Genomic DNA, 288,358 nt, shown 5'->3' on the forward strand with positions numbered 1-288,358 from the left:
AAGATTAAAGTTCCCTCTTAGCAAAACACAAGAGGGAAATCAGAAGAAGTAATTTAGTATTTTCAAGCAGGAAATTAGCTATTTAAATGCATTTTGGAATTTACTGTTTCTAAGTGAGAAAGCAAAGCATGAGTGTTTCAACAGGTGCAGGGTTCTCTTTTAACTTCCCCAAATTTATATACATCTCTAATAATATTGCATAAAGAGTGCTAGCAACTTAAATTCAAAGCAATACTGAAGAGAAAATTCAAAAGTCAACAGTCAGTAGTATTTTTGTTGAAATACTATCAACAGAAAATCTCCATTTACTAGACTCCTCTAGTTCATAGCTATGTTACCTCTAAATATTTTATTTCTTCATAAAGATGATATTTCATTTCACCTTCTATCTGAAAGGGTAAGGATTTTCCTCCCAGTTAAATGGATGTAATTAAAGTGAATATATTAAAAAAATACATCAGCTTTCTATCTTTTCATTGGATGAAGCCTCCCTTTTAAAATAAAACAAATAGTAATTCTATCCATTTTAAGCAAGTTATCTCCCTATATTAATGCATGCATTATGTTTTTCTTTGTAAGTATGAAAATGTCTCAGTGAGTCTCCCTTGTCAACTGGTTATTAAAAATAGAGCATGATTTTCTTCCACCTCTTTTTTCTACTTTACAATGCTTTTATAGTCAGATCATATCAGAAGTAGAAAGAGTGTAAGATAAGTGGGAAACAATGATTGCACAAACAGGAATGAGTACATTTTGAAACTAATCAAAACCTTAGTAATTGGTTATGTGCATTCCAAGGGAGGTTCAGGAATGAGCTAATATGTACTAGCCGGAATACAATGGTGCTTGCTTAAGGGTGTTAGGCAGAGAGGTACAGAACTTGAAGCTGGGTAAACAAGAATTCATAGACTTGGGGCACTTTCCCAATATAGAATTTAGCAGCCAGTGTAGACCCAGAAAATAGGACAAGTTCACTGCTAGAGTGGCCCTTAAAAGCCTGGAGAGAATGATTGTCCACACCAAAAAAAGTGGAAATGCCTGAATTTCCCTGGGATACAGTTCTAGAAGGGGTCAAAATGGCTCAGAGAAGTGGCTTTGCAGGAGGGACTATATTGTGTGAGACCATACCACTCAATGGGGGATTATATTCTGTAAGAATGCCCAGTGGGCACATCTATTTATCAAAGTTATCAGGAACACTACTGGTGAAAGGGATACTGGTACCATTTCTTCTGTAGGCCAGAGTTGATAGTAAGAAAGACAATCACAGAGTTTGGCTTTATAGCAATAGAAAAGATGGAACACCAAAACAATAGTGAAGAGGTGGGAGTTTATAACTTCAAGAAGCCAAGGGACCACAATTACTATAGTGACCTACATATCAGAAAGATAAGCAAGGGTCTCAAACCACAAGAAGTTAAGGAGATGGTTAGTAAAACATAGTGTCTTGGAAAGCAAAAGAGTTAGACAGAAAATGGATTTGGATGCAGATAGCTTTTTATTTACTTTTTATATCACTTGTATTTCATTATCTTCCTTTTCCTCTCCTTAGATGTATATTTATTCTCATAATATAAACATTTCCAAGATTATATTTATATAATATATATATTATCCACCAAACTGAAAGAAGTCTAAGGTGTAAAACAAAATCACCATCATCCATTTTTCTCTTTATAAATTCTAGCCATCATTGTTTGGTGTTTATCTCCACCATTTCTTGACACTCAAAAACCTTTTCTGCCTTTATTCATTCACTGATATTCATAAACTGATGTTTATTGAGGGTATATTACATGCTAGTTTTACTGGAGATACAAAAGTGAACAAAACAAAATTTGTGCCCATTTGGCACTTTCATTCTAGGAAAGAAAGAGAGACAGTAGAGAAACAATCACATGATGTACCAAGTAGTGATTGCTGCTCTGGAAAAATTAAAGTGAGTTAAGTGGGATGAAGTGCCAGGAGCTGGCAGGGAGGTGTAGTTTTATTGTATTCTCCTCTCCTCTCTGTTAAACCAAGGTTTTAAAAGGAACAGTTTTCATTTCAGTCCGTGGAAGTTGAAAAAGATTATGGGATAGTAGTATTTGTGATTCTCATTAATGGCGAAACATAAGATTCTATTATTTTCACTCAGCATAATCTAAAATAAGTCAAGCAGAGAGAGTCAATTATCATATGGTTTCACTTATTTGTGGAGCATAACAAATAGCATGGAGGACAAGGGGAGTTAGAGAGGAGAAGGGAGTTGGGGGAAATCGGAAGGGGAGGTGAACCATGAGACACTATGGACTCTGAAAAACAATCTGAGTGGTGGGGGGGTGGGAGGTTGGGGGAACCAGGTGGTGGGTATTGGAGAGGGCACGGATTGCATGGAGTACTGGGTGTGGTGCAAAAACAATGAATACTGTTATGCTGAAAAGAAATTAAAAAAAAGAACTGTTGAATCACTCTATATCATATACCTGAAACTAATATAACACTGTATGTTAACTACATTAGAATTAAAATAAAATTTAAAAAGAAAAAAATAAAATGGAGTTAACTGGAGAAAAAAAAAGATTCTATCATTTTTGGGAACAGGAAGCATTTGAAGAGATCAGACAAAAGAATCTAATTCTTCTCTTTGGACCAGCACTGAGTCCTCTACTTATATTTTACCCCCCAACTCTTGCATCAATATCTTGAACCTTGTTATATAAATTATAAAGATGATAAAAACAGAAATTATTTAAACTTCTTTTTGATCCTTATATCAGAGCACCCACTGCAAAAATCAAAGTTTTCTCCAAACCCATAGGTTTTACTATTTCTATGAGATGATTTATAGACAAACATGCCAATAAGTCAACCAGACATCCAAGCTCTAGTCTCCTGTTTTGAATTCTGTGAAGCATTTGAACATTGTCAGGGTAAAGGGGCTATCACTGCCACTAAAGGCTAATGTTACAGGCTGTTTTGCTCAGATGGTAGCAAGGAAGTACTCACTGCCTTCTTTTAAATTTCTTTTCCATGTTCCAGAATTCATTGTTTATACACAATAGCCAGTGTTCCATGTGATACATGCCCTCCATAAAACGACAACCAGACCCACCAAATCCCCCACCCATTTCCCCTCCAAAACCCTCAGCTTGTTTCTGAGTCCACAGTCTCTCATAGTTTGTCTTCCCCTCCAATTTCTCCCCAACTCACTTCTCCTCTATAACTCCCCATGTCCTCCATGTTATTCCTTATGCTCCACAAATAAGTGAAACCATGTGATAATTGACTCTCTCTGCTTGACTTATTTCACTCAGCATAATCTCTTCCAGTCCCATTCGTGTTGATACAAAAGTTGGGTATTCATTCTTTCTGATGGAGGCATAATACTCCACAGTGTATATGGACAATATCTTCTTTATCCATTTGTCCATTGAAGGGCATCTTGGTTGGCAGATTGGCAACTCTGGCATTCCTCAACTTCATAAAATCTATCTATAAAAAACCCATCGTGAATATCATCCTCAATGGGGAAAAGCTGACAGCCTTCCCTTTGAGATTAGGGACACAACAAGGCTGCCCACTCCCGCCACTGTTGTTCAACATAGTATTAGAGGCAAGGATAAGACTGCTGGTAAGCAAATAATAGAAAAGGAAAAGAATGGCTTCCATGTTTTGTTTTCTTTTGAATTGCTTTGTCATTTATTTCTTTATTAATTTTGAATCTTTTTAATTTTATTTATTTATTTAACATCTTAATTTTATTTTATTTTTTCAGTGTTCTAGGATTCATTGTTATGCACCACACCCAGTGCTTCCTGCAATATGTGCCCTCCATAATACCCACCACCATTGGTCTTGTACTGAGAGAGATTTTCAGCTAATAATATCTCTGTTGTCATCCTAGTAATGCATGAAATGACCTACATCTCTCTGGTTATCCCTGGATGCTTGGCTCTAAAAATATATAAATGTCATCAACAACAAAGGCAAGAACAAATGGGAGAAATAAAACTCTATCAATACAATCAGTGTAGTGAGGACTACAAATCAGAGCAGAGAAGAACATTCCCTCTATTTGCAAAGCCTTCCCCTTCTTTGTCTGATTGGATCTATCTCCTGCATGTTAAACACACCTGGAATCCCAGTGAATACTCTGCAAAGAGTTCAGCAGAAATCATTGATTATAATGCTGTACATAGTGCTATATATATATCACTATATATATAGTCATATACAGTGCTACTGTTGTGTGAGCTACAACTTTTATCCCGCCTAAATGCCTAGAAAATGTTAACTATGTGTGTATCCTTTACACTGATTTTGATTTTGTTATTTTTCTCTGAGCAATTAAAATCTTGGGAAACATTTCTTCATAGTACAATGGAATAGGGACACGATTAGTGGATTTCCCCATTTCTCTGAATTAAAATTCACCTGTAAACTTTCAACAAGAAATTATAATACTAAATGTTCTAAAAGGAACCAAAATACTTGCAATGAAACAAAGAGTTGCTAGCATATATTTATCTCTTCAGAAGCCTGAAATGACAGTAAGTAGCATAATGACACATGAGAACAATCTGGAAATATTCTGAGTACTACAACAATATGCAGTACTCACTTCCTGCCCACACAAGTACATCATTCTAGTGATGCTTCCCTCCTCCTTCTGGTCTGATAATTCCAGTATCTTTACCATGTCTGTTTCTGATGCTTGCTCTGTCTCTTCAAATTTTGTTCTTTGCCCTTTCAGTATTTGGCTTTGTTTTTTTCCTGATAGCCAGACATGATGTATTAGGTAAATGGACCAGCTATAAATAGACTTTGCACAGCACCTGGGTGGATCAGTTGGTTAAGTAGCTGCCTTTGTCTCAGGTCATGAGGCCAGGGTCCTGGGATCAAGCCCCACATGGGGCTCCCTACTCCGTGGAGAGGCTGCTTCTCCCTCTCCCTCTGCTTGTTGCCCTGCCTGCCTGTATTCTCTCTCTGTGTGTCAAATAAATAAATAAAATCTTTAAAAAATAAAAAATAAATAGACCTTTGGTTTGCAGTATGAGATGTGAGGAGAGGGGAATGATTAAGCCTCTGACATTTTAGTGAGTCTTTTAGTTAATGTATGTCTCTTCTGAACTATGAACTTCATAAGCATTTCTCAGTTTTATTTTGTTTGCTTTTTTCCTTTCCTTTAGGTGGTACAGGATGGCTAGAGTGGTCTATACTTGACTATTTCCCTTCTTTCCCGTGGGAAATTAAACAGGCTGGACTTGGTAATTTTTCTTTCAACAGGTGAGCTGCATCTCCTAACACCCCAGCAGGTTAGACTCGGGTTAAATATCTTCCCTTTGAGGGCAGGCTTTAAGGGGAAAGCAGTTTGCTCTGGTTGGTTCTTTTTTCTTTTCAAATTATTTTAAAGCTTTCTATCACTGTTTTTATTACTGTGGAATATTTCAAACATTCACTAAATTAGAAGGAACAGTCTAATAATTTCCAAAATACCAAGCATTTCATCCTCGATAATTATCTACATTTACCAACTTCAAATTTTCCCCGGCCCTTGTCCAAAACACAAGTCGGGGACGTTTTCTCCATTACTTACTGAGGAAACCTGGTCAAGCTCCTGGAGGTAAATCTGGTGGGGGCCATTTTATGACTCTTTTCCCCAGGAGTTTTAACTTTCAGAGTTGTTTGTGTGGAGCCTCTAGGAATTCAGCAACTATACTTCGGGTTTTCCTACCCTAGTGGTGATTTCCTTCAGTGGTGATTTCTGGTGGAATCTCTACTGAGGTTAAGTCATAACTCCTGTGTCTCCCTGTGTTTGTCTCTCCAGTGTTGGGGACAGTTGATTTGTTTGCCATGTGTCCTGTTGTCTTTTAGCCATGAAGTGTTACTGATATTTTCATATGGACATTCCATTTCAAATTTCCTATAAACTGGTTCAAATTAACAGAGCCTAGAAAAATTGAACCAACTATCTGAGCTATAAACATCCAGCTGACTTCACGAGTTAAAAATAAATGTTATTTTTGTAATTCATGGAGAATTTGGTTGATTTCTGCAGCAAAAAAGAAGTAGTGTAGTACAGGATGAAGGACAAAGGACCATTAAAACTATTACTTGTCTACAGAAATTCTAACCTTCCCAATACTTTACGTCATTTTTTGTTATTAAAAAATGCTATCACACTGGGCACATCTGATCTTGTTAATGTTGTGAGTTAGACCACATTTATAGACTCAAAATTTTAGAGTCTAGAAAATTAATAGAGGTAATTTTCTAGTTCCTAGGAAAGATGAGTAAAGACCTAGTTCTCTTGATAATACAGCTAGGATTTTTTTTATTACACTAACTTATTTTGAAATGTATTATAGTTAACTATGTAACTTTACCTGGTTTATACTTACAACAGTCACTTAAATAGCAATACTAGAAATTAAAACATTCATCAAAGAAATACTCTTGTTATTAACTTCTTCATTGGTTTGAGAAGACCATAAATCATTCAGAAACCAGACTATGTGTGGTTGTAAAAAGCACATAGAAAAACCTTGATTTTTAGAAAATATCACTGCTCTGGCTTCCTGATTTGTATTGTAAGTGACATTTAAGATACAAAGGAAATACTAGTGTTTCCTTTGGTTCTACACCACAGATTCTGACACTTGATTTTATTTTCATTTGTTTTCTCCTCCAAGATTTACATATGCTCTGATGTCCTTGAGGACAAAAACTAAACTTTGTCTTTTAACACATTCACCATGACTTTAAGAACAAATGGTAGATGTGTAAAATTTTTAATTCATTAAATGTCCAAATAAATGTAACTTTCACTTTTCTTACCAAAATTTGTGTTTAATTTTGTTAGTATGGTATTAGCATACGCAGAGGCTAAACTTAAATTGTATTTTTCTTTCTTTCTTTTTTTTTAAAAAAAGATTTTATTTGACAGACAGAGATAACAAGTAGGCAGAGAGGCAGGCAGAGAGAGAGAGAGGAGGAAGCAAGCTCCCTGCTAAGCAGAGAGTTCAATGCGGGACTCAATTCCAGAACCCTGGGATCATGACCTGAGCCGAAGGCAGAGGCTTTAACCCACTGAGCCACCCAGATGCCCAGATTGTATTTTTTTCTATGCATGAGAATTTTTCTTCTGATTAAGGAGTACTAAATGAATAGCCATTCTTGTGTTCTATATTAACTTTTTTGGAGATTACCTATTACTATTAAATGTATGTGTCTGTCAGACAAAAATAAAAACACAGTTCTGACTTCAGAGTTCTTACATTATAGAATGATTTTAGTAAAATGTGGGTATGTGGATATTTGGTATTATTAATAAAAACTTTTAAAGGAAATAGATAAAATTCATTAATTCTCCAAAAAGGAAATAATTTCACTCTGCTTTATATTCATGAAATTTAATTTCATGGTTATCCAAAAAGTTCAAACCTGCCAGTGAAAAAATGTCTTCAGCCTAACTAATGTCAAATTTTGGAAATGTACAGTCTATGCTTTGAATACTGGTATTTCTGGTTAAGAATAACAAAAGTAAGACTTGGTAGAATTTAAGAGGCAGTGTATTACCTATTAGTTTCAAAAAATATTGATCCATACTTCAAATTTTTATGTAAGTCTTCAGTGCTGTGCCATTGTTACTTAAATCCACTTACAAGTTACTATACTATTGCTCCGTTCTAAGAGGAGGTAATTTCTCCCTACTCCCTATAATAGTTCATCTGAAGATTGTTGAGTAACCCCTGATGGTTTACTCCATGCAATCTCAAAATGAGATGCTTTCAACAACAGAAGGAGACATCTATATAGATATTCAAGTCATTTTTTTCCAGGTTTTTCTTCAGAATGCATAATGGATTTATTTTTATATAAATAGTTGTCCCATGAAAGGTTAACATTATGTTTTAACTATGAAAATATTCCATTGTGGTGAACAAATTTTGTTTTGTTTTGTTTTCTGTGATTGGCTACTACAGTGTTTTTCAGAGTATTTTTTTTTTTAACACTATCATGTCCAAATTCTCCTTGTGTGTTGGCTTTTCTAGTTGGTCCATGTTTTTGTCCCAAGAGTCTTGTTCTGCTTTCTCTAGAATTTAGGGATGTCTGCTTTATCCTTAAAATCCAGTTTAATTAAATTCAAAACTCCTATATTGAGTTAGGACCTATGTTCAGGTTTGAGGCCAAGTAGGATAATTACTCTCTATGAGTTTCCTTCGGGAGTGGATAAAATAATATGAAAGGAGGCATGGAAACAAATATTATAAGTTAGAGATGTAACAGAGTTAGGAAAATATTTCCTTTATGTGACAGTACTACTAGCACATAAAGGAAATATTTTCCCAACTCTGTTACATCTCTAACTGTACACAAGAAAGGTTTCATGTTTATGTGCTACCAATAACCATCTGGTTGTCTTATATAAAGCCATAATCTATAAATTTATATAAAATCTCCAAACCTAATTTCATTATGAGTTAAATTGTTTCCTTATCTTCTCCGAGTACAACATACTTGAATAAATAGGTCAAGAACTATTTTTATGGTCCTCTTTGAAGCCAAGACTGTGAAATCACCTCTCTTCAGTGACTCTCAAAGTTCTGAGAAAGTATTACAGATGAATTAGAAACCCCACATACCATAGTTTTCTGATAGTTGAGAAGCACACTGAAAGCAGAGATCAGCTGCTACATTTAATTTTGGAAAACCTCAGATAACATTGATATTGACAAGAGTTAGAGATACATATGTATGTATGTGTGTGTGTGTATTTATCTATAAATATATTGAAAACATGAGAATGAGAGCCTAAATGATTATTCTTTATGTGGTTTATTGTGGTGGTTGTTGTTCAGTCTTTGTAATATTTTCAAAATACCATTCTGGTTCTTATTTTCTTAGCTATTAAAATATTATTTTGAGGTATAATTTGACTTTAGGACTATTGATTACTGAACTAGCTATATGATCTTGGACTGAAACATGTTGTCTTGTTCCTGATCATGGGTAAGGTGGTCTGTATTTCAGCATTAATTATGGTATCAGCCATGCTGTTGGTTTTTTTTTTTTTTAAAGATTTTATTTATTTGTTTATTTGATAGAGAGAAATCACAAGTAGATGGAGAGGCAGGCAGAGAGAGACAGAGAGAAGCAGGCTCCCCGCTGAGCAGAGAGCCCCATGCGGGACTCGATCCCAGCACCCTGAGATCATGACCTGCGCCGAAGGCAGCGGCTTAACCCACTGAGCCACCCAGGCACCCCCATGCTGTTGGTTTTAAATTTGTTTTTGAGACTTAATTTATGAGGTTGAGAAAATTTACTAGTATTCTTCGTTTACTGATCAATTTTATCTCATGAATGTATGTTGTATTTTCAAAAGTGTATTCACATCTTTTGCAGTTAGCATATGATATTTCTCCTTTAATTTTAATGGAATAAATGAAGTATGTAGAAGGGTTTTTTTTTTTTTTTTTTAATGTTGACAACTTTGACTTACTCTGGGATTACTTTGTTCAACTAGCTTCTTTAGGATTTTTTTAAAGTAATCTCAATACCCAGTATGGGGTTTGACTCACATCGAGTCAGATGCTCCACCCATTGAGCCACCTTGGTGTCCCTCCACTAATGTGAAAGTTTATGTCCTAGATTGGACTCCTTTTTCCTTTTTCTTTATTGCATTTAATGCTATAAATCTAAGCACTGATTAGTTTATGAGACAACTTTTAATAAGTTGTGTTTTCATCAATTATTTTTGAGGTTTTATTTTTAGACTCATGATCTATTAGAAATAGACTGTGTAATTTTCAAGCATGTGGAGATTTTTCTAGATTTATACTACTTAGTGACTTAGAATTGGATACTACTGTAGTACAGAACAGATTCTGTACAAATTCTCTTCTAACAAAATGTGACCTATTTTGTGGCTCAGCATATGGCTTTGATTACTGATCAAAGTACATTTGAGAGAAACGTGTCTTTTACCAATATTCAGTGTGATTTTACCAATATTCAGTGTGATGTTATATAATATCAGTTAATTCAGAATGACACAGCTCTTCTAATCTGCTATATATTTACTGACTTTCTTTGCCTAATTAAAGACTGGATGAAGGATATGAATGAGGCCAACTACTAATTTAGGAAGAGGTTATTTAGTTTTTGGGTTTTTTTTTAGATTGTTGTATTTACGATCTATTTATTCTTCCAGGCAGTGCTATCTATTCAGAATTACTTTTCTATATGGCATTTTTTCTCTTCAGTCTAAAGAAATTCTTTTAACAGACTTTATTTAGCAGGTCTGCTGGAGATAACTATTTCCACATTTTGTCTGAAATGTATGTATTTATTGATCTTTATCTGTTATTTACAGTTCTCTCAAAGGCCCCCCCCAAATCTTAATGCCTAATATGATTTTTTTTAATCATAGCATTTCCATTCAGTGATTTTGAAAATTTCCATCTCTTCATTGAAAAACATTATTTATTCCCTTATGTTGCTTACTTCTCGAAATTATTTTACATGTTAATCATAATTACTTTAATCTGTTTCTGTAATTGCAACATCTGGACATTTCTGTGTCTGATAGCATTATTATGATAGGAATATGTTTTTACATTTCTTAATGTTTTATTAAATGTGAGATACTTTGTATAAAAAATTGATAAAAATGGTTTCCCATAAAAATGAGACTGTTTCATCTTCCAAGTTATTCACCTGGGATTGAAGGATAGAGTTCTTGATGCATTGTGTAAGGTCCAGTTTATGTGCTATCACATAAACCTGTTAATTTTCTCCTGTTCCTCTACATACATCCTTACTCTACCGGGCTCCTTGCTGTTCCTTGACAACAAGTGACCCTTACTTCTTCTGCCTCATCTGAAGGGACAGATGGTCATTTCCCATGTTTAAATTTCAGCTGTCTTAACAGCATTTAAGGAGGTTTCTTCCTCCTCTCACTTCTCTATTAAAGGTTAAATCCACCATGGATCTCACCTAGCAGGGGACTTGTTACTTTTTTGTATTCATAGGGTTCATATTCCCATATCTATTTTCTAATGGTGTAAAATAACTATGATTTTGAGTATTATTTGTCTTAAAATAATTACTGGGTCTTAAGTGGCATTCTTTAGTGATTATTGGCCTGGTACTACTTTAAAATGGCACTTGGAGATCTGGTCTTAAAAATTAGTTGTACTTGAGGGCACCTGGGTGGCTCAGTGGGTTAAGCCACTGCCTTCAGCTCAGGTCATGATCTCAGGGTCCTGGGATCGAGTCCTGCATCGGGCTCTCTGCTCAGCAGGGAGCCTGCTTCCTCCTCTCTCTCTCTCTGCCTGCCTCTATGCCTACTTGTGATCTCTCTCTGTCAAATAAATACATTAAAAAAAATCTTTAAAAAAATTAGTTGTACTTGAAACTACTGTGAAAATCAGTATATCAGTACTTGTGTTAAAATACCCACAGTGGGTCACCCCTAACTGTCTCCTCCCAAATCGCAGTTTCCTTGAGCAAACTGTTGGAAATGGAAGAAGAAAAAAGAAAAGACCATGTAACATGTATACTGAGAAATAGGTTTATGTTTTATAGCATAAAAAGGTTTATGTTTTCTAAGGAATCAAGCAGTAAGTCTTCCCAACTGAGTCTAATAGATACTGAAAAAAATACCCAGTAGATAAGTTTAGGGCCACTCCATATAAACATTCCTTCCTGCTTTTAGAATAAAAATGAGAATGAGTCCTCTTATAGGAGGTCATTGCATGGACAATTCTTATATCTTGCCAAATACATATTAATTGAATTATCTGATTATATACTATGCAAATGAAAAAGGACAATCACCAAAAAACAACAACAAACATATAAATGTTATCAGGGTGTATCTGCTTGACCAGTAAAAAGACCTGTCAATCTGAAAAGAGGGAGCCAGGCCATACTTTAGAAAAGATAGCTGATTAATAATCAGAAGACCACTTATTTTGGTGAAGTCTCATTGTTTTATTTTTATTTTTGTTCCTCTTGCCTCAGGAGACATATCTAGAAAGAAGTTGCTATAGCCAATGTCAGAGTTTACTTTCTGAGATCTCCTATAGTACTTCCATAGTTCTCCTATGGTTTTATGACTCACATTTAGGTCTTCAACCCATTTTGAATTAATTTTTGTGTATGGCATAAGAAAACGGTCCACTTTCATTCTTTTCCATGTTGTTTTGAAGTACTTTGTCAAAATAAAAGCTTCTGTACAGTGAAGGAAACAACAAACTAAAGGCAAATTACAGAATAAGATATTTGCAAGTGACATATTTAATAAAAGGTTAGTATCCAAAATATATAAAGAACTTAAGAAACTCAAAACCCCCAAAACGAATAATCTAATTAAAAAATGGGCAGGAAACATGAATAGCCCTTCTTCCAAAGAAAACATACAAATAGCCAACAGGCACATGAAGAGATACTCAACATCACTGTCATTAGGGATATAAACTGGGATATAACTGTGATCAGCTATCAACTCAAACCTGTCAGAATGAATAAAATCAAGAACAGATGAACTAACAGGTGTTGGCAAGCATGTGGAGAAAGGGAAACCCTTTTGCATTGCTGGTGGGGGTGTAAAATGGTGAAGCCATTCTGGAAAACAGTATGGAGTTTGGTCAAAAAGGTAAAAATAGAACTACCATACCATTCAGCAATTTTTCTACTAAGTATTTACCCAAAGAATCCAAAAATACCAATTCAAGGGGATACATTATCTACAATAGCCAAATTACAGAAACAGTCCAACTGTCTGTCAACTGATGAGTGGATGAAGGGTGTGTGTGTGTGATTTCATTCTTTTTATGGCTGAGTAATATCTCACTGTATATTACTCAGCCATAAAAGAGAATGAAATCTTGCCATTTGCAATGATGTGGATGGAGCTAGAATACATATTGCTAAATGAAATAAGCCAGTCAGAATAAGACAAATACCATATGATTTCAGTCATGTGTAGAATTTAAAAATCAAGTGAGCAAAAGAAAAAAGAGAGAGAAAGACCAAAAGATAGACTCTTAACTATAGAGAAAAATGGATGGTTACGAGTGGGGATGGGTGAAATAGGTGATGAGGATTAAGAAGAGCATTTATGATGATGAGCACAGGGTATCTTACAGAAGTGTTGAACCACTATAGTGTACACCTGCAACTAATATTACACTGTATGTTAACTAGCTGGAATTTAAATAAAAACTTAAATTCATTTTTAAGTTACTTTTTTAAGTTCATAATAGAACACAAATCCATGAAATTCAAGCAAAAATTAATAAGAACAGAGATGAGAGTAAAATAATGTAAGATAAAAAGGAAGTGAGTGAATAAAGCAAAATTTAAATTATTTAGTAATAAAATGATGTATTAACATAATTATTGTTAATGAGGCAGAAATTGGGCTTTAAAAGAGCAAAAAGACACCAACCGTTGAAAATAGTGAAGAAGAAAAACATGGTCGTCAAGGTGGTGATATTTCCAGAATGAGAGTTTTTTCAATCTTAGATGATAGAACAATTGAGACAGAAAATGTAAATCATAATTTTGAGATGAATGTAAGGTTTTAAGACAGTTTTTGTTTTTTTTGTAATAATAGTCTTACTGTATTTTAGAATATTTTTAACAACCACAGAAAGAATCAAGAAAGAATTATTCTTATGCAGAAATAATCATGGTTTTCAAGTACAAAATTCTACAAAATTTTCACCACATCAAATTTATATTTTCAAATAGAAATTACTCTAATTTTATAATCAACATAATCATTTTTGTTCACTATTCAGAACCTAAAACAATAGTTTTGGTATAGTAGTTGTTACTAAACATTTATAAATGAAAAAAGGTTTTGTTTAAAGGACTGTCATTTATAAAAGCAAAAAAGAAAACACATCTGTAATCACACTGCAGCTATACTGTGTTAATTTTTTAATCTATATCTTCCCAGATTTCTATTCATCATAAATGTGTATGTATATTTACAATGTTCCTATATCTACACTAAAATTCATATTTAATATGATTTGAATGTATTCATCAATCCTCCTTAGCACAATATTTCAGAGATTCTCAAAGCCCATGCTGGGTTGAAAAAGGGGATGTTTAGCTCCAAACTGTGGTGGAGTCAATTTTTTTTTTTTTTAAGATTTTTTATTTATTTATTTGACAGATCACAAGTAGGCAGAGAGGCAGGCAGGGAGAGAGAGAGGAGGAAGCAGGCTCCCCGCTGAGCAGAGAGCCAGACTCAGGGCTGGACCCCAGGACCCTGGGATCATGACCTGATCCAAAACAGAGGCTTTAACCCACTGAGCCACCCAGGCGCCCCAGAGTCAAAGTTTTTGAGGAGCTAAACAAAAACCCTTGAATGGGCTTCCCCATCTTCCTCTGATCTTGCTCATCATGATTGAAAATGAAATCTGTTGTTTCACTAACATCAAATCTTTTTCCCCCTAAGGGAAAACATTAACATGAGTGTCCTCCAGCAACTCTGAGTTACATATAAAAAAGTTTATTTTCTTTCTTTCTTTCAAAGTTTATTTCTTTGAAAAATGCTTTGCTTTCTATTTACCCCATCTGGTGTCACTTTTGGGGCACCTGAGTGGCTTAGTGGGTAAAGCCTTTGCCTTCAGCTCAGGTCATGATCTCAGGGTCCTGGGATTGAGCCCCACATCAGGCTCTCTGCTTAGTGGGAAGCCTGCTTCCTCCTCTTTCTCTGCCTGCCTCTCTACCTACTTGTGATCTCTCTCTCTGTCAAATAAATAAATAAAAAATCTTAAAAAATTAAAGAAAAAGAAAACTCACTTTTTTTGTGGATAGCAGTATTTACCTTGCCTATTTTAGAAACATGTAGAAGAATATGGTAAAATGTCCTATTTGAAAATACATTAGAATATAGTTCATTTTAGAATAATGATGATCAGTTCCAAGAAAGAATCCTTCTGAGAGGGCATACGCAGCTTCCTTGGGCTCAGAGCTGTTTTACTGCCCTCCTAGTGAAATGATCTGTGTGTAGAGCTCATAAAATGTTATACTAAATATTCTTTATGCTAAAAAATGATTCTTAAGCTCCCAAGCCATATAATATGTAAAACATCTGATGATAACATAGTGCCTGATTTAACCTAGCTTGAATCACAGGGTTATGATCTAACATGTGGATCGCGGACGGGTGAACTACAAACTGTATTGCAATCTGAGGCCAGTAGACCAACTAAATCCTTGATCTACCAATCTATGTTTTATAGTTAGAGGATTCATATCTTAACTCTGCTTAAATAAAAATAGCCATACTGGTAGTAGTAAAAAAATGTTTCTTACGTAAGTGTAAATCAAAGCAGGAAGTAAAAGGAAGTGGTAATCATTTCAGCTCTTTCCTCACCATATTGTCTCTCAAGGTGATGGAAAAATGTATTGCAGGAAGTACTGGAATGGTTTTATATGTAATTTATCTCAGTGTGGATTTGTTTAATCATAGGTAATTAAACTGATGAATGCATGCAATAGAATACAGTCAGCACCAACATGTATCATTCTTTGTGCATCTTTACAGTAAGAGAGTGAATGAAAAGATCAAGTTGGGAAAGCATCAAGTTCCACTAATACAGATTTTGAGCATGCTCGGAACAATAGATATTTTAATGAAGAAACATGGAAAAGTATAAACCATTTGAATGAGAATTATAAACACCAATTTCAATATTGTTTATAGCTGAATTTGGAAAGAAGTATTTAACCTGTATCTATAAAACATAAGCATGTGAAATAAATCTTCTAGAGCGCTCATGGAGAAAGAAGTAATGTACTGGTATTTCAAATTTAAACCTAGTTCAATAGTAGGTAGTAACTTTGAACTTTTCTCCATCAACAAAGAATGATTTGGGCTATTTCCTGAGTATATGCACCATCTAAAATTTTGTTTTAAAAAAAAAAAAGTGTAGCGGGGCACACAGTATTTTATCTAAATTAATGAAAAAATGTGTGAGAGAAAGTCAGAGAAGTGACTTTCATTTGTTTTTTTTTTCATAAAGTATTAAAGAAATTATATTAAATATTTTCTACCCATCTTTGTAGCATTATATTTTTGGTAGGAATATTCCTAGAAACTTACACTTCAGTCTATTTGGTCCAATGATAGTGACGCTTAAGAACTTACAATTGTTAGGTTTATTTTTGAAATTATTATCTGGATGTAGCAACGCTTAGACTTTTACTTTCAAACACAAATCTGGTTGAACTCGATATCAGTCAGTGAAGCGACTGCTTTCCACTCAGGTCATGATCTCAAGGACCTAGGATCCAGCCCTGCATTGGGCTCCTTGTTCAGTGAGGAGTCTGCCTCTCCTTCTCCCTCTGTGTGCTTGCTTGCTCTCTGTCTCTCAAATACACAAATAAATCCTTAAAAAAAAAATTTAAAAAAGAAAAACATAAGCCAATACCTTCTGTGAGGCAGTCTCATGATCCCTAAAAATTCAAGGACATAAATCTCAGGTTAGGAAAACCTGAAAGCTAGTTCTTACATTTTTAGTGCTGTTACTTCATGTGTGTCTAATGTGTGTGTGTGATGTAAATTAAAATCAAACAAAAATACCTGCTGCTACATAATATGTATGTAAAATTATATGTATATAATATGCATGATACCTAAATATCATGGTTAACTTTACTGGGAGATAAAAAATGAGAAGGCTCCTATATATAAAATACTTGTTGATTTGACAGGCCACATATTTGAAATTTCAGCAGTAAAATATTTTTCATTTGGGTTAAAGTGCATTTTCCAAAACTTTTGTCAAAACCAATTTACTCTGTTACCCAGGATCCCCCAACATAGTAATATATTAATAAACAATGAACATTACCATGGATTAATTTACTTTAATCTAGTTTTATTTATTAAGTGCTTGATGGGTGAATGGTATACTCTGTAAGAAAGAGTATCTGATAAATGTACCAAGGTCATGATCACAGAAGAAATGTTACACTGATAAGAAAAAAAGGATTGCAAAGAAGTGTCTCTCAGGAGCTGAGATTTATACCCAAGCTTTGTTTTGAGAAACAGGATGAACACACTAGGGTATACCTTCTGTCTGTATAACACACACACGTGCCTGCATATGTTCACATGTGTGCTTATGTGTATGTACACATACTTTTGATATTTCTTAAAATCTTCAAATTTTATACAAATGTATAAGATGTAGGCCAGTTAAATTCAACAGGGGATATACTTTTGTATATACTTATCAGTATATATATCTAGTCTATTACTATTCTAGTCTGAACTGTAATAATTTTACAATCACTAAATGTTAACATGATCAAAAATAAAACCACTTTAAAAAGATGGGACTGATGACTCTAACATTAGTTTATACATGAGCCCTTAGGCTTCAGAGTTCTAATATTGATTTTTCAAATAAGCAAATTTTTTATGGAAAAATACTTCAATTTATTTCCTATTTTTAAAATGTAAAAATAAAGAAAAAAGGCATCGGGTATAAATTCTGAATGTCTTCGGTGGGATCAGTCAGGAGCTTTAAATGTCACTCTTTACCACCTTTGTGTGAGGAAAGGGGTGGAGAGCAGGAAGGAAAGGGGGAGGAACTGAGGTGGAGGCTAGGGACACTTATCTACTGAAATCTATGCTGCGAAACACTTTAATGAGCAAGAGAGAGGACCTATTGTCTTAACTGCTCAACACAAGTGGCCTGAGCCTGTCCTAGGTAAGTTAAGCTGTTTTGTGTGCATAGGGCCAACACCCATCCCACAGAGGCACAAATGTAGCCTCTGTGAAGAAGGAAGGGCATCCACCAATGTGGCAAGAATTGGTTACCTTTGGCCTTGGTGAACTTGTGCAGGCATAAAGAGTCCTGGTAGAAGCGGGGACCCCCGCGCCCCAGTCTCATAGCGGTCGGTTTGCAGAAATAACACTATAACACCGCTGTGCTAGTCTCCGGAATACAAACGGAGTTTGAAGTCCCTCTCTCCTGACAAAGCAATTGGGAGTTTTTCCAGTGTTAAGTCATGACCCAGGCATGAAGGAAGATGCTGGGGGCAAATAACACAACTGTGAGGAGGGCGATCCCTTTGAACTTCTGGAATACAGAGTTGCCCAGGCCAGCCTGGAAGAGGAAGATGTTGAAGAACAGGAGGAAAATGGTGCTGATGTTGCAGAGAATCACGGTATCCCGGATAACAGCAATCACCAGGATGACAAGAGCCATTCAGAGTAGTTCTAGGAAGGAATTAACAGACCAAACGACAGCAGCAGGAACTGAAGGGAGAACACCAGGCTATAGTTACTGGTCTGGAGCATTTCCCTTTTGTGCAATTTGCACCCAGGGGCACATTCCACAGTTTCCCATAAAACAGCACCTAGATTTCTCTCCAACAGTGAGGGAGAAGCACTAGTTCATCAGAACCAGGGTTGTTTCCCTAGCTTTAAGACAGGGGATTCAAAGACCCCCCCTCCATCTGTTGTTCCAGGGATGACATCCTGGCTTCCGCAAACTGGGTTTAAATCCGAGAAGTAAGTAGATGGTGGCTGCAGGCTCCGCCCTCGCTGGGCTAGCCAGTTGTCCTCCGCTCTCTTGAAGTACTCTGTGGTCAGCCCGGTAGCCTTGTTTGGACCCCTGCTCACCTGGGCCCGCTCCCCTCCTTTCTTTACAGCATTGCTGCTCCCAGCTCCTGAGTCTCCCAGCGGCCGCCCGAGGGCTCCTGCCCACACCGCAGGGCCTTGCTAAGGGCCAGCCCCAGGGGAGACACTTGGCCTCTGCTGCAATCCTTATGTTTCCATACCAGGACGTGTGGGGAGGGACAGGAGGAGCTGAGGCGCTCCTTGTGGAAGAAGTACCTGTGGAGGAAGTGGGAGTTGGGAGGCAGCACCTTGGCGTGCTAGGAGCCAGCTGCTCCCAAACCCCGCACTTAATATCCCAGGCCCCGGCAGCTATTTGTTAGTTTCCTGTCTTCTACACTGCTAGCCTATTCCCGTTTTCTTCATTACAGCCTGTGTGTGTGTGTGTGTGTGTGTGTGTGATCGTTTAAGCGCATTCATGCTTATATGTGCGTGTGTAGTAACTTACTGTTTTTCTCCCACCACTCCTAAAATGCAAGCTCCACATCTGTTGGAAATTTCTTCATTTATTTTCTTTTGCTATATCCGCAGACCCTAAAAACATGCCTGGTATGTAGGAAGTGCATAGAAAACATATGTTGAACGAATGAAAGATGAATTCAAATGATTTACCTATATTAGCAATCCATATCTCAAACGCATCCTGACCTACTTATGAGGTATGAAATGTATGACTTACATAGAATTAAACATGTGTCTAATCCAAAGACCTATATTTGCAGGAAAGCCAGTATAATTTTTGCATATTATACTGGAAAAAGACAGAATTTTTTTTTTTAGGATTATTTATTTATTTATTTGACAGACAGAGATCACAAGTATGCAGAGAGGCAGGCAGAGAGAGAGGAGGAAGCAGGCTTCCTGCTGAGCAGAGAGCCTGATGCGGGCCTCGATCCCAGGACCCTGGCATCATGACCTGAGCCCAAGGCAGAGGCTTTAACCCACTGAGCCACCCAGGTGCCCGAAAGGATAGAATTTGATTAAATTATATTAAAGGTACATATTTTATATCAATCTAAAATGCTAGCTGTTAAGAAAAATTACTAAAATTACAAAGGTTTTATTAACATTAGAATAGTTACATTATTGAATATGTATGTTGAGATTTTATGAAGACAAACATACCCAACTAGGTAATCCAGTCATTCTGAGAAGAAGTTTATTATAAACTTCTAAATAAAATCAGGCTCACAAGTTTAGGCTTAACATTTTAAAGTAAGGATCTTTTATCACTTAGGGTGTACAGAAACTTTTCATAGAAGGCACTGAGAAATAGTTCACTTGCAAAGTCCATATTCAAAAATAAATATCCTTTGGACAGATAGATAATGATGTGAAAACCGTTTAAGACCTGTTTAAGGTTTTTGAAGTTTGTCCATTACTGCTGATGATAAAGTTTTAAGGAATTTCAATCTTTGGTCAAAAGACTGAGGTCAGCATCTCATTGAAATATCTTTTTAAAAAGCAAATTAGGTAGTACTCTAATCCTTATTCCTGTGTTTAAGGATCATATGAAAGGGTGTGATAAAGAAGAAACCTTGAACCACAGGCTGACTAAACAAAATCATTAAGCTCTGTATTAGTCTCAAGAAAAAAACAGTCCAATGAAGTGACAGAGTGTTGCTGACTCAAGAAGTCCTTGACTTTCACAGCTATCTCCAGTTTCCTAAATATGATTTTAGGTTCATGGTTGGCTAACATTATTAACAGTAGAATTCTAGGTTATATATATATATATATATATATATATATATATATATAACCAGAAGTACATGAGAAAGGTTTATAAAATTCTTCTGTAAAATTGTAGTGTCACATTCATAAGTTATATTCACACTCACCTTTTTTTACTATGTAATAGAAGGCATTCATCACCATCCAAGACAGCTATAATTGACTCTTTGCAAGATGGTAGACATGCTTGACCATAGCTCCCCTTTTCTCCAAAGTTTAAACTCTACACAGCAAAAATTAAAAATGAGAACATTTTTGAGCAGTGATCCATGCTAGGGTCAAACTTACCTCATTTATCTCCTTAAGGTTATTTTCTATGTAATTGTTGAGTCATGCTAATACACATCCTTTCAGGTTGGAAAAGAGGAAAAAAACTGAGTTATTGAATGTATCTTCTGCAGTACATTTATAAAGGTAGCGTTTATAAAGCCTTGTCAATCTCTCTACTCACATTTAATCTGTCAAATCTATACATGTAAAATTTGAAGCAAAAAGGTTAAGCTACCTGTTGAAAGTTGCATAGCTAGTAAAGGCCAAAACCAAAATTCAAATCTAAGTTGTTCCACTCTCACATTGTTAACCAAAATGTTACATTGAGAGTTCTGTCTTAGTGGTTTAAAATTATTTCTTTTCAGCAGAATGTATAAACTACTGGCCTTAAAAGGAAGACAGTGTTTTCCTTTTTACTGATAGTTTTGTAAATTAAAAGAATAATTGCACATGGAATATTTAAGGAGAATTTCATAATCAATAGATGGCTTATATCAATAAAAATGTCACTGGCTTCAAACAAAAAGTAAAAACCTATAAAACCAAAGAAAATGAGGGAGATGAGGACCATGCAGTTTAAGAAGATGGAAAGCATGTCATTAATGGAACAACAACAACAACAAAAAACTGAATCCAGGGTCAGAAATAAAAAAAAAATCCAAACAAAAGAATAATTTGGAGTATACATAAGAAACTTAGACAGTCACAACATCTGTCACCTCTATAAATGAGGTTGAAAATAGCTGACATTTTGAAATTCTATTCAGGATTTCAATTGTGTGTAAGGGGGAGTGAAATGCAACTAAATACAATCTATTGATGAAATACAAATAAGTTCACATGTGATGAGTAAATAGAGGAATGAGTATCACTTTCAGATAGTGTATGTTGATATAAGAATCTTCCCAGCATTTTAATATTTTGTGGTAACAAGTACCAGCAGTTGAATGCCATAGAAAGTGTCCCCCCAAAGCAACAGGGTGCTACACATACATGACACAACTCTACTTCACATTTTTTTTTTGTCACAGGCTTTGACTTACAAATGCTATTGGGTGGTCTTCTCTAATCTGTCCATAGTTCAGTATCTTTAGCTCTTACTTACATCCCCCTGTTGATCTATCTTTACAATTTTTTTTTTTTTTTTTTTTTTAGGTAAGGTCATGTATTTAGTACAGTGCTTCACTATTTGAAAATCTCCCATGTTTACCCATACTAGTATTTTTCCTTAGGAATTGGTGTTGACTGGTGACACTGTTCCTAATTCTGCTTTTTCTCCCAATTGGTCCATTTGGCATCATGTAAAATTTTTAGCAACATATACCTCATATATGATAAATAGACCTAAACTGCTATGGAAAGATTTTTAAGATACATGTAGATTTTTAAAGAGAATACATCATAGTATGCGTAGAATGATTGCATTTTGGTATGAAGGAGGAAAAATGAAATTATACCTAGATCTGCTTTTGTATCACATAATATATTTAAAAGGTTTCCAGGTGGATAACACAATGGTAGCTACCTAGGTTTGTATCTCCCAATATTTTCTCCAGAAACAAAAAAAGGAAAAGAAAAGGGAATGTACTAAAAATCATGCCTTCAGCTTTCACAAGTTGAAAATGGAGAATGCCCAAACTGTAAAAGTAAGGAAAATAAGAGAAGTTGCCAGATTCTGGTGTACACTCTATATTAATCCTGCCCTGCTGCAAGGCTTTGTGTTGAACAGAGCAGAGAGAAAGAGAGAGAGAGAAGGAGGAGAAAAGGGAAGGAAGAGGGGGAAAGGGGTGGAGGAGAATGTGCTATGAAGAGAGACCAGGGGAGCTAGTGATAGATCGAAAGTTCATCTTAAACCACCAGTAAAAGTAGGACAAGCATAATAGTGAAAGTACTTTTAAAAAATAAAGCTTCCTGGGATGCCTGGGTGGCTCAGTCGGTTAAGCCACTGCCTTCAGCTCGCGTTATGATCCCAGCATCCTGGGATTGAGTCCCATATCGGGCTCCTTCCTCAGCGGGGAGCCTGTTTCTCTCTCTGCCTCTGTCTGCCACTCTGCCTACTTGTGTTCTCTTTCTTTCTCTTTCTCGGACAAATAAATAAATAAAATCTTTTAAAAAAATAAAAAAAAAAGCTTTCAGAAGTGTCACAGCATGATTGTCACAGAAGAAACTTAGTTTCTTACAATACGAAGTGGCTGTCTTTGAGACACAGAGCATCTGAGAGGAAAAAGGAAAAAGAGAGGTACCTCTTGGCAGGGAGAAATAATGGAATATAACTAAAATTTTAAACAAGAATCTCAAGTATCTTTTGAAAATGAATGAAGATCTGAATCTACAAATTAGAGGGCAAATAGGAGAAAATTTTCTCAGAATGATTAGGTCTTAAAAGTATCCCAGTAAAACTATTAATCTTTGAAGAGAGAGATGAAAAAAATAATTAAGTTCTTCAGCAAAAAAAAATCAAATAACTGACAGGGCAAAAATAAATCAGACTGACATTCAATTTTGGAAAGCAACATTCAGAACAAGATCATAATGGAGCAGGATCCACGAAGATTATTAAAAGGAAGTGTGAACCAAGGATTATCTATCTAGTCAAACATTTCTTAAATAAAAAGGTTATAGAAAAAGTTTTAAACGTAGATGGATTTAGGGAATTCTTTACTAATGAGACCTTCTTGGGAAAATTAGAATGAGCTCCATTACAGCAAGAGATACCTGGGGAAACTTCAACAAACGGACAGATACTGAACATTTTAATGTATGCAACTTAAATTTAATGCTGAAAAGCGGAGATGAGGACAGATGATTAATGTACAAAATCTATAAATGGCGACATAGCACAACTTTTTTTAATGGGAGGAAAACGGAGATAGAAGGAATTTGGATGAGCTCATTGATTCTTTTTAAATTGATGTATAGTATTATATTAGCCTTTGACAGATGTATAGGCCAAAGATAGGAAATAAAGGATCCCATTAAAAACTGACAAACCAGGTATTAAAAGTTTGAGTATAGAAACTGGGAACTAAGGGCATTCATGACTTAGAAGTACAAAGGTAGTAACTAGAATAAAAATACAAACCTTCCAAAATACACTTTTTAGTTAAAATGAGACTGTAGCATATAAAGAAGCATGAAATTAAAACATAAAACCTCTAATTATAAAACATGGTTACAGAAATAAAGCCAAAAATATTTGGCAGAAAAATAAACGGGAACGAATGTAGTTTCCCTCTTAAAAAAAGATACTGAATTTCCTCACAAAACAAGATGCGATTATGTTATTTCAAGAGGAAGATGAGGATAAACTGATTTTAGAAAGTCAAAATTTTTTTTAAAGACATATTTTTAAGGAATGTCTAAAGTTATATTAGGCAACTAGAAACCATAAGAAAGTGTGATGGCAATGCTATTTATCAGACCAAGTATAATTTAAGTCCACAAGCTAAAACTTCATTTGACATAGATGTTTTTAAATCACAGTAATTGGGACAGATTAAAGAAGAAAAAAACCTACACAGCTACTGTAATCTGGATATTTTTCAGAGGATTATAGTTTAAGAGTTCAGACACCACATATATTCAAAAATTGAGCAAATTAATATATTATGATGAAAGTCAAGACTCAATTGTTAGAGAATGTAGTTAGATGTTAAAAAAAAAAAAGGCAAAAACTAGAATAAACCCCAGGTGTTGGTTTGAATGGGTAGGATCAATAAAAGCTCATTACTTCCTACATCCATCTTTGGAGAGATCCTAGAAACAGTGATCTTCTTGATGTTGGTTTTTAAATCTATTCTCAGTTAAAAGAATAAAAAGAATCAAGATTCCATACAGAAATGGTTGATTGCATGGCAAGGAGAAAGCAAGATGAGTTTGGAACATCTTGTAGTATAAAAAAGTAGGAAGTGCTCAACAGATAAAGGAGGCATTACAAACAGACAAAACATTATATTGGTGAGATAGGTAGGTGGTACATAAAGTTAAACTTCATTCATTCTTCCAGCTGCATCATTCCCATTGTATTAATATACCCAAATGTTTTTATGTATCCCCTTCTGGGTGGGCATTTAGGCAATTTCCAGTCCAGATCTGTTTAGAACTGTGCTGCTATGAATTTTTTGGTACATGTCTGTTAATAAGCATGTGTATACATCTATGTTGGGTATATATTTGGAAGAGGGACTGCTAAGTCCTAGGGAAGGCATCTGTTAAGCTTTGACAGATACAGCCAAACAATTTTTTTTTTAAAGATTTTATTTATTTATTTGACAGAGAGAGATCACAAGTAGGCAGAGAGGCAGGCAGAGAGAGGAAGGGAAGCAGGCCCCCTGCTGAGCAGAGAGCTCAATGTGGGACTCGATCCCAGGACCCTGAGATCACGACCTGAGCTGAAGGCAGTGGCTTAACCCACTGAGCCACCCAGGCGCCCCCAGCCAAACAATTTTCTAAAGTGGTTATCCCACTTTCCTTCCCCATTAGCAGTGCACGAGTTCCACTTGATCCATATTTTCTCCAAATTCTGTAATTTTCTTCCTTTCCATGTTAGCCATTCTGATTTTTTGAAAAGCCCGTAAAGAGAGACCTGTTATCTCAAAGAAATGAGAATCATGATAATAGGCCTCACGGCAGTTACTTTGGAAGTCAGGAGGTGGTAGAAAACACATCCTCAAACAGGTCTTCCAGCTTCTGCCCTTGACTTCATATAACCTATTAGCAGCACAGCAACCTGAGTCCTTTGATCAAAACGTTAAATCAGATCATGTCCCTCCTTGCCTTAAAATTATCCAATGGCTTTGACTCTCATTCTATTTAAAAAGCCCAAATTCTGAATACAGTACAATGAGACCTTCATGAATTGTCCCCTCTTATGCTTCATTCTACTTGCTTATTCAGCCATGACCACCTAATCTTGCTCACACATCAAGCATATGTCCATGCATGTCCTTTGTTCAGTCTATTCCTTAGCCTGGAAAATGTTCCCCCCAGATGTCCACATGGCTTCCTTATGAAATATTTTCTCAAAATGTTTAAATAATAACCTCTTTTCACTTCATAGTCTCTTTCTTGCAGAATTCTACTCCTTGATATCTATCCCCATCTAAAATATTGTTTTTTTGGCTGACTGTGCTGTCCTGATTTTTGCTGCTGGTGCTGGGGAATTTGAAGCAGGTATCTCCAAGAATATGCAGACTCTGAGCATGCCCTTCTGGCTTACAGACCAGGTGTGAAACAACTAATTGTTGGTGTTAACAAAATGGATTTCACTGAACAACCCAAAAGCCGGAAGAGGTATGATAAAATCATTGAGGAAGTCAGCACCTATGTTAAGAAAATTGGCTACATCCTTGACATAGTAGCATTTGTCCCAGTTTCTGGTTGGAATACAACATACTGCAGCTCAGTGCTAACGTGACTTGTTTCCAAGGGTGGAGTCACCCAGAAGGATGGCAATGCCAGTGGAACCGTACTGTCAGAAACTCTGGATTGTACTTTACTACCAACTCATCCAGCTGACGAACACTTGCATCTAGTTCTTTAGGACGTCTATGTGATTGGTGATATTAGTAGTGTCCCTGAAGGGAGACTGGTGTTCTTAAAACTGGTCACCTTTGCTCCAGTCAGTGTTACAACTGAAGTAAAGTCTGTTGAAATGCACCATGAAGCTTTGAGTGAGGCTCTACTTTGGGGTAGCATGGGTTTCAATGGCAAGAACATATCTGTCAAAGGTGTTCCTTGTGGCGATGTGGCTGGCGACAGCAAAAATGACCCCCTGATGGAAGCAGTGGGATTCATGGCTCATTGGATTATCCTGAACTCTCCAAGCCAAATCAGTGCCAGATAAGCACCTGCACTGGATTGTCACATAGCTCACATTGCTGGCAAGTTTGCTGAGCTGAAGGAGAAGATTGTTCATTGTTCTAGAAAAAAGGCTGAAGATGGCCCCACATTCTTGAAATCTGGTGATGCTGCCATTGTTTTTTTTTTTTTTTTTTTTAAAGATTATTTATTTATTTATTTGACAGACAGAGATCACAAGCAGGCAGAGAGGCAGGCAGAGCCACCCAGGCGCCCCAGATGCTGCCATTGTTGATAGGATTCCTGGCAAGCCTATGTGTGTTGAGTTTTTGGTACTATTCTCCTCTGGGCCGTTTTGTTGTTGGCGACATGAGACAGTTGCTTGTGGGTGTCATCATAGCTGTGGAAGGTAGCTGGAGCTGGCAAGGTCCCCAGGTCTGTCCAGAGGTTGAGAAACTAGATGTGTATTATCCCCAATGCCCGCCACCCTAGTCTTAATCAGTGGTGAGAGAACAGCTTAGAGCTGCTGTGTCAGGTGGCCATTTAATAGTAAAAGGCTGGTTAATGATAACAGTGCATCATAAAACCTTGGGAAAGAGAGGAATTTTTGCGGACCATTTGTTTAGTGTGTGTGTAGCAATTTCAGGTCACTAGTTTTTAAAATAAGTACTTTTAAATGGAAACAACCCAATCAAAAATCTGTGACAGATTTCTGAGAACCATTAGAACAAAAGTGTAGTGGGGGGGAGAGCAAGAAAAATTAATTAATTAATATAACATGGAAATTTATATTCAAAGTACATTTTTAAACTTAGAGTTACTTGTTTGAAGGAAATTGGCTTAATTTTCTTTATTGCTTTCAGTATTTCTTTCATGGGTTTCAGAGTTTTAATTGTATATGCCTGTCTTTATATTTATACTACTGTGTGCTCATACTCATTTTTGAAATTGTGGATTGATGTTTCATACATCTTGGAAAGTTTTCAGCTTGCATTTCTTAAGACATCCATTCTCTCATCTTCTCTATTTTGGAACTGTAGTTATACACTTTTTGAATCTCTATACCATGTCCAAGTATTTCTTTCAGACTTTACTGTAATTACTATAAAGTCTTTCAGACTTTACTGTAATCTCTGTTATCTTTATATTTCTACCTGGCTGTCTTCTGATTATCAATCGGGCTTTGAATTCCCTAATCCTCTCTTCCATTATATCTTCAACATCTATTTGTAGATACTACATTTTTAATGTTTAGGAGTATTTGCTTTTTTAAAGCAAATAAATGTTATTTCCTTGGTGAAATTATCCATCTTTTTAAAATCTATTTTAATAAAAATGTAGTTGAAGTTCATTTTTCAAAACTCCATGTTTGGATCACTTGCAGCTTTATTGGTTTATCTTTGCTCATCTTGATTTTTGTAACTTGGTCTTATTTCTTCCTAGGACAGTTTTTACTAAATGCAATGTACATGAACAATAGCAAAGGCTCGAGATGTTGTTTTGTTTCTCCACACTGCATTTAATTTTCTTCCTATAGAAAATGGAGAATAGTCAGATCATCTTACTCCAGCTTAGGTTTGTCTGCCTGATTTTTTTTTTTTTCCCTTCTAGCATTTACCTGAATTTTAAACTTAACCTGAATTTTAAACTTAACCCCTCAGTCTTATCAGCTGTGAAACCAATTTTTGTCTTCACTGTGTTTATTCTGGAAACCCTGATTAGTGCAATAGCCTCTTTGGTGTCTGTTTTAACATTCTCAGGATCTCCTCCAATGCAAGGAGTATTTATTTCAAGATGAGATTATGTAAGGACTTTGCAGTTCATTTAATTTTATTTCCATGATCGTGACACTCCCTAAATCCCAGCTGCCTTTGTTTTTTTTTTTTTTTTGATAGATTTAAACATCTTAAAAAAAAAACTTACTTGTTTTAGTTTCTGCAAGAAGAGTTAACCTATTACAGCTTCTATCATGCTACGTAAATGTGGAATTTTCTCTAAAAATATATTTGGGATTTAAATGTGTAACTATTTCTCATGAGAGTTAGTTGTGTTGACTGAGGTTTCAGAAAAGAAAAAAAAATCCTTCTCTCATTTTTAGACCAATTCATATTAAACTCTAACACTTTTCTTTCAAGTCAGGCTTTTAATTTCAATATCAGGGAATCTATTGATAACTTTGAATTGTCATGATAATTTCTAGTTGTGCCATGGTGGTCAGTGGAAATCTATCTATATCGACAAATGGAGAGAGAGAGAGTTGGGAGAGATATTTTTCTATTGTGAAAGCCATTGAATCTTCCTAATCACAAAACAAAAACAAATAACAATTCTCTGTATTAAGCAAAAAAGATAATTAAGCAAGATTGACTACATAAATTGTCTGTCATAATTTGACAGAATGTAACATGAAAATGCAGGGCCCTTATTTAAAAATGAAGAATTTCATGATATCTAAAGCAGAACATTAAGTAGATTTTAGAATAACAACTGTTCTTTCTTTATTTCTAAAGTTTATAAAGAGGCTAGGGTAGAAGCAACTCTAAAAATTACCCTCATCGTAATATTCCAAATATTTCTCTAATGATGAGTTATTCAGTGCCCAATATGATATGTACACCGTAATATATAATCTACTAGGGAAAAAATTCCATATAATAAGAATATATTTAAGGACTTTTTTTAAAGGAATCTAGATGAGCTACATAGGAAAGTAACTTATTCCTCTTTGATCATAGTTAGAAAAAATACAAAAACCTATATTTTATATATTAACCATAATGTATATTTTCTTCTTGAGAGCTCCTCTGAGACTGCATATTTTATACTTAGAGCCATTGTTTGCATTCTGCTATGTCATGCTGTGTCCAAATAGCCACAAATGGTACAACTTCTATTTCATGTTCTGATACTTTTTCTTGGTAAAAATCAACTTACATGTAAAATTGGATACCATAGTCTTATAACACTTCTAATTAGAAACATTTAACAAAAGTGACTTTGAACTATTGTTTGATTAAAAAAATAATCAGTGGCTTAATTTTTCCCCATACATCATGTTTTCTCATGCTTTTGAAATTTCATATTCTGTTCCTTTGGTCAAAAATGCTTTTATCATCCTTATTTCCCGGGCAAACCTTGGTTTAATTTTAGGATTCGGTTTAGACAAAAGTCTTGGAGCTTGCTGGCCGAGTTCGACTGATTCTGTGCTCCTGTAGCATCTTTTTCTTTTTTAAATGTATATAATGGATTATTTGCTTCCCATAACATCTTATACAGACTTGGAGCCTAATGGACCATTAGGTACAGAGCACCATAGACTCTCAATGTGTGTGCTTTTTATGGCAGTGCCCTGCTTGATTGATCTTTGTTATCTCAACCTTTCTCAGGTGCTCAGCAAACAGCTATTTGACTAAACTTTAGTCAACTAAGACAATTGTGTTCCTAATTTCTTTTTTTTTTAAGATTTTATTTATTTATTTGACAGAGAGAGATATCATGAGTAGGCGGAGAGGGAGGCAGAGAGAGAGGGAGAGGAGGAAGCAGGCTCCTCGCCGAGCAGAGAGCCCCATGTGGGGCTCGATCCAAAAACCCTGGGATCATGACCTAAGTCGAAGGCAGAGGCTTTAACCCACTGAGCCACCCAGGCTCCCTCTGTGTTCCTAATTTCACTCATCAAACATTTCTTGAGTGTCCAGCATTTTTTGCACAATAGACATATGCTACTTATCAAGAAAGATTTGCCACTGCCCTTAGAGAACTTAAAATACTAGCAATAAAAATTAGAAATGAGAAAGAAATACTGTAATCATCACTATAAGGAGAGTAAAGAGTGCTCAGGGCATGTAAATGGATCTTAGGACCCCCAAATTACTTAGCTTAAAATGGAGTTTCTCAAGTGATGTATTTAGTATTAGAATTTCAAATAATCAGAAAGATTGTGCAGGCAACCAACCTCATTAAGTCTATTTTCTCTTTGTTACCAAATAATGATATCACCCCCCACTTACTAATTTCAGATTTTCGGACTGCCTTTGTATTCATATGAACCCTGAGGCAAAGAGATAAGGGACTGGTATTTTAAAAGCATGATTTAGATACTAAGGTTTCGCATTTTCCTAATTCCAACCACATTCCCTTATTGACACTCCCTGGCCTACTTGTGAGGAACCTTGCCCACACCTCCCATTTATTGGCACCAAGTCAGCACAGGATTAATATCACCTGCCTCCAACAGAAGGAATAAAGAAAATAGATTTCTACAAAAATCGTAATACCTCAGTGTCATTTTCAGAAATCTATGACAGCCCTTAAATTTATGCCTTTCTATTTTAATATTTACTCTTTATTTGTTCTTTGATAATATTAAAATATTTAGTAATATAACAGATATGAAAAATGAAATCACGTGTCACATAAATGGGCAACATACTACTTTAGTGTTAATTCTCTTGTTTGAAGATGTAGGTAAAATGATAACAACATCAAAAATTTAGTCACTTAAAAGCTTTGTTATGGAACTTGATTATTCAAATGTGATGTCAAGTAGTAACAAATCAAGTATAAATGGAACGGACTCCAAGATCACCCGGTCGGTCTGATGATCTTCATTTATGCTTCCTCTAGAGACTACTCATACATAAGCTGAATTATTTTCCCTTCAGGTCTGACTTTCCTAACACAGATGGTAACTTCTTGGTTTATATCACTAGCACATAATTTATATTAAAATATCATTAACTTTATTGTCATCTTTTTTTGTAAAATGAACAGTCTCGGCTTTGACTAAAAACTGTGTTTGACTTAAAGAGTGAATAGAGCCTTGGAGGACATGCTAAATGAGAAACTCTTTTGGTCACCTACACTCCTACACTCCTACACACACTATTCCTTATGTTTCCCAAGCACATGTTTCCTAACATAAATGATTTTAGTAGTTTAACCTCTGTTATGTTAGGGGAAACTGCTGTTGAAGTAACCTTAGGGGACAGGTTTACCATATTCAGGTAGAATATCTTGAAAAACACCCTGTGCATTTTTAACCTTTAAGTAAAAATCTGCTAAGTAGTCATACATGATAGAGAAGCAAAGTTTTTTCAAAAACATGGGGAAAATTCTTTTTTTTAGTTTAATTTTATTTTTCACTGTTCCAAGATTTGTTGTTTATACACCACACCCAGTGCTCCATGCAATACATGCCCTCCTTAATACCCACCACTAGACTCACCTAACCCCCCATCCCCTCCCCTCCAAAACCCTCAGTTTATTTCTCAGAGTCCACAGTCTCTCATGGTTTTCTCCCACTCCAATTTTCCCCAATTCACTTTTCCTTTACTTCTCCTAATGTCCTTCATGTTATTCCTTAAGTTTCATAAATAAGTGAACCATATGACAACTGACTCTCTCTGCTCAACTTACTTCACTCAGCATAATCTCCTCCAATCCCATCCATGTTGATAGAAAAGTTGGGTATTTATTTTTTCTGATAGAAACATAACATTCCATTGTATATATGGACCATATCTTCTTTATCCATTTGTCTGTTGAAGGGCTTCTTGGCTCTTCCCACAGTTTGGCAACTTGGTCACTGCTGCTATGAACATTGGGGTACAGATGGCCCTCTGTTCACTATGTCTGTATCTTTGGGGTAAATACCCAGTAGTGCAATTGCAGGGTCATAGGGTAGCTCTATTTTTAATTTTTTACGGAATCTCCACACTGTTTTCCAAAGTGGCTGTACCAACTTGCATTCCCACCAACACTGTAAGAGGGTTTCCCTTTCTCTGCATCCTCTCCAACACTTATTGTTTACTGTGTTGTTGATATTGGCCATTCTAACTGGTATAAGGTGGTATCTCAGTGTGGTTTTGATTTGAATCTCCCTGATGGCTAATGATGATGAACATTTTTTCATGTGTCTTTTAGCCATTTGTATGTCTTCTTTGGAGACGTGTCTGTTCATGCCTTCTGCCCATTTTTGGACGTGATTATCAGTTTTGTGTGTGTTGAATTTGATGAACTCTTTATAGATCAAGGATATCAGCTCTTTGTCTGTATTTCCATTTGCGAATATCTTCTACTATTCCATGTGTTGCCTCTTTGTTTTATTGACTGTTTGTTTTGCTGCGCAGAAGCTTTTGATCTTGATGAAGTCCCAAAAGCTCATTTTCACTTTTGTTTCCTTTACCTTTGGAGACATGTCTTGAAAGAAGTTTCTGTGGCCTATGTTGAAGAGGTTACTGCCTATGTTCTCCTCTAGGATTTTGATAGACTCCTGCCTCACATTGATGTCTTTTATCCATTTTGAGTTTATCTTTGTGTATGGTATAAGAGAATGGTCAAGCTTCATTCTTCTATTCATAGCTCTCCAATTTAAGGGAAAAAAATTCTTACTCTTAGGTAAAATAAGATAGCCCATATATGTGTTTCAAGAGTAATCAGAGTTCTGATTTTCAGAGAAACCTGAAAGTCCTCAAATCCTGATTACTGAATATAATTAAAATGTGAGCTTTGGTGTTGGCAATTTTTCAGTGGATACCATCAGCTACTTTTTCTCCCCATTAAATAGCAAAAGTTTATTGAAACTGTTATAACTGCATTCTGTTTTATTTCTTTTTTTTTAACACAGTGAAGTATTCTTTTTTTCTCACTTCTTTTTATTTTATTTTTTTCAGTGTTCCAAGATTCATTGTTTATGTACCACACCCAGTGCTCCATGCAGTATGTGCCCTCCTTAATACCACCACGAGGATCACCCAACCCCCCCACCCTCTCCCCTCCAAAACCCTTAGTTTGTTTCTCAGAGTCCACAGTCTCTCATACTTTGTTAACTAATCTGCTTTTTTAAAAACCAGCATTCTTTTTTTTTAAACTTCTCTTTCATTTTTATTTTTTTAAAATTTTTTTAAATTAAATTTATTTATTTTCAGCATAACAGTATTCATTATTTTTTCACCACACCCAGTGCTCCATGCAATCCGTGCCCTCTATAATACCCACCACCTGGTACCCCAACCTCCCACCCCACCACCCCTTCAAACCCCTCAGATTGTTTTTCAGAGTCCATAGTCTCTCATGATTCACCTCCCCTTCCAATTTCCCCCAACTCCCTTCTCCTCTCTAACTCCCCATGTCCTCCATGCTATTTGTTATGCTCCACAAATAAGTGAAACCATATGATAATTGACTCTCTGTTGACTTATTTCACTCAGCATAATCTCTTCCAGTCCTGTCCATGTTGCTACAAAAGTTGGGTATTCATCTTTTCTGATGGAGGCATAATACTCCATAGTGTAGATGGACCACATTTTCCTTATCCATTCGTCCGTTGAAGGGCATCTTGGTTCTTTCCAAGTGTAGGGCTTTACGTGAAATGACTAACATTTACAAGACAACCACAACAGAGCATGAAACCAAGTGTGAGGTTCTTCTCTGTGTGTCTCCCTAAGTTACACACCCATGAAAACTACTACTTAGGTATTTTCTTTGTAATTGTTTCTGATTGCAAAATGGCTTGTCAATTCTTTCCCTTCTTCCAATTTTTTAAAGATCTTATTTATTTATTTGACAGAGAGAGAGGAGGAAGCAGGCTCCCAGCCAAGCAGAGAGCCCGATGCTGGATTCGATCCCAGGACCCTGAGATCATGACCTGAGCTGAAGGCAGAGGCTTAACCCACTGAACCACCTAAGTGCCCCCTTCTTCCATTTTAAAACCACACTAATACTTATTAGAAAATAGATGAATATTGATTAAAAACACTAAACATGTTCATAGTTTTTTTTTTAAGATTTTATTTATTTATTTGACAGACAGAGATCACAAGTAGGCAGAGAGGCAGACAGAGAGAGAGAGAGGAAGGGAAGCAGGCTCCCTGCTGAGCAGAGAGCTTGATGCGGGGCTCGATCCCAGGACCCTGGAATCATGACCTGAGCTGAAGGCAGAGGCTTTAACCCACTGAGCCACCCAGGCATCCCTGTTCATAGGTTTTGATGTGAAAGAAGAATAATGTTATAATACATATGGTGAATTTATAGGTTAGCAGATATATTTAAGAAAATTATCCTTGGTTAATTCATTTTAAATACTGGCTGAAGTAAAGCCAAAGATGAACTTCCTAGTTGAATTTTCACTTTTATTTCCTCTGTTTTTGGAGACATGTCTTGAAAGAGGTTGCTGTGGCCAATGTCAAAGAGATGATTCCTGATTCACATTGAGGTCTTTTATCCATTTTGAGCTAATCTTTGTGTATGGTATAAGAGGATGGTCAAGCTTCATCTTATATACATAGCTGTCCAATTTTCCCAACATCATTTATTGAAGAGACTGTCTTTTTCCACTGTATATTTTTTCCTGCTTTGTCGAAGATTTGTTGACCATAGAGCTGTGGGTCTGCATCTGGGCTCTCTACTCTGTGCCACTGGTCTATATGTCTGTTTTTGTGCCAGTACCATGCTGTCTTGGTGATTACAGCTTTGTAGTAAAGCTTGAAATCAGGCAACGTGATGCCCCCAGCTTTTTTTCTTTTTTTCAACATTTCCTTAGCAATTCAGGTCTCTTCTGGTTCCATACAAATTTTAGTATTGTTTGTTAGAGCATTTAGAAAAATGTCGGTGGAATTTTGATCAGGATGGCATTGAAAGTATAGATTGCTCTGGGCAATACGGACATTTTAACAATGTTCATTCTTCTGATCCATGCGCATGGAATGATTTTCCATCTTTTTGCTTCTTCTTCAATTTCTTTCATGAGTGTTCTGTAGTTCCTTGAGTACAGATCCTTTACCTCTTTGGTTAGGTTTATTCCCAGCTATCTTATGGTTCAAGGTGCTATAGTAAATGGAATTGATTCTCTAATTTCCCTTTCTTATACACTAATAATAAACTAACAATTTTTATTGTTAGTGTATAAGAAAGCAACTGATTTCTGTGCATTGATTTTGTAACCTGCCACATTCCTGAATTACTGTATGAGTTCTAGTAGTTTGGGGGTGGAATCTTTTGGGTTTTCCATATAAAGTATCATGGCATCTGTGAAGAGAGAGAGTTTGACTTCTTCTTTGCCAATTTGAATACCTTTTATTTCTTTTTGTTGTCTGCTTGTTATTGCTAGGACTTCTGGTACTATTTTGAACAACAGTGGAGAGAGTGGGCATCCTTTTTGTGTTCCTGATTTCAAAGGGAAGGCTGTCAGCTCTTCCCCATTGAGAATGATATTCACTGTGGGTTTTTCATAGATAGATTTTATGAAGTTGAGGAATGTTCTCTCTATCCCTATAATTTGAAGAGTTTTAATCAGGAACGGATGCTGTATCTTGTCAAATGCTTTTTCCGCATTGATTGAGAGTACCATGTGATTCTTTTCTCTTTTCTTACCGATTTGTTCTATCCCATTGATTGATTTGCAAATGTTGAACCACCCTTGCATTCGAGGGATAAATCCCACCTGGTCATGGTGGATAAGCTTTTTAATGTTCTCTTGGATCCTATTAGCTAGGATCTTGTTGACAATCTTGGCTCCATACTCATCAGGGATATTGGTCTGAAATTCTACTTTTTGATGGGGTCTTTGCCTGGTTTGGGGATCAGGGTAAAGCTGGTTTCATAGAAAGAGTCTGAAAGTTTTCCTTCTGTTTCTTTTCTTTTCTTTCTGAAACAGCTTCAGGAGAATAGGTACTATTTCTTGTTTGAATGTTTGGTATAATTCCCCAGGGAATCCATCAGGTTCTGGACTCTTGTTTTTTGGGAGGTTTTTAATCACTGCTTCAATCTTGTTACTAGGTACTGGTCTATTCAGTTTGTCAATTTCTTCCTGTTTCAGTCTTGAAAGTTTATAGGTTCCCAGGAATGCATCCATTTCTTCTAGGTTGCTTAACTTATTGGCATTGATAATAACTTCTCATGATTGTTTCTATTTCCTTGGTTTTAGTCATGATCTCTCCCCTTTCATTTAAAATTTTGTTAATTTGCCCCCCTCTCTTTTCTTTTTATTAGTTTGGTCAGTGGTTTATTGATTTCATTGATTCTTTCAAAGAACCAGCTTCTAATTTCATTGATGAGTTCTACTGAATCTCTAGTTCCTAACTCATTAGTCTCTGCTCTAATATTGATTATTTCCCTTCTTGTGCATCAGGTTGGCTTAATTTGTTGTTGATTTTCCAGTTCTTTAAGGTACAAAGAGAGCTGGTGTATTCAGGATTTTTCAGATTTTTTTTTTTTTTTTTTGGTGAGGCTTGGATGGTTATGTATTTCCCTCTTAGGACCAACTTTGCCATGTCCCATAGGATTGGACCAATGTGACTTCATTCTCCTTGGTTTAGATGAATTGTATAAGTCCTTCTTTGATTCCCTGGTTGATTCAAACATTCTTGAGCGGGTTGGTCTTTAGTTTCCAAGTGTTTGAATTCCTTCTAAACTTTTTCTTGTGGTTGAGTTCCAGTTTCAAAGCATTGTGGTCTGAGAATACACAGGGAATAAATAATCTCAACCTTTTGGTATCAGTTGAGCCCTGGTTTGTGACCTACTATGTGATCTTGCAGTGTCACTGAAATTCATTCCTTGGTCTTAAAATTCCTTCCTTGCAGTGTCATTGTCCCCCAAATATTTTGTTGGAATTCCTAGTCCTTGGGAAGCTGATCTGATAGGATCACTTCATCAAGATTTATGAGGACCAGTTTCCAAAGCCCTCTCTGTGAGTTGAGTGGGAGAGCTATTCAGAGGACTGAGAGTCTGAGTCTGGGGATGAGCCAAAGACAGGAAGAGCAAAGCTCCAGGATGAGGGACACACCCAGCAAATGGCCAACCACTAGGCTGGAAGGAGACTGGAGCTGGCTGGCTATTGGACTCTTCTGTCAGCTGGGGCAGCAGATGGGGGTTTGAGAACCAGCTGTGCTGCTTCCTAGTCACATGGCTTTAAGCAAATCCTGAAACTTTTTATTTAAACATCAGATTTTTTCTCCTCTGTCCGAGATGCTGAGGAAATAATAGTAGCTCCATCTGTCTCAAATGATTATTGTGGGCATTGCACTGAGACGTACTGGTAAGTTCAATATATACTGCATGAGTGTCTTTTTAAAAAAAATTTTTTTTTAAGATTTTATTTATTCATTTGAGAGAGAGAACAAAAAAATACAAGCAGCAGAGGAGGGACAGAGGAGAAGGAGAGGGAGAAGCTGACTCCCCTCTGAGCTATGGGACCTCAGGGACCGTGAGATCATGACCTGAGCCAAAGATGCCACACACCACACACACACCCATGAGTGTTTTTGAATTGGTCAATTCCACCCTAAATTCTCTTCCATTGAACCTTCTTTTGACTTTTGCTCTATAACTACCACTTCAATGGTTCCCTCTCTCAGATCCATTTAATCTCTTTTCCTGCCCCTTTAGAACATCCTGTGTGCTTTAGAGTAGCAGTCTGTGATACTTTCATAAATTTCCTTCCTACCACAGTCCATCTCAGGCCCAGAGAACACAGTTATAAGGTTTTAGACATGACTGAGATGTGCCTTCAGTTTCAGGTTGTGTGACATGTCAAAGACCACTCAAATTACATTGCAATGAACTTCAATTACATTGTGATAAACATCTCATCAATCTGAGATGCTAGGAACCTTCTTAATATCTGAGGGGGTGTAGAGATCCTTCTGTAACTCTTTCACTGTCTCTAATACAAGCATCTTTTCACAGAAGTTCAGACATAGTCATTTATAAAACGCCTACATTTTCCTGGAAAACTTCCTATATTCTTTCTATTTATAACTGCATTTGTTTTGCCTTTTTTGTGTGCCAGCATAATGTTTCTTTATAAAAAAAGATGTCATGTAATCCTTGCAATGCCCTCCATGATAGGAAAGATGAAATGAAGTTTTGGTGGAGTAAATGACTCACTAGGGAAAACACATGTCTGTGCCATGATGTCATCACTGATGATTCCATGGACCCTTTGTTCTCGGGGGACCTGCTGTTTCCATAGGCCGTCTAGCTCACAGGATGATTTTGCTTTCAAGTAAAGCCAACCTCAAAATTATGCTAAGTGTGAGGGCCAGAAGTTAATAGGAGTTAAGGAATTTCTGAAGACAATAGTGCAAAGAAGATTCCACTGTTCTTGGCAGCTAGTTCTCCAGACCGAGTGGAATGAGTCAAAATTCTTATTAAGGTCTTATTAAATCTGATGTCAGTAACAAGGATTATTTGGCACCTTGAATAGGGACTGGCTGAGTTTACTTTTTAGCTACCAAGTGCCTAGGCCAGCCCAGCCCATATGTCCCCACAGGCCGGACAGTTAACATTGCATTGGTATTTATTAGTGATAGATTCTGCTGCTCATTCCCCATTTTCTCTTCTCCCTTTCTTCCATAATACTGGAACCAGAGTTTTACATGGGCACCTGGGGGGTCAGAATAAACTATGTTGTCCAGCCTCCTTCGCAGCTAGATGTGGCCACATGACTGAGTTCTGACCAAAACAACATAATCCCAATCAGCCAAGAGCAGCTTTTGGGAATTTTCCTCCGAGGACAATAAAGATTACTGTGTGGCCCCTGCTCCCCACTTTTCTTTTTGTCTTTGCTTTTTTCCTTTTGGCTAAAATTGTTGTGGCACACCTTAGGTCAGAACAGCCATCTTGGACCATGTGGTACCTCGAGATAGATGTCTCCTCTGTGGAGTACTAAGATGACAGAAGCCTGCATGTCTGAGGACTTCATGGACTAGCCATAGTCTCAGCTATGGACTGTCCACCTCTTGACTTTGGGGAGTGTTTTCGTCCCCGTTATTTCCATCCCCTGTTGCTAGCAGCAGAGCCCTTCTGATGTAACAGAGCGCCAGATGTGGACGCTTTGAGGAGAGGAGAGATTAGAGGGGGTGGCGATGTTCTCAGGGGTTCCCGAAGGTGGCCTCAGGAAGGAAGCAGACACTGCCTGGGGTAGGACACGAGTCCAGTGTGCACACAGCACACACGACAACTGCCCTGGTGTTGCTTTGGCATCTGTAGCCAGTAGTCCCCGAGACTGCCCCCCTTCTCGCCTGCTCTGGAACAGGAACTCATGGCTCCGAGGAAACTGGTCTTCTTATTAGCTGCTCTGTCCGAGGTGCTGGTAAGTGGTGGGTGGGCCAGCCACATCTTAGATGCTTCAATCGCTGCCTGTTGGTGGCAATTTTGTTCTGCTTTAACTTTCAGAGATTTCAGATGTAGATATCCTGCGACAGGTGGCAGGCTTCCACCGCTCCAGTCCCATCCTGTTCTTGAGGGAGTGCGGCAATGAGTTCCAACATGTTTTGCAAAATTAATGACATGCTCAAGAATCAGGTACCCAGAATAATGGAAAGAAGACCAACCAGGCAGCTGACACCTGGATTCTTAGTACTGGCACCAATGATAGAACAGGGCATCGAGCAAGTGCCTGAGCTGCTCTGGTTCTCAGGTTTTGGAAACACGGGAAATGGTGCAGCTGGTTACATGATTTCTAAGACCCCTTTTGGTTTTACAGTCTGCTGGGTGTCCCTCATTATCCCTTCTCTTTCTTCCATAAGAATAGAACATCAGAGTTCTGTTATCATTCCGACTATTTCTGTCACCATTAAATAGATGGGGCTTACCCTACAATTTTACTTCTATCTCTGCAAGTATTCAACTCACCTGTGTAATATACATACAGTAAAACATTTTACAGTCCTTTCATTGGAAATGGGAGAAATAAAGCAAATTTGTCCTCACCTTTGATCGTACATTAGTAAGGACAAGAAAGAGAAGAACATTTTGAGTGTCCTTGGGTAAATGAAACTGAACCATGTTTTTGTATGATTTCATCTTTAAAGCCAATGACAACCATGAAGCCATGCTTTCCAGGGATCATACGGAGCGGGGAGTTGTGGAAGCTTGGGAAGAAGGTGGGGATGGGTTTGATTCTGGCTGCTGCACTATTAGGCTCTATGACCCTGGCCAATCAACTTTCCTGTAGTTTGCTGGTTTCCTCAAAATAATTTCCTAACTACTGCTATCAACACTGAACCCACATTTAAACACTCCCCTGGAACCTTGACTTAGGGACCAGCCTTACAGGTGATTGGCCTTCCTGACCTGCCAGTACTAGATGACTTCCCTTAGTCTTCAGGTAGTAGTTGAGTTCTCATCCTGCCTTAGCACAGACTCCATGAATAACCAAGGGGGCTTGGCTTTGATCAGCATGTGACAAACCTCACAGGCCATCAGAATTATCCAGGAAGTTTCAAAAACATACAGATGCCCAAGCCCAGCCACGGAGAACACTTTGATTGGCCTGAGGGTGGTGCTTAGGTATTGGTATAGTGTTTCAATTTTTTTCAGACTCCTTGAGTGATTATTTTGTGCAGGCATGCTTGGGACCCATTGGCTTAGATCTCCTACCCCATGGTAGGGCAGAAGGGCAGAAGTGGGAGGAATATCCCAAGCCATAGAAAAGCAGAGGAGAGATTGAGGGCTGAGGACTATCCCAAGCCAGTTGCAGAGCCCACATAATAGTTATATTGTGAAGCCCATTATTTAATTGCGGAAATTCTTACCTTAGCTCCAGTGTAGACATGGGAATGAGCATCACACATTGCTAGAAAATGCAAGACCAGCCCTCTCAACTCTATCCTCGCAGGTAGCAAGAGAAATAATAAAGGCACAAGACTTCATTCCAAAAGAGAGCTAATAAAAACATAATCTCAACACTTGGTTCCCTACATCGGTATTGTAAGCAAGGTCTTAACTGTTCCTCAGGTCAAAGGCCAGAATCTTTTATTTTGGGGGCAGTTAGTGGTTCTGTTCAAAGTTATTGCTACCAAGAAAAAACCAAAAATATCAGAGATGAAGCCATTCAATAAAGAAAATTACACTTGGAAAAAACAAACGAAAAAAAAGCTTAGACCATGTGTGAAAGTTTGAAATGATTTTCTCCATTTAAACAATGAGTGGGGACTTTATGTACTTTCAGCCTGACAAGTCCAGCACTTGGGCAGCATAGACAGAGGGAGGATGGAGAAAATTGTTTAAGCATTTCCCAGATGCTTTTTGTATCACATGCAGTGTTATGTATTCAGACACCCATGAGCAAACTTGCAGGAGCGCCAAGGAACAACAATGCTGTCGTTCACCCTTTGAATAACTAACCACCCGTCACAGAGTGCAAATGTGATTCTTAAGTAGTTTTTCACACTTTGCAAAATTCTGGCAAAAAAAGGGAAGGAGCATTTCTCTCTCTTAAAAAATCTGTATTGAAATCTGAGATATTATTTATATTTTTTATAAACATATTAATAAAATGTAATAGAAAGTTCCTCCAAACTTTTTTCGTTAGGAAAAAAAAAAAAAAACAAAAAAAAACCTGCCAGGGATTTTGGTCATTTGTAAGGCCATTTTGTCATGTTCTCTCTCTCTCTTTCTCTCTCTTTTTAAGATTTAATTTATTTTTGTGAGAGAGCAAGAACACAAGCAGGGAGAGTTGTAGAGGGAGAGGGAGAAGCATACAACCCCTCCCCCCAAGAGGGGAGCCTGATGATGTGGGGGGCAGGGCTTAAGGCTCCATCCCAGGAGGGGCTCCATCCCAGGACCCTGAGATCATGACCTGAGCCAAAGGCAGACCTTTAACTGACTGAGCCACCCCGATGCCCCTTGTCATGTTCTCTTAAAAGTGGCTTGCCTGTCCCAATTCCCTTATTTTCCCCACGGCACATCATTCTTTCAGTCATCTGACTTTGCTCAGTCATTTAAAAATATTTTCCCATTCTGACTTCCTAACACCAGTCTTCTTCCTCTTTGCTTGCCACTATTGTGAGCGCCACAAGGTAGACTCTCTGAGTCTCTCACCTGGACTCTGGGCACCTCTCGCTGCCTCCTGGCTTGCAGGCTTTCTTCTCAGAAAGTTTCTGTGAGCTCCATTGCCAGATTAGATTTTTTACAACACATTTTTAAAATTATTCTTTTGTGTAATAAGCATTCATTTTAATACAGTGGAAAGACCATGAACTCAGATGTCAGAGAGCAGAGTTCAGGTCTGAGTTCCAAAATTAACTAGTAAATCACTTGACTCCCTCGAGCCTCAGTTCCTTATCTATAAGCATAGAGATAATAATTAAATATTGTGAACTGACATATGTAAAATGCTTCATGCAGTGTCTGGAACACACCCTGTCAATTATTTGCTCAGTGGAGTGGATTCTAGAATCTCAGTCACTTCCAAGCTCTAATACTATTCCATTGTATTCACAAACTTTCGCCTCAAACAACTCTGCTTTATTTATTGCCCAAGACATTTCCTGTCCCTTTGCTATTTTCTCAACTTCTCATTTTGAATTTTGGACTTGGAATGTTAACTGTTAGTGCTTTAAAGTCTTCCTCCTTCAGAAATTCTTTAGGGACCACCTCAGCATTTGCTGCCTTCTGCCTTCCATGAACTCGCAGCAATTCCTAGCGTGGGGAGCCATGCCTCCATGGGTCTCTCACGCTTCTCGGGTCTTGCTGCCTTTGTTTCAAAGGATGTTTCTAGGGTGTTTGTATATTTGCAGCTTGAGGATACAGAGGTAATTTCTCTCTCTGGTGCAAAGGGCAAGTTTGTTTACTGTCCAGTGTAACAAAGAGAATGCCTCCTTTCAGAGCAAAAGTCAGGCAGGCTCACTGCCCTCAGAAGAGACATGGGTTCCCCAAGCCCGGTTCTGTTCCGATAATGCAACCCGTGGTCTATGTAAGGGTCACTGAGCCTTCTTTGCATTAGCCTATGGGACCCAGGGCCTGGAGGACCAGTGCAAATGATGATCCTCTGGCTGCTGTTCATCCTGTCAGTCACTCCTTGGGGTCTGGTTCCTTGTGCGTTCTGCCAGCATCCCCGAATCTGTAATATGTTAACTTGTTAGCTTGCAAGTAAGATACCATTTCAGATCCTAGAATAGCTCTTGACAACTATTATTGTTATTGTTATTATTTGGTTGCTATGGTTTCTAAATATTTTTTCGTAACAATCTCCTCTTTCCCCTCTTTTTTCTTGTCATGGGTCTGTGGAGAGACTGATTTATAGAGCAACCGGTTTGTGGGGAAATCGCCTTTTTTTTTTTTTTCCTTCCTGCAAGAACGTTCTGAATCATGCGTTGTGCTGATTGCGCCTTGCGTTGTTATTTGTTTTGGTTCTGTATACCATGATCCCTCCCCCCCAAATTATTTTTCATGCTGGTCTGTCTGCTTGCAACTACACACTGTCTCTAGACCTCTTTTGAGCCATTTGGATTTGTTTATGTTTATTTCTGGCTTTTGTTACTCCACTTATGTTTTCTTATGGAGAGGGTCTCTTTTGATTTGCCTTTTTAAAAAAAAAAATCCCCCACGGTTTCTAGTGAACATCATGATTAGAGCAACAGCGTTTGCTGAACGAACGCTCAAGATACAAGCTTTTGAAGGAGTCTAGTCAGGTAATGGCCATCCTTTCCCTCTTTTCCACCAGAGGGCGCATTCCGTTCCACCTTAGATTTAGGAACATTGCACAATCTGGGATTCCCTCTGCTTTGAATACCTGGGTGTCTGTGCTTCCTAAAGGTAGCTGAATGAAGTGGTAAGTATATAAAAATGCTTTCTTAAATGAAGCCTTGGTATGGTTACACTTTATCCTACACTGGAGCTCCAACTGGGGCCAATGAAACCTTCTAGGATTTCATCACTATTGCGTTTCAATTTATTAGGTAGTGAGTTTGAAGGCCCAGACCACATCCTGAAAAATGGGTTCCTGTGATTTTTCACATTTTCCTGCAACCTGAAAGTTTATGTCAGTGCACACATACTGACAGTCCACACACAGAGCAGCGGTCTGACTAGAAATTCTGGACCTTGTGCTACTTTGAGGGTTATAAAATAAATAGATTCCAAGTCCCTCGGTGGTAAATATGACTTAGCCAGTATTGAATCTGACGGAAATGAAGTGGCAAAGTGTTGCTTTCTTAACCTGAAACTGAATTTACTCCCTTGTATCTTTCACAGTTTGTTCAAGGAGGTCAGAGCTAACTGAATAATCAACTCCCACCAGCATTGGACTTTTATTAAATTTGAATGGTTCTTCCTAAGAAGATACTGTATTAGTATTAGGATGCAGGGTTTTTGTTTGTTTGTTTTTTTGTTTTGTTTTGTTTTAAGCTTCGTAACTTTCCACGCAACCACAGCTTTTTGAAGTCTCTTGAAATTTGAGCTAGCCACCTTGGGGAGGAGGATGAATATGAAGCACTTACTGTTTTCTGCTCCATGGTTGCTCCCATTCTGACAGAGAGAAATTTTCTCAGGACAAGTGAGGGGTGCGCAAAGCTGTAGACTCCACAGAAGTAGCTCTTTGTGAAGAATCAGGGCCTGTCAAGAAGGCAGGAGTGCGGTATTCCTTCTTCCTTCCTGTAGGGACGGCTTTGGCCTCTGGATTGCTCAGCTTTGCTAGTCCAGAAAGGGCAGCTCTCTACCCTTTCTCATTTGTAACATTAAACGTTTTGAAGCCATAAACTCTTCAGAGATGTGAGGGGGCCAGTGAAGTTTGCTTCAGGTGCCTCAGTTCTTCCTTAACAGAGTTTTGAGGGCAAGTCCTCATTTTATCATCATATCCAGTGCTCTGAGCTTGTCACTGTACAGGCACACAGAAGGTGGTCATTAAGTGCACAGGGTTCTAAATGAAAGGACTCAGATATGTGACCTCTTGACTCTTCAGGCACACTGCCTCGCTGCCCCCGAAAATTAGTGTAGAGTGCCACTTCCTCTCTTAACATTTAAAAAAAAAAAAGATTTTATTTATTTATTTGACAGAGAGCGACAGCGAGCAGGGAACACAAGCAAGAGGAGTGGGAGAGGGAGGAGCTTATAAGGGCTTTCTTGGCCCAAGACCCTTAAAGTCTGCTCTGGCTACAACCCACACAGAGCTCCCAGAATGGGACAAGCAGTGCACATTCAGCCTGGGTTCCTCTTCCCAGGTTCCCCACCAGGTACCTCAGCAAGCACCTTCACCTGTACCAGGAACCCTGGCTACCAGGAACCCTGGCTAGGTTAACCCCCAGGAAAACAATGAAGAGGGTGCTTTTGCCTTTTTGTAAATTAGGGATGAGATTTCCCCCACCCCCCACCCTGTACTCTGAACTCCTTCCTGAAAGTAGCACCTCTTCCATTGTTTACCCTTGACCAGAACTTTGCCATGGCCTTGGGGCAAGAACTTCCATAGGCTGCTACCTCCTCACTTGTTCTGCCGTCTTGCTGGCTGTCAGCCATTTCTGGGAACCAGGCAGATGAATGACAGGTTCTTTTCTTTTTTCTTTTCTTTTCTTTTTTCTTTTCTTTTCTTTTCTTTTCTTTTCTTTTCTTTTCTTTTCTTTTCTTTTCTTTTCTTTTCTTTTTCTTCTTTTTTTTTTCTTTTCCCAAAACTCCCTTAAATAAAATCTCAACTTCTGGGTCTACACTGTGTAGTTTGACCTCGGGCGCCAGCGCTCGCGCTGACCAGTAGATCGCGCTGTCGGACAAGGAATCCGAAGCTCCCGAACCTCCGGGAACCCCAGAGCCGGAGGGAGAAGAGGTGCGAGCGGAAGGCTGGGAGAATGAGGAGAGGGAGATCCCCGGGTTTAACCTGAGGACAGAAAGCAATCAAATTTCAATCAGCTCTGCTTTAGTCGGTAAATATCAATTCGTTGCAAACACTGATGAATTCCAAGGGGTAAGGACTGGACGCACTACAAAAGGGGACAGATGGGAGGAGGGTTTACAAGGTTTTGGTGTTTTGTTTTGTTTTTAAACCCACATATTCACTTAGGGTGCTAGAAGTCTAGCGTGCCTAAAAGCCCCGGAGGTCAAACCGTGCAGATGTCCTGGTGGAAAGTCCCTGAAGATCTCTTTTGGATACCCTTGAGTTGCACGCATGTCTCCTGGGAATGGGAGTGCTTGGATTAGCTTGTGAATATATATGTGTGTATTTCCGGAACCAGTGTCCCTTCTTTCCTCTTATTCTACTTTGGAAGCACTGCGTAGAGATTTTTTTTTTTTTTTTTTTTTTTTTTTTTTTTTTTTTTTTGAGGGACAGAGGGTGTTTTGAGGCCGGTGACTTTGTTACAGACCTTTGTAGCAATTATTTCAAATGCATTAAATCTGTCTGTGAGCGACAATGCCTTAAGAGAGGATGGCCACGGGGGTCCCCAGGACGCCAGTCTGGGTCCGAGAGCTGCACCAAGTGAGCGCTCTTGGGGTCTTGAGCTCAACATGTGCAGCTCTGAGTCAACGCAACAGGAGAGAGAACTCTTTTAAAAGCAGTAATATCAACACACAGAGTTACACTGCTCCCCAGTCAACAACTTTGCCATCACAAATTAAAAACAAAAAGTACATAAAGAAAAACGCGCGCGCGCACACACACACACACACACAAACCTGGGTGAAATGCAAACCCCAGCCAGCCTGGGCTGGCGTGCAAGGCGACGGTTTTCCTTTTCTAGACAGTGGGAGTCGGTTTCCCAAGGGGTATCCCAGGCGGTTCCAGGCCGCTGTGGGGGCCAGGGCGTCTGCAGGGTGCAGCGCAGCGCTACCCTCTGTCCCGCCGGCGGCTGCCGGGACTTAGCTGCCTCTGGGCTCTGTCATCGAGCCCGCTACCAGCCCACGTGCGTCTGTAAGCAGGAATTTGAGTGAGGGTGCGGGTGGAGGTTTGTGCTGGACACTCGGGGTTGTGAGAGTTTGAAGGGGGAAGACTATGCGCGTGTGTGGGCTCTTTGTGAGAGCTGCCCAGCTGGACTTCGAGTGGGCCCTGTGTACTCAGGGAATGTGCAGAGGTGGAGATTCCCATTTTTTCCCGTTCCTTCCGTCCAGTCTTCTCTCTGGCTTCCTCTGGCTTTCGCTGGAGGCAGCTGTGAGTGGGGCAGAGTTGGGGGGGGGGCGGGAGGAGGGCGCTCAGCAAGTTCTTGTCGTTCTAAAGGCAAGTTCAGAGGATATCGCGCCTGTTGGAGGGAAGGCCCAATTTGCAGAAGTCAGATCAAACAGGGAAGAGAAGTTTACATTAGAGACAAAAACCTCCGCTTTTACTATTGGGGGCGGTCAGGTCCAGGAGAATAGCTCCCGCGTTCGCCTCCGAGCCCCCTCCTCTGTTTGGGTGGCTCAGTCTCCAGGGTTAGCCTCTGGACGTCAGGAGGCCAAAGGTACAGGGCTTGTGCTGAGGGCACAGACGTGAGTAATCTGAACTTCTCCTGGAGCCTTTTCTAATGCCATAGTGTAGGAGCCCCGCACTTCCTCCCGTGCGCCTAGCACGTTTGGCAATCCTGAGTGCCAGGCTCGCTGCTCAGGCCAAGGAGGGTGGAGCCGAGGGGGGGGGGTTGGTAGAAAGGAGAAGATGCTCTCAGAATGTAAGCCCCCATTTGTCCTCCATCTCTTTGGCAGCTGGGGGAAACTTAATTTCATTCTTCTCCTTGACCCCAAGGGGTTTTAAGGGCAAATTAAAACCCTCCGCCGGGGTCAGCTTATGCTCAAGGTCTCTGCCGTGATTACAAGTTGTTCTCTATAGCGGCTTCCTGTTCTGAGGATCCCTAGGTTTCATTGCGTCCCTTGACCTCAATCTTGGCTCAAATTAAGCCTCTCAGTTCCGTCGCAAAGCATCAGGGAAGCAAGACAGGACTGGGAAAGCCATCCATCCCGTCTCCGAGCCCTGCGGGCTGCTGTACGAGTTCCCAGTCGCAGCTCGAAGATTGGAAAAGACAGAAGGCGCGCCGCGTGCACAGACAGTTAGTTAATGGAAACCCCGTAAATCGGTTTTAAGTGCACCCAGGACAGAGGGGGAGGAAAGTGTAGGTGGTGATGATGGGGGATGCGGCTAGCGTGGTTTGGGGTCGGTCACACGTTCTTGCAGTTCTGAATGTAAAAGAGTCGCTTCCCTCCCTCCTATTGTTCTTAATTTAGAAAAAAATAAATTCATTAAAGAGAATCGCAAGGATAGGGAAACCCGAGCTCTCCAGCCCGCCCCAAGCGGAGGAGTGAGCGGCTTCCCTTGGCAGTGAACCCGACTGCGGCTGTCCCCCTCCTGGCTTCCTCCTCCCCCTCCCTTCATCCTCCCCCCTCCCCGGCGGGGTATTGCTACTACGGGGATCGCCACCTCACGCTGAAGGAATGCTGGAAGTATGCACACGTTCCCAAAAGTAGACCTCCTTCACCGCCGGAGGAGCATACATCACCCCGTGGCAGCCGTCCACCTTCTCAGGCGTTTCGTAACCGAGTAAACTGAGAGCTGGGAACAGCCCTCTATTAAGTAGCCGGTGGCGCGGAGCCTCTTCCCACTCGACTAAGGCGAACCGTCGCAGACGCGTCCGCGCGCGGGCAGCTGCGGTCCCGGGCAGTCTCCACGGGTTCCGCAGCGTCTGCCGCACCTCTTGGGATCCTCAGCCTCTTTGCCTCCTCGGTGGCCCTGCAGCTGCCCACCTCCCGGCAGCCGCCAGGTTCTCCTCCAGCGCAGCGCCAGTTGCCTGGGCGTGCGGGGGTCACACAGGACCCCGGCTTCCACGACGCCGGGAAGCCGCTGTCGCCGCCGCTACCTCGGTCACCACCGCCTCAGGTTGGTCCGGCTTCTAGCCATTTACCCTTACCCCACACCTCGCAAAGATAATTAGGGGAACTTGTTTCTAGCCTGTTGCCCAAGCCCTTAAGGGTCGCAGGCAAGAACGGTTTGCACTCGTAAGAGTGGAGCTTTGCCCGAGATTTGCCGGGTATCTTGGGGTTCTGCGATTCCTTTTATCTTTGTGGGAGAAAGAACTGTAGTTTTTCTTAAGGGCTGTACAGGGCGGCTGTGTGCGTAAAGCACCCTGCTCATTGTTTCTATTTGCAGAGGAATTTCATGTATAGATGCTGTCGATTTCAATGAAGCGTGCCCCAGATTCTGTGGCCACCGCGTTATCTCTTGGCAATAGCTTTCCCCGGGGGTGCGGTGGTGCAGCCCCGGCGCTGGGAAGGTATTTTAGTGACGCATGGTGCGGAATTCTTTGGAGGGCTGGCTGAGTGCTCTGCAGCTCGTCGAAGCTGCGCGGGTGTGTGTGGCATCTTGAGACAGATTCCTAGTCGAGTGTTCTGGCTCTTTTGCTTTTCAAAGCATCTGAGATGGTGGGTTAATCCAGCTCTAGGGAACTCAGCCTTGGCCTTCTCAACTTCTGGAGAAAGCTCCCCTTCCTGACCTCTTCCCGAGTGCATTGGTTGAGGCCATACTAGGGCTCCGTGGAACCTCTGAAGTAGTTTCCATCCCAAATTCTACACAGTGTAAAGATCAGAGAGCTTGGAGGCGCCGGGTTCATTTATGGAGCGGAGATTCGAAGTGAGGGAGGAAAAGAGGTACCCTGACTCGAGTGTCCTTAGGGAAAGGGGACCCATAGGGGCGTTCCAAAACCCCTATCCCTCACCCCCACCCCCAAGCCTGGACTATGTGATCTAAAGTATGCTGGAGCACTGGGGGAGGATGGAGCAAGGAAGGGAATGGGCACTAAACCCGCCCTTGGCTAATGTCAAGGTCGCCGTGGGTAAGAGGAGGTAGGTGACTCGGAAGGGATCTGGAGAAACCCCACGGGGTAACGTATTTAAGTTTCTTTTTTAACTGGAATCAGGAGTTAAAGAATGGGTCTTTTCTGGCGGGGTGGGAGAGGGGGCAAGTTGGTGGAAGGAGACCAGTCCCTTAAGACCTCCCTCCGCACGCGCTCCTCCGCAAATGATTCATTTTCATTCAGGAGGGTGAAATGAGGGAATCCTCTCTGACACGTAGGGGCGGCCTCTTTCAGACATTTATGTCTGAGAATGTTCAGTGAAGCATTGAGCTAAGCATTCACATAAAGGTTTTGGCTAAAAGGAGAGTGGTTTTTTGTTTGTTTGCTTGTTTGTTTGTTTTTGTTTTTCCTTCTTCTTTTTTGAATGTATGGACGGGATGACTGGCCGGCGGGTAGGTTCGGATACCCCAGCGCAACATGATTCATTCTTGCCGCTGAGTCAGGCAGCCAATAGGTGGCGCTCTAGACCCAGACAAAAGAGCTTCCTTCCACTATTAAGGTTTTTGTGAAGAGTTCAAGATTTAATAAAAAAAAGGTTGCATAGAGCTTTTTGATGGGTCGATTGTCAGCCTTTAAGTTTTCGCGAGCACGCTGCCAACTGAGTTGGAAATTACTGTAGCAAAGTTAAGGCCAGCTGATGGGAACAATGGGCCAGTCTCACCTCCTGCTTTTCACTGATGGAAGAAGAGGGTTAGAAATGTCAAACAGCTGTTAATTAGGAAGAAAGAAATCGCTGGAGCCCTTGAATCTTCAGAGCAGCGCCAACATTTTAATCTTGGCTTCATAAAAAGGACCTCTGGGCAATTTGGCACGCCTGCTCATCAGACGTTTAAAATGTAATTTACACTCAGGCAGAGGAGAGATGCTCTAATACATTGTGCCAATAATTTGGAAGGGCATGGTTGGAGCTTGTCAGTTTCTTTTCTCAAAGAGAGTTCGACCTTTGGCTCCTTTTTGGATTCCCAAACAGAACTTCGTTTTTCAAGGGGACTCATCTGTTGCTTTATAATAATTTATGTACTTCACAGTCAACTCTCTTTTTATGTTTTGCCTCTGGCAGTTTCCCAGTTCAGTTCATTGCTAGTAGCTTTTGTCTCTGAGTTGGACCTTAGAATATTTAAGAAGATTCTCTTCTGCCAACATAGACTAAACACCTACTGTGTGCTGGGAGTTACCAAAGATGAATTAGACTCTTTGTCTTTAAGGAATTAATAATCTAGGTACAGAATCCGGAAAAATCAGAATAGAACATAGTCTCATGTGGACCATATATACCTGCAATCTTCTGGAATTTGGAATCTTCTGGAATAAGTGAAGTGAAAATAAGTTAAAGGAATAAAAATATCTTGGGAAAACAGACAAGAGTGGTTTTTTTTTTTTTTTTTTTTTTGTCTGTTCTATGGCTTGTCCTTTTTTTAAAAATTATGTATCTTAGAGTTGTTTTCCCCTCATCTTGGGTAAAAGATTTATCAGATGTGAAGACAAAGCAGCTAGCTGTCCGGTCAGGTTTCGGCTGGGACTTACATATTTCTGTATAATCCATTTCAGACCTTAAAGAACTGCATATTTGTAGGCAGAACAAAATGAAGAAAAAAAAAGAGAATAAAAGAGGTTTATTATACTTTTCCAAACTACCCTGAGACCACTAAAGTACAGTTACCTAAAGAGTTCAGCAGCTAGGAAAAAGCTGCCGGCCAAATAAAATCCCCAGCTGGAAGAGACATTTAGTTGAGTCAGGGATAAAGTGACCTCTGAATTAGCCATCACCAAGGCAGGATGAAGTCATGTGGGGCCTGGTAAGGCCATCACCCAGGGATGCTAAGCAGGACCAACCTCCAGGAAAACAGGACCCTCTTTAAACTTGAAATCCCTCTTAGTGCCATGATTAAACTGCAGCAGATGAACTTGACTTCCACCGCTCCACAATAGGCCTATTATACGCCAGGCTGGGCCCTGAGGTTATTAAGGCAGATCTGGTCGGGTCCTGGCCTGGCTCCAGGCTCCAGTTCTAACCTGGTGCCAGGCCTGCCCGACCCGGTTCTGATACGGTCACTGCTTCTTCCCGCAGATCCCTTCATGTGGCTGTGAGCTTGGACGCTGAGCATGCGACCCAGGCTTCCCGCAGTGCTCGCCGCCCTGGGCGCGGCCCTGCTCCTGTCTTCCATTGAGGCAGAAGGTAAAATGCTCTTCCTTTCCCCTCCCTCAGTGACAATGCAGAACTCTAGAAAGGAAAAGACAAAGGATCTTGCCACTATTGCTTGCTCCGTTTTCCCTGTACTTCGTGTTTTCTCCGGATGTTTCTCTCCTCTCAGAGAAACACCCCCTTCTCCTGAGGCCTGTCTATTTTCCAGCTCTCAGGTCAAGCTCTTTCGTATTCTGCTTAAACCATTCCGTACAGTGCTGTGTGGTCTCCCTGCGCTTGTCCCTGCGGTGTGCTGTCCACACTGCCACCTACACTGCCGCCTTCCGAGAGGATCAGCCAGCCGGGAGGGGGCGACAGCTGCACCCAGCTCTACGAACTGGACGCCTCCTGGTGCTACCCGGGAGCCCCAGAGCGCGGGCAGGCTCGCTCGCATGGCTGTTCACCACCTGGTTCCGGGCTGTGACCTCGGGGACAGCATAAAATAAAGGACTCCAACAGTGCCGGCTCTGCGCCTCTGTGTGTTTTGTGGGGAGCTCAGCCGTTTAGGCGGACGGTGGAGGCGAACCAGGTGGCAACTAAACCGCCTCGGGGATGGGTGGCAAGCGGAGATCCGGACCCAGAATGGGTTCTCCTGACCCAGGGTCACTGCTTCCCTGTTTGGTTTGTGGAGCTCAGAGGAACGTGGCTCAGGCCCAGTCCGGCGAGGACAGTTCGGGTCTGCGCCAAGGTTTCCAACAGAAAGCAAGCGGGCGCCAGGAAGGCCAGGCTCTCCATCCTTCCCCTCTTCCCTCTCACATCAGACCTGAGTGGGTTCCGTCAGGGGCTGGGACCTGGGTGTCCTGGTCCCGAGGTCTGCAAAACGACTAAGTCCTGAAAATGAAGGACGTTTGCTAGATTTTCAACCTCACTTTATTCTTTTTATTATGTGCACTTGATGTCCTAATTTCTCAGTATTTATTTAAAAAGTTATTTCTGTGTATTAATCTAGTGAGAGCTTCTGTGTTCCTTCAAGAATCATCCGAGACCCCACAAACTAGAGTTATTGTTTGTTCTGCAAGGTAAATCAGATAATACCATAACAGACACCTTAATTTGTTTTTTTCCCAATAAAAATGCCCCAGATGGAGTTAAGGGAGGAAAGAAATGCATGGGGCAGCTGTGGGAATTCTAGGGTGGGTGGTACTTTTTTAGAGGTTGTGGGAAAGGAGAGCCCTTTCATAGCAACACTGAGATTTTTAAAAAAACTTTCTATTGTGTTTGATTTTCCACTTCAGGATGGTAGGTGCAAAAAAAAAAAAAAAAAAAAAAAAAAAAAAGAAGATTAGGAAAAACAGAGAGGCTCCAGAATTTGTTACCTGCTTAGAAAAGTGACAGAAACTTGCTCCTCTTATCTGACCCCTCCTGTGTGACTGTAGAGGCTTTGCAAAGTGGTCTCTGTGAAGTAATACTCAGATGAGGTTGCCTTTAATGTTCCTCTCTATGTCGTTTTTAGGAAGGAATTTTATTTGAGGAGCTTCTGGAAGCCCTTCTAAAGATATTTTTAGATAATTCACTGAAGTGGCCTATTTATTGCCCCTTAAGAGAATAGTTATTTGAAAATCAGAAAGATTTGAGAATTATTAGGAAAAGAATTAGGTTGGAAATGATGTAAGTGGAAAAAAATCAATTCTCAATTGGACAATGGCTGCTTAGCAAAGTGCAGTTAAAGAGAACATTTTGCTATTGTGTGTCAACTATACAGCAGTAATGAAAAGAAGAGAACATTTTACTATCTATGTTACTGATCATTTCCATATTTCTCGCATTTTAACTTTCCAATCTGGAGCAGCTCACTTTTGCTTCAGCTGTGTCTTTTTGTCTCCCACCTCCTTAGGGTCAGCATTTAATAATTACGTTTTATTGGAATTCATTTTTTTTTGCCTTGTTTTCTAGTTTACTACTGTCAAAAATATATATATTGTAAGCCACAAAAGCACGCCACATGTGTGACTTAAAATTTTCTGGCTGTCACATTAAAAAAGGAAGAAGAAACAGGAGACATTACTCTTTATATTACATCTAACTTACCCCACTATATCCACCATGTTATCACTTCAACATGTAATCAATATAAATTTTTTTAGTGTGATATTTTACAACTTTGTACTAAGTATTTGCAATCAGACATATCTTTTCCACTTGGAGTGTGTTTTATTTTGAACTGTCCGCATTTCAAGTGCTTAATCGCCCCATGTGGCTGGTGGCTCCTGTATTGGACAGCACAGCTTGCGTGTTTACTACCAGCTAAGTGGTCCCACGAGCTTGTGAAGGGCTACCACAATTTGTGGCCAAGGTCTTTCTGGGGATAATGACTGGAAAGAAAATTTCTTGGAAACATTGGGGGGCATTTCAAAATTTCAACTGGCACCCCTGCTATGTCATTTTGAACTGAGCTGTAATGTAAAATGGCCATAGTTACTTTTCTTTCCCTTGTACAATGCCATGCTTGAACTCTTGAATTCATACTATTTTCCAACCAATTTCTATTTCCTTAACTTTGTATATGTTAAAAACAATACCTTTTTTGAAATTAATTAAAAAGGTTTTAGCATACACTTTTTGTATCTCCTTTTTTTATAGTGGTACCACTCTTGTCCTGTTGTTTTCCTTCTATCTGCTTATACAAGGAACTTTATTTTTCATAATACAGTATTTTGTCTTATGGAAATGAGGGCGAAATGATTTTTTTTTTTTTTTTTTTTGCTTTAGTAGACTTTATTGGCCTTGTAACTTGGCCAGTGTTCTGTATGACCTAGAATGTATGAATCATTTTTGTTTCATGTATCATATAGTATGTTAATTGCCTTTTAGGAAACTTAATACTTAGCATTTAAAAGATTAATGGCCAGCATTCCCTGAGAATTAGACATCTTTCTAATTAACCTGGAATTTAAGTTGAACATGTCTTGTGAAAAACAGGGTTTTAAGTTTAGTAAGTTTGACTTGTATTTATAATTAATGAGGTTATTATCAATTGACCAGTGAGTTGAGGCCGTTACAGACAAGTTGTAATTGTCTTGTGTCTAGGTTAGAGGCTAATTAATATGTATTTTTATAATGTGTCTATGTTTGTCTTTTTTTTTTTTTTGAGATTTTATTTATTTGAAAGAGAGAGATAGTGAGAGAGAGCACAAGTCAGGGGTGGGGGAGTCGGGCATGGGAGAAGGAGACTCCCCGCTGAACTGGGAGCCCAATGTGAGGCTCAATCCTGGGACTCTGGGATCATGACCTGAGCTGAAGGCAGATGCTTAACTAACTGAGCCACCCAAATGCCCCTGTGTTTATGTTTATCTGATAATACTGTGCCATAACAGAAATTTTGGACTATAGAGGAACTTACAGATCATCTGTTCTGATTTTCTCATTTGCAAATGGGAAAATGAGGAAGAGAGGCTGAATAACTCAGTCAACTAATATGGTTACTTCAGGTTTTCTTGTCCTGCTTTAGTACTAGGTTGCTTCTTGCTTGAAAACTGCTCAGCCCTGAAAAAGAACATGTCTTGTAATGTGTACAGAATAATCCCTCACTTGTTTAAAATGTCAACTGTTCATTTTTTATCTTACAAACACAAATGAAATGATTATATCATGGCAAAGATCATTAAACTTAGACTAGCTTTGGATGGAAGATATAAATTAATGCCAAATGCATAAAGTGAAAGCACTTTTGCATACTACTAAAGGTTTCTGAAGGTAGAGTAATATCCTTTTCAGGGTTACCACAGAGATCAGACTAAAAGATCTTGCTAGTTCATCAAGATGATATTTGGGTAGTATGTTTTGCTTTATCTTTAACATATATGTTACCAAAACTTACTAGACCATTCTCCTCTCTGTCCATCTTTCCATCCATCCATTCATCTCTGTTGGTAAACTTCCTTTTGCTTACCATAATGAAAAAAATTGTTTTATAAAATACATATCAGGATAGATACTTTAGTTTTAAAGAAAATGGGCAAAGTTAATTTCTCAAATTCTATCCATATCTGAACTGGAAATATCTGAATACCACATATTTCTTACTGAACAGACATCAAAGAATGTTTTTTAATAGAATAAAAAAATGCAAGGGTATGTATTAATAGGCACATATGTACAAATATTGCTTTGTAAAGTTAGCCATTCACTCAAATATTTCTTCTTTTTTACATTGTATGCTCTGGAGTCCGACTATGGGATCAAAGTTTTGTTGCTTATTAGCTGTATTAATCTCTCTGAATTTCACGGACTCATCTGTGAAAAGGATAACAGGGCACATTATGCTGGATCATTATGAGAAGAAAAAGAGACAATAAAGGTGACTTGTACTCTGCCTGTTGTGTAGTAGACACTCGGAAAATGGCTGGCTCTAATTATCATTCCTAAAAAGCCCCACATTCTGTCAATTTATGTAACAAAAATATCACCAGAATGCAGTTTTCATAGCATAGCTTGTTGATAAGGGAAAGCATTATTCCTAAATGGGAGTTAAAACTACTAAAGTTAGGAGTACTTAAAATTTTAGTCTTTCCGTTATCGGTCTTCAGGTATGTTATTTATTTATAATTTGAGTTCTAGTTCTCTTGGTTCAGATTCTCATTCTATGCAACTGTGGCTCTCTGCAATCATAATCCATCATAGATAGCTCAGCTCATATTTGAAATATTCTGGCATCTGCATTGTCTCAGGGTAGACACTGCTTGTGACAATGCGTTGGCAGTTGTGAATTATTTTTATGCAAAAAAAGGTTTTCAAAATTAATAAAGAAATGTTTCTCATTGATCAAGTTGACACGGGACCCTACTCACACTTGCCTTGTTATCTTTTCTTGTGAAATGAACAAGCAAAAAACATACAAATGGAGTGGCAAGCCTGGAAGGTTTTACATGTGATACAAAGTGGAAAAGTGGAGTGGGCTCTCAGTTGTACACATGCTACTTGGCCATTCTTTCCTGCTTTTGATTCCCAAGTACCACATCTGACTTTCTATGAACACCTTAAAATCCTCTGAAATGTTAAAGACTTTTCCCAACAGTCAATTTTTCAGTTTTTCTGGAATCCTGGTCATTTGGACACCAACAAGGTGGGCCGCTGCTGCCCTTCAGCAGTTTTAACCTAATGTCCGCTGCTTCAGGTCAATTTCCTTGCAAGGTTGGTGGTACTGTTTTTCCATGTACTGATTTTTTTTAAAAGCATGCTCAGGCCAGTTGTGTCTGCCTTTGCATTAAATTTGTCCTGAGCCATTGCTACTGGAACAATATTTTATAATGATATTCTTAATACCTCTTGTTCTATTAACATTTGTTGCATGCTTGTTATACTAAGTGATGACTCCAGCTAAACCTTGCAATATGATTACAGACAACAGAATGTTGAATAATTAAGCTATGCATGTAGATTAATAGTCTAATCTCACTGCCTGTGTATGGATAGTAAGAAAATAACATTCATTCCGTGGCTAGTATATCCAACGAAAATAAGAAGCCATCTCCTACAGTTGGAAGCATCAGTTCTTCAAAGCAAATGTTTGCTTACTTAATTTGTTTTATTTCCATTTAAATGTGCTATTAATATTACAGAGATCCCTAACCCCAGTTAAATTCTGTGACTCGCGTCTCAACGCTACCACTGTATTTCAATTGACATCTATGAAAACCTAAAAGGAGATCGTAATCCCTCAAAAGAGATGCAAAGAATCTGACTCACAAGGAACACTTTCAGACTTAAATACTTTAAGAAGAGGATGGCTGCTAGTCATCTTACTTTGTTGACCTACTTCAAGGGTAATCATTTATAACACATTGACCATGCACTGACAGTGAGTCAGTACAATGCTGCATGAAGAGGCATGAACATTGCAGAGAGAATATCATTATAAAATATCTCTGAAACGTCTTTGTGTAATGACTATTGTACATGGAGGCTTTCGTTCATTGTGGGAAACTAAAAACAAGTCAACATTTCATTGACACATGCATGAAGCTGTATAGTTTTGTATGTAAACTATTTCTTTCTGTACTTTTCAAGTATTCCTGTCATTGACTTCTCCAAGTTTTTATGCACAGTCATGTCTTTAGATCACTGATCCTTCTTCACTGTTTTCTTTAAGTTCTGTAAATAAATGTCCATAAACATATGGTTTGATGTTGTCTTTTCATAATTAACCATTGTTTTGTAAAGGACCATACTGGCATTTTAACCTAAAATGCCATTTCTAGTATGGAGTATACCTGCTGCAAAGGAAAATAACAGTGTGGGTTTACACCTGGCAAACATACAGCAAGCATATTGGTGTAAACAGGCAGAATATTAGTTTTATAAACAACTGTTTACATATAATTTTTATATATTTATAAATTAACAGCCCTTATTACTATTTTTGAATATTTGTCCATGTGAACATTTGTCCATGTAATATACATTTAAATGTATATTTTCTTGTGCAACATAACAGTGCTAAATTTCCCATGACTTCTCTCTTTCATTAAATTTCATCTCTGCACAGACTGAGATCTATCAAACAAAAATTATGCACAACAATGATGCAGAGAATCAAAAACATCAGTGATTCTTTTCCATATTTTGGGAAAAATACTACTATGTCAATGTTCTAAATTAACTTCTATGGTTATAAGCAGGTTGTGATTTGGCATGCTTGTTCAAAATGCTCTCCGCATGTATTGAGATCCCTTTAATTGTTATGTGAATTGTTTGCATATGTGGTTATTATCTGTGATTTCATTGTACTTGTATGTACTTGTATCCAAATATGTTTCTATTATGCTTGATTTTGCTGGCCATCCTTGGATGACCTAGCAACTCAAGAATCAAAAGTGTTTTGTGCTGTCTTCTATAATATGTATACTCTCTGATGTTTTGTCATATCTTGTCAGCTTTTAATTTTATTCTTATCCAACAAGATATCTTTTATATTTGTTGGAAACAAATTTATGCAAAGACAATTTTAGTAAGCTTTGCTCAACACAATTCTTTATTGATTAAATTGAAAATTTGTGAATTGGAAAATATATTTGATCTCAACTCTCTCTTTTGCAGTTGACCCACCTTCAGACTTGAATTTTAAAATAATAGATGAAAATACTGTTCATATGTCATGGGCAAGACCAGCTGATCCAATTGTGGGTTACAGAATAACAGTAGACCCTACAACAGGTAAGTTTTGAGATGTTGGGGTTTTAAAACAGAGACATCAAAGATGATATAAACCAGTCTTCTCTCCTCCTTCCATTTCATTATGAGAAAGCTGATATTTAGAAAACCTTAGGAATTCAACCAATGTCACCAGATATTTGGTAAACTCAGGTTCTTCAGATTTCCAGCCTAGTACTCATTATTATATTTTTGTAGTATTGAGTTTTATTAAAATGGTTCATTGTGCTAAGCTGCTGTTATTAAAAGTGGACTTTTTTTTTTTGGCCTGGTCAGAATATTGCTTGTAATATTTGATTTTATAAAATAGGATTCTCACTTCTTGATATTCTTCTTGAATTAGTCTTTTCAATATTTAAAGTGTCAAGTGATGAAGTGAGTTATAATTCCTTACCCAGTCTCCTGCACATTTCAGTATTCAGGAAACATTCTGGAATATGGAATAATGGTTAGCTGCCATGATGGAAGACAGGAATTTACTTTGGCAAGGTGGATTCCACAGATCCTGGGCTAAGAGTCTTTGAAAAACAACAACAACAAAACACCTTGTTTTGATTGTTCTCAGGAGTTATCTTTAAGTGTTTATGATGTTGCCCAAGTGTGGAAAACTAATCTCTGTTGATTAACTTTCAGTTTTAACATGGAAAGGGAAAATAACCATTTCCACTAACACTGGTCAGGTGGTAGGAAGAAGTCTTATCTGGCCGATAATAGAGAGGGATGAGGTCAGTATAATTTATCACTATGGCCTCTAAAAATACTAATGATTTAAAATGCTAATTTCTCACAGAACTGGGAAAAAATTTTTAATAGGATCTGGGAACTTAAGGGGTCAACAATTTACTTTTTCTTCTTTGAATCTTTTCTCCCCAAATGTACTTGCAGTTAACTCATTCGTTTATTCCAAAGCAATAAAGCTGTTGAAAAACAGTTCTATCGGTTTCCACGTAATGGGAATTCCTGACTTCTGTACTCTGCAAACTGGCACCGAGACCACCCAGCCCAGCAGAGCCCTGGTATCTTGTCCTTTGGGGGCCCTGGTTGGTTCTGCATGCTCCACACTTAAACCAGGACTGTTTCTTGGGGTTCTATTATACTACCTGTTACTTCTTTTGATTATTTCTGTTTTGATGAAAATATAATAAAATTAAAAATCCTAGAAGGTTCTTAGTCCCTAGGAAATACTGTTTCCTGATTGAATTAAGAATGAACATACTCTGGTCAGGTGGTAGGAAGTAGAGGGGAGTACATAACTGTCAGTATATAAGTACATACCCAGTACATGGTATTTTGAAATGTTTGATATCTAGTTAAGTCAACTGAGAGGACTGTGGCTACATATTAATATAAACAACCTTTTGAGGATGGAGAATGCATTGTCCAGACTGCTTCCCACTACAGCTTAATTTCAGCTTATGGTGTTTGTTGTTCTTGAGTTGATTTTCATCCCCTAATAACCTTTCTTCACTCTTCTCCAGGACATAATTTAAAATTAAGTTATTTTCTGGGGGTTTTTGGGTCTCATTTATGAGATAATTTTGTTATCTACCATTTACCTTCAGAAACAATGGGAAATTTTGGTTTGATATTCTGATGTATCTTTATCCCAGAGGAAACCTTGAGTCCTCAAACAAATATTGAATATGATTATCATTAAGTAAAGTCCATTTATGGACATTTATGCCAGTCCATTTATAGAATTTCAAAGTTTTGGTTTCAGAAGAGAGAAGAAGATAATGGAGATAGTGTTTGGATGTTCTGAAAAAATGTATATATATTTAATTTTTTAGATTTTGAGTATATCTGGGAATGATATTATATTGTGTCATGTTATATGTGAAAGATAGTTTATTCCATTCATATTTTCCTTTCTGTATTTCCAGATGGGCCCACTAAAGAATTTACCCTTGCAGCTAGTACCACTGAAACTTTATTATCAGACCTTATACCTGAAATAGAGTATGTGGTGACAATTACTTCATATGATGAAGTAGAGGAAAGTGTACCTGTTATAGGACAACTAACAAGTAAGCACACATATAAAGTACCTTTATGCTTTTAATTTTGCTGGAGACATCTCCAGCTTTCAGATTTAATCTATTATGCAGAGTTGCTTTGTATCAGTATTAAATATTCTTCCTATGAACCTAGGTATTTGTGGATGTAAATAATTCATTCTTGATTTACAACCCTAGTCTTTGGAAGCAGCAGGAACATATGAGCGAAAACTATTAAAAACATTAAACTTTGCCAGCCTACAATATCACTGTCTTTTTGAAATACAGCTAAAACCTCACCAAAAGTAATTTGTAAGGCATGGCTTATTTGGCAGTATTCTCTAAGCAGCTGGGCATGGATCATACGTTTGAAAGACAGTAGTGGGAAAACAACATATTTATATTTTTAGGAAGTATTTGTACAGGTTCATTTCTTTTTGTAATAATCAAGTTTTGACTCAGTTCAAACAGGTGGTCCGACAAAGCCAGGTGAGAAGAAACCTGGAAAACCAGAGATACAAAGTAAGTATTTCCCTTAATATTTTTGCTTGGATTTATAGAAGTAACAAATGTAACGTAAAGGAGATGTTCCAAGTATATGCATACTTTGATTTTATTCCTATATTAACTTCTATAGGTGTTATCTAGAAGTAATATGGGCAATATAATAGTAATATCTGACAAAACAGGTTGTACTACCTACATTTTGAGTTTCTAGTCAGTTTTTCATTCCATTTAGTAAGTATTCATTATACTGGGAATAAACTGTATATTGGTGTGTATCCACCTTTTTTTGTGTGTGTTTGTTTGTTTGTTTTGGTAGGATTTTGGCAGTAGGTGAAAAACAAAGCTCACCACTAGACTTAACTCATTTCTCAAAGACAAACGAATAGAAATAGGGCTATATGGGGAATATAAAGCTAGAATACCAGAGAGATGCCCTCCTTATGTTTGAAGAATTTCTTGCCATGGAAATATATTCCCAAATCTCTGGCTGTGTTATGCTCACCTCTAGAGTATTTGCATGCCTTTCATTGATGTCAGTGTCACCATTTCCAGTGTCTGTGTAAGACAGCTCTAGTAACATGTGGGTCTTCACATATCTAAAGGATATATACATTTTTCAGAGAGGATTTTGGGGAGCTGGTGTCTGGGACTCAGTGGGGTGAGAGATGGAGGTGGAGCCTTATCCAGTTTCAAACAACTCCCCCGGTCATTCTGATACATTCTTGCACCACCTCTATTGTTATTTCACCCCCACAAAGAATCATGGAGACAAATTAGAAAAGAAAACGTCACGAAAAACAACAAATTAGAAAAGAAAAAGTCACGAAAAACAACGCTGTTCACAGTGTTCTTTGTAATATACAGTTGGTAGCCCAACCCCAAACAAAATAAGATACCCAATGATCCTTGGTGCACTCATAACCAAAATAAAGGAATTTTATTCAGTCTAGTTTTGGCAATTTCTAGCCTCCTTTGTGTTCTATTGTTTTGTCTGACTTACTGGGAAACCCTTAAGGGGTTTCTTGGACTTCTAATTTGCTACTTATAAAAGTTGGATTTATGACCAGGAGGACAGCAAAAGGATTTGAATACAAAGTCCCCTTTACCTAGAATTTTTCCTTACAAATGCCTGTTCATCATTCTTTCTGATGTCTAATAATCTACAATGAACTTTGTAGTAGTTATAATGCTAATATTTTTCCTCAACCATCAATATTTATTCTAAATCAAAGCATCATAGCAAATATTGACCAATCAATAGACTTAAATGGGCCCCTTAAATGGTATGCAAAAATTATTTAAGCACACAACTTGTATTTAGCTCCAAAATTTTCCAAGACCCTTTCCTTCTCTTTGTAGCCAAGTATTTCTTTTGTTATTCACCAGCTGACTTACAAGGATGAAAACATCTTCAGAAAATTCACTTTGTGTTGCCTTTCAAATACAGATTTTCATGAAAATCAGCCTGTTTTCATTCTGACTGCAGAGAAAAGGAAAGACTCAGGTGTTCATTTATAAAAGCCAGTCATTGCATTTAAGTAATTTAAAGATATAATGTGCCTTTTTTACTTTTGAACTGAAATGTTTTTCTATTCTTTGTTTTGTAAAAGTAGGTTTTAGGTGTCAAATTTAAATACACTGGTAATTAGGACAATAAGATATTTTGACTATCTTGTATCATATTTATACTTCTTTTTACATCTTTTTTTTAAAGATTTTATTTATTTATTTGAGAGAGAGAGAGTGAGAGAGCAGGATCTGGTGGGAGGGGTGGGGGGGAGCAGAGAGAGAGGGAGAAGCAGACTCCTTATTGAGCAGGGAGCCCAATGCTCCATTCTGGGTCCCAGGACTCTGGGATCATGACCAGAGCTGAAGGTAGAAGGTTAAATGACTGAGCTGCCCACGTGCCCCTATGCTTCTTTTTACTTCTGTTAGATTCTATTAACCCTCTAGACTAAGTCACTGCAAACTTTAGACAATTGTGTTCTAAAATGCAGAATTTTTAAAGATTTTCCCTTTCCTTCTGCTTAACTACATCTGCTTGAATAAGACAGCAATTGTTTTGTATTTATTGCTAAATACCAAGGAATGAAGACACTGCTTATTTTGTATGTATCCCAGATGTTTTGTGTAATTTGTACTTGGAGAGAAAAGGAAAAGGATGTCGTTTATAAAAATAGGTTGATAGGATGAATACTTCAGTCACATGTTCTTGGAGAGTAGGTCATGTATCTATTTATCTCTTCTTGCACAAAGTCTTATATACTACTTATGAGCCATATTGTTCCATAAATCCATCTCAGTGAAGGCACTGAAAATGCTTCTGTGTTTGTTAATAAAATGATATATTCTTTTGTGCATATCAGTTGTGGGTGAAGAACAATGTGAATATGTTCTAATGAACAAAATGATTTAAGGAGACCATAGTTTTTCAATGTTAGTTTGTATTTGTTAAGGATGGATAGAGTTAAGAATACATCATTTAAAAATATATCAAATGTATTTCAGAATGCTCTGTCAGTGCCTGGACTGATCTAGTGTTCCTCGTGGATGGCTCATGGAGTGTGGGAAGAAATAATTTTAAATACATTCTAGACTTTATTGGTGCTCTTGTGTCTGCTTTTGACATTGGGGAAGAGAAGACAAGGGTTGGAGTTGTTCAGTACAGCTCTGATACCAGGACTGAATTTAACTTAAATCAGTACTACCAAAGGGATGAGCTTCTGGCTGCAATTAAAAGAATTCCATACAAAGGTGGCAACACAATGACAGGTATGATTTTACAAATTTTGTTATTGTTGAAAATAAATGAAATAGCTGTATGGGAAAGAAATTGTGCATTGCACAATTTTAACATGCTAAATAATCTTGAGAATAATCACATGGTTTTTGACTTTGGCAAAATATTATAGTAAGGAGTGAACGAACATGTTTCTTTTTCACTTCAGGGGATGCCATTGATTACTTAATTAAAAATACTTTCACGGAATCTGCTGGAGCAAGAGTTGGCTTTCCTAAAGTGGCAATTATTATTACGGATGGCAAATCCCAGGATGAAGTGGAAATCCCAGCAAGAGAGCTTCGAAATATTGGGGTTGAAGTTTTCTCTTTGGGTAGGTCACATTTGGTTAAGTATTTTTGCTCTCGACATACTCAATAATTAATGCTTATGAAGAAGAAAGGTACATTCCTTAAAGAAAGATGCTATTAGAAGTGTTTAGTGCATTTCATAGTGTAGTGTTAAACCATGTCATCTTTTGAATAAAAATTCTGCTTATGTATTTCTCTTAATACATAACTCCCTTAGCCTATGCATTGTGAGGTGGTATTCATATTTTTGCCAGCCCTCTCCTTTTCAAAGAATGCTGGACCAATGATTCTAATAAAGATCCTCCTTGTATTATCATTAAGTGCTTTTTTAGATGTGTTTCCTGTATTATGTAATACTTGAAGAATTTGGAGGGTTCCAGGTCATTCAGGACTCTGGAAGAAAAAAAAGTATTATCTTTACAGATGGCAGAGGCAAATGATGGCAGGGTTGAGATGAAAGCCTGCTCTGTTTTATTAACCATTCATTTTCCTTTCTGGCCAGCCACTTTCTATGAAATTATAAAATGACTTTGTCATTTGAACAATCGCACGTTCGTTATGAAGCCAAGCAATTCTGATTTATGACTACGTAAGGATTTACAAATGGCTTTACTTTTGAAGGACTGAGAAGGCAAAGAACTTCCCTAATTCAGCACATTTTTCTTTCCAATATATATCCTTGTCCTTTTGTTTTTGAAGGCATTAAAGCTGCAGATGCAAAAGAACTCAAACAAATCGCTTCCACGCCTTCATTAAACCATGTTTTCAACGTGGCCAACTTTGATGCAATTGTGGATATTCAGAATGAGATCATCTCCCAGGTGTGCTCTGGTGTTGACGAACAACTTGGTGAATTGGTTAGTGGAGAAGAAGGTGAGTGAATGGTTCAGTGTTCCCCTGTGTTCGCCTTTTCCATTATTTGGTAGCATTTATAGCTTTACAGGTATTCTAAAAGTAGGCACATTTACTCAAACACATCTGGTGATTCTCCAGGTGTATACTCCATCATATGGCTTTTTAGTAACTCAACTTATCATTTGCATTGTTCCCCCTCCCTCGGTAGAACATGAAGTAAAACATTTATATCATTATAAAGTTCTTAAAAATCATTTTTGGACACGTTTGACTTGTTCTTTTTCTCTGCGACGATTTTGTGCACGTTGAATGTCCATAATTATGCTCTCCATGTACTTGCTTTAATGGCCTTACACTCTGAAGTAAGCAATGACAGGCTGGGCAGACATGTATCATTCAGCAACATCAACTAGTGAGAAACAGTGTTCTCTCACTGGTGAAACAAAAGGGTTTTCTATCATCATTCTCTGCATGTTTTCAAAGTTTTTAAAAAATACTTCAAGGATCAGTCAGTTTAATCCTTCCACATCTGGAAAATCTTCCCATTTTTATCAGTTATTTCTTCTAAATACATGGGAGAAAGAAAAGACATTTCAGAGGACATTTCATAAACATCCTTTTGGCCATTAAAAAGTCACAATTTCCATGATTGTTCTTCTCTTAGCCTGAGAATTGACAAGGGATTAAAGATAAGTTCTAAATAGCTACTTCTTCAGTTTTATAAACTCTTTAATCTCCAAACCCCAAGTATTTTGGCAACATTCGAGGGCTGCAGTTCTGTTTCAGAACCCCTTCTCATTACTTCATGGGCTCCAAGCCTCTTTCTTTTGTTTTACTGCCTAATGTCTGATTCTCTTGCTCTATGTGATTACAAAATTGATCCCCTCACCCCACTTTCTCCCGATTAACCTCTCTTTACTTAGTTTTTTAAACATTCTAACGCTGCCCTGTCTTCCCTGGGGTGCATGTGTGGGATAGATCAAATGTCCATCCTGCCACTGTTTGAACTTGGCTTGCATAGGGCATGGGGCTGCTTTGCAGGTGTTCACTGTGCTCCTTGGGGCCTCTCTTCCTTCCTGGTTTGGTCCGCGGCTTTATCTCTGTGTCACTCAAAAGTTTTGGCCAAATATCCAGTTGGCACATCTGTTGTTTCTCCCTGCTCCCACCACTTGTCACTTTTTAGAAATCATTTTTATGCACTCCATATGATTACCTTTTTGAAGAGGCCATGAGGAAATTTGTGCCTGTTTGATCATCCACTTCTTGCAGGATGAAATGTAATTTCAATTTTAGAAAAAGGAACTGTATATTCTGGGAAGTTGATTCCATTGACAAATGTAAAAGTGTGAAAATTTGATCTGAAGTATCTTAAAATACTTCATATTACCTGTTCAGTACCTCACTGTCATATTATCTGTTAAGTACCTCACTAGATTCTACATTGCATAAGGATAGAAATGTTTTAGATGATCAATATTTCCTTGTTAGTGTACATGTTATAAAACATTGAGTCACTCTTGGTGGCATTATGAACATTTTTTCCTTGGCTTGAAATAAGTGAGAATAAAATTTTCTGAAATTAGAAGAACTTGTTTAAGAGCTGCTGAATCCTTTATCTTTCTTACTGTACTATGAAGTGTCTTTTAAAGATTATATTTTAGCCTTTATAGTATCATTAAAAGAGAAAAAGAATTGAGTAAGTAATTGATTAAACAGATATTTATCAAGTGCCTACTTTGATACCTAAGAATAAAGACAATGAATAAAATATCAAAACCAAAATGGAAATCTTGGTTCCACAGAATTATACATCAGACATCTTATTATTAATGTCTTCCAACAACTTTCTTTTCCCCTAATTTTCTCAGTGCCTGGACTAAAAATCAGGCACTGAGTTTCTTTTGGTTGTGGATAGGTATAGGTGGAAGTAGAGAGTTGGAACTAGGCAGCTCTTCTAGACTAATTCATGATTAATTTGGATAAGGAGAATTGATTGTCCAAACCTAAGGGTTGCATCTCACTGTAGTTATTATTTATTTATTTATTTATTCTCTATAAACAACGTGGGCTTGAACCTATGACCCCTAGATCAAGAGACATATGCTCCTCCAGTTCTGTAGGCCAGGTGCCCCTGCATCTCACTGTTTTTAGTCACTGTTCGGCTTGTTACTTTGCAGTTATTGAACCTCCTTCAAATTTGGTTGCCACAGAAGTCTCATCAAAATACATTAAGCTAAGTTGGAGTCCATCTCCTAGTCCAGTGACTGGCTATAAAGTCCTTCTTATACCAATGACGGCTGGAAGCCGACAGCACGCTCTCAGTGTGGGTCCTCAGACCACCACACTCAGTGTTCGTGACCTTTCAGCAGACACAGAATACCAGATCAGTGTTTCTGCCATGAAGGGACTGACATCCAGTGAACCCATTTCAATAATGGAGAAGACTCAGCCAATGAAAGTTCAAGTGGGTAAGTGAATAGGTCTATCATTGGGTTTAGTATATGTGATTGTCCATTGGACAGTATGTCTTACTGGTTCAGGTTTAGTTTTAAAATATTTTTAATAGTTTTCTTTTAAATAAGTGTGCTTATTAAGAAAACTAGGTATCTATATTTAATGATTAATTTATATTTGTTGAACTTTAATGGACTTTTTTCTTTTCACAGAATGCTCACGTGGTGTGGATATAAAAGCCGATATTGTGTTTTTGGTTGATGGCTCCTATAGCATTGGGATTGCAAACTTTGTTAAAGTTAGAGCCTTTCTGGAAGTTCTCGTAAAAAGTTTTGAGATTTCACCAAATAGGGTACAGATAAGTCTTGTCCAGTACAGCCGGGATCCTCATACTGAGTTCACTTTGAAAAAATTCACCAAAGTTGAAGATATAATTGAAGCAATAAACACCTTCCCCTACAGAGGAGGATCTACAAACACTGGGAAAGCAATGACTTATGTCAGAGAGAAAATATTTGTGCCTAGCAAGGGTTCAAGAGGCAACGTACCAAAGGTCATGATTCTTATCACTGATGGGAAATCTTCAGATGCTTTCAGAGATCCTGCTATAAAACTAAGGAATTCAGATGTGGAAATCTTTGCAGTTGGTGTCAAGGATGCTGTTCGCTCAGAGTTGGAAGCTATTGCTTCTCCTCCTGCTGAGACACATGTGTTCACAGTGGAAGATTTCGATGCTTTTCAGAGAATATCTTTTGAACTCACACAGTCTATCTGCCTTAGAATTGAGCAAGAATTGGCAGCTATAAAGAAAAAAGGTTAGTAGACTTTGTAGAGCCAAAATGATCTCTTCATGAACAAAGCATTTTTGGTTCTAAAATTGTTGGATAATATGCTTCTCCGTTTCCTTTCAGATACAGGAAGAAGTAACTTTCCTATATTTATAAATCTATTGAGCTTAGTTTATTTAGCTCTGAAATATGACTTTTTCCTGGGTATGGCTCATGTATTAGTGAAAAAGTTATTTACCAGGAGTCATTAGATGTTTTTGATCCTAGACCCTTAAGTAGGGCTGGGCACCAGCTTGATAACACCTATTTGTCATATTCAATACAACAACCCCTAGCTGAGTGTCCTCTATGTAGTGGATGGTGACCCAAGTCCTTTGTAATAAAGGTGATGAGAACATAGTCCTAGAACTTTGAATTCATCTTATGCATTCCCTTTCCTGGACCAATTGTGGGCATCGTTCCTCACCGCTGGAATTCCTTAATCTCATTTCTTCATTTGTTCAAGTTCTATTTGTCAAACTTCAGTGAACAGTCCCATCTCTTTCATTAAGTCTTCCTTAACTGTTCTAGTGCTGTAACACTTACTATCACTTCCAGTCACCCAGGGTTCATAGGTACTGCTCTGATTTGTTGATAATGTCACACTCTCCTGTCTTTCCAATTCAACAGAGCAGTATGCCTTAAACATCGGCTCTTCTATGATTTTGTCTCATGACTATTCTTTTGTTAGGAAGAATTCCTTAATCATTAATTTGAAATACTGTCTACCACTAAAAGTTAATATCTGATTGCCAAAGATTAATGGGAAAGTATTGCTGGTTCATTTTAGGTCTGTTACTATTTAAATATTCTAGTTGCAGGCAGGTCCATTCCATTACTGCTTTGTGTTTAGAAACCCAATTCAAATTAAATTTTAATTAATCATTTAAACAGTGTAACTTAGTATTGTTAATGGTCAAGACAAATGATGAAGACCTCCTGGTAGGGTTGTAAATGAGAGGCCTTCTTTCAGTGGTCTTATGTGGAATATTTACTCAGTACATTTTTCTCCATGACTATTCCCCCAATGAACATAAGCCATTTCAGAAACATAGTCATCAGGTCCATTTTTGCTTTATAGATTTAAACATTTTTAACTGTGTCCGTTTTTTTTTTTTTTTAATAGCTTATGTGCCTCCAAAGGATCTTAGTTTTTCTGAGACAACTTCTCACAGTTTCAAAACTAACTGGTCTCCTGCTGGAGAAAATGTGTTTTCGTACCACATCACCTACAAGGAAGCTACTGGGGATGATGAGGTTACAGTGGTGGAGCCAGCGTCCAGCACCAGTGTCATTCTCAGCAACCTGAAGCCAGAGACCCTCTACTTAGTCAATGTGACTGCAGAGTATGAGGATGGCTTTAGTATTCCCTTAAGTGGTGAGGAGACCACCGTGGAAGGTGAGATGGGGTTTTAGACCTGGTTTTCCAAAAACTAGCAATTTATTATAGAACCAAGTTACAATTTGAAATAACTATCTCCTTTATAGAGATGGTGAATGCCTTTGTAGGATTCAGAATCTATAAAGTACAGCTATTCGTAAGTCTCTTTAAAAAGTGAAAAAAATTTTATATAAAAAACTCGTAGGTTTATTTTGATGAATTTGAGGTTAAGATGTGTAGAGAACTGTTAATAACTATGACACTAACTCTTGAAATACTGCTCAAGGCCAGATTTTTCTGCCCCATATTTCCAGAGTGTTATGTTCAAATACTTCTGAATTTTGTTTACTTTATCGATGGATGTGATGGCAAATACATTACCACATGTTTTTTCTTTTTAAAAATTGTGGTAAAATATACATAACATAAAGTTATCATTTTAACCATTTTAAGTATACATTTCAGTGGCATTTAGTACATTCATATTCTTATGCTACCATTATCATCATCCATCTCCACAACTTTTCTCATCTTGCAAAACTGAATCTCTGTACTCATTAAAAAAATAACTCTTCGTTCCCCAACCCTCCCTCCCTTCACCCCATTGCCCCTGTCAACAACCATTATAGTTTCTGTTTCTATGAATTTGACTATTCTATGTACCTCATAAGAGTGGAATTTCCCAGCCTTTTGTATCTGGCTTATTTCACTTAGCATAATGACCTCAAGGTTCATCCATATAACTTGAGTCAGAATTTCCTTTCTTCTTATGGCCAAAAGAGAATGCCATTATATGTATATATCACATTTTGATTATCCACTCATCCACGGACACTGAAGTTGCTTCCACCTTTTAGCTATTGTAAATAATGCTGCTGAGAACATGAGTGTACAAATTTTACCAAATGTTTTAAGCATTATTTGTTTAGATATGTCCTCTTTACTGATAGAATTGAATACTTTCTGATACGTTTCATTACATTTGACATTTAAAGGATACCAAGGAATGTGGTTACAAGAAGATTAAGACTAGGTAATTACTCTTCAAGATAAATATCACAAATAAAAAAAGGCATGTCAATTTTTCTCTGTTTTTACTGGAGATAGGTGAAGAAGCTGAAACAGATGCATGAGGAAATTAAGATAGTTACAAAGAAGAGTTTGCTAACAGGAAAGTCATATATTGGCGTATCTTGCTGGTGAAAGCTAGAGAATATTTTTTCTCTGAAAGATTTTTAAAATAAGATTGATCTATTCTTTTTGTGCATGGTTTAAGTATATTTCTATCTGAAGGCCCGCCAATAAAATAATGACTTAGGTTGACTTTTTTCCTTATGATATTTGTGTTGAATAATGTGGAAGTCCATATTTAGATATTTTATTTTCCTTTTTTTTTTTTTGTTTTTAAAGATTTATTTATTTGAGAAAGAGAAAATGCATGCATGACTGGAGGGTAGGGCAGAGGTAGAGAATCTTCAAGCAGACACCCCATTGAGTGCAGAGCCCAATGTGGGACTTGATCTCAAGACCCATGAGATCATGACCTGAGCCGAAATCAAGAGCTGGACGTTTAACTGACTGAGACACCAAGGCACCCTCATATTTCTGATTTCCTGATGATTTCTCTGTAATGTGCATATTGTTACTTGATGAAGTTTCCCCTTTTCATTCATCACTTTGGGAGGGGGATGGGAATGTATCTCAAGAAAAAAATTTAAGTCCAGGAGGTTTTTGAGTAAAGCCAACTACATTCATATATGCTCTAGTTTTTGTTCATTGGGCTTCAACAATAGCATTTGGTAATGCGTTTCCAGTTCTACTGTCTGAGTGAAATATGAGATTTACACTTTCTTTAATAAATAAGGAAGCTTCTGATTTCTGTACCTTTCTTAAGCTAACAATTACTGAGCTCTGGCTTATGTGTCAGTTATTAGGATAATTTAGGATAATTGCTTTCCATGGATTATTTCATTTAACCAATTCAATAATCCTATACACAGTCTTTTTTTTTTTTAAACTATTGGGTAATCTAAGGCTCAAAATTACACATTCAGCTTCAAAACTAGTAAAGTAGTTCCTCTTGATCCTCAGCTTCACTTTCTGTGATTACAGTTGCCTATAGTCAACAACAGTCCAGAAGTAGATGATTGTCCTTCTGACTATTGTTAGAGGGTCAATAGTAGCCTAACATTATGTCATGATGTCAACATCATTCACCTCACTTTTTCTCATCGTGTAGGCATTTTCACAAGAAGGGGTATAGTAATATATTTTGAGAGAGAGACCATCTTCACATAACTTTTGTTACAGTATGTTGTAATTATTCTATTTTATTATTAGGTATTGTTGTTAATCTCTTACTGTGCCTCATTTATAAATTAAACTTCATCATAGTTATGTATAAGAAAAACATATTATAAATAAGGTTCAGTACTATTCGTGAATGCAGGCATCCTCTGGAAATCTTAGAATATAACCCCTGCAGATAAGCAGGGGTGGGGAATTACTATATTCAAATTCAACAGTTTATTTGCCTCATTTGTTCTGGCTAATTTAGTCTTTTTCCTTGCCATCTAAAATGAGTCATGGGTGTAAGTCTGCCAACTGCCATTGGTTTTCTTAAGGGATTCACTTTCTTTCTCCCTGAAGTGGTCTACTGATGTGTTGGCTATTTAGATAAATTTCTAATTATATGTGAGGTAAATGCCGATGTATTGCACTGTGCTTTCACTCCAGTGGATTGAGAAGACAATAACCTTTATTTCATCTTTTCTGAATGTGTGGTCCAAATGGACAGTTTTTTCCCTTAAATAAATAAATAATTTAAGCATGTTTACTGTCTATAAAGCCAAATGATGTTCTCCTTTAGGCTCATTTAAGATTGTGAGTCAGTGTACATTACCCCCATTGCAGTTTAACTTAAAGATTTAGATTCTGCTGGCATTCACTAAATACAGTGTGTTTGGCCCAATTATTGGGTCTGGTCTAACTATTCTTCAAGTCAAATGACTATATAATTAAAAAGTTAGCTGTGGAACTGACTGGACAGATTCAAGTGGGTAAATATGGTAGAACTGGGTGTTAGGTATTATTTTCCTACTTTTCTGGGAAAAAATCGAGTTAGAAGGAAAGCTTTGCCTACCTATATTTCAAGAAATGAAGTATTTTTATTCCTGAATTCTATGTCAATATGTATTTACTACTTAATAGAGTACTTATGAATTTAAAAGTTTACTATTAAGTACCTCTTTATCTGATTAAAAAAATCAACAATACTTAGTTTCTTTCCGTATATTATAGAGTATTTGTTGTTTCAGCATCTAGTTAATATCTGGCTAAATGAATGCTATAACTAGGATGTTTAACAAAAAAACTGCCTTTGGATTTGTTTAGAGAAATGTTATAATTTAGTAATCAAAGGCTTAGTTTTGTATTTTTTATGTAAAATAAACTTTTTTTTTAAACCAATTTCAGTAAAAGGAGCGCCTCGAAACCTAAAGGTGACAGATGAAACTACAGACAGTTTTAAGATCACCTGGACTCAAGCTCCAGGGAGAGTTTTAAGGTACCGAATTATGTATAAACCAGTTGCTGGTGGAGAAAGCAAAGAAGTTACCACCCCTGCCAATCAGAGGAGGATAACACTTGAGAACCTGACTCCAGACACAAAATATGAAGTATCTGTAATTCCTGAATATTTCTCGGGACCTGGTTCTCCGTTGACTGGAAATGCAGCCACGGAAGAAGGTAGATGAAATATGCTGACTGTATGGTAACAACCCAGATCTTGGACCTTAAGGGGTCCTGTAGGCAGCTATCCAGACACTACAGGCCATGAGATACTGTCTCAATTATCTGATTATCTTGGATGGTAGTCCTTTTAGAAGTGGGTTACTCAAATTTTTGACTTACCTATGACAGCAATTTTTTGTGTCAATAGGACTCAAATGCTATCATATGGCCTAAATATTATTTTAAAAATAATATTATTAAATATTCTAATATAAATTGAAGGATTATTAGGGGTTAAAAATCAAACTGCTATGTACTGTTGAAACAGATTAGATTTTAAAATAGTAGCCTGTTTTTATTTAAATGGTATAGTCAGACTCCCAGGATAAATTCTGATATATGTTACAAATTATTAATGTTTAATATTTATTTCATTGAGAAAAATTAAGGCATTTCTAATTTTCATTTTATTCCCTATCTTTAAAGTTAAAAATAACAACAACAACAACAACAACATATTAGCAATAGTGAACAGTTATTGAGTACTTACTTGTGTCAGGTTCTGTGCAAAGAGCTTTTCATATATTATCTCATCTGATCCATGCACAGAGTCAATGGAATTGTTAATATTATCCTTTTTTTATAAGGAAATCAAGGCTAAAGATACTAAATAGTAACTGAGTCATGCTGCTGATAAGCAGTGCATCTGAGGCAGACACTCATAAGGAATATCCATTCCCCACTTGTCCTCCATCACTGCTCCCTGCTTCCCTCCCCGGGGGAACCTAGCTAAATAGCTTTTCCTGCAGAGACCCTTTCTCTTTCTATCTGCTTTCTTCCTCCTCTCTGTCCTGCAGGAAATCACTACATTTCTTTTTTCTCTTTCTAGTTGGGGATATAGGGCCCATTGTGTGGGGACCATAAAAAGACCCAGTGACTCTTCATCTTTCTGTTTTCTAGAGTAAAAGTGGCTAGCTGTTCCATGCCCAGTGGAGAGTGTCACAGGGTTGGGTGACTTCAGACCCTTCAGAGATGACATGACCACTCTACCAGAAAAGTCATGAAATGCCGAACATCATAGTTGCAAAGGGATAGGTAGCCCCTGAGTTTTACTCAAGGCAAGACGTCACTCGGGCTGTTTCCTTTCTTAAGTTTTTTTTTTTTTCTAGGGTTAGCATTTGATCATTAACTATTTTTATCACATCGGTGTATGTCTAGGCTTTCTTAGAGGTGGTAAAAAACCTACATTGTGATACTAATCAATGTATTTATAATCTGTAGCTCTTCGTTTCACTTTCAGGGAAAGGACTGTAGTTTTTAATGACAAAGATATGCAAAAGATACTAACCTGCATAAATACAGAAGAGCAATTGGATGCCTTGTGCTTTGTTTCTCCCAACACTCAAGGCCCAGTTTAGAAATGCTGAAGCTCTGTTGCTTGTCAACAGTTGAAATTGCTGTCATACTCAGGATATAAATTTGATGCAGCGTGCGCACCCATGCCCATGCCCATGCGCGTACACCCACGCACACATGCGCGCACACCCATGCACACATGCGCGCGTGCACATACACTTAAAGCAACCAAGTATTTTTTAAGTCATTTTATTAAATAATGAATTTTGATGTTGTTGTTTCTTTAATGAAGTTAGAGGGAACCCAAGAGACTTAAGAGTGTCTGACCCTACAACATCAACTATGAAATTATCTTGGACTGGGGCACCAGGGAAAGTGAAACAGTATCTCATCACATACGTCCCAGCGGCAGGGGGTGAGACTCAAGAGGTCACTGTGAGAGGACATACGACCAGTACTGTGCTGAGAGGATTAAACGAAGGGACGCAATACTCCTTATCTGTGACGGCCTTATACGCATCCGGGGCTGGAGATACCCTTCATGGCGAAGGAACAACCCTGGAAGGTAATAACTGTCATGTTTTATGGAAATCCCTGAGTTTGTGATGGCATTTAGGAAGCTGAAAACGTTTGCGGAGAATCAAATCTAGAAATGTGCTATCCTTTCTCTTAAAAGGAATTTGTATTGAAAAGTAAGTAACTACAAAACTGCCTCTTATTCAGAGATGTAGAATGTAAGCCGTTGTAAAAAATTAAATTTGATCAGGGAGAGGTGTACTGAGGAGCTGAGTGCATTAGAAGGCCATAGAAATATGTTCTCAATGCCATGACTGGTTAAGTGGAGAATAGGTGTGTGACATTCAGAGTGAGAAGCCACCTTGGGAAACATCTGTGGATGAAAAGGATTTGGGTTGCCCACAGTAACACAGCAGCTTCCATCACTAGGAACACACAGGAACCCTTTCTGACTCTGAGTCTCTCATTCACCATGCATAAAAGCATTTAGTTTGAAAAATAAGAGGATCCCGATTTCTGTTCTGTTTGTCTTCTAAATGACCTCTGAAATTCAGTTCTGTGTTAGAAGTTTGAAGTTAATGCAGTATTTAGTGAGAACCACCACCAAGACTGGAGCTGTGTCCTTGGTTTTCCAGACTTAATTGTCAGAGGGCTTTGTAGTTCTTAGAATCTTTTGAAATACAGTGGTGGCTTGCATTTAACTCACTGCAACTACAAAATAAGTTGTGTAAGAGGGAGAAAATGTAAATTTAACCTAGCCACAATAAGAATGTTATGATGTTAAAAAGAAGTATCAGTGGATGGTTAAGATAATGAGTCAGTACCATAGTTGGGGATCTAAATGGGAAATTAGGCATTGATTCCTTGTTATCACCATCTTTTATATGACCTATTTAACGTAAATATAGGAAGAAAATGCATCTGAAGTATCTTTTGTGATGCGAAGTCACAGTGACTTTAGGTAAAATATCTGTCAAATTTGGAGGATCCAGGCGTTTGGAGCTTGTAGATGTTGCAATTAATAGGGACAAGGCCCACATTAGGCAGTTTCCATTAAAAGTACAAGATTTAGTCAAGAATTAAAAACAAATAGCCAAAACATATTCTAATCAATTCAATCTCTAATAATAATCAAGAGTTTACTTTTAATAATCAATGAAATTTATTTTGAAAAGATGATTTAAATCAAAGATTAAATGCCAGTGTGTAAAATACTGATTACTAGAAGAGTCTTGGTTTTATTATTTAGCTATGTGACCTGAAATTTTTCCTTAGGGGTGCCTGGGTGGCTCAGTGGATTAAGCTGCTGCCTTCGGCTCATCATGATCTCAGGGTCCTGGGATGGAGCTCCACATCGGGCTCTCTGCTCAGCAGGGGGCCTGCTTCCCCCTCTCTCTCTGCTTGGCTCTCTGCCTACTTGTGATCTCTCTCTCTCTCTCTGTCAAATAAATAAATAAAATCTTAAAAAAAAAAAAAAGAAATGGTTCCTTAACCCCTCTGAGCCTCAGTCTACCCATCTATAAAGAGAGGATGATCATGGCTTCTGCATCCCAGATTTACTATGGAGATCAAATGGGAGACTGTAAGCAAAACTTTTCGGAAACTGTAAAATGCTATAGGTATATAAAGTTCATCAGGAGGAAATGACATTCACTTTAGAATCGATATCTAAAAATACGGCTTTTGTAAGTAAGTATTTAAGAAATATTGATCAGCTACAGTAGTGTTTTGGAAATAATAAGAAGTAATGGTGGAAACTGCCTTAATTACAGACACCTAATCCAGCAGTAAAGCATGTGATCCTTGTATCCAGAGCAACATCCAGAATTTCTGACAAGTTTGTTCTTCTGTTCTGACCTTTTGAAGTTCTCGTTCTCTTGTGCTTCCCAAAGGCTTTCAACATAGATTGTTTACAGGATTTTGTTTTAGGGATAAACTTTTGAGCTTTTGTTTTTTCCAGAATAATTGTAGGTAATTCTTGTTTGTGAAAATTTCTCTCTTGTAAGGAATATCTTGGAAATGCTTTTAATAGTTTTCCTTCTTCTTGAACCTTTCAACCTTCTGATATTCTTCTGCATTTTCTTACTTTAAAAAAAATATATTCATACTTGGGCTTAAAAATTAGGCATTTTTCTTCAGAATGATATATTAATCTTTAGAAAACAGAATACACATTTTAATTTAACAGCAAGCATATTCTACAGGCTTTGATTTTTCTGGTGTATAGCTAAACTGTTTATAATTGAACTGAACTGTTTATTGCTTTGCAAGTAGTATAGAAAATCTACCAACGTGTATGCATGTGTGACTATGTACCCATGTGCACACACACACTTATTTGATCAGAAATTACCTCTAAGTGAGATACATAGGTAGTAAAAGAAATCTTAAAAAATTACCATTTTCCCATTTCCTAAAAGGAGGGATGCAAGATGATTAACTATAGTTAATTGATAAATAAGTTGTCATAATACATTTTTTCCACTTGTACCAAGTCTCTTTACTACAGTGAAGGATTACATAAAATGCTGCCAGCCTAATTTTATGAACACATTTATCCCATTGCATTATGTGTGGTAAACTTGACAAATATGTAAAAGCGTAGTTGTGACTAAATTAAAATAGTAGAAGATTTTAGCCCCTGGTTATTCCATTTCATTTTATTGTATTAACTTAGCCAAATCCACATACCATATACAGGAATAGGATATGATGGTAAATGCAGGGAATGGAAAGCCAGAAACCAAGCCAGACAACTGCTTTTGAGGGCCGCTGTTTTTCTAATCTGTTTTTCTCTTGGGAGAGAAGGTGGTAAGAGCAGACCTTGAAGGAATGTTTCTTCCATCCAGAGGCATGGCTCAGCCGGCAGGAGCATTCTGTAGGTTAAAAATTTTATAGATGGCCTCAAGTGCATTCTATTCAAATCAACAAACAGGAAAAAAACAACATATTTCTTGTGCTCTATAACTGTCCCTAACTTGAATCTATTTCCTAGTTTGTTGAAATGTAGCCAATGATCAGAAAATTCCCCTGTCCCTGGAAGAGAGATTTATTAGAACTGGCATTGGGGAAGTTCATGGTTTGCTCTAGTATTGTATGAAATAGAATCACAAAGGCAGTGTTTATTACTATTTCAGATCCAAACTTTAGAGGAATCTGAGCACAAACTATTACGTTTGATTTATGTTGCTCTCTCCTGCCCCCCCCCCGTGTTGTTTTTAAAATAGATTTAATGTGATTACTAAAGGACTGTTGTACATGTAAGTGTAGTTGAGGTCGTGATAGAGCTTTTAGTTGTCATTGTTAGTGTGTAGAGACAGGAAAACCTGCTCTTATAAACCTTGAAATGAATAATGCTCATTTTAATTCTGAGATTTTACCACAAATGAATGAAAATTTCAGTTTGGGAATAATATGGTTCTCTTTGTTTTTGACTGTTGGTTCTTGGCTATGGAAAGGATGACTTTTTAAAATTTCCTTTGTTTTAGTTGCTATAGCAACCTGCCAATGTCCTAGACAGGGACAGCTTCCTGTACATCAAACCAAGCTCACTCTGCTGACATTTTGTTACAATGAGGTTTTTAGCACATCATAGGAATTCCTCTGCAGGATGTTGAGTAACATGGGGCCTCTCCAAGACGGACTAAATAAGGTCTCTGTTTCCCTTGATTTACTGCTATCTCATAATTTGAAAGATAATACATTCTGGGTTTAACAAGGCTGAGATTTCCGGGGAGCTTTAGCACAATTGCCAAACAGCAACTCATATTTCCTTTCCTGTGCATTAATGGCTCATCGGAGAAATATGTAAATCACATTGGGGACATAACAATTACGGAAGAAATCTCATACAGACTTTGAGGTTGAAGGGTGATTTAATTGGTAAGAGGTTTTCAAGAACTATGCATTGCTTCATGTAGTTGTTCCTTATTGATAGTGAACTTTGTACTTTGGAATGGTGATTCTAATTCATTGGGGTTGTAAATCAAGTGTGTTTCCACATAAACGTGGAAGCAGGTTTTCTCTATTCTTCTGTGGAAAGTTGGATGACTTTTGAGCTGAGCTCTAACGGAAAAGACAAATTGATTCAGAAGAGGATTTACATTACATTTTCAATTTAACTTCTATTTTTGAAAGTGGTATGTGAAACTCAATGAAAGCCGACTGGAACAATTTACACAGTTTCATTTCATTATGATTAATTTTTCAGTTATAATCATTGGCTAATTTGTGTTTTAATTATATTTGAATTGGATGATGATTTGCTTTTCAGAAAGCAAATGGAAAAGGGCTAAGGAAACATAGGAAAGTTACTTAAATGAGGCATTAGTTCTTTGGCCTTGTATGTGGAAAAAAGTAGAAATCAACCCCTTGTGGATGTTCAGATCATGAGAAATGCACCTGTCTAAATTACCTCTCACAGTAGTAGCTCAGAGATACATGTGAGCAGGCATGAGAAAAATGACTTTTGAATATATCTAAATATGGTTCATAATCAGGGCAGAAAGGCTGAGTATCAAAATTTAAAAAAACTGATAGATTTTGTGTTTTAATATATGACAGAAAAGAATGTTATTCCTTATAACTATACTGGTACTATACCAGGGAGAATAAGAAAGCTAAGGAAACTATTGAGAAGGGTAAAGTTGAAGGCATACCATCATTATAGAAGAGAACTTATTTGAAATGACTGCCAGAAATTCTATTACCGGAAATTAAAATACTATACAAAGCATAGGCGTATACCCCAGGACAGCAGAAAACAGGTTCTAATTTATTTTATCTTATTATTTTATTTTATTTTATTTTATTTATTATTATTTATTTTATTTTATTTTATTCATTTTATTTATTGAAAACAATGCCACTTATGTGAAGTCCTGAACAAACTGAAACATCATAAAACAAACATTTATAAGTCTTGGGGGAGAGCAAAAAGAGGAACTTGAGCAAGTTGGGCGCCTTTGCTAGAGCAGAAGTGGATGCAGGTTCTGGGAAGCACAGTGACAAAGGGGCAAAAAGACTACTGGATTTGGTTCCTATTCATTGGACCCGTCAATGGTTTCCCCTGTTGAGACACAGTAATGCCTCTGCAGAAGCTATAGGCTTGTCTTTAGACATCTTTCCTTTCTTCTTCTTCTCTTTTTCTTTTCCTTCCCAGGTTCTCTAAAAAGAGATTCCCAAACTCAGTCTAACCAAACTCAGCCAAATAATCTCTTCCTTTGTTATGGATGTCCAGAGTTCCTTAGATTGAGGGCAGAGCCTCCAATTCAGTATTTTAAACCAAAACAAATGCTTGGCTAGATACCACTTGAGTTGAACCTCATTCACAGGAAAATGTGGTCAACTCTAGAACAAGAAGCATGTGTTGAGAGCTATTTCCTTCTGAAACAGGATGAAGGGGAGAAGAGAGCGGTGAACATCCCACATGTGTTATGGGATGGAAAGGATGTCATGAGAAGATCTGATCAACTTCTCAGGTCCCTGAAGGTCAGCCTTGAGACATTCGACTAAAGGGCAATTAGTCGTGTGTGGTCATACATCCACACAACGTATAAACCTAAAAACAGTTCCATGCAGCAACCCTGGGCCCAACGATGTTGATCAGGTTTGCCTCACCGCACCTGTCCTGATTTTGAAGGAGCCTCATGTCAGAGTGAAAGCAAGCATGAGGGTTTCTTCCTGCACCGACCAATCAGATCTTCCAAGTAAATGCCTCCCTAGGCCTCAGAGAGGAATAGCAGAAAGAAGGGAAAGGAAAGAAATGAGAAAAGAATAAAGAATTGTAGGGGAATGAGAATAATAGAGATTAAAAAAAAAGATATTTATTTGTTTATTTATTTATCTGTCAGAGATAGAGAGAAAGAGAGAGAGAGATAGGTAGATAGATAAAGAGAGAGCCTACAAACAGGGGAAGTGGCAGGCAGAGGGAGAAGCAGGCTCCTTGCAGGGACCCTGACATGTGACTCGATGCCAGGATCCTGGGATCATGACCTGATCCAAAGACACATGTTTAACAGACTGAGCCCTAGGTGTCCCAAGCATAACAGAGATTGAAAGATGTTTTAGGAAGTATCAGTGCTTAGGTGTATGTCCAGATATTTCAGTTTAGTTGATTTGGGCAGGGTCCACTCTTTTGGCATCCCAGGTGATTACTCTGTGTATCCTTTCAAATCTAGTCCATTTATTTTGTCCCAAGGCCTTAGGAGGTTACATAGCCTTCTGCCGGTGGCCTATTCAGCTAGTTATACACCAGGTCTTAAGACCAGCTTGGCCACTCACTGCCTGCCAATTGTATTACAGGGTACAATTCAACTGCTTCATTTTTTTGTAATCCAATATTTGCCCAAGCCAAGATTCCATTTAAAAAATATTTTTTAAAGGTTTATAGGTCTGATAAAATTTATTTGTCATGAGTACATCATATTTTCAAAATTCGTGGGTGTAATGCAGCAGGTAGAATACCCAACCCTCTAGCTTTTTTGAGAAAAAATGTTTATCAATGTGTTTGATGATGGTATAAACTTAATATTTAGTCATGTTCTTATCAAACTGACTGACTGACACATAAGAAGCTTGTTGAAACAGTTTGTCTTTTCAATCTTGGCTTCTGGATAGAGATGCCTCTCTTCTTTCATTGGATTCCATATTTCTTTGTTACTAACATGGAATGTTGCAATGCCAGTGTCTGTATATAATGCCTTTGGATGTCACAGGCAGATTCTATAATTTTTTGAGGATTGTTTTCTGTAATTTAAAATTTACTCAGTGCTCACTGGAATTATAATTGTCACGCCATTAATTAGAACTTCAGAATGTTTTTTAGTTAATACTTCATTTTTTTTTTTAAAGTGCTTTTAACCCATTCTATTTGGGACACTCATAAACCTTGCAAACATCTTTATTGAAATTTCACTAGTATTTTGTTCCAGCTTTACAGGTTCTGAGAGTGTTAAAACAGTTTATTAAAATCCATGGGAATGCATGTGTAGTGAACTAGGCTCCTTTTGTTTGTAGCCCAGAAATATCTTTGTGAATATATTTTTGCTTCAACCACAATTCTTTTCCTATTATTTTCTCACAGTGGAATCATTAGCCTGTGTTTGTGAGATTGATGTCTGTTGTCATGGAAATAAATAATGTCACAAATTCAGCGCTATAGAAAGTAGGGAGGAAAATGGGCTGAGAAACACAATCTTGAAGCAGAGGAGAAGTGGAAATGATTGTAAACTCCTCCATTGTTAATATGGAACATAATCCCCATAGTCTCGATAACTTTTTCATCTTAGACTTTCTTGGAATGTCATCAATGCCATTTTTAGCTCATTTAAATTCAGTCACTTTCAAGTACAATGATTTTACAATGGTTGCAATTTCTAACTGCAACTGAGGCTCTTTAGAAGGGGCATATTGAAAAGAAAGGTGTACACCAAACAAAGAAAACATGTGCTGCCCATTTTAAAACTTAGAGACCAGTTGCTGGGATATCAGTGATCAAAACAAAATAAGACATAAAAGACGACAACCAAACTGAATCAAAGGAATAGTTTGTTTATGTTCCCATATATAGAGAAAAAATAAATATATGTGACCATTTAAATAGCCCATACAGTGAAAGAAGGCCTTCAAGTGAAAATTAGCCTCACATACTGAGGGAGCAAAGTCAGTATTCTCTTGAAAATAAGTATTCTCGGTTTCAGTGAAATATGTAACTAATTTCCCTCCAGAGATGAGATGTCCTGTCAGCAGTTACAGTTATTTATAATGGAGTTAGAATTTTCCATTTGTGCTTGGGGTCTGGTAGGATGCCCAGCTCCTGTTTTATTTATCTTTCCCCTCTAAATCCTACAATATGATAGGTTTCTGTCTACCCAGATTTCTTTTTTCTTTTTTTCTTTCTTTCTTTCTTTCTTTCTTTCTTTCTTTCTTTCTTTTTTTAACTTATCATTATCTTTACTCTTCATGTTGAAATTTAGTGGCTTAATTATGAGTATTTTTAAGGTATTCATTTTTACTCTTTAATTCATGTAAAATAATAGTCTTCAGAAATCTTGTAACAGCTTTATATATCATTTGCTTCAATTTACAACAATTACTGGTGAAACATATGCTGTAGAAGCAGATAGTTTTATGTTTATGTCATGCTGTGGCATGAACCCTAGTAAAGGTAGCCAATATAAAGTGACCTGTGTATTTACCTTATATTTAAATGATAGAAAGTGAGGGTTTTATTGGAAGACATCTGTGCCTCCTATTAAATTGAGGTTTCCATATTTTTCCATTTGGGTTGTAGTTTTTCTTTTTTCTTTCTTTCTTTTTTTTGAATTGAAAGAGCCAAAATTTAGAAGCAGACATTTTCGATCAGCTAGAACAAGTGGTATGTTTTGTTTTGATGACTAATCGCTTTAAAGTTTTCCAGAAGAATCGGTGGTTTTCATTTCATCAGAGTTTAGCTGTATTGGAGGTTTGTACTTCTCCTTTTAAATTGCATGAGCAAATAGAGTTTTCGCCAAAAAATAATGATGGAATTAATTTTAGCAAGTGATATGAAATTGTTGCAGTTGTCATAGGTCATACACTGACACTGAGCTTATTTAAATTATATCAGAGAGTAAAAGATGACGGTAAAGAAGTAAAGATCTTTGTGAACAATGGGGTATGTTATAAAGTAGACTGACATAGGATGAAATTTTGGGATTAGATGCCTTTTTTCCCTTTGGAGAACAAATTTTTTCGTCATGTAATCTTTCATGTTTGGATGGCATTCTTGTCCTGAAGGGCCTTCCCATCTGAATGAACATGTGGAGATAAGGGTGATAGGTGGGAATCAGAAAGGATTCTAGAGTTTGATTCATTCAATCTGGTCCACTGACAGAACAGGATGGATAGCTCTGAAAGAAGAAATGGGCAACTTTAGACAAACTGAGTTTGAGTTCAGCAAGTTAGGATGACCACTAGGATGAAGGAATATTTACATATCTAGTAGACATTGAAAAATGATTACCCTTTAATTTCTATTCTAGAACGTGGTTCACCTACGGATTTCGTTACTAAGGATATCACCGACACATCAATTGGGGCATATTGGACATCCGCTCCAGGAATGGTTCGAGGTTACAGAGTCTCATGGAAGTCGCTTTATGATGACATTGAGACTGGAGAGAAAAGTCTTCCTGGAGATGCAATTCATACTGTGATAGAAAATCTGCAGCCAGAGACCAAATACAAGGTTTCAGTCTTCGCAGTTTACAGCAGTGGAGAAGGAGAACCTTTAAATGGAGAAGCCACAACTGAATGTAGGTAACATCACAAGTGTGTTTAGGCGTGTGTTGGTGCTACCTAATGTCTATCAGCTCAAGTGACAATGTAATTACTTGTCTTTAGTTTTTGTTCTATGATAAATGGGGATGAAAAATTAAGACCTTTAAAGACTGTGGTTTAAATTCAGGTTCATTTAGTTCACTTAGTATAAAAATTATATCATATTTTGAAATATTGAATCCTATTCAACTACCTATATTTGTCTCTCTCTCTCTGCCTTTTTTTCCCGATAGGATGGTCAACTAGATAAGAAACTCAACTAGTGAAAAGATCAGGAGTCATGGAGACAAAGAGACTATAGGCCCATTTATAGCTGTATGACTTTGGACAAAATTCAGTTTCCTTATCTGTGGCTTACAGTCTCAGAGTTGTCTTGAGGATTAAATGAAATGAGAATGATCAAAGCACCAAGCGTAGTGCCTAGCCACTTAGAGTTGATTGATACATGAGAGTGGCTACTGAGACTGTGATTATTATATACCCAAGACCAGTCCTAGAGACTTGACTTCATCCCTCTTGTATTTGGTAAGGTTAAATCAAAAGTCCACTCAATATTCTGGTGGCTCAGATTTACCTTTATGTCATTAATATTCTTTCTCATGAATAATTTTGAATGACTTATAATCATTTAGTATCAGCTGGTTGGTGAAAGCTGTGCCAACATTCCTTAATTCTCTTCCCTAAGAAGCTGTTTGTTGAGCATATAAGCATTTCTAAGAATTTATAGGAGGAAAGTTGATTCCTTTTGTTCTGGGAGGGTTTTAGGAAAAGGGAACAAGATGGAACATTCTTGCATTTCCTTTTATTAAAAAGAAATAGAGGGGCACCTGGGTGGCTCAGTGGGTTAAAGCCTCTGCCTTCTGCTCAGGTCATGATCCCAGGGTCCTGGGATCGAGCCCCGTATCGGGCTCTCTGCTCAGCAGGGAGCCTGCTTCCTCCTCTCTCTCTCTGCCTGCCTCTCTGCCTACTTGTGATCTCTGTCTGTCAAATAAATAAATAAAATCTTAAAAAAAAAAAAAAGAAACAGAAGGATTGAGGTATTCTTCTGGTAAGGGAGGGGAGAGGGAAGTGCCGTGAGCAATTTCAGATAAGCCCCACATCCTGATTTTCAGTTGTTCTTAAGTTGAAGTCTTTTGGTCTGAGTTGTCTGAAGAACTCTTCTCTCTCTCTCTTTTTTTTTTTTTTTTTTTGTTTTTAAGATTTTATTTATTTATTTGACAGATCACAAGTAGGTAGAGAGGCAGGCAGAGAGAGAGAAAGAGAGAGAGAGAGAGGAGGAAGCAGGCTTCCCACTGAGCAGAGAGCCTGATATGGGGCTTGATCCCGGAACCCTTGATCGCAGAACCCTGGGATCATGACCTGAGCCGAAGGCAGAGGCTTTAACCCACTGAGCCACCCAGGCGCGCTCCTTTTTTTTTTTTTTTAAATCACTGGCAAACTCAGTGGGATGTGTCTAAGTTAAAATCTGTGTCAAAATTGGGGTGCCTGGGTTGCTCAGTGGGTTGGGGCCTCTGCCTTCGGTTCAGGTCATGGTCCCGGGGTTCTGGGATCGAGCCCCACATCGGGCTCTCTGCTCAGGAGGGAGCCTGCTTCCTCCTCTCTCTCTCTCTGCCTGCCTCCCTGCCTACTTGTAATCTCTGCCTGTCAAATACGTAAATAAAAAATCTTTAAAAAAAAATCTGTGTCAAAATTAACTGGATTAAAAAAAATCAAACTCCTCATTTGAAATTTAATATGTGAAAAGGCCTATTTCTCAGATAGTCATATGATTGGTTCCCTTGGTAGTAAACGAAATCTCGTGTCTGAATATATTGGCTGCTGTAGTTTAAGAATCTGGCAGAAATTTATTTGTTGTAAAGAGAAATTATAGGCCAGATATGACACATCTAGCTAAATTTATCTGTAGGAGTAAAGATACAATTCATGTGGTTGAGCAGTTATGAAAGTATATATATTTAGAAGGAAGCTTTTCCAAAAATTCTCCTCTATTGTGTCTTCTTCCAAAAAAACCAAGTCTTCAGATATATATTTGGGATTGAAAATCTCCACAAAGTATTTCTTTTAGCCAAATGCAAATATATTAGTATAAATCCTAATAAATAAATAAATTTTCATCTCTAAGAAGCTGAACCTCTAAGAAATTGTATTTCTTGGCTAATTGATTGATTTACCTTTAAAAGTAAGTGAAGAAAAAGGCATTTTTTAAAATTTGGAGTGGATTAGGCAGGAATGAAACTTCTTTTTTTTTTTTTTTTTTTTGAGTTTTGTTTCTATGCGAAATGCTCAAGCATCTAAGCAGATAAGAGAGAAGGTAAGAAACTTTCTTTGTGCTGCTACCATTTTGTTGTGCCTTATTTTGCTCTCTTCTTGGGAACGATAGCAGTTTAGAAAGTGCTTGAGAAATCTGAGTCAGATGTGGTATTTCAGTGGCAGATGATCCTAATGTATGGATAAGTGGGCAGAGTCACTAGGTCACACTCTTAGAGTTTCTTATAGACTTCCAGAGGGTCATTTTGGGAATATTTTCAGGATTGCTTTTACCTAAAACTCAACAATATGGTACACAGACTGTTGATACAATGAAAACCATGGATTGTTGCTAGAAAGCCAGCAGATGAGAGCCTATCTATTGGACTTCCAGTTTATGGCAGCTGGTTTAGCTGAGGTGCAGTGGGTGTTGGAAAGCATCTCGTGAAAGTTTCTAAAACATGAAAAGAACTTACAGTGTGAATGCTGCACCATTTTATAGTATGTGGCATATGTCAAGGAGGTGAAAAATCTTGGTTTTTACTCATGGGATGCCAATGAGGCTTTCTGTCCCCCCTAAAATCCAAAGCTTTCCATTAAAACTAGGGTAAGATATTTTGTACCTTATGCTTGCATAGCTGCTAAGATTTTCTTTTGAACACTGATTGGAAGCAGTTTGCTTCTGAGGTGCTTGATGTAGGTTTTTTTTTTTTGTGTGTGTGTGCTTCTTGTGCTTAGGGAGTTCATTGAGTTTCTTGGATCTGTGAGTTTATAGTTTTACACAATTTGAAACTATTTAGACTATTATTTTTCTCAAATACTTTATTTATTACACCCCTACTCTCTTTAGGTACTCCAATTATGCATGTGTTATTCTGTTTGAAATTACCAAACAGTAAACCACAGTTTGGTTTGTCAATCTTTTTTTTTTCTTGCATTTCATTTCAGATAGTTTCCATTACCATGCTAATAGTTTCAGTAATGTTTCTTTCTGCAGTTTTGAGTCTGCTGTCAATACCATCCTATGTATCTTTCATTTCAGATATTGTACTTTCCATCTCTAGAAGTTTGGTTTGAGTTTTCTTTATATGTTCTATGGCTTTACTTAACATGTCTTCTGTTTCTTCTGCCATCATCAATGTCTGGAATATAGGTGTCACAGCTGTTTTCCTGTCCCTTGTGAATAATTATGTCCTATATGCCATTTCTGGTCCTGCTTCTATATATTTGATTTTTCTTCTTCTTATGTGTCGTCTTAACTCCAACTGCCATAACAAAATAACAGAAACTGATGACTTAAAAAACAGAAATCTGTTTTCTCACATTTCTAGAGGCTGGAAGTCCAAGATGCAAGTTCTGGGAGAATTTGACTTCTGGTGAGAACTCCTCACTTGCCAATGGCCATCTTGTTATATCCTCGCATGGCCTTTCCTCCTCTCTGCATATGCGTGAGGGGTGGTGGTGGTAATAGCATGCTCTGGTGTCTCCTCCTCATTTTATAAGGATTTCAATTCCATCAGATTAGTATTATACTCTTACGACCTTATTTAATCCTCATTACCTCCTCGAGGTCCCATCACCAAAGACTATCACGTTAGAGGTTAAGACTTTAACAAATGAATTTTGAGAAGACACAATCATTCAGCCTATAACATAAGTCATATTTTTTCCTTCTTTGCGTGCCTGGTAATTTTTATTAGACGCCAGACTTTGTGAATTTTACTGTGCTGGGTGCCAGATATTTTTACACTCTTATAAATGTCCTTAAGTTTTGCTCTGGGATTTAGTCAGTTACTTGGAAGTAGTTTAATTTTTCTCAGACTTCCATTTAAGTTGTGTTAGAACTGAACCAGAGGATCTTTTAGTTTAGGGATAACTCTGCCTCATTACTGGGTCATTACTGGGGACCTGCATGAACTCTAGGAATTAATTGTTCCTTCTGCTCCTTTTGGGTGGTTCTTTCCCTAGTTTTGTATAGTTTCCTCATGCATATGCACTGATTAGTATTGGGCTGAAGACTACAGGAAGACCTCTTGCAGATTTTTGGAGCTCTTCCCTCTGTTACACCATCTCCTCTCCAATATCTGCTTTGCAATTCCAGATGCCTTGGACTCCCCTGACTCACAAAACTATCTCCTCAATTGAGTGAGATCACCAGGCTCCATCTGGTTTCTCTCTTTCTAAACTGGGGCTGGAAATTCCCTTTAAGCAATAAGCCAGAACAATTATAAATCTCACTGTCATATTTTTCTATCTCTCAGGAATCACTGTCCTATATTGTCCAATGTCCAATGTTTTAAAAATGTTGATATATATGTGCATATGTATACACATCTACACAAATACATACATATGTTTATATTTAGTTTATTCAGATTTTTTAGTTTTCAAGTGGTCCTTCCCTTTTTTTTTTTTTTTTAGATTTTTTTATTTATTTATTTGACAGAGAGAAATCACAAGTAGATGGAGAGGCAGGCAGAGAGAGAGAGAGGGAAGCAGGCTCTCTGCTCAGCAGAGAGCCCGATGCGGGACTCGATCCCAGGACTCTGAGATCATGACCTGAGCCGAAGGCAGCGGCTTAACCCACTGAGCCACCCAGGCGCCCCGGTCCTTCCCTTTTTGAACATGAAAATTTCTCATACGGTTAAGAAAGATTCTTTGCAGCATTTCCTTCAGTTTACTGTCTTTGTATAGAAAATGCTTATGACCTCTGAAAGTTAAGATTAGATTACTGAACTGAGTGAAATGATCTTGCTTATAAACTCTAACTATGTAAAAAGAAAGAAATGTGTGTTGGCTATTTGTGGATATGGGATGATCTGTTTCTGATACAGTTATTGATAATTGTGAGATATTACTAAAAATTACTTAATAAATAATATATATATTTATGAAACATTTTTTACATATAGCATTTCCTAAAACATTCAATGTGTACAGTTTATCTTTAGAGCTCTTGAGATATTTTTATGTGTTAGAGTTTCCTACTCTTTTGTGTTCATAGTTTTATATGACAGTGGCTGTCAGAAAGAATAGTGTTAAAAATAGTCATTTATGGACTGTACCCTTTTCTGAAAAGACCCAAATGATATTTCTGACCCTAAATTCATGATTTTTAGTATTCCCCACAGTATGATAACCACAAGAATTATTTACAGCTGGAAATACAATAAAAATTTGAAGAGCTCATCTCCGGAAATGGATGTTTTCTTTACTAAAGTCCCTAGAATGCAAAAGGAAATCCGTGCAATAAGAACTTCCATTTTTTAGTTATTAGCTAGGTAGGGAGAAAACATCTTACTGTGATCTCACTGAGATTAGGCTCACACGCCATCATGAATTTATGAGAGATCATACTGCTAAACAAGAACACAGTGTACATATTTGAGAAACCAGAGTTGTTTTTTTTTCACATAAATGGGAAAGTAGACATATTTATCTTCTTTCATGGTATACATTGTCATCTTCCTTTTATTTCACAGTATCCCAAGATTCAAAAATCTTAAAAGTAGATGAAGAAACGGAAAACACAATGAGAGTTACCTGGAAACCAGCACCTGGGAAAGTCATCAACTACCGGGTTGTGTATCGCCCCCGTGGGGGTGGAAGACAAATGGTTGCCAAAGTGCCACCCACAGTTACCTCAACAGTGTTAAAACGACTTCAACCCCAGACTACATATGACATCACAGTTCTCCCAATGTATAAGACAGGAGAAGGAAAGCTTAGGCAAGGATCAGGCACAACAGGTATAAAATAATAATTTTTTGGGAGTGGGGAAGAGTGTTATATTTAAAGGAGGGTTTTCATACATCTATTCATTTGTAAATGTCTGAAATTAATTCTATAATAAATTAAATTATAATAATTAGATAGGATGCCTAAGTAGCATTCTATTTTTTTACCACCCACGTTCCTGGTAAAATGATTCTACATATTAATGTTCTAATGCTAATCTAATCTTCTCAGTTGTGAGAATTATTTATGTATTCACTTGGGTAGCACTTGGTTATCAGGATTTTTATTGAGTATTATATCCTGTGCTACTTGACTTAACCCATGTGATAAATATACAATTTGAAGTGTGGTGTATGTGATAATTCTCATGTATATCACTTAGATATTTCTAATTCAATTTCTTATTGCAGGGGGGGATAAAAAATCCAAAGCTTAGGCTTATGGATAATATTTTAAAATCCTTTTATCTTTACAGCTTCTCGATTTAAGTCACCCAGAAATCTCAAAACATCTGACCCAACCATGTCGAGCTTCCGAGTGACTTGGGAGCCTGCCCCTGGGGAAGTGAAGGGTTATAAGGTCACGTTTCACCCCACAGGGGATGACAGAAGACTGGGGGAGTTAGTGGTTGGACCATACGACAATACAGTTGTTCTGGAGGAACTTAGGTAGGAATGAACTATATTGTTTTTGTAAAAAGATTTAATAATTTATGAAAATTAGTAGGCCTTCCACAGATAATCGCTTGGGTGTCTGTTTGCTAGTGGAGGGTTTAGAATCAACGGAAGTTGCTCTCTTGGACTTGCTGAAGTTGAGGTTAGGGTTCAGAGGCTAGCAGAAATTTTTGTAATGTTTTAATGATTTTTGTTATTAAGGGAGCAGGAATGGCATTTTTTCAATAACATCCTGCTTTTTAAAAATTAATGTCTATATTATACAATTTCACTTAAAGCAGCTTGTCCTTAGCCAGGTCCGTGGAAGTATGGGGGTTCTTGTGCCTTCTGGAAAGGTCCAGGTGACTCACGCTGTGATGCTGATTATGAGTCTCCTGCCAGGGTGGGCCATGGGAGAGAGAAGCAGGACTTTGTGCTTGGTGCCAGCTGGCCGGATTGGGGAAGGGTGGGCTGATTAAAGGTCTCGCTTCAGGCTGTGCAGTGGAAAACAAGGAAGTTTGAGTTTGAACAGCACCCTACATTCATTACAGTAGGAAGAATGGACTACTGTGCATTGCCTTTTGGAAAGTTTGTTTGTCTCAATCATTCACTCACCAATATTGAAATCTATATAAACCCTCACTATTTACTTTTGTCAGATTAGAGAAGATGAAATTTACGGAGTCCACTATGTGTCGAGGACTTGAGTTACCTTGCAACATGCAACATTTAAATTATTTTCTTAAAGCCCAGTGCTTAGAAGCAGTGTGTTAGAACCTGTTTTAAGTAAATGAATGTAAATCAAGATGAATGTCTTTAACAAAGCACATATGCTACCACTTGAGCCAGTATACATACAGACTATATATTTTAACATTTCAGGGCAGGTACCACCTATAAAGTAAATGTTTTTGGAATGTTTGATGGAGGAGAAAGTTCGCCACTTGTTGGACAAGAAATGACAACCCTTTCTGACACAACTGTAATGCCAATTTTATCTTCTGGTAAGAGATCGAATTATATTACCCTAGGAAATCTTAATATTATGAAACTATTTCAAATGTGAACTATTAGGTTAATCACACGGTGAAAAGCAGCTATAAACATTTTATACTAAAATGCATTTAAATAATTTACATGCCTAAACACATACTTTCGAACATCCATCTAAGTATATCTTTGGGAATATTTTTTTAAGGCCTATCTTGTCAGCATTACCTTGGTTACACAGTACTGTATTATTTAAAGATGAGCTTTTGCAATGGATAGGTAATATAAATATACATTTTCTCTCTTTTGATGACTAAAACGCAGTTTTATTTTGTAAATGTAGTTGCAGAAATGATTTATTTGAGCTGAGCAAGCAAAGTTGTGTTCTATGAGTAGGTGGATAACCATGACTTGGGAAGCAACATGGTAACATAAACCCTTCGGATTTTCTTGCTCCTACCACAATTATAGTTTTGATGTGCATGAACCTAGTTTTGAATGTTCTTAGAGGTGGAAGTAGTGGATAGGATTTACTTCCCAACATTTTCCAGCATTTAATAAAGAAAGAGTAGATCCAGGCAGGGTGGGGGAAGGCTTGCAAAGCTTTAGGTGTTTGGAGTAGTATCTGGGAGTCCTCAATCCTGGTGCAGTGTACTGTACGCAAAGGACACCTTTGTAGTGTGATGAGCACCATTTAATTTTTCTCAAAGAGTTTTTTTAAAAACAATATAAAGATGAGATGCTAAAATGGCAAGAAGTTGGAAAAGTCATAGCTGGGAATGTAAACTATCAGAAGAGAAGGTATTTAAAAAATATGATGTAGATAAAATATAAAAGTGTCAAATCCTGCTGTTTTGCATGAATGTTCTATTGTTTCTGTTATGATGATATTAACTGACTTATATTTTTATTTTGTAGCTTGTGCACTGAGGATATTGGGATTTTTCTCTCTTTCCAAAGCACCCTAGCTTTGTATCAGTGTTTGTGCTTTTGTCTCTACAGTTCTCAATTTGTATATTTGTTTGCATACTTCCTCTAATTTGTCTTCCTTCTTTCTTGTTTTTTTAAATGTGCGGACTTCACCACCTATATTTACTTGATTGTTATACATAGTCAATGATAAAGTTAAACAGCTAACAACTTAATAATATAATAGCTATCAGGTTTTAAAACAACATATCTTTATTTCAAAAAGGTCTAATTTTAAGAGTCAGGTGTCTAATCCTTCGTGATATATGAAATAATTACCCAGAAGCTTAATTATTTTAGAAGATGTTTTTAGCTCACTAAGACCCTTCTTAGCTCACACATTTTATCAGCTCATTTCATATTAGTCTGCTGATGACCAATACATCTTATGGAAAAATACAGCATGCAATCTTTAGATCACATTAAAATTTTATTTAAGTTATTGATGCCTTATAGTAAGATAGCCATACATTTTTATTCATTTATTTCAGCTCTTGGGTTTGTGAGCCCATTCATATTTACAATGATGGTTTAATTTAAGTCTCCAGGGTCTATGATAGTGGCCAGGAAATATGGTCAAAGATGAAGGAAAGATTTGCCATGGAAATTATCACTGGAGAATTGGGGGTTTTCTTGAATGTTATTTGAGGTTAATAAACCATATGGACGTATGTTGAAAGTCTTGACCTCCAAATCACAAAGCTAAGCTACAGAACTGAAGCAGCTAGGCAAGCATCCAGGGATGGCAGAGGCATGGTTAGGAAGTAACCCTGTGAAGAATTTGCTCCTGACCCTGTCCTGTATCATGATTACCACATTAGGGATGGAGTGTATTACCAGAGCAGAAGCAGACATTGTGTTGCTGGTGGATGGATCATGGAGCATTGGCCGGGCAAATTTTCGAACTGTGAGGAGTTTCATCTCTCGCATTGTGGAAGTCTTTGAGATTGGTCCCAAAAGAGTACAGATTGGTAGGTCTGGCAATACTGAAGACCTTTAGACATTTTCATCATGCTCTTTTATATACACTAATGCCAATGATGTTATTTTAGCCCTTGCTCAGTATAGTGGGGACCCCAGAACAGAGTGGCAGCTAAATGCTCACAGAGATAAGAAGAGCTTGTTGCAAGCTGTGGCAAACTTGCCATACAAAGGAGGCAATACTCTCACAGGTGAGTAAGGGTGATGTGGTATACTTTTAGCTCTTGCTTTTGGTCAGAACTTGTGGCTGAATAATGATGTGACTGGTGCTCTTTTAAAAATCCCACTAGGCATGGCTTTGAATTTCATTCGTCAACAGAGCTTCAGGACCCAAGCTGGCATGAGGCCTCGAGCTCGAAAAATTGGTGTTCTCATCACCGATGGAAAGTCACAGGATGATGTTGAGGCACCTTCAAAGAAACTCAAGGATGAAGGCGTAGAGCTGTTTGCTGTTGGTAAGCACTCAAAAGTCTAGCAGTGCCCCTGGGATTACAAAAGCTGAGGATATTTTTGTAGTTAAAAATTTTTTTGAAGCACAAAAAACAAACAAACATATTTTCCCTATCACAAAATTTATCAAAATGATATGCCAAGAAGTTAACTTATTTTCTTTTTTCCCCTTGAAATGGGACAGAACTACAATGGCTTCTTGGAAGAAAGTAATGGATCAAGAGGACAAATGTACTAGTAATAGGATCCAGGAAAATTCCTGTTTGGTTTTCCGTGGCACCATGTTTATTTTTGATAGCCTTTATTTTACTTTCCAGAAAAAACACTCAAGAGACACTTTTTGGTGGGAAATTGGTGCTAGAAGCATTTAGAAGAATCTAATTCAGAATAGCTTTTAATTTATATTATTTTTTCCTTTGTTTCTATTTTGTAACTATAGATAATCATTATTGAGGAGAATCACATATATGTTCTACTTAACATTGAAAATTCAAATGCTTTTGAATTTGAATATGTCCTTTTTTCCCTAAGGTATTAAAAATGCTGATGAAGATGAATTAAAGATGATCGCGACAGATCCTGATGATACCCACGCATACAATGTGGCAGATTTTGAGTCACTCTCTAAGATTGTAGATGACCTCACCATTAACTTGTGTAACAGTGTCAAAGGTCCAGGTAAGATTATCCCAGGGTTTCTCACCCTTAGCACTGTTCATATTTGGGGTAGATAGTTATTTTTGGGATGGGGGAAGGGAGCCCTTTAGTGTATTGAGAGATGTTTAGCAGCATCCCTTGGCTCTGCCCACTGGATGTTGGTGGCATCCCCTGAGTTGTGACTAATAAAAATATCTTCAAATATTGCCAAATGACTGCTGGGGAAAATAATGTCCTCAGTTAAGAATCATTAGTTTGTTTGTTTATTTATTTATTTATTTATATTTTATTTATTTATTTGACAGACAGAGATCACAAGTAAACAGAGAGGCAGGCAGAGAGGGAGTGGGGGGAAGCAGTCTCCCTGCTGAACAGAGAGCTGGATGTGGGCCTCTATCCCAGGACCCTGAGATCATGACCTGAGCCGAAGGCAGAGGCTTAACCCACTGAGCCACCCAGGTGCCCTGAAAATCATTAGTTTAGTTCCTGATTTTTTCTCTGATTTGTTTCCGATGGCAGCAAACTAGAAATGGCTTGTAACTTATTTGAAGATAAATAATTTGGTAGAAATGGTTCGTATGCTTTGGGTATTGAGGATGCATTTATTTGCCTTTTTCTTTTTGAGTTTTTCTCTCCAAACATTTACAGATTTTCTTTTTGGATTTTGAACAACAGACTGACCTTTTCCCTGGAGAAATAAACCAGCCAAGAAGCCAGAATTTGTAGGCTTCTGGCTCTGGATTAGCTGAGAGAGCTGTAGTTTTATTTAGTTGGAGAGGACTTTGAGTGGGGATGAAAACATCTTTTATCTGTTTTCCTTTATTTTTTTTTTTATCAACTATGTAATAGTTGCATTCATTCTAGTTTCTCAGACAGTAAAATTGCTTGATAATTTTGTAGGCTTGATTATGACCCAACTATAATAAAGGTTAGAGTACTAAGAATGGAAATTCTTTCCCCAGCTTTACAAAGACAGTTAAAGAGTTTTTATGAGACTGATTGACATGCTAATGAAGTCATTGTGTTAAGTCTCTTTAAATTATTATTGGGGACATCTTTCTAATGGTCACAGTGAATTTAGTATTTCTATTTTCATTGATGTTAATTCTGGATATTTGTTCTGTAGTCATTCTGTTGTTCATTGGTCATTTCACTTTACCCACAGAGAGCATAATCACAGGCAGTGGGGTATTCCCAAACTTGAAAAGACTTGGTTGTTTTTCTTCTTTCTTGACTAAGAAAGTGGTTAACTTCTCTTACCACTGATCTAGGTCCTGTAGGGGAACTAAATAAACACAAATAAGAAACCAATTCCATTCTCACAGAGTATAACCTATAGTTAAGGAGGTAAGACATGATGAATTTAAATGTGGTGAACTTGGGTAGTACTAAAGGTGATAGAGACAATAGAATTGCCAATTGTGTAAGATTAGAGGAAGGAGGACATATTCAAGGTTGATTCAGAGGTTTTTGAGTTAGGTGACTGGTAAACTGGTGGTTTCGTAAAGGAAGGGTGGGACCAGGTTTTAATGAAAGACAATGAGCCCAGCCTTGAATCTTCTGGGACTGAAGAATCCTTTGCCTACCCATTCAGAGAAGTCTTATGAGCAATGGGACTCTAGACTGATACACTGTATATGTGTGTACAAGTTTAAAATATGGGAAGTAGTGCTATTATAATCTAATTTCAAATTTCATCACCTTGCTATAATAATGAAATAAGCGTATGGATTTTGTTTCCACATGTAGGTGACTTGGAAGCACCTTCTAATCTGGTTATTTCTGAGCGAACCCATCGTTCTCTTAGAGTGAGCTGGACACCTCCTTCTGACAGTGTGGATAGGTATAAGGTGGAATACTACCCAGTTTCTGGAGGGAAACGTCAAGAAGTGAGTAGGCAACACCTACAACCCATTCCCTCCTGATAGCGAGATTGACTTCTTCACATGAGCGCTCAGAAAAATGTTGGGTGTGGAGCAAGAAAGATGTCAAGTGGGGCAGAACTGAGTCAGCAATGGTGCTTTCATTTGGGCTTAATTAAAGGGAAAGATCTTTGCTTAAATTCTTACAGTTTCTACGAATTGCAGAATACCAATATGGTTTTTAATAAAAGGATGCTTGATTAATTTTGAATTTATATTAGAGTTATGGAGTTGGAAGGAAACATTAAATATGATCTAGTTTACCCACTCATTTTACAAATAAGGAAACAAGAGCTGGGAGAATAAATTACATGAATTGTCTAAGATCTCATTGTAATCTGGTAATTTCCAAAAATGAAAAACAATGGCCTCATTGAAATATAATTTCTAAGTTCATTGCAGTTAACTACTTTTTAATTATAGTAGAAAAGAGGGAAGCAATTACAACACAGGTTATTATTATTTTATTTTTTTCCCCTAGTTTTATGTCAGCCGACTGGAAAGTAGCACAGTACTGAAAGATCTGAAGCCTGAAACTGAGTACGTTGTTAATGTGTATTCTGTAGTGGAAGATGAATATAGTGAACCGCTGAAGGGCACAGAAAAAACCTGTAAGTCTGATTGAAAAAAAAAAAATCTCCTCATTTTCTTTTTTAAGATAAACAGGAGGCATTCCATATGGGATTTTTGGCAGCCCTCCAAATCATTCCTTTATTCAATATCCATCCAACAAATATTTACTGAGTGTGTTCTTGTCCAGGTACTCAATAAATACTCAATTGCTCTTACTGTTTGTTCTTGTCATCATGGGACCCCACTGGTGGAATGGGTAATCATAGCCATAGATAACTTGGAGGGATAACTTACCTTTCATAGAGTTATTCACGTCTTAAGAAAGATAACATGTGGGGAGTGGAACTCAGATTAGGAAGGGGAACTGTGCAGAGGTGACCTATTTCAGTTTTGCAGTGTTCAGTTTTTCCTCCTATCAATGAGATCACCCTTGTCTTCGGGACGTTGCCTCCTGGTCTTTGCTTGAGAGGCTCTAATGGCTTTGACTTTGAGTAGAGCTTTTGACAGAGATGTTCCTTGTTCCTGTACCTGGCAAGATTTCTGAGGCATGGTAGGGTTTTTGAAGCCACATAAAAATACTCTTTCCTTCTCCCATCTTCTTGGCTGGACTCCAGGGGAAGGGAGGCCTCTTAGAAGACAAAGAATTGGGCATCACTCTCTCCAAGGCAAGGATTGGTTCTATTTAATCTTCAGTTCTGTTAAATCTTTATCTTCTCTCTCTCTCTCTCTTTACTATATAAGTTTTAGGTGTAGAACATTATAAGTCAACATCTGTATACACTATAAGGGATCCCCCCTCAAACGGTATTACCGTCCGTCACTCTACACTTGATCCTCTAGCCCTTTCACCCACCCTCTGACCCCAGTCCCCTCTGGCAACCACTGATTTGTTCTTTGTATCCATGAATTTGGTTTTGTTTCATTGTTTCTTTGGCTTTTATTTGTTTTTAGACTCTACATATGAGTGAATCAGATGCTATTTGTCTTTCTTCTGATTTCACTTAGCATCACCTCAAGGCCCACCACAAATAGCAAGATTTCGTTCTTTTTTATGGCTGAGAAGTACTCCATTATATACTCCATTACATACATTACAGCACTCCATTATAGATAGATATGGTCTCTTTATATGAGGTATATTTCCTCTATAGCCATTTTTTGAGTTTTATCACAAATGGATATTGAATTTTATTGAGTAATTTTTCTCCATCTATTGAGATGATCATGTGATTTTATCTTTAATTTTGTTAATATTATGTATCACATTGATTGATTTGTGAATTTGAGTCATTCTTGCACCCCTGGAATAAATCCCACTTGATCATAACGTATGATGCTTTTAATGTACTGTTGAATTTTGTTTGCTTATATTTTGTTGAGGATTTTTACATCTATGTTTGTCAAGGATATTGACCTGTAATTTTCTTTTTTCTGTCATCCTTGTCTGGTTTTAGTATCAGGGTAATGTTGGCCTTGTATAATGTGTTTGGAAGCATTCCCTTCCCCTTAATTTTTGGAAGAGTTTGAGAAGGATATGTATTAAATCTTATTGGCTGTTTGGAAGAGTTCACCAGTGAAGTTGTTTGGTTCTGAACTTTTGTTTATTTTGAGGTTTTTGATTACTGATTCAATCTTCTTCCTAGTAATCAGTCTACTTATGTTTTCTATTTCTTTCTAATTCAGTCATGGAAGACTATATTTCTAAGAATTTGCCCTTTTCTTCCAGGTTGTCTGGTTTGTTGACATATTATGGATTGTATTAGTGTCTTATAATCCTTTGTATTTCTGTGAGATCATTAACTTTTCTTTCATTTCTGATTTTATTTATTTGAATCCTTTTACTTTTTTCTTTGTTAGTTACCTAAGGTTTGTCAATTTTATCATTTCCAGCTCTTCATTTCACTAATCTTTCCTATTTTCATTTTACTCTCTATTTAATTTATTTCTGACTCTGATTTTACTATTTTCTTCATTCTACTAACTTGTAGGCTTCCTTCGTTTTTCTTTTTCTAGTTTCCTTAGCTGTAAAATTAGATTGTTTACTTGAGATTTTTTTTGTTTCTCAAGGTAGGCCTATTTCTGTCTAATAACTCTTTTTTGCATCTCATAAATTTTGGCATGTTATATTTCTTTCCAATTTCTTGAGGTATTTTTTGATTTCTCCTTTGATTTTTTTTTTTTTTGACGACCTAATGGTTGTTCCATTGTATATTGTTTGATTTTAATGTTTTTGTATTTTTTCCAGTTTTGTTATTGTAATTGATTTCTAGTTTCCTACTTTTGTTGTCAGAGAAGATATTTGATGTGATTTTAGTCTTCTTGAATTTATTGAGACTTATCTTGTGGCCCAACATGTAATCTGTCTTGGAGAATGTTCCATGTGCACTTGAGAAGAAGGTGCATTCTGTGGCTTTTGGATGAAATATTCTGATTATATATCCATTATGTATATTTCTGTTATATCCATGTGATCTAATGTGTCAATTACGGTAAAAATGTCCTTATTGATGTTCTGTCTCATGATCTATTCATTGCTGTGAGATGTTAAAGTCCCCTATTATTGTTTTATTTTCAATTTCTCCCTCCCTTTAGTTTTTTTTTTTTTATTTTTAAGATTTTTATTTATTGATTTGACAGAGAGAGAGATCATGAGAGAGGGAATACAAGCAGGGGGAGTGGGCAGAAGGAGAAACAGGCTTCCTGCTGAGCAGGGAGCCTGATGTGTGGCTTGATCCCAGAACCTTGGGATCATGACCTGAGCCGAAGGCAGCCACTTAAAGAATGAGTCACCCAGGAGCCCCCACCCCCTTTAGGTTTTCAAATATTTGTTATATAGTTTTGTGCTCTTTTGTTGGGTGTTTATATATAAACACTTATTTATAAATGTTGTATCTTCTGGTTGGATTCATCCATTATCATAATGTGGTGCTCCTCTTTGTCTTTTAGGACAGTCTTTGTTTTTAAGTCTATTTTATCTGATTTGAGTATATGCCAGCTTTCTTTTCATTTCCATTTGCATAGAATAATTTATCTCCTTCCTTCACAGTCTGTATGTGTCCTTAGCTCTGAAGTCTTTTATAGGTACCACATAGACATTTCTTTTTTGTTTTTTAATCTAGTTAGCCACTCTTTGTCTTTTGATTGGTAAATTTAGTTCTTTTATATTTGAAGTAATTATCAATAGGTATATACTTATTTCCATTTGTTTTCGGGCTGTGTTTGAAGTTCTTCTTTGACCTTTTTTTCCCCCTCTTTCTCTCTTTCCTTGTGATTTGCTGGCTTTCTTTAATATTATGCTTAGATCCTTTCTTATTTTCTTTTATGTATTTAGTATAAGTTTTTCTTTGTGGTTACTGTGAGGTTCACTTATAGCATCTTATGTATATAACAGTCTCTTTTAAATTGATAACAACTTAAATTGGAAACCATTCCAAAGCTTTACATTTTTATTCCCCATATTTTATATTTTTGATGACACATTTTATGTCTTTTTATTTTATGATCCTTTAGATAACTATTGTAATTTTAATTGATTTTATTATGTTTTGATTTTCATACCTTTTGATCTTCATACTTGCCTTATTAGTGATTGATCTATTTTTACTATCTCTTTACCTTTTCCAGTGAGATTGTTACTTTCATATATTTTCTTCTTATTAATGATTATCTTTTCTTTTCAGTGTAGAGAAATCCCTGTAACATTTCTTATAAGGTCAGTTTAGAGGTGATGAACTCCTTTAGCTTTTGCTTATCTGGAAAATTCTTCATCTCTCCTTAAATTCTGAATGATAATCTTGCTGGATAGAGAATTCTTGGTTGGAAAATTGTTCCTTTCAGCATTTTGAATATATCATGACCCTTACTTCCAGCCTGTAAAATTTCTGCTGAAAAAATCTCTGATAGTCTTATGGGGTTTCCCTTGTATGGAATAAATTGTTTTTCTTTTCTTTTTTTCTTTTTTTTTTTTAAGATTTTATTTATTTATTTGTCAGGCAGGCAGAGTGGCAAGCAGAAGCAGAGGGAGAAGCAGGTTCCCTGTGGAGCAAGGAGCCCAATGTGGAACCCGATCCCAGGATCCTGGGATCATGATCCAAGCCAAAGGCAGCCCTTAACTGACTGAGCCACCTAGACATCCCTAAATTGTTTTTCTTAGCTATTTTAAGATTCTCTCTTTATTCTCTTTATTCTTAACTTGTACCATTTTAATTATAATGTACTTTAGTGTGGTTCTGTTTGGATTTTTTTTTTTTTTTTTTTTGGAGTTCTCTGGGCTTTCTGAACCCAAATGTCTGTTTTCTTCCCCAGATAAGGGAATTTTTCAGCTATTATTTCTTTGAATAATTTTTCTGGCCCTTTCTCTCTCTTCTCCTTCTAGGACCTCTATAATACAAATATTACACCATTTGATGTTGTCCTAAAGGTCCCTTTAGGTATCCTTACTTTTTAAAATTCTTTCTCAGTTTGTTGCTCTGTCCAGTTGAGATACATTGCTTTGTTTTCCAGCCCACTGATTTGGGCTTCTATTTCATCCATTCTGTTGTTGAATCCTCTAGTGTATTTTTCATTTCAATTACAAATTCTGTTTGGTATTTTCTTCTAGTTTCCATCTCTGTTGAAGTTCTTACTGTGTTCATCCATTCTTCTCCTGAGTTTGGTGAATATCTTTATGACTATTACTTTGAACTCTTTGTTGAGTAGGTTGTTATATTCATGTCATTAAAATTTTCTTCTGGGAATTTGTCCTGTTCTTTGGTTTGGAATATAGGCCTCTGTCTCCTCATTTAGCCTGACTCTCTGTGTATATTTATCAGGTAAAAATAATACCTCTCCTGGTCTGGAAGGAATGATCTCGTGTAGGAGATGATCCATGGGGTTCAGAGTACAGTCTCCCCTGGACTCCAGAGCCAGGCAACCATCTTGTGGGTGGGACATCTCTTGTGTGGACTATGTGGACCTGCTGGCTATGGTGGGGCCACAGCTTTGATGCAGGGTCGGTGGGGTATGGGGCACTCACCCAGCCTGGTTGTCGTGCAACTGCTACTGGGGCAGATGGAGCATGTAGCACGCATACTAGCAGACATGAGGGAGAACACCAAAAAGGGTGCTTCCAGCTCTATCACTAACAAGTTAGACTAGGATTGCAAAAATGACACCTGTCAGTGCTTCTGTTTGTAGAGAAGGCCAATGCAGGTTCCTGCCTCTCTGGCAACTGCTTTAAAATTAGTAAGTAGGTCTATCTCACTTATGATCTAGGCATTTTCCAAACTGTTGCTTTTACGCAGGCTCCCAGGGCAAGTGGGTCTGTGCACGAGCTCTTTAAGAGCATGTTCTATTCCCTCTAGTTTCTTGGTTTTCCTGGACTTCATGTTCATTTTCAAAATGAGGCATTTTAGGGGCTTCTTTTTCAGGTGCTGGACTCAAAGATCAAGGTACTTGATGTGGGCACACTTCTTTTGCTTCTTGAGGGAGAGTTCCATATTTTGGGAATTCCTTCCCAACTGTGAGTCACCATGCTTGGGGTGGGGTCCTGGACAAGGCTGAGTTTCTACTTCTCCTACCTGCTTGATATGTCTCTTTTATCTTTGTTGTGGAGGCACTGTTTATCTAGTCTCAGGTCCTTTTCAGAGGATATGATTTCAAGTGTAGCTATAAATTTATTATATCATGGGAGGAAGTGATTTCAGAGTGTTCTTATGCTGCCATCTTGAACCCCTCCTCCATGTTTTCTGTCACTAGCCTTCATATTATACAATAGGAGGTGGGAAATAAAATATTTCATAATGGGCAGGATTAATCTGATAATTTCTGAAAACTTTAAACTCAGTCTTTGGACAATATATGTGAATCTATATTGGCATTAAATGAAGAGGAGACTGTAAATCTTTTACTGTGCCTCATGAACCTATCTTCAAAAAACTCATGAATCCCCTAAGTTCCAGTTATTAATTTATGACTCTCTCACTTAAATTAATTTTTTGTGAAAGCTGATGTAAAATACTGTGCTGGTTACTTATGTATGAAATTCCATGATTGAAGACTGAAAATAGTCAACTTAAAGATGTTCCAGAAAAAGAGACTGAAATCTCAGGAAATTGGTATCTATTTTGGCTTCTATATAGACTCATTGGAATGCCCGTTGAAATTTAAACTTTGTTCCTCCATGAAATAGTTGTAACTTGCAGTCCTGAGTATGAGATGGCAATGAACAATGAGATTGGGTTTTTCAGGAGAGAGGAAAGGATTCTATTCGCTCTCACTGACTTCTCATAGTAACTGATTCTCTATTTAGCATATATAAATATCACTTAGTAAGTAGGAAACAACAATTAATAATGAGTAGAATGACAGGCATTAGACTGATGTTTGCCTTTACATTCCAACAGTACCAGTCCCTGTGGTCAGCATGAATATTTATGATGTTGGCCCTACCACCATGCATGTGCAATGGCAGCCAGTGGGAGGGGCTACTGGCTACACCTTGTCATATGAACCCATCAACGCCACAGAACCAAGAAAACCCAAAGAGGTGGGAGACATTTGTTTCTTTTTCATTGAGTTGCTTATAAATCATTTATAACATTATGTGCAAAAAAAAAAATAGAAAAATAGATGGGTCCTGTGACACATTTTTAAAAACATTAGCATGAAGAAGGAAATTCATTTCAGAGAGATGAAAAAGAAAAGTTATGTTATCATTTAGTAGTTACAAGTAGGCTGTAATTGCATATCCCTGGTAAGTGGAAAGGTTTGATTTGAATGTCTTATTTCCCTTTGGCATGTCCATATGCAGATGCGTGTGGGGCCAACAGTGAATGATGTGCAACTCACTGATCTTTTTCCCAACACCGAGTATGCAGTCACAGTCCAGGCTGCCTTGCATGACCTCGCCAGTGAACCTGTCACTGCTCGGGAAGTCACGTGTAAGATATTGCCAGTGTTCTTCTTTCCTTTCTGTTGTAAACATAATGTTCATTAGGATTTTTCTTTTACCCAATAATGTTATCAATAATTTGATAATTTATGCATAAGTCACAAGGTTATCTTATGGCAATCAAATTTGAGAATTAAAATTAACTCTAGCCTTACGGCAGCATCTTAAATTGATTCTAGGATGTACTTTTTTTTCCACATTGAACATAGCTGATACTGAGATGTTTCTTACAATTGATGGTATACTTTTGGCCAAGTGTCAGGGCATGGAGCATAAAAAGTTGGTGTTGTATATCCATGAAGTAAGGTACATAGCCCTGGTGAGAAGGGAATGTTGGGTGAGTGTAATTTTGGAGGAAGATATTAGACTTAATATTAAGATGTTCCAAGTTCTTGGTGAAGTAGGTACTTTATGGCACTTATAGAAAAGTTTGTTTCAATTAAGTGAGTTAGTCAGCTTACTCAATCCAAAAACATTGGTCATATACTTCAGTCACTATGCTAGATATTGGGAATGTACCACGAGGTAATACCAGGCAACATAGAGCGCATGAACTCCTTTGGGGTTTGCACTTTTCTTGTGTGCGTTGATCAATTCCTTTTGCGTTTTTGGCTTGATTCACTGGCAGTTAGGTGTTTTCTTCTTGAAAAGTGGCAAGAATTGCACCTAGAACCCTTGCCTTTCCTGGCTGGAGGTTTTGTTTTATGCTTATTGAGGTCATGATGAGATAGATGACATGGCTTAAATTTTAGACTCAGCCCACATTTTTAAGACAATTAAGAAGACAGAAGAAATCTTCAAGGGAGAAAAGGGGACTGAGAATAATCATAAGGCAGAAAAGATAAAGAGCCCCTGAAGGGCGGGACAGTATAAATTCATTGACAACAAATAATCATTTTTTATTTATTAAACCCTGTCTGGAATTGGTGGCTTTGTTAGAAATGAGGTAGTGGCAGATGGAAAGGTGGGAAGCCAGCTAGGGATGGAGACATGTGTTCTCAAAGTGCTGGGAGAGAAGACCCCAGAGTCATACTGGGATGAAAGGCAAGTGCGGTCATGGATTTGATATAAAGTTGACTGCACCAGTGGAGGAAGGGAGGCCACAGAGAGATGCCGAGAGACAAAAACATTAAAGGGATAAAGGTGCAGAATCATGTAGGTGGAGGGAGACATTTAGGAGAACAGATGCACAGAGTTGAAATGAGAAACAAAAGGAAATTGGTCAACGGGCAGCTAGAAAGTGAGATCTGTCTCATATAACAAAAGAAACTTTCTTTGTTAGTTATCCTCGTCTTTGTTCTTTTTAAGTAAGGCTTTGACTTGGCAAAAATTTATCATTTGAATTTTCTCGTAACCATTTAGACTCCTATGGATTTTCTTATAAGCTTACCAGGTGCTTAATTTTGGCCCATCTTCATCCCTCACTCTCATAACCATTTGTTTTTCTATCATTTTCTATTCTTAGGAGACCATAATTCTTTGGATTTTGTTCTCTATCCTAACTGATTTAAATATCTGAGAAAGAAACATAAGCTGTGCATTTGTGGTGAATTATGATGTACTATAGCTGAGCAGCAAGAGAGAGCCAGAAAATAGAGTGGAAGTTTACATATAAAAGATAAATTAGAATTGTAATAAAAATTTCAACTTATCATATTTTAAGAAATTTTCTTAAGAGGACGTGAGCTTTACCTGGTAGAATCATAGTACTTTTGTCATCAGAGCTATTTGTTTAAAGTTACTTTGCTGCACACTGTTAAATTTTCTTTAAACAACTCCTTGAAAGCTTGTGTGAATGCTTTAGAGTTTTGTGGTTGAGAGCCACATCTGGAGCTCATTATTCATGCATCTCCAGTGCCTTTACCCAAACCTCGAGATCTGAGACTCAGAGACGTGACTCACAGCACCATGAATGTCTTATGGGAACCCGCGCCGGGAAAAGTGCGTAAATACATCGTTCGCTACAAAACACCAGAAGACGATGTCAAAGAGGTAGGTTGAAGATTAGAATGGATTTGGAAGTATTTGTTTTCCTAGTAGGTTTAACAACAGAACTCAAAAAAGTGCAGAGGATAGAGTGTTTTGAATATTTGTCACTTTATTAATCTAGGGTTGAAAGCTTGTAATATTAGTAGAGCAATTTTTGAATATTGATAATATATTGGATTTTGTTGCATTTATTTTAGAAATGTTTTCTTCCATGATCCTCATCTCAAAATCATCATCCCTTAGTGGACAAAGAGTTATAGAACGTAGATAGTACTTCCTTCTCATCCAGATGTCTTTTTTTGGTGCTCTACATTCTATGAATTACCAAAAAAAAAAAAATAATAATGTGTCTAAAAATAAAAGCCAGTAAGGGTGCGGGAAGGAAAAGGAGAGTTTGTCAGATGATAGGAAGACAGGACAATGGAGAAGTTCTGAGAGAAAGCGTAAATAAATAGATTGTTAGAGGAAAGTCCTTTTGGCCATGAGCATTTTTGAGATGGGGCAGAGATTTGTTTCCATGACAACCTAATTCAAAGTGGGAGCAAATTGAGGGTTTTCTCTAGAGAATGGGTTTAAAACTTCTGTGTGCTTGGGAGCGTATCAATGTCAGAATCTCAGAGACATTTTTGGAAGATAGAAATGGTTTCTGTAAGCCCCTAGGTATTGACCATGCTGTTCAGTTGGATTATATCAAAGCTAATTTATACATATGCACACATTCATTTCATTCTAGGTTTCAATTTCGAAAGAGACACCATGACCAGAGGGTCTCACAGGGCTCTTGTGCACAGCAAATGAGATAATGTACAGGAGAACATTTCTGAGAGAAATAAAGCAGTGATGCAAAGGGAAACAGAGAAACTGTCAGTGAAAAATGATTAGGTTGTTTGAATCTGTTGGCAGTCTTGTTTACCAACCCTTGGCATTCAAATAGAGCTCTAGTACATACATTTTCCCACTTTATAAGCATTTAAACTGTTTCCAGTTCCTGGACTCATGCATATTGAAAAACATTGCTATTTTTTGTAGCACAATTCTTATGCTCTTGTGCTAAGAAGTACAATAAACAACAGAGATGTTAAAACTAGACCCTTTCTAAAAATAGTTCCACTGCTCTATTACAGGTAGAGGTAGACAGGTCACGGACCAGCACCCCTCTCAAAGACCTCTTCTCACAAACCCTGTACACAGTAGGTGTCTCTGCAGTGTATGATGAAGGGGAGTCTCCCCCCATGACTGCTCAAGAAACTACCCGTAAGTTATAATTGTGCTACACTGATACTTGAGAAATGACATGACATGATTGTGTAACTGAACTTACTGGGTCCTTTTGTTTCTTGGTTCCAGTTTTTTGAGTATTTAATGTTTGAATTCAGATTGCTTTTTACTTATTTTCTTCTTATCTTCTACCTTCATGTCCATTCTTCTTATTTATTTTTATTTTCAATTAAGTTTTTAATTTTAATTTAATTTAATTTTAATTCCCCTATAATATATGGAGTTACATTAGTTTTAGGTATATAATAGAGTGATTGAACATGTCCATTCCTTTTATGATAATTTTTATCCTCCTATTATTCTATCAACCACTGTCATTACTTCATCTTCCAGATATTTAACTGGTGTGTGTGCGTGTTTTGTGTGTGTGGGTGTGCACGTGCTTGTGGGTGAGGGGGGGTAATGGGGAGGAAGTAAGTTCTTGACGCACATTGGACATTTTCTCTGGGAAGGTTGTGTTAGTTATCACATATTTTGTGAGATCTTACTATATGTAAAGTGTTATCAGGGTAACAAAATATAAGTATCTTTGCCCTTACCAGTTCATGATTTCATTGTGGAGATAAGAAAAATTGATTAAGAACACATGGGATGGTGTAGGGATGGTGAGGTAAGTGGAGCTCAGATTGCATGCTGCTGGATGTCAGGTGAAGGGGAGGACTGCATAATGGAGAATCCGGGGAGATGTCGGGCAGCCTTCCTAGGCTTCTCCTCACCAGCTCCATTTTGGTGCTGCTTCCAGAGCTGTCTGTTTCGTTCCCTCACAGGGTACTTCCATAGTATTTAACCCAATTATGACTACCTGTTTGTTTTTTCCTATCTATTTTGTTTTCCCTTTCTTCCCCCCAAGTGAAACCAGAGACACACTTACTTTGTACAACTTTGCATCTCCAGTGCCTGGCACCATGCTCAACACATAATTTCCTGCTTGAATAGGGGCTAAGAACTTGAAGTCTAGAGCCCTCAGTGTTCTGAAGAAATATAATGAGAGCTACTTCTATAATTCAAAATTTTCTAGTAGCCACATTAGAAAAAGTAGAAAGAAGAGAAATTAATTTTGATAATGTATTATATTCAACCCAATATATCAAAAATATTGTCATTTCAACATGTATCAGTAGAATAAGTATTAAAATATTTCACATAGTTTTTCCATAATAATTCTTTAAAATCCAGTGTGTGTTAATTTTATACTTACATTAGATCTCAATTTGGACTAGCCACATTTCAAGTACTCAGTAGCTGTATATGGCTGGTGACTCTGAGAGTAGACAGCACAGGTCTAGAGAATTTAAATGACTTGCCCTGCCTCATCTAGTTAGCTACTGGTGGGATCAATACAAATCTGAACTTTTATTTGCTGTCCTGTCACTCCCGCACTAGAGGTTCAAAAACTTCTCCTTTCATACCCAGCTGTCTGTACCTGATCGAGCCTCTTGTCAAATGGCACAGCCTATGCCTTAACAACCGACAGTATCTACTTCTGCTACTTTCTTACCTGTGATTCCTCTTAGCAGTCTCACTTGCCTTCCTGGCATTGGTTCTTACTTGGTAAGTGTAGTGTCTGGAAGTGAAAATTGGTGCATATGAGTAAACTGACAGCTTTGCACATGCATAACAGGTGAAGTAGAGGAAAAAAGTCTAGTGAAAGCCAGTAAGTTAGTATACTAAATCCTTACTTTCAATATGTGGTTGGTTTTGGAAGGGATGGGGGTGGGGGTTGGGTGAGCCCTGTGGTGAGTATTAAGGAGGGCACATATTACATGGAACACTGGGTGTGGTGCATAAACCATGAATCTCGGAACACCGAAAAATAAAATAAAATTAAATTAAAAAAAAAATCCTTCAGATGTCCTAATAAAGCGTATTCTTTTTTTTAAAATTTATTTTTTATTTATTTTCAGCATAACAGTATTCATTATTTTTTCACCACACCAGTGCTCCATGCAATCCGTGCCCTCTATAATACCCACCACCTGGTACCCCAACCTCCCACCCCCCCCCCACCACTTCAAACCCCTCAAATTGTTTTTCAGAGTCCATAGTCTCTCATGATTCACCTTCCTTCCAATTTCCCCGAACTCCCTTCTCCTCTCTAACTCCCCATGTCCTCCATGCTATTTGTTATGCTCCACAAATAAGTGTATTCTTAACAGTTGGTTTGTTTTGCAGTTGTGCTTCTGGACATGGTACCACTCATTTTCTCTCAATGAGCCTTTTCATTGTAATTATTAGAAATATATTTTTGATGGCCCTGGATTTTGTGAAGTCAGAACTGGTCAATAGTGGATAGAGAAGTAATTGACAATGACAGCTCAGAACCGGGGGCAGACATTCCAGATTCCATGTGCTGTGAACTAACTAGGGTGCCTGGTCAATGTAGGGGCTTTTAATTGGGGTTTCAGCAGTCATCAACCCTGTAGGGTTATTCCTCTCTCTGGACATAGTCAGTATAGTCTTCCTCAGTTGTGTTTAACATTAGCATTCTACAGGAAAACCTCACACATGGCTTACTTAGATCATAATATTTCATAGACCATGATAGACTATGCACTCTTTGATAATCAATACCAAAGTTTGTGCTTATGTGTCCTGCTCTGCAAACAAGTTCATAGTTTTGACATATAAATGTTCAGCTTTCAAATATGACATTGAAAAAAAATGTGTGAGATGCAGAATGATTAACTGGGTTAGAAGAGTCTTACTAAGAGGTATTTATTTATTTATTTAAATTAAAAAAATTTTAAATAAACATATAATGTATTATTAGCCCCAGATTCACAGGTCTGTGAATCGTCAGGTTTACACACTTCACAGCACTCACCATAGCACATACCCTACCCAATGTCTATAACCCCACCAGCCTCTCCCTCCCCCCTCCCCCAAGCAACTCTCAGTTTGTGTTGTGAGATTAAATCTCTTATGGTTTGTCTCCCTCCCGATGCCATCTTGTTTCATTTATTCTGTTCCCATCCCCCAAACTCCCCACATTACATCTCCACTTCCTCATATCAGGGAGATCATATGATAGTTGTCTTTCTCTAATAGACTTATTTTGCTAAGCATAATACCCTCTAGGTCCATCCATGTCGTTGCAAATGGCAAGATTTCATATTTTTGATGGCTGCATAGTATTCCATTGTGTGTGTGTGTGTGTGTGTGTGTGTGTGTGTGTATACATACCACATCTACTAAGAGGTATTTAGAAAAAAATCACCATTTTTAAATTATTGTGTTATGTTACTCACTGTTCAATACATCATTAGTTTTTGATGTAGTGTTCCAAGATTCATTGTGCATAACACCCAGGGCTCCATGCACCATTTTAACTTAACACAAATAGTAGCCTACTATATCCATATGGTACTTGAAGTTTTTGAAGCTTTCTCTTATACTTCCCTTTCAGATGAACTGAATTGGTAATTTGCTTGGTTCTAAATGATGATTTCAGCCTGTTTCCTCATGTCCATGAAGATAAAACGAGGAGGCTTTATTATACCATTTGTGTATTATATTGTTTGTTCAGAAACTTTGTCCTGCTTTACCTCATGATAGGCACGGTGCCAGCCCCAACAAACCTAAGGATTACCGAAGTGACACCAGAGAGCTTCCGAGGGACTTGGGATCATGGGGCTTCAGATGTGTCCCTTTACAGGATAACCTGGGCGCCTTTTGGAAGCTCAGATAGGATGGAGGTAATGTTAATTCTCTTCCTTCTTCCCTACCCCTTCCTCCCTCCTCCTTTCCCCCCCTTTCCCTCTCTTCCCTTATCTTCCCTTCCCTTCCTTCCTTCCCTCCTTTTTAAAAGTTTTTTTTTTAAACTTTTTAAATTTCATGACAAGGAATCGTGTTTGAAATAGGTATTACCTCTGTTGCCTGAAAAGCATCCTTTTCCATTTGAGCTCCTGGCATGTATCAAAGGCGGAAGAATGTCTGGCTAAATAATGTCAATAAACTGCCATCGAGAGTATGATAGACATGGTGACTTAATTTTTTGTGGGTGTGTGTGTTTTTCTTTTCTCTTTCACTAAGACCATCTTAAATGGAGATGAAAATACTTTGGTGTTTGAAAACCTGAACCCGAACACTCTCTATGAAGTTTCTGTTACTGCCATTTATCCTGATGAGTCAGAAAGTGATGACCTCACTGGCAGTGAGCGCACACGTAGGTGTTCAGCTTTTAAATAGGACATTATTATGTTAAAGTTAATTTAAAAAGTAGAGCTATAACTTTATTAGTAATATTTCCCCAAATTCTGTTTTTTTTTTTAATTTTAGCTCGTTTGATACCACTAACAACACAAGGTAAGAGTTTAATTTGCTGAACCATATAAATGACCAAATAATGAATGAATGAATGAATGAACGAACAAGTGAATGAATGGAGAAAATACCACAAAATCCATTGTAAACAGGTTTTTCTGCTTTTAAATTATAAGGCATATCTTGGAACTTTTTAAAAAGTTTTTTTTTTTTTGAAAAACATTGCTTTACTGCCATTTGTTAAGGAGTCATGTAGGATTCCATGACCATCAGTTACCATGAGGTCAAATTTAGTCTTAACCTTAAAAGTATACTGATTTTAGTGAATGGTGCTTATTTTGGGAGGAGGCCTCATTCTATGAGCTTACTATGTTTCTCAACAACCTTTTTTCAGCTCCAAAAAGTGGCCCACGAAACCTTCAGGTGTACAACGCAACATCTAACAGCTTAACTGTTAAATGGGATCCCGCCAGTGGTCGTGTGCAGAAATACAGAATCACTTACCAGCCTTCAACAGGAGAAGGCAATGAGCAAACGGTAATAAAAAAAATATATGTAACTTGGAAAATTCTACCTCTTCTCCTCAAACTCCTCCCTACCCAATGTATAGTTAGTTGTACTACTTTGAGAGATGCAGAATTTACTGTACTGAGTGGATTTATTTGACTTCATTCTTATGGGAACTTGGACACCCTCTTGGGAGATGAAAGTTGCTTTTCATGTTGGGTAGCCCCACAGCATCAGGGATGTGCCTCATGCATAGACATTTCCCTTAGAAACTCTTAGGGCTGGATTATCTATGAAGATTTCTAGGGTTTTTTTTTTGTTGTTGCTGTTGTTTTGTTTTTTTGGTCTTTAGATTTTTAATATGTATCTCTCAAACTTAATCAAATACTGAAAATTTGCCAAATTTCTGTTATTGTAATTTTCTGGTTTTTGCATGTCACAAGATATCTCTTATATCTGGAATTTCCAGATCTAGGTGGCTGTTCCCCTAATTCTTACTGTTCATCATTTTTATATTTATCCAAACAGAGGTTTCTGGAAAGGTGGTATGACTGTCAATAGCCTTCATCTTTATCTTTCTGGTCTTCCCTGTTTACAGAATCCTAGTTCATTCACCTTGCTTATGTTAGGTGTCTGTTTTTGAACCTTCTCCAGCTTTGCTTTGTGAGATGTGTGACTAGAACTGCACATATAGGAAGCATCATGATTTTTTACACCAGGAAGGGATGCTTCCTGATTTATTTAAAATGCCTCTTTTGGTAAGGTTTAGTATTTTGTTGACAATCTTTGGGCTATACTATTTCCTCACAGTCATAGAGAGAGATAAGAGATATGAGTTACTATCAATTAGTCACATGACTTACTGAGCTCTAGCAAATGGGTTCTATGTCTTCCCAGTTTAGAGATGTTAGCAGGCATGTATGCTGGCAGTGGTTAAAGGTTTCTGATACTGCATATTAAGTGGGTTTAGCTGAACCAGACCCTCTTCAATCCTAGTGTGACTTTCGAGTTGATCTTTTGAGGTTTCCACACAATTAGTCTTAGGGAGTATCTTTGGATAGAAATGTTGTCTAATTAAATAGGTTACCAGTAGTACACTAAATACAAACTGTAATCAACTGGCTTTTGTAGGAAATAAGATAAGACACACGTGATGAACTGATATTTTCATGTCAGAAACAGAACTTCTTTTGTCTATGCCAGGCCAGATTTGGGTAAAACTATGAAGCAGGTGAGGCTTGTCTCCAGCATTTCTACTCTTGGTGATAGTGACCCTCCAGCTGCTGCCTTCAGTTTCTTTACTGACTAACAGAGGTTGGGTATAACTTGAAGAAGTCTCATGAACTCACCCTCTGATATGTATTAGCTGACAATCCCTCAAGGTTTGTTGTTCTTAGGGATATTTGCGTTTTACTGCTAGTCCATGAAATAAAGTTTTGAATTACTGATACCAGAATTTTGGAGAGCTGGATGGGAGAAGTAAGTAGACACCCCTCTGCTTACTCATAGGGCTAGTTTTACTAAGTGGATGCCTTTGGATTTGTTAAATATCAAAGGGCTTGTACAGATAGGGATACTTCTTTCTCATAACATCTAATATTCAATTTAATAAAATTAGCCACTGGTTTTCTCTGGCATTCAAAGAGTTGATGGGTGGTAAGTTGGAAACATCTGGACTGTTACTGACATGTCCAGTCATCCAGATGTGCACTCTTTGTGGGCAAGGGGCCATTTTCACATGATTTTAATTAGTATCACATAAATATTTGAATTCAGTAGACTGTTTACAAATCATACAAATTTTCTTTCAACAAGATAGTTAGATGGCCTTAAGCAGTGAATAAAAAATTTCAAAGTCTGTATTTGGAGGAAATTGAAAATCTTCATACCACAAGGCTGGTATCATAGAGATGGCTGGGAACCCCAGCCCCGAGTGTGGTCTGGCAAAGGGTCTAGTCACATAGTTTGCACAGCTAATGTTGTTAGAATGGCAGTTTTTGGGGGGAAACATCAAAGTTTTAGATCTTCTGCTGAATCATTTTAATGTGTTCTCTAAAGCAAATAAAAAACCTCTATAAAAAAGTAAAAATAATAGCAAATGGTGTGGAGCCTCTAATATTTGGCAATTCTTTGCTATCTTAAAAAACTCCTTTCTAGCTCACTTATGATTAATGTCTTTTGGGGGAAGAGATCCATGAAATGTGTTTTGGATGAAATTTTGCTGTGCTGGCGGCAAGCAAGTCGGAATATCTTTTTGAGGTCACCAGTTTAAGGCTTAGAATGCCTTTTGTGATTTAAGGTGCATACTTTACATTTAAAATTATACCATAAGTTATATTTTAAATCTTCAATGTGGTATGTGTTTCCAGATTTTGGCCAGGATCTCAAACAGCTCCTGTGTAGAAAGAGCTTTAACAGATCAGTGCGACCAAGAGAACAAGGCTAACACTTACCCTTATCTTTCTCTAGACCACAATTGGGGGGCGGCAGAATAGTGTGGTCCTGCAGAAACTGAAGCCTGATACTCCTTACACCATCACTGTGTCCTCCCTCTATCCTGATGGCGAAGGAGGTCGAATGACAGGGAGAGGCAAGACCAGTAAGTACCAGGCCCCTGTAGCTTCTTTAATAGCTACCACAGAATCCCATCTTTACTTGGAAAAGGTGGGGTGACACGGTTTTGCTAATCAAATTTTAATGCATTTAAAAATGATATTAATTGCTTTTAATATCCTTGCTCAGAGTTACTGGTCTCTGTTTATGGAGAAAGACAGTTATTACTTTCTGGGACTTTAAAAACCAAAACCAAAACCACCCTGCGACCAAAATATCTCATGGAGAGGAGACGTGTACCAGATTACCAGATATTGTTTTATTTATTCACTACTTCAACAAATATTTGTAGGGGGCCCACTGTGGGGTGCTTGCCATGTTTGAGGTGCCTTGGAAATATCAAGGAACTTGCATTTTGAGTGTGCTTAGGATCATAGTGTTATGTGATTTCTGTGCATTACAGAACCTCTGAATACCGTGAGGAACCTCAGAGTGTATGACCCTTCTACCAGCACCTTGAATGTTCGCTGGGACCATGCAGAGGGAAACCCTCGTCAGTACAAGCTTTTCTATGCACCAACAGCAGGTGGTCCAGAAGAACTGGTAATTATGTCCAGGAGTGAAAATTCCATGTTTATTTAAACTATAGCTGAATGATTTAAAAGGCGAGCTAAAAAGGTCAACCAATTTGCTTTAGGGCAGAAAGAGTTGGTATTCATTTACTAGAACCTGAGAGAGGCTCATAGATTGTTGCCTTAGTGCCTGGGTGATGGAGGGGAGAATTGAGCTGGGGGAAGTAATCATTTCCCAGAATTTTTTTTTTTTTAAAGATTTTATTTATTTTTTTGTCAGAGAGAGAGAGAGAGCGAGAGCGAGCACAGGCAGACAGAGTGGAAGGCAGAGGCAGAGGGAGAAGCAGGCTCCCTGCGGAGCAAGGAGCCCGATGTGGGACTCGATCCCAGGACGCTGGGATCATGACCTGAGCAGAAAGCAGCTGCTTAACCAACTGAGCCACCCAGGCGTCCCAATTTTCCAGAATTTAAAAGGGGTACTGAGAGTGAGTGTAGGGTTCTAGAGAAGTCTTTATCACCTCTTGTAAAAGTTCATACAGGGCACATCTTTATATCCCACTATGACAGTACTTGCTTCTTGACTGGGTCTTGAGTTAGTATTTTGAGAATTATATTGGTTGAGGTATTAGTTCTTTTACAAGTTTTTCAAATCCAGTGCTTTATGTTTATTAAAATCTTTAGGTACCAATCCCTGGGAATACCAATTACGCCATTCTTAGGAATCTGCAGCCAGATACCCCATACACCGTTACGGTAGTTCCTGTTTATACTGAAGGTGATGGAGGACGCACATCGGATACTGGGAGGACATGTAAGTTGAGAAGGAAGGAAAAAATTAGCTTTTTCATTATAAAGGCCACATAGGTCCGTTAAGAAAATTTGGAAAATCACAAATGATAAAATAAATATATACCCATGGTTTATCTTCCAGACACCATCAACTGTTAACATTTTGATGTCTGAAATAACAGATTTATGATGGTATTTTTCTTCTGAAATGATACTATCAGGATTGATGAATGTGCATACAATCATCAGTCTGCTATTTCAATCATTCTTTCACCGAACACAGTTCGTTTTGCTTTCTTTTGTGCTTTATACATTTGTGTGAAGCAGTGCTTTGCAATTGGCTTTCAGGGTGTGAATTGTTTATTGCATTACATGATTGTACATTTCTCTGGTTTGCTGATGAAGTGCTTTTGGTCATCAAAATTCTGTGTGCTTTTGTTTACTGTTAACATCTTGAGTAACCAGTTAATAGCGGTTTTCTCATTCTTTGTAGTACTGCTTACAGGCTCTTGTGCATATTAATAAAGAATTTCTTTGGCTTTGAAAATATGCTTGCTGGTGGCTAAAAGGAAGCAAGTATGGGTGGCTTCTTCAGGTAAAAGATCAGTACTCTAGAAAGATGATGTTTTTGGCTCAAGTAGACTTTGGGGTTAATACATGGAATTAATTTGTATGTTTTTCTAAGTCCCACGTGGGGCAGGTAATTGAAAACTGAGTGTGTGTTCTATTTCTCCCTCCTTTTGTCTTTTCTTTTTTCTTTCTTTTTTTTTTTTTTTTTTGGTTTTGCTTTTCTCTCTTTTCTTCCCCTTTAAAATTTTTTTTTTTTAATTTTTTATTGACATATAATGTATTATTAGCCCCAGGGGTACGGTTCTGTGAATCGCCAGGTTTACATACTTCACAGCATTCACCATAGCACATACCTTCCCCACTGTCCATAAGCCAACCACCTGCCTTTTTTTTTTAATCACAGAACATATCAGTACCTATTTCTTGAATGAAGAATGAATGAATAAATGAATGAATGAGTGACTGAAGCCAGCTGACTGAGTTATATGTGCTTCATAGCTGTTGTCAGTTCATACTTCAAAGGCAGACACTGTAAAATCTCTTTTCTCTATCTCTGCATTATCTGTATTGGAAAACCGAAGCTTCTTTTCCACTTTCCTATCCCTTATCCCTTGTCCTTTTATGGCCAACCCAGCACTACTACTTTTTTTTTTTTTTTTTAAAGATTTTATTATTTATTTGACAGACAGATCACAAGTAGGCAGAGAGGCAGGCAGAGAGAGAGGAGGAAGCAGGCTCCCCACTGACCAGAGAGCCCGAAGTGGGGCTCGATCCCAGGACCCTGGGATCATGACGTGAGCCGAAGTCAGAGGCTTAACCCACTGAGCCACCCAGGTGCTCCCAGCACTACTACTTTTACTAGCTTGTTCTTATTGGTACCAACTTTGCCTCCAAATAGACAAAGGCCATAACTGGCTAACCTAGACTAAGTTTGGATCTGGAGAGTTTTAATTTGCTTTTGTTTGTAGATAATTAGAAGGGGAAGGAGGACAGTGTTTTATCCTGTTATAGAGTGTAAGTCCTAGTGAAGTGATCATGAAAACTCGACATATATAAACAGATTTCAGAAAATATGTGTGGGCTTCTCTTTTCCCAGTGGTGAGAGGGCTGGCAAGGAATGTCCACGTGTACAATCCGACGCCAAACAGCCTCGAAGTCCGCTGGGACCCCGCACCTGGGCCCGTGCAGCAGTATCGTGTCATATATTCTCCTGTGGCCGGCACGAGACCCTCAGAGTCTGTAAGTGATTTTGTCCTCTTAGAGTTCAGTCCAAGATCTGTGTAGATTCCCCTGTAACTCTGGCCCTGGCTACTGGGCCAGAACAGTAAGTCAGTTGTCAGTGTGGCCTGCGGTCTCCTAGAAGCATCCTTTCCGGATGAACCTAGTCTTGTGCTTGTGTCTTGTTCACTGCCTGTGAGAATGCCAGTCACAAACGTGACAATCAGTAATGCTTAGATGGTCGCTTCTGTGTATTTAAGGCAGGTGTACTAACTATAGGGGTAGTTGGAAAATATGAATTTTTGGAAAATACAAATTAGCTATATGAGTTAACAAGCCTAGGAATAAATGCAAATCACTGATTGACCTTGTCAATATGGACTTTTATTGTAACATAGAAATGTCTCCTTTATGAAAACGTCTTGACGTTTGCCTTCACTGGCCTTACAGATTGTCCAGTTTATTTTCCCTTCCCAGTACTATTCAGTTTTATAAGTAGATCAATAATGTAAGAATCAGGAATTACTAATTTGAATAAGAGTAGACTTAACACACCTCAGGGAAAGTAAATTGATAGATTAATTTATGTATTTATAAATATGGACAATGGTGGCAAACAAAGATAAACAAATAATTTGCCCATCCCTGTATTTGGCAGGACTTATTCGGACAACATTGCCATTATCCATTTGTGGAGTGGTTCTCCATTTTAACACAAAATCTCTTCCCTATTAGCCTGTGTGGGGAATCCTTTCTCTTTTGTGTGTCTAACATCTGGGATGCTCTGTAGGTAACTACCATGAGCCCTGGATGTTGTATTTGAGAGTCTTCACAGTAAACATAAAAGAGAGATATTTGAAGCTACTAAGGGTAGCATAGTATGTTTATTAGCTTAGTGAGTATGAACTCACTTTTTTTGGGGGGGAAATTTCTGAGGAGAAATTGTATCTCACGGTGTGGCTTTGTCAGATCTGAGGAGGGCGCATAGTAGTGAGCTTCTGACGTGCCTAGGCTCAGCTTTTTATTATAAATGTTACTATGTTGACTAATAGAAGACTCGATAAGCATTTGAGTTGCTGTTGAGCAGAATTTGGCATTTCCTCCCCTCCAGATTGTGGTGCCAGGAAACACGCGCACGGTGCACCTGGAGCGGCTGATTCCCGACACACCCTATTCCGTGAACATTGTAGCTCTCTACTCGGATGGAGAGGGGAATCCCAGCCCTGGCCAGGGCCGAACGCGTGAGGCAGAAATCCTTTCCCCACCCCATTCCCTTGTAACTCGGTTGGCAGGGCTTCTCTGAGTGAGTGAGAAGTGGGAGGTGGGTGGTGACTGAGAGGTGGTGAGAGCTTTCTCCACCTCTGTACAGGCAAGGGTAGGCCTGGGCATGTGGTTCTGCCTGGCACCTCCACATTCAGATTCCAGGCTGAGGCTCTGGGCCCGTGACTGCCGTAGGTGCTGAGTGAACTGCAGTCGGCCGTTTTCTCATCTGGGACTTAAGCTGTAAGGAGGGGCTTTTCTCTTCTGCCCTGCAGTGAGTCTTGTCACCAAGCGGGAACTTTAGAAATGTGAGGGCTGGTCCTCTTTATGTTTCATTAAACAGGAGGTGGTTATAGTAGTTTAAAATATTCCCTTTCTCTCCCAGTCTATATATTTAGGCTCAAACCTAGCTCAGTGTTACTGAAAGTTCAGCACGTAGCTATAGCTCTGAAATGTAGCACTTTCTGTTTATGGTTTCCTATTGAAACCAGAGGAGGTATATATTTTATCAAAAGCGGGTAAACATCCTAATGAATGTGAAGCTCCCACAAGTAACTTCCTTAATCTGACCTGGGAAAATTCTTTTGTATTCCTCCCGCCACCTCCATGTCCACCGTGCTCACAGACAGGCAACTAACTTGATTGTATTTTTATTTATTTAGTACCACGAAGTGGACCAAGAAATATGAGAGTCTTTGGGGAGACAACCAACAGCCTCTCTGTAACCTGGGATCATGCCGATGGCCCAGTTCAGCAATACAGGATCATTTATTCTCCCACTGTTGGAGATCCCATCGATGAATATGTGAGTCCACTTCTCATTTAGTTGAGCATTTTGTAAACTCTGACCTGGTTGGAAGGTGAAATTAAGGTTTTTAGTTTGGGAGTGTATTGTGATTACAGTTGAATAATTGTGGGACACTCACATTTTATATGACTTCCTCTGACACAATATTGGGAACACCCAAAGGCGTCTATTGTCGCCCACGTTACAGAGAATCAATGTCTTTGGGCCCATTTCTGTTCTAAAGACAGATTGAAAAATTGTCTTATTGCATGAAATGCATATTTCTAGCCACCTAATTTTATTTATAGGAACTAGGTCTAGTGAGACATGATACCTAATATTTTGAGCTACTTAATGCTCAAAAGATGTGACAATCCACATCCTATCTTTCCTTTAAATTTATTTTCACTACAAGATAATCCCTTAAGTATTCAAGCGCTAACTGATGTCTCTTTTCTTTAAATTTAACGTTTTTTGTTACACTTTGGTTTTGGAATATACATGCACTCATATTAGTTTCAAACTTTTTGTGTGTCACACTATTTCTTGAGAACTAGATTTAGGTTTCTTGTAGCTTCCTCATAGGCCTTACCAGGCATATCCATTTGTTATGGTTGGAAATACTCACCACTCTTTAGTAAGTGTAGTGATTAGCTGAAGTGTTATTAGGTCAGCCGAAGATTACACAAAATGTTGATAGTAAAGCAGTTAGGTCTGTGGTTTACAACCATTTTGCCACAGACCCTCTTGGATCATCCCCCCTTTGTTATCGCTACATTATGTTTCATCTATTTGAACTTGATACATTAAGCTTTAATTCAAACCTGCATTTTTATTCATCAGAAACACATGTAATTGTCACTTAGAGTTTCTGATCAAAATCAGATAAACAGTTTCACCACACTTATTTTGCCAGAGCAAAGAAGCTGGTATTTTAATGTTTATTCAGCTTTGCCATGGGTGAATATTCGACTTCCCTCCACTTTCTGAAAACATTAAAAGTATAGTTTCTTCCCCCAATTCACCATTTGTAATCAGGCGACTCTATGCTGGGAATTACTGGTGTTAAGTGAGGCACGTTGTTTGTAGAAGTAGAGCATAAGGTTGGGAGAGAGATTGAGAGATTTATCTGGTTCACTTTCTCATCATGGAGGTAATTGAACATACTTTCACCTCCTGTTTTTCATCCTTTCCACTTGATTAGTATCAGCCAACCTGATCTTCCTGAGGGCAGGCTCAGAGTCCGTGTTTGCTCACCGGTGCATTCCCATAGCTCTGACCACACTTGGCCCGCTGTGGCTGCGTGGTGCATATTTATTGCAGAAATGCATGGAAATGTAACCCGCAGATAGGAGATATTTGTTGCAGGAATGCATGGAAATGTAACCCACCGATGGGAGATAGAGACAAACGAAGTGCTGCTGCATGCTGCAGTGGTCGGTAACGTGTGCCCAGCTGTCGTGCGCATTCTTACCTTTCATCCTCACCATTTCCTCCAGAGATGTTAGGTCCCAAGGCTGGCAAATGGCAGACCTGGGATTTGAACCCAGATGTCTCTGACTCTCAGACCATTCTCATGCACTGCACAGAGGCAGTGTAGACCTTGCTGACATGAGCATTGTACAAAAGAAGCAAAGCATGAAGAAACCTTGCTGTTTATAGAAATACATAAAACCGTGTTGTCTTTTGTTCTGGAAGGCCTCTGGCTGATAATTAATTTGATATTTAACTTCCCTACAGACCACAGTCCCAGGCAGAAGGAATAATGTGATGCTGCAGCCGCTACAACCTGATACTCCGTATAAAATTACGGTTATTGCGGTATATGAAGATGGGGATGGTGGCCATCTAACAGGAAATGGAAGAACCAGTAAGTGTCTTATCCCTTTTATAATTTTTAAGTTTTGCCTTTACCAATGCATCCCCTATATGCCATTAATACTGCATTAACATTTACATTAAATCTTGAATTTTGGCAAAAATGACGTGGGAACAGAATTTGTATTTTAACTTTTTAAAAGTCCACTATAAGAAGAAAGAGGAGACAAAAATCTGCATATTCTTCTTTGCTTGAGATAGTTTTATTTCTCCTTTGGAAAACCATTGCCTAGTCTCTGAATAATGTTTTAATTTATGTAGTATCAGTGAAAGAGGTAGCTATTGACTCAGCCAATGTATTATCAACAGAAAAACACTATCCTGATAGAATCTTAAGCCATAAATAAAGAAGCAAGGTGATTAAAAATCATCTTCTGTCTTTACAATTTTTTCTATTTTTTCTATGGTACCAAGTAATTTACAGAAAATTATCAGCATTTAGACCCCTTTCTACCTTATACAGGAGTCGATTGTTTAGAGCAAAGGCTCTCCAAGTTGGTTACTCATTGAAATCATCCAAAGAACTTTTTTTATTTATTTTTTTAAAGATTTTGTTTATTCATTTGACAGACAAAGATCACAAGTAGGCAGAGAGGCAGACAGAGAGGAGGAAGCAGACTCCCCGCCGAGCAGAGAGCCCGATGTGGGGCTCTATTCCAGGACCCTGGGATCATGACCTGAGCTGAAGGCAGAGGCTTTAACCCACTGAGACACCCAGGCGCCCCTCACCTGAAGAGCTTTAAAACATACTTGTGCCTGGGTACAACCCCCAGAGATGCTGATGGAACTGGCCTGAGGTGTAGAGTGGATCCGCTTGCCTTCTAGTGTACAGCCAAGATTGAAAGTCACTGGTTCAGCATAAAGGCAGGCTGGACTATAGGTCTGAGTTCTGAGTTCTGTTACTGGTCAATATTGGCCTTCCTCTTTCCACTTCACTCCCCAAAAATCCACTTAAGTAAATGGTTTCAGGATTCTTGCTACACTTGGTTGTTCTAACTCTTTTGGTGCTTAAATAATCTTGATATTACAGAATTTGGGAGAGGTGACATTTGAAAGCTCCCAAGAGAAAAGCATGACTAGGATTATTTTAACTTAGTCTCTCAAGGCCAGGAAGTTACATATTTATTGATATTTATGGTCTACAGGACGGAGTCAACAGAGACTCAGTTTAGTAATTCAAAATTATTTAAATGGAAGAACATTCATTTTTCACATTCCTTTAGATTTTAGAATATATTGTGGTACTTTCTGGGGGAAACACATGTTTTAGAATTTTGTGCTTATCAAAATACATAATTTTTTTTTAACCAGACTTGAATTTTCTAGGATGTGCCAAAGCCACTTCTAGTTTCTCTTGAAAAAAAAAAGAAAAAAGTTCTTAAGTTGAATTCTTTATTTGTGTGATGCTATAAATAATAACTCAGGGACAAGTCAGCATGCTGCCTAACATTGGTTTACAAGGGTATGGGGTTAGTGGCAGTACCTCTGGAGGCTTGAGGCTTTGCTCCAGGTTTATGCTGGGGGAGGACAAAAGGGTCCTGGGAATGAGCATCATTTTAGTCGCAGCTAGCTGTGTGGTCTTGGGCAAATCAAATCTTATTTATGTGATAAGGTCATAGGACTAGACAGTTTCTAAATTGCTTTTTGGCTCTAACAATCTATAATCTATAACATGCTAAAAATGGTGTGAGATCTCTTGTAGTTTCTGTAATTCTGCATTATATAACCTAACAGCTCTGGGACTCCTCAGTTCCTGAGTCCATTTGAGTTGCTGTTCGAATTTGGAAAACTAGTAAGATTTCTGTTAAACGTTTCAACACTTTTAGATTGTTTTCTGGATGAGGGTATTGTAAGATTTTATTAAGTTATGCTCATGGGACCACACTATCAGTACTCATAATCAGTGCTCATGAAGTTCTGTGTTCTCCTTGTGTGTCAGCGAAAGGTCAATAACGTGTGCCAATATTTGCTTGCAGTGGGACTGCTTCCACCTCAAAACATACACATCTCTGATGAATGGTACACGAGATTCAGGGTATCCTGGGATCCTTCACCTTCTCCGGTTCTTGGATATAAAATTGTGTATAAGCCAGTGGGTAAGGAGTCATCTTTATTATCATAAAAATGCATCGGAGAGCTATTTTTTTATGAGGGAGCTAATTACAGTCTTTTGATCTGTTGTCACATTGAATCCCCTCCCACCAGAGGCAATATTTTTGGAAATAATGTTCTAAGCCAATAGTCTGAAGTGTCATTGTTACTATGGGTGTAGACGAGACTCCCTTCCAATTGCATGATTAAAAAGTTTGGCCTGGTTCATAAAATTATACTAATGGAATCTGAGTCCAGACATTCTGGATGTTATTATGATTGTGAAATTATGCACATTTAATCAATATAAACTTCTGTATTTTCCCATTGAGTCAAGTTGTTATTCCATTTTGGGCATATGCATTTTAGTTTATTCCTGCCGAGCTTGTTTTCCACTTCCCATTGACATTTACACCTAAATGGATACCACCTTGATTAATTGATTTATTATCTTTTTTTTTTGAGATTTTATTTATTTATTTGACAATCAGAAATCACAAGTAGGCAGAGAGGCAGGCAGAGAGAGAGGGGGGAGCAGGCTCCCCGCTGAGCAGAGAGCCTGATGTGGGGCTCGATCCCAGGACCCTGGAATCATGACCTGAGCCGAAGGCAGAGAGGCTTTAACCCACTGAGCCACCCAGGCGCCCCATCTTTGTTTTTATGTTCTGTCCATATGCTTAGCAAAATGGAGGAAAAATTCTCTTCGTACCAAATTTGCCAGGGTCTCTTCCATGCACCCAGAAAGGGTGATAACGGAGAGATGACAAGAGAGGAAACGTGGGCCTTAAGAGAGATAACTAAAAGAAGGAGGAGGTGTTGGTAACTGGGGGGACCTTCAGTAACCAAACTTGAGGCATGAGGACCAGACTGAAGCTCTTAAATCACCACTACGACAGATTGGAAAAAAATGTTAACTGAGCACCTACTGTGTGCAAAGCACCATGCTGCCAAAACGGGGCTTAGAGAAGAGGCTTGAAGGTTTAGGGTAGTTAATTGTCTGATTGAGTTTATTCATTAAAGGAACATTGATGACATATCTACTACATTCTAGGTACTGTGCTACATACGTTTTGAGAATAAGAGGGGAAGAATTTGGTCTCTGTTTATAGTTTTGTTTTTCACCATGTAATGGAATGTGTGTTACAGTGAGCAAGTACATAATGGACTGTGGAATCAATGGTGTTCATACTATCATTTGAGTATAACTTATTTGATTTTAAAGAAAATTTGAGACTAGGTGTGGAATATTTTTGTCTTTTTGTGATTGTTATTCAAGGTTCCAATGAGCCCATGGAAGCTTTTGTTGGAGAAATGACATCGTACACGTTACACAATCTCAATCCTAGCACCACCTATGATGTGGATGTTTATGCTCAGTATGATTCTGGACTCAGTGTCCCCCTGATGGATCAAGGCACTACCTGTGAGTCATAAAACTTTTTCATGGTTGTAAGAAAAATGTAGTACAATTTGCAAGGCCAGCCTGTTTCAGTTTTATTTCTTCTTAACATATGCATGTTTCCTCAGCATTAAGTGAGTGGTTCTTTCTTGTCCAGCCAAACAAATATATAAGGAACATAATTAAGTACACAAAAAAGTATGTGATGAGGTATTTTTATATCTCATAAGATATTTCGAATGTTGAAAGACAAAAAGTATAGAAATTATGATTTATCCATGAATTATCATAAAATTAGATTTGGAATGCTATTTGGTTTTTTGACATATAATGTTAAAACTTGTATTATCTAAATACATTGATTCAGTTGAAAGTTTTCACAGAAATGCCACATTTACGGACTCAGCCCAAAGATAGGTTTTGTTGTCAACAAGAACTAATGACTATTTAAGGACTTAGAAAATAGCCCTTTAGAAACATATCATTATTTTACATAAGATATCTTTGTCATTTATAGTGTCCAGTGGAACTATGTGGAATGTCTTTCCCTTGAAAATTAGTGATAGAAAGAGAGGTCTGTTTTAGCTGTACCACATTTCCATGTATGTTTCATCTAAGTTTCTTACAAGGAGACATACTAAGAATTTAGGCATTTTTTTTTTTTCAGCCACAGTAGAAGTTTCAAAATTGTTATGATTAAGAGTATGCTTTTTTGTTTTTATTTGTGAAGTAAATTTATTTCTTTTTTTTTCTTTATGTTGTAGTGTATTTAAATGTGACAGATCTGAAAACTTACCAGGTTGGATGGGATACATTTTGTGTTAGATGGTCTCCTCACCGGGCAGCCACCTCCTACAGGCTAAAACTAAGCCCTGCTGATGGTACGTGTGCCAAAAAAATAAAAAATCAAATAATAATAATAATAATAGAACTAGAGCACATAGTAAAAACATTTTAAGCTTCAGGAAAAGAGATGAAATGATATATAAAAATGTCTTTAGATATAACTGATGGTGACACTGGTATTTCCTTTTGTCATAATCAGGAACCAGAGGACAAGAAATCACAGTGCATGGATCAGAAACCAGTCACTGCTTCACTGGTCTTTCACCAGACGCTGATTATGGCGTCACTGTTTTTGTGCAGACACCAAATCTCGAGGGACCGGGAGTCTCTGTCAAAGAACATACCAGTAAGTTTTTAAGTAATCTGAAAGTCTCTGTAAGGCTTCCAAATAGAATGTTCTAGGTGAGGGAGACTTAAGTGACTCCTGCTTAGCCACCTCTCCCTATGGGCCACAGTAATGATTATAAAGATGGCAGATTTATGAAGAAGGAATCTGTGGCTGGTTCAGGACCTTTCTCTACAACAAATCCATGTTTTCCCTGTTACAAAGTTGGTGTTATTTTAAGGATAAGGCTACAGGAGGGCAATGTGGTTCTAGCTGGCAGTGAGAAGCAGAATATGCACCAATAGTAGTGACTTTTACTCATTGACCTTATTCGAAGGCCTTCCATGTGTCCTTTGATTTGTGGTTTTGTTTTCTGCAGCTGTAGTCAGTGTTGGAATGACTACCAATGATACTAAATTTGGATAAAATAGAATTTCCAGTCTATGAGACTTGGTCTGCTATCTAGGAGTTAAATTGCTCTTAAAATATGATATGTGATATGGAATTTGTACAGGTTATGTTCTTCTAATTATCCTCCTATGTTCTTCTAATTATCCTCCTATGTTCTTCTAATTATCCTTCTAATTTTTTTTTAAATTCTAGCTGTAAAACCAACAGAAGCTCCTACGGAGCCACCCACGCCTCCTCCCCCTCCCACAATTCCACCTGCCCGGGATGGTAAGTGGCAGTACATTCGGCTGATAGAATTTATAGCCTTCTTATTTATGGAGCCTATTCATGATTTCCAATTGATATAGGGTATTTCTGATTTACTATTCTTGCTGAAGAGTTTTTAGATTAAAAAAAAGTTTATCAGTAATCGTTCTCCTCCTCCCTCAGGCCCATTTTGTTATTTATGAAATCAGTCATAAACGATAGCTCTTCAGTTGGAACCATTTCCTTAGGTTTGCAGATTAATGTGTAGTGATACTTTGCGTCCGCAGTCACATGATGGGCATTTCTTTCTCCTGGCTGCTGGCATCAGTAGGCACTGTGAACTGTTTTGGTTGTATCTTCAACCTACCCCTGGGGGCCTTTGGCTTTGGAATTCCTGGCTTCTGCCCTGGATTGCACAAAGCTAAAAAATGCTCATTCACTGAAGTTTGCACCTCAGTCACTTGCAGTGAACTGGCAAAAAGACATGCTGAGCTAATAAGTCTGGTCTCACAGTAATTTGAGGGCAATTCTCAGTGTTTTATCAGATTAAGTTTAAGCTAATTAACTATTGGTTTATTCTTTGCTCACATTCTGTTTTCAGCATTTAGTTGAAGGAACTTCGTATTTTTAAAGTATTTTTCTTTTGTCTTTAAAGGTTCTAGAAAGTTATAACTTTATTAAGCCTATTAAATAAATAAAACTAAAAAAACAAAAGTATTCTTATAGGATAAAATAATATACAGGGCAAATGTATTATTATTATAAGATAAAATAATAATGGGTTTCTTTAAATTAGACTATTGAAAGAAATTCAGTAAATAAACTTGGCTTAAAAATGTTAGTTTTTATTTTTCTTAGTAGACTCTACTTCTCAAAGCAGTTTTAGAGTCATAGCACAGCTGAGTTGAAACTACATGGAGTCACATATGTATCCTTGTGGGCCCCTCCCCAGCCCCGTCACTCAGCCTCTCCCAGTATCAACATCCAGCCCCAAAATGGTGCATTTGTTACAATCCATGAGCCTACACCAACACAGTCCACAGTTTACATTAGAGTTTACTGTTGGTGCTTGCTGTATAGTGTACATGTTAAGTTTTATATACTAAAATTTCAATTTTTTTAACCCTCCAAGTCTAAAAATTCAAATCAAAGACATTATTTTATCCCTTCCCTTTCTTCCCTCTGTATAATTTTAGTGATTTAATTTAAAATGAAAAGACACTATTTGTACCAAATTTTTGATAATTACATACAAAATCTCCAGACCCACTGATGGCTGTTCTTAAATTCTGGACATTGTTGCTTTTCATTTGATTTCCTCTTCATCCATTGTTTGAAGCCACTTGAATAGTTCCATGAGGGAAGAGCATATATTTGCATAATGGATCTAAACAGATGGAGTAATTCCAGAGCAGAGGTTGAGGGGTAGTTAGACTAGAGTTTCTCAAACTTTATTATGCATGTGATTTGTCTAGGCATCTTGTTGTTGCTAATCTGATCCAGGAGGTCTGGGGTAGTGCCCAGGACCTGCATTTCTAGGAAGCTCCCAGGAGATGCTACTGCTATTGCACTTCACTTTGAGTTATGAGGTTTTAGGCTACATTTCTTGGTTTTGTAACTTCATTTGAATGAAATATTTCACAAGAATTGGGGTTTCTGTTTTTTTTTTTTTTCCTCCCAGTATGCAAAGGGGCCAAGGCAGATATTGTATTCTTGACTGATGCTTCCTGGAGTATCGGGGATGATAATTTTAATAAAGTTGTAAAATTCATCTTCAATACTGTGGGAGCCTTTGATGAAATCAGTCCTGCTGGAATTCAGGTAGGTACTATTTCATAGGTGGTTATTCATTTGTAATGTCTTGCTGGGTTTTTTTTTTTTTTTTTGAATATTGTTTTTTACGTAGAAAGGCTCGGGCACCTGGGTGGTTAGGTGGGTTAAGCCTCTGCCTTCAGATCAAGTCATGTTCTCAGGGTCCTGGGATCGAACCCTGCATTGGGCTTTCTGCTCAGTAGGGAGCCTGCTTCCCCCACTTCTCTGCCTGCCGCTCTACTTGTGATCTCTGTCAAATAAATAAATAATTCTTAAAAAAAAAAAGGCTTTTCAGAATAAGCTATGTTTTGACTTCTGTTATTTAGTATTTTCTTGACGCATGCTATCTTGTATTTTTGGGAATGAGCTGGGTAGAAATGGCAAATAGAAAAATAAGCCCTCCTCTAGGTATTTTCTTGGCTAGATGATATTCCTTTTGGAGATTTTAGGGCATTCCTACTCTGACTTCCTTCTTAAGACTTTTGATGATGATACTTTTTCCATAAAAGGTCATCTAGTGTTCTGGAAACCAAATGCATTATGATTGTCATGCCCTGTTAAGTTAGAGGACTCAGCGATGAATAATGACTGGAGTGGGTGTGTGGTATTTTGTACTTGGTCATTGTGGCATTCTAGATTAGGAAAATAAGAGATTTTGACAGAAGCCACAAATAATTTCATAAACAACTCACTCTTCTTTTATGGAATGTACAAATTTCAAATCTCCAAATAATCCTTTGAACATTTTTGCAACCCAAGAAGAGTAAAAATTCAAGCTAGTTAGTTATAGTCCTAATTTAATGTGTTAGCAACCAAGCCCCTCTAGGGGGAGGGGGCTTCTTTTAGAAACTGAGATTTCTGATAAAAAGTAAAAATTTAAAATAAGTACTATATTTTATTAACTTCTATGGGCCAGCTACTTCCTATATATGATTATCAGTCCTTTAAACAACTCTAGAAATTAGGTATAATTATCTCCATTTTACTGATAGGAAAACAAAAGCCCCAAGATGCAGAGAACTTGCCTTAGGTCACATAGCTACCAATTGGCAGAGCCAGGATTTGAGCCCATTGAATTCTATGAAGCTTGTATTCTTTCCAGTTAATCATACTTCTACTAAGTTTGTGGTAAGAAGAAGCAGTTGGCTGAGAACCAGTTGCTTTGCTGACATTTGAATTCCAGATGGTGTGTTCCCATATCTAATCCTGGAAGGTCACTCTTCCCCAGCTTTACCCATCCCTTTCTATATCCTAGAGAAAGGATGTGGTTACCATGTGACTACAGCATATTTACAATGTTACTGTGATTGGCAATTTCATCGAAGAGTAGACATGAGAGAATTTAATGAGGAAATAGTAGTCAGTGTTATAGTATTAGCTATAAGAAGATTATAATATTCTGTTAGCTCTAAGGCACTTCCCCATTCAACAGCAGGAGGAGCCACTGTAAAGTTAAAATATAAAAAGAGGTGTCTTAACCTCACCTTGGACCACATTCCCTTTCAGGTCTCATTCGTGCAGTACAGTGATGAGGTCAAGTCTGAGTTCAAGCTGAACACGTACAATGACAAGGCCCAAGCCTTGGGAGCCCTCCAGAATATTAGGTACAGAGGAGGCAACACAAGAACAGGTACGGTTTATCAAAGTTTATGTAGACCTTCACCTTCCAAAGTTTTGGGAGTGGTAGAACTGGGTGTACTATCACATTTCATTATTCAGATTCTTATCAGTTGAGTGTGACTAATGGCACTGGGATAGTTTTTGCTGAACTGACACTAAAATGTTCCATGTTGCACTCTATAGGCAAGGCTCTCACATTTATTAAGGAGAAGGTCTTGACCTGGGAGAGCGGCATGAGGAAGAATGTCCCCAAGGTGTTGGTTGTGGTCACAGATGGTCGGTCACAGGATGAGGTGAAAAAGGCAGCTTTGGTCATCCAGCAGTCAGGTAAGCACAGGCATGAATTTGATGCCTAGTGATTGCACTCATTATCTTAATGTGTTTTACATGTTCAGGAATGATAGCAAAAGATGAAACCGCTGCTTTTACTTCACTTTACTTTTACTTTACTGTTTTGCTTTACTCTGGACTCTGTACCTTTGAAATGTTAGTTTATATTTAATCATGGATGGTTTAGCGATTGCTCAAAAGAGACAATGTGTATATCTTTGTTCAAGATGTGACTTGAGGTGTGTTAAAAAAAAACCTAACTTCCCCACAGTGGCTGGAAGGCTATGGAATGCAATTAGAGGATGCTTCTAGAGCAGGCTTCCTGCAGATGTGAACTTTGATGCTGGGTCCCTGAGCAAGGAGAAACATAAGGAAGTCTTTATCTTTTAGCACATCCTTGCAGATGCAGACTGAAGGCAGATTGCTAAAAGGAGGTATAGTGAGGTCTCAGGAAGACATCTTTGGGGTAGACCTTGAAAATCAAATATCCTGAGAACCTCCTGCTAACAACTTCCCCTTGGATTTGTTTTTTAAAAGAATTAGTAGAGATGAAATGAGGTCTTACCAGCATTCACACTCTCCACAACCCTAAATTCCAAACCCCAGGTAGAGTCCAAGGTAAATATATCTTGGAGAGAATTCTATTTTGTGCATGATCTATTGTAGCAAATTGCAAAATAATTTGTTATATGGAATTTGTCATCTGCATATACATGATTCTTTGGCTAAAATATGAGTCATGATTAGTGCGAAATCATACTGTTTTCTTTCAACACATATTGTTCTTTGCACTGACTTTTTTAAAATAAATTTTTGCCTTTATGTTAAGGAGATATCTACAATTTAGGGGTTTTGGCTGATTTAAATTTGGGATTATGAATACTTGCTCAGGTTACCTTATTCGTATCTCATTAGAGAACTGACTTCTTATATAGTCTGCTTTTTCTACTTTCAAATTAAGCTTTTGGAGTGGACTCTTTGTTTATTTGTATTAGTCTAAATAAATGAAAGTTTATTGCCAGTGGGAATTGTCGATTCCATTTTGAAAGTAGCCAGAGTGTCTCCTTTGTGCTTGAGTTTAATTGAGAATATCAGTTTCAAGAATTCAAATTTTAAAATGAGCCCATTCTTGGTTTCCAAATTATATAAGCTTGAAGTGTTAATAGTGCCTAAGAGAGCTATGGAATGGGTGGGTATATTAGGACTGTGTTCTCTGTGAGGAAATGTGCACCACTTTCTGCTGTTAAAATGTGCTTCTCTTAACTGATAGGATTTTATTTTAGGAAACCCAATTAGTTGAGTTTTCTAAGCCAGAACATAGGAAGACCTGGGAGAAGTACATGTTTATTAAAGAGAGTTTATGTCAACCAAAAGGACTTGCTGCATCTACTGAGAAAATACAGCATCATTTCTGAAAAGATTTTATTTTGAATTGCTGAAATAACAAAGGACAGAGAAAGGGATATGTAATTCTCTCCATAACCACTGCTTTGCAGGGTTCAGTGTCTTTGTAGTTGGCGTGGCTGACGTTGACTACAACGAGCTTGCCAACATCGCCAGCAAACCCAGCGAACGGCACGTGTTCATTGTTGATGACTTTGAATCTTTTGAGAAGATTGAGGACAACCTCATTACATTTGTCTGTGAAACTGCCACTTCAAGTAAGTCATGGTCCAAAGGGATTCACAATCTCACCTGTTTTGGAAGATAACAGCTTAGTGGGAGATAACAGCTTAGTGGACAACTATCTGTCCTATATGGGATCAAGTCTGTGCATAAATAGATTCTGGGGAAATCACTTGGGAATATGATGAGTCATTGTTCCTACTGAGATTGTGCTGAATGTGTGTTTGTCACAGGTCCGCTTTTAGCCTTGACGATGTAATATTCCTTGTATGGAAATGAAATGTTTTAACATAACCCTTTTCCCACCATCCCAATGCTATGACGTTTGAGTAAATTAGTCTTCAGCTTAGAAATGCATTTATAGAAGCATTTCTGTGAGATGAAGGTTTTCCCTATTAGTAATCAATTGGTATTTGTTCTGTCAACATCCGTGATTCAAGGGAGCAATGAAAACACTGACCTTTGCGTGTGCACTCCATAGAAATGCACTTGGTTCTCATTTGTTTTTTTGGGTGTAGATTTTTTGCTTTTTGCCAAGACTTTAAGTTCAGCTTTTAAAATACAGTGAAGGACCAAAGATTAATTATTTCACTCAATTTATCCTCTTCCCCATCCATAAGTGCTAATTCTTGGGATATCATATTTTTAAGACAGTTTTGTGGCTAGTACAGACCACTGGTCCTAGGAAAAGCTGTGCTTTACAAGTATTATATTTCCCCCTATTTAGCATTACCGAAAACTTAGACTCCCCGTAGAGGTGGCAATAGTCAACAAACACCAGTGGTTTACTATGAAAGCTTACCCTGAAGCTCCACCTGGAGCTGCCCTGGGGGAAGTGGGTCTGGAAGTACTGTTGTCTCCCTTGAACAACAGGGGGTCCTGAAAGCCACCCCAGGTAGCCCTGCCTCTGGGGGCTCCACGGTGAAAACTACAGCACACTCCTCACTGTTAGGTGGTGTTTGGTAGCCAACATGAGGCTTAGTAGCATGGCAAAGATGGTTAAATAGGGACAAACTCCTCCTGCCTTTGCATACACACAAGAGGAGAAGTGAGTTGGGGGAAATCGGAGGGGGAGACAAACCATGAGAGACTGTGGATTCTCAGAAAGAAACTGAGGGCTTTGGAGGGGAGGAAGGTAGGGGGCTGGGTGAGCCTGGTGGTGGGTATTATGGAGGGCACGTATTGCATGGAGCACTGGGTGTGGTGCAGAAACAATAAATGCTGTGGAGGACAAGGGGAGTTAGAGAGGACAAGGGAGTTGAGGGAAATTGGAAGGGGAGGTGAACCATGAGAGACTATGGACTCTGAAAAACAATCTGAGGGTTTTGAAGGGGCGGGGGCGCTGGTGGGAGGTTGGGGGAACCAGGTGGTGGGTATTAGAGAGGGCGCGGATTGCATGGAGCACTGGGTGTGGTGCAAAAACAATGAATACTGTTACGCTGAATAGAAATAAAAAATTAAAAAAAAAACAATAAATGATGGAACACTGAAAAGAAATAAAATAAAATGAAAAAAAAATCTCTTGGGAGGAAGCTTCTTTATTGAAGAACATCTGAAAATTTAATTCTTTTAATTATATTTTAGTTATTGGCTTCCCTTTTAAAATCCTTTAACTTTATTTAACTATTCATAAGAACACTGTAGAATTCCCGCTTGGAGTGGAGAAATTTTCAAAAACATTGATTATACCAGTCAGTAGTAGAATTTCTACCGCATACAGGAGGTGTACAAAAATAACTTAAAAAGGGGTAGATTGTTGCTATTTTTTATAAGCGAATCAGCAGTTACTTGATACAGGTACACAGCTGACTTCCGTGTGTGTATGTGTGTATATCGTGTTGATGAATCGTACTTATGGAGCACTGTGCATTGCAGGTTGCCCTCTCATTTATTTGGATGGCTACACGTCCCCAGGTAAGCCTTTTATACCCTTGAACTAATTTATTTCAGGATTTAAGCAATAAAATCATTAAAATGACCTCATTTCAATATTTGCTTTTCTTTTTTTGATGTAAAGGTTTTAAGATGCTCGAAGCATACAACCTGACAGAGAAGAATTTTGCTTCTGTACCAGGAGTCTCTCTGGAGTCAGGGTCTTTCCCCAGCTATTCAGCTTACAAGCTTCAGAAGAACGCCTTTGTCAATCAGCCCACAGCGTAAGTGGGACTGCTAGGAGGTTCCTTTTCTTTTCATGGGCCTGACACTTCATGGAGTTTCTTAGAATTTGTGCTGATTTCTTAGAATCTAGAAACTTTAGAATCGTCAGAAGTCTCCTTATGGAAGATTCAATTTAGTTTCCTTAAATACAGCTGGGTCAGGTGTCCCAGGACTCCATCGGGTCCCCTAGGAGACTAGGATTCAAGCCTTTCTATTCTCAGACCCAAGAATCTCATCCTGGTTTTGTAGTATTATGGATTACGGACCTTTGAGGGTTTAAGGCGAGGATTATAGATTTAAGCCTTCTTCTAAACAGGAAGGCAACTACTTATTTTTAAATAGGAAGGCAACTAATTATTTTGAACATTTCTCCCTGTGGTGCAGAGAGACTGAATGGAGTAAATGCAGAATGGGAGCCGGCATTCTTTCTAGTGTTTCAGGTCTTCAGAAGATGAAATGTTGTGGCAGTTTTGCTTGTCCAAGATCAGACAGACAGTGGTTAGTTTTTATTGGCCAGTACTCTGGCAATCTGTTGGGTATCTCTAGCTGTTGTTATTTTACTTCATGAACGTTTTCACCTGGGTATCATAACTAAAATATGTATTTTGTTATTCATTAGAATTAAAACACTTTAATGTTGAAAATATGTGCTTGGCAGCTTATGGAGAAAAAAGAACAAGGAGAAATATAGCCTTCAGAACCTTAGGACAGGGTCAGAAAATGATGTCTGAAATTTGAAATGCTCTAAGAAAGCTGATGGAAAATTCAGACTAAAACCAAAGCTAATTTCTTTTAAGAAAGCGCAGATCACATTGTTGTAGTTTGACCACATTGGAAGTTCCTAACTCTTTCATGGTTAACCATGTTGGTTCACAGCTTTAGCTTTGTCAGTGTTTAACTTTCAGTCACCGCAAGATATGATTCCTACATTTTAACTTATGACAGCCTACCGTGTTCTCAAGAGTCAGAACTTGTGGCTGAACGAAGCTGAAAGAAAGAAGCATAAATGCAATTAGAGGTTTTTTCATAAGCACTCACTAACAGAGGAAGGAGAAAAATAGATTGGGTGAGAGATGTATGGAGAAGGTAATATTTTTGACATGGAATATTATGAAGGTAGTGGGTTTTTGCATATACAAAAGGCAGCATGTCAGCTTGCCCAGAACATATGTTTCAAGAAGCAGGGCTGCATTGTATCCCAAAGATACCAGTGGTGTGGTACTGGGACATGAAACCTTAAGAGATACTCTGTGCCCTCTGTCAAAGTTTGTGGAGGAATAGCTTCTTTTCTGTCCAAGAGTTGATAAGTAAAGCCTTTTCCCTGCCTTCGGGAAGAAAGTATTAAATGGTCTCAGACAGAAACCCATCAATCCTACCTACTTCAAAGCTTCCCCCAGAACAATGACTGACTCAACTCTGGAAGAACACATGGAACCACATTTTTTGTCTAACAGACTTAGAGCCAAGAAACACTTCCTTTTAATTGAATCACATCCTTTATTATCACTAAACGTTTGCACATGTACATGGCCTTAACATTTATTACTGGTTTTATTTTTGGGAACATGTGAGCTTCTGGAGATTATGTGATTTATTTAATTTCAAGGGAGGAATTTGAAAGTGTAAAAATGATTAGAGTTAGGGATGGAGAAATTAAAACCTTAAGCCATATGACTTATGATTTCATACCTTTGACATTGGAAATTAAGTATATTTAATAAGATTCATTCTTTTTAAATTACATCCATAGATAGAATGTTTATTACTCTAAAATTATTATATAATTTATAATCATCTTTGTGTCTAGAAAAAATTAATAGGATATTAACAGTTTTTAATAGTAGACTAAAAGAACTAAGGGCTATTTCCCAGACTTTTGTGCCTTTAGCAGATAGTAAAGAATCTATAATTACATATACATGTATTTATATACATAAATATATATATTTATAAATGTATAAATATAATCTATTAACTGCTTATGTCATGAATCTTTAGTATTCTTTTGATGTGTTTCCTAAATTTCCCTCTTCTAATATGTAGCCAGATTATTATGAATGGATTCTAATACTACTGATAATGAGATTATCATACAAAGATTTAAAATATCTTCTATTTCTTGTGAGAAATCCTTATTAAATACTAATTAATCAATTATGTTTTATCCAACAGAGATCTACACCCAAATGGACTCCCTTCTTCATACACGATTATATTATTGTTCAGACTTCTCCCAGAAACTCCCAGTGACCCTTTTGCAATTTGGCAAATCACAGATAGAGACTACAAACCACAAGTTGGAGTGATTGCAGATCGTAAGGATTTTTATCTTATACTAAGGCACAGGCATATGTATTTTTGATTATGTTTTCTCTTTCCATCTCTTTAAGAACCTTCTGAATATATATATATTTATATATTTATATTTATATAAATATATATATTTACTTGATATATATTATTTTATATATATCATTTTTTATATATTATTTTATGTTTAATGTTTTAAAAATAGGTCAGTAAATATTCTTTTTTTTTTGCTGTTTAATTTTTTATTTTTTATAAACATATATTTTTATCCCCCCCAGGGGTACAGGTCTGTGAATTACCAGGTTTACACACTTCACAGCACTCACCAAAGCACATACCCTCCCCAATGTCCATAATCCCACCCCCTTCTCCCAAACCCTCTCCCCCCAGCAACCCTCAGTTTGTTTTGTGAGATTAAGAGTCACTTATGGTTTGTCTCCCTCCCAATCCCATCTTGTTTCATTGATTCTTCTCCTACCCACTTAAGCCCCCATGTTGCATCACCACTTCCTCATATCAGGGAGATCATATGACAGTTGTCTTTCTCCGCTTGACTTATTTCGCTAAGCATGATACGCTCTAGTTCCATCCATGTTGTCACAAATGGCAAGATTTCATTTCTTTTGATGGCTGCATAGTATTCCATTGTGTATATATACCACATCTTCTTGATCCATTCATCTGTTGATGGACATCTAGGCTCTTTCCATAGTTTGGCTATTGTGGACATTGCTGCTATAAACATTCGGATGCATGTGCCCCTTTGGATCTCTACATTTGTATCTTTAGGGTAAATACCCAATAGTGCAATTGCTGGGTCATAGGGCAGTTCTATTTTCAACATTTTGAGGAACCTCCATGCTGTTTTCCAGAGTGGCTGCACCAGCTTGCATTCCCAACAACAGTGTAGGAGGGTTCCCCTTTCTCCGCATCCTCGCCAGCATCTGTCATTTCCTGACTTGTTGATTTTAGCCATTCTGACTGGTGTGAGGTGATATCTCATTGTGGTTTTGATTTGTATTTCCCTGATGCCGAGTGATATGGAGCACTTTTTCATGTGTCTGTTGGCCATCTGGATGTCTTCTTTGCAGAAATGTCTGTTCATGTCCTCTGCCCATTTCTTGATTGGATTATGTGTTCTTTGGGTGTTGAGTTTGCTAAGTTCTTTATAGATTCTGGACACTAGTCCTTTATCTGATATGTCGTTTGCAAATATCTTCTCCCATTCTGTCAGTTGTCTTTTGATTTTGTTAACTGTTTCCTTTGCTGTGCAAAAGCTTTTGATCTTGATGAAATCCCAATAGTTCATTTTTTTCCCTTGCTTCCCTTGCCTTTTTTGCGTTGTTCCTAGGAAGATGTTGCTGCGGCAGAGGTCGAAGAGGTTGCTGCCCGTGTTCTCCTCAAGGATTTTGATGGATTCCTTTCGCACATTGAGGTCCTTCATCCATTTTGAGTCTATTTTTGTGTGTGGTGTAAGGAAATGGTCCAATTTCATTTTTCTGCATGTGGCTGTCCAATTTTCCCAGCACCATTTATTGAAGAGGCTGTCTTTTTTTCCATTGGACATTCTTTCCTGCTTTGTCGAAGATTAGTTGACCATAGAGTTGAGGGTCTATTTCTGGGCTCTCTATTCTGTTCCATTGATCTATGTGTCTGTTTTTGTGCCAGTACCATGCTGTCTTGATGATGACAGCTTTGTAATAGAGCTTGAAGTCCGGAATTGTGATGCCACCAACGTTGGCTTTCTTTTTCAATATCCCTTTGGCTATTCGAGGTCTTTTCTGGTTCCATATAAATTTTAGAATTATTTGTTCCATTTCTTTGAAAAAGATGGATGGTACTTTGATAGGAATTGCATTAAATGTGTAGATTGCTTTAGGTAGCATAGACATTTTCACAATATTTATTCTTCCAATCCAGGAGCATGGAACATTTTTCCATTTCTTTGTGTCTTCCTCAATTTCTTTCATGAGTACTTTATAGTTTTCTGAGTATAGATTCTGTGTCTCTTTGGTTAGGTTTATTCCTAGGTATCTTATGGTTTTGGATGCAATTGTAAATGGGATTGACTCCTTAATATCTCTTTCTTCTGTCTTGCTGTTGTTTTAGAGAAATGCAACTGATTTCTGTGCATTGATTTTATATCCTGACACTTTACTGAATTCCTGTATAAGTTCTAGCAGTTTTGGAGTGGAGTCTTTTGGGTTTTCCACATATAGTATCATATCCTCTGCGAAGAGTGATAATTTGACTTCTTCTTTGCCGATTTGGATGCCTTTAATTTCCTTTTGTTGTCTGATTGCTGAGGCTAGGACCTCTAGTACTATGTTGAATAGCAGTGGTGATAATGGACATCCCTGCCGTGTTCCTGACCTTAGCGGAAAAGCTTTCAGTTTTTCTCCATTGAGAATGATATTTGCGGTGGGTTTTTCATAGATGGCTTTGATGATGTTGAGGTATGTGCCCTCTATCCCTACACTTTGAAGAGTTTTGATCAGGAAGGGATGCTGTACTTTGTCAATTGCTTTTTCAGCATCTATTGAGAGTATCATATGGTTCTTGTTCTTTCTTTTATTGATGTGTTGTATCACATTGACTGATTTGCGGATGTTGAACCAACCTTGCAGCCCTGGAATAAATCCCACTTGGTCGTGGTGAATAATCTTTTTAATGTACTGTTGAATCCTATAATATGTCAGTAAATATTCTAATTACATTTTATCTTTACTTAAATGATTGAATATTTTAAAAATCTCTCCAGCAAGAGCTATTTGTTAATACTTTCAACATAAAGCATGCCACGTGTGTGATTTAATAACAATTATGTGTTGGTTACAGCTGCTAGCAAGACATTATCATTCTTTAACAAGGATACAAGAGGTGAGGTGCAAACTGTTACATTTGACACAGATGAAGTGAAGACATTATTTTATGGAAGTTTTCACAAGGTAAAAACATAAAATTATCCTTTTTATAGAAAAAGAATATGACTTAAAAATTTAAACTAATTTATAATTTATTAAAATGTCAGGTTAACTTGGTAGAAACATAGCTATGTCTTTTAAGAACAAAATCTCATTTTCAAGGATTTGATTAATTCAAAAATATTTAAAATAAAACAATGATTCTTCTAATAAAGAGATAACTAATACTAACATTTTGATATATTTTCAATGCTATTGTCTTTACAAAGTATGAGTCACATAGTGTACATAGTACTGGATGTCTAATTTTTCTACCTACCATTTTATTGTGAACCTTAATGTCATCTCATTTCAAAAGCTTAATTTTTGTGGATTGTATTTTAATTGATAAAATTGTTCTTTTTTAGAAAATAGTAAGCTGCTCTGTGTGCTTATTTATTGAAAAGTTACAAACATACTAGTCCAAAAGTTATGATTATCTACCAAAATAATTAATATACATATTTGTGAGATTAACTTTTCAATTATAAGATTAACTTTTCAATACACTCGCTATGTTTTCTCTAAAAAATATTAAAATTTCTAAGATGGATTCTTGGGGGATGGTTTATTCTTGTTGATCTTCATTAGTCTTTTGCATGTCAACATCAGAGGATAATGTAGACTTTTTATCAAATTTCTAAAGGGTTATTAATTGACACATTAATACTAAAGTTGGGATCATTGAAATGAGAACTGTCTAGGTTAGGAATGGACTTCTTAATGGTATTCCTCTGTCTCTTGGATTGAGATAACAGGAAGAATACTTCCTGTTGGGAAGTATACTGGGGCAACAGTATGGCACTCAGAAAATTAGTCCTCGTGCGCAGAAGACAAATACTTCCAGTTCAGTCTGATTCTCAAGTGATAATTGAACTTTCCTGTACTTTAATAGTTTAGCAAGATTCCTTACAGATTCTACTCCTGAGAATCTTAGTTTCTTTCCAGAATCTTTTTTTTAATTGATGAATCACTCTTGCCAAAGATGGCAAGGGACTCTCCTCATGGAGCTCAAAGTGGCTTCAATGTGCACATTAGTGAGGAAAAAAAAACCAAAAAACAAAAAACAAAACCAAAAAACCAAAACAATGAAGGAAAAACAAAGATTTCTGAGTATTATGTCATATCTGCTTAACGGTTTTCAGATTTCCATGATGAAGTACAGTAAAATAAATGCCTCACCAGAAAAGCAAATTCTAGTTTGACAAATAATATTAGCTTTAACTGCTCCTTATCTGATAGTAGATGTTGAATTTGGCTAAGTTCTTATGAACTTTTTTGGCTCATTAATACACCTATTAAACTTACTTTTGAGTACTTGCTAAAAAGAACTATTTTATTTTTCCATGCATATGTCTGAACTTATTAGAAATTTAGTCTGCAACGAACAACTGATAACAACTTAAAATTATTATTTTTAAATTTCTTAGTTTCATCAAATACTTTATTTTACTTAAGATAAAAAAAGGCAGTATTTTGCGGAGGTCTATAGTGACAAGTCCTTAATTATAAATCAAGCTAATTTTTTTTGACATTTCCTTCTTTGCCTTTATAGAGAGGCATTTGTGTTCTTAGGTTTTATGTAATGCCTCTTCTTTTTCCTTCTGACAAGCTCTCTTTTCTATTCAAATATCTACCTTCTTTTTTCATCAGATCTTTCTTTTTTTAGTTTCTTCTCTACTTTCACCATGTTATTTTTCTTCCTCCATTTCTCCACCCCATTTTTTTAACCTATTCTTACTTATCTCAATTCAAGTGCCAAATTGTCACTGTTAACATTCTTTACTGATCCAAAGGTTCACTTTTCTTTCATTTTCCATCTAATTTGGCAACTAAAGTTCTTCAGTCTTTTGGATGAGAATGAGTGGTACTCTGATAGCAGGAAATTAATGAAAATGACATGCAGAGGGCTCTTGGGAGAGATGATGAATAGCCTAAAAGAATTTAAATAAGGAATGGCAAATAACTATGGCTCCTTAAGGATTCTCTTGACAAGATTTTGGTCTCTGTTCCAAGTGAGAAGTTTATGGTAAGAAGAAAAAATGGAATAGATGAAAAATAAAGATTTAGGGAATGGCTGAGCTTGGGAAGGGAGATGAGTTGATAAGAGTGTTCCTGCTATTTTCTACTTTTCTGTGACCAAAAAATGTTTCACGCTGGGAAATAGTCCCTGAATAGTCTACAGATGAAGAACCCACTGTGAGATGTTATTATGCATGTGTTTAAAATGTATTGAAACATATTGAAGAGATTGTAACAAAATATGTTTTTAAAATCAATTTCTTAATGGTTGGTATTGGCTGACAATTGGAATAATTTTGTTACAAATTTAAAATTTTGATTTTGTAATAATTTTGGGGGGTACTCTGATTTTTTTTTTTAATTTTATTTATTTATTTGTCAGAGAGAGAGCAAGCGAGAGCGAGCACAGGCAGACAGAGTGGAAGGCAGAGTCAGAGGAAGAAGCAGGCTCCCTGCAGAGCAAGGAGCCCGATGTGGGACTCGATCCCAGGACGCTGGGATCATGACCTGAGCTGAAGGCAGCTGCTTAACCAACTGAGCCACCCAGGCGTCCCTGATTTTTTTAATATGTTGTGAATTTCTGGCTCTGAGGTTATTCATACAAGAGCCAGCAAATAAATTTTTTTAAATTTTTTTAAAGCTGTATGTGGAGCCCAGTGCAGGGTTTGAACTCAAGACCCTGAGATCAAGACCTGAGCTGAGATCAAGAGTTGAATGCTTAACTGACTAAACTACCCAGGAATCCCAAGTTTTAGTTCTTATTAGATAATAAATATCTTGGATATGCATATACAATGTTCTTCTTGAATTCAATATTAGATGAAATTTATTTTTAGCAGGCTATGTAATACTTTTATATAAAAGCAATCAATATGAAATTCAAACTTAAAACTAATTGATGCACTAAATTAGTGTTTTGCTGGTGATTCTATATGGGAAAAATATTCCCTGTTTAAAGACATCTCCAGAGATTATCCTAATGCTTATTAACTCAAAGCACTTAAGAGAATTTCTGTTCCTTTTAACTTGGAGCCAAACTTTTCAAAGTAATCAAGTACTTACTTGAGTATTTGTGCTGTGGTAAGTGGAAACTAGGAGCATAACTATAAACTCAAAGATTACCTGCAACAATTTTTTACATTGTTAAAATACCAAAATTTTGTTAATTATCTGCACTAATAGATTTCAAATTCTGAGTGTCTTCAATATCAAATAAGAAATAAATCAACATAAGATTCTTTCCTTATAAGGAAATTGAATCTTATATGTGTTGATTTTCAGAAATGAATTTCTATAGAAGACGTGTGCTAATTCTTTGGTATGTATATGGTGTACAAGTTCTTTTTGACTGAGATTAAGGGTTAACAGATTAAATAGTGAATTTAGCAAAATCAGTGGAAGACATTTGAGGCTCCTTTCTATTGAATATAATAATATGTTAATAATTTCTTAATTTGTATTTGAATAGTTCTTTATAGTTAATGGAATCATTTAATCTACTACTCACCTCTGGTCATCTCAGTAGTGGTACATATGGTAAACTAGGAAATGGGTATGCCGTATGTGTGGATGAGGGCTCCTTCAGTTTGATGTTGTTAATAAATGACATTGACATTGCAGCCTGGTTGTTGGATTTTTAGTCCAAGACTTGATTTGGATTAAGAGAAACTTAAAGAACATATTTTTTAACTTGTGATCTGAAAAATGCAGGAGTCAACCAAGTTTTTTTGGGTAGAAACTTTGTAATAGAAACAAATGATCTTTTTTAGGTTCATATCGTAGTGACCTCAAAAAGTGTTAAGATTTACATCGACTGCTATGAAATCATAGAAAAAGATATCAAGGAAGCTGGAAATATCACAACCGATGGTTATGAAATTCTTGGAAAACTTCTTAAAGGGGACAGGAAATCAGCCACAGTAAGTAATCATTTTTTTTTCTTGGTACCTTGTGCTAAGATTGAGATTACATTTTAAAAATAATCAGTAAATTTTTTTTTCCCAGTGAGTTTTATTTATTTATTTATTTATAGGATTTTATTTATTATTTGAGAGAGAGACAGAGAGAGCATGAGCAGAGGGGAAGGGCAGAGGGAGAAGCAGATTCCCCCCACCCCCGATGTAGGGCTCAATCCTAGGACCCTGGGATCATAACCTGAGCCAAAGGCAGATGCTTAACCAACTGAGCCACCCAGGTGCTCCCTTCGGGAGTTTTTAATTGTCTAATGTCTTAGATTGAAACATTGAAAAAGTTACATTGAGGAATTAGGTACTGACAGAACACAGTAATGTGCTTGACTGCTAGAAACAAAGTAAGATGTCAAGGCACCAGAGAACATCATGTAGTCATCTTGAAACTGGATCAAGTTGGAGAGTACAACACAAATAGTTGCCAGGATAATCAGTGAAATCTAAAATAACTCATTTTTTGTTCTTCAAAGATAGCAATTGTTAGTACAATTTTTTGCAATCAAGAAATTAAACATTTATAGCTTAATGACACAGACATAGACTGTCACTGTCATAGAGCCTACCGTCTCTCACAGAGGAGTCATCATCTGTCTCGGAAGGAAGAGCGGCGTTGGGGGCAGCCAGCTGACCGACCGCATTACTCACAATTTAAACTGACTCAAGTTTGGGGCGGGAGCATGCCAGTCGTATTTACAGTGCTCTCTAGTAATACAGTTTTAAATTTAGGGTTTTCACTGTCTCAGGCTAATTAATTAAGTTCAAATTAAATGTCAGTCAATAATAATACTGTTCTGAAAGCAAGGTTAACATCTTTGACTTTTATTATTATTTTTTAATTGCATTTGCTTTCTTCCGTGGACAGGATTTCCTTCTCCTAGATTCACAAGTGAAGTTTATATTCCACAATGTAGACGTAATTAGTGCAAACTTAATGTGCTGTGATTAATATCTTGACTTATAATTTAATTAAATTTTAAAAAGTTTTAGAGATTAATAGAATAATTAATATGTTTAATCCTCTAAATTAATAGCAATGATAATGATGATTACTAAGATTTATCAAGCACTTAGAATATACCTTTTTATTTTTCTTTATTGAAGTATAGGTGACACATAATGTTACATTACTTTTAGGTGTACAGCAATAATTCAACAAGCTTACACATAGACTTTTTATTGAGTTTTGGATTTGTTTTTCATATAAAATAATTACAACAGGTTTATAAAAGGATGGCTATATCCAAGTAGTCTTCCTTTTCACCAAAAGAGCTTTATTTTTAAAATGTGTGAATATAGAAAGCATATACTATATTGAAATAGTTAAACTGAGGTTTATCATGAAAGTTCCTAGTCGGCCAGGTAAGAATTTATGAAAATAAAAGCATCAGTTTTAGAATAAATGAAGAATTCTTTTAATGTAATTTTTCTACAAGGGTGTACTCTCCAAAGTTGATTTAAATGTGTAGAGTCTTCAAATTATTAATTAAATAAGATTTTAATTCTCAAATGAAGAAATTAATGTTCTCTTTAAAAAAACAAAACAAAATCAAACATTTTATTTTACCTAAGGAAATGAATCAGAAGTGGGAATTTCACATACGCATTTTGCCTTAATATTGCTTTCTCTTAGGCATAGGTTTCTATGTTCTTTCCTTAGGAAGTAAGGATCACGTTGCTCTCAAGAGTTTGCACCCTTGAGAGAGTCTCTGTGAGAAATTGACAAAGGTTACAATGTGGAAAAGTTAATATGAAATGTTTTTTCGTGCATCTTTAGCTGATGTTGCTGTTGGTTGTTTGCAGTTCCAAATCCAGAATTTTGATATTGTCTGCAGTCCGGTGTGGACCAGTAGAGACAGATGCTGTGATATTCCCTCCAGGGTAAGTAAAATGGAATGGAATTTGTCATGGCCTTAAGAGTCCTCCTGGAATAAAGGATGTGGATGCAGATGGTCCGGAAGAGGAAGTAGCACTCAGCAGCTGAGTCTCCAGCATGGAGCTAAGGGACAGACATTATGTGCATGCTCACCCACTACCACAGCTCAGGCCAACGACCCCTCCTTCCAAAGCCAGGAATACTACAAGAGGACATCTGGAAATTCTCCCTCCCAGCCAGTGTGGTTATGTATAGTTAGAAAAGTCCTGCTGAGTCAGCGTGTTTGATAAATCTACTTACTACAAAACCCTCCTATAGCTTGTAAAATATCAGCATTTTACAGAATGAACCATCATCTCTGGATATCTAAGGCTTATGGCCGACATAACTATATTACTTTGTGAGATGATGGTTTTCCTTCATTGTAACTGCGTAAACGGTGATAGTTATAAAGTTGAACGTAATGATGGATTGGACTCTTTGGGCAAGCAGTGAGCTGCATACATCCCCAGGATGAATGTGTTATTTATTCATCAAATAATTATTGAATGCCTATTTATTTTAAGCCAGGCAGAATTCTATGTGTTTGGGTTATAGCAGTGAAAAATGAATATTCAGGTGGAAAGAAGGGGGAGAGAAAGAATTAACAAGTAGATATACACTACATTACAAAGTAGAAAGTCCTATGATACAAAGCAAATCCAGGTGAAGGGATAGAGAACCGGGTGAGTACCATCAGCCCATAGTGATAAGGTGAGGTTTAATCAGAGACCTGATGAAGCGAGGGGTTGGACAATGTGGATAAGGGAGAAACTGCATTGCAGTCGGAGGAGACTGTACGTGCAAAGGTCCTATGGCCACAAAGTGCCCTGAATATCTGAGAAATATTAAGTAAGAGCAGGGGGGGCTGGAGCTATGTGATTGGAGGGGCAGTGGTAGGCAGTGAGATGGGTAAGGTGGTACTGGTTTGCAGAACATGTAAGGCCTTATTGGCCTCGGAAAGGATTTTAAATATTACCCCAAATGAAATGGTATTACTCGCTGAGCTACTCAGCATTTCTCTAAAACTGGATTAGGGAAAAATTATATTAAATTACCAGAGGTCCCCATGGCGGTTTTGTAAACACTTGTCATATAAGGTTTCCTGAAGTAAAACAAAATAAAGAAGTAAAGGACCAAAGCAGGATTCAACATTAGACCGTTTGTCATGCCAAATACAAATGATTTCTTCAACTTGAGAAACAGATTTCCTTGTGTATATAAGTGGGAGGGGAAGGAATGGAAATTGTTTGCTTAATTCATAGGCAAATATGCTTTTCAAAATTTCAGAGAGATGAAGCAAAATGCCCTGCTCTTCCAAATGCTTGCACATGTACACAGGACAGCGTTGGACCTCCAGGTCCACCCGGGCCTGCGGTAAGGGAATTGCAACAGTCCTAGCTTTTCCTCTAAATCTTTGGAGTGATCATCTTTTTGCCGATATAGAGTGGATAAAATGCTTCTAGCCATCTGTATTTTCTAGGACAGAGCAAGCTAAACTTCAGATGACTTTTTGTGGTATGTTTTGGGATCGGAAACGGAATAAATCAAGAAGAAAATTTGAACACATTTGCATACATTTCTCCAGTCATGCAGGAATGACTGATAGTGGCTAGTATTCAAGAGCTTTGCTCTTAAAGATGTGAATTTGGGTTTCCATCTATAATCATGATTTTGGAAAATTTCTTCTGTCTCCTAAAAGCTTCTTATATGTATGTTATGGAGTCATGTTGGTAAACTGACCCAGACAACTTATTTAGAACAATTAGGATACGTATATTTTATGTAGTAGGCATATAACGAGAATGACATGCAAGGAGGGTAATTTATGTATGTGATGGTATCATGAACTCTAAATAGAGGGGTTTAGAATAACTTGAGTAGGAAGTCGATAACCAGGTCTATTCATGGGTGAGGGGAGACCAAGAAAGTGCAAGGCACAACACTGAAGATTGCAGTGATAGTTTTCACTAATCAGTGTGGAACCTCTTGATCTAACCTGGCATGGTTTTGTGGAATGGAAGGGATACCTCTAAGGTCTATTGGCCTCTTTTAAGGAAATGGTTGATTAATGTAGGAAAAACTCTGAGATTCGCGGAACACCAAATTTTATCACACTTGGGTCATATTAAATAATGTAAATTGATTTTAGGTTAATTACAAACCAGCTTCTCACATATAGAATCAAATGTCACTGGAATTATCACTTTTTATTTATTTATTTTTTTATTAACAGTAACTTACCTGATTTATATTTGTAATCACAAAATTATATCTGGGTGTGACTTAGATGTGTTTGAAAAATAAAGTTTTATTTTTGTCCTCTAATTATAAGATAACATTATTGGATATCACTATCATATTTATTTCCTCTTTGTTCAGTGAATTCTGAATTTCAGTTACTAAAAGTCCATGTTCTAAGATTCTGAGAGTTTCAAGATACTCTTCTTTTTGCATATTAGTTTCTCCAAAGAATGCATACATATAATTCCAAAACAGAATTTTCTCCTTACTGTATTTAAGTAATGCTTATTTTTTCCATTAAACTTGAAATTTTCAAATGAACTTCAAAACTTGCTAATGATTAAGGTAAGTTCAGAATGTAAAAGTGAGACACTTAAAATGTACAAGGTGTTGAAATTCTCTTTCCCCACATATTTATGACATGTATTATTCACTTCAGTATTTAGAAGGTAGCTGTTGATTGTATTGGCAATATTGGTTATTGGTAATATTGGTAGTATTGATTGCCTAGAGAACACCCTGCTGCTGGAAGTAATTTCTGTATATCAGCTTCTCCCTACTGTCCTTATTTTCACCCTAAAAGGTGTTCTCACTATGTATTTTAGGGAGGACCCGGTGCTAAAGGTCCCAGAGGTGAAAGAGGAATCAGCGGGGCAGTTGTAAGTATTTTCAGAGCACATTAACATTTTCACGTAGATGTTGAAGTCTGATTGTTCAAATTTCCACTAAGGGGATATGTGACCTTGAGCAAGTTAGGTCAAGTTTAGTGTGCTTTAGGCAATATAGATACTTGTGCCTTGTCTCTGGTTGTCAAGATGATGGATTAGACTAGCCAGAGAAAGAATTGTTAAAGGCATCTCACTGCTATAAGAATTTCACATGGGAAATCTGCCCACAAACCTAAGGGTTCTGCTACAACATGGACACACAGAGCTGGTCACCCAGTCATCAGTGGGAAGACACACAGGGAGCAGAGTCCCGCTGGGAAGCCAGAGAGGGTTGGGAGCAGTTGTGCTGCTCTTTATTTCACCTGTCTCAGAGAAGAGCTGAGGGGCCACATATGTGTTCACTGAGGGTCACTGAGCCCTTTCTACCAGGTCCAACACAAGCTTATTAGGGCAATCTATTATGAAGATAATGTCATAATATTTTTAATTTTTGTCATAATTTGTCAAAAATTGTCATAAGTTTTTGTCATAATATTACTAACTCAGTTAGGAAAGGGTGAGACTGGGATGCTAACCCAGGGTCCTGACTCCAAGTTCACATGTTTTCCACCTGCACATGTTGCAAAGAGGCTCCAGCATAAAGCATCTTCTTAGTGGATATCTGTGTTGCCTTGCTTGATTCATGTATACATTAGCCCCAGAAATAAGCCCAAGTCTAAGAGAAATCAGGACTAGCTAAAACTAAATCAAATCCACTGAAATTCAAGCTTCAATCTCATATGAATTCATGAAATACAAATGTATGAATATATTCAGTGTGACTTTTTAAAAAAAAAATCTACTTCTAATGGGACTTTTGGAAAATTAAGTGCTCTTGTGATGAAAAATGTTATTGCATTTTTCAGCTGGTCTTTAATGAGTAGTAAAGGGAAGAAAGGAATGGTATTAATAAATGCTTTTATAGGTGTGTAGATTTCTAAAATGTTCGCCAGCATTATATGATTAATGTCTTAGAGTTATGACGATAGGCTTCTGATTGGATGTTAGCTCTGGAAGGTTATTACATGACTTTGTGGTTGTTTCTGTCTTATGTATTTTAGGGACCCCCTGGCCCTCGTGGAGACACAGGTCCTCCAGGCCCCCAGGGTCCTCCAGGTCCCCAGGGACCCAATGGACTCTCTATTCCGGGAGAACAAGTAAGCACAAGGGCTTTCTGTATTTCAGTGAGGATTGTGAATTAACATTAAGTTGAAGTGGAATATTTTTTACTGTATTTTGCCAACCTCAGGTGTTTTCTGATAATTCAATAAGGTTAGTCATTGAGATAACTTCTTATGACTATTATTTCAGATATGTAAATATTGTGTGTAATAATGGATAAATGTGTAGAAAAAATTATTGCCACTAATTTGACCTTTACAAAGTAATAGGTTCTTCAGCATCCTGAAAGCTTTGAAATTACTTTCAGCCTTTGCAGCAGGTAGCTAATATTGATGACCTCAAGGCAAGCTTGCATTATTTACCTATGTCATTACTTCCTTAAAAAAAACAAAACAAAAACTTTTAAATAAAATGTTGACCTTTTGTTCCAAATGCAAATCTGAAGTTATAAAAGGTTCATACCCTTTAAGACTCATATTTTATTTAACTAATACAATTTTTTCTATGTCTTAAACAAAAAAATACAGTAGAAGAATTATGATAACTGTACAGTTTAAAAATAAAATAAAATAACATAAAATTTTATATTTATTTATAAATATTTTATATTTATTATGAAATAAAATAAAATTTATTATCTATTAAGATGCCTTACTAGATAATTTTTTTTGGCACTTAGAGGAAAAATAATCAATATCAGATATAGCTAGAAATGAGAATGTGGAGGGATAGGGCTTTTTCGCTCAAAATTGTTGACTATCTCTACTTTTAGCTTCTTCTGTTCAAAAGGGAGTTTGGGGGCTTTTTACCTGTCTTACTACTATCATTAAATTAACTAGTTTAAATTAATTCAACTTGGTCTTTTAGCAAATGTCTTCTATCATGTAGTTATAAAGATCCAAATTATGTTACAACATAATTTTCATTGACTATCTTCCTATTAAAATGAGCACCTAATTAAATATATTAAATTAAAAAGTAGTTTTTTCCCTTCAAATTTTATTTATGTGAAAATCCCTTATGTTAAAGTATATCCTTTTAAAGTAGGAAGTATATCATCCTATAATTGTGTAAAATTATCCTGTAACAAGTGGAAATCAGAACACAGCATTTGTGGTTTAAAAAAGTGAGCATCAATCCCCAAAATGATTTATTCACTCTACCTTCCGAAATGTGTTTATATTGGATTTATGAAGTGATAGAGATTTCGTAAGTGACTCATGTCTTCCCCTTCACTTAATCTCTGTAAAATGCCTGAGGACTGTTTTCCCATTGTTTCTCTAGGGGCGCCAGGGGATGAAAGGTGATGCTGGAGAGCCAGGACTTCCAGGCCGAACAGTGAGTTGTTCTTCAAGTTGCCTTTTCTTTCACTTGTCAGGTGCTGTTTGGAAAGTTGCCCTTGTAGTGCCCCAAAAGGTGAACTCAGGGGAAGCAGCAGAGTAGAAGCCAGACTGTGGGCTTCCCATGATTTTCATTTCAGCCCCTGGTCTTTGTTGTCAAGTTTGTGCTTTTCAATTCAAGTGTTGGCTTCTTCTTTTTTAAAAATTATTTTTATCAATATATAATGTATTATTAGCCCCAGGGGTACAGGTCTGTGAATCACCAGGTTTACACACTTCACAGCACTCACCATAGCACATACCCTCCCCAATGTCCATAACCCCACCACTCTCTCCCTACCCCCCACTCCCTCAGTTTGTTTTGTGAGATTAAGAGTCCCTTATGGTTTGTCTCCCTCCCCATCCCATCTTGTTTCATTTTTTCCTTCCCTATTCCCCCACAAGTCCTTCACCCTACCTCTCAAATCAGGTGTTGGCTTCTTGACAATGATCTATTATATGGCTGGCACTGTGCTTAGTTCTGGTTTTCTGTTGCTTTTTGAAGCCCCCTGAAATTTTTTTTTTAAAGATTTTATCTATTTATTTGAGAGAGAGAACAGGAGGAGGGCCAAGGAAGAGGGAGCAGCAGACTCCCCACTGAGCAGGGAGCCTGATGCAGGGCTCTCCATCCCAGGACTCTGAGATCATGACCCGAGTTGAAGGTAGACACTTAACCAACTGAGTGACCCAGGCACCACCACCCCGTGGAATTTTTTTCAAGCATTTTGAAAAATAAAAGTGTCTTTTCCCACATAGGAACTAATTTACAGCATTTCACTTGTTTGTTTCCTTTTATGTAGGGAACCCCAGGATTACCTGGCCCACCAGGACCAATGGGACCTCCAGGAGATAGAGTAAGTTTTCTTGGGCTGGCTCTGATGATGTTGAATAGGACATCACATTGTTGCCTATTAATTAAAAATCCTCCACAATTCAGTTTGCATGGCTGGAGATGCAGGACCCACAGATCCTGTGGAAGATTGAAAAACTATTATCAGTGACCACCTGACACCAGATCAATCAATGAAACAAAATGGTGGGACTTTCGGCAGGTCCTTGAAATTTTCATTTTGGGAATTTTAGAAAAACTTATCCTATTCAGAAAAAAGTTCATAAAAGGAGTTTTAGCCTATTAGAAGGAGATTCAAGAATCCTAACAAATGCTTTTAAATCACAAGATTAAGTTCTTTTTATGAGGCAACTTTTATGTAACTCTGAGCGTGGTCTTAATTTTCATGGCATTTTCTATGAAGTCAGGACATCTTTTCTAACACATGTGGAACTCAAATTCCATCTTTACACCTTGAGGATGGGACAGACAACTGTCTTAATAGGAATTTTGCTTCTTTGTGGCAGCTTTCAAGTCTCTCTTGATTTGTGATGGAATCAGTGTAGGAAACCTCATCTTTTCTAGGACAAGTAATAAGAAGCACAGTGGACATATCTTCTGTGTTCTATTCAACATTACAGGATCATTTGGTTTCATAGGAAACGATGAATACTTTAATAAGAGATTTTAGTGTCACTCAGAACCAAGGAACTGTTGACTTTTCAGTATCTTAGGGTTTAGACAACAACCTGGAGTAGTCTATAATCTGACTAATCAAGTTAAAGCTTGTGATTAGCAGCAGGATCTGAGAGAGCTGACACTAAAATAGCTATCACTAACACACTGATTTTCTAACCTTAATACCTCTAAGACACCAGGCAGAAGAGGAAGGTAATTCAGTTGGTGCAAAGATTTGCCCAGATAATACTGAATGGTGGATGATATGCCAGTGAAATTTATTTGCCTACTTTTGAGTTTGAGAGAGAGAGAAGTCAGAGAGAAAACTGTGTTCTTTGGAAATCTGTGACCTGGAGAGGTACTTATATGATACATTCTTCTGACTCTTTTGAGACTGGTATTTCAGATTTTTTGAATTCTTACTTTATTATAAAAGTAAGATTGCAGAGGTGACAAGTTGGTCTATTCAATTAGAGGACAAAACCAAAAATACTGCAATTAAGTAATGATGGGCTGACTCACTTGGTGCTGTTATTGAGGAAGTCTTATTGTAGCCATCACGTCCAGCCTATAGATAAGGTGGGTCGCCAGTGATGTCCCATCAACAGGTTCTTCCTGAACTGGTGATCAGACAGCCATTGCCACCATCACTGCCTCTCTGAAAAAATGAGGGAATGGGAAGATTCTATGCTTTTTTGCTTTTTCGCTTTTTCACTCTCAGACTCTAATCTGTGAATCCAACTTTGTAGTAAGGCCCCCCAGATCTCCCAGGTTGAGATCATTTCAGGAAACCATTCCCCTTTTTCTCACCCAGCCTTGTTCACCTACCCACCACTTAGTTTCCTACCATGAATACTGAAAGTAGGGTGCACAGCTGATAGAACATAATCAACTTTGGAAAGTTAGATAGACTTTGATACAGGCATTGTGGCTGAAAAGAAAAGGAAGGAAAAGAGAAAAGAAAAAGAAAAGGAAAGAAAGAAAGAGAGCTATAGAGAAAGAAAGAAAAGGAAAAGAAAAGAGAAGAGAAAAGAATAGAAAAACGAAGTCTGTGGTGGAAGAGAAGAGAAGAAAGCTCAGGAGAGCAAGCCCAAGGACCACAGTGAGGAAGGAAGAAGACTTGTTACCAAGAAGGAGTTGGTAGGAATTGAATATGTGGGTTGTCTCCAGCATAGATGATTTTCAAAATGAGGCAGAGCTTTGGCAACTGTTAGAAAGAAACAAAAGAAGAGAAGTGAGTTGGGGCAAATCAGAGGGGGAAAAAACCATGAGAGACTGTGGACTCTGAGAAACAAACTGAGGGTTTTGGAGTGGGGGGAGGGTTGGGTGAGCCTGGTGGTGGGTATTAAGGAAGGCAATTATTGTATGGAGTGCTGGGTGTGGTGAGTAAACAATTTTGGGAAAAAAATGAAAAAAAAAATTAAATTAAATAAAAAAGGAAGAAACAAAAGAACTTCATATATAGGTATCTAGTACATGTGTATCTATGAAAACAACCATGGATCTTCTTAGCCAGCCTCAAATAAGGGGAAGCAGCAAAAACTACTGCAGCTTTGAAAGTGGAGAATAAAATAAAATTATAGCACTAAGTCCTGCAGATGGCTCAGGGGGCAGACCTCTGAGGATGTCAGAATGAGATCCTTTTCACCCCCAACTTAGATATATGTTTCTTCTAAAAGAAAGTGGTTGATCAGACCTAAGTGTTCATGAATGGATAACATATATATGGTTCAAACTTAAAAATAAGAAAATCCTGTCATGTGCAACAACATGGATTAAACTTGAATTTGGAGGACATTATGGTAAGTGAAATAAGCCAAGCACAGAAAGAGAAATACTACATGATCTCACTTATGTATGGGATCTAAAAAAAGTAGAACTCACGGAAACAAAAAGTAGAATGGTGGTGGCTGTGGGGGTGGGGTGAGGGGAAATGGAGAGATGTTGGCTAAAGCTACAGTGTTGCAGTTGTCAGGTAGGATGCATAAGCTTTGGAGAGCTAAGGCACTATAGAGCTATAGCTAAGGCTATAAGTCTATAGCATGGTGGCTATAGTGAATAACACTACATAGTATGCTTGAAATTTGCTAACAGAGTAGATCTTTAAATGTTCTTGTTGTACTCAAGAAATGATAACTGTGTGAGGTGGCTATATATCAATCATCTTGGTTGTGGTAATCATTTCACAGTGCATGCATACACCAGAACATCATGCCGTGTACACCATAAACACATACAACTTTTATTTGTTAATTATACTTCAATAAAGCTGTGGGGGTAGGGGAGAAAATGGCTTATCAGGAAGTTCTTTAGCTGACTGAGGAGGATTATTTGGAAATATAATACTCAACTAAACAAACAAAAGAGTGTCCTATAGACGCTGGAGAAATTTAGATGGGAGAAATGCCATTTGAACTGCTAAGCAATACCACCGGAGCCTTTTTCTTCTTCAATGGCTCTCAGAAGAAATGGTGATGTTATATCAGATGAGCCTGGAGTCTGTTTTTTGTGAAGCAGCCCTGGATCTCCCTGAAAACAGTCTGAAATCTTTATCTGTTTAAGTTTCTGGGGAAAAAAAAACAAACATTGAGAGGGGGTGGTGGTGGTGGAATATTTCTAACACAGTTTTATAGAAATAATTGAAACATCCTCTGGTGTAAAATCAATGGAAGCATGGATACTGAATGCAGGCAGTTATCCAAATGCTCTTGATTTTTGCTAGAATCCAAAAATATGGATGAAATTATCACTCTTATTCCCTGCAGAAAATGAGACAAAAATCTCCTTTGACAGAGGAATGCAAGAACTATAAAAAAGACCTGACTCCGAAGTCCTCTGCTGAATTTCAGAGCTCTCACTGTTGGAATGAATGCTAACTGGGTAGCAGAGTGACTCATTCTGGGCAGAGGTCATCTGGCACTTGGATGGAGGCAGGTTCTGAGAGCCTGCAGGACGGGTGGGGCGCTGCGGGGTCACATCTCTCCGCCCAGGCAACCTGACACCCATGGGGATATGGCCTTCTGTGCCAGATGAGGAGAGACAAACCACTAAAACATTAGCTGAAGATCTGAGGATTTTCTTTCCAATGGAAGACAGTTAAGACAACTTCACACATTTCCAAGGTCTAAGAGAGAAATGCCCTAGGGGTGGAGTCATCACTGGCCCTGCCCTTGGCTGTCTGGCCATTGTTTAGGAAGGAAGGAGTTTTTACTCAAGTGGTTGGCCTTTCCTTCGTCTTTTATGATACCATGAGTTTTGGGCAGCAACATTTCCTTTCCTCCCACTTTGATTTTTTCTGGGCTAGTTTGTGGACATTGATATTTCAGTAGAAAGGGTTAGTCGTGCTCTAGGCTTCGTCACACTCATACACAAGCAAAAGCTAACATCTTTATAAAAGGAGTCTACCTTCTTCAAAGAAGACTCTTAAAATTACTTTATTTATACTGTGTATTTGAATAAGTATGGAAAGTACTCAGTTAAAGGCATAGCATAAATTTGAGAGCATTTTTTGTTTTCATATTGGAAGTTTACTTGCTGTTGGGTACTTCACTCTTAGTCATCTTTTTAGTGTCTTTCCTTTTCACTCGGTGATTATTTCACTAATCCATCATTCATTTTATGTTTACAATAGGGCTTTACTGGAAAAGATGGTGCAATGGGACCCAGGGGCCCCCCCGGGCCGCCGGTAAGAACTGAATGGATTATATTTTTGTTTCCCCACCTCACAGCCCCTACCCCAGCTGGTAGGGAAAAACCCAGTAACCTGGCCTTTGAGGCACATTCTATCAGTGCTGTGGGTACACTGTCAAGGGAGCTGTTGGTTTTTTTTTTCCTAGATCAAAATGGGCTACTGAAAACGGATGTGTTAAAATATAGAGTCTTTCTTTTTAATCAAGTTGTATTTGGAAAAATAGAAAAATACCCCTAACTAACTTGGCCACTGGCTGGTTGGTACTCCTATTTCTTCCAATCCCATGTTGAGTGGTAGGGTTTTAAGACCTTACTGATGATTACTTTCTGTTCTAAGATTTTGAGGATCTATGCTGTCATATTTTGATTTTATTGATATTTATTGCGAGCACTATTGGTCATTCTGAGAAAATAAGTTTCATCCAAGTAGGTCTTCTATTTAAGATCTTTTGGGAAAATACTGAAGCCAATGATTTGGAAAGTTATCATCTATATACTTGTGTATGGGTGAGATCATAATGAACTTCTGTGAAGTGCTGAATGTTCTTCGTGTCTGATGGGAGGATATGATGATTTGAGTGTTATGTGTTAAAATAATGTTATTATTCATGTTTAATATATATGTTCTCAGGTAGAGGAGAGTGTAAATGTATAGTAAACTTGCATTTTAAATATTTACTATGGAGCTGACTTAATATTTGCATAATTGACAAAGGATTAACTGCCCTAAAAAGTTTGATGATTCCCTTTTAAGGAAATTTGGGGCTTTAGAACATAAAGTATTAGTTAGGAGATATTATAAATATTCTATGAAAAATATGGCCAAGACTTTCAAAGCTGTGTTAAAAGCAACAGGGAGAAATTCTTATGGTTTGGATGGGATGAGGGGTGCTGACATGATAGAAGAAAATGGAAGTGTAGAGAAGGCACCAAAAAAAAAAAGTGAATGTCTGGGCGGAGAGCAGGACTCCCAGGAACAAGGGTTTCTGGGATTTAGCACAAACCCAGCTACTTTCTTAATTTCTTCCCCAACCATAGTTTTCACTCCTCTCTTTTGATGGGTTTTCTGGTTTTGCAACAGAGATAAACTGAAAAACAGGGATTGCTTTCTGCAAATTCATTTAGTAACCAATCTATTAGAAACACAGTCTGTGAACTGTGAAACTGTGTATATTTATAGATTTTCTCCAAATGGTCCTAAAGTATGTTTGAGAACTATCCACTCCATAAGACTGAGAATTATTAAGATTTTCTTTTTCCTTCATGCTGTCTTGAAATTTGTTTTTACTCTTCCCTGTTAAATGCAGTTTCTGAGAAGGCTTTTAAAGCTGGCCACGTTGGCTAGTTTACTTGAGATGGGATTTTTCTTTCATTGTCTCCTTCCTTTTCTCTGCCTGGCCCATTTGTTGCAGGGAAGCCCAGGCTCCCCAGGCGTCACAGGACCGAGCGGGAAACCAGGAAAACCCGGAGACCATGGCAGACCTGTAAGTGGACAGATTGCATGTTGTGATTCCTTTTCCCTGTGGCCATAAATAAAGAGGATGCTGCAAGGTTTTGACCTGTTTATGTTACCCGGGCTGTAATGGGTTGGAAGCATTTGTTGAAACTCTGCTAAACCCCTGGATTTCACTTGGTACCAGTTCTAAAGTCTTCTCTCTGAGTTATAATATTCGGGGATGAAAATTGTGGTCATAGGGTTTCTTTAAAAGGAGAATGGGATTTTGAGCCAAGGCACATATTTCTGCACTGTATAAACACTTGAAGCTGGCTCAGCAGAATGATGCTTTTATTTAGGAGTGGTGTGCTGCTTAAGATAGAAAATACGTGGTGGTGGTTCTTGGTGCCTCAGTCCCATCCGGAGTTTGCAGATGTTAACCCTTCCTGAAATTCATCCAGCCACGCCTTCCCTCATTTCCCTTTCACTGAGGATGCTTGAACAGTAGTCTCAGGTTTAAAAGGATTTCTCTAATCCACTCCTTTACTTTTTTATGGGGCCCTTTCTTTCAGCCAGATGGTTTGGTTAAAGTAATAGTTAAGATGGCATCATGTGGATCTGGTGTTTTCAAGTTAGTCCCTCCAAAACTGAATGTGAAGTGCCTGAAATTACAAATCCAGAAGTATTTGCAATCACTGTGGAGCATCATCTTCTTCTATATAGCCTTTTTCTTCTTTATAAGTATGAAGTGTGAAAATATTTTTTTAGCAGTTTGTCTGAATTGAATTCTAAGAGCTAGAAGTTCATGTTGAAGATAATGAAGTCCAACTATTAGCAATGACACAAATTCATTGGGGCTGTTCTCTGGACAGAACTCTTTTTTTTTTTTTTTTTTTAAAGTATTGTCCAAGTCATATAAATCCCAAGCTTAAAAACTGTTTAATGTCAAAGAAACTTAGGGTAGAATCTTTATGTGACAGGACCTGCCTTCCCTGTTTACATAAAATTAAGCAAACAGCATAAAGATGAAAGGACTCCTGATACACTTTATAATCTGTGAGTACCCCAACAGATGCATTTATTACTCTCTTTTCCTCAATGAATCATAGAAAAAGCTTCACAAGAGCAGTTTAAAGCACATGAAACTTTTCTACCCATTCACAATTCTGTTTCATTAGAGTTTGACTGAAATGGAGTCTCACGTAAGAATCTACCTGATGTAATTGATGTCTGGAGCTAGAAACCTAAAAGAAACTACTGCTCCCTTTACTTGAAATGTGATCTCTAGATACTGGCAATAAAGATGATTTCTACAAATCATATATACTAGAACAATCTCAGAGTGGCAGTAAATCACGCACACACACACACACACACACACACACACCAGGAACAATCTCAAAGTAGCAGTAAATGTAGGAGAAAAAAATTCCTTGCAATTTACAGAAGGCTCCAAACTGAGTCGTAATAGTGTTTCCATAAGAGTCTAATATTCTTGGCAAAGGGAGCACTAAACTTCATTTCTTATTATAATCTGGTAACATTTGTTTGGACCTTAACCACCCTCTTTTCTCCCTTTATTTTCCTCATCCTTCAAAGGGGGAAAATTGTTCTTTCTTTTCTTCTCTTTTCTGACATTCCCTTAATTTCTAAAACTAAAACTAGTAGATGGGTGTATAAAGGTCTTAGCAAAGAGCTCGGTTCAATCACTGTTAGCTCATGTCGTTAGCTATGGTCACCCGTTGGTATGTTTTTGCTAACCTGTAACACACGGTGCTGTGTAGAGGATGTTTTAAGGAACTGCTTGTGGAATTTCTGCAGTCATTTATTCATCACCTGTTCAGTGCCTAACTGTGTTAGTCCGTGTTCCAGGGTTGGAGATAAAACAAAGTCTCTGTAAACAAGACAAAGTCCTGGTCTTCATGGAGATTCTTCTAGTGGGGGATATAGACCCAAAATGTGTAACTAAACACTATAGTTTCTGGTGGTATTGAATGATATGAAGAAAAAGGAAATGGAGTAAGGGGTCAGGGAGTTGTTGTGATAATGAGAAGGTAGTTATTTTAGCTATAGTAGTCATGGAGCCTCTATGAGGAGGTGACACTATAGTGATGTGAGGAGGAAACTGTTTGAGGATCTGTGGGAAGAAGAGCCCAGGTATGAACAAAAGCCTGGAGGGAGGAACGAGCCTGGCAAGTGAAGGAACAGCAGAGATGCCTGCGTACCCTAAGTGAAGCGTATTGAAGGGGAGAGGGATGACAGGCGAGGTCAGAGAGCTGGGTGAGGTGATCATGAGGACAATCTAGTCGATGATATGGAATTCTTATTTCATGCTAAGTGTGATGGGGAGCCCTTAGAGGCAAAGAAGTGACATAATCTTATTTCCCTTTTAAAGATATCACTCTGGCTTCTGTGTGGAAAACAGACTCTACAGGGGCAAAATGGGAAAACAGGAAGACCAGGAAGATAATGGAGTTGTTGAGGCAAAATACTTGGAGGTTGTAAGAAGTGGTTTGGTGTGGGATGTTATCGAAGTATCGGTTTTGTCAGTGGTTTGGATGTTCCTTTCATGATCATGTTTGGCAGCCTAGAAACACATTACGGAAAGACAAAAACTTCTTGCCTTTAGAGAGCTTTTTTTAAGATCCTCTTCTGGGCCACTGAGAGGCTTGACCGAGGAGGGACAAATATTCTGTCCTTCATTTCGATTGAGTTATTTAGTAAGAGAGGTGCATGGTTCCTTTTATACTCAATGCACATGCACACACAATAATTGGAGGAAGTCAGAGATGTATATTTAGTTAGGAAATTGACCAAAAGCCCCCCACCCCCGGTTCTTACTGGAACTGAACTCGGATTAATCTCATGGATGAGCTACAATAAGAAGCTGAGCTACCCAGCCATAGTGATGTATAGGAAAGCATAATGGTACCAAAGGCAGTTTCTCATCTATATTTTAGTTCCAGGCTTATACTGTGAAGAGCATCATAAATGTATGTAGAGCACGTAACTTCTAAATGTGTGATCATAAAATTCCCATTTCATGGGGCACCTGGGTGGTTCAGTGGGTTAAACCTCTGCCTTGGGCTCGGATAATGATCCCGGGGTCCTGGGATCGAGTCCTGCATTGAGCTCTCTGGTCAGGAGAGCCTGCTTCCGCCTGTCTCTCTGCCTACTTGTGATCTCTCTCTTTGTCAAATAAATAAGTACAATCTTTTAAAAAAATAAAAAGATAAAATAATAAATAAAATTCACATCTCAGCACTAATTTGGAGGCTATGTGCTTTGAGAGAGACAGAGAGACAGGGAAAGACAGAAAGTTTCCTTTTGACAGACAGGCAAATTGCAAGCAATATGGTTAGAAAGTTGCTGTGTCATTTTGCTAATCTGTTAGAAAGCAGACCTTGGTGTCTTTCATCATGTGCCTTCATGAATCATTTTAGATCATGCTTGTCAACTTCTAATCTATGAAATTACTATATTTCAGGGTCCATCTGGGTTGAAAGGAGAGAAAGGCGATAGAGTATGTATTTCTTAAAATCTGATTTACATTTATTTTGTGTGTTAAACATTGAAGTCTGAAACTATAGAAATAATATGCTAATGATTCTCATTGATTTAATTATCAAGGGAGACATTGCTTCCCAGAACATGATGCGAGCAGTTGCAAGACAAGTCTGTGAACAATTGATAAGTGGTAACATTTCTTTTCATTTTTAATGTATGAATGGTTTTTAAATTTATTGCTGGAGAATGCAGAGTTGAGTCATAAAGTTTCTAAGATATATGTTTCTATTTCATTTTGATGAACTTGTATTTTTATACATTCTCAGTTTTGGATCTAGTTAGATAAAACTAGTGATATTTTAATGATTGTCATGAAGATAAAGTAAGAACCCAGAGTAAAATAATCACCTGTTATCCTATACTTGATCTGATGCAAAATCATATTTTGAAAGGGCTTTTCAGTTTCCTTATTAGGATTTTCAATGATCTTCATCTGGGTATATGTAGAAGCAACAGACATTGGATTTTCAAAGTTATAAACTGTAACTATAACTTTGAAACTATAAACTATAAGTTATTCTATGACTTTAAGGAAGGAGGCCCATCAAGATTAATTTGATCACAGAAAATACATTTTGGTGGGGACCTTTTTATTGCTTCCTTATTTTTCAGACTCTTTCTTCTTATTCTACAAAGCTTACCGAGTAGTAAAGTTCAGTGCCCACAAACCAAGTATGGCCTTAAACTCAAGGTCCCCTGTTTCAGGAGTCTTAACAGTGTTTCTTCAGGTCTCATCCCGAGGAACACCTGCTTTAGAATCACCTTGTTAAAAATGAGGGCTCCTGGGCCACCCTAAACATAGCAAATCACTGTCTTTGGACACGACGCCCAGAAATCTCTATTTTTCAAAGGATCCCATAATTGATTCCAGCTGAAACCACAGCCTATCATTCTTAGACACACACAAAAATGGTATACTTCCTTACTTTAAGAAAGGTTCTCTTTTGAGTGACACCATCTGGCAAACCCCAGGGCTTTATATCAGAGGTGTATTAAACTTTCACAACTCTTTTATGGTTTATAGTAATGCTGTGGCTTACTGCTCAGTATTTTGTGGAGACAGTTGTTTATCGGGGATCATTTTGTTTTGGATGGCTGGAGTGTTATTTTTAGGCTTCTAATTAGAATGTGTCTTGGAGGGGAAGGAATGGAGATGGATTGCACTAGACCCTAAGAGAAAAGAGTTTCACCATCTCAATCCCTTCCCTCCTGGGTTTCTTATTAACAAGTCTTCTTTCTGTTTGTAGGTCAGATGAGCAGATTCAATCAGATGCTGAATCAGATTCCAAATGATTATCACTCCAGTCGCAACCAACCAGGCCCACCGGGTCCCCCAGGCCCCCCAGGCAATGCGGGAGCCAGAGGTGAACCAGGACCTGGGGGGCGACCAGGCTTTCCTGGCACACCAGGGATGCAGGGACCCCCGGGTGAACGAGGTGTGTGTCTCCGGCTGCTACGCAGGGATAAAGGAAGGAGTTTGCAAGTGTGGGATCTGGATAGGTTGAAAAGCATGTGGAAGATGTGGTCCATATACAGTATGGAGTATTATGCCTCCATCAGAAAGGACGAATACCCAACTTTTGTAGCAACATGGACAGGACTGGAAGAAATTATGCTGAGTGAAATAAGTCAAGCAGAGAGAGTCAATTATCATATGGTTTCACTTATTTGTGGAGCATAACAAATAGCATGGAGGACAAGGGGAGATGGAGAGGAGAAGGGAGATGAGGGAAATTGGAAGGGGAGGTGAACCATGAGAGACTATGGACTCTGAAAAACAATCTGAGGGTTTTGAAGGGGCAGGGGGTGGGAGGTCGGGGTACCAGGTGGTGGGTATTATAGAGGGCATGGATTGCATGGAGCACTGGGTGTGGTGTAAAAATAATGAATACTGTTATGCTGAAAATGAAAAAAAAGAAAAAAAAGAAAAAAAAGAAAAGCATGAGGAAGACTGAACTTGGCAAACTGCTTTAACCATTCTTGTTTGGGCAGCCCAGGAAGAGCTGTGTGTCCATGAACCTGTCTTTTCATTAAGGCAGCCCCAGGCCATCGAGATCTGTATCAAAGAACACAGGAAGATTTTGTCAGGAGATCTCAGCAAAGATAATGCTATGTACTGATGGTTGTTGTCCTTGTTGGTGGAAGAAACCGTATTCTGGCAAACTCACTCAGACACTAAAATCTGATTAATTATTGTGACTACCAAGAGTTGGGCTCCAACTGAATGTACTTAAGCAGCCCTACAGTTTTAGATCCAAACTCTTCTGGTGCCTTTATTCAGGGCCTGGCACCAGTCTTACGTGTTTGTTTGGCTTTAATTTCATAGTAGATAAGTGTCATTGAAAGAAAAAAAAGAAAAATAGGATTATTTGATTCCAGATGTTTCAGGACTTTGGTGTTCGCTTTTGTTAAAGCAGCAGTTAATATTCCGGAGAAGATTCAGAGACTTTGGTAATTCAGACGGTTTAGATGCTGTGTGGTAGGGCTACTGAAGATAAGATACCTTTAAGATGTTTCTCAATGAGTTGTAACTCTTCATTCAAGATTCCTGTTCTTAATTACTGTTTCTAAAAAAAAAAAATATATTAGACATGTTTGTTTTCTTCAAATAATTTTCCCCCTGACTTGTAGCCAGATTTGTTTCTTGGCCATGAATCTGGAATTACCCAAATGTCTAGAAAGAATTTGGCTTCAAGAGTGAACTTCTGTGAAAAATTGGGTCCTGCTTTCACTAAAAGAAGTGAATTACTTGAATTAAGCATTATCAGTTAAGATGAAAACTACATAATTCCCGATAATTTTCTCCCTGTGCTTTCTCTTTTTGTCCTCGCTTAGGGTTGCCAGGAGAGAAGGGCGAAAGGGGAATTGGGTCTCCAGGACCTCGAGGGTTGCCTGGCCCCCCAGGTACGTGTGCCCGGGCATCAAATAAGTAAACAGCAGAAACACTGGGAGAGTGTACAGCCCCAGGAGGTTGATTCACAATCTCCTCCTCTTCGCTTCAGTCAGGACTGCCACCATGAATGTATTTTAACAGGAAGTTCAGCTTGGATAACCTTCTCATTTTTATGTTCTCTTTGTTCAAAAAACTGTTTGAGTGGGTTTCATTAAGCCTTCACTGTAACTTTAACATACGAGGGTATGAGTTTTAGTGACACAGAGGGTTGCTGTTTTCGTTTTTATGGAATTCCTATTTGTTTTGTTTGACCCCATGGCTTTTCAGGATGGTGTTATTTCCTGTTTCTTCTGGTATTGTTCAAGAGGTTGCTAGCAGACAGAAAATACATTCTTATTAAAAAGCCTGACACATTGCAAGATTTCATTCTCAGTTTCTTTATTGATGTTCTGGAAAGAAATAGTAGCCATCCAGTGGTTTTATGCATTTTGTTTCCTAGACTGAAAATGAATTTTTGTTTTTCTTCATTGTAAGGCCCATGAGACCCTTGAAAGGTCCATAAGGTCAGCCCTAGTAGTTACATCTTTACGTTTACGTTAACTGTAAATAAGTACAAGATCCAGAAATAACATCCCTCTGCATAGTCTGGAGGTGTGGAGCAGGCACTCCCATGTTTTCCTGGCAGTCTGATGTGGCTAATATAGCCATTTTCTTCAGAGAGTTTTATCTCTGTAGGAGTGGGAGCCATCCGGGGAACTCATTGATAGCTTTAGTTTGGCTTAATTCAGTTTTCTTTGAATAAAATCGTTAAAGCAGTTACCTCTCTGTCATTAACTCTGGATGGATCATTGGTAAGAAAGTTCCACACATTGGTTCATACCGGTGATCTCTTAAGGAAATATTTTCTTACCATACCCTGTGTGTCATATAGTTTTGAGAAGTGTTGATTGCCTCAGGAAATGTATTTAACAAAAGGGGAAATCTTTGTTTTAACCCCGTACTAGGTCCACAGGGAGAATCCAGAACAGGTCCACCAGGGTCCACAGGATCAAGAGGTCCCCCTGGCCCCCCGGGTCGTCCTGGAAACTCAGGTATCCGAGGCCCCCCAGGTCCTCCTGGATACTGTGACTCGTCGCAGTGTGCCAGCATTCCATACAACGGACAAGGCTATCCAGGTATGTTGTTGCCAGTGTAGGAAACCAAATTCACTCGAATTAAGAACCTTTATGGAAATCAAGTTCCCTAGGATTGAAGGAAGGTTGATTTGGGGATTTCTTGAAGATATCAACTCTTTCAGTTATGTATTTTGATCATGTAGTAACATTGTTCTCTCTCAAAGCATAAAACATTACTTCATTGTTAGGAGTTGAATAATTATTTGCATTTGCTCTTCCTTCCTATATTTCTACATTTGCCAAATCACATTGTAAACCTCTCCTTAATTTCTTTAGGGAGTTCAGAGAATGCTATCAAATGACTTTTTTTTTTTTTTTTAAACCTAAAGATTGGGAACAGGGATTTGTTGAATATAATTTTAGAATATCAAGAGTACATACTAAAAAATTGTTTTAGGAATCCAATGTTTAGGCAAACCACTTGATATCATGGTGCAGACAACTGAAAATAATTCACTGTCTCATGCTATCCATAGTATTAACATGCATAAAATCTGGGACTTGAGTTTTTCAAAGAGTTGGTAGTGCAGATCTAGTGTTTGACCATTACAGAGGCCAGGTAGCTTGTGTCTACTTTTGGGATTGTGGGGACAGGAGAGATTATGTTGATCTGGGAATAAAAAAACTCATGTTTTGATCAGTGGAGACCTTTTCATCAGCGCACCCTCAAGCATCTTGCAAGTTTTAAAAATGATACCGCTGTTTGATATGGTTGGCTACTAGCAAATAGTGCATGAGTAGTTGAATATCTAAATATCTATATATCTATATATTTATGTGCATACTTACATATGACCAAAAATAATAATGAATTTTAATGCAAATTTCTCATGCAACTCATTCACAAAATTACAGTTTAAGATAATTTTTATAAGATAAATTTTAATTCCCTCTACCTTATGGTATGTATGAATAACTGGAAATATATGGATATATATATATATATTTTAACCATTACATACTTAGATGGATGTGTATATATATTTTTTGCATAGTAATTCAACTTTTAAAAACTATCATCTTTGACCTGTTTCAGGTTCCGGCTAACAAATTTTCTAAGTCGCCAGTGCTGCTTACAGTTTGAATACATGAAAATCCTGTTTCTGAGATGTTTGCGCACGTGCTTATTAGGAAATGAGTCTGTATGGAAATCTCACCACAGATATGGTTAAAGAGCCGGGTGGACATCATAAAGGAGGGTGGAGACTCTTATACTAACTTGAATCAGACAAAAGCAGTGGTGTTAGTTTATAAGCCTGATGCATTTCAGTAATAATGTAGAAAAATATTATTAAAAAAAGAAAAAAGTTCAAAACCACAACCAAGAGGAGCCTCACTGTGAAAGAGGCGCATAATAAAACTACTAACCAGCGGAGGTTATGCTATTTTGAGAAAAACAATTAACCTGGTTCAAGAGAAATGTTTTATGTAAATAATAAACTAATTGTGGCTTGTAAATGATTTGTATGTGATCCTGTCCACTAAAATCACTTAACAATTCTACAATAAGCTTCTGCATCAAAGCCTGCTGCTTGCTCTGTGCCGAAATAACACCGAATGGAATCTCCTCATCTCTTGCCTGTTAGCCATGTGTCTGATTCAGGGCATGTATCCTATTACTCATTTTTTGTACATGTACTCTCGTTTGGTCTTGTAACTTGCAATTTTCAAACCAAAGTTTTACAGTCACTTTTTCTCTTCCTGTTTCGCTGTAGTCACTGGTGTTCCTTTCCCCCGCGCCCCCCGACTGTAACTCAGTCTGTGGGAGAGACGGCCCCAGAAAACGTCGTGTACTGTATATTACCTGGTCATAGTTGATTTTCGCCTCCACAGTTCGGTTTCTAGGAGCCAATAAAACTTCCCCTTGCCTCCTCATCTTTCCAAATTGTTCTTTGAGTGGAGGAGTTTGAACTCATGAACGGCTGCTTGGGGATTTGTGAAAATCCTACCTAGGTTTCCGCGTTTACAGTTCTTTGGCGCAGCCTCGGGCCCTTTCCAGGTACTTGTGCAATGATTGTATTCACTGCTGGATCCTTGGAGGTTCAAAAAAAAGTGCCATTTCATTATTTGATCATCACCAAATTCTCTCTGCAAATGGACGTAATCAGAACATTGTAACTTATCTATTTATAGTGATGAGATTAAGACTGGAGTGCCATCACCTCGGGTGATGAATTAGCTTTTGCTGTGTGTGTGCCTTCCAAATCATGCCATAACTGTAATGTTGAATCGGACAGAGCCCTACGTGCCCGAGGGCGGGGCCTACCTGCCCGAGCGCGAGCCCTTCATCGTGCCGGTGGAGCCTGAGCGGACGGCAGACGAGTACGAGGACTACGGCGCCGACGAGCCTGGCGACGAGCAGCCTCCCCACGGGCGCTGGCGGCGCGCCCTGCCCCGCGGCGCCCGGCAGTGAACCTGAGACCGCGCACCGGGCGGCCACTCTGGGGGGAGGTGTTGGGATTTTCATTTACAGGTCAGACAGAGCAGTGTACGTCTTATCTGCGATGTTTCTTCCAGCGTTGCTTCATCCAAGAGTACGCTTTCTGACTGTAGAGAACCTTGTTTCTGCAGGAAACCTAGCTCGCTGCACGCAGTTTTGTAGACATTTTTGCCTTTGCCCTTGAAATGCTTGCAAAATATTTTGCTCGCGAAAGCTGCAAGGAGAGAACGTGCCTTGTGACTTCAGTTAGCACAAAGGGCAGCCTCAGTGAAACTCTTAGGTTAAGCAGTAAGTCCTGGAACCCAGAACTACTGTATATTTCCAGAGGGCAGTTCATCTTTTCCAATACTTGTTTGCAATTCAGTTACACCACGATTAAAGTAATTCCCCTCCTCAAACCAAAAAGGAAGAAAAAAACAACTCCATTGCAATTATTTATCTTCCTCTTCTATCTTCTGTTATGCACTAGGGCATAGAATGCTCTTATACATCTCCTTTAACAAACACAAACCTTAAGCCATTTAGCTGAAATTACTGTATCAACTGGATACAGTTCCATATTGCCTTAAACCTCCTTGTTTTAGACACACTAACATTTATGCCAAATTGCAGATTATTCTGCAGAGATGGAATTGCATGTTTGTGTTGTATATTTAGTATGAACTATTTTTTTTTCAGAACATAATGTTTCTTAGTTATCAAAAGCAGTTGGAAAATGTTTGCAAGACTATGAACATAGAATTGCTGCTTTTATATTTTAACTGCAGATTGTGAATTTCACTGCCTTATATTATTTATTTCTGAAACAAAAGAGGCATTTTTCAATAAAACTACTGAAAATTTGACATGGTATGTTCTTTCTTTGAATGGCCTTTTGGAGTGTTCAGGCGGTTGTCACAACAAACAAGTTTATATCCTTGGATACGGTTACAAATCTTGCTAATACTATTAAATTATGCTAAATAACTTTAGATTTTTAATGATACGGTGAAGTCATAGAGAATGTTGAGAGCCTTAAAAAGCTCAGCAGATTCCAGAGGCTTTATTGGGAATGTAGAGGATGTGTGGGTTGGTGGAAAAACAACGAGGTATCCTAGGAGACCCCAAACAACTAAATAATCTTTAACAACCCACATGATTTTGATTTAATCACCTTCCTATACCATATTTTACCCAACAACATGTTTAATGCAAAAAGGAAAATTCCTTAATGGAAATTTTTACATTTAGTTTTAAAAATGTCCTAAATGTAAAAATTTCCTTCTGCACTTTAATGAATTCAGTAACTTCATTCTAAATAGCAAAGCAAACAACGTAAGTGTTGGTTTGAAAGAACCAACATCAACAGAAGAAGAGAGGTAGCAATAAAAAATTTGCTGCAGAGAAAACATTTGAGTTAAATACTTCCTGGAGACCAAGATCAAAAGGAAATGACATTAAAAGAATATATTGTGCTCAGGAAGTTTCTAGCACATAGTGATAAAATCATAGCATTCACAGGTAATTCCCCAGTACCTACATTTTATTTATTTATTTTTTAATTATTATGTTCATTTAGCCAGCATATAGTAAGTACATCATTAGTTTTTGATGTAGTGTTCAATGATTCATTAGTTGTGTGTAACAAACCAGTGGTCATCACCACACATGCCCTCCTTAATACCCATCACCCAGTTACCCCATCCCCCACCCCGTCCCTTCTGTAACCTACATTTTTAAAGTTAGAAGAGACCACCGGGATCATTCCAGTTCAGTTCTTTGTTTTATGGAGAAGGAAACAGACTCAGCTAATTAGCATAAGAACAAGACCAAGACTCTAGGTCTTATGGTTCTTTTTTTTTTTAATTTTTAATTTTTTATAAACATATATTTTTATCCCCAGGGGTACAGGTCTGTGAATCGCCAGGTTTACACACTTCACAGCACTCACCAAAGCACATACCCTCCCCAATGTCCATAACCTCACCCCCCTTCTCCCAAACCCTCTCCCCCCAGCAACCCTCAGTTTGTTTTGTGAGATTAAGAGTCACTTATGGTTTGTCTCCCTCCCAATCCCATCTTGTTTCATTGATTCTTCTCCTACCCACTTAAGCCCCCATGTTGCATCACCACTTCCTCATACCAGGGAGATCATATGATAGTTGTCTTTCTCTGCTTGACTTATTTTGTTAAGCATGATACGCTCTAGTTCCATCCATGTTGTCGCAAATGGCAAGATTTCATTTCTTTTGATGGCTGCATAGTATTCCATTGTGTATATAGACCACATCTTCTTGATCCATTCATCTGTTGATGGACATCTAGGTTCTTTCCATAGTTTGGCTATTGTGGACATTGCTGCTATAAACATTTGGGTGCACATGCCCCTTCGGATCACTACGTTTGTATCTTTAGGGTAAATACCCAGTAGTGCAATTGCTGGGTCAAAGGGCAGTTCTATTTTCAACATTTTGAGGAACCTCCATGCTGTTTTCCAGAGTGGCAGAGGACATGAAAAGACATTTCTGCAAAGAAGACATCCAGATGGCCAACAGACACATGAAAAAGTGCTCCATATCACTCGGCATCAGGGAAATACAAATCAAAACCACAATGAGATATCACCTCACACCAGTCAGAATGGCTAAAATCAACAAGTCAGGAAATGACAGATGCTGGCGAGGATGCGGAGAAAGGGGAACCCTCCTACTCTGTTGGTGGGAATGCAAGCTAGGTCTTGTGGTTCTTAACCCAATTTTACTACAAGATGCACCCTCTCTGCCCTCCTGGGAACACTTACTTTCTGGGCAGGAGCTTTCAAACCTTAGAGTTCTATGAGTTTATTCTGATGGATTTTCTGATTCATTTGCATTTCTGATGCTCCTTAATGAAGAGCCCCTGTATCAGGAGATTGAAGACAGGTTCAGTTCCCTGTCACTGACAGCTGGGTCCCAAGGCCACATAAGTTTGGAGCACAAAGGAATTCCATCTTCTCTCACTGGCTCAGTGTGGGTTTGAGTCTTGACATTGATGATGCACTGAATTAATTACCTGCTAGTCTGTGCTGGGAGAGGAGATGAGGGGTCAAGGCAGTTCTAACCAGGGGATAAGCACAAAATTAATATTTAGCTGAGATTATATGTTGTGGTTTTTATTATCATAGTATATTTTTTCCTTAGGTTTGGTGAATATTACATTAAAATTATTTTTGTAATACCTCTGAGTGAATACAGATACGTGATAGGGAGAAGTGGCCAGGTAGCCTCAGTTTAGAAACTAATGGCAACATGTCAATGTTGGTTTATTTATTCAGACTTACTTTTGAGGGAACACTTATTCTAGCCCTTTACATTTGAAAGTATTATAAATTCATTTTCTATAATTTATATTAGAAGGTAGGGCTCTTATTTTTAAGAAACTAATTTGAAAAGTGGGAAGGGACTATAGCTTCTAATGAGGTCTACTGTGGGAGATATTTCAAAATTTAATAACAGCACATACAGAGATAGTAAATTTCTGAATATTCTTATAAGAATATTTTGTACAGTGGGATTAACAAATTTTTAAAGTACGTTTGACAGGTGGCTGCATGTATATTTTCTCAGATTTGTGAGCATCTGCTTTGAGTCTGTAAAGAATTATGCTGCCTATGGGACTGCTCAAGCTTGCATTTAATTTTTGTACAACTAAGTTGAATATAATTGTTCCTAAGTATTCATGATTTTTAATATATATTGTACTGTATTTGGCACATTAGGTTAAGTCCTCATTTGGTCTTAGTCATAATTTCTCTATAATAAAAGGGGTTTGATTATACTACCCTCATATGGTTTGTGTGCCTTATAAAGAGTAGCTGGTTATATAAAGAATAGCTGTGTTAAATCTTTTTTGTTTTCAAAGACGATCTTTTAAGTACAAATTAACACTGATCCCAAAGTCGCTCTATACTTGCGGTTAGAAAATGAATTTAAATGTGAATGTCTAAATGAATGCTTATTAACTTTTTCACTCTTCAGTCTGGTTGCTGAAGGCTATTGGAAAAATCACAAGGACTTGCTTTCAGGAGATGACCTATGTGTGGTCCCCATGCTGATGTCTTACTTGGTTCTATATCGGTACATTCAACAGTATATCCCTCCTTGAAGTTCTATAGACAACTCAAAATTAACACATTTGATATTTACTAGGATTAGAATTCAGTTGTGACCAACAGAAAGTCACAAAATAACAGTAGCCTAAACAAGTAGTGATGTCTTTATTTTTCATGTTTAAAAAGTCAAAGACCCAGACTCTTTCTCTCTTGCTGCTCTTCCTTTTGTGGTTTCCATGGCCCAGTTAAACTGAGGATCCAAGATTCTTAATAGAGTTCTGGCTCTGATGTCCGTATTCCCCTGTAGGAAGGAGAAAGGATAGGAAAAACCCCCACCCTTCCATTTAAGTACACTTCCTGGAAGTTGCAAACATAACTTATAACAACACATTTATATTCCATACCATTAGCCAGAACTTAATCATTTGGCTATATCCAGCTCAAAGTGTGAAATGTTACCTTTATTTTGGGTGGCCATGTGCCAAACAAAAGTCAGCTCTCTGTTACTATGTGAGAGGGGAAAGGAACACTGAGGGTCAACTGAAGGCTTCAGTCTTAGACAGTGTCCAAACCTCAACATATCTCTCCATAAATCTGATTTCCTCCATTGTTCCCCGCACTCTCCTACCATTAACTTCCTCAGGCCAGAAATTTGAGAATGACCTTAAACCCTTCCTTCCTTCATTTCTCACATCTAATCAGTGAAGACTAGCTAAGTGAACTCCTACATATATCTGAATCACCCTTATGATGCAATTGTTACTACTAGACTTTTGGGATTTCTTGTCATGCCTATAATAAATGGTCTCTTAAAGGGTCTCTTCTCCTATAGCATTGGGGACCCTCAAATAAGTCTTCAGATTCCAGAATGAGTCAGCATGTTGGAGATGGAGACCCCAGATATCTACTTTAAATGTGTATTTAAATGTGTATTTTAAATATATTCTTCATGTGAGTCATAATGATCAGCCAGAATGGGAAACTTTTACACCTTCTGTCTTTGGCTTTGGATATATTTTTTATGCCAAAACTATATTTCTAGGCCAGTCCTTTCTTTTGATCCTTTAGTATATATCCAACTGCCTTGGTACATCTCCAGTTGGACGTTTTACCAGGCATTTCAAATTCAGTACAGACAAAGTGAAATGTCTCACCCCTTTGCCCACACCAGATTTTTTCTACAAGACAAGTTTCTTGTCTTTGTGAGTGATACTCTCTCAAATGCTTAACTCAGAAACCTGATAAGTAACATGACTTTTCTTTCCCTCACCTCCTACATTCCATCAATCACTGAATGCTTTTGATTCTATCTCCCAAGCATCTTTCAACTGTTCACCTCTCTGTATCCCTGCTGCCATTCTCTCCCTCTAGGCCCCATTGACTGGTCTGGATTCCTCAGAAGTCATCTATCTTTCCAGCCACTCTTCCTTCACTTTAATCCATTTTCCTTACAGCTTAGCAACCAAGATGATTGTTAAGAATGCAAATCTGGGGGTGCCTGGGTGGCTCAGTGGGTTAAGCCACAGCCTTCAGCTCGGGTCATGGTCCCAGGGTCCTGGGATCAAGTCCTGCATCAGGCTCTCTGCTCAGTGGGGAGCCTGTTTCCTCCTCTCTCTCTGCCTGCCTCTCTGCCTACTTGTGATCTCTGTCAAGTAAATAAATTCTTTTAGAAAAATGCAAATCTGGTCACATCACTACATTTCTTAAAAATTTTTAGTGGTGTCTAGTTCAGAAGACTTATCAATACTCATTAGTCATTAAAGACTTGAGCTCTTCCTAGAGCGAATGATACTTCACTTGACATCAGAATACCTCACTTATCTCATTTGATTTTCTCTGACTATGCCGGACTTCCTGCCTGACCCCTCCATTGTTTTGAGCATTCAAATGTGTTATTTCCTTTCCCTGGAACATGCTATCTTCATTTGGTCAGGTCCATTTAATCCTTTAATTTGATACTGAAATAATCACTTTCTTTGGGACACCTGTCTTATCACTTCCCAAGTTCAAGATTCCTGCAAAAATCATATTTATTTTTTTCACTCTTGTGTTCCTAGCAGCTACCAAAGTGTTGGCATTAAGGTGGTATTCAAAGGTATTTTTATTGAATGAATAACTTCAGGTGGAATAAACTATTTTCCTTGACTTGCCAGATTCTATTTGAGACATCAAAATACTGTATGAAGATTGAGTGATTCATGTGTAATTGAACTTCTTCATGTCCACTTTGTTGCAGAGCAGTGTTTTTCCCTCCTACCCTCTGCAGGAGCCACCAGTGATAGAGTCTTGATTATTCCTTACTTTGAGCTGTTCTATAATTATGCTTCTTTTCATGGTACTATCCTTCTGTTGGAGGAGGACATAAAGAGAACATAACCACCAGCTGACCTATGAGATGGACCTGGGCAATCAGAGGCTCTCTCCGTCTCTGCCCTTCCCATCCCCACACTAGGAGATGTTTCAAGGATACAGTCTTGAGAGAGTCAGGTGTTGTTGGGAACATCTGGACTATATACAAGACTGAAACCAGTTAAGAACTTTGTATATACTTTTTTAAGATTCTCGTGGCTGGATGGGGCTATCTACTTATCTTGTAGTTGCCCAACACAAGCCTTATAAATTCCCTTGCTTGTTAAAACTGCCAGCTACCAATATGGAGTGGTCTGCCTCTTTCTTTGTTTTCCCCTTGTCTTCTTTGTATAGGGACCAGTTTCATAGGTTTCTTTCAAGGAATCTCTCAAGGTTTTAAACCAACAGTTGGTAAGCCAGCTAGGACAGATGGGTGTTGGGAGAGAGAGACATCCATGAAGGAAATTCTATTGACCTCTACTGGGGAAGGGTGGCCCATATGTTAAATACTTGTGGCCCACAGTGTGCAACTGCAGAGACACCCTGAAAATGCTGGCTGGTCTAATGCACTTGTTGGAGGAACTGTGCATAGTGGGGGTGGGGGGCACTGTAGCAAAGAGAAACACATGGCTGCCACAGGGGGATGGGCTCTACTTTGGATAGTTTGGCTGCACATCCGTGAGCAATTAAAGCTGAAGTTGAACTAGAAAGCTGGAGGTAGAGCTGAGATTAGAGAAGGATGTGAGGTTGTCCGCAACGCTGTTGGATTTGGGGCTGACAGATGAGGTGAGAGAGCAGGATAGTAAGTTGGAGACCTTAGCATGTCATTCTGGAAAAGTAGAGGTTGCAAGCCGCTATGAATGGAGGTGGAACACTAGTGACATAGACCCACGGACACAAAGAGGTGGAATCCCTGGGAAAGTGAGGAGAACAAAACGGAGGAGGCTGTGGTGATTGGCAGTGGAATGGATGAACATCCCATGCCATCTGATTTCTAAGACAAAAGGAGAGCACAGCGACCGCAACCCCAGTCAGCAGGGAAGCCCTCAGTTCATGATGAGAGAATATACTCCCACTGAGGTTATTGTTATAGCTGCCAAGTTTCAGCAAAAGGCCAGGGGAAGTATCCAGCTGTAGTTAGTGAAGGTGGGAGTAGGGGTAGGGGTGGGTTGGGGGATGGGGTGGAGTGGTGGTGGGAGTGTGATGAGAGGCAGTGGTATTTTTCTGACTCATCAGGAAATAAGGAAAAAAAGAGAAACATTACTACACCATGCCCCCCAATAGTATCTGTGCTTAGGGGCTTCAAGGCCCTCATTACTGTATAGATTGGATTATTTTAATCTGCAGGGAGACTTGGCCCAATGAAGGGGTTTCTCTTCTCCCTGGACATGTGTGAACCTGGAAATATCTGAAGGAGGTACAACAAATTCCTAGGGAGTAAGAAGTGAGACAGATCATCAATACCCTTGTCTTTGAAGGCCCAGATTGCATCACACTCACTGTAAGAAGGAAAGCCATACTCCAGTCTACCCTCATTGCTGGTATGGATGCTGATGTCCATGCTGAGCCTAGTTGTGGGACAAGACATTTATGATATTGAGTCATCTGTTGCTGATCTGGGGGAAATGGACAAATCCTGGGAACTGGAATGCTTGTGGGAAAAACTCAAGATAGGGAAGGAGCTTGAAAAGTCAAAAGTTTATTTCAATCAATTATAAAGTAAAAAAGTAACCCAGAAGCAAATGTGGTTTTACTTTATTGATGCCAAGATCTCACTTGAAAAGACAGGCTGCACATGAAAAAGTGCTCCATATCACTCAGCATCAAGGAAATACAAATCAAAACTACAATGAGATATCACCTCACACCAGTCAGAATGGCTAAAATCAAGTCAGGAAATGACAGATGCTGGCGAGGATGTGGAGAAAGGGGAACCCTCCTACACTGTTGGTGGGAATGCAAGCTGGTGCAACCACTCTGGAAAACAGCATGGAGGTTCCTCAAAATGTTGAAAATAGAACTGCCCTTTGACCCAGAAATTGCACTACTGGGTATTTACCCTAAAGATACAAACGTAGTGATCCGAAGGGGCACGTGCACCCGAATGTTTGTAGCAGCAATGTCCACAATAGCCAAACTATGGAAAGAACCTAGATGTCCATCAATAGATGAATGGATCAAGAAGATGTGGTATATATACACAATGGAATACTATGCAGCCATCAAAAGAAATGAAATCTTGCCATTTGCGACAACATGGATGGAACTAGAGCATATCATGCTTAGCAAAATAAGTCAAGCGGAGAAAGACAACTATCATATGATCTCGCTGATATGAGGAAGTGGTGATGCAACATGGGGGCTTAAGTGGGTAGGAGAAGAATCAATGAAACAAGATGGGATTGGGAGGGAGACAAACCATAAGTGACTCTTAATCTCACAAAACAAACTGAGGGTTGCTGGGGGGAGAGGGTTTGGGAGAAGGGGGGTGAGGTTATGGACATTGGGGAGGGTATGTGCTTTGGTGAGTGCTGTGAAGTGTGTAAACCTGGCGATTCACAGACCTGTACCCCTGGGGATAAAAATATATGTTATAAAAAATAAAAAATTAAAAAAAAAACTAAAATTTTCTTCCTTAAAGGATGCAATAAAACAACTTATTTTAAAGTGAAAAAAAATAATAAAGACAGGCTGAAACCTAATAATTCGTTGGCCAGCCTATGGAAAGCCTTGAAAACGGACAATGATTCAGACTTACCCCATCTGCCCCCATTATTCCTTATGTCCAGTCAGCTCCAGCAGAGGCCTCAGGGATTTAGTCCTGTCAGGGTTCGGGCCACTCACACCCTGGGTACAGGGTGTAGGCCAAGCTTTCCTGTAGGTGAGGGCTGTGGGAGGCAATCAGAGGCTTCATGTTGAGCTCACTATAAACATCCCAGATATAAACAAAAGACAACTGTTCTCATTGTTACTAGAGCTGAATGTACTCTAATACATGATCACTCTCAGAAGTTTTATGGTCCTCTTAGTAGTATGGATGGTTAGGATTATGGATAGGAAGTTCCCTTTGACAATGCGATATGGACATTTTCTTTCATAAGAGAATATCATATCTCTTCATTACTGGGGAAAACATTGGGAATGGACATTTCACAAGGTCAAATGCTAAACACCTGTACAGGTGAATTCTCTCTCCAGGTTATAGTCATGAAACCAGTGCTAAGGATAAATGCCAAGTGGGAACAGTAAGAATGGCAACCAGCAAATAATATAAATTGGAGGTAGGAGAACAGAACCAATTGGGTATTGCACTCCTTGACCATTGTGCTTTCAACAGCCTGGTATTGCTGGTAAAAAAGCCAGGTAGCTCATGGCAGAAGACTGAGGACTATTAAGAATTCAGCAAGTTTTACTCTCCATCCATGTATCTATGCCCAGTATTGATGCCATCTTAGATACCTCGACCAAGGTCCTAGGAGTGTGCCACATCGTACTGGACTTAGAAAATGCAAAAATGCAAAAATCTGTCTAGCAGCTGCGTGAGACGAGCCTTATAAACAAGTTTTCTTGCTTATTAAATCTGCCCCCTACCAGTGGGGAGTGATCTGCCTCTCTGTTCGCTCTCTCGACCTCTGAGCGCAGGGGTCAGTTTCGGATTTTACCTGGGAATCTCCTGGTGTTTTGAACCAACACTTCTACTTGTGAGTTTGTGGCAACATAAACAATGAAGAGTAGATAACTGACTAGATTATAGGAAACAATTCATGTAGTCTTCTTCAAGGTCGATAACTGGAAAATGAGAAATAGAGGTTGTTCCAAAGTCTCACTGAGTTATTAAATCAAAAAACCTCAGGCATTCAAGCAATGCCACACAGAAGAAAGTATGTTTTTATCTTCTTTCATTGAAAAGAACTCTTTGGTCCAAACCACTCCCTCCAGAACAATACCTCACAGGATGGTTAGATAGTAATGTTTGCTATGAAATCGATGTTGTTGAGAGACTGTTGTCAGTCATTGGAGTTTTTTTTTTTTTTAAAGATTTTATTTATTTATTTGACAGACAGAGATCGTAAGTAGGCAGAGAGGCAGGCAGAGAGAGAGAGGAGGAAGCAGGCTCCTTGCTGAGCAGAGAGCCCGATGCGGGGCTCGATCCCAGGACCCTGGGATCATGACCCGAGCTGAAGGCAGCGGCTTAACCACTGAGCCACCCAGGCACCCCAGTCATTGGATTTTTTGACTGTAGCTAAAGTTACCCCAAATGGGATAACCAAGCATATAAAATGGGAAATACCTTTAATCAGAATGTTTCTCAGGGTTGCCAAATCAAAGCAGATGTGAGATATTTATCAATTTAAATTTCTGCTGTTTATATACCTCAAAGCAGAAGCTCCTGAACATGTTGTTTAAGGTCAATTTATTCGAGTGGAAGCCAACTAACAGAATTTACAGTTTCCTTCGAATATACCTTTAACTTTACGTTTTCTTATAATGTATATTTTGTTTTTCTCAACCTCTCATTTCTTAGTTTCTCATCTAGCAATATTAATCTTAGAACAGAACACGAAATGTAATTGATGCAAGGACATATTAAGTTAGATTTTAAGAGAACTTCTAATAAAGTTATAAAATATTTTCCATGGCTGTTTTAAAGACAGAAAATAAAACAGATATGTAAGCTCTTTCGTGCCTGGCATGATGCTAAATGCTTCCGCTCAGGGATTCTTGAAAGTATTATTATTATTTGTATTGTACAAATGAGAAAAAAAACTTTCAGAAAGTTGGACGGCTACTGAAGTTAGAAAAGAGAGGAGGCTTCCACTTGACACCTTTCTCCTATACTGTGCTGTCCTCACCTGTGCTGGTGTTAGAAAAGAGAGGAGGCTTCCACTTGACACCTTTCTCCTATACTGTGCTGTCCTCACCTGTGCTGGTGTCCTCAGAGTTTTGTCTCCAAGTCATGCTGCAGTTAAGAATGGGAACTTTGCTCTCCACTAGACCTGGGTTTGAGCCTGAGTGTGGGTGATTTCTTAAGAAGTTAGTTTACCTCTCTGATTCCAAAGTTCTGAAAACTCAGCCCTGTTCAGCGGGGAGTCTGCTTCTCCCTCTGCCCCTCCCCTCATGTGTGTGCATGCATGCATGCTCTCTCTCTCGCTCACTCTCTCTTAAATAGATAAATATTTTTTAAAAAATTAAAAAAAAAAATAAAGGCCAGATACAAATCCTGTTAGAAGGTATTTAGAGAGTTCCGCAGTAGCTATTCCAGTTCATGCAAGGGTGGTTCAGCTCACTTCCCAGACAAAGCTTTCTTACTTTCCCTTCAATTTCCATTCCATTATGTGACGTTTTAACACCTGTTCTCCTTTTTCGTGTTGATAACTTATACTCCCTAGTTTCAGTACTCTTCCCAATCGAGTGAGAGGAGTTAATTATGTGAACGTGTCTAGCACATTGGTCACTAAAAATAAATGCTGTCTCTCTCCCCAAAATAGTTCCAGTAAATTAGTTTTAATGTGATTGGATTTCTCAGGGCTTCCTGGAGATCAAGGTGAAAGCTATTGTAAAAGGTTTTAGTAAAACTCTTACGTGGCAGGAATTGAACGTTCCCTGCCTTGACTTAACCCAATGGAAGAATGTGGGGGAGGAACACGGTAGGGCTGCATGAAACAGGGAAACTCTGGGAATAATTTTTTTTAACCACTATCAGAATTTGTTAATGAGGAGAGTTTCATAATTTTTAAAGGTATTGGAATTATGTCTTTCTTAAATAACACTGTGTTCTTAGGTTGTGAAGCCAAGAGTTACATTTTAAGAATAAAATAGGAAGGGAAAGCAACTCACCCATAGCTTGGCAGTGCAGTAATGGAAAAAGAAAGGTTTTGGAGCCAGGAAGCCCTCAATGCAAGTCTGGGCTTTGCCACTTATTAGCTGCTTTGTAAAAGTAATTCAACTTCTCTGAACTTTACTTTTCTAATCTATAAAGTGAATATATCTCCCCTTGTAATGTTGTATCAGAGGTAATCCATGCATAAACACTCAACATGTACTAATTTACCTTTAATCTAGTGGAAAATCATAAATAGGGAGAATTGGTTTTTCAACATTTGATACAGGGCTTATTTCCATGTGGATGTTCTGTCATTCATTATAATGAGTGGGATACCAGCAAGCTGTTACAAGGGAGGGAATGTACCAGGAAAAAATGTAGCTTTTTGCACAAACATTCTTTTATACTGTCTAAATTGGGACTGATTGGGAATTCCTCTTCTGTCCTCAAGTTAGTCAGCTATTTAGCAGAATTATCTTTATCATGGCATATTTCTTAGCAGAGATCTATCTTGAATTTAAAGGACTGTCAGTGTCTTCAGAATTGATATAAGGATTAGATACCACATGTTGGCAAAACACATGTTCAAGAAATTCTAGGTCTTGTTACTAGTGGAAATACCTTAAAAGACCTATCAATTCAGACAATGACACCAAGAGTTTAGTTACATTTACTATCTGAACTGGATGCAATCTAATTGTTTACTGTGACTTTATCTTGAGTATTTTAAGAGCTTCCTCAAATTGGGCTGGCCACTAAATGCGTTGTTGACTAAAGTATTCCTCTGACTTCCAGCATATCTGATGTGTAAATATTCTGATCTGCAGATGAATAAAGTGTATGTCCAGAAAATCACTCCAGCAAATTTAGAGCTTAATAATTTATTTGTGAACGGAATGCATGCCTCTTGGCCATCTCTTCAAACACTGACAACATTCCACTTTTTTAGAATTGAAGGAAAAGCAATAACATATGTCAACCAGGAGTCAAAACACCCTTTGATATATACTGTGGCATACAGCTGGGCGAGGGAGTCACTCAGATATCCTGGACACAGAAGCTTCATATGGGTTTTGTTTTGGGTTTTGAGTCTGGTGGGCAGGCAGCCCTCTCTTCCTGGAACTTATGGATAGGGAGAAACTTCCTAAAAAGTTGGCCCAACTTCTCATTAGATCTTTGGTCACTAGTGCACCGAAAATGACTAGGCACTTGTATACTACTTCAGTGAAATCTAATGAAGATATTATTAAAATTGAGTGTGATAAGATGATAACAGCTGAATCAGATTGGCAGGGTGGGTGAGGGGCAGTGGGGGATTAGTAGGAGGGAATCTTCTTGAAGAAGGTTATACTTATGCTAAGTCAAAAAACAACAGAAGACTTCCCCTTTATCACTCTCAAGCATGATACTAATTCAAATATCTTTTGTAAAATGTGGCCTCATTGTTCCTACAACATAGTAGAAAACAAGTAGTATGTAGAAAGATTACATTCCATAAAGGCTAACGTATCTTTACTGTGATAGAAACTGATAGATCTTTTTAGTTCTGATTTTTAATGAGTAGTCAACATTTAAGTTAATTCACTAACATTATTAATAATACCAAACATTTATTGTTTTACCATATGTCACTATGGTACCAAACATACAATAGGCATTAAAAGAGCTAATACAGGGACGCCTGGGTGACTCAGTTGGTTAAGCAGCTGCTGTCGGCTCAGGTCATGATCCCAGCGTCCTGGGATCGAGTCCCACATCGGGCTCCTTGCCCAGCAGGGAGCGTGCTTCTCCCTCTGCCTCTGCCTGCCATTCTGTCTGCCTGTGCTCGCTCTCTCCCCCCCCCCCGATAAATAAATAAAATCTTAAAAAAAAAAAGAGCTAATACATGGAAAGCACTTAAATCAGTTCATGCCACATGGTGAATGTTCAAGAACATTTTTAGCAATTATTGTTATCACAATCTACTATTATATACAACTTATTATATAATAGATATGTGGACAAAGTTTGAAGATATTAATATACTCAGGGTCATAGACCTAGTAAACAACAAATTTGGGACTGGAATTCAGGAATCTCTAATTCAGAGCACAAACTCTGGATCATTGTGATATACTCTCAGTTTGTTGAAATTATTTTCCAACAATCTGTGAACTAAATTCATATTAAGTAATGGTGGAGAACATGAGTGTATACATATTACTTTGACCTACACTATTGGCAGTCAGTTTTTAAAGCTCTGGTAACACGTTGTATATTGTAAAGAACAATTTATTCATTAGTGGTGTTAAAAAATCTCTGGAGATAAAGCAGATATGCATGAACAGGGGGTACAGATACACCAGGAATCTAATAATGCTGGTGAAAAAGAAGTTTCACTGATGTGGGACTCAATCCCTGTACCTTGAGATCATGACCTGAGCCAAAGGCAGACACCTAACAAAAGAGCCACCCAGGCACCCAAAGTTTTGACTCTTAATTTTGACTCAGGTCCTGAGCTCAGGATTGTGGAAATAAAACCTGTGCTGGGCTCTGTGCTCAATGTGGAGTCTGCTTGGGTTTTTCTCTCTCCCTCCCTCTCTGCCCCTCTCTCAGCTTGCACATACTCTCTCTCTCCCTCTCTAAAATAAATAAATAAAATCTATTTTTAAAAATAAAGAATAAAAAAAAGAATGAGAGAAAAATCAACAAAACCAAAACTCGATTCTTTGAGAAGATAAACAAAACTGACAAATCTTTAGCTTGACTGATCAAAAAAAATAAAAGACTCAAATTGGAGAAATCAGGAATGAAAGAGGGATATTACTTCTAGCTTTTAGAAATTAAAAGAATTATAGAGAAATATTATGGAAAACTGCATGCCAACAAATTAATTTAGATGAAATGGTTAAATTTCAAGAAGTATGCAAGCTATCCAAGCTGACTCAAGAAAGAATATGAATATCTATAGAAAGTGAAGAGATTGAGTTAATAATCAAAAGCTACCCTAAAAGAAGTCTCATGCACAGATGTCCTCACTGCTAAACACTACCAAACATTTAAAGAAAAATCAATAACAGGAGGAGTCAAGATGGCAGAGGAGTAGCAGGCTGAGATGACATCAGGTAGCAGGAGATGAGCTAGATTTTTATCAAACCATTCCAAACACCTATAAATCCAACATGAGATCTAAGAGAAGAAGAGCAGCAATTCTAGAAACACAAAATTGACCACTTTCTGAAACGTAGGACCTGCGGAGAAGTGAATCCAAAGCCATGGGAAGATAGACCGCGGCGGGGAGGGGTGGACTCCCAGCAAGTGGAGGAGTAATGGAACACAAAATCAAAACTTTTAAGTCTGCTTCACTGGGGGACATCGCTTCAGAGGCTAAGCGGGCTTGAAACCCATGTGGGGACAGCATGGTCTCAGGTCCTGCGGGGTCACAGAAGGATCGGGGGTGTCTGAGTGTTGCAGAGCTCGCAGGTATTAGAGCGGGGAAGCTGGTTACAGACACAGAGCTGAGGAGTGAGCTCTTAATTTGGCGTTACCTTAAACTGTAATCTGTGGCACACTCAGGCCAGCACTTTGTGAGTAGGGACCCCACAAGATCTGGGGAGACCCCCATGGAAGAGCACAGGGATCTTCTGGGTTTGGAGACAGGCAGGACTGTGTGCCAGAGACAGAGACACTTGGTCACAGGTTGGGTGAGCTTGGAACGTGGCTGGAGGCCAGGGAGACGGGAGTGATTGAGTGCTTTTCTCCAAGGGTGCACTGAGGAGTGGGGCCCCGAGCTCTCAGCTCCTCCAGGCCAGAGATTGGGAGGCCGTCATTTTCATTCCTGTCCTCCAGAACTCTACAGAAAGAGTTCAGGGAACAAAAATTCCCAAAAGTGAACCCAAGCAGATTACTTAGCCTGGCCCCTGAAAAGGGTGGCACAATTCCGCCTTGGGCAAAGACACTTGAGAATCATTACAACAGGCCCCTCCCCTAGAAGATCAGCAAGAAATCCAGCCAAGACCAAGTTCACTTACCAAGGAGAACACAGCAGAATTCCAGAGGAGGAGAAAGCAAAGCATGGAATTCATGGTATTCTCCTCATGATTCCTTAGTCTTGCAAAGTCAATTAATTTTTTTTAATTTTATTTTTTTCTTATGCTAATTTTTTTAACTTTTACTCTTTCCTCTTTTACATTTTTAAGTAGTTTATCTTAACAATATCTTTCATAAAAAAATCTTTTTTGAACCTTCATTATTATAGTCTTATTTTATCCTTCATTGTATATAACTTCATTTTTTGTATACACATAGGGTTTTTTCTTCTAAAATAATTTGGGATACAACATTTTCTAATATATAAAAATATACCCTAAATCTAGCACAGGGTTTTGTTCTACTCTCCAGACTGAGAAAATTCTGTCCACTTCCTTTTTGTTTATTCTCCCAACCAATTTATCTTATCAACTCCTTTTTCAGAAATTAAAAAAAAAAATTATTCATCTTTATAGTCGTATTCCATCCCTTCATTGTGTTTACAATTATTTTGTGTGTGTGCGTGTGTGTGTGTGTATGTGTATTTTTTTCATTCTTTAAAATTTGGGGAGGTAGTTTCTTCTAAGAGACCAAAATACTCCCAAAATTAAGTGGGTAACTCTGTTCTATTCACCAGTCTAATCTCTATATATTCTTTTTTATATTTTTTCCTTTTTTTTTTCTTTAAAATTTTTTTTTGAACTTCTTTTTACTCCTTTTCATCCCACCACAATTTGGGATCTCTTCCGATTTGATTAAGCACATTTTCCTGGGTTCTTTGCCACCCTTTTAGCATTTTATTCTTTCCTTCATATATTCTTATCCAGATAAAATGACAAGGCAGAAAAACTCACCACAGGAAAAAGAACAAGAGGTGGTACTGAAGGCTAGGGACCTAATCAATTATAGACATGTCAGATCTAGAGTTCAGAATGACTATTCTCAAGGTGCTAGCGGGGCTCAAAAAAGGCATGGAAGACATTAGAGAAACCCTGTTTGGAGAAATAAAAGCCCATTCTGGAGAAATGAAAGAACTAAAACCTAACCAAGTTGAAATAAAAAAAGCTATTAATGAGGTGCAATAAAAATGGAGGCTCTTACTGCTAGGATAAAGGAGGCAGAAGAGAGAATTAGTGATATAGAAGACCAAATGACAGAGAATAAAGCAGCTGAGCAAAAGAGAGACAAACAAATACTGGACCATGAGGGGGGAATTCGAGAGATAAGTGACACCATAAGATAAAACAACATTAGAATACTTGGATTCCAGAAGAAGAAGAAAGAGAGAGGGGAGCAGAAGGTGTATTGGAGAGAATTATTGTAGAGAATTTTCCCAATATGGCAAAGGAAACAAGCATCAAACTCCAGGAGGTGCAGAGAAACCCCCTAAAAATCAATAAGAATAGGTCCACAGCCCGTCATCTAATAGTAAAATTTACAAGTCTGAGCGACAAAGAGAAAATCCTGAAAGCTTCCTGGAACAGGAAGTCTGTAACATACAATGGTAAAAATATTAGACTGGCAGCAGACTTATCCACAGACACCTGGCAGGGCAGAAAAAACCTGGCATGATATATTCAGAGCACTAAATGAGAAAAACATGCAACCAAGAATACTATATCCAGCTAGGCTATCATTGAAAATAGAAGGAGAGATAAAAAGCTTCCAGGACAAACAAAAACTGAAAGAATTTGCAAATACCAAACCAGCTCTACAGGAAATATTGAAAGGGGTCTTCTAAGCAAGGAAAGACCTTAAAAGTAGTAGATCAGAAAGGAAGAGAGTAAATATACAGCAACAGTCACTTACAGGCAATTCAATGACACTAAATTCATCTCTCAATAGTTACTCTGAATGTAAATGGGCTAAATGCCCCAATCAAAAGACACAGCCTAAATGCCCCAATCAAATGTCCCATTATCAGAATGGATAAAAAAACAAAATCCATCAATATGCTGTCTACAAGAAACTCACTTTAGACCCAAAGACACCTCCAGATTTAAAGTGAGGGGGTGGAAAGTGATTTACCATGCTAATGAACATCAAAAGAAAGTTGAGTTGGCAATTGTTATGTCAGATAAATTAGGTTTTATTTAGATTATTTAGATTATTATATTATTAGATCAAACTAATTAGATTATTAGATTAAATTATTTAGATTATTAGATATTTTCATTTATATAGCCAAAGACTATAATAGGAGATGAAGAAGGACACCATATCATACTCAAAGTGTCTGTCCAACAAGAAGATCTAACAATTTATAATATCTATGTCCCTTGATCCATTCATCTGTTGATGGACATCTAGGTTCTTTCCATAGTTTGGCTATTGTGGACATTGCTGCTATAAACATTCGAGTACACGTGCCCCTTTGGATCACTACGTTTGTATCTTTAGGGTAAATACCCAATAGTGCAGTTGCTGGGTCATAGGGCAGTTCTATTTTCAACATTTTGAGCAACCTCCATGCTGTTTTCCAGAGAGGTTGAACCAGCTTGCATTCCCACCAACAGTGTAGGAGGGTTCCCCTTTCTCCACATCCTCGCCAGCATCTGTCATTTCCTGACTTGTTGATTTTAGCCATTCTGACTGGTGTGAGGTGATATCTCATTGTGGTTTTGATTTGTATTTCCCTGATGCCGAGTGATATGGAGCACTTTTTCATGTGTCTGTTGGCCATCTGGATGTCTTCTTTGCAGAAATGTCTGTTCGTGTCCTCTGCCCATCTCTTGATTGGATTATTTGTTCTTTGGGTGTTGAGTTTGCTAAGTTCTTTATAGATTCTGGACACTAGTCCTTTATCTGATATGTCGTTTGCAAATATCTTCTCCCATTCTGTCAGTTGTCTTTTGGTTTTGTTAACTGTTTCTGTTGCTGTGCAAAAGCTTTTGATCTTGATGAAATCCCAATAGTTCATTTTTGCCCTTGCTTCCCTTGCCTTTGGCGTTGTTCCTAGGAAGATGTTGCTGCGGCTGAGGTCGAAGAGGTTGCTGCCCGTGTTCTCCTCAAGGATTTTGATGGATTCCTTTCGCACATTGAGGTCCTTCATCCATTTTGAGTCTATTTTTGTGTGTGGTGTAAGGAAATGGTCCAATTTCATTTTTCTGCATGTGGCTGTCCAATTTTCCCAGCACCATTTATTGAAGAGGCTGTCTTTTTTCCATTGGACATTCTTTCCTGCTTTGTCGAAGATTAGTTGACCATAGAGTTGAGAGTCTATTTCTGGGCTCTCTATTCTGTTCCATTGATCTATGGGTCTGTTTTTGTGCCAGTACCACGCTGTCTTGATGATGACAGCTTTGTAATAGAGCTTGAAGTCCGGGATTGTGATGCCACCAACGTTGGCTTTCTTTTTCAATATCCCTTTAGCTATTCAAGGTCTTTTCTGGTTCCATATAAATTTTAGAATTATTTGTTCCATTTCTTTGAAAAACATGGATGGTACTTTGATAGGAATTGCATTAAATGTGTAGATTGCTTTAGGTAGCATAGACATTTTCACAATATTTATTCTTCCAATCCAGGAACATGGAACATTTTTCCATTTCTTTGTGTCTTCCTCAATTTCTTTCATGAGTACTTTATAGTTTTCTGAGTATAGATTCTCTGTCTCTTTGGTTAGGTTTATTCCTAGGTATCTTATAGTTTTGGGTGCAATTGTAAATGGGATTGACTCCTTAATTTCCCTTTCTTCTGTCTTGCTGTTGGTGTAGAGAAATGCAACTGATTTCTGTGCATTGATTTTATATCCTGACACTTTACTGAATTCCTGTATAAGTTCTAGCAGTTTTGGAGTGGAGTCTTTTGGGTTTTCCACATATAGTATCATATCATGCGAAGAGTGATAATTTGACTTCTTCTTTGCCGATTTGGATGCCTTTAATTTCCTTTTGTTGTCTGATTGCTGAGGCTAGGACCTCTAGTACTATGTTGAATAGCAGTGGTGATAATGGACATCCCTGCCGTGTTCCTGACCTTAGCGGAAAAGCTTTCAGTTTTTCTCCATTGAGAATGATATTTGCGGTGGGTTTTTCATAGATGGCTTTGATGATATTGAGGTATGTGCCCTCTATCCCTACACTTTGAAGAGTTTTGATCAGGAAGGGATGCTGTACTTTGTCAAATGCTTTTTCAGCATCTATTGAGAGTATCATATGGTTCTTGTTCTTTCTTTTATTGATGTGTTGTATCACATTGACTGATTTGCGGATGTTGAACCAACCTTGCAGCCCTGGAATAAATCCCACTTGGTCGTGGTGAATAATCTTTTTAATGTACTGTTGAATCCTATTGGCTAGTATTTTGTTGAGTATTTTCGCATCTGTGTTCATCAAGGATATTGGTCTATAGCTCTCTTTTTTGGTGGGATCCTTGTCTGGTTTTGGGATCAAGGTGATGCTGGCCTCATAAAATGAGTTTGGAAGTTTTCCTTCCATTTCTATTTTTTGGAACAGTTTTAGGAGAATAGGAGAACATGGGAGCAGCCAACTATATAAACCAATTAATAACAAAATCAAAGAACCATATAGACAATAATATAATAATAGTAGAGGACTTTAACACTTCCCTCAATGAAATGGACAGATCATCCAAGCAAAAGATCAACAAGGAAATAAAGGCCTTAAGTGACACACTGGACCAGATGGACATCACAAATATATTCAGAACATTTCATCCCCAAGCAAGAGAATACACATTCTTCTCTAGTTAACATGGAACATTCTCCAGAATAGATCACATCCTCGGTCCTAAATCAGGACTCAACTGGTATCAAAAGATTGGTATCATTCCCTGCATATTATCAGACCACAATGCTCTGAAGCTAGAACTCAATCACAAGAGAAAATTTGGAAGAACCCAAATACATGGAGACTAAAGAGCATCCTTGTAAACAATGAGTGGGCCAACCAGGAAATTAAAGAAGAATTGAAAAAATTCATGGAAACAAGTGATAATGAAAATACAATGGTTCAAAAATCTGTGGGACACAGCAAAGGCAGTCTTGAGAGGAAAATATATAGTGATACAAGCCTTTCTCAAGAAACAAGAAAGGTCTCAAATACATAACCTAACCCTGAACCTAAAGAAGCTGGAGAAAGACCAACAAACAAAGCCTAAACCCAGCAGAAGAAAATAAATAATAAAGATCAGAGCAGAAATCAATGAAATAGAGACAGACAAACAAAACAATAGAACAAATCAATGAAACTAGGAGCTGGTTTGTTGAAAGAATTAATAAGATTGATAAACCCCTGGCCAGGCTTATCTAAAAGGAGAGAAAGGACCTAAATAAGTAAAATCATGAATGAAAGAGGAATGATTACAACCAACACCAAAGAAATACAAAAAATTATAAGAACTTATTATGAGCAACTATACGCCAGCAAATTTGACAATCTGGAAGAAATGGGTGCATTCCTAGAGACATATAAATTACCACAACTGAACCAGGAAGAAATAGAAAACCTGAACAGACCCATAACCAGTAAGGAGATTGAAGCAGTCATTAAAAATCTCCCAACAAACAAGAGCCTAGGGCCAGATGGCTTCCCAGGGGAATTCTACCAAACATTTAAAGGAGAATTCATTCCTATTCTCCTGAAACTGTTCCAAAAAATAGAAATGGAAGGAAAACTTCCAAACTCATTTTATGAGGCCATTATCACCTTGATCCCCAAACCAGACAAAGATCTCATCAAAAAGGGGAATTACAGACCAATATCCTTGCTGAACACAGATGTGAAAATTCTCACCAAAATACTAGCCAATAGGATCCAACAGTACATTAAAAAGATTATTCACCACGATCAAGTGGGATTTATTCCAGGGCTGCAAGTTTGGTTCAACATCTGCAAATCAATGTGATACAATACATTAATAAAAGAAAGAACAAGAACCACATGATACTCTCAATAGATGCTTAAAAAGCATTTGACAAAGTACAGCATCTTTTCCTGATCAAAACTCTTCAAAGTATATGCATAAAGGGTACATACCTCAATATCATCAAAGCCATCTTTGAAAAACCCACCGCAGGTATCATTCTCAATGGAGAAAAACTGAGAGCTTTACTGTGAAGGTCAGGAACATGGCAGGGATGCCCACTATCACCACTGCTATTCAACATAATACTAGAAGTCCGAGTCTCAGCAATCAGACAACAAAAAGAAATTAAAGGTATCCAAATTGGCAAAGAAGAAGTCAAACTATTGCTCTTTGCAGATGATATGATACTATATGTGGAAAACCCAAAAGACTTCACTCTAAATCTGCTAGAATTTGTGAGGAATTCAGTAAAGTGTCAGGATATAAAATCAATGCACAGAAATCAGTTGCATTTCTTTACACCAACAACAGGACAGAAGAAAGCGAAATTAAGGAGTCAATCCCACTTACAATTGCCCCCCAAAACCATCAGATAACTAGGAATAAACCTAGCCAAAGAGGCAAAGAATCTTAGAAAACTATAAAGTACTCATGAAAGAAATTGAGGAAGACACAAAGAAATGGAAAAATGTTCCATGCTTCTGGACTGGAAGAACAAATATTGTGAAAATGTCTACTCTATCTAAAGCAACCTACACATTTAATACAATCCCTATCAAAATCCCAGCCATTATTTTTTCAAAGAAATGGAACAAATAACCCTAAAATTTATATGGAACCAGAAAAGACCTCAAATAGCCAGAGGAATATTGAAAAAGAAAGCCAAAGGTGGTGGCATCACAATTCCAGACTTCAAACTCTATTACAAAGCTGTCAACATCAAGATAGTATGGTACTGGTACAAAAACGGACACATAGATCAGTGGAACAGAATAGAGAGCCCAGAAATAGACGCTGAACTCTATGGTCAGCTAATCTTTGACAAAGCAGGAAAAAATGTCCAATGGAAGAAAGACAGCCTCTTCAACAAATGCTGTTGGGAAAATTGGACAGCCACATGCAGAAAAATGAAACTGGACCCTTTCCTTATACCACGCATGAAAATAGACTCAAAATCGATGACGGACCTCAATGTGAGAAAGGAATCCATGAAAATCCTTGAGGTGAACACAGGCAGCAACCTCAACTTCAGCTGCAGCAACATCGCCAAAGGCAAGGGAAGCAAGTGCAAAAAGGAACTATTGGGACTTCATCAAGATAAAAGCTTTTGCACAGTAAAGGAAACAGTTAACAAAATCAAAGATAACTGACAGAATGGGAGCAGATTTTTGCAAACGACATATCAGATAAAAGGCTAGTGTCCAAAATCTATAAAGAACTTATCAAACTCAAAGCCCAAAGAATAAATAATCCAATCAAGAAATAGGCAGAGGACATGAACAGACATTTCTGCAAAGAAGACATCCAGATGGCCAACAGACACATGAGAAAGTGCTCCACATCACTCGGCATCAGGGAAATACAAATCAATATCACAATGAGATACCACCTCACACTAGTTAGAATGGCTAAAATAAACAAGTCAGGAAATGACAGATGCTGGTGAGGATGTGGAGAAAGGGGAGCCCTCCTACACTTTTGGTGGGAATCCAAACTGGTGCAACCACTCTAGAAAGGAGCATGGAGGTTCCTCAAAAAGTTGAAAATAGAACTACCCTATGACCCAGCAATTACAGTACTGGGCATTTACCCTAAAGATACAAACGTAGTGATCCAAAGGGGCACCTCCACCTGAATGTTTATAGCAGCAATGTCCACAATAGCCAAACTATGAACAGAACCTAGATGTCCATCAACAGATGAATGAATAAAGAAGATGTGATACACACACATGCACACACACACACACACACACAATGGAATACTATGCAGCCATCAAAAGAAATGAATCTTGCCATTTGTGACATTGTGGATGCACTAGAGGGTATTATGCTGAGTGAAATAAGTAAATCAGAGAAAGACAACTATCATATGATCTCCTTGATATGAGGATGTGGAGAGTGAACGTGAGGGGTTTGGGGGGTAGGAAAAGAATAAATGAAACAAGATGGGATCAGGAGGGAGACAAACCATAAGAGACTCTTCTTACTCTCACAAAACAAACTGAGGGTTGCCAGGGGATGGGGTTATGGAGAAGATGGTGGGGTTATGGACATTGGGGAGGGTATGTGCTATGGTGAGTGCTGTGAAGTATGTAAACCTGGTGATTCACAGACCTGTATCCCTGGGCTAATAATACATTATATGTTAAGAAAAAATTTAAAAAATTATATTTAAAAAAAAGGGGAAAAAAGTCAATAACAACTTTAACAAATTCTTCCAGAAAATAAAAGAGAACATTCCTGACTCACTATATGATTCTGGTATCATGCTGATAACAAAACCAGACAAAGATATCAATGGAAAACAAAACACTGTCTTTTATGGTTTTATACAAAACCAATATCTTTTATGAATATAAAAGCCAAAATCTCCAACAAAATAATAGCAAAATACCAGCAAACCAAATTCAGTAGCATACAAAAAGAATTATATGCCATGACCAAGTATGATTTATCCCAGGAATGCGGTTTATGGTTTAACAGTTGAAAATCAATTGATGTAATACACCACATCAACAGAATAAAGAACCCAAAACCACACAATCACTTCCATAGACCCAGAAAAGGCATCTGACAAAACCCAATACTACTTCAGGATAAAAACATTCAATAAACTTGGAATAGAAGGAAACTTCCTCAATTTGGCAAAGGAATTTACAAAAAAATCTCACTGCTAAAATCAAACTTAATGTTGGTAGACTGAATCTATCTGTACCCTAAGATCAGGAACAAAACAAAGATGATCACTCTTGCCACTTTCATTCACATTATTTTAGAGATTCTAGGCAAGGAATTTAGGAATGAAAAAGAAATAAAAGATTTCTAAATTAGAAAGGAAGAAGTGAAATTTTACCCATTTTCAGATTATGATGATATTATGTATAAAGAATCTTAAGAAATCTACTAATAACTATGAGTAAGTATGCAAGATACAGGATCAATATGCAATAATCAGCTGAGTTTCTGTATATTAATAATGAACAATCTGAAATTTAAGATGAAAAAAATCCATTTATAACATCATGCAAAAAGAATGAAATGGGAATAAGTTTGACAAAAGAAATACAAAACATACTCTGAAAACAAAAGAAAATGTTGAGAGAAATTAAACAGGTCCTAATTAAGTACAGAGACATCCCATATTCATGGATTTGATAACTTAATATTGTTAAGATGGGAATTCTTTTCAAATTGATTTACAAATTCAACACAACCTTTACCAAAATTTCATGTGGCTTCTTTGCAGAAATTGGCAAGATGATCCTAAAATTAATATGAAAATTCAAGGAATCTAGAACAGCTAAAACAATCTTGAAAAAGAATCATAATGTTGGAGAACCAAAACTTCCTGATTTCAAAACTTATTACAAAGCTATAATATTCAAGACAGGCTGTCAGGCATAAAAGTAGACAAATAGAAAAATAGAATGATAATAAGAGTCTATAAATTAACCCTTATATTTATGTTGAATTGATTTTCAACAAGGGTACCTGGACAATTCAATGCAAAAGGGCAGTCTTTTCAATAAATTGTGTCGAGCCTCCTGGATGCCCACTGCAAATAATTTTCCTTACTTACACCATACATAAGAATTAACTCAAAATAGATCATCGGACTAAATGTAAGTGGTAAAATTATAAACATTTTTGAAGTTAAATATAGGACTATACCACTTTGTTGCTGCTTTAGATAAAATCTTCTTAGAAGTGGATAAAAGCAACAAAATAAATAGATATGTTGGGGTTCATCAAAATTAAATATTTTTGTGATTTAAAGGATATATCAAGAAAGCAAGAAGACAATCCACAGTACTGGAGAAAATATTTGCAGATCATATATTTGATAAGTGACTTATAGATGTATATAGAAAGAACTTTTACATCTAAGTAATGAAAAGACGTATAAACCCATAAAAATGGGCATAAAATCTCAATGGACATTTTACAGAAGAAGGTATAAAAATCGACATTTAGTAAATGAAATGGTGCTCAACATTATTACTCATCAGGGAAATGCAAATCAAAACCACAGTGGGACACCATTTCATCCTCATTAAGATATTTCTATTTAAAAAGAGATAATAACAAATGTTAGGAGGCATGTGGAGAAATTAGAACCATCACACACTGGATGATAAGAATGTAACATGATGCAACTTTTTAAAGCATATACTAAAAACCATACCCTACCATACACAAAGATAGTATTATTAACTATATTAAAAACCACAGAACTGAACACATTAACGGGTTAATGGTATCTCAATAAAGCTGTTCTATTTGAAAAAAAAGAAAAAAGGAGGTGGCATCTGGATCTGATAGAGGTACAGAAGGATCTCAGAATTTTAGGATGGTAACCAAAATTTGGGTCAGGGCTGAGTCGTGTTCAGAAACTTAGGGAATCTGATGTCAAACATTTTTTTTCTTTTGGAGATCCATCTCAGTCTCCATAGGAGCTTGGCTTGCATCTATGTGTGTGTATGTGGGGCGGGTGCTGTGGGGAACACTTGAAATTGTTATTAGTGATTTATATGCTAGGGCAAATCGATTTTGTATAAAAGGTTTAATGAGGGAAATGGGAAAGAACCTCTGGTGGCATCAGATATCACGGAAAGGAGGTGAATGAAATTGCAAAATGCTAAGAAAAAGGACATTGGAAGAACCAGAAGTCTGCCTTATTAAGATTGCAGCTCAGCCAAGAGCTATACTTCAGTTGTCACATTTTGGTAGCCATGAATTCCATAGGGAAGGGTCCCATTGGTATGGGTGGGACTGGCCAAGAAAGACTATGAAGACTTTTGGGGCCAATTGCTCTACCAGGCTCAGCCTAGATCAGTTCATAGAAAGCTAGCGGGGAGGAAATTCCTCCGGGCTGTTGGAAATACTTGAGAAAATCAAAATATAATCTAGATATCTTCAGTCTGAATGCTTTCCCCTGCTTGGCCCAAGAACTCTAGTTTCATGATTTTCAGTTACTGGAGGGAACATTTTTCCTGGGAATGGTTGAAGATCGTATCAGAATCTGAGAGTTCATGGGTATTTGGACGTGAACCTTTGATATCCTTATTCTGCTAGTAACACAAATTACAGACAATGAAGCACCTTAGTCCTTTTGGTTAGGGGAAATATGCAAGAGAGAAATGAGAAAGCACTGTTAGAGACATGGGATAGCATGGAATAGAGAGTATTGATAAATAGTGCTCTAGACCAGCAGGATGCAAAGAAGTCAGGAACGAAGGATATGCCTTTTTGATGGGATGTGAGGATGATTTTAGTACTTGGAACAGTGCAGCGAGGGCTGCATTTGACTCTGAGTGCTGAGGGAAAGTGTCAGTTCACCAACGGGATGTGTCGTGTGGATCACACGTTCAGATCTCCCTCCAGGTTTTCCTACAGAGCGTCTTGTGGGAAAAAGCAATAGAATTTTTTGTGTGGTCCACATAGACTCTCCTAGGGAGGCTTGTACTTCAGAAAGCACATGGCTTATCAACTTGAATTACCGATGCTAGGCGATTGGCCAGAAAATAAGAGTCTTAAAGTTTTTAGGAGTGTTTGAGATCATATGCTCTTTTTATAAGTGAGATTTTGCAAGGATGAAATTTCAAGTTAAGTATTAAGCTGACTTTTTTAATGGGAATGATTCATATCTCTAGTGGTATGAATCAATTATCCTTTCCAAAATAGAGTCATTAATTCACAAATATGCTTACATAAAGTGTGCTGGTTATTCTCCTTTTTCTCACCCTTCAGCCCTAACCCCTAGATTTCTCTGTGCTCATGGCCTCTGGAAGCTAATGTCTTAGGAAGAAATCACTTGGGCTCTCTTCCTGGCTGAGCACCACTGGGAGATACAGGAAGGGGGAGACCACTTACTTTGATGTCCCATGTCTGGCAGTAGCTATATCCTACCCCACTGTACCTCCTGCTGGGAGCCTTCCTCTCCTCATCTCCAAGTCTCCTTGGGCTCTGACAATAACACTGATGTCTTCTCCCCAGGTCTTTTCACTGCTGGGGGTGGCAATGCCTTCCCATTAGCAAATTCCACTGCTAGTTTCTGGGTGCTTCACCATTCTTAGTGTATTTTCTTAACTTTCTCACACCTTCGTAAACCTTCTCTTTATTAAAGCCTTGTCCTTTGCACCCTTCTGGAGAAATTTCTTTTTCTGAGACTCTGAGTGATACACAAGGTGTCAAAATTTAAGAAAAGAACACTGATTGGAATTAGAAGTAGGTTGGTTGTGAACTGACTCAGTGTTCCTTGGGGACAAGGCTTTACTTTTCTGAGCTTCTATTTCGCGTCGAGTAAAAAGAGCAGGAAAGTATCCTCTGACTCGAAACCAAACACAACATAAATGGCTGAAAGGGAAAGTAGCAGAATGGATTAGCTGACAGGTCTCGTTGTTTTTAGGTAGTGGAAACAGACACCAGAACAAACAGGCCGAAGTCAGGCGCTGTGGGGAAATTTTATCTTTGTAAAGGAGGAATACTAACAGAAAATTCAGTCTCAAACCACGCATAACGTAAGACTGGATTTCCTTTAGATAAGGAAAACTGGTACATTGGCACAGCAAGCTGGGGAGACCTGGAATTTTAAGGAGTTCATGTAGAAAAGGCAGCCTTTTCCTTGATTCCCAAATGCTGTAATTCAGGCGAATTAACTCGTTGGCAAGATATCAGCAGGTTGCTGTCATTGCTTAGCACCACATGCTGAGGATTCCAGCCTGAAGGTCCCTGAGTCCTTGTGGACTCTGGTTTTAGAAGGCTCCAGGAGCACCCTGGGTCCAGAGTCTTCCTTCAGTTCTCAGACTTTGTCACATTGGACTTGCATGCTCTTAAGGAACTCTTTTTTTAGTCTTACTTTTCCATTCCTGGTCCCCAGAAAGCACAAAAATGGAAGGTTTAAAAATAATGATTACTTTCAGTTTTATTAAAATGCAGACAAATTTTCAATACAACCAGATTTATTCATTAGCCTTACAGTGTTCTGCTTTCCTGGAGGCCTTGAGAGTGCTATTCGTACTTTTCCAGAAGGGTAGCTGCCAAATGTCAAATGTGGGGATGAATGAGAGAGTATGGGTGGGGGGGAGTAAGCAGAGAAAAACAAATGAAGACATTGTGGAGAGAAAGAATGTATTTGGAAAGAGACACAAAGAGAGAGGTGGAGAGCTAAATTTTGATCAACAATGGAAAGAGGAATGATGGCTGTAATATATTAGCTTGTTGACTAATTGCAAAAGAAAGGAAAACCATCCCCATTATACTTGAAGAACTTTTCATTGAATATTTAATTTGGAAGTAAAATCTCCAAAAGATGCTGAAAATGATGAATCATAAAAATATGATATTCTGGGGTTCCTGGGTGGCTCAGTGTGTTAAGCCTCTGCCTTCAGCTCAGGTCATGATCTCAGGGTCCTGGGATGGAGCCCTGCATCAGGCTCTCTGCTCAGCGGGGAGTCTGCCTCTTTGCCTACTTGTAATTTCTCTCTCTCTGTCAAATAAATAAATTCTTTAAAAGATATGATATTCATATAAACACTGGATGAACACATTTACAAGAAGGCTCAAGGGTTGTTTTCTGCTATAATTTGGTAGATTTTGAAAATATGAACAAATGGAATAAGATCCACCATTTGATTTTGTTCATTGTTGTCCATTCACCATGAGATAGGAAAAGGGTCACCTGAGATGAGCGCAGGCATTCTCAAAAAAGTGAGAACAGTTATTTAACTGATGTCTGTAGCTGGAATAGCTTCTCTAGAAATGAGTCTCTTCAGCTTCCAAAGGTAAGGAATGCTCCCTATTACAATGCTATATGGATTTCTTTCTGAAGATCTTCCAGCTTTCATCAGTTAGGTTTGATTTTATTTGGGATTTTTTTTTTTTTCCTAGCCAGCATTTTCTGCACATTAGGTTCCAAGGAAATCTTATTTCAAGCACAGCTTGAATCAATTCAGCTTTGGCATATCAGAGCAAGACCTAAATATCTCATTCTATTATATGTCATCTTCTGGCATGTATACTATTATTATTCTCAGCATTTAATTCTGTGGTCATCTTATTTTTCCTTCTTCCTTTATCCATAGCTCTTGTTCCCTCTCCCTCCAAACACCAAGGAATTATCTTGGGAAAAGCAATAGAAAGCTTGATTGTTAGTGTAGAAGCCCCCAAAACCTGGAGATGTAAGGAAGAAACGTATATGGATAAAACATAAAGGAAGAAATTGGTGGGCCAAATAAAAAATTTTAAAAAATTGGTGGGCGAATTCTCTAACTTCCTGTGGGTGTGGTTAAAATGTTATTCTCTCTTGATAATTATCATGGGTTATACGAAACTTTCTGTGATTATTTCCATAAAACAGTAGAATAAATAGCTTTATAAAACTGTAGACTAAAAATAATTTCTGGTTATTCCTATGCTGAATGAAATGAACTTCTTTAATACCCAAGTGCCTCAAAAGCTCAATTTATAGTTTCCAATGATCTTTTAAATGATGAGCTTTATGATTGTCAAAGGGCTTTTCACTTAAAAATTTTGATGACACCCATTGACATTGATAAGTCCTTCAGCATTTCAGCTGTGAGCAATAGTAGCTTCAAATATAATAATATAAAATATAGACAAATGCAGTTAGGCTGAAAGTCACATTGTACCCATCATATGTATATATATATGATGTTGAATATTTCATCATATATCATGATATATAAATATATCAACATATATATATATATATATATATATATGATGTTGAATATTTCTTTTGGTGTTTCATTGGTGTTATTGATGTTTTCACCTGAATTCTAATCATTTATCAGTTCAAAACTGAAGGTAGAGTTTAGACTTCCCTAAAGAAGACCAAGAGTAAAACTTTTACACTTAGGCTCATTTTCTTGGTGGCAAGATATACCAATGAATTAGTACATTTGGGATTTTACTATTTTTTTTCCCATAAGAACACTGCAACATAACTAAGCTATTTGAGTTTCCCAGAGGAAAGGCATTCCCGGCAGATGGAGTCCCTTGTAAAAATCTGTGAAGGACCTTGAAGGAGGGAAGAGAAGGCTGGGAAGGCACAGGGCTGGGTTCAGAGAGGGAAACAGGAACAAGATGGTGGAGATAGGGTTTTGCAGTCAGTCTGAGAAACTTAACATTTGTCTTAAGGATGAGCATGAAGGTGCTGTCCAGGGATGATGAGGGAGATATTTACTCCAAGTGTGACAGGATCATAAGTGCTCATTTATCCAACCCTGGCTTTCTCCCAAGCATAGCTGAGTCCTAGTATCACTGTGGAATTCTTTCCTCCAGTCTTTGCCTGGGAAACAGAGGCAGACATGAGCCAGAGGGGAGAGAATGAGACTGGTTTTTTAGAGTTCCGTTCTTGTCTAGGGGATGGCTACTTTGCTGATTTTAAAGGGGCACCTAAATTTGCTTATAAAGTTTCTGCTAGGTGACTTGTCAATGTATTTGTTTGTGTAGAGTCAGTTGACCACACGAGCAACATCTCCTCTTCAGGCTTCTGTTTTTGTGCCCTTTGCTGACTGAGAACACATTTAAATTTCCTAGCCAATTCTGACTAAATGGAAACTCAAAACCTACAGATCCCAACAGAGGTATCACATTGTTATTAAGGGACTTTTCTTCACTCGTTCCTCATTCTTGTTTTTCTATAAGATTATGTAGGTGGAGACTGTGAGAACGCTCTTGAGCATGCAGCTATGTTCACCGTTCACAAGGGTAATCATCCTTCTAAACCAATCTTATCGTCAAGGAAGGAACAGGGAGAGAATAGGAGACAAGAAGATCCAGTTTCTGCCTCAGGCACAGTGTGTTCTCATTTGAGAATGTATTAAGATTTCCAAACTGCATTACTGTCCCAGTGGTTGATATTTTTAGACTATACTCATAATCAGAGAAGCTATCTGAAAAGTAATTAAACAAAAGAGCTTCTTAATCCACACCCATATTACAGACATGTGTTACTATTAGTAGGCACTCAAATATGTTTTGAATAAATGATTGAGCAAGTATCCTCCTGGGAATTGAAGGACTATCTTATAAACATATGGTGTTCCAGTATAAAGACTAAACTATTTGGACATGTCCCTCTGTGGGATTTTCACAGCTTTGGCAGATTTTGTTTTGTTTTGCCTGCTTCTGTTTGCTTGATAGTGAAGATTTGTAATCTGAGGCTCTCCAAGTGCAATCCGTCAATCTTGAGTCCTCTATTTCAACAGAGCACACTTAAAATATGTTTTTTATTATTAATTTATTTATTCAGAGGCACTGTGTCAGCCTCTTTTGATAAACCTACGAAGTAAGACACCCTCTTCCCTTTACAAATTCTTAGTTTATAGCATAGGATAATCTCTTAGAAAATATCAAAGTAACCTCATTAGGAAGACAGGTCAGCTGGTAGCCAATTAGCTATCTAAGTGCTTTATCTGAATAAATTTCGAGAATTCGAGTTCTCAAGTGCAGCACAATTTATGAGTTCCTTCCTGTCTACCTATAAATATATTCGGTTTCCCCTCTTAAGAAAATCACGCCTTAGACACTTTATCTCATTCCTTCCATTCACTGCCAAACTTCTTGAGAAACATCTTTGCCTGTTGCTATCATCTTCTCGCCATCAACTTCAGCCATAATTCCATGGAACATGGATGGCATGCCCATGACTCATCTCAAGTGGCTCTCCCAAGGCCACTGAAGATCACTGTATACAAAGGGTTTTTTTCTTTTTATACTATTCTCTTTGATGTTTGCTATATAAGACACTTTTGACATCCCCCTCTTTCTTGAAACTCTCTTCCCTTGTTTCCCATGATATGAGCATGTTCTATTTCTGTTATCTGGATGGCTGCTCTTTCTTGCCTGATGGGTCCTCTCCCCTATGTTTCCTGAATATGTGGGTACTTGCAGGATTTTCTGACTTGCTTTGTTTCCATTTTTCCTTCTGCGGGTTCTAGAACCTTGGTTTTCCTTCAGAGAATCAACTTTGATGTCATCTCCAGTCCATGTAGTGACAGAGGAGCTGACGCAGCAACTTGGTACCAGGACGCAGCAACTTGGTACCAGGGCTCACCACCTGGCCCTGGCCTCTACAGTCTGCACGTTCCATCCCATTCCTCGCCTCTTTGCTACTGCGGTGATTGGTTACCGGCTGGCTGTATGACCCAAACTGAGCCAATCAGAGTCAGCCCCAGAACATTTGCTGGAACTCTTGGGAAGGAAAGCTTGTGTGTGTGTGTGTGTGTGTGACAATGTTAACTTTTTTAAAATACAAGTTTAGTTATAACTGCAGGTGACAATTTTACCTCTAAAAAAGAAAATGAGGTCAGCATCCTCATAGGAATAGGGGAGTGGGCTGGGGTGAGCAAGGAGAAGGGGGTATCGGTGCAGGGAGGGGAATTGGGCAGTAGTCATGCATTCCAGGGTGTCAGGGCCAGTGCAGATACGTGTGTGCTCAGTACTGCAGCAGCTAGGGAAGAGGCTTTTGAGCCCAAGTGGTGAGGTTTGAATACTTCTTACCTCTGAATAAATGTAATTTATTTAATTGCACATTCATATAACTTCAATTTTAATGATTTTAACTGATTCACAGAACTCCTGAAGATTTAATGATTAACTCCAGCATATCGATGCCTCTAGTCTGAATATCCATTGATGTGTCTTGGATGAATTAATTATTACTACGATGACTGCCAAATGGTAGTTTTTTATAATTCAGTTGTTCCTGCTACACTTATTAGTTGGTCTTTTAACTCTAAAGAACAGTTTATTTATGTATTTGTGTATAAATGTGTATGTATGTATGGACTCACTGATACTTATTTTTATTCAATAGGTTATAATTTAATATCACGATTTATGCTGATGCTTCCATCATCCACAATTTGGCCAGTGAGGAGCTCTTCAAGTTGGTACCTATTACCGTTTGACATAGCCTCATAATTTTTTTAGGACTTTATTTTAGGATTTTTAGTTACCTTCTGGTACCAGAAGATAATTCACCATGTGTTTACATATTGTTTCCATCCCCTGTGTAGGTTACTGTTCTCTCATTGCCATTGTTGCTTACAACAAGGATGCTCTCCTCATCGTCCTTCGGTCTCCTCAGCCCACTGCAGGGTCCCGCAGCTCTGAACAGTCACTGTCTTTGTCTGCTTGGGCTGCAGCCCCTGTCTCAATATATAGATGCCTCCTCACCTGGCTTTGGATCTAGCATCCACCCCTACCTCATCTACCCCTGTGTGGACTTGATCACTATGTGGTTTATGCTTTTACGTATTAGTTGACTCAACTTTGTGGTTGCTTTGTTAAGGAATTTTTCATCTATGTCAGGTGCTGGCAAACTTTGTAAAGGACTATAGCATCAGTGTTGTTGATTGTGGACCGCGTATGTTCCATTGCATCTTCAACTGTTGGGCTCTGCCATAGCAAATGGATAAATGCGGCTGTTTCAGTACAATTGTATTTACTGACAGCTGGCTCACAGACTGCTGTTCTTGACCCTTGATCTATGTTCACAAGGTTCATAGTTTTGGTCGTTGGTTTTCTTTACTATTTCTATCAGTTTTGGTATCAGGGCAATGCTGGCATATTAACAAAATGAGTTAAGTTTTCTCTGTTATTTTCTGGAAGAGATTGTGCAGAACTGGTATTATTTCTTCCTTAAATTTTTGATAGAATTCTCCAGTGAAACTATCTGGGTTTCAAGTTCTCCACCACCCTACTTTCTTTTACACACTGGCTATGGAATCCAGGAGATCCTTTCTTAATAAGCAGGAGTGGTGCTTGGGGAAATCTCAGCAATAAATCATTCTCTGAATGTCCCTCCCCCACCTTTTTTAAAATGAAGTAACTGATTACCAAAATACTTTTTTGGTGAGTGTACAGTGCCCACTTTACTCCGAAATTCTTAGATGAAAGCTTGATCTACTTAGAATATAAAATAAACCAAGTTTTATTTTTCTAAATTGAAGAAAATGTAGGAATGGAGTTAAGAATCTATCTATATATCAATCTATTTATTTTCATCTGTCACCTATCTGAAGATGTAGACCCTAACAAGTAGACGATATAAAAGACATTCTGGCATACTTTTCATTATAGAGGTAGTGATGCGTGGACAGTCTTAGGTTAGCACCTGAACTTACCATCTGTTGAAATCTCATAAGTGACGCATCATCTCATAGCCACAAGTCCTGTTGTCAGGTGATACTACTCCTGAAATACTCTGATGAGAGGCCAGGAAGTCTAGGCCCTTCTTGCAGTGCTGACCATTGGCCGATTGTGTGTTCAGGCACATGGAGTGATTACTGGCATGAGTAAAGACCAGTACAACATTCTTGCTCACCTGTAGTCAGCAACACAACCTTGACCTGCTGGAAACAAATCATGATCACAATCTGTTCACCTAGCCTATTATAATTTAAGAACTTTCATTTTCCTTATTATGTGTCCCTTCCCACTTAATTGTCTCTTTTATCAAGTGTTGTAATGAAAGCAGCTAAGAAAATGGGATTACAGGTCTACATTGACCCCAAGGATACACATGTTTGTAGTATATTTGGGTCCTCCAAACAGATTAGGAGAAGCCAAGTCTAAACTTACTGATTTTTTCTTTTAGTGTTGTGTGTGTTATTTTTTTAATTTTATTTTTTTTAATTTCTTATAAACATATAATATATTTTTATCCCCAAGGGTACAGGTCTGTGAATCTCTAGGTTTACACACTTCACAGCACTCACCAGAGCAGATACCCTTCCCAATGTCCATAACCCCACCTTCCTTCTCCCAACCCCCCTCCCCCAGCAACCCTCAGTTTGTTTTATGAGATTAAGAGTCACTTATAGTTTCTCTCCCTCCCAATCCCATCTTGTTTCATTTATTCTTCTCCTACCCCCTTAACCCCCCATGTTGCATATCCACTTCCTCATATCAGGGAGATCATATGATAGTTGTCTTTCTCTGATTGATTTATTTCGCTAAGTATGATACCCTCTAGTTCCATCTATGTCGTCGCAAATGGCAAGATTTCATTTCTTTTGATGGCTGCATAGTATTCCATTGTGTATATATACCACATCTTCTTGATCCATTCATCTGTTGATGGACATCTAGGTTCTTTCCATGGTTTGCCTATTGTAGACATTGCTGCTATAAACATTCAGGTGTCCGTGCCCTTTCGGATCACTACGTTTGTGTCTTTAGGGTAAATACCCAGTACTGCAATTGCTGGGTCATAGGGTAGTTCTATTTTCAACATTTTGAGGAACCTCCATGCTGTCTTCCAGAGTGGTTGTACCAGCTTGCATTCCCACCAACAGTGTAGGAGGGTTCCCCTTTCTCCGCATCCTCGTCAGCATCTGTCATTTCCTGGCTTGTTAATTTTAGCCATTCTGAATGGTGTGAGGTGATATCTCATTGTGGTTTTGATTTGTATTTCCCTGATGCCGAGTGATGTAGAGCACTTTCTCATGTGTCTGTTGGCCATCTGGATGTCTTCTTTGCAGAAATGTCTGTTCATGTCTTCCGCCCATTTCTTGATTGGGTTATTAGTTCTTTGGGTGTTGAGTTTGATAAGTTCTTTATAGATTTTGGATACTAGCGCTTTAACTGCTATGTCATTTGCAAATATCTTCTACTATTCTGTCAGTTAGTCTTTTGGTTTTGTTAACTGTTTCTGTTGCTGTGCAAAAGCTTTTGATCTTGATAAAAATCCCAATAGTTCATTTTTGCCCTTGCTTCCCTTGCCTTTGGCAATGTTCCTAGGAAGATGTGTTCTCCTCAAGGATTTTGATGGATTCCTTTCCCACATTGAGGTCCATCATCCATTTTGGGTCTGTTTTCATGTGTGGTGTAAGGAAATGGTCCAATTTCATTTTTCTGCATGTGGCTGTCCAATTTTCCCTACACCATTTATTGAAGAGGCTGTCTTTTTTCCATTGGACATTCCTGCTTTGTCGAAGATTAGTTGACCATAGAGTTGAGGGTCTGTTTCTGGGCTTTCTATTTTGTTCCATTGATCCATGTGTCTGTTTTTGTGCCAGTACCATGTTGTCTTGATGATGACAGCTTTGTAATAGAGCTTGAAGCCTGGAATTGTGATGCCACCAACTTTGGCTTTCTTTTTCAATATTCCTTTGGCTATTCAAGGTCTTTTCTGGTTCCATATAAATTTTAGGATTATTTGTTCCATTTCTTTGAAGAAAATGGATGGTATTTTGATAGGAATTGCATTAAATGTTTAGATTGCTTTAGGTAGCATAGACATTTTCACAATATTTACTCTTCCAATCCAGGAGCATGGAATATTTTTCCATTTCTTTGTGTCTTCCTCAATTTCTTTCATGAGTACTTTATAGTTTTCTGAGTATAGATTCTTAGCTTCTTTGGATAGGTTTATTCCTAGGTATCTTATAGTTTTGGGTGCAATTGTAAATGGGATTGACTCCTTAATTTCTCTTTCTTCTGTCTTGTTGTTGGTGTAGAGAAATGCAACTGATTTCTGTGCATTGATTTTATATCTTGACACTTAACTGAATTCCTGTACAAGTTCTACCAGTTTTGGAGTGGAGTCTTTTGGGTTTTCCACATATAGTATCATATCATCTGTGAAGAGTGATAGTTTGTCTTCTTCTTTGCTGATTTATATGCCTTTAATTTCTTTTGTTGTCTGATTGCTGAGGCTAGGACTTCTAGTACTATGTTGAATAGCAGTGGTGATAATGGACATCCCTGCCGTGTTCCTGACCTTCGCGGAAAAGCTTTCAGTTTTTCTCCATTGAGAATGATATTTGCAGTGGGTTTTTCATAGATGGCTTTGATAATATTGAGGTATGTACCCTCTATCTCTACACTTTGAAGAGTTTTGATCAGGAAGGGATGCTGTACTTTGTCAAATTATTTTTCAGCGTCTATTGAGAGTATCATATGGTTCTTGTTCTTTCTTTTATTAATGTGTTGTATCACATTGATTGATTTGTGGATGTTGAGCCAACCTTGTAGCCCTGGAATAAATCCCACTTGGTCGTGGTGAATAATCCTTTTAATGTACTGTTGAATCCTATTGGCTAGTATTTTGGTGAGAATTTTTGCATCTGTCTTATCAAGGATATTGGTCTGTAGTTCTCCTTTTTGATGGGATGCTTGTCTGGTCTTTGGATCAAGGTGATGCTGGCCTCATAAAATGAGTTTGGAAGTTTTCCTTCCATTTCTATTTTTTGGAACAGTTTCAGGAGAATAGAAATTAGTTCTTCTTTAAATGTTTGGTAGAATTCCCCCAGGAAGCTGTCTGGTTCTGGGCTTTTGTTTGTTTGGAGATTTTTGATGACTGTTTCAATCTCCTTACTGGTTATGGGTCTGTTCAGGTTTTCTATTTCTTCCTGGTTTAGTTGTGGTAGTTTATATGTCTCTAGGAATGCATCCATTTCTTCCAGATTGTCAAATTTGTTGGCGTAGAGTTGCTCATAGTATGTTCTTATAATTGTCTGTATTTCTTTGGTGTTAGTTGTGATCTCTCCTCTTTCATTCATGATTTTATTTATTTGGGTCCTTTCTCTTTTCTTTTTGATAAGTCGGGCCAGGGGTTTATCAATCTTATTAATTCTTTCCAAGAACCAGCTCCTAATTTCATTGATTTGTTCTATTGTTTTTTTGGTTTCTATTTCATTGATTTTTGCTCTGACCTTTATGATTTCTCTCCTCTTGCTGGGTTTAGGGTTTCTTTCTTGTTCTTTCTCCTGCTCCTTTAGGTTTAGGGTTAGGTTGTGTACCTGAGACCTTTCTTGTTTCTTGAGAAATGCTTGTACTGCTATATATTTTCCTCTCAGGACTGCCTTTTCTGTGTCCCACAGATTTTGAACCATTGTGTTTTCATTATCATTTGTTTCCATGAATTTTTTCAATTCTTCTTTAATTTCCTGGTTGACCCATTCATTCTTTAGAAGGATGCTGCTTAGTCTCCATGTATTTGGGTTCTTTCCAAATTTACTCTTGTGATTGAGTTCTAGCTTCAGAGCATTGTGGTCTGAAAATATGCAGGGAATGATCCCAATCTTTTGATACCGGTTGAGACCTGATTTAGGACCGAGGATGTGATCTATTCTGGAGAATGTTCCATGTGCACTAGAGAAGAATGTGTATTCTGTTGCTTTGGGATGGAATGTTCTGAATATATCTGTGATGTCCATCTGGTCCAGTGTGTCATTTAAGGCCTTTATTTACTTGTTGATCTTTTGCTTGGATGATCTGTCCATTTCAGTGAGGGAAATGTTAAAGTCCTCTACTATTATTATATTATTGTCGATATGTTTCTTTGATTTTGTTATTAATTGGTTTATATAATTGGCTGCTCCCATGTTATGGACACAGATATTTAAAATTGTTAGATCTTGTTGGACAGACCCTTTGAGTATGATATAGTGTCCTTCCTCATCTCTTATTATAGTCTTTGGCTTAAAATCTAATTTATCTGACATAACAATTGCCAACCCAACTTTCTTTGATGTCTATTAGCATGGTAAATCATTTTCCACCCCCTCACTTTAAATCTGGAGGTGTCTTTGGGTCTAAAATAAGTTTCTTTTAGGCAGCATATTAATGGGTTTTGTTTTTTCATCCATTCTGATACCCTGTGTCTTTTGATTGGGACATTTAGCCCATTAACATTCAGGGTAACTATTGAGAGATATGAATTTAGTGTCATTGAATTCCCTATAAGGTGACTGTTACTGCATATTATCTCTGTTTCTTTCTGATCTACTACTTTAGGCTCTCTCTTTGTTTAGAGGACCCCTTTCAATATTTCCTGTAGAGCTGTTTGGTATTTGTAAATTCCTTCAGTTTTTGTTTGTCCTGGAAGCTTTTTATCTCTCCTTCTATTGTCAATAATAGCCTAGCTGGATATAGTATTCCTGGTTGCATGCTTTTCTCCTTTAGTGCTCTGAATATATCATGCTACTTCTTTCTGGCCTGCCAGGTCTCTGTGGATAAGTCTGTTGCCAATCTAATATTTTTACCATTGTATGTTACAGACTTCTTTTCCCGGGCTGCTTTCAGGATTTTCTCTTTGTCACTAAGACTTGTAAATTTTACTATTAGGTGATGGGGTGTGGACCTATTCTTATTGATTTTGAGGGGGGTTCTCTGCACCTCCTGGAGTTGATGCTTGTTACCTTTGCAATATTGGGGAAATTCTCTCCAATAATTCTCTCCAATATACCTTCTGCTCCCCTCTCTCTTTCTTCTTCTGGAATCCCAATTATTCTAATGTTGTTTAGTCTTATGGTGTCACTTATCTCTCGAATTCTGCCCTTGTGGTCCAGTAGCTGTTTGTTCCTCTTTTGCTCAGCTTCTTTATTCTCTGTCATTAGGTCTTCTATATTGCTAATTCTTTCTTCTGCCTCATTTATCCTAGCAATCAGAGCCTCCATTTTTTATTGCACCTCATTAATAGCTTCTTTGATTTCAACTTGGTTAGATTTTAGTTCTTTTATTTCTCCAGAAAGGGCTTTTATATCTCCTGAGAGTGTTTCTCTAATATCTTCCATGCCTTTTTCAAGCCCAGCTAGAATCTTGAGAGTCGTCATTCTGAACTCTAGATCTGACATATTACCAATATCTGTATTGATTAGGTCCCTAGCCTTCAGTACTGCCTCTTGTTCCTTTTTTTGTGTTGAATTTTTCCGTCTTGTCATTTTGTCCAGATAAGAGTATATGAAGGAGCAAGTAAAATACTAAAAGGGTGGCAAAGACCCCCGGAAAATATGCTTTAACCAAATCAGAAGAGATCCCAAATTGTGAGGGGGAGAAAGTGGATAAAAAGAGGTTCAGAAAGAAAACAAAAATTAAAAATAGAAAACGAATAGAGAAAAAATATGAAAAAGAGAAAAATATATATATATTCGATAAACTAGTTAAAAAACGTTAAAAAAAGAAATGGGTGAACGTGAAAAAAATTAGCAGAAGAAGAGAGAAAAAAAATTGAAAAAGAAAAAAATTAAATTAACTGCAAGACTAAGGAATTATGGGGAAAAAGGTATGAGTTCTGTGCTTTGCTTTCTCCTCCTCTGGAATTCTGCTACTCTCCTTGGTAGGTGAATTTGGTCTTGGCTGCATTTCTTGTTGATCTTCTGGGGGAGGGGCCTGTTGTAGTGATTCTCAAGTGTCTTTGCCCCAAGCAGAATTGCACTGCCCTTACCAGGGGCTGGGCTGAGTAATCCACTTGGTTTTGCTTTCGGGAGCTTTTGTTCCCTGAGCACTTTCCGTAGAGTTCTGGAGGACGGGAGTGAAAATGGCGGCCTCCTAGTCTCCGGCTGGAGGAGCCGAGAACTTGGGCCCCACTCCTCAGTGCACCCTCAGAGAACAGCGCCCATTTACTCCCATCTGCCTGACCTCCGGCCGCACTCTGAGCTCACTGAGCCTGTGGCCGGTTCAAGGTACCCCCGGGCTGTGAGCTTACTGTCAGCTCTGTCTCTGTAGCCGGCTTCCCCATTCTAATACCTGTAACCTCTGCAACACTCAGACACCCCAGATCCTTCTGTGACTCTGCGGGACCTGAGGCCACGCTGACCCCGCGTAAGCTTCTTCCCAGTTTAGCCTCTGAAGCAATGTCCCTCAGCAGAACAGACTTTTAAAAGTCCTGATTTTGTGCTCCGTTGTTCCGCCACTTGCCGGGAGCCGGCCCCTACCCCCGCGGTCTATCTTCCCGTCGCTTTGGATTCACTTCTCCGACAGTCCTACCTTTCAGAAAGTGGTTGTTTTTCTGTTTCTAGAATTGCTGTTCTTCTTCTCTTCGATCTGCCGATGGATTGGCAGGTGTTTGCAATCTTTAGATAAGCTATCTAGATGATCTCCTGCTAGCTGAAGTAGTCTCAGTCTGCTACTTCTTGGCCATCTTGACTCCTCCCCTAAACTTACTGATCTTTTTGTTTTTGGGAAAGATACATTCCTTAACTGCCAATGAATCCCTGTCCTTGACCTCACTGTCAGAAACATGTTTGTGCCATTTAGTTTGCCATCCGAATGAGATGTTTCTGTTCCACAGACTGTGCCAAAAGATACCATGTGCTTCCTTAAAGCATTATCGGCCTGACAACGACTAGTAAAGCGGATGCTGTTCTGGGTTATCTTCCTTTGTCTCTTCAGGGCCACTGACCCCCCATTCTCTACCCTGCTCTATGGACAATAGGCTGACCTCAGGGGGTTACATTTATAGTCTCTCTTGTCCTCTGGATTTGAGTTGGATTTGGCTAATGGGGAGGGACCCCTCTTTTTAGGTTCTCAAATCTCTGATTATGTCCTTCCCTGAGAGTCACAGCTCCTGGAGACTGGTCTTCCCCTTGTAACTCTCTCTTGGTAACCACTGCCTCCTCTCCTTCTTCATGCACAGGAGGGTTAACTGGAATGACTAGCCCTGAGGATTTTGTGGTTTCCTTATACCCTGTGCATATCTCTGCAAGGTGTCCTTCCTTAAAATTTTCTTATTTTCTTTATTAGAGCATACCATCTTTTTCCAGCTGGTATCTAGACTGATACAGAAGGATCATTACTACAAATCTTAAATCTTTTTTATTTCCCTGATGTCATGCCATCAAGCTTAGCTTGGCTCCCATAGATTGAAATCAACTCATCAGAAAATTCCTGTGGGCAATAAAAAAACTGGAAAGTCAGCCTTGTATTTCCAGCAGGCAAATTAGTTTTGTGTATCTGCAAGGTTAATTGAATACAAGCAGGTAACACTTGTTGCTTCAAGATTCTGTTTTGTAAGTTTGGGGAGGGCTGTTTAACTCTAACTATATGTACTGGCTTGAGAAACCTTCCTCCGAGGCCCCCAGTTTTTGCAATGAATATAAAACTCAGATCATGGATTTTTTTTTTTTTTTTCCTGAGAGCTAGGATACAAGAGGTCTGTATCACGTTTTTTTCCCTCTCTTTGTTAAATTCTGGGAAAATTAGGTTGAAATTTCCTCTTTATTACTAATTACTAGAGAGCTTCTGTCAGGCCACACTTGGGCAATGTTTTAGTAGGTAAAATGCTTTGAATCTCATGAAGTCTTAGTCTGTTTTTTTCGTGAGTGACTTGGTTTGAGAGGCCAGATGACAATGGTAGGGACATATGTAGGCAAGGGTACAGGAGAAGTTTTAGATTAAAAATAAATATTATCAACAAACAATGGCACTTATATTGCTTTTGAAATATATTTGTATTTTTAAATTCCTAACGTAATAATGTAGCAAGTCAAATATTAGTCATCTCCTTTCCCTTTCTGATCTACGGTTCCTCTCTCCCTTCTTTTTGAAATTAATGAAATTTGGTCTGTTCCGTGTTTTCTTCTGCTTAGGTACAAATATACTCAGACATGAAGAATTTTTTTTCATTTTTATATTGTACTACACCCATCACTTGGTTCTCTTTTCTTTCTTTTTTTTTTTTAAGATTTTATTTATTTATTTGACAGGCAGAGATCATAAGTAGGCAGAGAGGCAGGCAGAGAGAGAGGGGAAAGCAGGCTCCCGCTGAGCAGAGAGCCCGATGTGGGACTCAATCTCAGAACCCAGAGATCATGACCTGAGCCAAAAGCAGAGGCTTAACCCACTGAGCCACCCAGGTGCCCCTTGGTTCTCTTTTTTATGTGAAAAGAATATAATGAATATTTTTTCGGTTCACTATCTATTGATTAAATGTTTTCTTCCTGATAGTTGTAGAGTATCCCATAGATTGTCTAGTTTGATGTGATGAGTTTATCCGGCTCTTCTACTGATAGGGAGGCAGGTTAACAGCTTTACTGGTACAAACAATGCTGCTGAAAGCATTAAGGAACATTCACCTTTACATATTGGTCATTTTACTTCTGTGGAGAAAAGTTCAGATATGGAACTTCTGGATAAAATGTTACACACATGTGTAGTTTTTCTAGATTGGTCAAATCACTCTCCATTAATACAGCAACTCATATTCCCATCACCACTATGTGAGAACCCCACCTAGTACTGGGGATTATCAACTCCTAATTTTTGCTACTTAGGTGAATATAAAATGGCCTCTTGTCATCATTTCTTTTTTCCTTAACAATTTCAATACTACCAGTGAACTTAAGCACTTTTTATGTGCTCATGAGCTACTCTAATGTACTCTCATGTTCTCTTCTGTGTTCAGTTACTTACTCTTTCACCTTTTTAATTGACAATTTGAGGGGCTTTTTGTTTATAAATATTTATGGGTGGATAGTCATGAGGGTTACAAATATTTTCTTCCAGTGAGAAGGTGCAATCTTTTTCACAGAAACGTTTTACATTTTAATGAAGTAAAATTTGTCAAAACTTCTCTTTTGGGAATTCAGGGTTTTCTGACTTTCTATTGAAGATCTACACATATCTTCTGTGTTTATATATATATTTATAAATTTATATGTAAAATTAGATTCTGCAATATGTGGGGTTATGTTATAGCTCTCTTGCTTGGGCTGGAGGGGGAGGGCCAACTCCATGTTACTCTTAATTTCCCCATTTCTTTGGTTGGAAGGAGTTGGGTGCTCTCTTCAACTTTGGCTAGGAATGAATCCCCCTCTCTGTGTGTAGCATGGAAATACTCCATGCCTCGCACTGGCTTTGCCCTGGGGGCCACCAACTCTGTTCACTTACCTCTTAGTTTGAGCATTGCTTAATCACAGAGCTTCTGGGAATTGTTGCCAACTCCTCTGGTCAGATGGGGCCAGAAGACACTCTTCACAGTGGATGGGGCTGATTCAGCTCCTTGCCTGAGCATAGGGCAACAGGGGTCTAGGGCCAGCAAAGTTCCTCATCTAAGGATCTGAATCAGGCAGATTGGCAGCAGATTGGTCAAGGTCCATGGTCAGAGTAAACGCCTGCTCTGGTTCTGCCGACGAATAAAGCTGAGGTTGGGATTAGTACTTGGGTACTGCAAGAGTGAGCTCAGTCTGCCAAAATCCTTGTGCTGGTTGTGAGAATTCCCTTCTGCTCCTCTTTCAATCAGTTTCTCAGTGGCCGAGCCCTGCAGATTCCTATGCAATCCCTGTGGTGTGAGATCACAGTAGGAGCTCCAGCAAAGTAACTCATAATGCTGTGGGGGCTGGATGTCCTCCCCAGGTTCTCTTTTTACACTGGAGGAATCAGAGACTCAGAAGAGACCTCTTTGTGTGGTGTTGAGCTATTTTGTGGGTGAACAATGTGGTCAACCTATAGCCATTTCTTTTATCCTTCTTATACAGTCTGCTGTAATCTCCGTGGTGTAGGGGTACTTTAGACTCACCCCACATTCTAGGATTCTCTCAGTGGTATTTTGTTCTTGAATAGTTGCTAGTTCTTATGAAGGAGAGTGAAATCAGAAACAACTTATATCACCATTTTGGTGACATCATTCTATTCCTTTTGTTGCCGTTTGCAGTCACATATTTTCAGGGCATGTGTGTGGAACAAACCGCACATATAGAGCTTTATGGATTAATTTAAACAACATGAGGGAAGTGTCCAGACCTTTCCCAGCTATTATATTAGCAACAGTAACCACCACTTTCGTTGAAAATGAATTTCTGCTCTCCATGGTCGTGAGTTTGTCAGCATCTTTATTAAGACCATTTTTAAAAAAAATTTTTGTTTATTTATTTGGCAGACAGAGATCACAAGTAGGCAGAGAGGCAGGCAGAGAGAGAGAGGAAGAAGTAGGCTCCCCGCTAAGCAGAGAGCCCGATGTGGGGCTCGATCCTAGGACCCTGGGATCATGACCTGAGCTGAAGGCAGAAGCTTTAACCCACTGAGCCACTATTAAGACCATTTTAATGCCTTTAAAAAAGGGTCTAAATAATTAAGGATTGAAGTTCATGGAGAATCTCTGTATTTAATTAAAATAGTTGTTTTATGAGGCTGAGAACTTAAACTGTTGTCTGGAGTCCTTAAGTGATTCTTTATAGATTTGTTCAAGGCAAAAACCATCTCAAGACAATCGTTCCCATTTTCTTGGGAGAGAGCATTTATTGTTTGAAAATTACTGGTGTCTGGGGTGCCTGGGTGGCTCAGTGGGTTAAGGCCTCTGCCTTTGGCTCAGGTCATGATTCCAGGGGTCCTGGGATCGAGCCTGCATTGGGCTCTCTGCTTGGCAGGGAGCCTGCTTCCCCCTCTCTCTCTGCCTGCCTCTCTGCCTACTTGTGATCTCTGTCTAATAAATAAACAAAACCCTTAAAAAAAAAAAACAAAATTACTGGTGTCCATGAATTGGAGCACCAAGGCTGTTTTTTGTAGACAAGTATTTAATGAAAAGTATGTCTTATATTTATATTCTTTTATCAAATCCTATTTAAGGAAAGTATTTGGATCTGATTATGGTTAGGAAACTCAGAGATTTCATAGGCTCACATCATCAGCAATGAACAAAATTTAGATTAAAAGATTTTTTTACAAAGTCACTAAAATAAGCTAAAAACATGACACCATGGACAAATGCAAAAGATAATCTTTATCTTTTTATAAATATTTATTTTTATTTATTTGAGAGAAGGCGAGAGCACAGGGGAAGGGACAGGGGGAGAAGGAGAGAGAGAGAATCCCAAGTAGATTCCCTGCTGAATATGGGGCCTGTGGGAATTGGGGGGGGGTTTGGGGGGTTAGGGGCTCAATCTCACTATCCATGAGATCCTAACCTAAACCAAAACCAAGAGTTGGACATTTAATTGGCTGTATTACCCAGGTGTCCCCCAAAGCTAATCTTTAAAGAAGATTTGGTCTCTATATCTAAAAGGGGAAAACGTGTCAAGTAAAAGTTGTTCCAAACATATGTCAATATTCCTATTATATTCATTTTTCCTCTGTAACTCAACTCATCACTCATCAAGCAGGGAAAGATCTAATTCAGATGTAGTCATTGATTGAATCAAAAATCAAACATTTGACCCATGTGTTCCTAGAGCAAAGAATTGTGCCCACAACTCTACCTTATCTTATCGAATTTCATTTTGTAAAACTTAGAAAAAAGAAACACAGAAGGAAGCAGACAGTTGGAACTGAGGAGATCTCAGGGGAAGCACTGGAGTGGATACATTGTGTTTAACCAGAGTATGAGCAAGTGAGGGAAGGAGATGTAGAGATGTATTAGAGAGGCTTAGAGTTGGAGGGACTATTGGCCCTTAAGGCAGCATGAGACTTTTAGGTCCTTATTCCCAAGTTCTCTTGGTGCCTGGAAGTGTCTTTGATCCCCTGTGTTTGTGAGAGCCCCTTATCCTTTCAACCTGACTTAGTAGGAGCAATTTTTGTTTTGTTTATTGCAGCTAAAAAAGTCTTCACTGAAACAAAGATAAAGACATTATTTTACACAATCCCAAAGATTTGAAGTTGGACTGATAACAGCAGCACGCTTTAGAAAGAACACTGGTCCCTTCTACTCAAGCCCTGGCCCTCTTGGCAACAACAGAGGGGCCCTTAGAATGAACTTTAAATTTCTGGGTCACAGATTGTTTACCTGCAAAATGGGAGAGGAGAAAGAGGATTGAATTGCACTATCTGTGAGTTTCCCTTAGGTTTTAACATTATTGGAATCTACTAATTTTGTTTAATTTCAAGTGGGCATAGCTATTTGGTTTCTGTAAGTTCTAGAGAGTAGAGAGAGAAATGTCAAGGTTAGCAATCATGGAGGCCCAGGAGTAGAGGTTTCTTAGACTGTAGATCTAGGGACTCTCAGTCAATTTTGGCATCAAAATACACGGTCATTTGACAGAGAGAAAAAGTGTCCCTTTACTTTTTATATTGGTACCCTCTCAGAGGAGGATCCACTGGAATAAGAAATGGAAATTCCTGTATGCTTCAGTTACCCACTGTGGGAGCCCCTTCTCTGGGATCTAGAAACTTCTACTCAGAGTATCTTCTGTTCTCTAACAGTAATAGACAGGAAATGCTTTTCCTTTCAGTAAAATAACTGGAAGGGGATTGGAGAACTTAAATGATCATCTCTGGCTAAAATAGCCTTATGGGTATAGAGTGGGATCTAAGGATACTTACAGACCTGCTGGAGGGTTTTCTTGTTGCTCTTCTTGTCCCCCTCATCCTCCTCCCTGCATCCTCTCTTTCTCCTACCCAGCTCAGATTTTATACCTTAAATTCCATAAGTGATGGTAAGCCCTGGGTTCTAGATGCTAGAGTCTCACTGAAGACTTCTAATTTAGAATTAAAATTCTCTCTGGAGATGGATTAATAACAAGTTTTTTTCCTCTTTCCAAGGGAAATAATCCTGGACTATCCAGATGGGTCCAATTTAATTACACAAATCCTTAGAAGCAGAGAATCTTTCCATGCTATGGTCAGAACAAGGGTAAGATGTCACCTTGGAAGAATGGTCAGAGAGAAGCAATGTCACAGGCACTAGAAGTGGAGAAGTGGACCACAAACCAAGAAATGGACATAGTCTTTCCAGATGGAAAAGTCAAGGAACTAGATCTCTCCTAGAGCTTCCTGAAAGTAATGCAGTCTGTTTACATCTTGATTTTAGCCCAGTGAGACCTGTGTTGGACTTCTAACCTACAGAACTATATATAATAGATTACGTTCAGCTACTACGTTTGTGGCAATTTCTTACAGCAGGAATAGAAAAACCAGTATAGTCTCCATGACTATGAGCACTGTGGTGTTTACCTTTTCTCTAGAATTACAGTCTAGATTCCAGATGATCAAAGTACAGTTAGCAACTTTTGTGATTTGTAGTCGAGAGCTCTTTCTGCTGAACCAGAACTCAGAAGGTCAGAATGGAAAGAAGACTGGGCCAGGGCTTAAGTTCAGGTTCTGTGCTTGGTAATTATGTAAGCTACAGCGAGTCACTTAAACACTGGGCTCCAGTTTCCTCAACTCTACAGTAAGGGCTTTGGGGTAAGATAGCCTCTATTTCATTTTAGTGCTGGCCCTTGATGATTTCTCTGAGTGCTTGCCTTATGCTGGGGGTGGGTGTTTTGGGCCACTCTGTCTAAATGGCCCCCATCCACCAGGAAGTGGTTTGATGGAAAGTTCCATGGCCAACAGAACTATGTCTCATACTTAATTTTTATTTTTTTATTTTTTATTTTTTATTTTAATTTTTTTTCATTAATTAATTTTTTATTTTTTATAAACATATATTTTTATCCCCAGGGGTACAGGTGTGTGAATCACCAGGTTTACACACTTCATAGCACTCACCAAAGCACATACCCTGGTGGCATCACAATTCTGGACTTCAAGCTCTATCATACTTAATTTTTAAATGTAGTTTTGCTTGTTTGGTGAAGCATGGGTGTTTAAAAGTATTTGTCAAGGGGAAATGTTTTATCCTAATTTTTATGATTACTCCATAAGGAGTGATATTTGAGGACCATTTAAGATGTGAGAGAGAGTTGGGGTGCCTGGGTGGCTCAGTGGGTTAAAGCCTTTGCCTTCGGCTCAGATCATGGTCCCGGGGTCTTGGGATCAAGCCCCACATTGGGCTCTCTGCTCAGCAGGGAGCCTGCTTCCTCCTCTCTCTCTGCCTGCCTCTCTGACTACTTGTGATCTCTGTCTGTCAAATAAATAAATAAAATCTTAAAAAAAAAATAAAGATGTGAGAGAGAGTAGACCAAATCAAGGACCCAAAACTTGCAGTTTAATTTTTAGCAGAATATTAATTATTTATTTTAAAGTGATTGTAGAGCAGAATTAATTGATCTAACAACTTAACTTCTCTTCATTATGAAATGTAGATTCTTTGATAATATATCTTTTTCTTATTTTTATCTGATCAAGAATTTGCCTTTGTAGTTTGCACAGCAATTATTCTTTTCTCTTAGGATAGTCTGTTCTGTGTTTCTGACATGCTATTTACATTAATCTGCCTCAATATATTTATTTACATTTTTGACTCATTTGATTACTTTCATTAACTTTTTTACTGAAGGAATTTAAAAAACCTATCAACAAAACCTAAACTTTTCTTAAGTTCTTTTTAGTTATTTTGCCAATAATAATATCTGTTAATGGCTGCTTGTTTATTGTATGTTGAATGGCTTTGGTTACTAAGGTAGAGGAAATATGTTTTAGTTTTGGAGTTATTTTGATGTCAATTATAAAATCTTTACTTTTGAAATTCATATTTCCTTTGTTGTCAGGCAAATGGACATCAGGAGACTGAATACATCAGAGAAGAACCTCACTTTAATTGTTTTTTTAACTGAATATCAAAACTTTGTATGAAATGTACAAAATCTAACCTTAGAGTCATGCTGAGATCCATGTAAACTGATCTATAATATTCGGGACCATATAATTATAGAATGTCATAATTGGCAAGGACTCTAAACTACAGTTATTATTATTTTTATTATAAACATTTATTTCAAGCCTTGTGAGTCAAACATTTACTAAATATACTGAAACAATTAGATGAGAAAATTAAATCCTACATGTAAAATAAGTTAGAATAAATAACCCATTTTATCTGCATAATGAAAACAACTCTAAAGGGAATTTATGCTTAATTTATAGCCCCTTTTGAATTTATATTTTGGATTGCTTGTACTTCATAATGTCCCCTAGTCCAAAAACCAGTCATTAAGGTGATGATTTCAGAGCTGACCCAGCAGTGGGAAGAACAGTTGGCACTGGGCCCAAAGGCTGGGATATCTGCCCCAGAGCTAGCTCTTTTTACATATGCAATCTGGTAATAGTTCTTTCATTTCTCAGGTCTTTAGTTATTTCATAGTCCAAATGAGGTTCTTGATCAATAGCTGAGAGCCTCATCAGTGATATATTATTTAGAGAAAATGCCTAGAATATGCCCAGAATATGGCAGGGATTCAACAAATCATTGTGCTCTTGCATATATTCCATTTGGTTCCTAAAGCACTCTTTCAGGAAAAACCCGAAGGTTGTTCATGACATACTTTATATTCTGTGGGGCTTAATGCTTTAAGTTCCATGATGTCTTGCATGTTAGAATATTCCTTTGAGTAGTGGGTTACTTCACCTGCATTGTAAGTATGGTGCTAATAGTGAGATCATCTACATAGAAGTACTGTAGATATGAGGCTACTGTATTGTCTACTGGAAATTGTTGATGGCTTTTGCTTATCCATTTGTACTAGTGACATAAATTTTTGCATTTGCTTCATTTGTGAGTCTATTTTTTTTCTTTCTCATTTATTTCCGATTTTTGCTCTATTTCTTCATTCTATACAACTATGTATAATGTCACTTCTGTTTTAGAACAAGGTGGGATACTAACAAACATATATGTGTGTGTATGTGTATGCACACACACACACTAATATCATATTTACTGATTTTAAAATTATACACTACAAAGAAGTGAGTGGGCTTTAGAATTCTGTTTAATTTGTACATTAAAGACAGGCTATCTTTAGCTGTTGTATATAACAGCTTTGTGATAAATAAGAATTCATTTTGGACATCAGTCTGGGAAATTTTCCCCTTAGAAACATTCATGCCTAACTTATGAAGCGAGTTAGTCTATATTATCAAAGTTTGTTTATGCATGTTTGTAACAAAGGGTTTGCTACACGTACTTTAGATTAAACTGATTAGCATTTAATTGTTTCAATGATGATTTTCAAATTTTTAACTATCTGAATGAGGGACATTCACTCAACAGACCACCTGCCTGGTGTCTTCCCTGCTTTTCCCCACAAAGCATAATTCTGGAGCTTGTTGTCCATTTGCATCTGGAATATATTACTGCAAGAGAGCATGGGGATCTTTCAGAGGCTTGGGTTTCTTCAGAGGTACTGTTTTGGGAGATGTGATAATCCAGCAAATAATATTTTAGTTTAATATTGGACCCATTTACAAATTTAGCTTCAATAATACTTTTTTTGAGGATTCACCATCCCTACTCCTTCCTTCGTTCCTTTCTTCCTTCCTGCCTGCCTTCTTTCCTTCCTTCCAGATTTATTTGAGAGAGAGAGAGAGAGAGAGAGAGAGAGAGAAAGTGCAGGGGGAGGGTAGAGGGAGAAGGGGAGAATCTCAAGCAGACTTCCCATCGACACAGAGCCCTATTTGGGGCTTGGTGCCACAGCCCTGAGATCATGACCTGAGCCTAAATCAAGGGTCAGAAGCTGAAAAGAATGAGACACCCAGGAGCTCCTCCCTGACTCTTTCTAATTCACTTCCACTTGCTGTCTAAATTATTTCTATCCTGGATCCACATTTATCTTCCTCCAGCTGGCACATCCATTTCTGGACCCACACACATTGTGTATCAATAAGCATATACAATACACATTATTTTTATTTCTTCTAAACTTTAAAAAAGATTTTTATAAAAATAAAACAACTGAGTGGTATTTTGTTTTGTCTAGTTTTCCTAAAACATAAACCATTTAACAAAGGAACAGAACATACCTGGTCTGATGTTTTGTAACAATACAATTTACTTACTTTAATCTTATAAGAGAAATAAAAACAAATGTAAGCACATTTTTTTGGTTGGCACAAAATCCTTTAAAAACTAGCTCTTCCTTTTTCTCTCTTCTGTTTTTCCCAGATTTCATGTCACCTATTGCGTTGTCTCATTCTCTGCATACTAATTAACCTGGAGACTGCATTAATATAGTGTGCTGAATGGTTATGGGATGCTGAGAGCTTTATGAACAGGTTCATTCTATGGATTGCAAAAACAGCATGAAGTCTATAAATGGTTAGTCATTCAGTCAATTCTAAGGAAGCCAGCACCCACAGAGAGAGGCAAAATCTTCTGTGGACTTGAACTTGATATGGCAAATTTCAAGTATTAATTTCTTCAATTCTCCCCTCCCCAAAGCAATGAGATCCCCTTAACTGGATGTATTCAAACAGATAATAGATAGTGATGTCAGAAATATAACGATCTCCTGAAATATGTGTGTGAAAACATTTTGAATGTGTCAAACACTAAGCAAAAAGGATGATCTGAGAACATGAGCGTAACTTCACTGCCATAGTCTTCCTCGAGTCTAAGATTCAACACTTAAGAATTTAGCTTTTTTTCCCCTTAATATGGATAACCAAAAGTGCTTTCTACTGATAATGTCAGCCAACTCTGCTTCCTAACTAGTTCTTATGCCTCAAGTATTAAAATATCAAAATATGTGTGTGAAGGTCCAATAAAAACACTTGAAATTTTAGGAAAGAGATATTGGAAGTCCTTTGGGATGTATAAGTGAACAAAATGACTAAGTTTATTTGTAACTTCCAGTTTGGTTGGATGCCCAGGCAAATTAAATTCCTATTATGTATGAAGTAAAATTTTGGGACATGAAAATGTCCTTTTACTCGATTCTATTATTTATGAAATTTCTTAGTTCTTTTTTTTGCTATAAGAAATAATAACCAGTGGAACAGAGTAAAGAGCCCAGATATGGACCCTCAACTTTATGGTCACATAATCTTTGACAAAGCAGGAAAAAATATACAGTGGAAAAAAGACAGTCTCTTCAATAAATGGTGTTGGGAAAATTGGACAGCTATATGTAGAAGAATGAAACTCCACCATTCTCTTACACCATACACAAAGATAAACTCAAAATTGATAAAATACCTCAACGTGAAGCAGGAATCCATCAGAATCCTAGAGGAGAACATAGGCAGTAACCTCTACGACATCAGCCACAGCAACTTCTTTCAAGATATGTCTCCAAAGGCAAAGGAAACAAAAGAAAAAATGAACTTTTGGGACTTCATGAAGATCAAAAGCTTCTGCACAGCAAAGGAAACAGTCAACAAAACAGATAAGCAACCCACGGAATGGGAGAAGATATTTGCAAATGACAATACAGAAAAAGGGCTGATATACAAGATCTATAAAGAACTCCTCAAACTCAACACACAAAAAACAGATAATCATGTCAAAAAATGGGCAGAAGACATGAACAGACCCATCTCCAAAGAAGACATACAGATGGCTAACAGACACATAAAGAAATGTTCATCATCACTAGCTTAAGGGAGTTTCAAATTAAAACCATATTGAGATACCACCTTCCACCAGCTAGAATGGCCAAAATTAACAAGACAATAAACAACAAGTGTTGGAGAGAATGTGGAGAAAGGGGAATCCTCTTACACTGTTGGTGGGAATGCAAGTTGGTGCAGCCACTTTGGAAAACTGTGGAGATTCCTTAAGAAATTAAATATAGAACTACCCTATGACCCTATGAAATTGCAATACTGGGTATTTACCCCAAAGATACAGATATAATGAAAAGAAGGGCCAGCTGTATCCATCTGTATCCACCTGCCGTTCACAGCAGCAATGGCCAGAGTTGCCTAATTGTGGGAAGAGCCAAGGCATCCTTCAACAGACAAATGGTTAAAGAAGATATAGTACATATATACAATGGAGTATTATGCCTCCATCAGAAAGGATGAATACCCAACTTTTGTATCAACATGGATGGGACTAGAAGAGATTATGCTGAGTGAAATAAGTCAAGCAGAGAGAGTCAATTATTACATGGTTTCACTTATTTGTGGAGCATAAGGAATAACATGGAGGGCATGAGGAGATGGAGAGGAGAAATAAGTTGGGGGCAATTGGAGGGGGTAACGAACTATGAGAGACTGTGAACTCTGAGAAACAAACTGAGGGTTTTGGAAGGGAGGGGGCTAAGGGTTTGGGTGAGCTGATGGTGGATATTAAGGAGCGTGTGTATTGCATGGAACACTGGGTGTGGTGCATAAACAATGGGTTCTGGAACACTTGAAAAGAAATTTAGAAAAATAAAAATTAAAAAAGAAATATTAAGAAAAATATTTTCACAGAGGTTAAGATATCACAATAATAAATAAATATATAAATACACACACACACACATATATATATATAAAATAAAAGCTTACTATTTGCAAAGCACTGTTCTTAAGGACTTTGCGGGTCTTCATTAATTTCCATAATGTTCTTCTGAGATTATTAATTTGATCATCTCCCTTTAATTGATGAGAAAACTAAAGCTCAGAGTACAGAAACCACTCACCTAAGGTCATTTGGAAGGGATGCATATGATCAGGATTCAAACACAGGTAGTCTTATCCTAGAATCTGTGCTTTTCACCACATACCATGCTATGTCCCAGATAATTCAAACTCAACAAGACTTGGGTTCAAATCCTGGCTAGAGCTTGTATCAACTGAGTAACCCTGGAAACTGGGTCTTAGTTTTCTTTTCTGTAAAATAAGCACAGTAGTACCAGTCCTACTGGGTTGTTATTAAGAATAAATGAGATAATCTACATAAACAAACAGCATAATACCTGGCATAAGGTAGATATTGCAATCAAAGGCCAGATGCTTCTCTTTTCCCTATGCAATGGAGTTAAAAATATTTTATGAAAAAAAAAATCCTCCCCCTCCCACATGATCTTTACAAAACCTGGTTAAAACATTTAATAACAAATGGCTTACTCATTCTCCATATTCTTTAAGATTATTGTTAGCAAGCAGAAAATAGTTACCTGCAAGCATAGAAACTTGATTTTTTTTTCTCTCCTTTCCTTTCCTTTTGCTACTCCTCAGTGGTGATGTAAGATGAGGTGGGATTGGGGCTGAGGGAGAAACAGTTGAATCTTTGCTTCTTTCTGGAATTTTCATTATAAGCTCAATAACACTCCTTTAGGCTTTTGTCATACATTTTCTTGAAAAGATCATTGTTTACCATCTCTTAAATGAGGAATTACACAATATAGATTGCATGTCTTGTAAATAGCAAAACCCCTAGTGAATATTACTCTAAAACGAGGATCATCTATCCATGATTTTGTGGCGAAACCGGCATATGGAAGAGAGATCTATGTGTTAGATATCATCTGGATATGCTTCTCTAGAAGTAACTGGGTCTGTTGATGTAGACGAGGGGTTCAGGCATCTCTGATATCTAAATCTGAGGACTGTGAGAAGGGAAAAGTACAACGAACTCAGCTTTCTTCCATCAGTCGAGTCCCTCCATGTCAGGCTCGGAAGGAGCCAAGCCTGTGGTGAGAGGGGCAAACAACAGATTTTGAAAAAATGTGCCCTTGTCCTTCCACTGCTGTTCTTTAGAACAGTTTAGCTTGAACATCTTTAACATATCATACACTTATCTGGTATTGGATACATGGAAAAAGGTCAGCATTGTGCTCTGTGGGTCATAGGCTGTGGTTTGGCAGGCCATGTGCGTGGATTCCCAGGCCGCATTACGTGAGTAATGGTAACCAAAGCCCTTTTCCATTTCCCACCCATACACATGTCTGCAGAAGAAAAAGACTAAACAAAATGTTCTTTTTTTATCCTAAATGAAAACAAGTAGAAAAATGAGTGGCAGAAAAAGCTGGTCCAGTTTACTGTAAATGCCTCTGGAAAAGAGGCCCTATCACAGTAAGTGAGAAATCCTTTGTTCTCAGGTTTGAAATACCAGTACACTTTCCATGAATATTTAACCTGTGAGCTCCTCTCAATATAAAAGAAAACTTACTGAGTAACTCCCTTGCTGCAAAAGATGTTGTGGGTCGCAGAGAATTTGGAATTTTCCTTTTAATCATTTTATTTAAAATTTTATATTTGTCTTCTGGATAAAGAGAGCAGAAGTAACACAAGTGTTTGTATCGGCTCTCCTTCTAAATTCTACTAAAGAAACGGTAAGGGAATAAAACAGAGAGAAGACGGAGAGGATGAAGAGAGAGAGAGAGGGAGGGAATAACAACGTGAGAAATGACAAGTCTTTGGAAGCTGGAAATTAGAGGCTCTGTAACAGATTTGAAGGCAAATTGCAGCTGAAAATGTCTATGGGAAGGATAATGAGAAAAGCAAGCTGAGTTTCTCCTGCAGAATTTAGCAGTGGGTCAGAAGATGAAAGTACCAAGTGCTACAAAGTCATGGGGCCGAAACCAGGAGGGCTCTATGCAAGTTTGTATAGGAAGCAAACTCCAAGATCTTTGTTCCATCCTGGAACACTGCTGAACCCTTCTCTACCAATACCAAAGCCTGAAGATTTGCTTCTTTGATTATGCCAGTTTGGCCTTGATCTAGGGAGATAAGGGCCAGGAGTAAGCTGCTGGACTGAAAAAGGGAATCAAGTGAAGGCTATACTAGATGGTGAGCCACACTGGCCCCAGCTGACTCTCTCCCAGAATGCTGGTTCCCAGATGTTTACTTCCCAGGCTGCCACTGGAAGAATCTTTCTCTGAAGAAACTGAAAGGACCCTGGCATTCTGAAATTTAGAGAAACTTCGAAGAAATCCATCCTGTTGCCTACTTACCCTACGAGGAAGCCCACCCCTTGAAAACTCCCTCCCTCTATCCCTCATAGTCCCTTCCCTTCACCTCCCCCAGTATTGAGAACGTCTGGTTATCCTTGGTTAACCTCGCTCTTAAACATGAATTGATATCAAGGATCATCAAGAAATATTCAATAAAAGTCTCTTTCATTGAAAAGAAATCGTAATAAATGAACAGAAAAAGGAAGTAAATGCAAATAAAAGAATAGGAAAGACAAAACAAAACAAAACAAACACCAACAACCTGGAGTTTAAAATCCTCAAAGAGATAAAAATCACTGCATCCCTAGTATTAGAATAGGATGCTGTGAAAAGTAATATTGAGAAGCAGAAAAACCAAAAAACCAAAACCTTATGAGTAAACAGAAAGCAATATTGAAGAAATGTCTAACAAAGCAGAATGACACATAGACAAGATAAAAGGTATGAAAAAATTGAAGTTTAATCTACGTTCTAAGAGGTCCTTAGAGGACAACATTCACTTAAGAGAAATTATGAATGGAGGACCAGAAAATTGGAAGAAATTTAAATAGTCCATGTAAGGACACAAATTTTCAGATTAGAGGGCCTGTCAAATGTCCAGAATAAAATTAAAAAATAAAAAGACCCACAACAGGATTTATTATGAAGTAGAGAGAAGATTCTAAAAAAATCTAAGTGATAAAAATGCCATCTTTTCCATTGAGGGCTAAGAATGGCATAAACTGCTCAAAGAAACTCTGAGCTAGAAAATAATGAAGCAATACTTCCAAAATTATGAGTGTAAGTTATATCCTCTCTGGAAATTATAGTACTGGATTGTTCAAGTTTTCAAAAAATCATCTGATCTGAATTCTTTCTTAAAGAAGTACTGAAGGTTGTAATAAATAGATGTAGGGGAACCAGAAACCATGAGACAAAGGATTTTCAGGATAGTGACCAAAGGAATTCTGAGTTATTCCTGTTAACAGTTATCCACATAGTTCTATTAATGTAAATACTGATTATTATTTTAGGGAAAAATTTGATATAATCATACCAGGAAAATAGGGAGAGGTGCAGTTAGTTTATTATTGTTGGTGGTGTTGGGAGTAGGGGTTGCAGTGTAAGAGAGCAGAATCCTGACTTATCAAAATAGGAAATGTTTAAAATCAGTAAGTCAATAAGTCAAGGAACAGCAGCAGAAGCACATTACTTAGTGTTATAGAGTTGAAGACTGTAAGATTGTTGCAAGCATGAAATTAGTTGCTTCTAGGAGAATGAACCTGGTTTTGATAAGGATTAGCCAAGTTTTCTTTTTTAATGGCTTTTTAGTACTACTAGAATTTTTAAAACTATGTGCCTGAAAGACATAAAAATAAATATAAAAAAGCATGTAATATTCTCTTATTTTACCAATAAGGATAGATTAAGGTTATGCTGTAGTAACAAATAACTACAAAATTTCAGTAGCTTAGTGCAGGGAAACTTATGTGTATGCCTCATATCCAACATGAGTTAGGGGGAGTCTTAGATTTCTACTTCTGCAGTCAGTCAGGAAGCCAGGGATGGAGGCTTTGTGTCAACTGAGTTTTCATAATCATTGTAGAAATGACCAGGAAACTCTTGAGGTTTCTATTTGGCATTTGAGTGCTCTGGCCCAGAAATACAACACATTATTATTTCTGCTCATAAATTACTGGTCAAAGTTAGTCACCTGGTCACACCCAGGCTCAAGAATATTATGAAATTCACACCTGAAAACCAAAAAAATCCAGTCAAGAAATGGGCAAAAGATGTAAAGAGACATTCCTTCAAAGAAGATATCCAAATGGCCGACAGACACGTGAGAAATGCTCAGCATCATTCAGCATTAGAGAAACACAAATCAAAACCACAGTGAGATTTCACCTCGCACAAGTCAGAATGGCTAAATTAGCAACTCAGGAAACAACAGATGTTGGTGAGATTAGGGAGAATGGGGAACCCTCTTACACTGTTGGCGGGAATGCAAACTGGTACAACCACTCTGCAAAACAGTATGGAGGTTCCTCAAAAAGGTAAAAATAGAACTACCTTAGGACCCAGGAATTGCACTACTAGGTATTTATCCAAAGGATACAAACATAGTGATTTGAAGAGGCACCTGCACCCCAGTGTTTATAGCAGCAATGTCCACAATGGCCAAACTATGGAAAGAACCTAGATGTCCATCAATCGATGAATGGATGAAGAGGATGTCACTCATGCACAGACACACACAGGAATATTATTTAGCCATCAAAAAGAATGAAATATTGCCATTTGCAATGATGTGGATAGTCCTAGAGAGTACTATGCTTAGTGAACTAAGTCAGTCAGAGAAAGGCAAACACCATATGATCTCACTCATATGTGGAATTTCAGAAACAAAACAAAACAAAACAAATTTAAGAAATAAAACACAGGAGAAGGGAGAGAAAAATAAAATAAGACAAAACAGGAAGGGAGGCAAACTGTAAGAGACTTTTAACTATAGGGAACACCCTGAGGGTTGCTGGAGGGGAGGTTGGTGGAGGTTGGGGGTAACTGGGTAATGGGAATTAAGGAGGGCACACGATGTAATGAGCACTAGGTGTTTTATGCAACTGATGAATCACTGAGTTGTACTTCTGGGGGGAAAAGAAAGCATACTAGGAAGTTCAGAGCTCCATGTGTACGAAGGGTGAGGAGAACCGATTATCAGTAAGCAGAATGAGTGACCATCACATGCATTTTTCCATTTCATTTAGTCTTTTTTCCCTCTTTCCTTTCAATCTTCTACCTTCGAAACCAAGTAACCAGTGTTAACTAAGTGAATGTTTTCTACTTTTTATATTTTTAAAAAATGCAGCCGTTGTCTATATACGTTGCTCTCTAACTTGTTTTTCTTACTTAGTAACATACTGTATTTTCTTTTTTTTTTCATTTAGTTGATTTTATTTTTATTTTTTCAGTGTTCCAAGATTCATTGTTTATGCACCACACCCAGTGCTCCATGCAATACGTGCCCTCCTTAATACCCACCACCAGGTTCACCCAAACCCACTCTCCCCTACAAAACCCTCATTTTGTTTCTCAGAGTCCATGGTCTCCCATGGTTTGTCTCTCCCTCCGATTTCCCCCAACTCATTTCTCCTCCCCATCTCCAAGTGTCCTCTGTGTTATTCCTTATGCTCCATGAATAAGTGAAACCATATGATAACTGACTCTCTTTGCTTGACTTATTTCACTCAGCATAATCTCTTCCACTCCTGTCCAAGTAGGTACAAAAGTTGGGTATTCATCCTTTCTGATGGAGGCATAATACTCTATTGTATATATGGACCACATCTTCTTTATCTATTCATCCGTTGAAGGGCATCTTGGTTCTTTACACAGTTTGGCGACTGTGGCCATTGCTGCTATGAACATTGGGGTACAGATAGCCCTTCTTTTCATTACATCTGTATCTTTGGGGTAAGTCGCCAGTATTGCAATTTCAGGGTCATGGGACAGCTCTATTTTTTTGAGGGAGAAGCAGGCTCCCTGCCGAGCAAGGAGCCCAATGCGGGACTCCAACTGAGCCACCCAGGTGTCCCAGGACAGCTCTATTTTTAATTCCTTAGGAATCTCCACAGTTTTCCAAAGTGGCTGTACTATATTTTCTTTTTGTTTTTTAGACTGTATTTTTTAAGGTCAAAATATTTTAATGTAATTGACTGTACATACTATAGTATGAATATACTATAGTTTATTTGATCAATCTCTTACTGTAGTTATTGAGGATGTTTACAGCTTTTGTCACAGAAAGCAGAGCAACAGTGAATATTCTTGTACATGCATCTTTCTAGGTTGGAACTTTATTCTTTTCAGGTGACACCCAGAAGTGGGGTTGTTGAAGGGTGGTTTTACATTTTGAATAGTCATCACTGAATTACTTTCCTTTGAGACTGTTGTGATTTATATTTCCATCAGCAAAAATCAAATTGTATGAGCACCATGCAATCTTTCTTTTTCCTATTTCTAAATTTCTTTCACTAAATTGATGGGTTAAAGTTTAATTAAGGAGATATGGCAATGTACTTGAAATGACTGATGATGAAGAGAATATGTAAACAAGGAAAAAATGAAGTGTTAAGGCAGTACAAAAGATTCTCAAGGGGAGGACAGTTCTTGAACTATAAGGAAGTCAAAGAACATTCCAGAGCAGGAGAACAACATAATGTCCCAGAGGCAAGAGCACTGCTGCCAAATTTGCTGAACTGCAAGACAGGCTCACCTGAAGTGGAAAACCCACAGTGGACAATGGGGTAAACAGAGTGCTGGGCTTGTGGTGGGGGTGGGGGAAAGGACTGTTCTAGGTGTTATGATATGACAGAGAAATTCAGACTTGAAGTGGAAGCGAAGAGTCAGCGAGCATTGGTTTCTCCACAGCAAAGGGACGTAATAGGCAAGTGCTCCAGAGAAACTTTTGGTTAGGAGGCTGCAGGTAGATTGAATGGACGTGAGCAAGATGGGTTGTGCTGATAGAAGCACCAACAGGGTTCAAATGTCCCAATCCACATCTCCTTGCATGGAGTAGACATGCTTTACTTAAAGAAAGAGCTCGGTGACATAGAGTTAAACTGCAGTTGTTGTTTGTTTTATAAACCTTGAAATCTTGCCAGAATGGCAAAAAACAAAAGAGCAGAAATGGGAGGAAATCAGACTACACGGAGAAGCAAAGGAATGAATAAGACTAATTCAGAACATGCTATGTAAGAAGAAAGCAACATTAAACAGCAAAAGGCAACAAATGATTTGGCAAAGGCATCCTCTATATAAACACAGCTGTCAGAGAACAGGGGAACTCAAAGCAAAACCACCTCCTAGAATGAGTAATATAATGTAAAACTCTATAAGAAGGAAAACTATTATGTAGGTTAAATATATATTTATTTTTCTTGGCCGGTGAATACAATGTAACTATAAGTCCTTCATAATTTGAATTGTTTAGATAGTATTTTTAAATTGGATATCTATTGTGACCTTTGTTTTAGACTGGGAGGAAAACAATGCTATTTTTAGAATGTGGTATGAAACCTCAGAGTAACATATAATCATCAAATAAACTAATAGGAAAAGTAGAGACATAAATGATACACAGGATTCTGTGTAAAAATGTATATTACGTGTACAGGCACACACACACACACACACACACACACGCGCGCATGGCAATGAAGTAGCCATGTTGCTTGCAGGCTAATAAAAATTGTCCATGAGAGACTATGGACTCTGAAAAACAATCTGAGGGTTTTGAAGGGGCGGGGGGTGGGAGGTCAGGGTACCAGGTGGTGGGTATTATAGAGGGCACGGATCGCATGGAGCACTGGGTGTGGTGCAAAAATAATGAATACTGTTATGCTGAAAAAAAATAAATTAAAAAAAATTGAGCAGATTTTAAAATCAAACAACAAAAAACAGGTTCCATTTTTAAATACTAAAATGCAACCAATGATCTCCTTGCAATTCTTTCAGTTTTCTGATCTCTTTCTACAACAATAAAGGAGAAGCCATTTTGACTCACAATCTTTTCGTTCTTGAGGGGCATTGACTTCTCAATCGAAATAGAATAATGAACAATCACTTTAAATAGGTAACTCTGCAGGAATTTCTCTGGACACCTTATTGCATTTTTTCCCCCCAGGATAGGTGATGTAATGTTCTTGATGACCACTTCTTGCTCTACTTTCTCTAGACTGGTTTCATCTGCTGGCTTTGGCTCAAGGTTCCTGTTATGCATGTTGTTGGATGGTAGCTGTGGGTAACATGATGAGTCGTTACTCTTCTCGCAGAGCCCTCTTTCACCACCTGCCATTGACCTTCTTCTTCTGTCCCTTCCTTCTGCATCAGTGTAAGATATGAAGGATAATAAGTGTCACACTGCTTCTGTCATTCTGGCAGTTCTACCATTCAATCAACTCTCCATATTATTATTGACAGCAGCATTAAAGGCCATTTTCTAGAAAGTCATGCATCCCTTCGTGACATCAACATTTTAAGGTGAGAAGTTCAACGTCAAAAACAAAGTTTTCTAAGCTGTCTTGGTGTGTAATGTTACTCGCTATAATTATAATATACATAGCTTTGTAGAAATTATGTAGGTAAGCTACTGGAAGTGCAAAGAGGAAAAGGGACAACATAGAAAAAAATTTACTTTCTTTTTACATCCCATTTTCAGTTCAGAATTTGAGAGTTAACATGGATATTTTTGTAGTTAATTTCAGATAGAAGATCTGAAACTGGCATTCTAGGGAATAATATTGGGGTGAGATGTCTGGCAGGGCAAGAGTTTGCTTTCTAAAGTCATTTCCCACCTCCTACTTTGGTGGTTCTCAAACTATTTGTGGCAGAAGACTAGCTTTTCCCTCATCTCTGCAGACTGGTATCTTTGTAAAAGTCAATAAAACAACTAAAAAAAAAAAGCATAATCCCCCAAATTTAATATTAAATTTAAACACAAGACTACTCTGTTAAGTTGCTCTAAAGGTTTATAAATGGCCATCTCTAGGTGTGCACTAATCCTAATACAGATGGGAAGGGGGGATCTCAGGGACACATGGGACCATGGTGGACCATGCTTTGAGAACTGTCCGTGACATTCTTGCCCAGCAGTATTTACAGTTTCCCAGAAAAGAGATTCTTCATGGTGTGGTGCAGAACATTATCAATAAAATAAAAATAATGAAAAAGAAATGGAAAGAATATAATATGCTTGGCTCTGAAATATACACACTTCTTAAGTTCCAAGATAGACTGAGTAACTAAGGGCTCATGGGATCTGTGAAGGCTGACCTAAAGCCAACTGTGAACTCACAAAAAAACTACAGAATATGCACTGGAATGTGATTTCTTAAGTGCCTTATTCCTGTAAGGAGATGGATAAAATTGTAGTCAACCAAACCGCTTTTTGTGGTTTTTGGAAGAAAGTTCTTGATAAGCCAGCTGGGAGTTGAAGGTGAGACTCCAAGATCGGTGATTGTGGTCAATCAATGTGAATGTGATCAAGCCCGTAGAACGTGACATGAATCTGAGCTCCTCTACTTATGAGGTCTGTGAACCTGAATATGTCACTTTCCTGAGACTCTGTTTCCTTGAGTGGAAAAAGGAGTCATAATAATAGTGTGCTTTATACTATTCTGGTACCAGGATAATTAAAAATATGGTGCTCAGTATGTATTAGTCGTTGTTAATAATAATCACAAATTGTTTCCTCTGTTGGTAATGCTACTGCAGACTCTAAGGGTGGAAGGTAGGTCTACACTTAAGGACATTCACCTTATGTTAGATAGGACACTATTCCCAAAAATCTTACACAAAAGGTTAATTATGTTCCATGTCAGAAGAGTTTATAGCTCAATAAATTTTGAAAACCCTGAGTTTTTTGAGACTCACAGTGATTTGTATATACCATGTTGTTCACACATGTATTCCTTCCCTTAAACACTGTGCCACTCATTCGCTTTTTCCTTCTTAAATTTTACAACTTACCTAAGACCCTGGTCAAATCACCTGTTCTTTTCCCCATAGTCTTCCTTATAGCTTCAGCCATGGTGGTCTCCCTTCTGAAATCCCAGACACTTAGCATCTGTTTCATTGAGTTCATGGACAGATGTCCTACTGAACTCTGGATATGTTGTTTATGCAAATGTTGTTTTCTTAATGAGCATGTCGATCTTTGAAAATGATACCGTTTTATGCATTCTAACAGCATAACAAATGTATGTTGGTTCGCATTTTTTATTTAACATCTGGAGTGGTTTCAAGTTTATTTGGTATGAGTCCCAAGTTGCTAATGTGAAGAAATGAGTTCCATTTGCAGCCCTAAAAATTACCAAACACATTGGAAATGATCACCTTTGCTTATTCATGTAAGTGAATAATACACGAGTTCAACTAAAAATAAAATTTTATAATTATAAATTATAGCAAACAAGCATATGATCTTTAAACTGACATTAAACAGCACAAAATATATTCATAAGGAATAGAATAACAATATATACTTATTAAAGTCATACTTCATTTCTTCCTAGTTTGATTATTGGGGTGACCTCTTTCCTAGGTGGTTAGGAGAAGATCAAATGACAAAATTATTTTAAAAATCAAGTCACAGGGTTTGAAAAGTGCTTGAAGACTCATCTAGTTCTCTTCTGTAAGTTCCCACTTAGATATATGTCACTGTGAACTTCAGCAAGGTTAGAATCCACGTTTTTGTAGAAAGGGAAATGGCCCAAACAGTTACAAACTTTTGTAGAATAGAAAATACTCAAACCATTGTCCACCTCGTAATTCCATCTCAATATATTTATTTGCTGTTATTTGAAGATTGTTTGAGAAATGTGAGTGGTAGTGAACTTATAAAAAATAATCTAATATATGTTATTGAATTAAAAGAAAATTACTACAAATTCAAATGTTTAAAGCAACGAAGACTATTCTAAAAGAGAGAGCAGGAAGTTTTTGCTAAAAACTGTTCTGTGAGCCCGTGGAACTGAGACAGAGAAAAAAAATTAGTGAGTCGTCCTGAATTCTTGAAAACAGGGTTTATCATTAAAACCCATTCTTGGGTATGTTTGCCATGATCTGAGTCTTCAATATGGTCCTACGGCAAAGCCCTCATTGGTTTTGAGAAGGTACTGCCTGTCCTTGGAGCGGAAGGCCACACGTGCCCCTTGCCTTCTACTCCAGCAAGGTGTCCTCTTCAGTTCCCAGTCATGTTATGACCTGCTCAGCTTCAACTTGCGTCTGGAAGACATGGGGATCACAGTATTTAATGCAGAGGCAGCCCAAACCGATTTTTCACATTATGCCAAGTTTGAGTGTGGTTGGGTGCAGGTTTGCATTTTTGCTCCCAGTGCCAGAGGCTGGTGGTGTTGAGATACACGGTGGCTGCTGCCTGAAAGCATTGTCAGCAGAGAAATGCAAAACATGTGAAGACAGCAGATGGTACCATGACGCGTGCCGGTGCTAGGGGAGCTGTAGGGGAAGGGCCAGTAAAGACTGTGGTAGGGAGCTAGCTTTTGAGGTGAAGAGCAAATGGAGATGGGTAAGACATCTTGGGAAGCGGAAACAGAACTTGCTAAGGCACCAGAACGTGGAAAGTATAAGCTGGAGGAAAGAGCATGATTTAGATGGGCAGGTAGATAGCTGGGAGTATCAATCAGAAGATGAAATTGCAAATGTAGATTAGGTCTTATTTTTATGTTTTACCTTTTGTCTCTTTTTGGTGTTGTTTTCAGTAGTGTTTACTTTGAGTCTCCCATAAATTAATGCAACTCCTAGAAAGAAGAGAGAGATTTCTATTTTCTCTATAATTCCTATTGGTCACCAGATAAGTATTTGTTGGTTTCTAAACAGATTACATGCTAGGTTATAGTGTTAGTCTTAGATCATTAAACAGTAACAGAATCTATCTTAATATGCAATATTATAAAAAATGGTAGTAGTTATACAGAGGCTTATTTAACAGCACTGCATGGAACTTTGGTCAAAACAGTTTCTTATATAAGTAATTAAAAATACTTTGTTGATAACATAATACTATGTAAATGTTTTTTTATTTAGTCTTGTCATTTTTTTTAACTTTTTTTTTATTAATTTTTTATTTTTTATAAACATATATTTTTATCCCCAGGGGTACAGGTCTGTGAATCACCAGGTTTACACACTTCACAGCACTCACCAAAGCACATACCCTCCCCAATGTCCATAATCCCACCCCCTTCTCCCAACCCCCCTCCCCCCAGCAACCCTCAGTTTGTTTTCTGAGATTAAGAGTCACTTATGGTTTGTCTCCCTCCCAATTCCCTCTTGTTTCATTGATTCTTCTTCTACCCACTTAAGCCCCCGTATTGCATCACCACTTCCTCATATCAGGGAGATCATATGATAGTTGTCTTTCTCTGCTTGACTTATTTTGTTAAGCATGATACGCTCTAGTTCCATCCATGTTGTCGCAAATGGCAAGATTTCATTTCTTTTGATGTCTGCATAGTATTCCATTGTGTATATATACCACATCTTCTTGATCCATTCATCTGTTGATGGACATCTAGGTTCTTTCCATACCTCACACCAGTCAGAATGGCTAAAATCAACAAGTCAGGAAATGACAGATGCTGGCGAGGATGCGGAGAAAGGGGAATCCTCCTACACTGTTGGTGGGAATGCAAGCTGGTGCAGCCACTCTGGAAAACAGCATGGAAATTCCTCAAAATGTTGAAAATAGAACTGCCCTATGACCCAACAATTGCACTACTGGGTATTTACCCTAAAGATACAAACGTAGTGATCCAAAGGGGCACGTGCATCCAAATGTTTATAGCAGCAATGTCAAGCAAGATATTTTTAACCCACTGAGTCACCCAGGTGCCCCAAGCAAGATATTTTTAAAGCATAAAGGGAACATGATAACAACTCCCTAATTTGATTACTTTTGTGATGTCGATGCCAGTTTCCATTTGGCTTTTTTGTGACTCAACATTTTTAACCATCAGGTACATCAGAGGGATGGTGCCTATCTCTCTTAAAGAGAATTCCAGAGACTTCTCATGATAATATATCATCCTACAACTTTTAGAAAAAACAAAAATCAAAGTAATTTTTAAGTGAGGCTGTCAATGAAATGTTAATCAACTTCACATTATCTAAAATAAATATAATGGAAGTTATTGCTCAGTTGCAGTTTTATTGATATGCAATTCACAAAAGACCTAAGTCCGCAACCCTAATGGAAAGATTTTTTAAAGAAGTGTGGTTATAGAAATGTAACAAACAGTATTTTAGCCAAAAAGAATGTGTAAATACACAAAATCTCAAGAATTTAAGAACAGGGGCATGTGGGGATGCCTGGGTGGCTCAGTCCGTTAAGCCTGGTCATAATCTCCGGTTCTGCATTTGAGTTCCCCATTGGGCTCCCTGCTCAGTGGGGAGTCCACTTCTCCCTCTCATGCTACTGCCTGGGCTTGTGTTCTCTCTCCCTCTGACAAATCAATAAATAAAGTCTTAAAACAAAACAAAACAGGAGAATCTAATTTCCCAGACACTAACGGCATGTCAGAGTGAGTGGCTTCTATTTAATCCAAAGTTCTTTACTAAAAGTAAGGTTTGCAGTGCTTCCAGAGGGAGCATGTGACTGCCAATGTAAAATGCACGCTCGCTGTTGAGAATGGAGCCTGGCAGGATGGAAAATATTGAGAAACTGTGACTTCCTTCAATTCAGTCAGAGACATAATTAACTTATGTATTTACCATACCTTTTCACAAAATGGTAGCTGGAGGTCTGTAGGACCAATTTACACAAATGGACCTACTTTTTGCAAATCCATCTGGAGATTGTTGAATATAACTTATTGACTTTCATATGAACATTTCTCCTTGTTCTCATGCTTCCTTAGAAACATAAACATTTGTGCACGACCCCTGGTCCTCTCACTGCCATCAGCTTCTCTGCTGTATCTGATGTGCTATTGTAATATTTTTAAAAACCTTACACTTGAAAAGGTTAAAAAAAAATTCTGCCAGCATGGTAGTTTTGGTAGCTACAAGCCTGATCTCAAAAAAGAAAAAAAAAAAAAAAAAAAAAAGGATGGGGGGGAGGGGGTCATTTGTACAGTAGATGAGAAGTAGAAAAGATTTTAAAAGTACTTTTTTTCTGTATTCAATCTAAGGAAAAATGTTTTCTCAAATGCAATGATACAAGGACATATTCAGAAAGCACTTTTATTTTTGACTATGTTTTTCTGTTTACCTCCAAGTTATTTTATGTGATTGCTATCAGATTCATTTTCTGTGCTTTTCTAAGCTCCTTGGAGAGTCACTGCTTGAGGGATCCACTTGATTCCTGGCTGTCACTAATTGTTTTGTGGGAGCAGGGAATCTTCTTTGTGGGAAATCTTTTAATTACAGATTTTTTTCATAGATACATGAATGCTCATCTTTTCTATTTCTTTTTTTTTTTTTTAAGATTTTATTCATTTATTTGAGAGAGAGAGAAAGAGCACAAGCAGGGGAATTGGCAGGCAAAGGGAGAGGGAGAAGCAGGCTCCCTGCTGATCAAGGAGCCAGATGTGGGACTTAATCACAGGACCCTGAGATCATGACCTGAGCCAAAGCAGTCGCTTAACTGACTGAGCCACCCTGGCATCCCTCAATTTTTTTTTCTTTTTGTATAAATTTTGGGTAGCAGTTTTTCCACTTATTTCTCTACTTCAGCTAAATGTTCAAATTTATTGGCACAAAGTCATTCATAATATCTATTATTCAATAGTCAATGGAAGAATCAATCTCTGGGAGATTTTTCTTTATTATATTTTATTATCCATTTCATTAATTTCTCCTCTTACTTTTTTATTTCCTTCCTTCTACCTTTTCTCAGGTTTATTTTCCTTCTTTTAACTCTAACCCAATTAACTGTGAGGTAAGTCATATTTGCATTTCTTCCTTTGCTAATCTATGCATTAGAAATTACGAAGTTTTCTCTAAGCAAGGCTTTAGCTGTATCTCACCAAGTTTTACTCTGGTGTCTATCATTTAGTTGTGTTTTGTAATTTCTACTATAATTTCTTCTTTTACTGATGAAGTGTATTGTTTATTAAATCAGGTTGATTTTAAATTTCCTATTTCCTTTTAAGTGGCTTTGCAGTTAAATATTCTTTCAGTTGTTAGCCTAGAGTTAAAACATGTTTCCTTTAATTATTGAAGTCTCATATGAATGAGTACTGTTACAGTGTTTAGATCTTAGAACTTCAGTGGCCACTTGCCACCTTTAATTATTCTTATCTGCTATTGTCGTTTTCATTCTACATAGAGTTTAAATCCCACACAACATTACCATTATCATTTTATATTGTCAAATTGATTTAGATTTCTTTCTTTCTCAATTGCCATACATCTGGTGTAAATTGTTTTCCCTTTACCTGCAAGGGTTTCTTTCCTTTTCTAGCTTAGTTTAGTTAGTATTCAATAGGGCAGCTTCCAAAACGTGTTGGATTTAAAGCTGGCAGCTAATTTCATTGAGCTCTTGAAAGTCACGATTCCATTATTATCTAGCTTCCATCATTGCTGTCTAGGGGTCTAAGTTTTACTGCTGCTTTGAAGGTGATGATTTTGTTTGTTTTTAAAGATTCTATCATCCATCCATCTATCTATCTATCTGTCTATCTATCTGGAGAGAGAGCATTCTGAGCAGGGAGAGGGGAGGGAGAGGGAGAATGAGAAAGTCTCCAGTAGACTCTGCACTGAGGTCTGAGCCCATGTGGGCCAAAATCTCACAACCCAGAGATCATGACCTGAGCTGAAACCAAGATTCAAATGCTCAACCCACTGAGCCACGCAGGTGTCCCTGTTTATTTCTGATAGAGTCTATGGCTGTATTTTTTTTTTTAGCTTATGTATGTATGCAATGTATGTATGCATGTATGTAATCTCCACACCCAATGTGGGGCTCGAGCTCACAACTGTGATATCAAGAGTCTCTGCTCCTCTAACTGAGCTGACTGCTTTTAAGATGATCCTTTTCTAGCAGTTTTACTATAATGTTCCTCAACATTGTTTACTTTGTTTTCTGCTTTGAATTTATGGGATTTTTTATGCTGCTGCTTAGCGACTTTCATCAACTTTGGAAAACTAGCTATTATCTCTTCAAATATTGCTTTTGCCCTACTCACTCTTTTCCCCCTTATGTATATAGGGGAGAGTGTGTACATGCTAGGCTTTTTCACCATGTCACACAGCACACATGTATATATGTATGTATTTTCTCTCCTCTTTTCCTCTTTATGAGCTGGTTTGCGTAGTTCCTCCTGAATTGCTCTATCTCCCGTTTCTCCTCAGCTCAAAACCATCTGCTCTAAAACCAACTGATTGAATTAAGTGTGTTAGCAATTTGCCATTGGGTTAGAGAATTTTCATTAGATCATTTTTTATAGTTCTAATTTAAAGGCAAAGTTTTCTATTTTGTCATTTACTCTGCAACAAATTAATTACAGTTATTTTAAAGTCAGTGTCTGATAATCTAACACATACTTAATTTTTGGCTGGATTTCTACTTATCTTCTTTCTTGGTCCCCTTTTCAGGTATTCCTGGTAGGTTTTAATTTAATACCTGATGTGTTTATGGGAGCAACAGAGGAAAAATTATGAAGACTATTATCTTATTCCTGAGAGGATTATTTACAACTTCTGCCAGATAGTTAGACTCAGGGAAGATCATCTTTGTACAAAGACAGAGCCAATTCAAGTCGGGTTTGAGTCTTTATAAGATCTCATCTATTTACAATTTGCTTTTTTGTCTTAGAATGTAATAGCTTACATCAGAAATGCTGATGAGTTTACCAGGATCTTATACACCATTTAGGTCTTGGTTTATGTTGCTGGGGAAAAAGAAGTGCAGAATGTCAGCCACTGGTATTCACATCTCTTTGGAATTTTTAACTTAAAATTTTCCTGCCTTGGTTTTTGCTGTTTGTTTTTGATCATTTGACTTAATGGAAAATACTTTGTGGGATGAAGAAAAGTTAGTCCCTAAATATAGCATAATTTCTTAATTATTGAACTTTGTCTACTTTAAATAAGTCCTGCTATTGATGCTTTAATGATCTATGTAATCATAGAAATTTTTCAATGGAGTTTTCTGGGTAACTTCAAATATAATACATTTTACTCAGCAAAAATGTAAACATTTCAATGAGAAGTTGATGAAAGATTAGAATCTATACTTGTGCAAAAACTGGGACAAAACCAGAGAGGGAGGTAAATCATAAGAGACTTTTAATGTCAGGAAACAAACTGAGGGCTGCTATGTGTGGGGGTGGGGGACCAGGGATAGGGGAGCTGGAAGACGGACATTGGGGAAGGTATGTGCTATGGTGAGTGCTATGAAATGTGTAAGCCTGATGGTTCACAGATCTGTACCCCTGAAACAAATCATACATTATATGTTAATTTAAAAACTGGAAAAAAAAGCATTTAAGGAAAATTTTGAATTTATAAACTAAACTTCTGTGGCCACTGAGAAAACTAGACTTCAGAGTTTATTTGGCAAAAATTTAAAAGGAAATTAAGAAATTATGTATTAATCTATATAGTTATGCAATATGAAGGGAAAATTACTGCCATTTACAGAAGTAGATTTCAGAAACAAAGGCTTCACTTTTTCTTATACTCAAAGGTAACCATTTAAACAGTGTAGAAAGCTTATATTTAAAAAAAGGAGACCCTTAGTGATTTTTTTAGCCCATTATATTTCCAAAAGATGGCTACTTTTAATTGCTTCTTCAAGAAATTACTGTCATAATTCGACATACTATATATGTGTAATACTTTCTCTTGATTAGGCATTTTTAGACATTGTCTATTGACTTCTTACTGTGGTATTTATAAAGATTTTAACTCTGTTGCATCTCATTTTTTCCAGTATAGTAATATCACAATTTTTATTAAGTATTTTCATTGATTATGATAGTAAATGTTGTTTACTGCACAGCCAATTAACGTGTATGACTATGTTCTCTTTCTTTTTCTGTCATTTGCATTTCCTGGGGTTAATAACTGTCTTTCTTTTTGTTTTTTCATTTGCTGTTTTTTTGAACCTAAGACTGAGTCTTTCCACATTTTCTAACTGCCCTGTAGATGACCTTTCTTCACGTTTTCCTACATGGTCAAATTGGTCAGGTAGTCTGCAATTTCTATTTTTTTCCCCCTGGAGACTACCAGTGCCTTCTATACTCCTGCTCTAAAATAGATTTAGGATACAGGATGTTAGCTGTCATCCTGGGATGCCCTTTTGCAGAAGCTTCAGGAATTCTCTGTACTTTGTTTCTACATTGGACTCTCATTTTCTGCACATATCTTTTTCTTGACTCTCCCACTTTTGGTGATGCACATTGTCCAATAGCTTCCTGAGACGGGATACACAGGAAATAGAGACCATGAATGTCTGAAATTGTTTCCATTTTATCCTTACTCTATATTGATAGCTTGCTGAGACATAAACTTCTAAGTAAAAAATAATTTTCACAAGAATTTTAAAGATATTGTTCCATTATTTTCTTATTTTTATCATTGTTGTTGAGAACTCCAGTGATATACCTATTCTTAGTTCTTTGCTTGTGATCTTTTTCTTTTTACTGGAAATTTTAGGATCTTCTCTTTCCCCGTAAACATCCATGGTGAGATGTCATAGAATAGTTACATACCTATAATCTTTGTCCTGAATGTGTTCATTTGGGAGCCTTATGCTTTTCAGTTCTGAAAATTTCTTATTTTTTTCCATCTGTTTTGGAAATCCTAATAGAGTTTGCTATTCTAGATTCTTGTCAGTATCTTCTCTCCCATTTTGTCCACCTCTTTATTTTAGGAAGATTTCTTTATTTTTTTTTTTTAAGATTTTATTTATTTCTTTGAGAGAGAGAAAGCAGGAGCAGAGGATAAAGGGAGAAGCAGGCTCCCCACTGAAAAGGGGATGATGTGGGGCTTGATCCCAGGGCTCTGGGATCATGACCTGAGCCAAAGGCACCCACTTAAATGACTGAGCCATCCAGACACCGCAGAAGATTTATCTTATCTTATCTTTTATTTGTACTCATAATTCTTACTTTTGCTACCATATTTTTAATTTCTAAGATTTTTTTTTAGTTTCTAAAAGCTCCTTAAAAATAATATCTTATTTTAGTTTCATGCATAGAATATGCCCCTATCCCCGAGGGTGTATAATGTAATTATTTTCTTTTCTCTCTATTTTATTTTCTTCTACTACTTCCACAGACTTGCTTTCTTCTGATTTCCTCACATGATTTCTCTTGTAAGAGGCTTTACTCAAATATCTCTTGGTAATCCCTGGCTATTCATTCACACTTAAAATTGAGTTAAGGATCACTTTTAAACCCCTTGTACACAGTTCATTTCATTGGCAGGAAGGACTCCTTGTAAAACAAATGGGCAACCTTCCAGGTTTGGGGTTTCAACCTACATATCCGGCTTCCCCCCACCTTCCCACTACATTAACTTTCTCTAGCGAAGAGTAGATCTCCAATCTGGTAGTTTAGAGACAGTATAAGATTGAAAGGTGGCATTCTGTGAAGGTAAAGGCAGGTTTCATTTCACCATTTAGTGTGTAACATTTTCATTTAGTACACTTGTGTTCAGTCAAGCACCTCATTTCAATCCTTCTTTCTGCCTATGTTCCTGAGTCCAGATCATCTCAGATGTTAGGTTCAATTCCTTTAAAAACTACCAATTATCATATGGCTTCACTTACTTGTGGAGCATAACAAATATCATGGAGGACATGGGGAGTTGGAGAGGAGAAGGGAGTTGGGGGAAATTGGAAGGGGAGGTGAACCATGAGAGACTATGGACTCTGAAAAACAATCTAAGGGGAATGAAGTGGTGGAGGGGTGGGAGGTTGGGGTACCAGGTGGGGGGTATTATAGAGGGCACAGATTGCATGGAGCACTGGGTGTGGTGCAAAAATAATGAATACTGTTATGCTGAAAATAAATAAATTTAATTAATTAAAAAAAAACTACACTTCTTTATCCTAGAGTAAAGGGTAGCAGTTGTTGTGAGATGAGGGTTAGGGTGAAGATGGGAACTGGGGATCCACTGATAAAGGTTTGCCACCGATTAAGGTTAACTGTCTCTAACTAATGTGTTTGATCCATTATTAAGGACTCAGAGCTGAAACTAGGACCTTGCTATACTGTGTATGTAACTCCTTATTGTGTGTTACTATGTTCCAGAGTGAATTTTTTGAGAGAGTTGAGCGTTCACATAATTAATTCCAAGACTGTTGGTGGTTTCATTTATTAAGCTATATGGACTTTGAATTAGTCTTTTTTTCTCCCAGAATTTTCGGGGTAATACATCAGTGCAGTGGTCTCTCTCACTGTAGTTTTTCCCAAACATAGTATTCATTCTTGTCTTGTCTTCCAAATTAGTCACAAAATTTGGAGCACTATATTTACATTAAAAATTCTATGACATCTGTTGATTTGGATGTGATTCCTTCTGGCAGGATATAAGATCTCTTTGCTCAGAAAGTACTCTAGTCCTTTTAATCTCCCAGTGAGGCTAAACTTCTCAATAGACACTTCATGCATATTTGACAGCTATGATTTTAGAAAGAGGAATGGTTAGAAAAGAATGAGAATCCAGAGTAACAAAGCTCTTGGGTGATCTTAAAAAATGCATGTACAGAACATTTTATATGAAACAATGGTTTGGGAGTAAATTTTCTTTCTGAGAAATTAGAAACAGCATTTTCTTCAGTTCTACCTGTGAATTCCTATTTAAGCTATGCTAAGGTAAACCATGCTGGTGCGCATCTAAATCACCACTAAACGAGTGCAAGTATTATGAATATAAACCAATTAATACTACCTGTTCTCCAATCAACTCCTTAGGATAATTTCTGTCAATAGAACCTCCATTTTGGTTTCTGGTTTAACTTTCATTTCATTAATGAAGGTATTATGATAGTTAATGAAATAATCTTTTGGAATCTTCTATATATCTTGTTGAAATGCCACTGGCCAGAATTAGAAAATTTAGCTTCATCAAGTGTAACTCTGATCATATAATCTTTTGGGGAAAAAAAAAAAAGCAAAAAGCAAGAAACAAAACCCTTTGTAGATTCTTCTTCTTCTTCTTTAGGGAAATAATGAGTGCAAGTGAGGGAAAAGGGGTGAGACAGTCTTAAGCAGGCTCTGTGTTCAGCGAACCTGAGATCTCATAACCCGGAGATCATGACCTGGGCTGAAATCAAGAGTCAAATGTTTAACCTAAGCCACCCAGGCACCCTATAGGCTACTCATTTTTACCCAATTATACAATTTAAGGATCTCCCTTTTTCTTTCCCACTTGTCCTTTGCCATTTTTCTTAATATATTTTGTGTTCCGTTAAATAAAATTATATGCCTTTCTCTTGTGAAGTCACATGACTATAGGACCCAAGGAGGGAAGGACTTTTTAGTGAAGTATGTATAAGGGATGGCACATGTTGTCATAATCACTGGGTGTTAGACACAATTGATGAATTGTTAATACTACATCAAAACCTAATGGGTACTACATGTTGGCTAATTGAAAATAATTTTAAAAAGCATTATTGAGTTATAATTGATATAAAATAAACTCTAGATATGTAAATGTACAATTTAAAAGGTTTGACATATGTCTATACCTGAGAAACCATCACTACAATAATAATAATGAAAATATTCATCATCCCAAAGGTTTCTTTGTGCCACCTTAGAATATTTCCCTTTTGCTCTTTCCTACCTGCCTCTCCCACACCCTCTGTGCTTCCAAGCAACCACTGATCTGATCTGTCACTATGGATGAGTTTTCTCATTCTTGAGTTTTATATATATGGAATCACACAGCATGTGCTTTTCTGGAGGGGCTGGGGTCTGGCTTTTCTTTTTGTTCAGAATATTTTGAAATTTTACCTTCCTGGGTATTGGACATTTTTATATGCCTGTAAATGTTATTAACTTTGTTCTGGGATGCAGTTAAAATACTTGGAAACAGTTTGATTCTTTTAATCTTGCTCTTAGGATTTGTTAGGTGGGGCAGTCTAGAGCTAATTATTCACCACCACTAAGGCAAGACCCTTCTGATCACTCTACCCCAGTCCCAGTGAACTGTGTAGTTTTTCTGTCTGCCTGGTGGGACTAGGCACTACTCTCAGTGCTGCGTGAACACAGGCCATGTTTCCGTGTAACTCTTAGTGGCTCTTTCTGTGGCCTGGGGTGGTTTCTTCACAAGCATGTGCAGGTCAGTACTCTGTGAAATACTCAAGGGAGACCTCTCTCTAGATTTTTGGGGTTTTTTATTTGTGCAGCTCTCTCATGGTCTGCACCCTGTCCTGCAAATTCTAGTCACCTTGGTCTAATGGATTTTCAATCCCATCTGTTCAGCTCAGGAATCCAGTGGGCTCTATTTGGGTCCCCTCTGCCTGCATGGCTGCCTGGAATCTCTCAAGGAAGGCAGCTCCGCAGGTGGCTTGCCTTGCGTGTTTTCAGTCTCTCAGGAATTATCTTCCTTTGTTGCCTGATAGGGTCTATGAGAACACTTGTTGCAAATACTGTTTGGATTTTTGTTAATTTTAGGCAGGAGACTAAGTCCAGTCCCTTTCAGCTTTTCTAAATATCGCAGCCAGGGAAGATCTCTTTAATTTTGGAATCCTCAAAGCACTTCATCTCTTTCAGTGACACCAATGTGTGATGCTCCATTTTACATTTACACATGCCATTATTTTACTCTCCCTGGAGATTTGAGACTCCTTGAAAACAGACACTACTGTAATGCTTATCTTTGTTTTCTTTCTCTTCTATATGTGGTTGTCCTTTATGAAGTACTCAATAAATATGTGTGAATTGAATTAATGTAAAAGACGTTTTGAATTTATAGATGAGGCCTCGCCTGTTGTTACTTCAAAAAACGACTTTTTGCTTGGATTCAATAATCTCAGGTCAATGCCTAGATGATCAGTCCTGGAATTTTTCCTTTTGTAAAATGGTGGCATAATGAAAGCTATTATTTATTATATGTATAAAAATACCCCCCCCATTTAAATGATCTATAGCAGCTAAATTCTGGGCATTTTCCAGAACTCATGGTTGCTAGAAATTAACCTGCTTTTAAAAAAATATATTACAAGGTGTCTGGGTGGCTCAGAGGGTTAAGCATCTGCCTTTGGCTCAGGTCATCCCAGAGTCCTGGGATCAAGTCCCACGTCAGCGAGGAGTCTGCTTCTCTGCCCCTCCCTGGTTCAGGTGCATTCCTTCTCTCTCTCACTCATTCTCTTTTTTAAATAAATAAAATCTTTAAAAATATAAAAAATATATTACAGATATCAGATTTACCATAAGGGACCTTATGTGTCTGACAGATATATTGACATTATCTTTCACTGGTGTATGACATGAAAGGTGACTGGAGTTATGTCATATAGTTTTATCATAGGCTCAGTTTATTGAGACCCCTCATGATGTAATTTTTTGTAAGTGCCTGTCTGTCCTTTACCAAACTCTATGTGATTTCTTTTATAACTTTGTTAAAAGTATGTATCTGTGGTCATTTATTCATGATGTTTATTATTATAAGAGAAACTAAGGATGATTAAAAATATCAATCAAGAGCTGATGGGGCGCCTGGGTGGCTCAGTGGGTTAAAGCCTCTAACTTCAGCTCAGGTCATGATCTCAGGGTTCTGGGATCGAGTCCCGCCCGTATCGGGCTCTCTGCTCGGCAGGGAGCCTGCTTACCTTTCTCTCTACCTGCCTCTCCGCTTACTTGTGGTCTCTGTCTGTCAAATAAATAAATAAAATCTTAAAAAAAAAAAAAAAAAGAACTGATGAAGACCCAGTTTCATGTCCTGACTGCTACTTAGTCACAAGGAGACTGGAAAAAAATTAGAAGACGTGATTTTTATTTCTTCATCTAAAAAATATGGATAATAAAATCGTCTTCAAAGGGTTCCTCCTGTGAGGATCTCATGAGAAGATGTTTGTGAAAGTGTTTTGCAAATTATAAGGCATCAAACAAACACTAGTACCTACCATTTTCTCAAAATTTCTGTGCCTTGTCTGGGGCTTGGGTCCAGAAGCCTGCAAAGCTAAGTCTACTTGCCATAGAGTCCATGTGAGTCAATCCACAGAGTGAGGACAATGTTTTTGACATCTGGGTTCTATTACGCTAGCAACTGTCAAGTTTCTGAGTTCAGAGGAAATTCTCATATTTCAGTTATTAATTGATTCAGAAATATTTATTGCACAGCTACTATGGTCTAGGCCCTGCTCTGGTGCTTAGGATAAAGTATTCAATAAAAGAACAGTCCCTGCTCTCACAGGGTTCACATTTTGAGAGGGAGGGAACAACCACAAACAATGGACATAAATAAACAAATTATTTTATTGAGGTAACAAGTGTTATAAGAAAAGATAAAAGCATACAGGATAAGGGAAAATCAGGAGTATAGGATAGTGTGGGAGTGGAAACTTTGAAAAAGGCCTTATAGAGGGTGAAAAGCAAGGGCATGGAGAGACCATTATGCCTGTGTGGGCATCTGGGAAGAGTGTGTCGGGCAGAGAGGATGTCTGGTGCAAATATGCTAAGGTGGGAGTAGCCAGAATAAGGGGCTATAATTAGCAGATCAATGGCTTATTAAATGAAAATCACGTTTAATGTCCAATTTTTGGCATGGCAGTTTGGTTAAATAATACCGAATGTTTGATTCCCAGAGTTTTTCAAACTGAAAGTTTTCATCTGTGTTTAGCCATGTAACAGTGACGTCTTATGAAACACTCCTGTGGCTGGTCTTGTTATTTTACCCAGATTTCAGGAGAGAAGGGAGGCTTAGCCGTGGAGGTTGGCCTAAAAGACCCATGGACACTCAAAGCGTGGTGTCCCCTCTGTGGCAGTCTGATAAGACTGATAAGCTTCGGATTCTACTTACACAGCTTGGGCTGGAAGATGGAGCCTCAGCCAGAAAATGTCAAGTAAATGCAGCCAAGCGTTTGGCTCTCTCCTGACATTGGAAAAGGAAATTTTTTTTTCTTTCACTTACTTACTCTCTAGCTAGAGTGTGAACTTGTTTTCTGCAGCCAAAACAAACAAGCTTGAAGATGATGAGACATATCACACCCAACCACAAAAGGAGGGGGATTATCTGAGGCAGAACCAATGGCTTCAACATGACCCCTGGTTCCTGCATGTACAACACATCTGAACTCCGAAGATCGTCCGACAAACCATGGACGTCTCGTTTTCTGCCCTCCCAGCCCCACTTGTATTCCTTCCCACTGCAAACTTGGGTGTGGGCAAAGTAATTCTGAAAGGAAGACCAAAATAATGGGTTTGTACAATGAGATCTTAGGGCCTGCGCTTACACGCAGAGCCCTGGGGTGCAGGGGAACCACCCTGTCTATTGCAGATGGAACACAAATCCTGCAGAGTGAGCAATAATTTATTTTGGCTTGAATAGCTGCCACAACCATGTGCAGTGAATCTTAGTGATAGCCATTGACATCCTACTTCTTTCTTTCTTTCTTTCTTTTTTTTTTTAAAGATTTTATTTATTTGACAGAGAGATAGAGAGCACAAGTAGGTAGAAAAGCAGCAAAAGGAGAGAGAGAGAGAAGCAGGCTCTCTGCTGAGCAGGGAGCCCAATGTGGGACTCGATCCCAGGACCCCAGGATCATGACCTGAGCAGAAGGCAGCAGCTTAACCGACTGAGCCACCCAGGCACCCATGACATCCTACTTCTTTCTAAAGACAAACTACATAAGTACATAGCTGGATTTCACAATTTTAATCAGAAAGATGGTATTTCTTGTCTTGTGCAAAGAGGGTATAATCAAGAGTAATTGAAGAATCAATTACTGGATTAAACCTTTAAGGAAAATCACACTTCAGGTCATTTTGAAATATGAATACCTTGAGGAGGGCCAAAACTGATCACAGCAGAAGAAGAGTTTACTGGGCCTTTTATCTTTTTATTTACTGGGCCTTTTAATGCCAAATAGGCATGCGGAATAGAGGTCAAGATCTAATAATAGTTTTAGGCTAGCCGAAGGCCACATGCAAGCTTGATTCCAAGGAGTTAACAGGAAAAACACTTAAAGCGTTTTTAAGGACCATTGGCAAGCTTCTATTGGTAAAATTCTGAAGTGAGTAATCGATTATGGTAAAAAAGTGCCATCCTGGTGTTTTTTAAAATAAACTTTTGGTTGACACAAAACATGCGTAAATAAAAGTGCACAAGTTTCCAGAGTATAGCTGGAAGAATTTTCACAAAGTACACATACCCTTATAACCACTACCTGTAGCAAGACGTTGACTATTACAACCCCATTTTGCTCACTTCCAATGAGCTAACTTATTCTGATACGTGGTAGCATTGATTGGCTTGATTTGTTTTGGAGGTTTATGCAAATGGAGACATATAGTTATGTACTTTTTATGTTTTCAAGATTTATCCATGTTATTGTGTGTGGAATGGTATTCCATCATATGGATATCCCACAATTTCTTTATCTGTTCTCCCATTGATGGACACTTGAATTTTTTTTCCCAGTATATGCTTGTTTTTGATAGTGCTACTGTTCACATTTTATACATTTTTGGTGCACATCAGTGTACATTTCTTAGGGGCATTCCACTTAGGAATGGAATTGCTAGTTCATAGGTTATGTATATGTTTGGCTTTAGTAAATATGACCAATGAGTACAAATATACTTTACGTCCCATACCTCCCCATTCCTTACTGAATATCTATGTTTTTCTTTGGGGTCATTTTCCTTTTGTCTAAAGAACTCTACAATTATTTTTTCTTAGACTTGTAACAAATAATTTTTTTTCTATTTTTGCCTATCTGGAAGCATTCTCTTTTCACCTTCATTTTAAAAAAGTTGTTTTTACTGAGTATAGAATTCTAGCCAGTTTTTTCTTTTGGCATTCTGAAGCTGTGATTGCATCTTCTCATGGTTTGTATTCTTTCTGTTCAGAGGGATGATATCAGTCTTAATGTTCTCCATGATTTAAAATGTCTCTTTTGTATAGTTATTATGAATTTTTTGTTTTTGTTTTGTGTTATGCTGAAAATTGCTTTGGTGTAGTTTTCTCTGTATATATTTTGCTAGGGATTTCATGCACTTCTTGAATCTATGGCTTATATTTGTAATAACTTTTGGAAAAATTTCACTCATTATCTCTTAGTGACATATTTGAAGTGTTCTTACATAATGTCATGTAGTGTATTTTTCTCCATTTCAATTTGAGTGATTTTCTTTTTCTTGTCTCATTACCCTGGTTAGAACCTCTAGTACAATGTTGAATAGGATTTGTTTTTTATCTTATGGGAAAATTATTCAGTCTTTCACTATTAAGTACTATGAGTACTTAATTTCACTATTAAGTACTATGAGTACTTTCACTATTAAGTACTAGTTGCTGGTTTTTATAGAAGCCTTTTTCAGATTGAGGAATTTTTCTTCTATTTCTAGTGTGTTGAGTGTTGTTGTCATGAAAGGTGTTGGATTTTGTCAAATGCTTTTTCTGGGCCTATTGAAATGGTCATATTGGTTTGATATTTTATTCTACAGATATGATGCATTACTGTAATTGGATTTTGAGTATTAAACCAACCTTGAATTCCTGGATTAATTCCCACTTGATTATAGTGTATAATCCTTTTCATAATTTTCTGGATTCAGTTTGTGAGAATTTTTTCATATATATCCATAAGAACTATTTGGTCTGTAGTTATTATTATTTTTTTATTAATTTCTTATTAATTCATTAATAAGAACAGAATTCATTGTTTATACACCACACCCAGTGCTCCATGCAATACGTGCCCTCCATAATACTCACCACCAGGCTCCCCCAACCTCCCAACCCCTGCCCCTTCAAAACCCTCAGATTGTTTTTCAGAGTCCATAGTCTCTCATGGTTCATCTCCCCCTTCAATACCCTGAACTCCCTTCTCCTCTACATCTCCCCATGTCTGTAGTTATTTTTTTTCTGTTATATCTTTGTCTGGTTTTGGCATCAGGGTAATACACTGTCCTCATATGAGTTGGGAATTGTTCCTTTACCTCCTGTTTTATGAGTGTTTGTGAAGGATTGGTATTAATTCTTCTTTTAATGTTTGGTAGCATTTACCAAAAATGCTATTAAGATTGGGGATTTTCTTTCTGGAGAGTTTTAAAACTAATATTTGAATTTCTTATTAATTATAGGTCTATTTAGGTTTTCTATTTATTCTGTCAGTTTTGGTGCTTATTTCTAGAAAGTCTTCCATTTCATCCAAGTTATCTAATTTGTTGGTGCACAGTCGTTCATACGATTCCATTATAATTTTTTTCTGAATGTATATAGTAATGTCACTTTTTCCTTTATGTTTTTAAGAATTTCAATTTTCTATCTTTCTTTCCTAGTCAGTCTGTATAAAAATCATTACTATTTAAAGGTTATTCCTGTCCCTTCTCTCACTCTTACCACTCAGGAGCTCAGATGATACATATGTAGACATATTCACTAAGATCTTTACATTTCATATTAAATTCTATATTTTCTACTGTTTTTGTGTTTAATTTGGTAAATAATCTACTGATCTATCTTCTAGTTCAAGTATTCTCTCTTCATTTCTTTCTCTTCACTGTATCTTTCACTATTTCTTTACTCATTTACTTTAAACTCATTTACTGTGTTCCTAACTTAGTTATTTTTAAGTTCTAGAGTTTCTATTTTAGTTTTTCCTTATAGATTCATTTTTGTGATTAAAGTCTCCATTGTTATCTATTTTCTTAGAGATAATAGTCACAATTTTAAAGTCTATGCCTGACAACAAAAAATCTGGATCACTTGTAACTTTTCTTAGTTTATTCTCTTGATTCCATTTCTTGGTAACAGTGGTAATTTTTGGTTGAATGTAACATTATAAATACTATAGAAGTTTGGGTGATAGTATCTTATACCTCAGGAGAAGAGTTACTCTATCTTCTGGCAGGCAGTCAGAATAAATGCAAACCTACTCAATGTAGTTCAAGAGTGTGCTCTCTTGATTTTGGGTCATTAATTATGAAAGTGAATTTAGGAGATAGAACTTCTTTAAATACATAGGGTTTTGAATTTGAAGATACAACCTAGGAAGTGAATTTTTAACAATTTATTTCAATATCTATGGCTGTGCAAAAGTCAGCACAATGCTCAAGTAAGAAGGATCAATAGAAAAAAATGTTGTATTGATTTTAAGCCATGGCCTGCTAAATACTGGAGTACTATCAACTGTTTTGTTACTTGCCTCTCACGGAGTTGGTATGTAGCAGATAACTTCTCAGAGAATAGATGCTAAATAATATTTTCTCATTAAACTGAAGATTAGAAGGACTTGCTTTGAGGTCAGTAGTATCTAACAGAATTGTTGAAAAGACTAATTATGGGATCAAACAAGCACTGAATGCCCTATGAAAACATTCACCTTTATTGTAGACTTATGAAAATTTTTAGTTTTAAAAAATATTGGTTAGCATACTCTTCTTTTTCCTCACTTTCCTCCCAGCTCCAACATACCTATATACATACATCTGTTGTTGCCTGTACCTATGTTGCTCCTTTATTACTTTAGGCTTTGGGCACCAGATACCCATTAATATTTCTATCTTACTGGTGGTTTTCAAATTTTAGGATTTGATTAATCAGCACTGTAGCTGTCCTATCCTATACAATACTGACATTTTCCCAGGTCATTATAAATCTCTTATGAGTTTTTCTGTAAGCCTTCAGCCTGAATGCTATTTGAGAAAAAATTATTGGAGAGTTTATTATTAAGCCAAAGTCAGTCCAAACAAATTTCAAATCATTATTGATTTCTCAGAAGTTTTGGATTGGTGAACTTAGTTTTGAAATTGTGGACTGGTTTACTTAAGGCATGAATCTTGGACACAATGAAATATTAAATAAGGCTTCCAGGTCTCTCATGATATAAGAAGAATTGCAAATGAGTTCATGAGAAAGAATTTTATCTTCTGCAATTGTTTTTTGTTTTGTTTTGTTTTCTATAACAGAAATAATTTTTCCCAATTCTTTTCAAATAAAATTAAGGGAAGCTTAAGAAATTCAATTAAATACAATCACATTTTTATTTTATACTATGTAAGTCTCAGGATTGCTTATTAGAGTACCTTTAAAAGAAATGCTGCAGGGAGGAGTCAAGATGGTGGAGAAGTAGCAGGCTGAGACTACATCAGCTACCAGGAGATCAGCTAGATAGCTTATCTAAAGATTGCAAACACCTGCAAATCCATTGGCAGATCGAAGAGAAGAAGAACAGCAATTCTGGAAACAGAAGGACAACCACTTTCTGAAAGGTAGGACTGACGGAGAAGAGAATCCAAAGCCCCGGGAAGATAGACCCAGGGGGGAGGGGCCGGCTCCCGGCAAGCGGCGGAGCAACGGAGCACAAAATCAGGACTTTTAAAAGTCTGTTCCGTGGAGGGACATGATTCCAGAGGCTAAACCGGGGTGAAGCCCATGCAGGGTCAACATGGCCTCAGGTCCCGCAGGGTCACAAAAGAATCGGGGGTGTCTGAGTGTCGCAGAGTTTGTGGGTATTGGAACGGGAAAACAGGCTACAGAGACAGAGCCGACAGTAAGATCGCAGCTCGGGGTTACCTTGAACTGGTCGCAGGCTTGCTGAGCTCGGAGCGCGGCCAGAGGTCAGGCAGACGGGAGTAACTGGGCACTGTTCTCTGAGGGCGCACTGAGTAGTGGGGCCCCGGGCTCTCGGCTCCTCCAGGCCGGAGACCAGGAGGCCGCCATTTGTATCCCATCCTCCAGAACTCTACAGAAAGTACTCAGGGAACAAAAGCTTCTGAAAGCAAACATGAGCGGATTACTCAGCCCAGCCCCTGGTAAGGGCGGTGCAATTATGCCTGGGCAAAGACACTTGAGAATCAATACACCAGGCCCCTCCCCCAGAAGATCAACAAGAAATCCAGCCAAGACCAAGTTCACCTACCAAGGAGTGCGGTTTCAATACCAAGGAGAGCAGCAGAATTCCAGAGGAGGAGAAAGCAAAGCACGGAACTCAAGGCTTTCTCCCTGTGATTTTTTTAGTCTTTCAGTTAATTTAATTTTTTTATTTTCATTTTTTTCCTCCTCTTTTGCTAAAATTTTTTTTAACTTTTACCCTTTTCTTTTTTAAAGTTTTTTAACTAGTTTATCTAATATATAAATGTTTTCCTTTTTATATTTTTCATTATTCGTTTTCTTTTTTTAAATTCTTTTCTTTTCTTTTTCTTTTTATTTTTTTTCTTTCTTTCTTTTGAATCTCTTTTTATCCCCTTTCTCCCCCCTCATGATTTGAGATCTCTTCTGATTTGGTTAAAGCATATTTTCCTGGGGTTTTGCCACCCTTTTAGTATTTTACTTGCTCCTTTATATACTCTTATCTGGACAGAATGACAAGGTGGAAAAATTCACCACAAAAAAAAAAGAACAAGAGGCACTACCAAAGGCTAGAGATGTAATCAATACAGACATTGGTAATATGTCAGATCTAGAGTTCAGAATGACAATTCTCAAGGTTCTAGCCGGGCTCAAAAAAGGTATGGAAGATATTAGAGAAACCCTCTCGGGAGATATAAAAGCCCTTTCTGGAGAAATAAAAGAACTAAAATCTAACAAAGTTGAAATAAAAAAAGCTATTAATGAGGTGCAATAAAAAATGGAGGCTCTGATTGCTAGGATAAATGAGGCAGAAGAAAGAATTAGCAATATAGAAGACCAAATGACAGAGAATAAAGAAGCTGAGCAAAAGAGGAACAAACAGCTACTGGACCACGAGGGCAGAATTCAAGAGATAAGTGACACCATAAGACGAAACAACATTAGAATAATTGGGATTCCAAAAGAAGAAGAAAGAGAGAGGGGCGCAGAAGGTATACTGGAGAGAATTATTGGGGAGAATTTCCCCAGTATAGCAAAGGGAACAAGCATCAAAATTCAGGAGGTTCAGAGAATGCCCCTCAAAATCAATAAGAATAGGCCTACACCCCGTCACCTAATAGTAAAATTTACAAGTCTTAGTGACAAAGAGAAAATCCTGAAAGCAGCCCGGGAAAAGAAGTCTGTAACATACAATGGTAAAAATATTAGATTGGCAGCTGACTTATCCACAGAGACCTGGCAGGCCAGAAAGAGCTGGCATGATATTTTCAGAGCACTAAACGAGAAAAACATGCAGCCAAGAATACTATATCCAGCTAGGCTATCATTGAAAATAGAAGGAGAGATTAAAAGCTTCCAGGACAAACAAAAACTGAAAGAATTTGAAAACACCAAACCAGCTCTACAGGAAATATTGAAAGGGGTCTTCTAAGCAAAGAGAGAGCCTGCAAGTGGTAGATCAGTAAAGAAAAGAGACCATATACAGTAACAGTCACCTTACAGGCAATACAATGGCATTAAATTCATATCTCTCAATATTAACCTGAATGTTAATGGGCTAAATGCCCCAATCAAAAGACACAGGGTATCAGAATGGATAAAAAAACAAAACCCACTTATGTATTGCCTCCAAGAAACTCATTTTAAGCCCGAAGACACCTCCAGATTTAAAGTGAGGGAGTGGAAAAGAATTTACCATGCTAATGGAATCAGAAGAAAGGAGGAGTGGCAATCCTTATATCAGATAAATTATATTTTAAGCCAAAGACAATAATAAGAGATGAGGAAGGACACTATATCATAATCAAAGGGTTTGTCCAACAAGAAGATCTAACAATTTTAAATATCCATGTCGCCAACGTGGGAGCAGCCAACTATATAAACCAATTAATAATAAAATCAAAGAAACACACCAACAATAATACAATAATAGTAGGGGACTTTAACACTCCCCTCACTGAAATGGACAGATCATCCAAGCAAAAGATCAACAAGGAAATAAAGGCCTTAAATGACACACTGGACCAGATGGACATCACAGATATATTCAGAACATTTCATCCCATAGCAACAGAATACACATTTTTCTCTAGTGCACATGGAACATTCTCCAGAATAGATCACATCCTCGGTCCTAAATCAGGACTCAACTGGTATCAAAAGATTGGGATCATTCCCTGCATATTTTTAGACCACAATGCTCAGAGGCTAGAACTCAACCACAAGAGGAAGTTTGGAAAGAACCCAAATACCTGGAGACTAAACAGCATCCTTCTAAAGAATAAATGGGTCAACTGGGAAATTAAAGAAGAATTGAAAAAAATCATGGAAACAAATGATAATGAAAATACAAGGGTTCAAATTCTGTGGGACACAACAAAGGCAGTCCTGAGAGGAAAATATATAGCGGTATGAGCCTTTCTCAAGAAACAAGAAAGGTCTCAGGTACACAACCTAACCCTACACCTAAAGGAGCTGGAGAAAGAACAAGAAAGAAACTCTAAGCCCAGCAGGAGAAGAGAAATCATAAAGATCAGAGCAGAAATCAATGAAATAGAAACCAAAAAAACAATAGAGCAAATCAATGAAACTAGGAGCTGGTTCTTTGAAAGAATTAATAAAATTGATAAACCCCTGGCCAGACTTATCAAAGAAAAGATAAGGGACCCAAATAAATAAAATCATGAATGAAAGAGGAGAGATCACAACTAACACCAAAGAAATACAAACTATTATAAGAACATACTATGAGCAACTCTACGCAAACAAATTTGACAATCTGGAAGAAATGGATGCATTCCTAGAAGCATATAAACTACCAGAACTGAACCTGGAAGAAATAGAAAGCCTGAACAGACCCATAACCAGTAAAGAGATTGAAACAGTCATCAAAAATCTCCAAACAAACAAAAGCCCAGGGCCAGACGGCTTCCCAGGGGAATTCTACCAAACATTTAAAAAGAACTAATTCCTATTCTCCTGAAACTTTTCCAAAAATAGAAATGGAAGGAAAACTTCCAAACTCATTTTATGAGGACAGCATCACCTTGATCCGAAAACCAGACAAGGATCCCATCAAAAAAGAGAGCTATAGACCAATATCCTTGATGAACACAGATGGGAAAATTTTCACCAAAATACTAGCTAATAGGATTCAACAGTACATTAGAAGGCTTATTCACCACGACCAAGTGGGATTTATTCCAGGGCTGCAGGGTTGGTTCAACATCCACAAATCAGTCAATGTGATACAACACATCAATAAAAGAAAGAACAAGAACCATATGATACTCTTAATAGATGCTGAAAAAGCATTTGACAAAGTACAGCATCCCTTCCTGATCAAAACTCTTCAAAGTGTAGGGATAGAGGGTACATACCTCAATATCATCAAAGCCATCTATGAAAAACCCACCGCAAATATCATTCTCAATGGAGAAAAACTGAAAGCTTTTCTGCTAAGGTCAGGAACACGGCAGGGATGTCCATTATCACCATTGCTATTCAACATAGTACTAGAAGTCCTAGCCTCAGCAATCAAACAACAAAAGGAAATTAAAGGTATCCAAATCGGCAAAGAAGCAGTCAAATTATCACTCTTCACAGATGATATGATACTATATGTGGAAAACCCAAAAGACTCCACTCCAAAACTGCTAGAACTTATACAGGAATTCAGTCAAGTGTCAGGATATAAAATCAATGCACAGAAATCAGTTGCATTTCTCTACACCAACAACAAGACCGAAGAAAGAGAAATTAAGAGTCAATCCCATTTACAATTGCACCCCAAACCATAAAATACCTAGGAATAAACCTAACCAAAGAGGCACAGAATCTATACTCAGAAACCTATAAAGTACTCATGAAAGAAATTGAGGACGACACAAAGAAATGGAAAAATGTTCCATGCTCCTGGATTGGAAGAGTAAATATTGTGAAAATGTCTATGCTACCTAAAGCAATCTACACATTTAATGCAAAGTACCATCCATCTTTTTCAAAGAAATGGAACAAATAATTCTAAAATTTATATGGAACCAGAAAAGACCTCGAATAGCCAAAGAAACATTGAAAAAGAAAGTCAAAGTTGGTGGCATCACAATTCCGGACTTCAAGCTCTATTACAAAGCTGTAATCATCAAGACAGCATGGTACTGGCACAAAAACAGACACATGGGTCAATGGAACAGAATAGAGAGCCCAGAAATAGACCCTCAACTTTATGGTCAACTAATCTTCAACAAAGCAGGAAAGAATGTCCAATGGAAAAAAGACAGCCTCTTCAATAAATGGTGCTGGGAAAATTGGACAGCCACATGCAGAAAAATGAAATTGGACCATTTCCTTACACCACACACAAAAACAGACTCAAAATGTTTGAAGCACCTCAATGTGCGAAAGGAATCCATCAAAATCCTTGAGGAGAAGACAGGCAGCAACCTCTTTGACCTCAACCACAGCAACATATTCCTAGGAACATCGCCAAAGGCAAGGGAAGCAAGGGCAAAAATGAACTATTGGGATTTCATCAAGATCAAAAGCTTTTGCACAACAAAGGAAACCGTTAACAAAATCAAAAGACAACTGACAGAATGGGAGAAGATATTTTCAAATGACCTATCAGATAAAGGACTAGTGTCCAGAATCTATAAAGAACTTAGCAAACTCAACACACAGAGAACAAATAATCCAATCAAGAAATGGGCAGAGGACATGAACAGACATTTCTGCAAAGAAAACATCCAGATGGCCAACAGACACATGAAAAAGTGCTCCATCTCACTCGGCATCAGGGAAATACAAATCAAAACCACAATGAGATATCACCTCACACCAGTCAGAATGGCTAAAATCAACAAGTCAGGAAGTGACCCATGCTGGCAAGGATGCGGAGAAAGGGGAACCCTCCTATAGCTTGGGAATGCAAGCTGGTGCAACCACTCTGGAAAAACTGCATGGAGGTTCCTCAAAATGTTGAAAATGAACTGCCCTATGACCCAGCAATTGCATTACTGGGTATTTACCCTAAAGATACCAACGTAGTGATCCAAAGGGGAACGTGTACCCAAATGTTTATAGCAGCAATGTCCACAACAGCCAAACTATGGAAAGAACCTAGATGTCCATCAACAGATGAATGGATCAAGAAGATGTGGTATATATACACAATGGAATACTGTGCAGCCATCAAAAGAAATGAAATCTTGCCATTTGTGACAACATGGATAGAACTAGAGCATATCATGCTTAGCGAAATAAGTAACGCAGAGAAAGACAACTATCATATGATCTCCCTGATATGAGGAAGTGGTGATGCAACATGGGGGCTTAAGTGGATATGAGAAGAATCAGTGAAACAAGATGGGATTGGGAGGGAGACAAACCATAAGTGACTCTTAATCTCACAAAACCAACTGAGGGATGCTGGGGGCAGGGGCACTGGGAGAAGGGGGGTGGGGTTATGGTTATTGGGGAGGGTATGTGCTTTGGTGAGTGCTGTGAAGTGTGTAAACCTGGCGATTCACAGACCTGTACCCCTGGGGTTAAAAAAATATATGTTTATAAAAAATAATAAATTAAAAAAAAAAGTAATGCTGCAAACCTCTCAAAGGAGCCAAAATCTTTTTTTCCTCCTATTAAACACAGGGTTATTTTCATAATTAAGTAATGTTAATGTTTTTCAATGGAAACAATCTCTTTGGAATATGAATTCTTGGTTTCCTTACAAGAAAGCATTTTAACAAGTTGGTGGAGAATGCTGACATTTAGATTGCACATGCAAGGTTATGTTTAGACTGGATTAATTTAAGGAAAAAGAAATTTTAAAGACTGTGCACTAGCCAATGATACTGAGGAAGTGACCTGGCAAGGTCTAAACATGGAGGTTTCTGATATTTAGAAGAACATTTGTTAGTACTATGTTGTGATTCAGGAAATGCATCCTTGACAAAATGGCTGTGGGTGTAGTTTTTCTTTCTTTTTAAGAAAGCACTTGAGGCCTCTTCTTTGGATCATCACCAACCCAAGAGAGCTGTACATTTTCAGTGAATCACCACTGTGTTCTCCTTTCCAGGAAGGAACTGACTCTTAAATACAACTTTCCCTGCCAAACAAAGATTTCATTTGTGAGTATTGACTTGCAAAATGAGTTGGAATCACTGTTTTCTGTTCTTTATGCTAAAGAAGGAAGCTTGATTAATCAAGTTAAAAATAATAGTATGAACACAATTCAGCTTATTATTTTAACAGGTCCAATTAATAAACAAAATATATTTATTAGCTCTTTGATGAAGAGAAAGAAATAGTTTTCTTATTCAGTTAAGTTTTATGATAGAAGGACTGAAAAACTAAGGAGAAAAATGTTTGGTTTAATTTTATTGAAAATTTATAAGTCCTCCTTTTGAAAATTAGTTATTGACATTGTTTCAATATATAGGCTGGGAAGCAGTATTCTGAACATGATATTTTTCTAGTTCAGGGGGATTTGTTTTTTAACCACCCCTATTAGGGCCCATCACAACTCTGTCACCAGAGAAAGAATGTTTACCAGGAATCAAGAGGTCGCTTTTTAAAGTTCAGTGGCACCTGGAATCAAAGACTTGCATTTCCTACATATGTTTTGAAAGTTCAGTATGGGGATAGATTCTGCCCCTGGGAGAGTAAAAGCATAGGAAGCTCTATATTTAAAATAATAAAATGCCATTAATGTCCTATGAGGTACCAAACATACTCTAAATCTAGTTAGCAACATGTTACTTTACTAGTACCAAAATCAATAAACATGTCAATGATCAGAATAAAAAATTTGAAAGTAGAATTTAGTTAACAGAAGAATTTATGTATTACCCAGAAAAGTGGTCTCACAAATCAGTACTGCCAAGTACTTTTGGGCTATAAATTAATAAAATTCTGCTATGATGATTGGATAATATTTGGAAAATATAATGGTAAAACTTTATTTCATTGTATATACCAAAGTAAACTCAGATGGATTAAAGAGTTAATATAAAATATAAAACCATGTTTTAAAAGAAAAATACAAATAAAATTCATCTGATTTAGATTAGGGGAAATCTTTCTAAGAATAAAAACCATGAGGAATTGTCAAATATCGAAACTACTTTAACATTCAGATGAACAAATTTTAACCATAGAAACTTTTGACTATGTAGGTATATAAAATACTGTCAAAATCAAAAGACATATTAATGTGACAAAAGGGTTAATATCCTTCTTACAAGGATATTTATTAAAATGATTAAGAAAAACAACAAGGCTACATGGTCAAACCATATAGAAACAAGATTTTAACATTGTAATCATTCTAGGAATTTGTTCCTAAGAAATCATCAGACTTTGAGTCAAATGCTGATAAACAGGGATATTTTTTGTAGCATTATTTATAGTGGCAAATAACTTGAATAAAGCTTCCCATAAACGTCCCATAAAAATAAGATTATCATATAAAATAGATGGAATATTATGTAAGTACTATAAATTGTGTTTTCAAGGAATTTTCAAGGATATGGAAAAATATACATGGTATGATTAAGATATGGCAAGATAGAAAATTTATATAGATTATGTTATAAATCTTGTAAATTTCTGGTGTGTATGCATACATATGTGTAGGAAAAATATTGGTTAGAAATATGTTAAAATGTCAATAGTACTTTTTTTAGGTGATAGAACTAGAATAAATTTTTAATTTTTGATTTTTGTACTTTATAATTTTTACAATTTCTTTTTTAAAAGATTTTTATTTATTTATTTATTTATTTGACAGAGAGAGAGAGATCCAAGCAGTCAGAGAGAGGGGGAAGCAGGCTCCCCGCTGAGCAGAGAGCCTGATGTGGGGCTCCATCCCAGGTCTCTGAGATCATGGCCTGAGCCGGAGCCAGAGGCTTACCCACTGAGCCACCCAGGTGCCCCAATTTTTATAATTTCTATCTGAAGTTTAATTTAATTTTTTAATTAGGAGAAAAATATCATTTTTTAAAAAAGATTTACTTTTTTAGAGAGAGAGAGCAAGTGTGAATGGGGGTAGGGGCAGCAGGAGAGAATCTTCAAGCAGATTCCCCACTGAGCATGGAGCACGATGTGGGGCTCAATCGCATACCCATGAGATCATGACCTGAGCTGAAACTAAGAGTTGGACACTTAACTGACTGAGCCATTCAGGTACCCCCAGAAAAATATTATTTTTAAGTTAAAAATTCAATATTTACTTTAATAATGAGATAAGTTTACTTGGAATTTTTGAACTTACAATGTCTTATGATGAGCTATGTAAAATTGACTAATGTCTTGATTAATATCTCTGACTCAAACATTTAATACATTCCTTACAAGTTTTAGCAAGTGGGTGACATCCTTGCTTTTCTGTCTCCCCAACTATCTCTTCACTTTTAAAATGTGGCAAGAATAGTGGAACAATGGGTTTCTTCAAGTAAATGGAGCAATGCAAAAAAAAAAAAAAAAAAAATCAGACATTCCCCATGGGATTTGTCACCTTTTTTTATTCTTGGCAAGACACTGGTGATTAGCAAATAGAGAAGTTGGCCACAAGGTGACAAGCAATTCTTTCCTCTCGTAAGGGCAACATTTATCCCCTCAAAAGGGAAAACTAGTGAACTGGTATGGTTAGGAAACTCAACCCATAAGACTTCTCTTTCTCTTCTCAACCTTCTTCAACCCTTCCATGCAGTGTCAGATCTCCTGAGCTGTTCTGTTACCTATGTCCTGATTTCCTCACCACTCACTTAACAGCTTCACTTCCAGAAGTGTGACTTTTTCAGTAAAAGCCCACTCTCAAATATACCAGTGCCAACGTCCAAATTGCCTTTCTTCAGTTTTCTGTTTCCTTGACATCTCCAAAATATGCCAAACTTAATCTTCTTTACTTTGAAGTAGCTCTTCCTTTACCCTTATGACCCTATATCACCCCCACTAATCATGGGTACCCTTCAAGATTTTATTGGCTCTAGGCACTTCTGTCTTTGTAGTCTCTGGGATGGGAGAGAATGAAATTATATTGTCTTATTTTAGCTATTCATTCTAGAAAGATTGTTAGTTTATTAATTTCTTCCATGAATAACATATCCCATATGCTCTGTGCTTAGCTGGGAACTAGGTATATACAGATGATGATGATAGAAGAGGAAAGGAAGAAGAAGGAGGAGGAGGAGGAGGGGGAGAGGGAGAAGAAGAAGAGGAAGAGGAAGATTGAGGGGGAGAAGAAGAAAAGGAAGACCAACTTTCACAGTGTTTTAGATGGATTAACTAATTTCATTTCCCTGATAGTCCTGTGGGGTAGACACTATTATTTCTCCCATTGTGCTGATGAGGAAATTGAGGCACAGAGGGTTCAAAACACTCCCCCAGATCATGGAGTTAGGAAGAGGCACACTCAACATTCAAATCCTAGCAGTCTGTACTTCTGCTGTAATACCAATAATGCCTTAAACAAATTCAAACTTGAGTGGGAAAGTCACAAAATTAAGAGAAACTACAACACAGCATGGAGATTGTCATTGCAAGATATAGGAAAAAGCCCTGGAATCACAAGGCAAGGACAGGTAAGCAGTTCTGGGGATACAGAGGAAGCTTCCTAGAGTTGAGTTTGCAATGTAAAGATGGGATAAAGGCAGAGATAAGTATACCAAGAAGAGACAACTTCATGTGCAAAGATGTGTACGTGATGTGAGAAGCAAGTGTAATATTTCTGAGGAATTGCACATCATTTAGTCTTTCACTCTCTGTGGTGGGTTCTCCAGAGTGATAGGAAATTGAAACAGAGCTAGGCAGTGACCAGATAGGAACAAATTATTACATGTATGTTTTAACAGGCATGGACCTCGAAAAATTATGTTAAGAGGAAGAAACCAGACATAAAGACTATGTACTGTATAATTCTACTTATATGATATTTCTAGAAAAGGCAAAACCAAAGCAGTTGTTGTGTGGGGCCAGTGGTAGGGATTTACTGAAAATGGCCTAAGGGAAAATTATAGGTTGATGAAATGTTACAAACTCTATAAATCCACTAAAAATAAAAATCAATGACCTCTGTAGCTATAATGGGTAGATTTTGTAGTATGCAAGTTTTACTTCAATAAAGCCTTATGTACCATAAGAACCATAGAATCAATTTTTTAATGGCTGAAAAGAGATAATGTATCCAACTCTTATTTTGTTTCAGATTCTTCCAATTTTTTAAAAATTATTTCTAGTTTTCCATCTTACCTCACTGACAAGCTTATACATGGTGACTTTTTCTGGAACTGTCTAGGAGACAGACTGAATCATAGACACTTATAGACAATATGAAACATCATAGTATGTAGTCACCTTCCTAAATTACTAAATAGATGTGTTTGAATTGGGAACAGAACTTATGTGGGATTGAGAAGGTTTATGCTTCCTGTTGATTTTCTCACTTCCATTCCCTGCATAAATCCATGTTGGTGACTCACTAAGAAAACTAAGAATTCTTAAAGCTTGATTATGTTTCTCTCTGATTTTTCTCTGAAGAAAATTAAATCTCTTTCATTTTTGAAATGCAAACTTTTTGATAAATCTTACAAGTATAAATTGTCAAACAGAAGGTCCTTGAAAAATAATATGTGTTGTATATATATATATATATGTGTATATATATATATATATATATATATATGTGTATATATATATATATGTATATATATATATATATGTGTATATATATATATACACATATATATATATATAAAATAAGAGCACATATATATATATGTGCTCTTATTTTATCTATGAGTCACACAATGAATTAATGACAGAGATAGAAACAGAGTCTAGGTTTTGGTTTTGGTTTAAAATTCCTAAGTGGCTTATGATAGTATTCAAAGATATCATTCTAGTTATCTAATACCTCTTTGAGCTCTTCTCTGAGAAACAGATCTGCTTATCCAAATTCCAACTAGAAATGTTGGATGATCCATGGGCAGTTCTCTCTCTCTTCAGGGGCTCTTTTCCTCAAAATGGCTAAGTACTTAAGATCATGTGCTTTACTGGCTTTCAAATGACAGCTTTATTCCATGTTAAATTTTTGACCTTTCACATGTAATTTAGTTTCTTGAAGTCCTCAGTTTGCTTATCTCTAAAATTATAGTACTTATGGAATTGTAATAGCATCCCTTTGTGGTAAATATCAAGTGAGATAATGCACAAGATTTCAACAACTATAAGGTAGTGGGTCTCTGTTGCTTGTAATTAAAAATACTAATTAATAGAACTGTAGAACCTTTTCATCAAATGAAAGCATGCCTAGAATATGGAATGTATAAAACCAATAAACATTTGTTTTTTTTCAATGAGGCTACCCAAGGCTGGGAAAACTGATTAACTAACTTATGGACTTGCTGCCAGTTGATTTGAACTTCATGGTGATTTTAGAGTAAGGAGGGGCAATTGTCTGGAATAATGGAAGCTGCTCAGGTCCATGGGGCCATATCACTTTGGCCCCTAAGAGACTGCAGCAGCTGTTACCTCATGGAAGTAGTAAAAAGAGATTAATTCTGTCTCCTTTTTGAGTTTTCCCTGGGAAGTCTGGTAGCTGTTTTGGTAGGCTTCATCAGGGCACTCTGTAGATCTCATGCATGGACCATCCCTTTGTGGAAAGCACAGTGCGGTTGGAGGTAATGAGGCATGTTGGGAGCTGATGCTGCACAGTTCATTGAGGTTAGCCTTCCCCAAGAGGGATTTCCTATTTCATATAAATAGGAAACACATTCACACGCTTTTAAAGATAGAGAAAGGCTGTGGCCTACAGAATTTAATAGTATGCTTTAGGTGCCAGGCCAGCCTCAGTTTTTGGAAAAAGGGTACATACAGACCAAGACTTCTACACAATGGATTACTCAGTAGTTACCACGTGTACCTGGTTGCACTCTCCACCACAGAGCAGGGGGATCTCTTTTGGCCAAACTGTCCAGAAGGGTTTACCCACAGTCATGACAGGTGTTTTTATTTCACTTTCAGGCTTCTTTGAAAAGCCTTGGCATGGGTAAATTCTTGGCATGCAAGCTTAACTCAAAGGGAGTTCCGAGTTGTAGAAAGCCTTTTCTATGGTTAATAAAATTCCTCTACCTCTTTCATTACCAACCTCCTCCCTCTGCTTCCAGGAATTTCTTATTTTGAGAGGTTTCAAACTGGCTTAAACCAACAGCTGCATACTGAAAGCCTGATTCTGTATGTTGAAAGATTTTAGAGACCAATATCTTATATTCTCTCTTCCTGCTTCTGCATTAAATCTGTGCCTTCTTCTCAGATTCTGGTTTCTTCCTGCCCTTTGTCATCCTTATAGCCACATTTCTGTTAAATACAGAAATTAATAGGATTTGCATATCACATCAGCCTTTGGACATTCGTTTTGTAGCATTTATTTACCAGTTCCTTGCTCATTATTCAATTCCTCTTTCTTTCCTGGTCAGTTACTTCCTTTTTTTCCTGCTTCCTTCCTTTCTTTGTCCTCTGAATCATTTATCACTCTTCAGGGTAGTGGGAGATGTATTAGCTTTCTTCTCCTTTGTCCATTAAAGTGTTTACAGTTACATTAGATAAAAGCACAAACACAAAATTCTTTTCTTTTTTCATAAGAGCTGAAGTTTTTATTTTTTAAGATTTTATTTATTTATTTGGCAGAAAGAGATCACAAGTAGGCAGAGAGGCAGGCAGAGAGACAGGTGGAAGCAGGCTCCCAGCTGAGCAGAGAGCCCGACCCTGGGCTCTATCCCAGGACCCTGAGATCATGACCTGAGCTGAAGACAGAGGCTTAAACCACTGAGCCACCCAGATATCTCCAAACACAAGATTCTTAATGGAAGTGTTTACAACCCTGAGCAGCACAATCATCTGCTGCAAAGAAACTGCACTGCTAGGTCATGAAATGTCTTGACTTGGAGGGGACAATTTGAAAGCCATTTGTTACCTCCAGACAGACTCTCACCTACTTCATCTCACACAGAGCCTTTGTCAATGGAAATTTTGTAACCTCCCCTCTAGTTTATTAATGATGCCTCTTAAGAAATTCTGCCTTCTCAGGGGCGCCTGGGTGGCTCAGTCCATTAAGGGCCGACTCTTGGTTTTGGCTAAGGTCGTGGTCTTGCAGTCATGCAACTGAGCCCCCTATTTGGGCTCTGCCCTCAGTGTGGAGTCTGGTTCAAATTCTCTTTCCCACTCACTCTCTCTCATTCTCTCTTAAATCAATCAATCAATCAATCAAATCAATAAATAAAATCTTAAAAAAAAGAAATTCTGTCTTCTGTTGACACACACATAGAGATGACACGAACAGATGAGGTATTAAAATCCTCTGTTTCTGTATTTCAGAGAATAGTTTTACACTGAAATGGACTGGGAATTCCAGATTCAGTTCAAGGTCAAATTTCAGAGGTTTGTTGTTAAGAACTCCTCAGGCTTAATCTGAATAAATTCTGTTCTGAACCTTAATACAAAGATGATATTAAAACTGGCTAGGCTACAGAGGTTTTGATACTGGGTGCAAAGACTGGGGATTTCACTTGTACAATTTGGGCTCAGTAAACATCCCTAAAACTGGAGTAGAACTTGACAAATTTCCGGGGAAAGAAAAATACCTTCTCTTCATCAAAATCATTTGTTATTGGATTACCATGAAAATCCTTATTTCTCCTCTGTATCCAGGGAAAGGAGAACAACTAGACAATAATCTTCTTCTTCTTTTTATTGCATTACTGGGTATTTACCCCAAAGATACAAATGTAGTGAAAAGAAGGGCCATCTGTATCCCAATGTTTATAGCAGCAATGGCCACTGTCGCCACACTGTGGAAAGTCCCTTCAACGGATGAATGGATAAGAAAGATATGTTCCATATATACTATGGAGTATTATGCCTCTATCAGAAAGGATGAATACCCAACTTTTGTATCAACATGGACGGGACTGGAAGAGATTATGCTGAGTGAAATAAGTCAAGCAGAGAGAGTCAATTATCACATGGTTTTGTTTATTTGTGGAGCATAAGGAATAATATGAAGGACATGGGGAGATGGAGCAGAGAAGTGACTTGGGGGAAATTGGAGGGGGAGATGAACCATGAGAGACTGTGGACTCTGAGAAACAAACATAGGGTTTTGGAGGGGCGGGGAGTGGGAGGTTGGGTGAGCCTGGTGGTGAGTATTATGGAGGGCACGTATTGCATGGAGCACTGGGTGTGGTGCATAAACAATGAATTCTGAAACACTGAAAAGAAATATAAAAAATAAATAAAAGACTTTATTTATTTGAGAGACAGAGTGATAGAACATGAGTGGGGTGGAGGGGCGGAGGGAGAGGAAGAAGCAGACCCCCCCATCCCCCACTGAGCAGGGAGCCCAACACAGGGATCAGTCCAGGACTCCAGGATCATGACCTGAATTGAAAACAGACACTTAGCTGACTGAGCCACCCAGGTACCCCAACAATATCCTTCTTTTAATAACTATTTATATATATAGTGGGAAGAACTATGAGAGAGAGTTCAAACTGAGACTATAACAGACATGTAACTTTTATTGTTCATGAGCAGAAAAGCCATTGCATGTGGGGTCACATCTAGGCAGATTCTGAGGAGACAAAATGTGTTTTTATATTTTAATCTCCGTATCTGTGCCTTATCCCATTTTCACTAGTATTTTTTAATGCTAATTTCCATACTCTATTTGTACCCAACACTCTTATATGTTCTTCCTACTTTCTCTTTTAAAAACTTGCACTCAGGGATGACTGGGTGGCTCAGTCAGTTAAACATCTTCTTTTGGCTCAGATCATGATCCCAGGGTCCTGGGATCGTGTCCCACATCAGGCTCCTTGCTTCACAGGGAGCCTGCTTTGCCCTCTGTCTGCCTCTGTCTCTCTGTGTCTGACAAATAAAATCTTAAAACACACACACACACACACACACACGCACACTCAGGAAAAGATGAAAAATACATTCACACTCTGTTAACAATACCAGGATTATACATACCAAAACAAATCACTGAATAAAATTAATTGTAAAACTTTTTGTGGAATTTCAGTCAATCAGTAGTATGGGAGATAGAATTCTGTGTGGTGGGTCTTACTCCATAGAAATTAGGTAATATAGGAACTTGGGCTATTATTTCTGACCTGAAATTAACTATTTGGAATTGTTCTCATGTGATGACAGGCAAAATATTTGAAAGAAGGGTTGTCTAGAAAAATCAACACAAAGGATTGTCAAACACTGGAGAGATAATCCACTGTATCTTCATAAATTTTGCTTTTTTAGTATTAATCTGAGTCAAAAACCTGCCCAATATGGCGTTCCCTTATTAAGTGGCTGTTAGTTAATAGTGGATTTAAACTACTAATACCAACTCTGAAAATTGGACAAACATAAATTACATCAATGGGAAAGCTAACACATAAGTCACTCTAACTTCAGTAGTACTCATAATATAGGCCTTGTGCAAGTGGATTTCAGGATATGATTACTGAATTAATTTGAAAATAATTTCCAACAAATAAATTTAAAAAACACCAGTTCTCTGTATTTTTTTAATGGGCTGCCTTCCTACATGGAGGTGCATGGGGAGGAAGAGGAGTGAAGTCAGTATCCATTTCTAGCCTGGAACAAATTGCAACTTTTCTCAAGTATTTATATAAGTGACCATTTATAAGACTATTCTAGAGGAAACATGATAAAATAAATCTGTTGGAAATGTGGCCTTTTCAAAATTTTGAGTCAAGAGCCCTTTTATTAGTTTAAATAGTTGGGAATTTTTTTTTTTTATACCTTCTGTTTCTTTCTAACATTCAACCCCACTTTTCATTATGCAATACTTTTTCTCAAGGAGAAAATGTATGTTCACATAAATAATAGGTATATAAAAGCTACCTTTTATAGGACTATCCTAATAGATTATTCTTGAGAGTAGGGAAGACATCTTCAATGCCTTTCATAATGGTTGGCCCAGGTAGACACTCCATAAATACTAGTTTAGTGAAAAGAAGAAAAAACAAATGAATGGCTAATTTAAATGATAAACACAGATATTTTGATTTGAAAAGGAGCACAAATTTATGCCTTAAAATGACATCTGTCTAATTGTCCTTCATGGAATATCTTCCAACTTCCTCTAAAATAATTTTAAAAATAAAATAAAAGGAGTAAAAATGAAAACAGAGACCAAATGTAACCCTTAGAGACAGCCTGCTGCAGATACTTGGAGAAATCCCATGACATTAAGGTTGCCAATGTCTGGATTGATAACAATTCAACTACAGATTTATCCTAGCTGCATTTTATCTAATGTAGCAAAACTACCATCACATACCTCAAATAATGGAAGACATCTCCCTTTTTCACTAGGCTCAGAGTTAGGGCCAGGTGATAAATCAGCTAGAAAAATGGGCAAGCAATTCCACTACTCATGCTTTTGGAGGAGAATGATACTGTTCTACTCCCATTTTTTCTCCCTACTAAAAAATATGCAAACTCATTAAGAGGACAAATAACCTCAGAAGACGGCCCCTCTACAGAAGACTGCCAGAAGATTTGCTGATCAATCAAAACTATACTCACCAAACCTATTGTAATGAGGGGGAACACTACCATTATTGTCTTAGAAATGTCTCAGAAGATGGGGCACTTAGGTGACTCAGTGGTTAAGCAAGTCCAGATCTTGGTTTCAGCTCAGGTCATGATCTCAGGGTCATGAGAAGGAGTCCCATGTTGGGATCAATGGTCAGCATGGAGTCTGCTTGAGATTCTCTCTCTCTCTGCCCCTTACTCCACTCTCTCTCTCTTTCTATCTCAAATAAAACAAATAGATAAAATCTTTAAAAAAAGAGAGCGAGAAACGTCTTAGAAGAGAGAGATCAATGCAGAATATTTCTATGTGTTAGTGTCCAGATTCAAGTTGCTTAAAGCTGGTCTTTTTGGTGAGGAACATATTAAAATTGGGTAAAGTTTATGGCATAATAGTTTAGGATTGGTGAATGCAATGAAGTGGGGGTCTTGAGTAAATCTTAATATGCAAGATATTTTCCTAGATTTTTTTTTCTTTTTAAAATAAAGTGGCTTTAAGGAATTTACTGCAGCAATCAGTAAAATTATTTAGTGATTTATATTCCTATTTTCCTTAATAATGTCCTGAAAAAAATATTTAAGTCATGTTGACCAAGATGGCTTAATTTCTCCATTCTGATAGTTAAGCTGTGTGGATACGAGTGGAATCAGCTCTCTTGGGTTTGGAAGCAGGGGGAGAATATTCATCATTGTTTCCTGAGACGTTCCAAACCAAGATGGTTGGGGTAGAAACAGGAAGATTCCTAGTTTTAGTGGATGCTATGGATTACAAACATACAGAATTTGTTAGGAATATCAGGCATCCAAGGAAGAGGATTTGAAGATCTCCCCTAAGTTTAGTTGTACTACATGAAATCTTCCAAGGCACTGGGAACCTGGATTAGAAACTGCGCAGTGTTAACCTGTTCATCCTCAGTAAGTCTTAGTTGGCATTTTGACCAGCACACAACTAGGGAATAAGCAGGGTCAAGGACCTAGTCTTTATTCTTACCTGCGGATAAGTACATAGAAAGAAACTTACAGAGGACCAGTAGAAATACAATAGGAGAACGGAAAAAAGCATTGTGCTCAAAATTATTTACCTTGGAAGTAAAAAATGTTTTATATGCTATTTGGCATCCTTGGTAGGGTACAGAGTGACCTGACCACTCCAAAAAAGAAGCAGAAAATTATAAGTATTAAAGGGAAAGAGCATAAATAAAGAGACAAGAAGATAAGATAAAAGGGAGGGGAGAAGAAAATAATTAATAGATAAGAAGATAAGAAAGGGAAAGGGAGGAGAAAATAATTAAAATTAATAGTTTAATAGCCCATTTTTTCCTAAAAGTTGACCTTGTTGAAGAATAAACAAAACTTTGAGTTGTGTTACAGAATTTGTGGCTTTAAAAACAATTTTTGTTTTAAATATGTCAGAGCAGAGATAGACTGCTGCTGTTCAAATGTGGGAACTAACATCCTAGTGTTTATGGTACTTGTGGAAACGATATAGATTTGGGGGAGAAAACTAAAATTTAAAAGTTATACTTTTGTTATTAGTTTGGAAATGACCACAATCACATAAATGTATTTTGTGATTCTTAGCATTCATAAAAGCATATAGAATTTTTCAGAGCAGATGTCTAAAAACAGGTCTTTAAAGACACAGCAGAACAAAATTTCAAATACATTAGAGCATAGTTAGAATATTGCTATTTGTTTAGCTCCCTGGGTCCAAAGTGTTCTGTATCATATAGCTTCTCCCACCAGCAAAGAGAAAATATGGATGATATAGTGCTGGCATGAAAAAGAGAATTTCCTCAGAAGTAGGCTTCCCCATTTTCCTTCGATTAGGGCTGACTTCTTTTAAAAAGGAAAGTGACATTTCTGGTTTCACGTGTTTTCTCTCTCAAAATGGGAGCTCTCAGCCTCTAATTCAGAGCTGTGAAAAAGTTTTGCAAGTAGGTTTGAGGAAAGCTACTGAATTAGGAAGAACTAGCTAACATAAAGTTAAGTAATACATACAAATAATTTTATTTATAAATAACATAAATGGTTTTGTAAGCAACAATTAAGAGGAATTTTCTGGATCAGACAGTGAAATGAAGCTCCCCTGTAGAATCTCCCCATTCCAATTATACTGAAATAATGAATAAGGAAAAACAAGGCCAAAGAAGTCCACAGCAGCAATCAAAACCAGAAAGTGATAAAACCCAGTGCTTCAAAGAGCTACAGCTCAAGAAAGAAATATGATTCTGGAATGGCAAGACTCCAAGACCCACAGCATTCTCCACGAGCCACACTGATGAGTTCACGAAATCCCAAGAATTCTCCTTAGTCTTCCTCAATCTGGTGAGGAACACCCTGAGTAGGTCACCTTATATGTCTAAGGAATCATCTTTTAAATGAGAAACAGAAACACAATTTTACTATATTTTACTGCAGAGTTCTTTCCTTTGTGGTGTGTCTTATCTGGTAAATAGCTATTCTTTTGGAATGCCTTCAAATACAACCTGCTGTAATATACAGATTATTAGTTGGGTAGGACTTCCAATCTATAAAGGCAAGAATATGGTTTTGCTAATGTTTCCCATGAATCAGGGGTGGGACCCTGGTTCATGCTGAGTTTTACCAGACTCTTGTCTTCCTCTAAAGTTTCCAACTCGGGGTGATTGTCAGTTCCAGTGATTTGAAAAACACAGATATCCTTCACTTCTTTCTTTTATCCCTTTACCAACTGGAGTTGGGAACCATACACATGTATTTTTAGAAAAAATTTCCACAAACAATTCTGATATGTGTACCCTGCTAAAAACTTTTTAAAAATTATATATGTTTTGTGGAAAAGTACAGTAAAATAAAAATAAAATAGTTGTTCTATGGATAAAGAAATTTGGATTAAACAAGGTAAAACAAGCTTTTTTTAAAAAAATGTAGAATTATACAGAGATTTTAATATACTAATATGATTGTGAAATTCCAAACAGAGCTATTTTATAAGCAAAGTCTGGAAACAATGAACAAAAGGGCCATGATGAATTATTTATAAAGAGTATTTCAGTGCAGTCCAAACTTTTTATCCTCAGGTTCAACAGGAAGATTGTAATCTATTAAATCTGGCTACAATATGCCAGAGCATATTACATCAGTAACAACCAATGGCTAGTCACTTTGTGACTGTTAAAGAAAGGCTGAGAGAATATGCATTCAAAGTTTTAGTGGTGGCCAGACCTCCCTCTTGGGGGTGGGCCAAGACATCTCGCTTGGTGGTTGACACTGTCCAAGATAAAGCCCCTTGGCTCTGACTCCAACCTGGGATTCTCCTCTACTCCAAATCTAGGCACATTCAATGAAAAGATTGTTTTTCCAAACTAAAAAAAAAAAAAAAAAAAAAGCATATTTGTTTGTTCTTTGGTTTCCCAGTGTTTCTTTTTATGATAGAACCCAGAATTCCTTGTGGGGCATTACTATCATAAATGGCCTCAATGTGAAATGCTTCCCAGTTTTCCCCTCTTCCTATAATACCAAAAATGCTTTTACTTGCCCTGGGTACATTCAGTGAGCAGGCATGTAATCCACACTTTGCCAGCTGGGCACTTACCTCCATGTCTTTAGAGTATAGGAGACACGGAACACCATTTTACTCATCAAAGCTTCTAGAAAACTCATTGATTAACAAATATTATGTTGAAAATTTGGAAAAGAGTATTACCCGTAGTGTTATCCACAGGTTTTTTTTTTTTTTAAGTTTAATTTTATTTTTTCAGTGTTCCAAGATTCATTGTTTATGCACCATACCCAGTGATCCAGGGAATATGTGCCCTCCTTAATATCCACCACCAGGCTCACCTAAAACCCCTCCAAAACCCTCAGTTTGTTTCTCAGAGTCCATAGTCTCTCATGGTTCATCTCCCACTCTGATTTCTCCCAACTCAATTTTCCTTTCCTTCTCCTAATGTCCTCCATGTTATTCCTTATGCTCCACAAGTAAATGAAAACATATCATAATTAACTCTCTGCTTGACTTATTTCACTCAGCATAATCTCTTCCAGTCCCGCCCATGTTGATACAAAAGTTGGGTATTCATCCTTTCTGATAGTGGTATAATATTCCATTGTATATATGGACCATATCTTTTAAAAAATATTTTATTTTTCTAAGATAAGTGGTAGTTATTTAGTGATCTTGTTGATGCAATTGGGAAAGTTGAGTGGTTTCCACCAGGCCTTTCCATCCTTCTCTTATGCCTGCAGGGAGATGCCCCAGCTTGAAAACCAATCCAATATAATTCATGATTAAAGGAGGATAAATTTAAGAATGTGTAAAAAATATATACTTAGACTCTGTGCTAGGTCCTCTGTCTCACAAGTTTATTTAAAACTAAAGCATTTTTCATTTTCTGTACAGCCATCTACCTGACTCATTTATTTTCCAAGTGAGGACTAATGCCACCAGATATTAAATATTCTCTGTAAATTCACAAAGCTTAGTGAAGAGCCAGGACTGAAACTGAGGCCCAATTCAGGGCTGCTTCCTCTGTTCCCATTTGGCTCTTCATGAAGTACTCTTCTGAAGAGGGTGACTGTCCTCAGTGTTCAGCTAAAGCAATGGAGAAGCCATGAGTCAATTGGAGGAAAAGAAGAATTTGTCAGTAGGGCTATCGTATATTCGTGTGAGTTGCTCAATCTCTCCTTCAGGAGGCTTCTAAATGAATACCACAGCCCATCTCCGTGAGTCTATTTGCAAGTAGCTGGCTAGCGTGAACCCACATTTAGAAAATCAGAACATCAACTAGGGCTTGGGTGTGCAGACCCTGCTCTTGCTGTGGAAGGAGTGTCAGCCCTACTGAGTCTATTTCTAAAAGGAGTAGTTGAGCCAAAATACAGGAGGATGATCTGGGGTGCAGCCTGTGTGACCAGACACACTAAACCCAAATCCCGACTCTCCCACTGACTCATCACATGACTATACGCATATTACTTAACTCTTTATGCCTTGGTTCCTTTGTTGTCAAATGAGAATAATCGGAGTACCAGCTTGTCTGATTTTTGTGAGGATTAAATGAGTAATAACTACTAAACCACTGGGACAAGGTAAATTTGGGCTCTTACTGATACTTGGTATCTGGTAAGGTCTCTTCAGGCTTAAAAAAAGATATCTAAAATTCAGTGCTGTGCAAATGTATTAGATGTATTGGCTACAGGGTTAAAAAAAAAAAAAGCAGAATGTGGAATTTAAGAAACAAAACAGACAAAAGAAAAAACAGAGAGAGACAAACCAATAACTCTTTACATAGAGAACAAAGGGATGATTGCCAAAGGGGAGGTAGGGGAGGGAGGGGGGGAAAGAGGGGCTGGGGATTAAGGAGTGCACTTACCGTGATGAAAAAAAAGAATAAAAAAAACCCTAAAAGCAGAACAAATATGGCTGCCAATGAGGAGAGTCAATCTAGTTGTATTTAAGACATCTTTCCTGAGTGTCCACTAGGAACCTCACAAAGCTCTGAATGGATTAGGGGACTCTGCCTCAAGTTGGGAAGAGCATCTTAAGTAACATCATCCTCTGATTTATGATGCTCATTGTTTCCTTTTATTTTCATTGTAAAACAAATGGATATAGAAGGATAAAGATATGAAAAATTAGATCTGTGTCCTCAAAACAAAACAAATATCGGAAAAGTGTTAGAATCAAGAAAGGAATCAATAACCTTCAAGGGAGTGTGTGAGTGTTTTTGTGGGAGGTTTGAAGTGTCTTTCTTATCATCAATACCCGTCATTCCCACAGAAACAATCGGACAGACCAAGCGCTAGGTTTTTAAGAACATATAAATTGTTTCGGATAACATAACACGAACTTGAATTCTTCCTGAATTCCATTCCGTGATCTGAATTAGAAGTCAGCAAACGTTGGATGACACAAGTTTCTCAGCTCTGTGCTGGTGAGTCTCCATTGGCCAAGCCGGCAAAATTCAGCCATCTCGATGAAAATTAATTATTGTACCCACTGAAAACTCCTGTGAGTGTGCCAGGGATGTGGAGTGATTTACTGGGATTACTGCTGACAGTTCTGTCCTGGAGTAATGGGCCCCTGATTTACTGGACTTTCCTTAAGTGGAAGCTTATTATTGTTTTCATTCTTAGCTCTAATATTTTCTTTGTCCAGTACCAATTGTTCTTCCCAGATGAAACTTAGATTCTTTTCTTTTGAAGTAACCTTGAAAGACTCCGACATAACACTTTGACTAAGCTTGAGTCACGAGACTGGTGCCACCCTGTGCTGTTTTTCTTGCCCCTAAGGCCTTTGGCAGAACCCCTTCTGATATGAATACCATTTGCAGTTTGCCTACAGTTTTAATAAAACCTTTTTTGCTGGAATCAGCACTGCTCCTTCCAAGTCGCTGCTTGCCTCAGAAGGCAATGCCCCTAAGTGCCACCATATGAGCAAATCCTGCAAAACTTGCGATTTTGGTTTTGTTCACAGATGCTGATGAAGAAACGTTCTCCCGAAGAACTCAGGTTATTCAGGTTCAGCTGCATTTTCACATGTGTTGAAGCTTGTTTTAGAAATGTTTTTGAGGGACACCTGGGTGGCTCAGTTGGTTAAGTGGCTCCCTTCGGGTCAGGTGGTGATCCCAGAGACCTGGGATCAAGTCTCGCATCCGCTTCCTTGCTCAGTGGGGAGCCTGCTTCACCCTCTGTCTCTGCCTGCCACTCTGCCTGTTTGTGCTCTCTCTCTCTCTGACAAATAAATAAAATGGTTTTTTTTTTTAATGTTTTTGAAAGGACTCTCAGCAAATGTGTGAAGAAATTACGTAAATAAAAATAGTGAGACACTTTCATTTTAAGAAGAGAGTCAGAGACGTTTTCCTGGAATAACATCCCTACTGAGCTCCTGTCTTGAAACATTATTACCATGATGAACTTACCCAAACACAATCCTTAAGGGAGCTGGCAAATGCTGAAGGAACAGGGTAGCAAGGCTGGTCTGCAATAATCCTAACCTGCCCAGGTGGTTGTCAGTCCATGCCTTCCTAATCTCTGTATCTCCCTCTAGCTCCTCACTTAGGGGAAGAGCGGCTTCTGCTGGGGAACCTCTAGTTGAGTATCACTATGTCAGTGCATACTGTCTAGCGGTCTGAGAATTGAATAGGACAGAATCCACCCAAATCTACCACATGACTGGAAATACAATTCCCAATGATACTGATAACATCTGTTTACAAAACAAATGGGTTAAAATTCTCAAGGGAAGTCACTGAAGCTGGTGATTTATTTTTAAGATTCCTGAATTTGTTTTTTTTTAAACTTTTCCTCTTACCATCAGAATATAAAAGGTTGTATTCTTTATTCTAACCATAAAAATTATTTTACATGCAAGTAATTTGCGTTTTTTAAAAAAATCTCTACATTAGAGAAAAAGATATTAATTAAAACAAAGTAGGGATGCCTGGGTGGCTCAGTGGGGCAAGCATCTGCCTCCAGCTCAGGTCATGATCACAGGCTCCTGGGATAGAGTCCTGCATTGGGCTCCTTGCTCAGCAGGGAACCTGCTTCTCTCTCTGCCTGGCACTCCTCTTGCAGAGCTCACTCTCTCTGTTGAATAAATAAATAAAATCTTAAAAAAAAAATCAGAATAAAACAAAGTATAAGTTACCTAAATTCCAGCATCCAGAGATAACTGCTCCTACCATTTTGGTGACTGTCCTTGTAAATGCTTTTCCATGCTAGAGTTCTCCAATAGTGCTACATAGAGCTCTGGTTCAGATTATATATTATTTTTTAATGAGAAGAGTTTGGTGATATATTAAGTCTGAGACATGCTATGTTAAACAATAGTCAGTATGTTTCTCTGTTGTAGACCTTTTCAGCAACTTTAATATCTGCTTTTGCTATGAGAACCACTAGGAATAGGTAGTGGTTAGTTATCAAGCTTATAATACTAGAATTCCTTTTTGGAACACAAAACCCCCAAATCTGGAAAATGCTGTCCTTTGAGCACTTACTTATATATTAATATCCTTTACACAAATGGGATAACAGAAATTCAAACCAATTTTCATGTTGTTTCCATCTAACTTCAACAATAGAATGTGTAATGAATGTGTGTATTCATGAATAGAGATCCACGTCATCATTTTTAATGGTTGGGTAATAGTCCACTGTACATTTATCTTTTTTTTTTTAAAGATTTTATTTATTTGAAAGACAGAGATCACAAGTAGGCAGAGAGGCAGGCAGAGGGTGGGGTGGGGGGAAGCCGGCTCCCTGCTGAGCAGAGAGCCCAATGCAGGCCTCTATCCCAGGACCCTGGGATCATGACCTGAGCCGAAGGCAGAGGCTTTAACCCACTGAGCCAACCAGGCTCCCCTATTATTTTCCAGTTAACCAAAAATTCTCCATTGCTGGGCACTGGGACACAAGACCAAAATAAAGACATACACACTAAATTTACAAAAATACTTGCAAAATTATAATGGACTCAGTAAGCACAAAGGTAAACATATCATTAAGAACAAATAGAAGAACATAGACAATTCACAGAAAGATAAAAGTAAACTAAGAGACACAAAATTATGATCAAGCACACATCTATGCCGTCCAAATAAGGACATCAAATTACAATGTCTTATTGATTAGACTGGTAAAGAATAGAAAGAATAATGAAACACAGCATTGGGGAGGGTTTGAAAAAATTTACACTATTTTCCCTGCTAGTGAAAAATGTAAATTGGTACCAGATTTCTTGAGGGGTAGCATCTATATTTATTAAAATTTTCACTGAGCATATCCTTGGAAGCAACAGGCCACTTTAGATAACTTTTTGGTGGAAAAGCCACAATCATCTTTTATAAGGTATCTGTTATTGTGGGGTAACAGTCAGCAGTGTACTGTGGTTAATTGGTGGGCGAGGCAAACCTCTCTTCTCAACTTTTCCTCAGGAAGCTCATAATGTGCATACTTGGAGTGAACAAAGCTCACACTCACCAAAAACAAAACAAAACAAAAAAAACAAAACCAAACCCCACAGGACTTTTTACTAAAAACTTTTGGATACCCAGTAATAATAATGCATTTGACTAAAATCATGATTAGAACATTAAAATTAATCAAGCTCTTTCTAAACAGAATTTTTCCACTTTTAGTAGTGATTAAAAGAAAGTTTATATTCCCAGAAGTTCCTGGCAGGGTGAGGCATTTGGTGCAACTGGAAATCCTTCTAGTGAGTATAGGTTAATGAAGAGCAGGTTTTAAAAATCAGGATTTTATATTTGGAGACACACTGGCTCGCACATGGTTGCACTTCTGTTTCCATCATGTATACCTCCTTTAGCCAATAAACAGTAGCTTTTTTTTATTCAGAAAAATAAATTCTGGTGTTGAGAGAGAAGTCAGCTAGATGAGATAAACCCATTCAGTTGGAAGCTCCTTGAGAAAATGAATTGTATTATAGTCACTGCAGTATTGCCAATTCCAATGCTTATTGCCCTGCCCACAGGGTGGACTCAGTAAAGACTTCTTGACTCTCCTTATCATCAAACTTCATGTTAATAAACCCAGGCTTTTGAAGGTGAGCTTTTGATGGAAAGCCTAGCCATGATACTCACTCCACAACCATGTACTCATTAAGCATAATTTCCTAGATATAAATATAAAGTCACTGAATAGAGAGAGTAGGAGAGTCAAGGCCAAATGGAAATTTAGCTGGATGAGAATTACAAAAAGCAAATATTTGGAAATGCTCCTGTGTCAAAATCAGACAAGATCATTAAGATGGAGTATAAAGAAATAGGTGGATAAGTCACAGGAATAAAAGGTACAGCATAGGGAATATAGTCACTGGTGTGAGAGTGTTGTATGGGAAGACATAGTAGCTACACTTGGGGTGAGCATAGCATTACTTAGAGTTGTCAAATCGCTATGCTGTTCACCTGAGACTAATGAAACATTGGGTATCAGCTATACTTCAATTAAAAGAAATAGGCTATCCCACAGGGATATGAGAGCAAAATGGAAGGAGGAAAGGGGATGAGAGCAAATACTTGTTAAGTTCCTTAAGTGTAGCTGGAGGTTTTAAGTATATACTGTGCTTAATCCGATGCTGCGGGATTCTTGTTATTGTGCTTGTTTTACAGCTGAGAATAGAGTGGGTCTAACAGTTTAAATAATTTCATAAAGACCACTGGGCTCAACAATGGAATAAATTGCTCATATATTGGAAGTAAAGCTGCTCTTCCTCATGACAAGGAAAGAGCTGCCAAACATAGCAAGAATAGTAAATCAAAGGAACAGCATCAGAATAATCAATTTGATAAGCCAGGATGGTAACTCTCAACCGTTAGTGTGTATTAGAATCATTGGAGAGCTTGTTAAAACCAGCAATCTGGGCCCCAGCTCTAAAGCTTCTGAGTCAGTAGGTGGGCATAAGGCCAGAAAATCTGCATTTCCAAGTAGTTCCCAGGTACTACTCCTGCAGTTGCCAGACCAGGAACCAAACTTTGAGAACTATTTGAACTTGGCTTTCATCTATACTGATTTTAGAAAAGCAACTGAAAGACATTTTCAGAGTATCTTTTTGGTCAAGATCTTTTCTGTGTTAATCCATAATTAGTTTCATTCAACAAACAATTCTTTCAGCAGTGCTGGGAAAAAAGATGGAACTATAGATTGAAACCTCTTCCCAACCAATAAGATCTAACTGAGTAGGAATTCAAGACAAATTTTGATCATAAAGTAGATATATAGTTAACAAGAAAAAGAGGCTCTGAAATGCCAGTTACCTCAGGCAATATTAATACAAGTCTATATTACAATTATGGGAAGGAACTGACAGTTCGGTTGCAGACAATATCCGGATTAAGAAGTTTAATTCTGGGTGCCACTCAGGAGGATGGAACAGCGTCCTGGTGTGAAGAATTTAGCTCAAACACTCAAAGATATCGCTGCCTTGGCATCCATTTTGTTTGGCCAAGTGTCTGGCAGCAAGCTTAACTGACACTAGCCCTTCATGCAAACATACACTCTGTATAACAGCCACAAAGTCACAAGTAAATGCAACTTCTCCAATGTCCCTTGTGACATTGGAAGGGACCTGCCTCTCAAGGCCTTCCCCTTGTCCCCTCTTAGGTAAACCCTTCCAGGAGCTTACCTAAACTCTGATATTTTTGGTTTGAATTGTCTAATACAGCCCTATCCTTGGAACCCAAAGTATTCTACCCACAGACCTAACAAGGGGAAGAGCCCAGGTACTGTGCTCTCTGCATGCCCCTTGCCTTGACTTTCCCAAGTGGACCCTTGAGATGTGCCATGTATCTCCTTGAGAACCTGTGAGTAATAGACTTCTCTATTTCAATTTCCTTTGTGGTCTTTTGTTGAGCAGGCTCACTATCTGACACCCCAGGGTTCTACTTAATAGATGGTAATTTAACAAAGTCAAAACACTGGGATACGGAGAGGTCCAGAACTGCCGAGTAAACATGCATTGTGACATGCATGGGGTCTTCTCTCCAACTGAACAATCCAGTGGATGGGATGTGTGGACATAAAAACTAAATCAATGAAATGAGAGACTGTGTGAATCAGTAATAATGTAGGTGAACAGATAGGCCTGTCTAGTGAAGTTTGGGCCTAACTGTTGGCTTTATATAAATGCTTTATATAAGGATGCTGGAGAATAAGGATGCCATGATCCAGTCTGTGATCTGGGAGGGTAGCTGGAGGCCTAATTTAGGATAGATTTGGGGAGCCAGAGGTTGGATGTAAGGAAAGTAGCTGAGAGATTAGATCTCACTGCTAGAGATCATGAGAAAGATGAGTGCTTTTTTTTCATCCTTACTAGGAAGTTCAGAGATGAATCCAGGTTAAATGATTTGTAAGGAAAAATATACATGGCATCATGCTTAAAAAAATAAAAAAAAAAAAAGACATTTCCTTTCTTTCTTCTTTCCTTTCTCCCTTTTGTGTCTATTTTTTTCTTCGTTGTCTATGCATCCCCACCTGCTTCACCTCCCCACTCTTTTCCATTTGGGAGTATGTTTCTAAGACCATGAGAATACTCTTCTGTTAAAATCAGTAGGAGGGCGCCTGGGTGGCTCAGTGGGTTAAAGCCTCTGCCTTAGTATTAGGTCGTGATCCCAGGGTCCTGGAATCGAGCCCCGCATCGGGCTCTCTGCTCAGCAGGGAGCCTGCTTCCTCCTCTCTCTCTCTGCCTGCCTCTCTGCCTACTTGTGATCTCCTTCTGTCAAATAAATAAAATCTTTTGAAAAAAAAAATAAATGAAATTGGTAGGGAACATGGAATCGTAAGTTAGCATGTTGGCATGTTATAAAGTCTTTTCTGTGGCTCCCTGATTCTGGTAATGCAGGTACAAGGATCGCTGGTCTGGACTGGTTTGGTCTCTTTCCAGTTGTTCAGGGTATCTGCATTATACAACCTAGGGCACGATTCCCATAGAGTCTGTGTGCACGGCATCCCCTGGAGTTGGGTGGCATAGATGCAAATGCCCATCTCCTTCGGGGTGGCAGTGCAGAATATACCAGAAAACATGGTGAGCTGTAGAGTTAATCCTGAATCTTACCACTCCCTCATCCCCCTACTGCTCCCAACATGTGACTCTTGCTTTTTTCCCTATGTTTGTTTTTCTTTTCTCTCTGTTTCCCCTCGCCCCCCACCATGTTTGATTTTCTTGTTATCTGACTCCATTCTTCTCATATTCTGGTTTTGACTTTCCCTTTAAAGCAGCATTATTATTTTAAAAAGATATAAAAAATATTATTTAAAAAATTATTTAAAAAAGATGGATTAGTCTTTTGGACAACATGTGACAACACATAGATGCAATGCGTTCTAAAATAGCTTCTTTGATAGGTGTTTCCCAAAGTAGGTATGGTGGCTGCTTCCTTAAGGCAGAAAGGCTTGCTTCATAGATTTTTTTAAAGTTTCACTGTCTAATAGCATATTTTCTAATATGAATGTTATGCCAAGGTTGTGTCCCAGACTAAAATCCCAAACAAAAGACAGAGATTTATGACATTCCTGATGTTATTTCATAATAATTTGTTTACTGGTTACTTTTTAAATAAATAAAGTGAAATACTATCTCAAATCAAAGCATAGATGTCAGATTCCAAACAAATGAAATGGAATGACAAAAATTGAGTCAGTGACCCAGAAGTATTTATTAGGGGCCTGTGACATGCCTAACACTGTGTTAAGTATCCAGGGATGCGTGAAAGACATAGAAGAACCATCTCTGCCCATAAAGATCTTTAAATCTAGATGGAGAAACTATGCACAGAAAATAATGCAAGAACAACGTAGGAAAATACAAATTGCTTTTGATAGGTAAAAACATTAAGCAAAATACTAAATGCTATACAGTCTCAGCATAGATTAAATTAGGAAAGTAAAGCCCCAGTGGAACAAATAGACAGAAAAATCAAAGGATAAGTTTTCCCCTTTACAGATACATTTGACATCTTGCTGGTAGTTGGAAAAAGACACTTTATTAAGCTAAAAATACCAATGGTCATGCTGAGAGATAATAACTCCCAACTCAGGTCAAATGCACAGTAGGGGAAACATTCTGTCTTGGCAGGAAAATGAGATGACACAAACAATTAGGCAATTTTTTAGGTTCAGAAAAGGCTGCATAAGCTGAAATTAGGGGGGAATAAGGCAGAATTATGAAAAGATCAAATGGAACATAAATAGTGAACCATCTTGTCTCCATGACTGACATGGGAGTAAAACTGCTATCACATGAGCCATTTCCTGAAGTCTTCTAATGCCTTAGGCCCACCCTTGAACCCCAGTCTGTCTACCTCCAAAGCTTGTGTCCTGACAGCTTTCATATTCCCATGAAAGGTCCCAGGAAGTGTTGTTGGGAGGGCATTAAAATGAGTTGCTTGAGGCTCTTAGGAGACTGAAGATATTAGGGAAACTAAGGTTGAACAGGGAGATTCAAATTCCAGTGCCTCAGAAACATTGCAGGTCTAGGAGACCATCAGTGCTGGCTGTGAGTAGAGGCTGGTAGACAGTACCCACAGGTCTCGAAAGACCCTATTAATCAGCTTTTGCCAACTGTTAAGGAGATGTGGGCATACCTGCTCTTCCAGTATTTCAAGAGGAGCCAGAAATCCAGTTGTTCATGGAGAAACATGTCTCACATTTAAAATACTGCTATTTAATTCAAACTTGTTTGAAAAAATAAAATGATGTGTAGGTTAAATAAAACATTTTTCTAGTTGATAATTGGCCTGTGAATCAACAGGTTGCAAAATTTAAGATGATGTGCCATTTGAGCAGCTTTTATTACTTGATGGTTTCTTTCCTTCTTTACCAGAGAAAGCCTTTAGTGTGAAAAGGGTCATCTTCCTCTGTGCCTTTGATTTCTAGAAGGAGCGTGAAGCTACTGGGGAGAAAGGGAATGGTGATGCATTGCAGGCTCAGAAACTGTATGGGTCTCTGGGAGGAGGAGTCAAGATGGTGGAGAAGTAGCAGGCTGAGACTACTTCAGCTAGCAGGAGATCAGCTAGATAGCTTATCTAAAGATTGCAAACACCTACCAATCCATCGGCAGATCGAAGAGAAGAAGAACAGCAATTCTAGAAACAGAAAAACAACCACTTTCTGAAAGGTAGGACTGGCAGAGAAGTGAATCAAAGCGATGAAGATAGACCCCAGCGGGAGGGGCCGGCTCCACGCAAGCAGCGGAGCAACGGAGCACAAAATCAGGACTTTTATAAGTCTGTTCCACTGAGGGGCATCGCTCCAGAGGCTAAACTGGGGTGAAGCCCACGCGGGGTCAGCGTGGCCTCAGGTCCTGCAGGGTCACAGAAGGATTGGGGGTGTCTGAGTGCCGCAGAGCTTACAGGTATTAGAAAGGGGAAGCCGGCTACAGAGACAGAGCCGACAGTGAGCTCCCAGCTCGGGATTAACTTGAACAAGTTGCAGGCTCGGTGAGCTCGGAGCGCGGCCGGAGGTCAGGCAGACAGGAGTTACTGGGTGCTGTTCTCTGAGGGCTCACTGAGGAGTGGGGCCCTGGGCTCTCAGCTCCTCCGGGCCAGAGACCAGGAGGCCGCCATTTGTATTCCAGTCCTCCAGAACTCTACGGAAAGCGCTCAGGGAACAAAAGCCCCTGAAAGCAAAACTGAGCGGATTACTCAACCCGGCCCCTGGTAAGGGCGGTGCAATTCCGTCTGGGGCAAAGACACTTGAGAATCACTACAACAGGCCCCTCCCCCAGAAGATCAACAAGAAATGCAGCCAAGACCAAGTTCACCTACCAAGGAATGCAGCAGAATTCCAGAGGAGGAGAAATCAAAGCACGGAACTCATGGCTTTCTCCCTATGATTCTTTAGTCTTGCAGTTAATTTAATTTTTTTTCTTTTTTATTTTTTTCCCTCTCCTACTGCTAAAATTTTGTAACTTTTACCCTTTCTTTTTTAACGTTATTTAACTAGTTTATCTAATATATATATATATTTTCTTTTTTATACTTTTCTTTATTAGATTTCTTTTTAAATTCTTTTCTTTCTTTCTTTTCTTTTCTTTTCTTTCTTTTTCTTTCTTTCTTTCTGAAACTCTTTTTATCCCCTTTCTCCCCCCTCACAATTTGGGATCTCTTCTGATTTGGTTAAAGCATATTTTCCTGGGATTGTTGCGACCCTTTTAGTATTTTACTTGCTCTTTCATATACTCTTAACTGGACAAAGAGACAACGCGGAAAAATTCACCACAAAAAAAAGAACAAGAGGCAGTACCGAAGGCTAGGTTTGGCAAACACCAAACCAGCTCTACAGACATTGGTAATATGTCAGATCTAGAGTTCAGAATGACAATTCTCAAGGTTCTAGCCAGGCTCAAAAAAGGCATGGAAGATATTAGAGAAAACTTTTCGGGAGATAATAAAGCCCTTTCTGGAGAAATAAAAGAACTAAAATGTAACCAAGTTGAAATCAAAAAAGCTATTAATGAGGTGCAATCAAAAATGGAGGCTCTCGCTGCTAGGATAAATGAGGCAGAAGAAAGAATTAGTGATATAGAAGACCAAATGACAGAGAATAAAGAAGCTGAGCAAAAGAGGGACAAACAGCTACTGGACAACGAGGGGAGAATTCGAGAGATAAGTGACACCATAAGACGAAACAACATTAGAATAATTGGGATTCCAGAAGAAGAAGAAAGAGAGATGGGAGCAGAAGGTATACTGGAGAGAATTATTGGGGAGAATGTCCCCAGTATGGCAAAGGGAACAAGCATCAAAATTCAGGAGGTTCAGAGAACGCCCCACAAAATCAATAAGAATAGGCCCACACCCTGTCACCTAATAGTAAAATTTACAATTCTTAGTGACAAAGAGAAAATTCGAAAGCAGCCTGGGAAAAGAAGTATGTAACATACAATGGTAAAAATATTATATTGGCAACAGACTTATCCACAGAGACCTGGCAGGA

The 288,358-nt window shown here is 37.9% G+C and overlaps 1 protein-coding gene and 1 pseudogene across 3 annotated transcripts; one reads left to right on the top strand and one right to left on the bottom strand.

The window, feature by feature from the left end:
* Window positions 1–17,549: 17,549 nt before the first annotated feature.
* On the bottom strand, window positions 17,550–18,322 carry LOC101673145 (annotated as a pseudogene).
* A 30,189-nt stretch (window positions 18,323–48,511) lies between these two features.
* Window positions 48,512–169,479, top strand: COL12A1 (collagen type XII alpha 1 chain). Of its 3 annotated transcripts, none has more exons than XM_004770722.3 (66): window positions 48,512–48,983; window positions 52,025–52,132; window positions 59,174–59,290; window positions 61,171–61,314; window positions 61,747–61,806; window positions 64,300–64,563; window positions 64,740–64,904; window positions 65,581–65,754; window positions 67,914–68,204; window positions 68,403–69,005; window positions 70,144–70,416; window positions 73,873–74,145; window positions 75,779–76,051; window positions 85,026–85,298; window positions 91,053–91,319; window positions 91,784–91,976; window positions 92,844–92,965; window positions 94,742–94,891; window positions 94,973–95,092; window positions 95,192–95,356; window positions 95,883–96,029; window positions 97,758–97,897; window positions 98,412–98,541; window positions 104,887–105,029; window positions 105,294–105,423; window positions 107,290–107,426; window positions 108,548–108,677; window positions 112,257–112,396; window positions 112,734–112,866; window positions 112,980–113,006; window positions 113,359–113,501; window positions 115,941–116,070; window positions 116,488–116,627; window positions 117,278–117,407; window positions 119,052–119,194; window positions 120,285–120,414; window positions 121,096–121,238; window positions 122,961–123,090; window positions 125,075–125,194; window positions 126,466–126,612; window positions 127,353–127,469; window positions 127,634–127,780; window positions 128,363–128,437; window positions 130,098–130,237; window positions 131,735–131,858; window positions 132,032–132,175; window positions 133,675–133,839; window positions 135,680–135,718; window positions 135,822–135,960; window positions 138,134–138,276; window positions 141,110–141,219; window positions 145,026–145,175; window positions 147,027–147,104; window positions 148,429–148,515; window positions 149,988–150,041; window positions 151,151–151,246; window positions 152,496–152,549; window positions 153,391–153,444; window positions 157,729–157,782; window positions 159,200–159,271; window positions 162,710–162,745; window positions 162,853–162,919; window positions 164,037–164,225; window positions 165,625–165,693; window positions 166,687–166,857; window positions 169,095–169,479. In XM_004770722.3, exons 2-66 carry the CDS (start codon window positions 52,060–52,062, stop codon window positions 169,268–169,270), a joined length of 9,363 nt encoding a protein of 3,120 aa, XP_004770779.1. In that variant the 5' UTR covers window positions 48,512–48,983; window positions 52,025–52,059; the 3' UTR covers window positions 169,271–169,479. The 3 variants fall into 3 exon arrangements, with proteins under 3 accessions (XP_004770779.1, XP_004770780.1, XP_004770781.1); XM_004770723.3 differs by lacking the exon at window positions 169,095–169,479 and adding an exon at window positions 167,894–168,732 and having other exon boundaries at window positions 48,513–48,983; XM_004770724.3 differs by lacking the exons at window positions 59,174–59,290; window positions 61,171–61,314; window positions 61,747–61,806; ... (10 more) ...; window positions 91,784–91,976; window positions 92,844–92,965 and having other exon boundaries at window positions 48,519–48,983.
* The last annotated feature ends 118,879 nt before the right edge of the window (window positions 169,480–288,358 follow it).

Source organism: Mustela putorius, unplaced genomic scaffold, assembly GCF_011764305.1.
Source record: "Mustela putorius furo isolate JIRA1106 unplaced genomic scaffold, ASM1176430v1.1 tig00000135_pilon_pilon_pilon, whole genome shotgun sequence".
Taxonomy (NCBI): Eukaryota; Metazoa; Chordata; class Mammalia; order Carnivora; family Mustelidae; genus Mustela; species Mustela putorius.

What these genes read in the sequence shown, in the direction of transcription:
- COL12A1 (XM_004770722.3), top strand. Translation starts at nt 52,060, where the DNA reads ATGCGACCCAGGCTTCCCGCAGTGCTCGCCGCCCTGGGCGCGGCCCTG. An exon ending in CGAAGGAACAACCCTGGAAG is followed by an intron (nt 76,052 to 85,025) that starts GTAATAACTGTC and finishes TTTCTATTCTAG; the next exon opens with AACGTGGTTCACCTACGGAT. An exon ending in AATGCCAATTTTATCTTCTG is followed by an intron (nt 92,966 to 94,741) that starts GTAAGAGATCGA and finishes TTACCACATTAG; the next exon opens with GGATGGAGTGTATTACCAGA.